Below are 241,808 nucleotides of genomic sequence, written 5' to 3'. Positions count from 1 at the left end.
CTAACCCTAACCACTAACCCCTAACCCTAACGCCCTAACCCTAACCCTAAACCCTTGACCCTAAACCCTAGAGCCTAAACCCTAAACCCTAAACCCTAAACCTAACCCTAACCCCGTAACCCTAACCCTCTAACCCTAAACCCTCTACCCCCAACCCCAACCCCAGCCCCAGCCCCAGCCCCAGCCCTAGCCCTAACCCTCTAACCCTAACCCTAACACCCTAACCCTAACCCTAACCCTAACCCTAACCCTAACCCAACCCTAACCCCAACCCCAACCCTAACCCCTAACCCCTAACCCCTAACCCTAACCCCAACCCTAACCCTCTAACCCTAACCCTAACCCTAACCCCAACTCTAACCCTAACCCCCTAACCCTAACCCAACCCCAACCCCTAACCCTAACCCCTAACCCCAACCCTAAACCCTAAACACAAAACCCAACCCCAAACCCTAACCCCAACTCTAACCCCTAACCCAACCCTAACCCCTAACACTAAACCCTAACCCCCTGACCCTAACCCCGACCCTGACCCCTAACCTAACCCCCTAACCCACTCCCAACCCTAAACCCGAACCCTAACCCCTAACCTTAACCCTCCTGGGAGCTGGACGCCTCCTCCTCGAATTGTGGAGGTGGAAGGGACCCGAAGGGTCATCCAGTCCAACCCTCTGCAATGCAGGAATCTTTTGCCTAACGTGGGGGGCTCGAACCTACGACCCTGAGATCGAGAGTCTCCTGCTTTACCAACGGAGCCATTTGCTCCAAATGGTCTGGGGTCTCTCTCAAGTACCCTCCTAATATTGCAACAGACTTTCAGTCCGCTAGTGAGCAGGTGAAGGATAATAAGAAGAATAAGAATGGTTTATTATTTATACCAAACCCACCTGGGGGCAGGGCACGAGGCTGCTGTCTTGATGGCCTCTGAGCCGAGAATCACGGATAACTCTGCACATGCTCTGGACCATCCGGATTCTGGGAGGGAGGGAGAGCGGGCAGCTGGCTGCACTCAGTTGCCGAAGGGTTAAATCGAGCAGAGCTGGAGTCCTAGAGAGGACAGGAAGTAGAGAGATGGGGCAGGTCCTCCAGAGCAGAACCCCCCTCCCTCTGTGCCCAGCCCCTTCCGGCATCTCTTGTCTCTGGTCTCCATGTGCTGCCTCGGTTTCCCTCCTGGGAAGAATCCGGTGAGTCTCCCCCTTGGGGTGCCTGGGGGACAAGGGGGTCCCAGGGCTGCAGGGGCGTGTTCTGCTTCTGAATGGCAGGGGGAGACCCCCAAGTCTGGGAGAAGAGGGTCCTGTCCCCCAATCCTCCCTGCCAAGCCAGGGAGGGGACGAGTTTCCAGGAGGTCTGCAGCTCTGCTCTTCCTTTGCATCCAGGCGCTGCTTCCTCCTCTTTGGGGAGGGAGGGAGGGAGGGAGGAGTCTGGGGGGAAGGGAATGCCCAGAATCCCCGTTCTGATGGAGGAGCCTCTGCCAGACCCTCCTTCCCCCCTGGCAGATCCTCCTCCAGATCAGCTCAGGTCTCCAGCCCAGAGCCTGGCTCAAGGGAAGCCTCTCTGGGCAGGTGTAAGGGCTGTCCGTGGGGAGAAAAGGAGAGAGCGAGAGGGCTGAGCTGGCTTGCCAGGTTCAAAGGAACGGAGCTGCATTCCTTGAGAGGAGAGGAGAGGAAGGAAAGGCGCTTTGAGGACCCCAAGATCTTGTCCTTAGGGGAATGAGGCAATGCAAGAAGGAGAAGGAGAGGGATCTGGGTGGCAGGTCTGCAAACATTTCTCTCTCTGATCCCAGAGTGAGCTTTCAAGGGATTAGAAAACAATGGAATTTGGAGAGACTTTTCTGAAGGGAATTAAGACACTATACGGAACACATGGGAAACATGATGTGAATACTATTTTAGAAAAATGTAAGATACAGAAGGGGACATATCCTCTTTCACCACTAGTGTTTATACACTCCAGCTATAAAAGGAGGTCAGGGTGGGGCAACAAAACTACAACTGAAGGCCTCTGCAGATGATGTGGTATTATCTTTAGAGGAACCTCTTCGTAGTGTCTTAGAAGCAATAAGGCTGTTTGGAAATGCTGCAGGTTTTAGAATAAATAGGGAGGAAACTGTGGGGTGTCAGTCATTCTAGGGAGGACCAACTGCCACTTTGTGTCAGTTAAAACAAAATAAAAAATAAAAAATCCTTCCAGTAGCACTTTAGAGACCAACTAAGTTTATTCTTGGTATGAGCTTTCGTGTGCATGCACACTTCTTCAGATACTGTACACTGAAACAGAAGTCACCAGACCTTATATATAGTGAGAGAGTGAGGAGGGGTATTACTCAGAAGGGTGACTTTTAAGAACTTTGAGATATTTTTGAAACTCTTTTGGAAGTTTATACTGTGTTGTAAAAATGCCTTCTTTGCTCTTAAATTGGAATGGCTCAATGTGCCCCAAATGAAGGATCAATGTGCCCCACTACTGGGGCACATTGATCCATTATTTTGAAAAAAAATAATGTGATTTTTTGTCATTTTATTCCATCAAATGTGAAACATTAACCCTTTGATTTTGTTTGGAATAGTACCTGTAAGGACGCTTAGTGGTTGCTCATGAGTAACAGTCCAAGGCAAAGAACTTCTAAAAACTAAGTTCTTTATTGTGTAAGCTATGTACAGCAAAGCAAAATATCAAGCGTCCTCTCCATACTCATCAGTGTCCAGGAATGAACTCTTTCGGTTTCTCTTCCAGTAGAAAAACCTCGGAACCCTGAAACCCCTCCTTCTTTCCTCCTGTGACCGACCACGTAGCGTGGGAACCTGACCTCTATCTCTGCTTTCCCTGTGTTGTCGAGGCTCTTCAGCCCCTTCTGAGCCCCTGCATCGCCTTCGTCCCCGCCAGAGGAATGCGAAGCATGCAAGCTCCCACTGGAAGAGGAGGAGGAGGAGCTCGTAAACAGCGGACGTGGATCCCTGTACTCTAAATGCTCCTGCAACGCCGGCCTCAGTTTTCTGTTATGTGCATTATTTTGAGGTGTGTAGAGCTTAAAGTAAAAAATGGCTCAACGTGCCCCACTTTCCCCTACAGCAGGAGAGTAGAAGGCCTAAGCCTATAAACCAGTGAAGCACCAGCACAGACCAGCAAGCAAGGCATTAATGGCCTGTGTACAGGAAACAGCAAATGAGGCCTGAAAAACCAGGAAAGCAAGCCAGTAAAGTAAGAATTGTGAAAGATAGGCGTGCCTGGCGTGCTCTGGTCCATGGGGTCACGAAGAGTCAGACACGACTGAACGACTGAACAACAACAAAGCAAGAATTCTAGTAACACCAGTAAGCACCAGCAAGTTGTTGTTGTTGTCGTTCAGTCGTGTCCGACTCTTCGTGACCCCATGGACCAGAGCACGCCAGGCAAGCCTATCCTTCACTGCCCTCTCGCAGTTTGGCCAAACTCATGTTAGTAGCTTCGAAAACACTGTCCAACCATCATCCCTCTGTCGTCCCCTTCTCCTTGTGCCCTGCATCTTTCCCAACATCAGGGTCTTTTCTAGGGAGTCTTCTCTTCTCATGAGGTGGCCAAAGTACTGGAGCCTCAACTTCAGGATCTGTCCTTCTAGTGAGCACTCAGGGCTGATTTCTTTGAGAATGGATAGATTTGATCTTCTTGCAGTCCATGGGACTCTCAAGAGTCTCCTCCTGCAGCATAATTCAAAAGCATCAATTCTTCGGCGATCAGTCTTCTTGATGGTCCAGCTCTCACTTCCGTACATTACTACTGGGAAAACCATAGCTTTAACTATACGGACCTTTGTTGGCAAGGTGATGTCTTTGCTTTTTAAGATGCTGTCTAGGTTTGTCATTGCTTTACTCCCAAGAAGCAGGCGTCTTCTAATTTCGTGACTGCTGTCACCATCTGCAGTGATCATGGAACCCAAGAAAGTGAAATCTCTCACTGCCTCCATTTCTTCCTCTTCTATTTGCCAGGAGGTGATGGGACCAGTGGCCATGATCTTAGTTTTGTTGATGTTGAACTTCAGACCATATTTTGCGCTCTCCTCTTTCACCCTCATTAAAAGGTTCTTTAATTCCTCCTCACTTTCTGCCATCAAGGTAGTGTCATCAGCATATCTGAGGTTGTTGATATTTTTTCTGGCAATCTTAATTCCGGTTTGGGATTCATCCAGTCCAGCCTTTCGCATGATGAATTCTGCATATAAGTTAAATAAGCAGGGAGACAATATACAGCCTTGTCGTACTCCTTTCCCAATTTTGAACCAATCAGTTGTTCCATATCCAGTTCTAACTGTAGCTTCTTGTCCCACATAAAGATTTCTCAGGAGACAAATGAGGTGATCCGGCACTCCCATTTCTTTAAGAACTTGCCATAGTTTGCTGTGGTCGACACAGTCAAATGCTTTTGCGTAGTCAATGAAGCAGAAGTAGATGTTTTTCTGGAACTCTCTAGCTTTCTCCATAATCCAGCGCATGTTTGCAATTTGGTCTCTGATTCCTCTGCCCCTTCGAAATCCAGCTTGCACTTCTGGGAGTTCTCGGTCCACATACTGCTTAAGCCTGCCTTGTAGAATTGTAAGCATAACCTTAAAAGGGTACTGTGTATTATAAATTAAGATTACCATCTGTCAGTAATCCTAGTTTGATTGGGTATACTGATTCAGATTGTTTTTTTGTTTTTTTACAGAGGCAAGAAAGAACACGAAAGATTTGCAACCACCAAACACAGCCTCCGCTTCCTACCACTGTTTCCAAAAGTCCTCCTATCCACCCTATGGAGTTGGGGAATCGCGCCTGAGAGGAAAGTTTGCCATGGTGAGATGTGGCGGGGGGGGGGGGGAAGATGACCAGGAAAAACAGAAACAGGGTGGGGTGCAGGAGAGAAAGGCAAGAATGGAAGACCTGTGATGGAACAGGCGGTTCCGCTAAATTGCGACCCACCTGAAAGAGTATCCTGTGCTGTTTTCTGCAGATGCAATAGAGGTGGTGAAGGTCTTCTTCGCCGTCGCTATCGCCACTTGATAGGATAACCCATGTCCGGTCCAATTCAGAATGAGTTTTCCGCCACCAGCGCTCTGGCCATCTCAGAGATTGTTTAATTGCCCTCAGATCCATGGAAAACCATGGGGCTGTCCGGGTTCCATGCAATTGGAGAGGGCGCTTTGGAGCCAGATAGTCAATAGCCCTGGTTAACTCCACATTCCAGCAGGCCACCAGGGAATCTGCTGAAAGGCCATGAACATGGGATAAAACATCCCCTACCACTCTCTGGAAACCATTTGGATCCATTAAGTGGCAGGGGTGGACCATCCGAATTGGTCCTACCTCCCTGCAGAGGGGAATGGTCGCAGAGAAGTCCAGTTGCACCAGGAAATGATCTGACCATGGCACTTCTTTAGTTTTGCTTTTACTTAGTGTCAGATCACCAACATCCATAGAGGTGAACACCAGGTCTAAGGCATGTCTGTGGCTATGAGTTCGGCCAGACTTATTCAGGGACAGCCCCATGGAGGCCATGCTTTCCACAAAGTCCTGAGCGGCCCCTTGTAAGGTCGTGTCAGCATGGATGTTAAAATCCCCTAGGACAGCCAAACTAGGTGTCTCCAGGAGAACATCTGCCACGGCCTGAAGCAGCTCGGGCAGGGAATCCTTGGCGCAGCGGGGAGGTGGAGTTTGGTACACCAAAAGGAATCCTGTACTGCCCCTATTGCCCAACTTCCAGAACATGTGCTCAGAGAACTGGGTCTTCCCAATAGGACGCCTGGTGCAAACTAATGACTTCCTAAAAATCACTGCAACCCCCCCTCCCCACCCACAAACCTGGTGGACAAGCAGCAGCAAGAACAAGCCCATCTGCTTCATCCAACCAAGTCTCTGTTACACATGCCAGGCCAAGTCCATGGATGGCAGTGGTCTTATGAATCATTGACCTGGCATTGCACAGCAGCACCTTCAGGTCATGCTGATTCCAGTATCCATCCGGTCAGGACCAGACCCGGAGGCAGGGATAGTCCTCAAACAACAACTAAACCTGCTTCCTTGATAATGACATGGTCTGGTTTTAGCGTAACTCCTCCTCCTACCCGTGATCACTGAGATCGGTTGTCCCAGTGCACACCCCCATGGAACTTGCCCCAGGTATTTTGTTGGCTGGGACCCACTCCCAAGCAGCCCTGACCCCTCCCCTTAAAAACAAAATAAAACCTATACAAAAAAAACTAAAAACCAAAATCAGTAAAAGTTACAAACATACCAAAATTAAACAAATTCCCAAACCTGACTAAACATCCATCCCACCCCCACGCCAGAAAGAATTGAAAAAGGTAAAGAAAAATTAAAAACATTTTTAAAAGAACTCTGCGCTGTTCTGAGTGATCCTGGGCAGCAACAGCAGCAGTGGCAACCATCCTTATGAGGCCTGTCAGGGCCTGCACTGGGCCAGGTGGTGAGTGGCAGGAACAGGGCCCTCAGGCATTTAAGCAGAAAGGATACTCAATAAAAATACTTGTATAAAAAAAGAGACTGGAGACTTGCGAAGATGGTGTATAAGCCCAGGGAATATTTAAGGAGGAGTGGTGTATTAGTCTCCAGATTATTCAAAATTGTGGCCTCACTAGCTCCTCTGCTTCCACATACAGCAACACCCCCCGAAAAGTCCCCAATTCAAGGCAGACCATCATGCTGAAGAAGTGTGCATGTACATGAAAGCACATAGCCCTATTTGTGCTTCTCCAGGGGCAGGAGAATATCTAGGGCAGGAGAATCCCTGCAGGGCCTCTGAGGCTCCCTTTGCTTCTTCCTCTCTCCCAGGACCCTGCAGCTTGTTTTGGCTCCTCAACACCCCAGGAAGGATGAAAGAGATGGATCCTGCAAAGCTAGTGAGGATGGAAGGGGGAAGATGGATGGTTGACCCCACAACCTCTGAGCATTCTGTCCCAGGGACCTCCGAGAGATCTGGTGAGTTCCAGGGGAGTGGAGATGGGGACAAGGATGGATGGAGCCGGAGAGGTATTGGGCTTGCTTATCTTGGGGGTGGGGGGAGGCAGGGATGGAGATGGAGGAGGAGAGAACCTTTTGTCATCTGCAGGCAATTTGAGCTAGGAATACATCACAGCGCCCCGGCCACCGCAATGTATTGGCAGTCGTTGTCAGCAGTATGCTGGTGAAACTCAGCTCTCTTTCTCCTTTACATCTGCAGGTGAGGCAATGGAACTGCTGGACCAGTTTCCTGTCTTGGTAATAGACTGGATAAGAGCCAACAAACTGAAGCTCAATCCAGATAAGACTGAGGCATTGTTGTTGTTGTTCAGTTGTTCAGTCGTGTCCGACTCTTCGTGACCCCATGGACCAGAGCACGCCAGGCACGCCTATCCTTCACTGCCTCTCGCAGTTTGGCCAAACTCATGTTAGTAGCTTCCAGATGGCTGGGAGGTCACCTGCTCTTGATGGGGTTACACTTCCTATGAAAGAGCAGGTTCGTAGCCTGAGGTACTCATGGATCATTTGGCTGGTGGCCCAGCTATGCAACTATCTGGACAGGGATAGCCTAACTACTTTGGTTGCTCACTGGAACAAGACGGTTTGAGCATCTCACACAGATCATAGTCTGACTGCACTGGCTACTGATTAGTTTCCAGGCCCAATTCAAAGTGCTGGTTTTGACCTATAGAGCCTTAAATGGCTCAGGACCACAATACCTCAAGGACCGCCTGTAGCGACTGGTTGCCGCTATACCGGGACCACACGACTCACCAGCCGCGAGCCCCAGATGCTGGGTTAAGGGGTTTGCTTTCAAAACCCCCACAAACAAAATCTTGGTATGTTGCCACCACCCTTTTATATCCAATTGCCAGCCCTGCGCATAGGGAAAAAGGGAAGCCCCATCCGTTCCAGGCTGCACAACTTTTCCGTCTACTAAATAAGTAGTCACAGACAAAAATCCCAATAGTAGTGTGTCCAAGCAGCAGGCACCAGTTTAGCTCTGTCAGTCTTAGAGGAAGCAAAACACAGACAAAACGTCCCTTTAAAACAGGGGTGTCAAACTCAAATTCATCGGGGGCCGCATCAGCAGTTTGGTCACCCTCAAAGGGCCGGTTTTATCTGTAGGACTGACTATGTGTCCACTCCGTGCACTACTTCAATCATTTTAACTCGGGGTGAAAGGAGAGCACGGTGGCACTGGTGTAAATCATGGCCCTTCTGATAGGACTAGCATACACAAACCCATTAATTAGTAAACAAGCACCATGCCTACTGAATAGTCACCATGTGAGAAGACCCAGGCACAAAGCAATCTGTTACATGCAGGAGGGAAGCTGAAGGGCATTTTCATAAGTGATGCTATACAAGCCTTTTAAACCACTTCTGAAACCGAATGTGAGACACAAGCTTTAAATCGGATGTGCTTGTGGCTTTCCAAGGTGACACAGGTTTCACACTGCAAAAAATGGTCTCGGTTGAATGTGAACCAGCAGAATTGGGGGTGCAAGGGAACCCACGTGTGTGTGTGTGTGAGTGTGTGTCTTATTGGTTTGCTTTATTATGTATGTTGTGCTTTTTCATGTCGTGAACTATCCTGAGATCCAAGGGCAGCAAACAAATTTAACAAATAACAATAACAACCATAACAACCCCAAACTTTTTCCTCAGGGCAAACCCCGTCGACGCCCAGTAAACTCGCTCCCCATGCAACATGCATAGCTGTCAACTTTTTCCCTTTTTTAAAGGGAAATTCCCTTATTCCGAATAGGATTCCTCGCAAGAAAAGGGAAAAGTTGACAGCTATGAACATGTGCACCGTGCAGTGGTGTTGGGCGAGGGCAGGGCCGCCAGCGGTCTACCTCCCAAGGTTGTTGTGTTGAAGTTGAAGTTGAAGCAGCAGCAGCAAAAGCGCGCCATGGTGGGTGGACGAAAGAAAGAAGAGAGAGAAAAAAGAAAGAAGGAAGGAAGGAGAGGAAAGGAAAGGAAAGGAAGGAAGGCAGCTTCTTGGATCCATCCGGTCTTCAGCTCCATCTCTCCGGCCCTCACTCACCTCGTCGCCCCACTTGAGCACGTCCTTGTGCCTCTCGCCCACCGCCCGGTAGATGTGCAGGAACTGGAGGATGCCGTGTTTGCGCACGTGCTCCGCGTGGCGCTGTGTCTTCTCCCAGCTCAGCGGGGAGCCCTGCGACGGGAGCCCCATGGCCCCCCAAGGGAGCGGCGCACGGGGAAAGGGAGGAGAGCTGGCCGGCAACGCCAAGGAGAAAAGCTACCTCCAGGCGGTGGCGGTGGCGGCAGGAAAGAGGAGCAGGAAGGAGAAGGATCCTCCGCCGGTGGCGAAACAGGAGGAGGAGATCGGCGCCGGCTGCTACTTCTCTCTTCCTCCCCGCCGCGGCGCCTCTTTCTCCGCGAGGCTCCCGGAGGGGAAGCGCCTGTGCCGGCTGCGGACGGAACAAGAGAGGCCAGCTGCATGGCTGTGTGTGTGTGTGTGTGTGTAGATGCAGGGAGGGGGTGGTGCTGGTGACCGTCCCGGCAGCAGTGGGGCACGTGATCAGGGGGAAGGGGAAGGAATTTACTCTGTGTGCGCGCGCCTGTGCGTGTGTGTTTGCGTGCGTGCAGTGAACGCGCGCGCCCTCCCTCCCCAGTGCGGGCGGGTGCCAGGAGGGAGGGAGGCGCGCACGGATTAGGCCCCCGGGCCTTGTGTTTGACACCCGTGCTTTAAAAGTTTATTAAAAGAACTTAAACTAAATCAAGGTTACACAGTTCTCAAGCATCAGGTTACAAGCATATAAAATAAAAGGTACTTTGTATCACTAGCTAGATAACATACTCACAAAGTCAGAAGGTAAAAGCAAAAAGTTCCTCTCCTATCTGGCAAGGACATACGATCTTGAGGCAGGAATAGGCAGGGAGGCCAGGAGCCTTGACTAGTAACCCGAAGGTTAGAAGCTGACTAATAACCCGATGATTAGAAGCAATTTACATCACAAACAGTAAGACAATTATACCTTTCTGCCCTCGTTGGATTGCAAGGAATCAACCAATTAGCATAAACCTTTAATTGTGGATGACCAATAGAAAGCAAATCCCCATTAGTCTTTTTTATATCAAGAACTTAGGCAGCTGCAGTTACAAAGTGATCAGATAAAGGACTCCTCCCTTTCAGTTCCCAAGACCCACAGGATAGCCTTTTGACACACCTGCAATAAATTCCTGTGTCTGGCACATAACTCAGGTGATACTCCCCAATTCCCTTGGCAGAAGCAATAAAGCAATAAACCCATGTTCCCCAATTAAAGAGACACTTACATTCCAGAGGAGTTACAGCTCTCCCTTTCCCAGCATGCTTACAATTTAGCAAACTCCCAAGATACACTGCAGTTTAGAACCAAAGATTACTAATATGATTTTGCTACTTCACTACACTGCCTCTTCCCATATGAACCTACCCAGACCCTGAGATCGATCATCTTCTGAGGCCCTCCTTCATGAGCCGCCTCCTCTCCTGCACAAGACACAATCTTCGACAGTTTTATTACTTCAGATTTATTAAGCAATTACAGAACTCAGCAGCCCAAGCTCCATTAATGCACTCCTCACTCTCTGAGTCAGTTGTCAGATCTAGCTTCTTTTTCCAGTGGAAACATGAAGGTCTCCACCTCCTTTTCACTGTCATGCGCTTTTCTACTAAATGACGCAATCTCTGGCTTTTTGGAGTTTCTGGTCCTACAATCCCTTCCCCCTCTTCTGTTGCATCCTGTTCTCTCCGCTCTGTGTTACTGCCAGGCTGCATTCCTGAGTGAAATACGTTTACCTCACTTTCAGTGTGTGAAGGAATCAGGTTTCTGCCACTCTCTGGTTCTGCCCCCTCCCCTTCAGATTCCTCTCTGGCCGTCAGAAAGGGAACATCTCTGACACAAACAAAGGCAGTGAAAACTATAGTAAGGTCTCATATCTAACTTTCTTCAGTTCTTCCTCTATCACAAGCATTAATTAACTTTGGCCAATAATCTGGAGCTCAGTTTCTTCCTGAGGCTCTAATTAGCTTCTCTCTTCATTGCAGATGGTGATGAATTGGAAGGGAAGAACAAGGGGGACCACAACAGAATCCACTTATCGGAGAAGTCAGATAAATATTCAGAGTGTGGAGAGAACATCGATCAGAGCTCCCAGTCCACCTCCCATCAAAGAACAAGCTTCGTTCGGAGGGATAGCCTCACTTCACACAAAAGAGCACAGAGTAGGGAGAAATTGTATCAGTGCAGAGAATGTGGAAAGAGCTTCAGTCGGAAGGATAGTCTCATTTCCCATCAAAGAATTCATACAGGGGAGAAACCCTATCAGTGCTTGGAATGTGGGAAGAGCTTCAGTCAAAGTGCCACGCTCTCTTCTCATCAAAGAATTCATACAGGGGAGAAACCCTATCAGTGCTTGGAATGTGGAAAGAGCTTCAGTCAGAGCACCCATCTCACTTCCCATCAAAGAACTCATACAGGTCAGAAACCCTATCAGTGCTTGGAATGTGGGAAAAGCTTCAGTCAGAGTTCCAATTTCACTTCCCATCAAAGAATTCATACAGGGGAGAAACCCTATCAGTGCTTAGAATGTGGGAAAATCTTCAGTCGGAGTGACTCTCTCACTTCCCATCACATAATTCATACAGGGGAGAAACCCTATCAGTGCTTGGAATGTGGAAAGAGCTTCAGACAGAGATCAGAGCTCACTTACCATCAAAGAATTCATACAGGGGAGAAACCCTATCAGTGCTTGGAATGTGGAAAGAGCTTCAGACAGAGCTCAGAGCTCAATTACCATCAAAGAATTCATACAGGGGAGAAACCCTATCAGTGCTTGGAATGTGGAAAGAGCTTCAGTCGGAAGGATAGTCTCACTTCCCATCAAAGAATTCATACAGGGGAGAAACCCTATCAGTGCTTGGAATGTGGAAAGAGCTTCAGACAGAGCTCAGAGCTCACTTTCCATCAAAGAATTCATACAGGGGAGAAACCCTATCACTGCTTAGAATGTGGAAAGAGCTTCAGGCAGAGCTCTGAGCTCACTTTCCATCAAAGAATTCATACAGGGGAGAAACCCTATCAGTGCTTGGAATGTGGGAAAAGCTTCAGTCAAAGCGCCCATCTCACTTCCCATCAAAGAACTCATACAGGTCAGAAACCCTATCAGTGCTTGGAATGTGGGAAAAGCTTCAGTCAGAGTTCCAATCTCACTTCCCATCAAAGAATTCATACAAGATAGAATACCTCTTAGTGTTTGGAATGTGGGAAAAGGTTCATTCTCATGGCCCACCAAATAATTCATACAGGGTTGAAAGCATATCAGCGCATGGAATGTGGATAAAATTTCACTTGTCAAAAAGTTAATTTAAGAACTCACAGCAGGGTGGATAATAAAACTGTAGATTGAGAATCTAGTCCAACCCCAACCAGAACTCTCATTTAAAGCATCCATGACAGATGGCCATCCAACTTCTTCCTAAAAAGCTCCAATGAAGGAGAGTTCACCCTGTTCCAAGGGAGTTCCTTTTCACTGTCAGCTCTTACTATCAGAAAGTTATTTCTGATCTTTATTAGGTGTCTCCTTTCTTGTTACTTGAATCCATTCGTTTAGGTCCCATCCACTGGAGCAGAAGGAAACAAGTTTGCTCCATCTTCCATGGGAAATCACTACAAACAGAGGAACATAGAAGTTAAGGAAATCCCCCTAAGACTAGTGAAAAAAGGAACTAACTATAGATTATTGATGGAAGCACTAAAAAAGAAAACTGTCCCATTTTGTTTGGATTATCTGGAGGGGATCTTGTTTATTTATGAAGGGGGGAAATGAAGATGTGTGGAACCAATGAAGGCGGGATCTCTAAAGAGAAAATATAAAAAAAGACTTTGGATAAGACTTCTGGTGTGATCGCTATGGCGTTTAGCTGCTTTCCCAATCGTGCAAATAAACAAGGTTAATCTGAGGGTAATGTCTGGGGTGGTGTGCCTTCACCCGCGGGTCATCCGATATCTGCCGCTTGCTACAATGGAATGCGGGGGCAGGGGCGCTGGGTGTTTAGCATTGCACGAATTGGAAACTCTCCAATGCCAACACCATGAGTAGGACCATTCCTGTTTTTCAAGAAAGATTTGAATTTGGACTTTGAAACAGGCATGTTCTCGAAAGGAGACAAAAAAGGCCCACGGTTAATATTTTTTTTAAAAAAATGTTTTTTATTAAATTTCTTCTCTCATAACAAATATCCAATACCATTACCAAATGTACTGTCAGGGAATTGTCCCCGTTGCAGCGGAAGGTGGTGGAAGGGCTCTCCGGATGCTACAGAGAGCCCCAGTCCCACCTTGCCAGCAGCTCCTCCTCTGGTAGTGAAAGGAGCAGCGAGACGTCCAGTGAGGAGGGGGAGAGTTCACAGGGGAAAGGGAGTAGAGGCTCTGGGGGTGCAAGAGAGACCCAGCACTCCCACAGTCCCGAGGGCGATACAGGGGGAACGCAATTTCCTTCACCCCAAAGACATTGTGGGGTGAAAAAGGAAAGATGGAAGGCGGGGTTTTCGTATACCGAAACTTTTGTTGGGGTCAGAACCGGTTGATACAGACATGAACTTTTTAGCTCTGCACTGTACATAGTTCACACAATAAAATATTTAAAGGAAACAGCGGAGTCCTGGCTGCTTACTCATGAGCAACTAACTGAGAACCTTACACATACATTTTCCAATTTCCCCCCTCCCTGTTGGCTTCCCTCAACTTCCATTTCTGGTTTGTTACATTAAATGATAAATTCGGCTGTTTATATACCATAAAATGTCACGTTGTAAATGTTTATTTAAATCCTGCCAACAATTCCATTTCTTTTTGTTGTTTCTGCAAGTATATTGCAAAAGGTTCCCATTCTTTTTTAAAGTCACTATTGTCTTTTTCACACAATTTGTCCAATAACTTTGCTAGTTCTGCATAGTTCATCAGTTTTTCTTGCCATTGTACTTTTCATGGTACTTCTCCAGTCTTCCAGCTTTGAGCTATTAAAATTCTTGCCGCTGTTGTAGCATACATTTACCAAAGGTGTCAAGGGCTTTGAAGACACTCGAACTCAGGACGCAAGGGAGAAACGTGCTAGGAGGAAGGCACGCTTGGCAAATCCACACTGTGATCAACTCCCGCCCAGAAACCAATGTCCCCACTGTGGAAGGACATGTGGATCCAGAATTGGCCTCCCCATTCACTTACGGACTCATTGTTAAAAACGTGTTCATGGAAGACAATCTTATTCGGCTACGAGTGATCGCCGAAGAAAAGAAATAATTTCCATTTTTCTTTCGGCAATTATTAACCTAAAATACCTGTCAGGGGGCAGGGAGTTGTCAGGGTTTTATCGATATTGCGACCCCCTGCCTTAACTGCTGAGCAATTCATCTTTATCCAGTGAGGAAGGCAGTGATGCCTCTAGTGGGGAGGGAGAGATGGGAGCGGGAAGTAGGAATCATAGAATGATAGAGTTGGAAGAGACCCCAAGGGCCATCCAGTCCAACCCCCTGCCAAGCAGGAAACACCATCAAAGCATTCCTGACAGATGGCTGTCAAGCCTCTGCTTAAAGACCTCCAAAGAAGGAGACTCCACCACACTCCTTGGTAGCAAATTCCACTGCCGAACAGCTCTCACTGTCAGGAAGTTCTTCCTAATGTTTAGGTGGAATCTTCTTTCTTGTAGTTTGAATCCATTGCTCCGTGTCCGCTTTTCTGGAGCAGCAGAAAACAACCTTTCACCCTCCTCTATATGACATCCTTTTATATATTTGAACATGGCTATCATATCACCCCTTAACCTTCTCCAGGCTAAACATACCCAGCTCCCTAAGCCATTCCTCATAAGGCATTGTTTCCAGGCCTTTGACCATTTTGGTTGCCCTCTTCTAGACACGTTCCAGCTTGTCAGTATCCTTCTTGAACTGTGGTGCCCAGAACTGGACACAGTATTCCAGGTGAGGTCTGACCAGAGCAGAATATAGTGGTACTATTACTTCCCTTGATCTAGACACTATACTCCTATTGATGCAGCCCAGAATTGCATTGGCTTTTTTAGCTGCTGCATCATACTGTTGACTCATGTCAAGTTTGTTTTCTACCAAGACTCCTAGATCCTTTTCACATGTACTGCTCTCAAGCCAGGTGTCACCCATCCTGTATTTGTGCCTTTCTTTTTTTTTTCTTTCTTTTTTTTTGCCCAAGTGTAGTACTTTACATTTCTCCTTGTTAAAATTCATCTTGTTTGCTTTGGCCCAGTTGTCTAATCTGTTAAGGTCATTTTGAAGTGTGACCCTGTCCTCTGGGGTATTAGCCACCCCTCCCAATTTGGTGTCATCTGCAAACTTGATCAGGATGCCCTCAAGCCCATCATCCAAGTCATTGATGAAGATGTTGAATAAGACTGGGCCCAAGACAGAACCCTGTGGCACCCCACTAGTCACTTCTCTCCAGGATGAAGAGGAGCCATTGATGAGCACCCTTTGGGTTCGGTCAGTCAGCCAGTTACAAATCCACTGAATGGTAGCATTGTCTAGCCCACATTTTACCAGCTTCTTTACAAGAATATCATGGGGCACCTTGTCAAAGGCCTTGCTCAAATCAAGATAGGCTATATCCACAGCATTCCCTTCATCTACCAGGCTTGTAATTCTGTGAAAAAATGAGACCAGGTTAGTCTGACATGACTTATTTTTCAGAAACCCATGCTGACTTTTAGTTATCACAGCGTTCCTTTCTAGGTGCTCACAGACCGTTTGCTTAATGAGCTGCTCTAGAATCTTTCCTGGTATTGATGTCAGGCTGACTGGGCGGTAATTGTTTGGGTCCTCTCTTTCCCCCTTTTTGAAAATAGGGACAACATTTGCCCTCCTCCAGTATGCTGGCCCTGGAGACTTGAATACATCTAAATTAGCCAAGTATTCCTGTACTACCTCCTTACTTGTTCTGGGCTGTGTTTCCCATGCTGAATCATCTGCTCCATATTCTTCAGGTCGGGCATTGTTTTCTTTCTTGGAGAAGACTGAGGCAAAGAAGGCATTGAGGAGTTTTGCCCTTTCTCTGTCCCCTGTTCGCATTTCACCATCTTCTCTAAGTGACCCCACTGTTTCCTTGTTCTTCCTTTTGCTACGAACATACCCATAAAAGCCCTTTTTGTTGCTTTTAACCTCTCTAGCAAGCCTGAGTTCATTCTGTGCTTTAGCTTTTCTGACTTTGTCTCTACACGTGCTGGCTATTTGTTTGAATTCCTCTCTGGTGGTTTCCCCCTTTTTCCATTTTTTGTACATATCCCTTTTAAATCTTAACTCAATTAAAAGTTCTTTAGATAGCCACCCTGGCTTCTTTAGGCACCTTCCATGTTTGTGTCTCACTGGTATTGCCTGAAGTTGTGCTTTTAATATCTCCCTTTTAACAAGCTCCCAACCATCATGAACTCCCTTCCCTTTTAGTATTTCTGTCCATGGGATTTCACCCAGCATTTCCCTAAGTTTTCTGAAGTCGGCTTTCTTAAAGTCTAGAATTTGAGTCTTAGTATGCTTGGTTGCTCCTTTCTGCTGTATAATAAACTCCAGTAGAGCATGAAGCTCAACATCAAAAAAACTAAGATCATGGCCACTGGTCCCATCACCTCCTGGCAAATAGAAGGGGAAGAAATGGAGGCAGTGAGAGATTTCACTTTCTTGGGTTCCATGATCACTGCAGATGGTGACAGCAGTCACGAAATTAGAAGACGCCTGCTTCTTGGGAGAAAAGCAATGACAAACCTAGACAGCATCTTAAAAAGCAAAGACATCACCTTGCCAACAAAGGTCCGTATAGTTAAAGCTATGGTTTTCCCAGTAGTAATGTACGGAAGTGAGAGCTGGACCATCAAGAAGGCTGATCGCCGAAGAATTGATGCTTTTGAATTATGGTGCTGGAGGAGACTCTTGAGAGTCCCATGGACTGCAAGAAGCTCAAACCTATCCATTCTCAAGGAAATCGGCCCTGAGTGCTCACTAGAAGGACAGATCCTGAAGTTGAGGCTCCAGTACTTTGGCCACCTCATGAGAAGAGAAGACTCCCTGGAAAAGACCCTGATGTTGGGAAAGATGGAGGGCACAAGGAGAAGAGGACGACAAAGGATGAGATGGTTGGACAGTATTCTCGAAGCTACTAACATGAGTTTGGCCAAACTGCGGGAGGCAGTGAAGGATAGGCGTGCCTGGCGTGCTCTGGTCCATGGGGTCACGAAGAGTCGGACACGACTGAACGACTGAACAACAACAACAACAACAGAGCATGGTCGCTCCCACCTAATGATCCTGCCACTTCTACCCCACTAACCAGGTCATCACTATTGGTTAGGACCAGATCTAACATGGCTGATCCTCTTGTTGCTTCTCCCACTTTCTGGACAATGAAATTGTCTGCAAGGCCAGTGAGGAATCTGTTCGACCTTATGCTCTTGGCTGAGTTTGACATCCAACAAATATCAGGGTAGTTGAAATCCCCCATTACTACTATCTCACTTCCTTTTGAATGCTTGGCCATCAGTTCCAGGAAGGCATCATCTGTGTCCTCAGTTTGCCTTGGGGGTCTATAGTAAACTCCCACAATGAGGCCAGCCTGAGCTACAACACAGGGTTGTTGTGGCTGGGGCAAACCAGATGTCAGCCCGGGGTACTACTACTACTAATACTACTACTAATAATAATAATAATAATAATTCTTATTATTAAATGAGGTGGAGGGAACCATTTATACCCACTTGAACTCCTTGGAGAAAAAGGGGGCCTACAAATGCTATGAGCAGCCTCACGCTACAAACCTCCTGAGGAGCCACCTTTCACACACAAAAACCTGTGGTTGCTGTGGTTTTTGAAATGTTTTTGTAATGCTTAGGTGTAATGTTGAGTTTATGTTAGGTTAGAAGCTGTGGGGAGGAAGGCGAAAACGGGGGAAAGACAAACAGCAGACAGGCGGAAGTTGAACGGGATAAGCTGTGGGGAGGAAGGCAAAAACGGCGAAAATATGGAGAGGAGGCAGGCAAGAGTTCAACGGAAGAAGCTGTGGGGAGGAAGGCAGAAATGGGGAAAAGACAAACAGGAGGCAGGCGGAAGTTCAACGGGAGAAGCTGTGGGGAGGAAGGCTAAAACGGAAAGACAAACACACGCAAAAAAAACCTTTTACAAACAGCCTGATTCAGCAGCACAGAAGTAAACAGCAGGCAAATAGTTGCTGGGTATATATTTCTTCTGTAACATTCCCCCCTTTTCTCCTCCCCCCCCCACTAACTCTCCAAAAGAGACACTTGGGATTGACACCAGCATACAGCCCCAACGCAGGTGGGGGGGAGCAGGCATGCTCTCGAGCTGCTGACACCCTTGGTCTGTTTTGCCACTATGCCACCTCCAACACACACATAAGTCCACACACACCCCTTGCAAAGAAAAGAAAACCCAAAGGGGAGGTGGGGAAGCCTATGCAAACTGCTTGGAGGTGTCTGAGCGAGCAGCTGTAAGAGCCCGCAGGCAGACAGGCGGGAGGGTGAGCCACATGGCAAGCAACTTGGCCCTGTCAGTCAAATATAGTCTTTCACACATACTCCATCACAGTGCAAAGGAAAGCATTGACAGTTCACAGGTCCCTGAGTCAAGTCAAATACCACCCTTGGTCTTGGCTGGGCTTCCTCCCACTATGGGGTGGGTAGGCGTTGTGATTGAGATGCTTATCTGTCTGCCACTCTTGGTCTCGACTCCTTGGGAAGGCCCTGTACACCTGGGGGGGATTAGGGGGGGCTCACTCACCCTTCCCCTTATGCCTCAATTCCCTGGGTCCTAAATGCCGTTGGAACTGAGAAGATTGATACAACGATGTTACTTCTTATGAACCCCTAAATTTAACAACACGTAGCTGTTTCAAAGTATGGATTCAAACGTATGTGGCAAAATAGTAGTGGGGAACCCCCCTCTCCCTTGCGGTTAGTCTGGATCAGATGTGGGCTCCTTGGGGCAGAGTCCTTGGTACAGCTGGAGGGGGGAGGGGAATCCCTTGAGCGCAGGCACAGAAGCAGGAAAACTGCAGGGAGGGAGAGGGGGGGGGTTCCCTTGGATTGAAAGGAGCAACAACAACCTGCAGAGCACTGGCAAAAAAAAAAAAGTTCATACATGCGAGAAACAATATCAGTGTTTTGAATGTGGTCAGAGGTTCACCATGAAACACAGTCTTACTTCCCATCAAAGAATCCACAGTGGGGAGAATCAGAATTGTAGAGTTGCAAGCACCCTGAGGGTCATAGAATGATAGAGTTGGACGAGACAAACCTGCTGCTATGAAGGAGTCTCAGCTAAAGCATTAATGACTGATGGCCAACCAATCTCTGCTTAAAAACCTCCAACGAAAGAAAGTTTTTAAGCAGAGATGGTGTTTTAAGGAGAGTTTCCAAGGTAGTTCCTTTCCACTGTCTCTTACCTTCAGAATGTTTTTCCTATTGTTTAGTCAGAATCTCATTTCTTGTGACTTGAAGCCATTAGATCAACTTGGGCTGGTGTGCCACTAGATCCTTTTATGCCTCCAGTCTGTAGGGACCTCACCTGTTCTCCAAGAATTCTCAAAGATCATAGACAAAGGCTCTGAGATTACACCCTCAAGCTCCTTTAGTACCCTTGGATGCAGCCCATCAGGCCCTGGATATTTGAATTCATTCAAACTGCGGGAGGCAGTGGAGGATAGGGTGCCTGGTGTGCTCTGGTCCATGGGGTCACGAAGAGTTGGACACGACTGAACAACAACAACAAAGTAGCTAGCTTTTCCCTTGTTACCTCATTTTTCTAACTTGGGCTGCAGTTCCCTCTTTACATCATTTACCTTATTTTTCGCTCCATAAGATGCACTTTCCCCCTCCTGAAGACTAAGGGGAAATGTCTGTGCGTCTTATGGAGCGAATGCCGTGGCTCTGGCAGCGGGATCCCTCAGCTGCCACTGCAGTCAGGAGCTGAGGGATGCCTCTGCTGCTGGAGCCATGGCTCCCGTCCGTCGCTCGCTGTAAAGCAAGCAAAGTGAGAGCCGCTTACACGCTCTCTTTTTCTAGCGAGAGCTGCTCAGAGCATGTAAGCAGCTCTCGCTCTGCTTGCTTCACAGCGAGCCGGGAGTAGGGGGTGGATAAGAGCCATGGCTCCCGTCTGTCCCTCCTCCCGCCTCGCTCCTCCCCTTTCCTCTGAAGCCCCAGGAAGGTTTGGGAGCGGTGGGCAGGCTGTTAGTCGTTGCCCCACGCTCCCGGGCTGCTCTCTTTGAGAGGTTTTGCCAACGGCCTCCCCTTTCCCCTGATGGCTTTGGGGATGTTGACCAGAAGATGGCGAAAAGAGGCAGCTGCTGAGAGAGGGGAGGAAGAGGACGGAAAGGAGAGGTCCTAGAAGCGGGGTGAAGGGAGAGGAGGTAGATTGCTGCGAGTGGAGAGTCATGGTAGAGGGTAAAGGAGAGGCAGCAGCGAAGGGGAGAAATTGCAGGCGTCACCTGAGGAGTTTGGGCAAAAGGGATGGAGAGGAGGCTGGAAAAGGGGCCTGTGCTGCTTGGGGAGGGGGAGAAAAATGTGGGGTGAAGGAAAGCCTCCCAAGCCTCTGTGGGAGGAGAGTGATCCCTGCAGAGGCTTAGGATGGAAGCTGCGACCTGCCAACCATATGGCTGGCGGGCACGCAGCTTCCCTCCCAAGCCTCCTCCCAAGTTTCCCAGTACTTCATTGATCAGTTCCTCCCTGTTGGTGAGGACCAGGTCCAGGTGAGGCACCCATCTCCATTGTCTTGAGAGACAATGGAAGAGTGCGCCATTGAGGAAAAACCATTGAAGAGTTGCAGAGACCAATGTGGGAGAGACATGTTTTGTTGCATCTGGGCAGATGAAGGCCTGACATTCTTGGCAGAGCTTGAGATCCAACAGATATCGGGGAAGTTGAAGTCTCCCATGAGTACTGCATCCCTACTTTTGAATGTTTGGTAATCTGCTCTAGGAAGGCATCATCCAGGTCTTCAGTTTGGCTTGGCGATCTATAGCAGATACCCACAGTGAGGTCACTGCTGTTTGTCTCTCCTACAATTTTTACCCCTATACACTCCATCTGCTTTCCATGCTCCAGGTCATGGATGTCTGTGAGTGATTCATCTCCAAGAATAACTTGTTACTGTTCACTGCTTCCGAGGAAAAACTCTTCTAAACAATTGAAAGCGTGTTACTGAGGTGCCTTCACACAAGTACAGTCATACCTCGGGTTACGGCCGCTTCAGGTTGCGCAATTTGGGTTGCACACCGCGCCGAACCTGGAAGTAACGGAACAGGTTACTTCTGGGTTTCGGCGCTCGCGCATGCGCAGCACTAAATCGCATGCGCAGAAGCGCTGGATTACATCACGTGCATGCGCAGACACGGCGTTGTGTGATACGAACGCTGCGGGTTGCGGATGTGCCTCCGTCACGGATTACGTCTGCAACCCGAGCGTCCACTGTATCTACGAGCAGAGAAAGTGCAATGAACCTTTAATACTCATTCTAGCAGGTTTCAGTAACGCCTACCAAGTCATATTTGCCACCCTGTATTGGAAGCTCCAATTTGTCTTCCTGAACTGAAACCCTCGTTTCCTCCAGCTGCTTCCTCCTTGTAGTTTCTTGCCCTTTATCGGGTTTCTGGAGCATCACCTCAGTTTCCTGTGCATCAATGAGGCTTCCATCCCCAGTGCCAGGTGTTCTTCTGTCTTCCGCAATATCATCTCCCTCCCCCTCAAGATCTAGTTTAAAGCTCTCATGATTTGCGAGACTCTTTGCAAACGTTCGTCACTGGCCTAGTCATATGGAACTCCCTGCCACTGGAGATTCAGCAGATGCCTTCCGGGCTGACTTTTAAAACGCCTCCCAAAAACTAAATAAAAATTTCTTTCCAGTAGCACCTTAGAGACCAACTAAGTTTGTTCTCGGTATGAGCTTTCGTGTGCATGTACACTTCTTCTTTTGTTTTGACTATGGCAGACCAACACGGCTACCCACCTGTAACTCCCAAAAACTGTTCAACCAGACCTATGCAGGCCGCTAAGAATACATGGTATTTGGAGGTTTTTAATTTCTCTCTTCTTCTTTTTTACTCATTACAATTTTATGTTTTGGTTTTGTGTTCTTACATTGCTGTAAACCACTTTAGGATAAAGCGGCATATAAATATTTTTATAAACCAATAAATGATTGTCAGACAATGCGACTGGAAGTGCGTTTATTTGGTCCAAGCGAGACCTGCCATGAAATGCTGCTGCGGAGACCAACCCCCTCCCAACAGGGTGGGCTTGCTCCTCTTGGGCCTCCGGGATACCTGACCCCCCCGCCTCTGGCCATTCCGCAGCTACTGACTCTTTGTTGTTTTGCTCCCCCCCCCTTCATTAAAATACTGAGTCGTGTGTCCCCCAAGCATTTGTTTCTCATTGCTTTGGTTCTGCTGCAGCTGGCACTGGGTGTTCTAGCAGGCAGTGAGAGAAGCAACATGCGATGCAGAAAGGTATCTAGCTGAAACACAGAAAATCAGTTTTAACACAAGAACCGGGTGCACCCTCTGGGGCTCCTTCCCTTTGGGGCACGTGCCTCACCGCGATGGGAGCAGGATGCTGACCCAGAGGAGCCACCTGGTCCTCTGTGCCTCTGAACCTTTGGCATTCCTCAAAAAGACGCACCCTGCTGGAAGGGGTTCCTTTGTGATTGCATTATATTGTTGGGAATATTCTCTTTGAGTTTGAACCTCATTTCGTGGGAGAGGGTCCTCTCCAGTGGTTTTTGTGTCCTTGTATTTTTCATTTCTCTCTTTCTCTCTCACTTTTGATGTAATAAATTAAGCTAAACTTGCAAAAGAAAAGGAAAAAAAGACCCGTCCTGCTTCTTCCTGCCCTGACTCCAGGATCTCTCCTCCCTACCAATCTCCACTCCACTACTTTAATAGCAAAAACAGCTTGGGGGCTGCCTGTACAGGGAAGTTTCCAATGTGTGATGTTTGGTTATGCTTTCATCTCTGTTGGAAGCCGCCCAGAGTGGATGGGACGGGGTATAAAGAATAAAATAATAAACATAGCATTATTTCTACATCCAGTCTCAGTTTCCCTCCCCCCCCCCTGCAGTTTTGGGAAGCTTTGGAAGTTAGGATAGAATCACAGAGTCAGAAGGGACCATCAGGGTCATGTAGCCCAGCCCACTCCCAACGCAGGAATCGTTTTTTTGACCAACGTGGGACTCAAACCCATGATCCCGAGAGCAAGAATCTCGTGCTCTACTGACTGAGCTATCCCAGCATATGAACACAGGGTGGGGGGGGGGAATGAGAAGCCACCCTAGACAAAGTCAAGGCCATTGGGTCTGGCTAACCCAGGGCTGCTGACACTGGCTGGCAGCAGCTCTGCTGGATTTCGGGCCTGGGGCCTGGAGATGCTGGGGTCTGAGCATCTGCCACCACACTACTTTCCTGCGGTTCCCACTGAGATGGCACCTCTCCTTCCTGTCCTTCTGCACACAGCTGTGGGGCATATGGCTCTTTTGGAAAAAGGGCCCTTGAGACTCCCTGAAATGTTGTGATTCCATGACTGCCTGCTGCCCTGACTGCAGCCACCAGACACCTGCCTTTCCTGCCAGACCCGAGGGGCTCCTCTTCCCACCAAGCCCTTCCCCAGCCAAACGACTCCTGCCCAGGTCCTCTCAGAAGCAGCTTACAGAAAGGCTGGGCAGCTCATTATTACATGGGGAAATCACAGTACCAGGGTTGAACAGGACCCCAAGGCTCATCTAGTCCAACCCCTTGCAATGCAGGAATCGAAAAGAAGCACAGGGAGCTCTGACCAGAGTCCGCAGAGTCCGGGGGGAAGACCATGTCAGGCTGTGGAAAGGGGGGAGCAGTGCCATGCAACCTCCACTGGCACAGCCCCCCAGCCCTGCCCCAATTGAGAGCAGAACAGCGGGGGAGGGTTGCAGGGCCGTGGTGCAGGCTGACAACCAAAATGGATGTGACGGAGGGAGAGGAAGAGCAGGGCGAGGCCACAATGGAGCCTCCACGTCCAGAGCCAGTCCACCTCAGAGGTCGGGAAGCCTCTCTCTGCCCCCGTCTCCTCCCTGGAGCCGTTGGAGGTGCTGAGAGGGGCTTCCCGAGGCCTCATCCAGCAGCCTGCCTGTGTGAATCGTGAGATTTTAATGTCGATTTTAAAATTGTGCATTAAATTGGATTTTAAATGGTGTCCAGACTGAGGCAGGGAAGTGGTGGGTGTGCAGACGCCACCTGGGGACAGCAGAGACTCCCCCCCCCCCAAAAGAAGATGGGGCAGGAAGAGCAGGCTGTGCAAGGCCCCACAGCCTACATGCTGGTGGGGGGGGCAGCCAGGTGCTAGTTGGCTGTCCAGGAAGGGGAGAGCCCTCTTGACGGAGCCCCCCCCCCAGCACTTGGGGCTTAACCCTTCGCTCCCTGCCTTTCACACCCAGCCTGATCCCCAAAGTGGCGGGGCTGGGGAAGGGGGGGTCTTTGGGTGTGTCCATGCCATCGCCATCGCCCCCGGCACAGGGTGAGGTGGCCTGCCCACCACACATACTCTGGCCCCCTGACCCCCAAACCCGCCTCTGTGTCCCCAAAAGGGTCCTTAGGGATTCCCATCCCTCCATCCATCTCTGGGTGGGCCTCCCCCCCCCCCCGCTTCTACTTGTAGGTCCAGCAGGCGGTGGCCCATCCCTGCCCCTTGCAGATCTCCTTGTGCTTGAGGAAGCAGCTCTGGACGCGGAACTTGCGCCCGCAGTCCTCGCAGGCGTACAGGTTGCCGTCGTGAGTCTTCATGTGCTCTGTCAGGTGGTGTTTGAGCTTGAACTTCTTGTTGCAGACGGAGCAGCCAAAGGGGCGCAGGCTGAAGGTCAGCATGATGTGTCGGTCCCGCTTGGGCTTGACCGCAAAGCGCTTCCCGCACAGGCAGCCAAACTTCTTCCCATCGGGCGCAGACATCAGCTTGACGGGCGCGTGAACCAACTGCCCATGCACGGCGTGTGCCAGGATCTCGTTGCCGTGGAGGTCCACAGGCTTCCATGAGCTCTCGGGGAAGGCCACCGAGTCCGCCTTTGCCGAGAAGCCGCCGCCGGGGCCGCTGGACGAGGATGCAGCTGCGGCGCCAGGGAGCAGGTAGCTGACCTCGCCGCTCTCCTGGATCTCGGCCGGGCACAGCCCCGACACGGCGAGCGGCCTGCCCAGAGACTTGAAGAAGCCAGCCTCCGACAGGCACGAGCCGGTGCCGCCCCCGCCCACCACTGAGGCCGAGGGGGCCGCTTCCTCGGTGTCAAAGCGCTCCTGCTTGATGTAGAAGATCTTGGGTGCTTCGTGTGCTGAGGCGAAGGGCGGCTCCTTGGCTCGGCTCTCCTCAGCCTTCGCCGGCCCATCAGTGGAGCCGCTGCAGATCTGGGCCTGGTGCTCCTCCTCCTCATCGTCGTCGTCCTCCTCGTCGTCAGGTGGCACACGGATCTTCAGGACCTCGCCGTCAGGGCAGGTGCGCCGCCGCCGCCCAGGAGCCTCGGCTTCGGCCTCGTCCCTGGAGCCAAAGTAGTTGCTGCTGCTGGGCGATTGGCTCTCGCTGGTGCGACTGGACCAAGGCCGGCAGGCACTGCCCTCCAGCTCCTTGAGGATGCCCGAGCATTGGTCCACCACCTGCCACATCTGGAGTCCGCTGGCCACCAGGAGGTGGCTGGGCAAGGCCTCCAGGAGCAGCTTAAGGCGCCCCGAGTAGATGAGCTGCAGAAGGTTCTCGAAGGCGTCTGGCTCGATGACGCCAGGCAGCACAATGCAGTTGGTGTCACGCAGGAGCAGCTTGTCGTGGAAGTAGGGTGAGGAGGCGGCCAGGACGCTCTTGTGCGCCTGGAAGACGCGGCCCTGGACGTGGATGGCGATGTCGCAGAACTTGCCCTCCAGGCGGTGCTTGTTGAGCGATTCCAGCAGGACGGCAGCGTAGTGAGGGAACTCGATCTGCACACTGCGCGTCTCAGGCTCCATGGCCACGGGGGAAACGGGCGCCACTGCAAGGAGGAGGAGGAGGGAGAGGGTGAGGGAAAGGGAGGGGCCAAGGGATGAGGAGAGGGCACAGCCGCCTGTCGGGGTGGAAGGGAGCCCAAGGGTCATCTAGCCCAACCCGCTGAAATGCAGGAATCTATTGTCCAATGCGGGGCTCAAATCTGCAACCGAGAGATTAAGGGGCAGCTGCCTGCCAGGGATTCCTGATGATATGAGGTGTTGGGCTAAAAAAACATAAAGCAACATCGTGATGTCCTCAGGTGGTCATGGGCAGCCACAGGTCTGGCCAGGAGTTCCCTGTTTGACATAAATCATATTCTCTCTTTCGGTGGCTTCTGGCTGGACAAATTTTGGAGCCTCCGTGAGTCTGTTTCATTTTCTAGTACAGTGGTACCTCGACTTACAAGCGACTCGACTTGCGTTTTTTTCGACTTCCGAAGGGAAAGCGGCGGCACGATACCTCAACTTACGAAGTTTTGAATGCAGTTTTTTCGACATACGATTTTTTTTGCCGTTTGGAGATGGCGCCTTCAACTTACGAAGATTTCGACGTACGAGGGCGCCTTCGGAACGCATTAACTTCATAAGTCGAGGTACCACTGTACTGATTTATGGGTTCATTTGCCTGTTTTACAGCACTGCTGCTGATACTTCACGGTACTCCTAATTGTGTTCTGCATTTTATTACATGAACCGCCTTGAGATCTTATGATGAAGGGTGGTATATGCATCTAAATAATATTTCATTTCTAAATATATTTATTATAATTCAGGAGTCTACATACGACAACGGAGGCATTCGACACTGTAATGATATTAATAATAAAAGTACCTTGCCCATCTGACAGGGTTGCCCCAGTCTGACACCTGGGAGACTGATGTGCATTTGAGGCTGTTGTGTCTCTGTTTGGGGAGTCTTCGCCGCTCTCTTCTCGCACCATATTTCAAGAGGGATCTCTGTGACTTAATATGCCTATATGCTTTTTTCCACTATTTATTGTTACCGTGAAACACCCAGAGATTGGGCAGCGCATAGACCTTGGTACTAACAGCCAGCAGGCGACTTAGGAGCCAATTAAGCGAGTTAATAACAGCCCGATCTGTGCAGGTGTGGATAGTCTCTTCCCCCCGCCCCCCCCATATATACTCCTTCCTCCACTCCGGAGGGGGGCCATACTCTTTACTGATTGCCCCCCCCCCGCGGCTGCACGCCCCGCCCTCTGCCCGCTCCCCGGAGCGCCCTCGGCTCAGCGGCCGGCACTCTGCGCGTGCTCAGGGGCGCCCTCGCTCCGGCCCCTCCCCCTGGGGAGGATGACGCGGCGCGCCAATGGGCAGGGCCAGAGGCTCCCAAAGCTCCTCCCCCGCCGCCGCCTCCCCGCCGCCGCCTCACCTCGGCCGCCGCCGCCGCCGCCGCCGCCTTCTCCTTCCCTTCCTTCCGCCTTCCTTCCTTGCGCCCGACAGAAGCGGCTGAGCCGGAGCGAGGGACGCCCCGCCCTCGGGCCTTCTCCGCGCCCAATCTGAAGCTGCGAGGGCGCTGGCTCGGATTGGCGCCCGGCTCGTACGCCCCGCCCCCTCCGGGCATTTTAGCCAACCGGGGAGGTGGTTGAGTCCCATCCCTTGTGCTGGCGGCCCGCCTCTCCCATCAACAGGAAGAACAGGACCCGGATGCAGATCTGGGCTCCGATTGGCTGCGGTCTTCGACTTAGGCGGGAGCTGCTTTCATGAGTTCGTCCTTCAACTACTAGGGCCAAACAAGCAGCGCAGAGGCGGGACCGGGAGAAGGAGCTGCGCCTTCCCATTGGACGCGGCTCCTGGGAGGGAGGGGCAAGGTTGTTCAGTCGTTCAGTCGTGTCCGACTCTTCGTGACCCCATGGACCAGAGCACGCCAGGCACGCCTATCCTTCACTGCCTCCCGCAGTTTGGCCAAACTCATGCCAGTCGCTTCGAGAACACTGTCCAACCATCTCGTCCTCTGTCGTCCCCTTCTCCTTGTGCCCTCCATCTTTCCCAACATCAGGGTCTTTTCCAGGGAGTCTTCTCTTCTCACGAGGTGGCCAAAGTACTGGAGCCTCAACTTCAGGATCTGTCCTTCCAGTGAGCACTCAGGGCTGATTTCTTTAAGGATGGATAAGTTTGATCTTTTTGCAGTCCATGGGGCAAGGTTAGGGTTAGGGTGCTCCCTCCACACGCAGTAGAGAGGAGGAAGATCACGAGTCATGTGGGCTGGCCCTTTTGAAATTCCCTGCCCTGGAGCTCAAGACCACCCCTCCATCCATCATGCAGCTTCCGCATCATGTGGCCAGCAGGACCAAGCCGCTTCTGGCGAACCAGAGCAGCTCACGGAAACGCCCGTTTACCTTCCCGCCAGAGCAGTACCTATTTATCTACTTGTACTTTGACATGCTTTCGAACTGCTAGATTGGCAGGAGCAGGGACCGAGCAACGGGAGTTCACCCCGTCACGGGGATTCGAACCACCAACCTTCTGATCGGCAAGCCCTAAGATCAGTGGTTTAACCCACAGCGCCACCTAGTCACACCTTAAATGTGCCCTTAAGGCAGGATTTGTGAGGACAGAGACAATGGGGAGGTTTCTCATTTCCTTGGACCTTGCAGAGAAATATTTGAGTTCATTTTGAGAGAGAAAATGGTGTCAAGACTTCTCTGTGGGTTTCAGGGTATTCACAATCCAAACATCACATTTACAGCATTTAAAAGCAGAAAATCTGTTGCAACCTTTGTGTGGACTGCAAAACCGCCATTTATATAAAGCTGAACACTGTTGTAAGAATTTTAAGGTATTTTATTTATATATAATAATTGTTATTAATGTACCAAAACAAATAAGGCCACATGTCTGAAAACCAGCACAGGAAGACAGGCCTCACTCCCAACTGACCAAGTATTTCTTTGTCTCAGGAACAAAGGGGGGGGGGTTGCCCCTCCAGCTACTCAGCAGCCCTGGGCAAGAGGCATGGGGGCAGGGTCCAAGATGCACAGATGATTGCTACCAGACCCTCCCAATTTGTGATGTAATTCTAATGTATGGAGGGGTGGTCTTGAGCTGGAGGAGTGCAATTTCAAAAATCTATATAGGAGCTTGCGCGCCTTTGTTCGAGGTCTTTTGCTTGCAAAAACACCCTGCTGCAGCAGTTCTAATAAAGGGCTACCGCCTTGCTTTGGGAGATTCTGTATCGTCTCTATTTTATTCATAAGTGCTCTTGAGAGGAGGGGAGCCCTACTAAGGCTCTCCCCCGGGTTCGTGGACTCCCTTCTGGGGTTGAACCTAATTTTTATAACAACACCCCCCAAAACATTGCAAAAGGCAGCATGCAAGCCACGCAAATAGCTGGAAACACTTTGCTTGCTTGTGTCCGTTACATATAAGCTAAACAAGCTCTAGCTTAGGGCCCTACTCTCTTGGGGGTCCCCCAAAAAATTAAAGGGGCAAAAAGAGATGTACATTGTTGTGTATTGATTCAATGGTTTTTAAATCTGTATTACTATTGTCTGTATTCGCATTAGGGTAAAGTAACTGCCTTTCTGTTCCAGAAGGAACAGCTACTATTGGGTCATTTAAGCTACTGTATTTGGATCCTCAGTCTTACTGGTTTCCATCAAAAGGCAGTGTTGTGCTTGCTTGAAATTGTTCCCTCCAAAATGTATCCCTTTTGAGCAAGTTCCCCATCCCTATAAATGTAGCTTCCCTCTCCTCAGTTAGTCAGTCTTGTTGCCTGAATAAAGAATTGTTACAGAAAGAAACTGTCTCCTGCTTACTATGTCAGAGAGCTGAAATCACTTACCAAAATTATTAACCCCATGCTACAACATAATTTCCAAAATATAAGATAAAAATCAAATAAAATAAAACCTACATAGAGCAACAGTTTTTGTGTTGTGTTGGCTTCTGTTCTGTTATGTGCAAATGGCTTTAGATACCTCTTAGGTCCATAAATTGTTGTTGTTGTTCAGTCGTTGTCGTGTCCGACTCTTTGTGACCCCATGGACCAGAGCACGCCAGGCACCCCTATCATTCACTGCCTCCCGCAGTTTGGCCAAACTCATGCTAGTCGCTTCAAGAACACTGTCCAACCATCTCATCTTCTGTCGTCCCCTTCTCCTTGTGCCCTCCATCTTTCCCAACATCAAGGTCTTTTCTAGGGAGTCTTCGCTTCTCATGAGGTGGCCAAAGTACTGGAGCCTCAACTTCAGGATCTGTCCTTCCAGTGAGCTGTCAGGGCTGATTTCTTTAAGGATGGATAAGTTTGATCTTTTTGCAGTCCATGGGACTCTCAAGAGTCTCCTCCAGCACCATAATTCAAAAGCATCAATTCTTTGGCAATCAGCCTTCTTTATGGTCCAGCTCTCACTTCCGTACATTACTACTGGGAAAACCATAGCTTTAATTATACGGACCTTTGTCGGCAAGGTGATGTCTCTGCTTTTTAAGATGCTGTCTAGGTTTGTCGTTGCTTTCCTCCCAAGCAGGCGTCTTTTAATTTTATGACTGCTGTCACAATCTGCAGTGATCATGGAGCCCAAGAAAGTATATATTCAACACAAAAAACAGAAACAACTTGCTGTTGACAAAGGGCAGCTGGATATATAAAGGGCCCATTACCTTCAGTAGCTCAGGGCCTCATCAAACCTAAATCCAGCCCCATGTATCAAACATATTGTATATATGATATAATATATGAACTAATTGTGTTTTTTTATATTGTTGCAGGAATTTATGTATGGGGGGGGTTGCCTTTCCAGCAGATATCATGCACATGCACCAAAATCAGCACAATCACTTTTGTGACTTTTGTGATTTGTCCCAAAAAAACCACTTCATCAGTTTCTTCCTATCTATTCAAAGGGTCTCTGCTGCACAATACCAAGTGTAACAATTCACTGCTAAATGTATCTATGTACTGGCTCACTGGGAAAACTTCAGAAATTCAGAGCTCAGCTACCCAACAGCCCTTCTGGCCCGATACCAGAGTGCCAGACAGGTAGCCATTCCAGAAATAGCAAATCCAATGAACACAAAAGGGTGTGATTAACTTGGTTGGGAAACAGGGAAATGTAAATATCTCTTTTGTTACAGATGATGGGTGTTTGGTGGAGGGCACAAGGAGAAGGGGACGACAGAGGATGAGATGGTTGGACAGTGTTCTTGAAGCGACTGGCATGAGTTTGGCCAAACTGCGGGAGGCAGTGAAGGATAGGCGTGCCTGGCGTGCTCTGGTCCATGGGGTCACGAAGAGTCGGACACGACTGAACGACTGAACAACACAAGGGGAGGCATGGGGCAGGGTCCAGGATGCTCAGATTACTGCCACCAGACCTCCCCTTTCCTGATGTGACCATGATGTATTAATGACTCGGGTTGCGGCGCTCATCTCGCTCTATAGGCTGAGGGAGCCGGCGCTAATAAAAATTTGGATTCTCTTTTGTACAGGGCTTCCATCTTGTTTCACCTGGTAGCAGGTGGGAGTCTGGTCATGACAGTCTTCAAAAAAGACCAAGCCTACTGGCTGCTGTTTTGCTCTAGTATTCCTGGCTGGTGTCCTTGTTTTTTTGTCCAAGGGAGCCTTCAGGTTTCTCCGTTAACAAATATGGCAGGCAGCTAGCAACACCTGGGTCTTTCCTTCTCCCATTTTTGTTGTTCAGTCGTTCAGTCGTGTCTGACTCTTCGTGACCCCATGGACCAGAGCATGCCAGACACCCCTATCCTCCACTGCCTCCCGCAGTTTGCCCAAACTCATGCCAGTCGCTCCTTCTCCCATGAATTGTTTAAAATACTCTGTATAGGGCACTACAAGGGCCAGAGCTAGGGAAACCCCACCAGTCACCTGCCTTCTTAACTTACAGCAGCCCCTCTGTCAACAGACTGCAGGTGGGGCAGAGGGCCCAATCCACCTCAAGGATTGCCCAAACCCCTGCGCTCATCATCAGAGGCTCTTCTCCCTGGGACCACCCCCCCCATCCTCTGAAAGAGGTCCAGAAGGCAGCCACACAAGATGGGGCCTTTTCTGCAGTGGCTCCCAATTTGCAAGATGCTCTCCCCAGGGTGGCGCCATCCTTACATCTCCTTAGAAGCAAAAGCATTCGTCTTCTCCCAGGCCTTGGACTCTGTGTCTGTATGTTGTTACTGTGGTATGTATTTTTGCACGGATGAACCCCACAGCTGACAAACAAGCCTTTTTGTTTTCCTCCTCTGAAAGGCAGCTAAATTTTCATATTTTTGTACATAAGAACATAATAGCCTGCTCAAGAGTCTTTGGCGAGGTGCTTCGGCAGCTTTTTGCAGGAAGGAGTTCAACAGGAGTAGCCCATCTTTCATGGCAGGCCATTTCTGCATGTTTTGGCCTTGCTAGCAAAGCCACATAATGCAAGAGTTGGTTGCTGAGAGCCGTTGAAGCCTCCTCTGGCCACAAAGGTCTTGCGGTTACCTACAAGGCTCCCAATACAATCATGGCTGAAGCTTTCCTGCTGCAGCCACAGTTAAAGTCCTCCTGTTGCCACAGGATCCTTTCCAGAAGGGCCGAACTCAAGCTCAAGCCACCCATTTCCCTTACCCCTGAAGGCCACTGCCCTGCTGCCGCCAACGGAAGAGCAGGGAGGCCTAAGAGGGAGGAGACACCCTGAAGGGGAGCCTGTGCATGCAGCTCACGCAAGGAAGAAAGCAGAAAACGCCAAATTCAGCAGTGGAAGAAGAACATTTCAGAATACAAACATTTATTACCATAAAAAGTATTGTATTGTAAAAAGTATTGTAAATAAAATCAAGACTTTAAAAGACCAGCTGCCTACACCGCCCTCACTTCCGAATTGACGCTGTGCCAATGATGCATTCGTTTACCTGCAAGGCAAGACAGGGGAGATTTTGGGTGCCAGAAACTGGTGCTTAAGCCCAAAAAAAGTAGGCAGTCCACAGCTGCTGCTGCTGCTGCTGCTGCTGCCACCGCCCCCTCCATTCCAGCTACGGTCAGGATGCACCTTCAGCAGAGGAGATTCTGCAAGCAGCCAAGAGAAAGAAGCAGAGAAAGGGACCCCCCCCCCCCCCACAGCAGCCACTTACCTTTTTGGCAAAGCGAAGGGAATTTAGGGACTCAGCAAAGCTCTCCTCCGAGGGCGAAATGTTCACAAACATAAGCCTGGGGGAAAAGGCAGGAGGAGACAGTGAGGAGAGACAGAGGGTTCCCCAAGGGGTATGCATGGCACCACTGTCAGAGAATTTTGGGTTGAAAGGGGTCGTCTAGCCCAACCCCGTGTCCCTGGCTGTGCAGCGCAGACAATGCATGAAAAAGGGAGAGAGAGGGGGGCCACAAACTCCCTCCCGCTCTCCCTCCTTGCCGACTCACATCTTAGAATTGCCGCCCAAGGAGTTCTGGAGGAGGTACGTGAGCTTGCTGTTCCGGTAAGGCACATGGGCCTCCTGTGAGGGGGCAAAGGAGGCGGACAAGAATGGGTGCAGGAAGGGGAAATGTTTTGGGGGGCCTCCTCCCCACTCAGGGCAGGCTGGTTTCGACAACGTTGTGAGACTGCCCCATTCCTTATAGAATTCCAGAGTTGGAAGGGACCACCAAGGGTCATCTAGCCCAACCCCCAGCAGTCTAGGAATCACAGCTCTAGAGCCCCTGACAGGTGGGCACCCCACACCTGAGACAGTGGTGGACGCCACACCCTCACCCTCGCAGAAGACCAGTGCACTGCGGGAGGCAGGCTGTGAAGGGCTGCCCCATTGCTGGCACAAGCGACCCCCCTCTCCCGCCTACCTTATTGCTGAGAGCAGTGATGACCCGGCCCAGGTTGGAAAGGCTGCTGTTGATCGCCTGGGTCTCCTTCAGGCGATCACCTGTGGAGAAGGACTTATCCAGGCGCTCACTGCCAGCCAGGTCCACCAAGCTCAGCACAGCTGCCGGAAGGACGAAGGAGAGATGAGGGTTGGTGCCCCTGTCTCCCACTGAGGGGTGTTGGGGACCAGGGACAGAGTGCCTGGCCCAGAAGAGGGAGAGCAAGGGAGTGCCTGCACCTCTGGGCCAAGGCAGGGACAGGGGCCTCCTGCAAAGTTTTTTGGCAGGGGATCGTGGGACCAGCTACCCTCTTCCCCGCCTGGCACTCACAGGCAGTGTGCAGATCCCGGTTGGTGTTGTGGCCCTCAATGCGCAGCTGGAAGAGGCTGTGGCTGCGGGAGGAGCGCTCGTTGAGATTGGTCTTGGCCACTGAGCGGTGGGCTTTGGCCCTCTGGAGCAGCTTCAGCACCTGAAGGGGCAAGCAGGGGCAGTAGGCGGAGAAGGGACCCCGAGGATCATCTAAACCTAGCCAACCCCAAGCAAACAGTGTGAAGACGCTAGCCAGGCACATTCTCCACCTGGCTATTGACTACTTGCGACCAAATTGAGATGCCTGGGTGCCAGGATGGTGTGTGACATCACCACCTGGAGGTGCATACCTGGGAATCCTTGGATCTAGACTGTTTCCACACATTCATCCTGTAGAATTCTATCCCTTATATTTTAGCTGCACAAGCAGAATGAATACCAGGAATCAAAATGCTTTCTCTCTGCAGCCTGACTAGGAGCAGTGAACAATGTCAGTTAATTGTTGTCACTTGACTTCATTTACTCCACCCCACTGCCCCACTCACAGTTGTGAAAAATATTCTTATATTATGAATGGACTGTTAAGAAAAAGAAGTTGGAATATGCCAATATATATGTGGACTGCCCCAATCCCAGCTCAAGGTGGTCATCTGAACTAACCAGATGTTTAACAGAATCAATCAGTCAGTCCATCATATGAAAAATAAGACCGTAGAGTCGTCTGGCCCCCAAATGGCAACTAGACATTCCGTTTTGGTGACTGTAACCTTGTTTAAGGAGCCGCTTGGCACCTATATTGGAGTTTCTAACATCGCCTGGAAACATAAAGGGGAGCATGGTGGGGAGTTGTTCCTCTTGGAACTCAAGGGCAGGCAGAAACCCCATAAGGCGCTGAGGGGCCAAGACCCAGGTGATCTGAACTCTCCAGAAAGGCAGGATGGCTCACGCCTTCATACAACAGCGGGAGACAAGAAGCCTCTCAGAGAAAAGCCCTGAGAAGAATCAGAGAATTGCAAAGTTGGAGGGGAGCCCCAAGGGTCATCTAGCCCAACCCCCTGCAACCAAAAAATTCCAATCCCCACTAGAAAATCCCAGACAGCTGCCCCCCTCAAACCGTGGTACCTCTTGCTCTGAAACAACAGGGACGTAGCAGAGGTTGGGGACGTGCAGTTCCTCCGTGCACTGGCTCACTCTCCGGATCTCCAGCTCGGAGCCCCGCTCAGGGTGCAACACCAACAGGTCCCTCAGAGACTCATTGTATATTTCCAGGAAGTTGGCCGTAAAATTGTACTGGGAGGAGACAGGCAGAGGGGCAGGATCAGACCAGGGAAGGCGGCTGGGGTGGCGCGTGCTCAGCCGGCAAATCGCTCCCAGCTCAGTGACTAACTGGTATGGCTAGTGTTCAGGGGATCTTCTGAGACTGAACGGAAAGCCCTGCAGAAAAACATTGGTGGTCTCGGCCCCGTCCCCGAGTGCTGAGAGAAGCTCTCTCACCAGCGCCCTCTCTGTGAGCTCCCATTCCCAGAGTTAAACCACCCTGGGAATTGCAGCACGGTGAGTCAATGCAGTGGGTGTCTCCTGCGGCTTCCTCGCCCCTCCACCCCCTTTTAACACCTGCAACACCGGTTCCCTCTCTGCCCCCACCTTCCATCCTTTGGCCTCCATCTCCCGGGCTTTCTTGAAGATCTGCTGCACTGCGCGGGGGATCATGCCGGCTGTGGAGGGGTCCTGGCAGTCGGGGCCCTCCATGGTGTACGTCTTGCCACTCCCCGTCTGCCCGTAGGCAAAGATGCAGACGTGGTAGCCGTCCAAGGCCGACTGCAGGGAGGAAGGGAAGCCGTCAAGCTGGCATTCACCAGAGCCTCCCCCGTAATTTATTTTTTTAAAATTTTTTTAATGTGCTACTCTTCAATAAAAGATCTCAGGATAGTTCACGGAATAAAATTCTTTTTCTTCGTTAATTTTCCTTACCTGCACAAGCAGAGAGATCTCCTCAAAGACCTCCTCCTGGGAGCTGGATGGAGGGAAGACCTGGTCAAAGTTGAACTCATAGACAATGTCCTCTTTGCGCTCCCGGCCAACGTGGGACTGGCAGAGAATCAAAGAATTGCAGAGTTGGAAGCACCCACGAGGTTCATCTAGTCCATCCCCCCAATGCAAGACTCGAACCCAGAACTCTAAGATTATGAGTCTCATGCTCTACCGACTGAGCGGTAACAGGGGCCGCGTTCCCCTTGGCCAGCTCTCCAGGGGCCACAATGCCCTCTCTCTCTCTCTCTCTCTCTCCCCCCCCACACACACAAACATACACACAAACACACCCTTCAGCTGGCATTGGGTCTGTTGGCCTTGGGCCAGCCATCAACATTTGGGTTTCTCCTGCTCCTGCCCTGTGGTTTAGCCACCCCGCTGTAAAAGGTCATTGCAGGAAAAACACTGGCTTATTTGTGGCAGATTGAGACTTCCTGACATCCCCTGGCAACTGTGACAGCCCAAGATGCCACCCAGACTTAGACAACCATCTCGTGCCCCCCACCCTTCCCCATGGGATGTGCCCCCCCCTCGAGAGACTGACCTCCTCCACCTTGGATAAGACAAGGCTCTTGCTGTCGTCTGGCGGGAAGCGCAAGTGGTTCACCCCCTGCTTCTGCGCCTCTTTCTCGCTGCTCAGCAGGGGGCGCACGCGGCAGAAGACACGGATGTTGCCCTGGAGGGAGCAGGGACTCGTCAGCACCCAGCATCACAAAGGGACCCCCAGCGCCAGCCAGCCCCACCACCACCCCAGGCCCACCTTCAGCTCCTGGACGGCGTTGTGCAGGAAGCGCCGCTCCATCTCCGACTCGTGCAGCTTCTGCTCCAACTGGGCCTTGCGTGCTGCCAGCGCCTCATTCTCCTGCGCCCACCGAGTCAGGCTCTCCTGCGCCAGGTGCAGTTCCGCCTACATCAGAGAAACCCCAGGGGCAGTGAGGGACGAGCCACCTCGAACCCGGAGCCGCCCACCCTCTCAGCCAGGCAGCAGACCTCAGGGAGGAGGCAAATGCAGGCTTCCTGAGCTGGGAAAGGAAAAGCACCGGCAGGAACAGACACAGCAGAGGTTAACAATTCCACCAGGCAATGGATGGATAGAAAAGTGTGAGAAACAGGGGGAGAGGCTGAGGAAGGGGGAAGCACTTCCAGCAACAGCAGAGAAGAAGGAGAAGAAGGAGAAAAAGAGTTTGGATTTGATATCCAGCTTTTCACTATCCGAAGGAGTCTCAAAGCGGCTAACGTTCTCCTTTCCCTTCCTCCCCCACAACAAACACTCTGTGAGGTGAGTGGGGCTGAGAGACTTCAGAGAAGTGTGACTAGCCCAAGGTCACCCAGCAGCTGCATGTGGAGGAGCGTAGACACGAACCCGGTCCAGATTACAAGTCTACCACTCTTAACCACTACACCACACTGGCTAGACACATAAAATTTTATGCTTTATTGTGATTATTACCATTATTGTTGTGATTTTTATTTATTGCCTTTCTTTCTTTCTCTCTTTCTTATTTTCCCCCTTTTATCCCCTTTTCCTGTATTTCTTATTATCCCTTTTTAACTAGTTTGGCTTTTATTGTATCATACGTTGAAATGCTTTAATAAATTTTATTTTCATTTTTTTAGGTATCTAGCTCCCTCTTTTGGGGCTGAGGACCCACCCCTTAACTTTGATATTGATCATGGCATTGTAGAATCAGAAGGGTCCCTAAGGGACATAGAGTCCAATCCACTGCAATGCAGGAATCACAACTAGATGTTGGCTAGTCCCAAGGATTCCTCACCTTGGGATTCCAAGCACCTCACGCAGGCTGACAGCCTCTCCATATAAGGGTGTTTGTGTGAAAGGGTCCCCAGCCCCTGCTCACCTCTCTGGACTCCAGCTGGGCAGCCAAATCCTCCTTGGCCTCCCTGACCTGGCGGCCTGTGGTTTCCAGCTCCCGGATTGTCTGGGTCTGGCTCTTGATGGTTTCCTGCAGCCGCTGCTCCTGCTCCACCAGCCGTTCCACTCTCTGCAGGCTTTCTGTGGCCTGCGCTCGGCAGGTCTGCAGCTCCAAGGCCAAGGCACTGCAAAGAGAGGGTAGGGCAGAGGTCAGATCCTGCAGCTGGAGTAGCAGCAGGAGCCCGCCATTCGCTTCTCAGGCTGCCGCTCACTCACCTGTTCTGCCCCTCCAGCTGCTGGTTGAGGGCCGTTGTCTGCTTCAGCTCCCCCTCCCGCTGGTTTAGCTGCTGCCTCAGAGACTCATTCTCCGCGGCTAGACCCTTGGTCTTCTCCTTGTAGGTCCCCACTTTGGCCCGCAGGTCGCTCAGTTGCCCCTTCAAGTCCCAGGGGGCCCGCTTCTTCTCACCTCCGCCAGCACTGGCAGGAGCAGTGGCTGCCAAGGGGAGAAGGATAGAGAGAGAGGACAATGTGAAGGTCCCAGGGGCAGCTCAAGGATGGCACAGGAAGGGGACATCTCCCTCCTTTCTCTGGGCCTTACCTGGCTTAGGGGCTGCTGCAGCCACTGCCCGACGGGAACCTGCTGGGAAAGGAGGAATGAGACATGAAGCAGTGAAAGGGACCCCGTCTCCCCTCTATTGGCTCATGAATTCTACACACTGTTTGACTGTGAGCATTTTTCCTGGAACCCCAGCCCCTCTCCAGACTTTTTATATTGTTTCATGCACTGAATGCACACAAGTTAAAGGGGCACCAGATGCAGGGTTACAGGGCACCCACATTCTACACATCTGAATCAGCTTGCCCAAACTAAAATGGCTTCAGCAGGTGCCAAAAAGAATCCAGCAAAACAGTTTCCTGTGGGAAACCAGAGAGCAGGATTCAACCCCAAGAACCCTCTCCCCTTTGTGGCTTTGAGCAACAGGTATCCAGAAGCATTGCTGCCTCCAGCCGTAGAAGCAGAGCAGAGCCATCGTGGCTAGTAGCCATTGATTGCCCACTCTGATTTGTTTAATCCTCTTGTAAAGCCATCCGAGTTAGTAGCTATCACTACCTCCTGTGGGAGGAAGTTCTATAGGTTAACTATGCACTGCCATTGTTTTTGTATACAGTGGTGGCTTGGTTCTCGAACTTCATCCGTTCCAGGAGTTCAGGACTCCATTTGCAAACCAAGGTGCGGCTTCTGATTTGCTGCAGGAGCTTCCTGCACTCATCTGGAAGCTGTGTCGGATGTTCAGCTTCTGAAAAATGTTTGCAAACTGGAGCGCTTACTTCAGGAGCCAATTTGTTCTACAACTAAGCCGTTCGAGAACCAAGGTACCACTGTAATGGAAATCAATACAACAATATTTATAATATTCTTTAAAAATAACAGGATGGGTGCTGCTGCTCTAAAAGATCAATTCTTTACAGGTATGATATGGCACCCTTAACAGGGACACTTCTGCATCCCAATGATGCTTACCTGTGATGGAAGGCCCTGCCAGACCCGCAGTTCGTGTCCGAGTGCTCGAGCGACGGCGCCCACCTGCCAATACAGTGGTACCTCTGGTTACATACTTAATTCGTTCTGGAGGTCTGTACTTAACCTGAAACTGTTCTTAACCTGAAGCACCACTTTAGCTAATGGGACCTCCCGCTGCTGCTGTTCTTATCCTGAAGCAAAGTTCTTAACCTGAAGCGTTATTTCTGGGTTAGCGGAGTATGTAACCTGAAGTGTATGTAACCCAAGGTACGACTGTAGAGCTATGTAACAGTCTAGAAGGGCTCTCCAGGTTCTGCCCCCTCCCCCCCCCCCCAATCAGAGCTTACCGGCCTGGCGGTGACTTTGGAGCACAGGAGCTGCTGGCGGAAGCTTCGGAAAGGAGGGGGCTGCTGTCACAGGTCCTCCGTGCTTGGTAGGGTCCAGGGGACGCCGAGCCCGTTTCTGGGAGGAAGGAAAGGGCAACTATTTGTTATTCTGCAGGGTCAGGCTGGATGACATGCAGGGGTCCCTGACCCATACACCCCAAGCAGCAGAAGAGAGGGGCTTGAGAACTCACCTTGGGGGGCTCATTCTCGTCACCGGCCGGGCGCTTGAGGCGCAGCCCAGGCACAGGGAGCCGGGAGGGGCCTTTTGGCAGCAGGCAACTTTTTCCTTCAGAGTTCATCTTCTGGTCTCTGAGTGGTAACTGAGGTGGGGTGTAAGAGAGAGAGAGAGAAACGGAGGGTCGTCGAGTTGGAAGGGGTCCCCAGCCCCTGCAATGCAAGAATCACAAAAGCAGGGTGGAGGGGGGTGTCGAAGCCCGAGGCAGGCGAGAGAGAAGCCCCCTGACCCCCGGAAGTGACTCACGGGAGGTGGACCACCAAAGCCTTTGGGGAGAAGCAAGACACCTTCAGCTGCCGGGACAAGCTGACAAGAAACGTCGAAGCGGGAGGCCAAATAAATTAAGCGGAGCCTGCAAGGTCAAAGGAGGCCAGCTAGTCCAGCATCCTGCTCCCAGTGGCCAAATGCTCCCCAGCACCAAGGCCTCGTGATAGACTGCCTCTGGGCCTGGAGGCTCGACAAGAAGAGCGCAGCTGCTGGGTCCCTCCCGCCCGCCTGCCTGAAGAAGGAGGGCCTCGGCCCACGCCCAGAGGCCTCACCAGCGCTGCGCTCGACGCCGCTTCTGCTCCTCCTCGCCCTCCGTTTCACTGTCCGACCCAACCGCCGTTTTGATTCAAACGGGCAGCTCCCGTCTTCCCCCGCGGCGCCGCCCCTGCAGCCAATGGGGAGGCAGCGAGAGGAGGAGACCAATCCGCGGCCCCGCCCTCTTCGCATTACGCCAACGGCCAGGTCGCGTCACCACATAACCTCGCGCCGGCTCCGCCCCTAAGTCCCCCCTTCGCTCGCGGACCTAGCGGACGGCGCACTGCGCACGCGCGCCGCCAAAGAAGGAGCATTAGACCGCCTCACCGGAAAAAGCGTCGGCGTGAGTGCGCGCGCGCGTGCCGCAGGCGGCCACGCCCCTCCATGGCAACGGCTGCCGCGCGGCGCGCAGGAACCGGGCTGGCGGAGGCGGGGCCTGCGACCCAGGGGGCGAGGCCTGTTGAGGGGCGGGGCCACATAGATCTATAGGGAGAGAGATCAATGTATAGATCTCGAGAGAGAGAGAGACACACAAACAAACAGAAGGGACCCCCAATGGGAGGCCGGCGTAGCGCTCCTTAGCAACAGGCAGCTATTCCACAGGTGGAGCCGCCTGCGCGAGGGGAGAAGCTTCCCCAGTTGAACACCTGCCTGCCCCTCTGCGCAGGCGGGGCGGAGGGGGGTTCGAGGGGGCGGGGCCAGGAGGGGAGGGACCCCCAATGTCAAGAATAACTCCTAGAAACCGAGCCAAGGTTTCCTCTTTCTTCACCGGCCCCCTTTTCTCTCCCCCCCCAAGGGCTTCTAATTTATCAGACTGTCACCTGGGGGGGTCAGCCCCCCCCCACGAAGGGGGTTCTCAGGTGGGGGCACACAAGGCCCCAGGCCAGCTGCCCCTTTCGATTCTGGGGAGCAGGGAAGACGAGCCCCTTGGAGGGGGGCCGGGGGGCCCTGGCAATGGGAGGAGGCAGGAGGGACCCCCAGGCGCCAAGGGCCCGTGTGGGAGCTCGGGGGCGGGGCGTGCAGCGAGAGGGGGAGGCGCGGGCTGCCACCTCCTGGCGTCCTGGGGGGGGTCTTTCCCCTCCCTCACCCCCCCCCAGGCCGGCGGGGGCGTTCCGGTGTCCGGGTGGGGGCGCTGGGGGGGCTCGGCCGCCCGGCCCTCGGCATCCCCCCTCGCGGCCCCCCGCTCCGGTTGCTGCGTCACTGGCGCTCCGCGGGAGGATGGAGCCGCAGAGGGTCCCGCTCCGCCGCCCCTGAGACCCCCGAGCCCACCGGGGAGGGACCCCACCCCCCAGCGGGTAAGGGGCGAGGGGCCGCCAAGAGGGGCGCAGCCTCCTCCGGGAGAGGGCGGGCCAGAGAGACCCCGAAAGCAGAGTCTGCAAGGGGGGCGCCTCCCCGCACCCCCGGCCGCTCCCCCGCCGGTGACCGTCCAGCACGCCCGGGTGGGGGGGGGCAGGTTCCTGGTGGCCCCCTGCGGGCGGAGCTTGATCCTCCCCGTCTCCCTCCCCTGCAGGTGGGGCGCAATGTGATGGCGAGTGAGCCTCCCGCCACCCCCTCCTCGGCCCGGCTGACCCGGACGAGCGCCCGCCTGACCTCGGGGCCCTGGAAGCGGCCGGCGGCCGGCAGCGGAGGGGCGCCCCCCTCGCCCTGCTCCCCGGCGGCGCCCGGCGGTCCCAGCGCAGCCCCTCCGGGCTGGCCTCGCTTCTGGGAGGGCCAGGATGTCCTGGCGCGCTGGACCGACGGCCTCCTCTACCTGGGCACCATCAAGAAGGTCAGTCGTTGCCCCCTCCCCTCGGGGGTCAAGGGGGTCTCCCCCCCCTCCGGCTGGGGTCTCTGCTCACCCCCTCACTCACCTCCTGCAGGTGGACCCCCTCCGGCAGGTGTGCCTGGTGCAGTTTGAGGACGACTCCCAGTTCCTTGTGCTCTGGAAGGACATCAACCCAGGTCAGTGGGAGATGGCCCCCACCCCCTGGGTAACACCCCCCCCCCCAATCCTGGGCCTCCTCTTTGGGATCACCTGCCTCCACAATCTCCACACCCTGCAGGGCTGGCTCCCCACCGCATCTTATTCTGTAGGGATTACCCCAGTGCAGAGTTCACCTGTGGAACTCCCTCCCACTGGAGGCAGTGATGGCTGCTGAGATATCAGTGGCTACTAACCAGGATGGTTCGGAATGCCGGTCCTGGAAGCCTTCTTTTTTTGGGGGGGTGGGGGTGGCAGTGTTCCCAGTGAGAAAAGGAAACTGGATCAGAGGAGAGCCCCCGTTGGCCCAATCCAGCAGACACATTGTTTCCCAATAGAGCCTCCAACTCCAGAGGCAGTCTATCTCGGTTCTGAGGCTCTTGGGGAGAGGAACTGGCCCCTCATGCCCCCCTCATGCCCCCCTGCCTTCTCTCCTAGCGGCTGTGCCTGGAGAGGAGCAGTCCTGCTGTGTGTGCCACTCAGAGGCCGTGAGCCCAGACAACCAGCTGGTGCGGTGCGAGAAATGCAGCCACGGTAAGTCTGCCAAAGGAGCCCCACAAGCTGCCCCTGATGCCCCCCCTCCCCCCCCCCGTTGCCCCACTGAAGACCCTCCTTCCTCTCCTCCACCCTGCAGCCTACCACCAGGAATGCCACCTGCCCCGGGTGCTGAGCGATGGAGCCTGGACGTGCCGGCAGTGTGTCTTTGCTGTGGCTACCAAGGTAAGAGTGGCCTCCTCTGACCCACAGCTGGAAGGAACCCCCAAAGTCCTCTGTCCCATCCCCATGTGCGGGCTCTGCCCCACGGCTCTCCCTCTGCAGTCGACCAGCCGGCTGTAGCTTGGGAAGACGACCTGGCGAGAGCCTGCATGGGGTGGGGGCCCCCTTCTGTGCCCCACGCACTGACTCTACCCCACGGCTTTCCTTCCTTCTGCAGCGGGGCGGCGCCCTCAAGAAGGGTCCCTATGCCAAGGCCATGCTTGGGATGAAGCTGGTGCTGCCCTACCAGCTGAAGGCCCTGGAGTGGGACGCCGAGCACCTGGCCAACCGGCAGCAGTGCTACTGTTACTGTGGGGGCCCCGGAGAGTGAGTCTGCCCCACGGCAGGGTGGTGGTGGAAGAGGGGGGCTTGTGGGAAGGAGGAAGGGCACCTCTGCCACTGTGGATGGGGCTGTTTTCTTCGGTGGGAGCTCTGCTGACTGGCCCCTCTCTTCCTCTGCCTCAGGTGGAACCTGAAGATGCTGCAGTGCCGCTGCTGTGCCCAGTGGTTCCACGAGGCCTGCACCCAGTGCCTGAGCAAGCCGCTGCTCTACGGGGACAGGTGAGGGGCAGCCCTTGGCAGGGGAGAGGGGTGTGGGTCAGAGGCCCCCAGGCACCTTGTGAGTGACGCCCCCCCCCCTTGGCTTCATCCGGAAGGTTCTACCTCTTTGAGTGCTGTGTCTGCACAGGAGGCCCAGAGAGCGTCCGGCGTCTCCCCCTGAGATGGTGAGTGGGGTGGTTTCGGGTGGGCAGTGGGGCTCACCACAAGAAAGCAATGCAGCTTCTGTCCCCAGGGAGGCCTGCCTTGCCCCAGCCCATAGTTGTATTGGTAGAGACTCAGTAGAAGAGTTTGGATTTGATATCCCGCTTTTCACTACCCGAAGGAGTCTCAAAGCGGCTCACATTCTCCTTTTCCTCCCTCCCCCACAACAAACACTCTGTGAGGTGAGTGGGGCTGAGAGACTTCAGAGAAGCGTGACTAGCCCAAGGTCACCCAGCAGCTGCTTGTGGAGGAGCGGAGACGCGAACCCGGTTCCCCAGATTACGAGTCTACCGCTCTTAACCACTACACCACACTGGCTCCCAGTCACGGGATCGAGCCCCACGTTGGGGCAGGAGGTCCCTGCATCATTGGGGGTTGGGCTAGATGACCCTCGGGGTCCCTATCAACCGTGATTCCATATAAAAGCATCTTAAAGATAGCCAAAGTAAGTTGGGTCCTTTAAAAAAACACATCTTGAGTATAAAAACCAAAGTGCCCTGATCCACTTGGGCTCTTTAGTTAATGGTTTCCTGCTCATTGCTTGATTTCCAAATACGTTGCTTGGGATAATTGGGACACCGCTTGGTAACTTAGAATAAGTCCGTCACAATTAAGCAGCTGATCTAAAACGCAAAGAAAGAGCAGAACGGGGAACGAGGTTTCGGCTCCTTAGCCAGAGCAAAGGAAGCTGCCACCTAAAGGGCACCAGGAGGCACCAAAGGGCACCAGGAGGAAGCTGCTCCCAAAGGAAGTGGGGGGCAGGGAGCGGTAGGGGGCTGCGCTGGCTGCGCTGAGGGATTCCCACCTGCGCCCCTGCAGGGTGGACGTGGCCCACCTCATCCTCTACCACCTCAGCATCTGCTGCAAGAAGAAGTACTTTGACTTTGAACGCGAGATTCTGCCGTTCGCCAGCGAGAACTGGGACAGCCTCCTGCTGGGAGAGGTGAGAGGCCAGAGGGGGAAGGGATCCTGGGGGCGAGAGGAGAAAAGTGGGGTGGGTGGGGGGCACCTTTGCTCCCTCCATAGCACGAGATTTTGAATCTCAGGGCTGTGGGTTCGAATCCCATGTCGGAGAAAACATTCTTGAATTGCAGGGGATTGGGCCAGATAAAAGTCTAGGATCCCTTTAATTTTGGGGTCGGGAATTGGCAGTGTGGGCCAGGAGGCAGGATCCCCCCCCCCCCCCCCGTGAAGAAGGAGCCTCCGGGCGGGGCACCCTGGCCTGCGCCTCCCCGAGAGGGAAGGGGGTGGCAGGGGTCTGACGCTGCCCCTTTCCCCACAGCTCTCGGACACCCCAAAGGGGGAGCGCTACAGCCAGCTGCTGAACGCCCTGACAGGACACAAGGACAGGTGAGGAGGCGGCAGGCCTGGCGTGGGCAGTGGCACCCCTGGGTGGCTGCTGGGCAAAGCAGGCGGCAAGAGGGGGTCGGGTTCAAGAGCTGCTCCATCACACCTGCCTCCTCTGTAGGTTCATCTCCGGGAAGGAGATCAAGAAGCGCAAGGGCCTCTTTGGGCTGCACTGCCGCGTCCCCCCACCCGCCCCCCAGGGGGCCGACGGCTCCGGGGACACTCCCAGGACCCCCTTCATCGCGGGCAGCAGGTGAGCCGGGGGTCTCTTCCACCCCCAGTGCCAGAGGCCGAGCAGAGCAGCCCGAGGGGGTGGGAAAAGGGGGCAGCGGCCTCCCCTGCCTGTGCCCCCCAGACCCCCCTCCTCTGGCACCCCCCTCTGTGCCGTGCAGATAAGGAGGGTCTCTTACAGCTTCCTTTCAGGGCAGGGCAGGCGTGGGAAGGGGCCGGAGCGCCCGAGGGCCGGGCAGCGGGGGCAGCCACGGCAGCAGCCACAGCGCCGGCGCAAGGGGCACCCGCCGGCCCCGAGTGGCAGCGGGGGGCAGTGGGCGCAGCAGCAGCAGCAGGAGGAGCAGCAGCAGCAGCAGCAGCAGCAGCAGCAGCGGAGCACCCGGGAGAGGGAGCGCCTGGAGAGGGCCCTCACTCAGGTAGGCCGGGGGCCAGGAAAGGCGGCGGGCAGGCCGGGGGGGGGGGCCCTGCTCCGTCCCCGCTCAAGAGCTGCGCTCCCCTCTGTCCGCTCCCCAGGAGGTGGTGCAGCACCCAGTCAGCGCTAACCAGAGCTACAGCGGCTACGGCGGCACTTCGAGCTCCTACAACTTCCGCCGCACTGACGCCCGCTGCCAGGACAGGTGAGGGGGCAAGGCAGCCCCACGGCAGGGAGAGGGGGGAGGCGTTCCCCGCCTCACACTGACAACCTGCCTCTCTCTTTCCCCCACCATCCTGCAGCGCCCCGATCCGGATGTTCGCCTCCTTTCATCCCTCGGCCAACACTGCAGGGACCTTGAGGTGAGCTGGAGGGAGGGAGGGATGCACCCCACTTTCCCCCGGGGGCTTGGACAGAAGTGCGGGGCTTCACTGGCCCCACCCCCACCTCTCTAGAGGAAGGCCGGCCCCGCACTCGGGCCGTCTAGTCCAGCCCCCTGCACCCCCAAGAGGCAGCCATCCAACCTGTGGGGTGACCGGCCTCATTAATGCCTGTTCAACCCTGGATGGGGAGGGAACGCCAAGGATCATCCGGTCCAGCCCCTTCCAAGGAAGCCGTCAGACAACATGCCCCCTCCGAGCCACCGACCCCTGTTGGTTAGGTCGGCCCCTGTGAGCCCCACTCTTGTCCAGTTAGAGCATTGGACTAGGACCTGGGAGAGACCAGGGTTCAAATCCCCACTCAGCCATGCAGGTCACCAGGCAGCCCTGGAGTCAGTCGCCATCTCTCTGCCTAACCTACCTCACAGGGTTGTTGTGAGGAGGCAACGGGCGGCAGGAGAGAAGCCTGCCCCCCAAGTCCCAGAGGAGACCACCCCACTCCGTACAGCAAGGGAGAGTAGAGAGGGGATGCCTCTCCTTCCCCAGAGGTTGGATGGCTGTTTACCAGGGACCCTCGAGTTTCCGCTTCCCGCATTGCAGGGGCTGCTGGGAGTTGTAGCACCGGCCGGGTTTCCAGGGCAAGCGGGGAGGGGGGGCAAGCTGAGGTTCGGGGTGACTTTGGCTGCAGCAACTGACCCCCTCCCTCCCTCCCTCCCCTTCTGCAGCACCAGCAGCGGAGTCCCCCTTGACCCCAGTGACGCCACCACGTCCGCTGCCCCTGCGGAGCGGGCCAGCCCAGAGCGATCTCCAGCGGATGACGGCCCCGCGCCCCGGACACTCCTGCGCCGCTACTCCGTGCCGCCTGCCCCCAAGCGGCCCCCACAGGCTGCCCCGGCCCCCTCGGCCCTCTGCACGGCCCCCGGCAGCCCCGCCAGCTCGGGCTACTTTGGACCCATGGGGCGGCTGGCGCGGGGGGAGGCCGTGCGCATCCTGGCTCGCCGCGTCACCACCGACGGCACCGTGCAGTACCTGGTGGAATGGGATGGGGGCAGCATGTTTTAGGGGACCCCCAAAGTGGGACTGAGAGGGGACCCCAATGTGCCTGGCCAAGGAGAGAGCAAAAAGTGCAATTCTGGGGGGCAGGCCGTGGGGTGGCTCCCCCTACCCGCTTGAAGAATGTGGACTGTGCTGTTTCTTGCTTATGGGGGGCAGGAGACCCCCAAGTTTCTTCAACTTGCTGCTGCTGCTCCCTGCTCCCCTCCCCCATCATCGTCTTGGACCCTGAAAAGAGTTTGAGTCCTGCTTATTTTTTTACTGTTTGTTGGTTAAAGGTATTATTTAAAGAGGCCTGAGTGGGAGAGAGAGAGCGCCCCCCCTTGGCTGCCCCCCAAAACACACACAGCCCCCCTTGCGCCTGTAGTACTGCCTCTGCTGCTGCTAAACTGACTGTTGTACAAAGCACTTCCAAATAAAAGAGCTTCTGGGCAAGACTTTGCCGCCTGCAGCTGCTTCCTGGGGCCCAATCCCCCCCAAACCCACCTAAAAGCATCAGAAGCACCTGCTGGATCAGGCCCGTCCAGCCAGCCTCCTGGCCAAAAATCCCAAGGACTCAAGATAGACTGCCTCTGGGCCTGGAGGCTCTCAGCAGGCCAAAGGCAGCTCACAAGCAGGACTGCTGGGATGGCTTGGATCAGGAGAGGACGAGGATCTGAGTCTCAGGGTTGCGGGTTTGAGCCCCACGTTGGGGCGTTGCAGGGGGTTGGGCTAGATGACCCCCCAGGATCCCTGCCAACTCTGCCAGCCCATGGTTCTATGACCCGGACACAAGGTGGAGCGTGCCTGCCGTCGCTGCCTCCAGTGGGAGGGAGTTCCGCAGCTTAACTCTGCTGCTTGAGGAAGGACTTCCTTTCAGAGGCAGAGCCCAGGGGGCAGGGATCCTGCCTGGCTGGCTCCCCGCCCCCCGAGGGAGTATGGGGCAGGAAGCCCAGGAGCCCATTTTGGGGGGCCAACAGAGGAGGGACTTGGCATCATTCCCAAAACCTGATCTTGGCACAGCTGCTTGTCGTGTCCAGTTTCGAGAGATCAGGGCAGTTTGCAGGCCGAAGCTTGCCTGGCAGAAACCCCTGCCAGGACCCCCCCACCTCCCCCCCCCCAATTCCTCTTACCCAGGGACAGATTCAGACACCTTGGCTTTCTCCCCACAAAGCAGGGGCGGAGAGGTGTTTATTTCTGCTCTCCTACTAAAATCTCCTTCTTGGCTATGGGGCGCCCCCCCCAGCCCCGCCGCTTCACTCTGGGACAGTCTCCGCGACCCACTGCAGGTAGGGAGGGTTCCCCTGTTGGATGGGGACGGCGATCACCTCTGCCACTTCGTAAGGGTGCACGGACCTGCAGGGGGCAGAAAAGGGGATGTCACCTCGCAGCGGGGCTGGAGTGGGGGTCCTTCGATGTGTGTGTGTGTGTGTGTCCCAGCCATCCTCACCCCCCAAGTGACTCACCGGACAAACTCTGCGAGGGCCGAGGCACGAGAACTGCGTGTCTTGATCATCTGTTGGGGGGAGAGGCGGGATTGAATGCAAAGCATTGACACACCCCCCCCCAGTGTGTGCTGGAAGTGATGCCCAATGGTTAGAGGGGACGCTCTGAGAAGCCTCCCAGTGTGTTCTGTGCTGCTGCTGCCCCCTCCTGGACTGGTGGGGCACCAAGCTTTGCCTGGGGTGGGGCGCCAGGCCAGAAATCCCTCCCACGTTCCCATCACAGCTCCTCCTTCCTTAATGGGGGGCTTCCCTGCTCCCCCCCAGCACAGTGGAGCATAGTGAGAGCAGAGGCTAGCAGAAGGCCCCCTCCAAACAGTGGGGCGCCCTTGCCATCACTGGGCCCCCTTCCAACCCTACATGTCCTCACAGTACCTGGGGCAATGGGGCCCTGGGGCTCAGCTGCTTCAGCCCCTGAGTTTGCTGGTGGAAATTCCTCAGGTAGGGCTGGCTAAGGTCACCCCCCACTCCTGCCCGCCAGAGCCACCAGCTGGCAGTCAAGGGACTAGGCGGTGCTGCTGGGCATTTGAAGGCCGCTTCCCCCCTCGCCTCTTTGTGGACCTATAGGGGGGGACAGCAAGGGCTGCAGGGTGCAGGGTGTGGGGGGCCCGGGGACCAGTGACTCACCAGCAACACCTCCGAGTCCTCCTCAATCTTGCCCTTCCACTCGTAGCTGCAAGAGAGAGACCAAGAGATGGGGAGGCAGCGGTCGTACAGTGGTTAGAGCATCAGGCGAGGGAGCCTGGGAGCCCCTTCTTGGCCATGAAGCTTATGGTGTGGCCTGCCTCACAGGGATGTTGTGAGGGGCAGCAGAACCACATATGGCACCAAGGGTGTGTGGCCTGTGGTGCCCCCCAGCAAAGGGGGGAGAGCCCTTTTGCAGAGGGTGCAAAGGGCCTCAGGCCCAGCTCCCCCCGCACTTGCAGAGCTCCTGGTGGGAATAATTGAAATGTATATAATAATAATAATAATAATAATAATAATAATAATAATAATAATAATAATGTATGTAAATATAATAACGAAATGAAATTGCCCAGCGAGGAAATCCCCATGGCCCATCTCAGGGCACAGAATCCTGGATGGAACCCCAGGAGCCATCTAGTCCAGGGGTCCCCAAACTAAGGCCTGGGGGCCGGATGCGGCCCAATCGCCTTCTCAATCCAGCCCGTGAATGGTCCGGGATTCAGCGTGTTTTTACATGAGTAGAATGTGTCATTTTATTTAAAATGCACCTCTGAGTTATTTGTAGGGCATAGGAATTTTTTCTTTTTTTCCAAAATATAGTCCGGCCCACCACATGGTCTGAGGGACAGTGGACCGGCCCACGGCTGGAAAAGGTTGCTGACCCCTGATCTAGTCCAACCCCAATCCTAGGCCTGGGTTTGGGGAGGTGGGTGGGTGGTGTACCCCCGGCACCCCTTCTCTGGGGTGCCCTGCCGCCTTGCAGCCCCACATTGGCCCATGCCTGAGCCGTTGCCCACCCCACCAGGGCAGAGGGCTGGCACTCGTCACTCACATGGAGGTGATCTGGGGAACGATGTTGACGCAGGCTGCCAGCTTCTTCTCCACGACAGCCCTGCAGGGTGGGCAGACGGAGAGAAAGACCCTCAGGGCCTGGCAGAGCCTCCCCTTGCCATCGGTCGGGGTGGGGGCAAGGCAGAAGGAAGGTCCCAGGGCAGCCCTGTTTTCCAACCAGAACAGCAGGCTCGGTAGGGACCCCTGAGGATCATCCATCCCAACCCCCTCCCAGGCAGGGCTCACCTGGCAATCTCCTTGGCAACGGTCTGGTTGGGGCAGGTGACGAAGGCAGCAGAGAGGGTCCCGGGGACGTAGGGCCCCCCGGCGGAGGCAGCCATGGAGGAGAAGAGTTGGGAGGCCGTCCGGAGCAGAGGGAGCATCAGCAGCGCCAGGAGAAGGACCTGTGGGGGGAAAGTCGGGGGCTTTGGGGGGGGTGACAGGGTCCCCATTGCCCCCCCCCGGCCTGCACTGAGCCAGAAAGCATCCCCCACAGCCAGGCCAGCTTTCTGTGTCTGGGGCCCCCCACTCCAGCTACTTACACAGCAGGCGCCTTGGGCCATCTGCACTCGGCTGCTCCTGCCTGGCATGGGGGGCGGGTGGGGGGGCACAAGGGGGTCTCCCCAGCCCTCCCCTCAAGGGATGCTTGCTGCTCCGACGTGCCTGCACCCCCGCCCGCTCCTTTCCCGGGCGGCGCAGGCAGCCACTCAACCGGGGCAGTGTCCCGCCGCCGGCGGCGGCGCCTTCACCGGTGGAACTCCCGCCTGCAAAGAAGGGGGGCGCGGATCAGGGTTTCTTGGGGTGGTCTCTTTGCAAAGGGTCCCCGATTCTGCTTTTTAGGGGGGCCCTCGAGAGGCTGCTGCGGGGGGGGGGGGCTCCCCGGCTCTCTCTCCCCTTACCTGCTCTCCGTCGCGTCCGCACCACGTGAGCAGGAGCCCCGCCCCGCTCTCCGTACGGCCCTCTGACGTCATCGGCCCCGCCCACGAACGTCGTTTTCGGCGCATCCCCCTTTCTCTTGCACGGCCAGCCTGGGAGGTCTTCCTGCGTCGCCCCAAATGCGGCTGCCCCCCCCCCCCAAAAAAACTTATTATGGTTCTGCTCTGACCTTTCAAGGCCGCAAAAGCTGCTGGAAAGGGAATGGGGGGCAGAGGGGGCCTTATTTTTCATAATGATCCGATGTCAAGGAGATAAATACTTTGAGAAGACATCTGAAGGCAGCCCCGCCTAGGGAAGTTTTTAATGTTTGATCGCAGTGTCGGATTTACGGATAAGCTAAACAAGCTCTAGCTTAGGGCCCCACTCTCAAGAGGCCCCCCGAGGCACATTTCCAAAATATAGGATAAAAAACAAATAAAATAAAACCTACATACAGCAACAGTGTTTTCCGTCGTGTGTGGACCTCTTGGGTCCATAAATTACCATATAGCATATATGCAACACAAAAAACAGCGTTGTCGACAAAGGACAGCTGGACATAGAAAGGGCCCCATTCCCTACAGTAGCTGAGGGCCTCGTCAAACCTAAATCCAGCCCTGGTTTGATGTTATGTTATTTCATATCTTGGAATAGGGTGTTATAGGAATTCTAAGGTCTTATATATATAAAAAAAATGTTCATAAATTTACAAGGCAAATAAACCACGTGTCTGAAATAGTACAGGATAGCAATTTTGACACTTCCAGTAACCTCAAATATTCTCCCCATTGTCTTTTCGCTTACAAATCCTGACTTTAGAGCGTACAGTATTTGTGTATGAACAGGGTGAGCCTGTGACCTGGATTCAGGAACTAAAGTACCCTATTAACGGACTTCCGGCGGCTGGCGCCATTATGGATGGTCGTGGGCTGCTTCGGCTGCGAAGCACCCAGTTCATCCCAGGGGTTAGGAGCCCTGCAGCCGCATAGCGGGGCTTCGGTTGGGGTGCGGGAAGAGCGTCCCGTGCCCTGGGCTCCCCGGCTGTGCCCGTTGTGCTCCGAACCCTTCCCCCGCGACCACTGTCAGGTATCCTGGCAGGCAGGATTTCTGCTGGAGACTGCCTTCTGTGGTGTATATATGATTTTTTGGGGGGGGTCTATGGCAGGGCCGTCTCGTCATAGATGCTGGGTGGTGCGGCGCGCCAGGGCGCCGGGCCCCCCAGGGGCGCCCCCGTGAGCCCGCCGGCATACCAGGCGCCCCCTCCCCAACCAATCCCCACCCGCATGGGCAGGTGGGCGGGCGCTTGCGCACCGGTGGGCGAGCTGCAAACCGCCCGCCCTCCGGAGCCCCAGCTGGAGCTCATGCCCTGCTCACCCCCCCCCAAGGGGCGGCCAGCGGGCGGAGAGGCGGCACGCCGGGGGCGCCGAGGGATCGTTGCGCCACGGCCCTGGTCTATGGCTTTAGGGTGGGCAACTTCAAAAGTCTATATAAGGGGAATGGGGGACCCTGTTGCAACAGTTTAATAAAGATCTGCTTACTAGCCGCTTTGCTTGTCAATATTCTCTGGTTGGCCTCTGCTATTTTCTCCTAGAGAACCTACCTAAGGATTCTATGCAGGCTCTTGGATACTCCATCAGGGAAAAATGAGCAGTTTTTTCTTATAACGCAATGATAACCAGATGGCAAGGAGATACAGTAAATTACACTACAGTGGTACCTTGGTTCTCAAACGCCTTGGTTCCCAAACACCGAAAACCCAGAAGTACGGTAAGTATTCCAGTTTTTGAAAGTTTTTTGGAAGCTGAACGTCCAATGCGGCTGTTGACTATTGTTTCTGGGGCGCCTGCACCAATCAGAAGATGCACCTTGGTTTTCGAACATTTCAGAAGTCAAACACACTTCCTGAACGGATTAGGTTCGAGAATCAAGGTACCACTGTATTTGGTGCTCCTGTTTTTGCTATTGATTTTGCGTTTTTGTTTTTGAGGCTTTTTTGGTTAATTTGTTTTTGTGACAGTGTGGAACGCAGTTCAGCTAGCTACTGATTGATTGTGTGACTGCGGAAATGGATAAAAGCCCCCCATCCAAACAATGACCATCATCAGTGCAGGTAAGAAAAAAAATAATTTTAATTTTTATCATCTACAATACTGTTTTATTTATTTTACTAGCTGCCCCGGCCACACCTTGCTGTGGCTCTCCCCCCCCCCCCCGGTCTCGCCTGGTTTCCCACAGCTTATCCCCACAAACTTCCGAGTGCCCCATTTCAATTTTCCCTCCCCACAACTTCTCCTGTTGAACTTCCACCTGCCTCCTCTCCGTCTTTGCCCCCGTTTTCGCCTGCCTCCCCACAGCTTCTCTTGTTGAACTTCCGCATGCCTTCTCTCCGTATTTCCCCCATTTTTCCCTGCCTCCCCATAGCTTCTCCCGTTGAACTCCTGCCTGCCTCCTGTTCGTCTTTCCCCCATTTTTGCCTCCCTCCCCACAGCTTCTCCTGTTGAACTTCTGCCTGTCTGCTGTTTGTCTTCCCCCGTTTTCACCTTCCTCCCCACAGCTTCTAACCTAACATAAACTCAACATTACAACTAAGCATTTCAAAAACCACAGCAACCACAGGTTTTTGTGTGTGAAAGGCGGCTCCTGCCTGCCTCCTGTTCGTCTTTCCCCCCGTTTTCGCCTCCCTCCCCACAGCTTCTCCTGTTGAACTTCCATCTGCCTCCTCTCCATCTTTGCCCCTGTTTTCTCCTGCCAGCACCATAATTCAAAGGCACCAATTCTTCAGCGATCAGCCTTCTTTATGGTCCAGCTCTCACTTCCATACATCACTACTGGGAAAACCATAGCTTTATGGACCTTTGTCAGTAAAGTGATGTCTCTGCTTTTTAAGATGCTGTCTTGGTTTGTCATTGCTTTTCTCCCAAGAAGCAGGCGTCTTTTAATTTCATGACTGCTGTCACAATCTACAGTGATCATGGAACCCAAGAAAGTAAAATTTCTCATTGCTTCCATTTATTCCCCTTCTATTTGCCAGGAGGTGTTGGGACAAGTGGCCATGATAAGGAGAGTAGCAAGGGGGCGGGGGGGCGGTCCGTCCCGGGCAGCGCCCTGCTGGGAATGACACTTTGGGCGGTGGCACCACCCCCCTGGGCTTTTTTAAAGGCTATTTTCAGCACTGCCAGGGTGGAGCCGAAAATAGCCCCCCCTGCCAGCGGGTTTTTTCACCGCGTCATGGAGGCAAGGGACGGGCCAGCGAGGAGGGGTGCCACCCCCTCCTTGCTGGCCTGCCCCTTGCCTCTATGCCATGCTCCACACGGGCCAGCTGGCGGCCAAAAAAAGCCTCTGAAAGGCTTTCAGCAGCTTTTCCCGCCGCTGGCTGGCTTGCGGAGCCGGGCATGGAGAGGGGCGGGCCAGCGAGGAGGGGTGATACCCCTCCTTGCTGGCCCGCCCCTCTCCCTGCCCCAACTTGTGCTCTGCCTTGGGGTGCCAGGCAGCGGCTTTGGGAGTCTCTGCAGCCCGCAGAGACTCCCGAAGCCACCGCCCAGCATCTCCGGGGGCAGGGTGTTGCGCTGTGCGTGTGCGTCATGACGCACGCACATGCCACAATGCCCCACCCCCAGGGATGCCTCTTGGCTTCCCACTCTGGGCAGCCAAGGGGCTAGAAACGCCCCTGGCCATGATCTTCGTTTTTTTGATGTTGAGCTTCAGACCATATTTTGCGCTCTCTTCTTTCACCCTCGTTAAAGATGTACTGTATGTGGTGGTCATGTAAGGTAGTAAAAGGCTTCTGGGAAATGATACTATAATGAATTGGGGGGGGACCCCAGAAACCTTCTTACTAGGTTCAACAGGAGAAGAAATACCAAGAGACCTAAAAAGACTGTTTCTGTATGCAACTACAGCTGCATACAGATTTGGAAGGAAGGTCCCAACAAAAGAAGAGCGGATTCCCAAAATGATGGACGATGACAAAATGCCAAAGATGATCGGGAAGATCAGGCACCAAGATGACAAAAAAAAATTAATCAAGAATGAGAAAAAAAAATTGCAGAATACCTTAGAAACCTCAGTTACTTAGAAACATTAGCAGGGTTGATTTAACATTTATGAAGTAAAATGAACCAAAGTAGTAAATAAGGAGATGAAATAGAATGGATAAATATAACTATATGCAAGAAAAAGGGTAAAATAGGGAAACCAGGGGGGACGGGGGCAAGTCTGAGGGGTTTGTATAATCCCAAGGGTCCCCTGGCAAGAGGAAGGGAGAAGGGGGGGCGCAATGTGTCATGAGTTCTCACATCTCCAGTGAAAATAGGGACATCCTATTCCAAGATATGGAATAGCGTAACAATCAAACATTGAAAACTTCCCTAGAGAGGGCTGCTTTGAGATGTCTTCTAAAAGTTGTACGGTGGTACCTTGGTTCTCAAACTTAATCTGTCCCAGAAGTCCGTACGAAAACCAAAGCATTCCAAAACCAAGGCACACTCTCACATAGAAAGTAATGCAAAATGGATTAGGACCAGTGGCCATGATCTTCATTTTTTTTAATGTTGCTTCAGACCATATTTTGCGGTCTCCCCTCATTAAAAGGTTCTTTAATTCCTCCTCACTTTCTGTCATCAAGGTTGTGTCATCAGCATATCTGAGGTTGTTGATATTTCTTCCAGCAATCTTAATTATCTACTATCTTCAAAATTTATAAATTTTAGTTGGTCTCCTGCCTCTCTTAACAAATTATAGGTGGCCCAATCACCTATCATGTTCAAAATTTTTTAACTGAAATTGCTTCCGGTGGAGAGAGCCACCATGGTGTTCTTCATTCTAATAGGTTTTTATACCTATCCTATACCTTGTAGATTGATTTTCTTATCAAGTGGTTCAGTAATCCTTTATGTACTTTCGTTTTGTTGTTCAGTCGTTCAGTCGTGTCCGACTCTTCGTGACCCCATGGACCAGAGTACGCCAGGCACGCCTATCCTTCACTGCCTCTCGCAGTTTGGCCAAACTCATGTTAGTAGCTTCAAGAACACTGTCCAACCATCTCATCCTCTGTCGTCCCCTTCTCCTTGTGCCCTCCATCTTTCCCAACATCAGGGTCTTTTCTAGGGATTCTTCTCTTCTCATGAGGTGGCCAAAGTACTGGAGCCTCAACTTCAGGATCTGTCCTTCTAGTGAGTACTCAGGGCTGATTTCTTTGAGAATGGATAGGTTTGATCTTCTTGCAGTCCACGGGACTCTCAAGAGTCTCCTCCAGCACCATAATTCAAAAGCATCAATTCTACGGCGATCAGCCTTCTTTATGGTCCAGCTCTCACTTCCGTACATTACTACTGGGAAAACCATAGCTTTAACTATACGGACTTTTGTCGGCAAGGTGATGTCTTTGCTTTTTAAGATGCTGTCTAGGTTTGTCATTGCTTTTCTCCCAAGAAGCAGGCGTCTTCTGATTTCGTGACTGCTGTCACCATCTGCATTGATCATGGAACCCAAGAAAGTGAAATCTCTCACTGCCTCCATTTCTTCCCCTTCTATTTGCCAGGAGGTGATGGGACCAGTGGCCATGGTCTTAGTTTTTTTGATGTTGAGCTTCAGACCATATTTTGCGCTCTCTTCTTTCACCCTCATTAAAAGGTTCTTCAATTCTTCCTCACTTTCTGCCATCAAGGTAGTATCATCAGCATATCTGAGGTTGTTGATATTTTTTCCGGCAATCTTAATTCCGGTTGGGGATTCATCCAGTCCAGCCTTTCGCATGATGTATTCTGCATATAAGTTAAATAAGCAGGGAGACAATATACAGCCTTGTCGTACTCCTTTCCCAATTTTGAACCAATCAGTTGTTCCATATCCAGTTCTAACTGTAGCTTCTTGTCCCACATAGAGATTTCTCAGGAAGCAAATGAGGTGATCCGGCACTCCCATTTCTTTAAGAACTTGCCATAGTTTGCTGTGGTCGACACAGTCAAATGCTTTTGCATAATCAATGAAGCAGAAGTAGATGTTTTTCTGGAACTCTCGGGCTTTCTCCATAATCCAGCGCATGTTTGCAATTTGGTCTCTGGTTCCTCTGCCCCTTCGAAATCCAGCTTGCACTTCTGGGAGTTCTCGGTCCACATACTGCTTAAGCCTGCCTTGTAGAATTTTAAGCATAACCTTGCTAGCGTGTGAAATGAGTGCAATTGTGCGGTAGTTGGAGCATTCTTTGGCACTGCCCTTCTTTGGGATTGGGATGTAGACTGATCTTCTCCAATCCTCTGGCCACTGCTGAGTTTTCCAAACTTGCTGGCATATTGAGTGCAGCACCTTAACAGCATCCTCTTTTAAAATTTTAAATAGTTCAGCTGGAATATCATCACTTCCACTGGCCTTGTTGTTAGCAAGGCTTTCTAAGGCCCATTTGACTTCACTCTCCAGGATGTCTGGCTCAAGGTCAGCAACCACATTTCCTGGGGTGTATGAGACCTCCATATCTTTCTGGTATAATTCCTCTGTGTATTCTTGCCACCTCTTCTTGATGTCTTCTGCTTCTGTTAGGTCCTTTCCACTTTTGTCCTTAATTGTGGTAATCTTTGTACGAAATGTTCCTTTCATATCTCCAATTTTCTTGAATAAATCTCTGGTTTTTCCCATTCTGTTATTTTCCTCTATTTCTTTGCATTGCTCGTTTAGAAAGGCCCTCTTGTCTCTCCTTGCTATTCTTTGGAAATCTGCATTCAATTTCCTGTATCTTTCATGATCTCCTTCGCATTTTGCTTGTCTTCTCTCCCCCGCTATTTGTAAGGCCTCATTGGTCAGCCACTTTGCTTTATTGCATTTCTTTTTCATTGGGATGGTTTTCGTTGCTGTCTCCTGTATAATGTTACGAGCCTCCACCCACAGTTCTTCAGGTACTCTATCCACCAAATCTAAATCCTTGAACCTGTTCTTCACTTCAACTGTGTATTCATAAGGAATTTGATTTAGATTGAATCTTACTGGCCCAGTGGTTTTTCCTACTTTCTTCAGTTTAAGCTGGAATTTTGCTATAAGAAGCTGATGATCTGAGCCACAGTCAGCTCCAGGTCTTGTTTTTGCTGAGTGTATAGAGCTTCTCCATCTTTGGCTGCAGAGAATATAATCAATCTGATTTCGATGTTGCCCATCTGGTGATGTCCATGTGTAGAGTCGTCTCTTGTGTTGTTGGAAAAGAGTGTTTGTGATGACCAGCTTGTTCTCTTGACAGAACTCTATTAGCCTTTGCCCTGCTTCATTTTGATCTCCAAGGCCAAACTTGCCGGTTGTTCCTTTTATCTCTTGACTTCCTACTTTAGCATTCCAATCCCCTATAATGAGAAGAACATCCTTCTTTGGTGTCATTTCTATAAGGTGTTGTAAGTCTTCATAGAATTGATCAATTTCGGTTTCTTCAGCACTGGTAGTTGGTGCATAAACTTGGATTACTGTGATGTTAAAAGGACTGCCTTGGATTCGTATCGAGATCATTCTATCATTTTTGAAGTTGCATCCCAGTACAGCTTTCGCCACTCTTTTGTTGACTATGAGGGCCACTCCATTTCTTTTACGGGATTCCTGCCCACAGTAATAGATATGATAGTCATCCGAACTGAATTCGCCCATTCCTGTCCATTTTAGTTCACTGATGCCTAGGATGTCAATGTTTATTCTTGCCATCTCATTTTTTACCACATCCAGCTTACCAAGGTTCATGGTTCTTACATTCCAGGTTCCTATGCAATACTTTTCTTTACAGCATTGGACTTTCCTTTCGCTTCCAGGCATATCCGCAACTGAGCGTCCTTTCGGCTTTGGCCCAGCCGCTTCATCAGCTCTGGATCTACTTGTACTTGTCCTCCGCTCTTCCCCAGTAGCAAGTTGGACGCCTTCCGACCTGAGGGGCTCATCTTCCAGCGTCATATCTTTTATATGCCTGTTGTCTTTGTCCATGGAGTTTTCTTGGCAGGGATACTGGAGCGGCTTGCCAGTTCCTTCTCCAGGTGGATCACGTTTGGTCCAAACTCTCCGCTATGACCTGTCCATCTTGACCTGTCCATAGCTTGCCTGAGTAATTCAAGCCCCTTCGCCACGACAAGGCAGTGATCCATGAAGGGGACTTTCGTTTTATCATACCATAAATATGTGTGCCACCCAAACCTATTATCATGACCTTCCAGATCTAATAAATCTGTATTTTTTAGCAAAATCCATTCCTGCAACCAGCAAAGGCAGGACACCTCATAATATAACTTCAAATCTGGCAAGGAGAATCCCCCTTGCCCATAACATCTACTTTTTCTGTAATCCATTTGTCCCCTTGCAGCTCATTCCCGAGGGGTCATATCTTCTGCAGCTTGAGTGGCTCTTAGAAAGTTCTTCCTAATGTTTAGTCACAATCTGCTTTCCTGGCCCCCTCCTCTCCAACTTCCAGCCTCTGCCCCAGCCTCTTCCTGCTCACTAAACCTTGATGCCTCTTCAGCTTCCGGCGCCTCCTCTTCCCAGTCTGCTCCCACTGTCCCACCACCAACCCCCGGGCTCTGAGCCTTCTTTCCTTGGGGGTTCCATGGGGCCAGTCCATGACACCTACACATCAGCAGGTCTCCAGCCTCAGCCTTTCTGAGTTAAAATATTACTATCCCTTTGCAGAGTAAAAATGGAAACTTGAGGTTAGGCTGCTGGGCCTTAGATATACTTCTCCAGAGTGTCCCAGCACTCTTGGAGTCACCCTCTTTCCCTCGTACAAAAATAGCCAGGTGATAGACTGAGTAGTAAGCAAAAAGAAATATGATTCCTCACATTCAAGTCTTGCCAGGATTCAGCAAAGAACAGTGAAGAGGACAAGGCAGGCGGTGATACTTTTAAGTTACTTTCCACTTACTGAAAGTAGTAAGATGGTGTTTGACACACACAGTGGCATAGCGAGGGCGGGGCGTAGGGGGCGGGGCGCCCCGGGTTCCAGCCTGGGGAGGGTGACACTCTGCGCCACCACCCCCTGCGGGTGCGACTCCCAGGCCGCCGCCCAGCAGCCCTTCCATGCAAGCAGCTGCCACCGCCACTGCATGGAAGGGGTGCCGGGTGGCGGCTTGGGAGTCCAGGCGGACTGCGCATGTCCGCAGCAGTCTGCCCGGGCTGCGCTCCATAGTGCATGCGTCATGACATCATAACACATACGCTACGGAGCGAGGCCCCGCCCCCAGGACACCTCTGGACACACACAGGGAGAGGACTTAGAGTAAGGCTCTGTCTCCATCAGCTTCTAAATGAAAAATGAGAATGATCTGAAGCCAGGAGGATTTTAATCCTTAGTCTAAGTTTCCTGCCACAGACGTTCAAAGGAAATAACATCACAGAGACACATTTGAATGCCTTGAATGCTTATGGTTTGAATGCCATAATCGCTGCACTGGTTGGGTTAGTGGAGACTGGAATTCTCACCATAGCCCTGCAGACGGGACCGACCAGGGATGACATTGGAGGCATAGCAAGATGGCAGTAGGTCTGAGCTCACAATGTCCAGGGCTTTTTTGCAGCCAGAACTCACCAAAACTAAATTCCAGCACCTCTCAAGGGAGCTGTTCATGGTGTGGTCTGGCACCTCTTTTTCTATAAAAAATAGCACCAACTAGGTCCCTATCAGGGTGAGTAGCTAAACCATGGGTAGGCAAACTAATGCCCGGGGCTGAATCCGGCCCAATCACCTTCTAAATCCAGCCTGCGGACGGTCCAGGAATCAGTGTGTTTTCACATGAGTAGAATGTGTCCTTTTATTTAAAAAGCATCTCTAGGTTATTTGTGGGGCCTGCCTGGTGTTTTTACATGAGTAGAATGTGTGCTTTTGTTTAAAATACATCTCTGGGTTATTTGTGGGGCATAGGAATTCATTCAATTTCCCCCCCCCCCCAAAAAATATAGTCTGGCCCCCCACAAGGTCTGAGGGACAGTGGACCGGCCCCCTGCTGAAAAGGTTTGCTGACCCCTGAGCTAAACAATGAAATGGCATCTATCAAGATTGGTACAAAGTACAATTGGTACCCAGAAACTTGGGTGGAAGTGGCCATGGCCGCCTGTGTTTCACAATACAGAGGCAAGGGAAAGCTGAGGGTAGTCGACAAGGAATCTAGACTTTAAGAAGGCCAATTCCAGGAAGCTGAAGGAGCTACTGGGTGTGATCCCATGGTCAGAAATATTCAAACAGAAGGGAGTCCAAGATGGATGGTAGTTTCTTAAAGGTGAAATACTTAAGGCCCAAATGCAGACAATTCCATCAAGAAAGAAAAGTGGGAGGCATCTAAGGAAACCGGTGTGGCTGCATAAGGAGCTTACGGATGAGTTGTGAGTTAAGAAGGGAATGTGTAAAAAATGGAAGAAAGGGGAAATAATAAAGGAGGGGTATACATGTGGGTGGCGCTATGAGTTAAACCACAGAGCATAGGGCTTGTCAATCGTTGGCGGTTCGAATCCCCGCGACGGCGTGAGCTCCCATTGCTTGGTCCCTGCTCCTGCCCACCTAGCAGTTCAAAAGTACATCAAAGTGCAAGTAGATAAATACCGGTAGGTACCGCTTTGGCGGGAAGGTAAACGGTGTTTCCGTGTGCTGCTCTGGTTCACCAGAAGCGGCTTAGTCATGCTGGCTACGTGACCCGGAAGCTGTCTGTGGGCAAATGCTGCAGAGATTAGCACCGCAACCTCAGAGTCATCCACGACTGGACTGAATGGTCAGGGGTCCCTATACCTTTACTTTTATACACAACTAGCCAACAGTTGCATGGTGAAGGTCAGGCGGGCAAGAGAGGTTATAAATAACAAAAAAGGGCAGAACTAGTAATTCCTTTAGGACAGGGGTCCGTCCACCGTCTCTCAGACCATGTGGTGGGCCGGATTATTTTTGGGAGGGGGGGGAATGAACAAATTCCTATGCCCCACAAATAACCCAGAGATGCATTTTAAATAAAAGCACACATTCTACTCATGTAAAAACACCAGGCAGTCCCCACAAATAATCCAGAGGTGCATTTTAAATAAAAGGACACATTCTACTCATGTAAAATCACACTGATTCTCGGACCGTCCATCGGCTGGATTGAGAAGGCGATTGTGCTGCATCTGTCCCGCGGGCCTTAGGTTGCCTTCCCCTGCTTTAGGATATGCTTCTGGAGGCAAAGGCTACAGAATGTTGGACTTAAAAACAGGAGAGATCAGCACAATCTATGTAGTCAGTGGCGTAGCTAGGGGTGCAGGAGGAAAGAGCAGTGTGGGGCCAGGACAAAAGTTTTGTTGAACCAAATGAAGCCCATTTAGTACGCAATCTTCAGAAGGGTCTCTATGGTTTTAAACAGGCTGCTGGACACGGAATGAGACATTGTACAGCACGTACAGACAGCCAGGGCACAAACAAGCCGCACAGACAAATGTTTGTACAGCAAATGCAAAAATGGACCATTTCCCTATGTACTGGCATTCGTAGATGATCTGCTTATTGCAAGAAAAAGTGACCAAGATTACACACATAGTTCTCCAGTATTTAAGCAAGGGTGTGGAGGTCAAGGACTTAGGGAAATCCTCCTATAACATAGGTGTAGAGAGAGCAGAAAATGTATCATTTCTTCTAAGTCAAAAGCCAAAGGCCATTGAGCTGCTTGACAGCCTTGGTTCTTTGAGTCTGTAGGAAGTCAGTTACAAGGATCACCGCTTCCTGGTACCATGTTGTTTGCTGAATCCTGGCGAGACCTACATGTGAGTAAACCTGTTTTCTTGTACTTACTATGCAGTTTGATAACTTCTGCAGGTGGCAAAGGGGGGTGACTCCAAGTACATTTAAAGCTAAGCAACCTACTCTCAAAGTTTCCGTTTATACTCTGCAAAGGGGTGGGAATAGTTTAACTCAGAAAGGCTAAGGCTCTAAACCTCACACGTGAGAGATAAATTAACTTTAATATATCCGCTCTTGCTTATCCATCAAATAGTTTCTGCCCAGAAGCCTCCCATTCCACCCAGTAGAAGGTGAAAGAAGATGAGCGCCCCCCCTCACTCACTTGCATGCCTCCCATAGGGTGATTTCCTAGGGAACTGAGGAAATCAATAGCCCCCCATCACAAATATGGCTCTTGCAAGGAGGTCCTGCTTCGCTTGCAGGGTTGGCCTACACCACAGGGTTGTCCGTGGCTAAGGCTGACCCAGCTGACAAGGCACCCCAGTGGCCCTAGAAGCCTCAGTCCTCCCTGTCTGTAAAATGGGCCCATGAGGGACCTGCTTTTCCAGCTTGCTGTGGGGATGGGGGGGGTCAGTGCAACAGGCCTCTGCTCTGTGTGGCTGGCCAGGAGGTGGAGGAAGGAGTCAGCAGGGCCTAGCAAAGCCACTGCAGCCCTCCTCCAGATGTGCCTTGAGATTTTTTTTGGGGGGGGGAGAAGCTGTGCTGAGCCTTTGCACCCTGGGTGATAAGAATGGGGGTGTCCCCACTGGGGAAGTTTGAAAGTAGTAACCCCGCATCAGACACTGCCTTCTTCTCCCACCAAGCCTAAAAATTGCAAGCTGGGGGTGTCCTGTGATGGAGGGGGAGTCATGCCGGGAGAATGCGGTGGTTGATCCAGCGTGGTGGGGGGCACCCTGAGACACCCCCCCTCTCCCCCGCCACCTGCCCGCCTGCCTCCGCTTAAAGAGGAGGCCTCGCCTTTCCTGCCCTCCGCAGCGGCTCCGGTGGCCCCCCCTCCAAATGCAGCAGCAGCTGCTGCCGGCGGGCGCCTTTAAGAGTGGGCAGCGTTCCTACGGCGGCGGCGACGCGGCGGAGATGCGCTGCTGCTGCTGGTGCTCCTCTGCGCGGCCGGCCGGGCTGTGATGCTGAGGCGGCTGCCGGAGGAGGAGGAGGAAGAGGAAGGAGGAGGAGGCGGCGGCAAGGCGAGGAGCGAGGAGGAGCGAAGAGCAGCGGCGGCGGCGGCGGCGGCGAGAGGGAGCCTGTGCGCGCCGCAGCCTCCGCGCCAGCATCCTCCTCCTCCTCCGCGGCCGCCGCCTGCATCCTCGCTCGCATCCTCTCTCGCATCAGGACCAGCCGGCGACATCCTCTTGCATCAGGACCAGCCGGGGAGGCGCCGCCAACAGGCGGGCGGGCGGGGGCGCAGTGCGGGGGAGGCAGGCAGGCAGGCCCGGCGCCCCCCCCGCCCGCCTCCTCCTCCTCCTCCTGCCGGGCTTGAGCCCCCTCCCCGCGGCTCCCGCTCTGTTTCCCCTGCCGGGCCGGCCGTCCCCCTCCCCGGCCGGTCCATGAGCCGCGAGCGCGCAGGCAGAGGCTGAAGGCACCATGTCCTATGCCCCCTTCCGAGGTACGGGCGCGCGCGTGGATGTGTGTGTGTTGATGGTGGGGGGTGAGGGAGGGGAAGCCCGCCGCCCCCGGCCAGGTCCACCCAGCCCGCGCCCCATTTTCGGGGGATGCAGCGGTGAATCCGGAACGAGGCTGGCGTGGGCTCGGATTGACGGGGCGCGCGGAGTGGGGGTGGGGAGTTGCAGGCTGGAGATGATGCTGTGTATGTTGGGGGGGGGGTCGTCGTGGGGCCTGGCGGGCAAGGCGGGTGGGGGACGGCTGGAAGTTGGGAGGGACACAGATACCCCCCTCCACCCCCATCTGGCCCACGGCCCGCTTCGGGTCTCCACGTGGGGCGGAGGGAGGCAGGCAGGCGTCATCCTAGCGCTGGATCCCAGACCGTCCCGGGAAGGCCTTCGTGGGTTGGGGGGGCAGGTAGCGCAGCGCCTCCCGCCCCTAGCTCCTCTCTGTGGGGAGAGGAGGCGGAGCGAGGCCCCCGCCATCACCACCAGAGGCCCGGGATCCCCTCTGCTCCTCGCAGATGCTGCTGCTGAGCTGGGGGGGGGGGGGTTCTGCCTGAAACGGAGGCCTGTAAGGGGGGGGTGTCATAGTTCTTCTTGCCCCCTCCCCACCCGTGCTGCTCACATCTGCCGTCCTCGCTGGACAGAGTGAGCCCCCTCCTCTTACCCGCATCTTTGAAGGCCCCTGCTTGACCCATAGCTCGGTCTTTCCTTCTCCCTCCTCCTCAACCCGCAAATTCGCCCCCCCCAATAAAAAAGAGCCCTCTCTGGCGATCCCACTTTCGGCCGTTCCAAGGGTCAGGGTTGGCACTGCCATGTGGTCCCATCCGCCAAATGCGCCCCCTCCCCTTGCTGAGCGCACCATGATGGCGAGCTTGGGAGTGGGGGTCCGAATAGGGTCCTGGGGGTTTCCCGAGTGCCCCCTCCCACTGCCACAAGAGGGCCACGGGAGGGGGGTGGCTCACCTGTGGCAGGCCGTCTCCTGTAGCAGCTGGACCCTCAGCAGCCAGCAGGACGAGTGGTCAGGGAACAGGGGCTTCTGCCACACCTGGAGACTGCTCCCCCTCCGGCACCTGCGGGTTCCTAACTCCTACTCTGCCCATGCTCAGAGTCCTGGAAGCCTCAATCTGTGCCTGCCACTCCTGTGGGGCAGACCCCCTCTCAGCCATGGGGGGGGGGAGTTAGTGCAGCACCAGCACAGGCAGGAGGGCAACGTGGGTGAGGTGCAGCATTTGGTGGGGAGGGGGCTGCAGTATGCCTGGCAAACACTTTCATGCATATATTTTGTGGTTGTGCCACTGAAAGCATGGGGGGATTCTGTGCCACAGGATCCCACACCATGAGCTGATATGTGGGGGGCAGGGAGAGAGCCCAATAATCCCCACTTGAGGGGAGAGAGTGAGGGGGGGCAGCGTATTTCTCTCTGTTCCCAGTCCTTGTGTCTTAACAGGAAGGGGCTTCTCCGGGGGCGGGGGGGGGCTCTGGGACCCCTCGCTTGGCACCCGGAGGCCTCCCTTCTCTTCCTGTGGCAGGAGAGGGGGCGTGATGTTGCTAGGCAACCCTGTCAGAGGGATGCTGGGGTTGGTGTTGGGGGGGGGCGTTTCAGCAAGAAGCACATTCCCAGAGTGTGATGCTGCACTGCAGGGAGCTGCTGCCCCCACCAAGCCACACACACCCGCCGAGACCTCCTTTCCCTCCCCAAGACCTGAAGGTCCAGCTTCTCCACCCCCACCTCACCTGCTCCCCATCAGGTGGCCTGAGGAAGGGGGCAGCCCAAGCCCCCTCCCTTGGTGGCATGTCCTGGGCTGCGCTAGTGACTCTGCTGCCACTTCCAGGAACTGGGGCCGCCCCCCAGGTCCTGCCACTCTGCGGTTGACCCATAGTATGGTTGTTTGGGGGTGCAGGTCCCAACCCGCCCCCCGAATGACTTGGCGAGAGGAGGGTGGCCACTTCTTCCGCCCCCAGTTTTCTCCCTGGGAGACCACCCAGGGCCTTTCTTTCCGGTGGGGGAGGCGTGCTGCTTGTGCCTTGTGTATACAGTGGTGCAACTCCTTCCTGCTTCCCCTCAACAAGATGCTGCTGCCCAATGGCTTCTTCCGCTGCCAGTTTGCATATCATTTGCATAGCGACAGAAAGAGGATGGTAAGGTGGGGGGCGGGGGGGGGGGAGGTGGAGTAGGGGTCTCGACTCCAGGACAGAAATGAAGTCTGGGGACATCTCTGTGGTGGCTGGCAGGCAGCTGAAGGGTTAACAGCATGCCTTGGCAGGATCCGCACCCCTGTCCAGGTGACCTTGTGGGGGGCTCTGCCTCATGTAACCAGCAGAAGTAGTAGCGCACTTCCTTTCGCCTGCTAGGGAAATGGCCTTCCCTGGAGAGGTCCCCCCAAAACTTCACTTTTCCTGGGCCTAAGCCACATGTTCCCCTCTTGGTGTGTGTCTTGGGGGAGGGGGAGGAAATTTTTTGGCAAGCATCCCTGAAGATGATTTAATGAGCTTGTGGAGAAGGGATCTGCATGTCTCCCAATCTGATTGGCACTTCGAGCTGGGAGCAGATTCGCATTTGCATGCCATTTGCATATTGCCAGCCAGTCCTTTTCACAAAAGCAATGTGTGTGGGAGCTTGGCATTTTTACGTTGGGGGGGGGTTGGCTGTTCCCATCTCTGCCATTTCCTGGCCTGTGGCTTTTCCTTGTTGGACTTGGGTGGCATGGGGAGGCAGGCAGCACCACTTGCACTCAGGTCCCTAGCCCCCTCCCTCTTTCTATGTGTCCCCCCCCCACCCAAAAGCTTACAGGCTTCTCCATCCTGAATTGGCCTTCTAGCAGGCGGAGAAAGAATTGCAAAGAAAGAGTGCAAGAGAGATTTTCCCTTTGGCCACGTGGCAGGGGGCCTCAGGGGGCACAGCCACAAGCACCAGCCTGGCACCTCCTGGGGGGCACCTTTGCCAGCACTTTCAAAGAAGACCAGTCCAATTCATGCCTCTGCTCCGCCTCCCTTTCCAACCCCGGTTGTTGGCAGCCACAAGAGGCTGGAGTGGCTCTGGTGCTCGGATCCTGCTTGCGGGTTTCCCCTTTGGGGCTTCTGGCGGGGGAAGCAGGAGCCTGGACTAGGTGGGACGAAGGCCTGATCCAGCAGAGGATCTTCTGACTTTCCCCATCTCCCTTGGGAGCAGCGTTAGAATCTCATTGCCAAATGGCACCTGAAATCTGGGCTACGGTTGCCACAACTGAATGTCTAGGCATCTTTTTCCATTGTGGTCGTTTGCAATGATATCATTACTATGAATAACACCATTTCTATACTGCTTTATATTTTAACAAACAAATCTCAAAGTGGCTGGCACACATCTAAACATCAAAAATAATAATTCAGAATAAATTTAAGATTTGAGAAAAACATTTCAGCTCCTTCTCTAAGAGACATTCTGTTTTTCCCTGTCACCACCTGGCATCCAGAGATCGCTACGTGGCCAGAATTGGACCTGTGCCAGTCGCAAAACGCGCCTGGCACCTGGCTAATTTCTAACGCTGCTTGGGAGGCTGTGTACTCTCCTTCTGAAACCCGCTTGCTGCACTTTGGAACACAGTCCCTCAGAGTGAGCCGAGGAGGGCGTCTGAGTTTCTGGCTGGGGGTGTGGAGGACTGGGCTGGAGGGGGGGGGTGAGAGGCTGGCTGATTTTCACCTGCCTGTGGAGATGGGATGATGGCAAGGATATAAATTTAATAAACAATAATGTTGGTGGTGGTCGCAGGGTTGGCCTGTGCCGTCACTGGCATTGCTTTGCCCACTGGGGGCAAGAATGTGTTGCCAACCTGCTGCCCTCTGGGTGTTGGGCTCTTTCCACCTGCTGCTCGAAGCTGCAGACGCCTTTGGGCAGGTGGGCCAAGGCTGTGCCTGAGCCGCCCGCTCAGTGGCTCTTGAAAACTAAGGGACTGAAATTATGAGCAGGGAGCATGCGGAGGCGAGTGTGAGGGCAGCTGCTGGGGGTGAAGTTCAGAGGGAGGAAAGGCAGCATTTCTCCCAGTTAACTGGCGGACCTCCTTGCCGCATGAGAGGAAGGTGCCCACTGGCTCAGGCAGCTTGGGAAAGGGCTGGGGAACGGAGGCGAGGCTGGCCGCTTTCAGGGCCAGGAAGCAAAGAAGAGCCACTGCCTCTTTCGGAGACTCGGGCTCCTTCTTTGCCAGACTCTTTCCTGCACCTGCTGCCAACATTTTCATTCAGGCAAGCCTACCCAGATATTCATTATGCAGACAAGTCGTTTTAATATTTTTGCAGGTTGTCGATTTAAGGCATTTCCCCGACTGTTTTCAACTGCCTGTTTTACGTTTCAATGTTCCGGTAAAATTCTTGTTAGGAAGGAAGCTTATTAGAACCAAGCCGTATGCAAAGATTGTAGAATCATAGAATTATAGAAGCGTCAAGTTAGAAGGGAACTGTCTAAATTGCCTCCCCCCTCAAAAAAAGAGCTGGATTTCATTTTTCAGCAAAATCTGATACGCTGTCAGCATGTAAAATGCACTTTGCTTAATAGTTTTTTTAAAGGGTACTCTGTTAGGTAAAATTGCTGGGGGGTGGAGAGACAGGATGGCAAAATGGACAGAGGGAGGACCCTTCCTCATATTTATGGAGCCTGGTGGGGGTTCCTAGGAGACATTTGAAGCCCTTGTTGTTGTTCAGCCGTGTCCGACTCTTCATGACCCCATGGACCACAGCACGCCAGGCGCAGTTTGGCCAAACTCATGCTAGTCGCTTTGAGAACACTGTCCAACTCAAGCCCTGCTTATTTGTATATTATTATTATTATTATTATTATTATTATTATTATTATTATTCCCTTCATCTGTAGATATCAGGGTGGTTCACAACATAAACGTACAATGTAAAAAACACAAAATGAAATTTACACACCACTTGAATGAAAAAACCTCAGCAGTTTACAGGAAGAGAAAACAATCAAAATTTGGGGGAAATCGCAGCCCTACAAAAGTTAGAATACTAAAACAGGTTAAAATAACCTCTACTTTCTGAGCACCTGTGCAGGCTTGTCTGAACAAAAATGTTTTTAGCAGGCTCTGCAAAGAGTCCCGTGAAGGTGCCTGTTGGATTTCAAGAGGCAGGGAGTTCCAAAGGGCAGAGTTACGGTTAGGCACCTTGCGTATTTGAGGAATCTATGCACCTAGTCTGCCCCTGTTGGGTGATAAAATGTAGAGAGGGAGACGGGGTGCTTGGCGATGCAAGAGTCATCTTTCCTTGAAGCTGCGACTGCCCCCCTACCTGGCACCCTCCTGCCATTTTGGGGAGGGCAGCTTTCATCAGCCCCTGCCAGGCTGGCCACGTGGGTGCTGATGGGAGTTGTAGTTCAAGGGAGGCCTATCTAGGGGCGCTCCCTGAGAAAAAATGGGGCAAGAAAGGATGCAAAGCCAAGAAAAACTACCCTTCCCAAAGGCCTCCTCCAGAGGAAGCCACGCCTGGGCAGCCTGGTGGGTGACTCTCTCGCACCCGAGTCCCGTGTGATGCCAGGGCTGGTTCTTGGAGTCCATTTTGAGCTTGTGGGGAGCGTCAGCCCCTCCTCGTCCGAGTTGTGGGGCTGCCCTAGTCTCCTTTCCTGCTGTCTCAGGAACCCTTTGGAGGGAGAGGCCAAGCGGGGCCCATATGTTTCCGCAGCCCCTGCCAAGATGGAGGCTGGTGCTGCTGGCTCCCTTCCTGGCCAGGGGAAGGCGGCCTTTTGTTCCCCCCACCCCCCAGGTGGCCCCCGGGCCCCTCCTCAAGTGGGCCCCAGAGGGACCTGTTTCTCCCCTCTTCCCTCCGAGGGGCCTGGCCTCGGAGGGAACCAGTGAAGCTGTGTTTTTTGGGAGGGAGGGGGATCCTTTCTCCATTGACACACCTCATTTGGATCCCCCCCCCTCAATGCCTAATAGTGTCAAATACTTTGGGGTTTGCAGGAAGCAGGTAAAGGGCAAAACCTGCTAAGTTCAGCTGGTCACCTGTTCATGCCTTGACATCAGGCTCCCCACCATTTCACGGGCTGACGTGAGAAGGTCCGCAGCTCAGATGGGCAAATTCCGCAGCCGTGCAGGAGCACAAGGGGTGGGGCCTGTACTATTATTAGTTGTACAGTAAGAGTAGGAATGCCATCCGTCTCGCAAGAAAGGTGCCTTCAGCTTTGGGTAAACGAAGAGGGTGGACCAGGGCAGAGGCAGAGCTGCTTCTCCCCCCCCCCGCCCCCTACAGCGGTCATGTGGGGGTAGGATTTCATTGGGAGCACAGTGCGGACTCCATAGTACCCAACCTCTGGGGGCTCAACGCCATTCTTGTGATCAATTATGTAGGCCTCACTATTGTATTCGTATTATTAATATTGCTATTATTAATAATCAAACTTATACACCCCCCTATAGCCATAGGTCCCGGGGCCCTTCACCCTGTAGCGCGGCGGTGCTCCGTCATGTGGCGGGGAGTCCCGCCGTCTCGCCTGCGGCCACTGCGTCTGCGCGCACGAGGCGATGCCGCCTCGTCTCTCCCCGCGTGGGCGTGGCTTGCCCTGCCGCTGGGCTGACGTAAGGGGCGGGGTTTTCGAGGGGTGCGCGGGGCGGCGCAGACTCCTCCCCTCGGCCCCTCCACTGCGCAGCCGCAGTGCTTCTCCTCGCCGCCGCCGCCGCCGCCTCAGTTTGCCTCAGGCGCAGCGCGAGGTCGGTCGCCGGGACTGTCGCTTCGCCTTCGGTTCCCACCGGGGCGGCAGGAGCCGGGGACGGGGGACGCCCACCCGCTTCCGTGAGGCAGAGAAGGAGGCCGCGGGGTCGGCGGGGGAGGGGCGAGGAAAAGTCCCCGGAAGAATGGGCGGGGAGCTCGTGAGGAGGGGGAGGAGCCGATGGAGGGAGGGGCCTCTGACGCCTGCGGGGCGGGGCCTCTGAAGCTAGAGGGGAGGAGCCTCTGGGTGGCCGGGGGCTGGAGGAGGAAGAGGCGCCCTCGAGGCCAAGGGGGGGGGGGGATCATCAGCAAACCCCATAACTTGTGGATCCCAGGAGGAGGTTCGTTCTGATGGCGGAATAATGCATAAGCCCCGGAAGATCCCGCTCACCTGAGAATCGGAAGAGTCGGAAGGAGGCCCCAAGGGTCCAGCCCCATGCAATGCAGGATTCTTCGCATCCATGACAGGTGGCCGTCCAAACATCCAAGGGAGGAGAGTCCGCCACCTCCCGTGGGAGACTGTTCCACTGTCAAATAGCTCTTGCTGTCAGAAGCGCCTGTCTACCAAAAGGAAAACCTTTTACTTTATACTAATTCACAAATGTATGAGGAAAGTCCAAGTGGATGTCCTGCAGATGGCCGTCCAACCTCTGCTAAGAAACCTCTGTTCCACTATCAAACCGCTCCAGCTGTCAGAAAGTTCTTCCTGATGTTTATTCGGAATCTCCTTTCTTGTCACTTGAAGCTCCTGGTTCGAGTCCTACCCTCCAGAGCAAGAGAAAGCAGGATGGCCATCCTATCTCCTCTCAGTCTCCTCCAGGCTAAGCATATCCAGTCCCCTCCAGCGTTTCTCATAAGGCTTGGTTTCCAGACACTTTATCATATTCCTCTGCACACCTTCCGGCTTGAACAGGGAGATGTTAGAATAGTTGGCTTCACTCATTCTGGACCAATGACCCACTGAGAAATGGGTAACAGCAGAAGAAAGAACTGGCACACTATTGGCTAACACAAATATTATGGATAAAAAACACAGAAGAAGAAGCAAACGCTGTCGTTGGTTGTGAGGAAGCTTATACTTCTGAAAATTTTGCAGATGGAGAAAAAACAGAAGAGTCATTAGTGACAGAAGAGCTGGTTGTAGTAAGTTCATATATTGTTGTTCAGTTGTTCAGTCGTGTCCGACTCTTCGTGACCCCATGGACCAGAGCACGCCAGGCACGCCCATCTTTCACTGCCTCCTGCAGTTTGGCCAAACTCATGCTAGTCGCTTCGAGAACACTGTCCAACCATCTCATCCTCTGTCGTCCTCTTCTCCTTGTGCCCTCCATCTTTCCCAACATCAGGGTCTTTTCTAGGGAGTCTTCTCTTCTCATGAGGTGGCCAAAGTACTGGAGCCTCAACTTCAGGATCTGTCCTTCCAGTGAGCACTCGGGGATTTCTTTAAGGATGGATAAGTTTGATCTTTTTGCAGTCCATGGGACTCTCAAGAGTCTCCTCCAGCACCATAATTCAAAAGCATCAATTCTTTGGCGATCAGCCTTCTTTATGGTCCAGCTCTCACTTCCATATATTACTACTGGGAAAATGATAGCTTTAACTATACGGACCTTTGTCGACAAGGTGATGTCTCTGCTTTTCGAGATGCTGTCTAGGTTTGTCATTGCTTTCCTCCCAAGAAGCAGGCGTCTTTTAATTTCGTGACTGCTGTCACCATCTGCAGTGATCCTGGAGCCCAAGAAAGTAAAATCTCTCACTGCCTCTATTTCTTCCCCTTCTATTTGCCAGGAGGTGATGGGACCAGTGGCCATGATCTTAGTTTTTTTGATGTTGAGCTTCAGACCATATTTTGCGCTCTCATATATACATTGGGCCATTGTAGGTGATCGGAAAAAGATAAAATTGTTGACAAACCATTTCTAAGCAGTTTACATTTGAAGAACCATTGCTGCAAGAAATACCTCTGCTTCCTTGGATGACCACATTTGGGTTCTAATATTATTATTACTATTTTATTAAATTTGTTAGTCACTTTATCTTGCCCATGACAACTTAAAACTCCCTTATCTCCACTTTCCCTGCACAAGGCATAATTTCATATCCTTCCATCATCTCATAACCACCTCTCCAAACACATACCGTAACTTACTTTCCCCCCAAGTTTGTTGTTGTTCAGTTGTTCAGTTGTGTCCGACTCTTCGTGACCCCATGGACCAGAGCACGCCAGGCACCCCTATCCTCCACTGCCTCCCACATTTTGGCCAAACTCATGCCAGTCGCTTCGAGAACACTGTCCAACCATCTCATCCTTGGTCGCCCCCTTCTTGTGCCCTCCATCTTTCCCAACATCAGGGTCTTTTCCAGGGAATCTTCTCTTCTCATGAGGTGGCCAAAGTACTGGAGCCTCAGCCTTCCCAAGCTAAAAAGCCCCAAATGCTGCCGCCTTTCCTCATAGGGGAGCTGCTTCATTCCACCCCCACCCCCGATCATTTCTCTTGCCCCTTTTCCCAGATCTTTTCCAGCTCTACAATATCCAGGGCAGATGTCGCCACCTCTCTGCTCACCAAGCAGAGGCCCTATTCCGGATCCTTTGAGGACCCCACTTTCTACATCCCATCCTCTTTTTCCTGCACTCTGCTTCCCGCTAACTTGACCAATCCCTGACCCTCTGATTCCAGGACCCCTAAGCTTACTGGGTGTGTGGGTGTCTTTGGTCAGATACTTTGTTGAAAGCTACACCCCCATCAGTCCTCAGTCTCAACATACCCTCTGCTCCTTAGCTTGCATCCTTCTTGGAGATGCCAGACAGAGGCAGGGGACTGGGGTGGTTGGTCCCTAGAATAGAATCATAGAATCATAGAGTTGGAAGAGACCCCAAGGGCCATCCAGTCCAACCCCCTGCCAAGCAGGAAACGCCATCAAAACATTCCTGACAGATGGCCGTCAAGCCTCTGCTTAAAGACCTCCAAAGAAGGAGACTACACCACACTCCTTGGTAGCAAATTCCACTGCCGAACAGCTCTCACTGTCAGGAAGTTCTTCCCAGTGTTTAGGTGGAATCTTCTTTCTTGTAGTTTGAATCCATTGCTCCGTGTCCGCTTCTCTGGAGCAGCAGAAAACAACCTTTCACCCTCCTCTATATGACATCCTTTTATATATTTGAACATGGCTGTCATATCACCCCTTAACCTTCTCTTCTCCAGGCTAAACATACCCAGCTCCCTAAGCTGTTCCTCATAAGGCATTGTTTCCAGGCCTTTGACCATTTTGGTTGCCCTCTTCTGGACACATTCCAGCTTGTCAGTATCCTTCTTGAACTGTGGTGCCCAGAACTGGACACAGTATTCCAGGTGAGGTCTGACCAGAGCAGAATATAGTGGTACTATTACTTCCCTTGATCTAGACGCTATAGTCCTATTGATGCAGCCCAGAATTGCATTGGCTTTTTTAGCTGCTGCATCACACTGTTGACTCATGTCAAATTTGTGGTCTACCAAGACTCCTAGATCCTTTTCACATGTACTGCTCTCAAGCCAGGTGTCACCCATCCTGTATTTGTGCCTTTCATTTTTTTTGCCCAAGTGTAGTACTTTACATTTATCCCTGTTAAAATTCATCTTGTTTGTTTTGGCCCAGTTCACTAATCTGTTAAGGTCATTTTGAAGTGTGATCCTGTCCTTTGGGGTATTAGCCACCCCTCCCAATTTGGTGTCATCTGCAAACTTGATCAGGATGCCCTCAAGCCCATGATCATTGTCATTGATGAAGATGTTGAATAAGACTGGGCCATCCCTGTGAACGGGAGAGGCAATGCTCATCTCACAGCAGGCACGGGGGGGGGGGAGGGTGTTGTGGAGGAAAGTGGGCAGTTGGGCACTGGCTTAGTGCAGGGGCACCTGCCTCTCTTACTGTATCTCTTACTTGTGGACCTTATCACCACTGGGACACTATGAGATCCCGGAGGCAAGCCAAGGGGAGGGCGAAGAGAGGCTTTTGAGGGGGACCAGGGACGCGGGTGGTGTTGTGGTCTAAACCACTGAGCTTTTTCGGCTTGCTGATCAGAAGGTCAGTGGTTCGAATCCCCACGACGGGGTGAGCTCCCATTGCTCGGTCCCAGCTCCTGTCAACCTAGCAATTCGAAAGCACGCCCAAAAGTACAAGTAGATAAATAGGTACCGCTTTGGCGGGAAGGTAAACGGCGTTTCCGTGTGCTGCTCTGGTTCGCCAGAAGCAGCTTTGTAATGCTGGCCACATGACCCGGAAAAACTGCGGACAAACACCGGCTCCCTCGGCCTGTAAAGCGAGATGAGCGCCGCAACCCCAGAGTCGTCTGCAACTGAACTTAACTGTCAGGGGTCCTTTACCTTTACCTTTAGGGTTTGAACAGGAAAAAGATGGGAACACCTGCCCTGCCCTTCTAGACTGTTCTGCACCTAATTCTAAGGGCTGCAGGCTTTAGGCTCTTACCCTTTAAAGTCCAAACTTCCCCTTGCGGCTGGGACACAGACTGAGGGCTGCCCCCTGCCAAGGTTAGCTGCCCTATAGTTCCTGGGCTTGAGTCAAGATGCTCCCAGTGGTGTTTAAAGCCCTAAAGGACTCAGCCTCTGAGAGACCGCCCTTTCCCCCGGACCCGCCTGGGCATTAGATGAGGGGGGCTCTCAGTTGTTCTGGTACGTGTGGGGTGAGTAGCACGGTGACCCTGTGCTCCTGGCATCTTCATGGGTCAGCTTTTGATGCATGCACCTGCCCTTGCTCTGTGATGGTGACTTGTCCTAAACTGTTTTAAAAGTGCCATGGCTCCCTCCCCTAGGAGGATATGTGAAGGGCCTTTCCAGGGGTGGCACCCTGGTGACTGGGTGCCCGCAGCAGAGAGGCCCACCTGACACTTTGGCTTTCTCTGGCTTTTCAGACTCAATGCTTTTCTGTGAGGTGTATAGTTGCAGAGCTTCATCTGTGGGAATTTTGTTGCTGCTCTGCGTTTTTGTAATATACTTTTAATTATCTGCTGCCTCCCCATACCGGGCACACACACCCCCTCGGTGTTATAGGAAACAGCTCCCAACCGGATGAGGCTGACAGGAGCAGCCCTCCATAACAACATCCTGGGGGGCACCTGGTTGGTGGGGGGAGGCTGTCATATGCCTTCCTTGGGGGTTATGGTCTTAATGTTTGGTTTATGGCTTTGGTTCTGATGTGTGCAATTGCAAGGCGTCTAGAGAACTTTTGCTGCCAGTAACAGTGCAAAGAAGGAAGGAAGGGGCATGGAAAGGGTTTTGGGGGCCTTGGCAGCTGACCTGCAACTGTGGGCATGGTGGGGCCCTCCTTTCCAGAGGCTGGTGGGGCTGGCAGTGAGGGCACCCCCTGGGCTGGGGATCTGGGACTCTGGCCTGTGCTGAAGCCCCAGAGCACCTTCTCAAGATCCTGGCCATCTTGATGAGCTTGGCTTCTTCACTCACATTCCCACCCGTCTCTTTTAAGGATCTAAGAATATCCTGCGAATTCAGAGAACCATTCCTCTGGTCCTTTGACACCCGGAGGCTGAAGCTGCCTCTCTTTTCTCCTTGGGCCTGGCAAGCCATGCACAGGTTGCAAGTTGCACCTTTTGGGGTGACCTGCTTGTCACCCCCGCGCTCTGTAGGTAGCTGAAGCTTATCTAAGCACACACATAAATGGACTAGCTGGGTTTTTCTCGCCACTGGAGGGCAGCACCACATTGCCAGGCGAGGCCCTTATACAACTCTCCATCCTCTGCTCCCCCCCCCCCCCAATGTGGAGATTCCATCCACGCTCTCCAAATGGAGGCTCAGCTGCAGAAGGAAGGGAAGAAGGAAGGAAGGAAGGAGAGGAGGCTCCTCTTCCTCCTCCTTCCAGGTCCCACTGGTCGTCCTTCCAACGGAGCCCTCCCAGACCACAGAGCCTGGCAGGAGGCTGCTGAGGGCTCCCCAGGGTGGGATTGTTGCAGCAGCACCCCTGCCTCTGCCAGGGACCTCCTGTGGTCACCCACCCCACCCTGCCATAGACCATCTGGTGGTTGTTGGGAAAGGGGGCTGAAGAGGCTGTCCCAGCCACCAAGCCAATTGGCATCCAGCTTCCAGGGGTGACAGGTGTCCCTCTGGTCAGCAAAAGAAGGAGTCTCCAGCCAAGTTAAAGCAGCAAAACAGCGGCCAGTAGATCTTTACTTGTTGCAACAAGGTTCAAACACACAAAGATTAGGAACCCCAAGCACGGGGTTGTGTGAACTTTTAAGACCTCTCCCCATTTCCCATAATACATTTTTCAACAGCAGCATCAATACATTGCAAATGTCACAAAGTAGGAGTGTTTGGCTTGTAGAAACATGAGCCCATCACCCAACCCTCTGTTCACCAGCCTTGTTGCTGTCACCTTTTAAGTACCTGCATCCCAAGAACAATAAAAGTATTTACACATCCCTCTAGCTGCAAGGCTTTCCTGCGCTTCTCCTTTGAAAGTATCAGGATTCAATCCATCCCTGGATTTCTGCCTGGGGTATGTGCTGTCCTTGATTGCCTCCTGCCTCCTATTGCGAGGCTAAAAAAATCACATCTTGAGGGGCAAGGAGTATGTGACTCTTCCAGAGGAGTTATTAACCATTGGAACCAAGGAAATTGGTCAAACTGTTGAATTTTGGTGATTATTTGAAGTTTCTACAGTTTTCTATATATAGGCTGCTTTTCTGAGCCTCTCTGCATGTGTGGTGCTTGTGTAAACTGTGAAGCAGAACGGTCAGGCTCATTGTCCTGGCCTTCGTTCAAGGCTGTGGTGGGGACTCGGGATTTTTGGGGAGTCATTTTAACTGTCCTGCCCCATCCCTGGTTTTAACACCTTGCACAGACCTCTTGCTCTGCTACAGGAAGAGCCTTGGCTCATATTTTTGGGTGGGTGGGGGGAGAGGTGAGGTCCCAGGGAGGGAGAGGGTCCTTTAAAGGGTTAGGTTTAAAAAGTCACCCTCCTGTTATTGAAGGCACACACTGTAGTGAAAATGGAGCTTTGCGGACCACAGCTGTGTTGTTGGCATCACCTGGTGGGCCCAGGTGAGACACCCCCCCCCATCCCTGCTTGAGACCCTGGAGAGCCACCTGCCACCCAGGTGGACCAGTGTGGCCTGAGGTTGTCCAAGGCAGCTGTTCTGAGCCAGGATGGCCATGCTCCGCTTCCACGGTCAGAGATAGTGATGTTTCTGAATGCTAGTTGCTGGAAACTGGTCTTGTGCTTTGTTCCTACTTGCGTGTTTCCATAATGGGCACCCGCTTGGCTACTGTGAGGACAGGATCCTGGGCCAGGTCTGATCCTGCAGGCTTTACCTATGTTCTTACATTCTTAGGCTTCCTCTGCCCCTCTGCTTGTTGTTTGGCCCTTAGGGTGGCAGCAATGGCGGCTGTTCTCTTGGGGGGGGGCGTGTTGGGGTAAGGGGGGACTCGCCTTGGATTTGGGGGCCCCAATGGCTGCCTGACCCTAACCTGTGAACTGGGCCACAGCATGTATATGTGTGTGTGTGTGTGTGTGTGTGCATGGTGCTGATCGGGTATCTGCCCAAGGAAGGAGAGGGGGTGGGAGGGAAAGGGGTGCACAGGGGGCAGTTAGGGGCCTTTGCTTAATGCTTCCCTTTCCACTTTGCGCAGATGTGCGAGGAGCCCCTATGCACCGTGCCCAGTACATGCACTCCCCTTACGACCGGCCCTGGAACCCCCGATTCTGCATCATCTCCGGAAACCAGCTGCTGATGCTGGATGAGGAAGAGGTGAGAGGCCGGCAGGTCATGGGAGAGGGGGGTGCTGGGGGGCAGTGGGAACGGGGATGGTGGGGTGGGGGTTTTGCTTCCGGGGGGCACCAGGGGAGCCCATTGGAGGCCTTTAAAGCAGTGTATCACCACCATTGCCCAGCCACCCTGAGACATACAGCTCATGCAACTCTGTATGCAATTAAATAGAACTTCCCAAAGACCAAATATAAAAATAAGACTTTTATATTCCACCAAGTGTCTGTTTCTTTGAATATAGCTTTTATATAATGTAAAAAGGTAAAGGGACCCCTGACCATTAGGTCCAGTCATGTCCGACTCTGGGGTTGCGGCGCTCATCTCGCTTTACTGGCCGAGGGAGCCGGCGTACAGCTTCCGGGTCATGTGGCTAGCATGACTAAGCCGCTTCCGGCGAACCAGAGCAGTGCACGGAAACGCCGTTTACCTTCCCGCCGGAGCGGTACCTATTTATCTACTTGCACTTCATGCTTTCGAACTGCTAGGTTTGCAGGTGCTGGTACTGAGCAACAGGAGCTCACCCCGTCGCTGGGATTCGAACCGCTGACCTTCTGATCGGCAAGCCCTGGGCTCTGTGGTTTAGACCAAAGTGCCACCCGCGTCCCTTATACATAATGTATGCAGTACCAAAATCATATTCAGGTGCAATACAGGAAGTCTCAAAGCCAAAGTTCCATCCAAATATTCCTTCATTCAGTAAAGATAAAGTAATCACTACAACAACAACAACAACAACAACAACAACAACAACAACAACAATAATAATAAGAAGCTACTAAAGGATAATCCACACACCAGAAAAAGCTGTCCACATCCCCGAGAGTGTTGTAGCTTTCCTCTCAGTCACTCAAACTGCACTGCCCCAGCTGTGTAAAATCCTGAGATCATCAGATGCCAATCTCTGTCCAGTGTCTTCCTCCGGTCGACCCGCAGTGGAACAATAAAACGGCAAAGCACATGCTCAAGTAGAAAAGACAGTTCCATAAAATGGAGAAGGCACTCTTCTAATTGTGTAAGGGTTGCTGCTGCTATATTTAAAGAAACAGACACTCGGTGGACTATAAAGGTCTTATTTTTATATTTGGCCTTTGGGAAGTTCTACAGAACTTGCATACAGAATTGTGTGATTGTTTCTTTATTTCTCTGCATTCCTTTGCGTTGTATTTTGCTTGCCCTGAGATGTATGGCAAATTTGTGGAGGAACGGGCTATTGAGGGCTACCAGCTGCCATGGCTGTGCTCTCCATCCACGGTTGGAGGCAACAGTGCTTCCAAATGCCAGTTGCTGAAAGCTGCAGGAAAGGAGAGTTGCTCTTGGGTTCGTAGAATCATAGAATCACAATACTTTAGAGATGGAAGGAACCCCGAGGGTCATATGGCCACCCAACCTTTGCTTTAAAACCTCCTGGCGGTTCTCTCCCTGCGAGAAGTGAGGTTACAGGGAACCAGGCAGAGGGCCTTCTCGGTAGTGGCACCCGCCCTGTGGAACACCCTCCCATCAGATTCGAGGAAATAAACAACTGACTTTTAGAGGACACCTGAAGGCAGCCCTGCTCAGGGAAGTTTTGAATGTCTGATGTCGTATTGTAATTTGTTGCAAGCCGCCTAGAGTGGCTGGGGAAGCCCTGTCACATGGAAGGCATATAAACAATAAGTTATTGTTGTTATAAGATTATTACTAAGGGAGAGTCCACCACTCTCCTGAAGGAGACCATTCCACTGTCAAACTCCTCTTATTCTCAGAAAGTAATAGCACCATTCCATATTCTGCCTTGGTCAGAGCACACCTGATTCAATGAAAGGTCTCCTTAAGTTTTAGTTGGAATCTCCTTTCTTGGAGAAAACAAGCCCCCCTGCTCCCCCCCTTCTTCACCTCTGATGATGGCCCAAATCCTGCCAGGCTCTGGCCACCTGCCCCAACCACATTCTTTATAAATGCTGACTGGCTGCTTGCAGCAGCAGTTCATAGAACCATAGAATTGTAGAGTTGGAAGGGACCCCGAGGGTCGTCTAGTCCAACCCCCTGCAATGCAGAAATTTCAGCTAAAGCATCCATGACAGACACCCTCCCAACTATATTTGAAAACTTCCAATGAAGGAGAGTTCCTTCAACTTCTCATGGAATATGCTAGGAGTTAGGAGATAAATGCTAACTTCTCTCTGGCGCATGCTGGAGACCCCCACAAGGCACCACAGCTGGACTCATGGAGCCTGAGAGGTGTCAGGGTGGTTTAAATCCTCCGGGGTCCGTGGGGGAAGGCAGCCTCATGTATCTGGGAGCCTTCCTTGTGAAGCAGGGAGGAGCATAATGGGAAGCCTGAAGTGCAGAGAGAGAGAGAGAGAGAGAGAGATGGGAAGGAGGGAACCCTGGGGGTCTCCCAGACCCTGGAAAAAGACTTCCTGCTCTGCAGGAGGAGCTGCTTGGTATGCAGAATGTCCCAACCCTGCCTCCAGGTGAAAAGAAAAGGGAATCTACCACAAGGTGTTGGGGAGAAGCAGGCAATGGGGCAGAAAAGGCTCCGGTTCCCTGGGGTGTGTGTGTGTGTGTGTGTGTTCCTTCTGAGCAGCCAGAGGCTGTGTCAGCAGCAGACAATCAAAGTACACAGCTTCCCTTAAAGAACTGTAGTTCACCTTGCACTAGCTGCAATTTCCAGCAAACTACAGTTCCCAATATTCTTCAGGGGGAGCTGTGTGCTTTGAATGCCTGGTGTGAATGTGGCCAGGGTCGGTGCCTTGGCACCCATCGTGGACTCACTGGTTTGGTCAGAGTCCCCCCCCCCCTTGTTGAGTTGGGGCCTCGTCTGCTTCTGCTTCTGCTTCTGCTTCTCCCCTGGGAGCCCCACAGTGGCCCCCGAAGCTGCTTGGGTGTGGGGTGGAGCGGGTGGGTCTTGGGGCTCCTTTCCCCTCTGCTATCTCTTGTGCCCTTGTGTCTGCCTCTCTCCTTGGCCAGATCCACCCCCTGCTCCTCCGAGAACGCCAGCGGGATCCCGCTCGGAACAAGCTCCTGCGCCGGACCGTCAGCGTCCCTGTGGAAGGGAGACCCCACCCAGAGCACGGTAGGGGACCCCGAGGGAGTGGGTGCTCTTATCGGGGGTGGGCCATACACCTGTATCATACCAAGGGGGGAAAGAAAACATCTTGTAGCAGCACCCTGTGATCCCAGCAGATCCTGTGCAGGGAGAGATCCTTCTCCACCCTCTCCCCCAGCAGTGATCTTGCTTTCCTTCAGAAGCCTTTTGGAGGCAGGGACCCTTGAGGTCACCATTTTGCCCCTGTGTTTCCTCTCAGCTGCAAGGAGGGGGTTCTGGGTTCCACGAGGAGGAGCACAGCCTCTGGGGCAGAGGAGGCTCCCTGCCCGCCCTTGCCCCCTGGCAGGAAAAGAGCAAGGCCACCGAGAGCATCTTGAGGGCAGGATCCACCCCATGTCTAGCAGGGTGGCACTTGGCTGTGGGGCTGCCCTCCCCCTGGAGGAGGAATATGGTACCAAAGCTGTTGGTCTCTCCAAGGAGCTCTCCTGGGTCTCTGAGATCCACAGGTGATGCTGCCACCCTCCCCTCAGCCAAAATCCCCTTCCTCCAGGACATTAGAGCACACAGAGCATAGAATCCTAGAGTTGGAAGAGACCACAAGGGCCATCCAGTCCAACCCCCTGCCAAACAGGAAACACCATCAAAGCATTCCTGACAGATGGCATGTTGAAAGTGCTGTGGGGGTTGTGATTAGAAACCCATAGATGTCCCTCCAGCACCACCAGGATCCTCACCCAAGCAGTGTGCTATGTTCAGGCCACGGCGACCCCCCATCTCAATCCATGCAGGTCCACAAACACCCCTGTGGGAAATTCAGCCTCCTCACCTAGCTATGTTGGAAACCCAAAGTCAGGACAAACTCCCTGCGTGGGGGGATGGGGGAACCAGGGCACCCCCCCCCCACGGTGGTGCATCTCAGGGGATTGGGTGGTGAAAGTTCTCCCAGCGCAGGTGGTTGATCCAAGCGATCCACTGTGTGAAGTGGCTGTGATAAAGGCAAATTCCATGCTAGGGATCATTACGAAAGGAGTTGAAAATAAAACTGCAAATGGCGTAATACAAATCTGTGGTGTGACTGCATGTGGAGCCCTGTATCCTGTTCTGGTCACCTCATCTCACAAAGGATATCGTAGAGTTGGAAGAGGTTCAGGAAAGGGCCACTGACGTGATCCAGGTGAGGGAGCAAATAAAGGTTGCAGCAGTTGGGACTTTTCAGTTTAGAGAACAGGCCAGGAAGAGACATGATAGAAGTTGATAGGATTATTCATGGCCTGGGGAAAATAGGGAACCGGTCAGCCCCTGTGAGAAGAGGATGCTGGACTAGGTGGCCTGATCCAGCAGGCTTTTCTTACGTTTTTACGCCAGGCAGTGCCCCAGGCCCCTCTGCAGGGCTGTTGAGAATGTGGGGGATCTTCAATCAGTTCTGTCCCTCAAACCCTCCTCCCAAAGCTCCCCTGGGTAGGAAAGGGTGGAGCAGAAATTCCCATATAGTGAATGAAATAAAACCTCCCTTCTAGGTGGGCCCTGAATGGAGCCTGAGCTCGGGGCTGAGAGGATGTGTCCATTTTGTCTGCTTGGGTGAAATCACACTGGAGCCCCCCTTCCATGACTCTTGGGGGGTCATTGGGGAAAGGGAGGGAGCTTCTCTTTCCCTGACTAAGCCCCTCCTTAACAATCCTGTACCCTAATAATTCCTCTAATACAGCAGTGTTTTTCAACCACTGTTCCGCAGCACACTAGTGTGCCGTGAGATGTTGCCTGGTGTGCCGTGGGAAAATTACTTTATATATAGTCAATATAGGCACAGAGTTAATTTTTTTAACATTTTCTAATGGTGGTGTGCCTCGTGATTTTTTTCATGAAACAAGTGTGCCTTTGCCCAAAAAAGGTTGAAAAACACTGTAATACAGACCAATTTGGGGTGGGGCATGTGTTCACAGGCGCCTGCCTCATTTCCCCTGCTGCGTAGGGTTGCCATATGTCCTGAAAATCCCAGACATGTCCTCTTTTGGGGGACCAACAGGCCCGACCGGGGATAATTTTTTATTTTAATGGAAATGTCTGGGGTTTTTTGGGGGGGTATTTATTCATTAAGCTTGGGCCGGCAGTGGTTTGGACTGTCCTCTTTTTTGCTCTTCAGGATATGACAACCTACTTCTGCAGTGATGTCTGCCCAGTCACTGTTCCTTAGGGGACTCTCCTTCCTTTCCCTTCCCCATGTCCACCCCCTGCATGGGTCCCCACACAAGTGCCACCGTGGGGTGAGAGGGGGCAGTCAGATAATGGAGTTGGGGAGGTGGGGGTGTCCCAAATTAGCTGAGGACACCCAGTTGCTCAGGGTGTTGGAGACATAGAAGGGATTATGAGGCATCCCAACATGATCTCTCCAACGTGGACGGGTGGGGTAGCACTGGCATTGTGGTGGGGTACAGGAGCAGGGGTCGCGTGGGGGCCCTGAGGTGGTGGAAGTGGGCCCACAAGTACATCTTTGGGCATATAGACAGTACAAGGAATATGAGGGTGCCCCTGAACAAAGCGCTGGTCACTGAGCAGCCACAACCAGGGCTTCTGATCAAAGGGCATGAGAGGACCTGTGGGCAGTGTGTCTGTTTAGCATGCAGAAAGTCCCGGGTTCAATGCCACGTGGCATTTATTGGTGCAGACAAACCCATGACCTGGCTTGTTGTGGAGACAGCTGCTCTGCAGTGCTGACTGTGCCCCCTCGCTGAAATCCTAGAGAAACCCTGCAGGCAGTGCAGGCTGGAGTGAGCTAGGTGGACTGACTCAGGATATGTTCCTAGTCTCGCCCTTCAAGGCCCCAAGTAGTCCCTGAGGACCCTGCCCTGGCCCCACTGCAAGGGCTCAGGGTGAGTTGCAATGTGTCCTTGTCACATGGCCACTTGGTGGCTTGTGTGGATGGACTGGGGTTTGGATCTGATCTCTGGGGAGGCAAAGTAACCAAGGCCATGGAGGAGGAGGAGGAGGAGGAGGAGGAGGAGGAGGAGGAGGAGGAGGAGGAGGAGGAGAAGAAGAAGAAGAAGAAGAAGAGGAAGAAGCCCTGCTGAAGCAGCACCAGCATGGCTTCTGCAAGGGCCAGTCCCATCTCACAAACCTATTGGAGTTATTTGAGAGTGTCAGTAGCTCTATAGACAGAGGGGATTTGCATGATGGTGTACTTGGACTCTCAAACAGCTTTGGACAGAGTATGTTGGGGGGGGGATCTTAACTTCACATACACACTCCTGGGGTCTGAACGGGAGGTGACGGCCCAGGAGCGAGACCTCGGGGTCATAGGAAGGACCTCTATGATCATTAGAATAGGGATCGAAGGTATAACTGCCACTATTACCATTCCATTATACACATTGATGGTGCAGCTGCATGTGGAGCCCTGTGTCTTGTTCTGGTTGCCTCAGCTCAGAAAGGATATTGCAGAGTTGGAAAAGGTTCAGGGAAGTGACCCAGGAGATGGAGCAGTCCCCTGTGAAGAAAGGGACTTTTTAGTGTAGAAAAAAAGGCAAGTGAGAAGTGACATGGATGGGTGTTTGTGAAGTTATTGGCTACTGCTTCTTCCCTTTGGGACACCTGGTCGCCCACTGTGAGGAGAGCAGGGTGCTAGGCCAGGTGGGTCCCGTTGGTTTGAGGACTGGGACATTTGCAGGGAAACAAAATGCTTGTTGTACTGCCAACCATACTGTACGCTTGTGAAACATGGACCACTTATAAATGCCATCTCTAACTCCTTGAAAGATTCTGTCAGGGATTTACTCCTTCCCTTGGATGGACATCAATGGTGTCTCTGGAAAATGTTACACATCACTTGGGAGGACAGGCAGACTAATACCAGTGTACTGGAAGAAGCAAAGATAACCATTGTGGAAGCAATGATTCTTCAACATCAACTTCATTGGGCTGGTCATGAGCAGATGCCTGATCGTCTTCCAAAGCAACTACTCTATTCCAAACTTAAAAATGGAAAGCGTAATGTTGGTGGTCAACAAAAGAGGTTTAAAGACTGTCTCAAGGCAAATCTTAAAAAATGTAGTATAAACACCGACAACTGAGAAACGTGCTAAGAGGAAGGCACGGTTGGCAAACCCTCACCGTGATCAACTCCCTCCTGGAAACCAATGTCCCCACTGTGGAAGGACGTGTGGATCCAGAATTGGCCTCCACATCACTTACGGACTCACTGTGAAGACCCTGTTCACGGAAGACAATCTTCCTTGGCTACGAGGGATTGCCAGAGCAGCAGAAGCAGCATTTGGTTTGTTCAGAAAAGGGAAGGGGAACCACCAGAAGCCTTTTTCTGGGTGAATCCCCACCCAAAGGAGCCGCATCATATCGCTGGGGCCACCCATTGGTGCTCTTTTCTTCCTGGGGAAGGTGACAGAGGCACCACGCCTAGGAAAAGTGTGAGAGTGTGTTGGGGGACCCTGGCTGGGCTTCAGCTGCAGCCCCCGCCCTCGTGACCCACTGCCAGCAGCTTCTCAGCTATTCACTCCAGAGCCCCCCCCCCCGCGTCCCATCCCATAATAGTGAGTTCCATTGAAAGGTAACAGCTCCTGGGCGCTTGACAACTGTTGCTATAGGAACCCTCTCTCCCTCTGGCTGCCTTCCCAGGCAGCCCTATTCAGAGCTGGGTCTTTGTGGGTGTTGCTGCTCTGCGGGGCTGCGAGGGACCCAGGAGTCCTGGCTCTAAATGCCCTCCCTGCAGGTGGCTGCGGGGCCCGCCAGGGTGTGTGGGGAGAGGGTGAGCGTTGAGCTCTTCACCCTGCAGTGGAGCGCTTTGTTCCAGACCCCCCAGTGGAGGACAGGGAGTCCTGCTTCCCCCAGGCCCCCTGTCCTGGCTCCCCAGGGGCCCCCTCTCTGAGGGTGGGGGTCTTTGGGCTCTGGCCTGCGCCCTCTTCTCCTAGGGGCCTCGTGGGGAGAGGGCAGTGTGTGCGCCCTTTGCTCCCCTCCCCCCTCCCTCTCCATCTTCCCTTCCCCCCTTTCCTGCTGCTGGAGGTTTAAAAAAAGATTTTTGTCTCCCTGAGAAGTTGGCTTAAAAGGTTTCCATGGAAACTCCAAGAAGAGATGAAGGGGAGAGGCAGCCGGAGACAGGCGGAATCCGGGGACATGCCCCCCCAACACACACGCGCGACGCCCCCTCTTCTGCCGCGGGCCTCCAGCGCCCCCTGCTGGCCCACTGCCAAACTCCAGCGGAGCCCCTTCTCACCTGCGCGACCCGGCTTCCCTCCCCCCTGCGGTGACCCCGAGTGACCCCGCTCGGGCAGAGGGGCCGAGGGCGCAGCGGGGAGGGACCCAGAGATTGGGGTGGGGGGGGGGAGAAAGCGCGCCTCCCTTAAGGATGGGGGGGGGGGTTCTGCTCCGGGGCGTCTCGCTCTCGTGACCCCAAGGAAGGCAGCGAGGGGGGGGAGGGGGGAGGGTCTGCAGACGGGGCCTTTTCCATGGGAGTTTTCGCTTTCCCGCGCCGCGCCGCGGCCCCTGCTGCTGCTGCTGCCGCCCGGGGTCCCGGGGCCCCTCCGCCCGCCCGCCCGTGCCCGTCCCTTCCTGGCTCTCCCGCGAGCGGCTGCTGACAGGCGAGCCCGTCTCCTAGCAACGGCTCGGCATGCTGCGGGGAGCGAGCGGGCGAGGCGGCGGGCACCGAGCGAGCGAGCGGGCGAGCGGGCGGGCGGGCGACGAGCAGGCAGGCAGGCAGGCAGGCAGGCGGGCGCACGAGCGGGCTGGCTGGGGGGCCTCGGCCCGGCGGGCTGGCTGGCTGGGGGGCGCTCGCCCGGCCGCATGGCCAGCTAGGACCGGGCCCGGGCCCGGCGTCCCCCCGCGCCGCCCCCGCGGGGCCTTGGCGATGCGCCGTGCCCGGGAGGACGAGGAGGAGACGGAGCCCGAGCCCTAGCGGCCCGGAGGCCCCTCTGTCGCGCAGGTAAGGGCCGGAGGCTCCGCCGCGGGGCGGGGGGGGGGGCGAGGGCGCTGCGCGGGCGGGAGAGGCATCCCACGGGCGGGGGGGGGGGAGCAGCGCGCACCCGCATCTCTGCCACGGCGGGCAAGCGCGCCCCCGGCGAGGGCATGCGAGGTTGCGCCGGGGGCGCTTGTCTGACGGAGGCCGATCCTACGGAGGAACCCTGCACCGGGGAGAGGAGAGGCGGGTTCCGCCTGCCCGCGTGCGCCAGCTCGCCAGCTCGCTCGCTCGCCTCTCCCGCTTCCCGGGGAGGGGGTCGCCGCTTGCCTGCGTCGTGCGTGCGTGACGGGGGAGGGGGACTGCGCTGCGTGGCGGGCGGGGGGGGGAGGACAGGGAGCCCCCCTCCCCTGGCACCCGTGCAGGCTGCCCCCAGCTCAAGAAGCGGAGATGCCATCGCTGCGCCTCCCTGACCCTTCTCGAGGACCTCAGGAGAGCCCAGTGGCAGAGGTGGCAGCTGGGTCCGTTGCCCAAAGGGGCTCCTCCTAGCCCAGCGTCGTCTCTTTTCACGGGGACCTGCCAGGTGAACCCCCAAAGGGAAGCTGGCAAGGCCTGAGAGCAGCAGCAGCAGCAGCAATAGCCCCCCACCTCTCTTCTTCCTCTCCCCACCATGGCGATTCCTCCCAGCCGGGGTCTTCCCCAGTGGAGACAGAAGCTGCTGCATGGCTCCTGGGGGCGTCTCAAGGTGGGCCTGAACTGCTCCCAAAGAGTGCCTCTGAGCATGCCTTCCCAGCCCCATGGCAGCCTGCACACGACCTTCTCCATGGACTAGCCTGAGCTCAGGTGTGCTGAGGGGCCTTAAGGGGGCTGCATCTGAGCACCCCCCCCCCAGCAGCAGGTGCCTCAAACCTGTCCATCTGGCTCAGCAGAGGCTCACCTGGAAGCTGCTGGCTTGCATGCCTCCCCACAGCCCCCACAGCTCCTAAAGGCAGACCAGCAAGCCAAGAGGGGTGGGGGTGGGGGTGGGGGTAAACCCCAGCAGACCAATGACTCCCCTTGCAGGCAGGATTCCTGTGGCTTCTGGGGGCAGCTGGCCAGGGAGCCCCCCTCCTTTCCCTCATGCTGCCTTTTACAAGAGGGAAGAGCCACATGGTGGCAGTGGAGGGCTGGCACCCCATGGCAGGAATGGGCACCCATAGGATATCTGCAGGTGGGGCCTGTGGGGTGGGCTTTGCTTGGAGGGAACGCAGCGATGGTTTTTGAAATGTGTGTGTTGGGGAGGAGATGTTGCCTCAAAAGCCCCCCCCCTCCCCCACATTGGTGATGCCCACGTGGTTCCTCCTTGGGGTTGGACATGAGGAGAGTGGGCAGCAGGCAGGAGAGCCGCTCTGTGGTTCCCTCTTTGGTCAGGCCAGCCGAGTGGGAAGCTCTCTGACCCTCCAGCCACAGACACCCCTCCCCCAGAAACTGCTCTCCCTGGTCTGGCCTGGGAAGCTGAGCAGGGTGAGGCTGGGGGCCACTGGCTGCCCTCTGTCCCAGACTCAGGTCCTGGCAGCTGGGAGAGGCCTCCTGAGCTGGAGGGACCAGGGGCCTCACTCTGCTCCCCCCAGTTCGTTCTCAAGGTGCCTTGACCCAGATGTGGGGTGGGTGGAGGGGGGCCTGTGCTCCGGAGCTGAAGCCAGGCCCCAGAGCCTGGGGAGGGGGCCTGGGAGCACCAGCCAAGTTGGACAAGTGGCTGGCTGGGGGTGGCAGCGAAGACAGATGGCTCACCCACGGAGGAGAAGGAGGCGCTTGGGTGGAGGGACAGATCCCTTGCTCTGGGTGCTTGGGGGAGGGCAATGGGCACGGCCCCTCCCTTGTTTGGGTTCAGACAGCAGCCACCTTCTGCTACTGGGGCATCAGTGGGCAGGGGGAGGACCAGAAGTCCCCAGGGCAGGGGGGGAGAGGGAAAATGGGGGGGGGGCTTTTTGCCAAGTGTTGATGCTGGGAGGAAGGGGCTGGTGAGGGATGGCTCCCCCCACTGTGCCTGGTTTGAATGCTCTTCATCAGCCACAGCCCCCCCTTCTCTCTACCCCTCCTCAACTGCCCCCAGAGCAGGAGCTCCCCTTCCTTCCCAGAGCAGGAGACATTCCTCTGGGAAGGCTGGCTTGGTTTGGAAAGTCCTGCCTGGGGGTGGGGGGTTTCTGCCCTATGGACGCTGCCCTTTCCTCTCCCCACCCCAGTCACAAGCTTGGCCTGGCTGGAGGGGCCTTGGCTGAGCCATGGGGCAGAGGGAACGTGGGGGTGGGTGGGGGGAGGTGAGCTGCATGCTGGGCTCTTCCTGCCCAGTGAGCCCCTTGCAGGCAGGGAGAAGCAGCCAGGCACCCCCTTCTCTGGCCCAAGAGGCAGCCGTAGAGTCAGGCAGCAGGCAGCTCAGGGGGGACCCCAGGGGTAATTTAGCCCAGGGTGGCCCAGCCTCTCGGACTAAGTGGGACGCAGGTGGCACTGTGGTCTAAACCACTGAGCCTCTTGGGCTTGCCGGTCAGAAGGTCGGTGGTTCGAATCTCCGCGACAGGGTGAGCTCCCATTGCTCAGTCCCTGCTCTTACCAACCTAGCAGTTTGAAAGCACATCAAGTGCAAGTAGGTAAATAGGTACCGCTCCGGCGGGAAGGTAAACGGCGTTTCCGTGCGCTGCTCTGGTTCACCAGAAGCGGCTTATTCATGCTGGCCACATGACCCGGAAGCTGTACGCCAGCTCCTTCCGCCAGTAAAGTGAGATGAGCGCTGCAACCCCAGAGTCGTTCACGGCTGGACCGAATGGTCAGGGGTCCCTTTACCTTTACCTGGACTTTGGGAAGGAGGCCTGGCAGAGTCCTAGAGCCCTCCCAGCTCCTTCCCAAAGTGGGGAAAGCGCTAGCTTTGGGAAGGAGGCGGGAGGACCCTGGCAGAGCCGCGCACCTCCTTCCCAAAGCCCGACACCTTGCTGAGCCGGCTTTGGGAAGGCAGCACAAGGCCTGGCGGGGGGGGCACCAAATGTTGCCAAGGGCCGCCCCAAGAAGCCTCTGCCTCTGCGTCTGACCACCCTTATTGAGCCCAACCACCTGCCCCCTAGGCAATGCATGCCACCCCTCTGGCCCAGAGACAGAGGCCTTAGCCTTGTTGGAGGCTGGTAGCTCCAGGCAGCCTGCTGGGGCTGTGTTCGGGTCCTGCTTGCTCCTGGGTGGCCTCTCTGGGAAGAGCAGGAGGCTGGCCTAGGTCCAGCTGCTTTGGGGCTCCTCCGATACTCTTCCAAGCCGATTGGCGCCTGCTCTCGCTCACTGCGCCGCCCGGTCTGCCTGTCAAGTGCCCATCACCACCACCCCGTCATGTCAGCATGGCAAGCTGCTTCCGAGCAGATGTGCCTAAATTGCGGGGGGGGGGGGAGGCTGCAAGATCTGGCTGCTCAGCAGATGTGCCAAACAGCACCCACAGTTGAGTGACAGCTCACATTCCATCAACCCTTCTGAGCTGGGGGGCTCCTTGCCCCTGCCACCTCTCTGGGCTCCCATGCCCTGACCTGCTGGCCCTCCATGTGAGTAATGGAGGGAGGAGCACCGCTGCAGCCCGAAACTGCGGAGGCTGCAGAGCTGGGAAGTTCAGAAAAAGGGCAGCCCAAACAATGGAGGGGATGGAGGGGGGCTCCCCTGCGAAGGAAGGTTGCTGCCTCCTGTGGGAGGGAGTTCCATAGGTCAACTGTGGGCTGCATGAAGCTTCCTACATTCAGCTTTCTGGGATGCCCACAAGTTCTAATGCTATGAGAGGGAGGAAGACTTCTGCCTCTCCACTTTCTCCATACACCGTGTATAAACATCTGCCGTGGTGCCTCTGACTCGCCTCTTCTCTAAACTAGAAAGTCGCTCTCTTCCTGAACCGTTTCCAACCCCACAATATCCTTTCTGAGGTGAGGCGACCAGACAGGGACACAGGGCTTCAAATGTGACTTGTATGATGGCATTAGCATTTTAGATTTTGTGGTGATTTATGTGGAAATTCTCGAAGTGACTAGCATGAGTTTGGCCAAACTGCGGGAGGCAGTGGAGGATAGGGGTGCCTGGCGTGCTCTGGTCCATGGGTCACGAAGAGTCGGACACGACTGAACGACTGAACAACAACATGTGGAAATTGTTTAGCTTGCTTTTCTTTTTTTTAATGTTTCATTTATTGTTTATGAGTACTTTTGTTACGTTGCAGTTATGTATTTCTTTATGTTATAATCCGCCTTGAGCATGGTTTCAATTGTGGGAAAGTGACATACAAATACAATTATGTATATATGTAGGAATATAGGCAGTTTTGTTTTCAGTCACTTTCCCAAAGACCCCTAGTACCTGTATGGCATTTGCCTTTTTCATGGCCTCCACACAACCTCTTCACCAAGGTGGCCCTGCTATGACCCCAAGGTCTCACTCCTGGGCCGTCCGTCACCTCCTGTTCAGACCCCAGGAGTGTGTAGGTGAAGTTAATACCCCCCCCCAACATACACCACTTTGCTCTGAATTTACCCTGAATTTCATTTGCCATTTTACCACCTGTTCCCTCAGTTTGGAGAGGTCCTTTTGGAGCTCTTTGCAATCTCTTTTTGCCTTAAAAACAGTTTAGTGACATCCACAAACTTGGCTACCTCACTGCTTGCTCCTAACTCTTGGTCATTTATGAGCAAGTTAAAAAGCTCAGGTTCCGATCCTTGGGGGACCCCCGTTTCTCACCATTTGGAGAACTTCCTGCAGCTAAACCGGAAGTCTTTGGTGAGGAATTTTGTCCAAAGCTGTTTGAAAGTCCAAGTACCGTATTTTCCGACATATAAGATGACTGGGCGTATAAGATGACCCCCAACTTTTCCAGTTAAAATACAGAGTTTGAGATATACTCGACCACAGATTCTCCACCCGGCGTATAAGACGACCCCCGACTTTTGAGAAGATTTTCCTGGATTAAAAAGTAGTCTTATACGCCAGAATATACAGTACCCCGTGAACCAGATCTCCTCTGTCTATATGGCTGGGTTGTGAGATGGGACCTGCTCTTGCAGAGGCCACGCTAGTGCTGCTTCAGCAGGGCTTCTTCTTCTTCTGTGCTCTTTGTTATGTTACCTTTAACGCTGCTTTTCACTAGTTTTTGGCTGAGTGGCCTGTAGTATCCTGGAACTGGCGTTCCATTGACTACTTTCCAGTCCTCCAGTACAGAGGGCCAAGTCCTCCCTTCTGCAGTCAGGATGCCTGTTTGCTGAGTGTCTGGGCCCCTTCTTTTTGGGGTGCCTGGTTGCCCACAGAGAGAAGAACAGGAGGCTGGGCTAGGTTGGACCTACCTGGAGTTGTGGCAGCGTCCGGGGCAGGGACTTGGAAGTTGAGGAGCATGAGAGGATTGTCACCTCATTTCCTCTGCAGGACTTTCAAGTTCTAGTAGGCAGAAACCCAACCGGTGAAGCATCTCTAGGGCAGGGATGGCTTCGCTGCGAGGGGGGTAATGTTGGCAGCCCCACTCCCCCCCATCACAAAATCCCATTCTGAATCCCATGCCTTTTCTGAGATGGCAGAGTGCAGCATCAGGCCAGACCCCTGGGTCCTGTGGGGGGGGGGTGTCTCTCAAATGCAGGTGACAAGTGGCCTGGGTGTGTGTATTGGGGGGGGGTAAAATAGCCAGGCAGGCCTCTGTGCAGCTTTTGCTGCTATTTCCAGCTCTGACGCCAATTCTTTCTGCTATTTGAGGCTCCTGTGTGCCCCCCCAGCCCCTCCTGAGGAGGAGGAGGAGCTGCCTCCGGCAGTGCTTCCCCCCCCCCCAGCTGCTCATTCACAACCACCCAGCGCCACACATGCCAGGCGGTCCGCTGGAGGCAGCACGCAGGAGCCTCTTTCCACCCCCCCCAATGATGATTCCCCTCTCACCTATGGGGAGAAGAGGAAGCCCCCTTCTTCCAGGGCCAGAGCCTGGCTGGGGGAAGGGGCGTCCCCGCTTCACTGTCAACCACATGCTAAGGCTGGGACGGTGCCCCCCATTTCGGCGGAGGGGGGTGCTGTCTGTGCCTTTCTGCTGTCACCCCCCATCCCTACAAGACGACCCTGCAGCCCCACCGGGTCCCCCTCCCCCTGTGGCCTCCAATCTTCTCCACTGGCTCCCAGGGGGCACCCCCCACGAGGACAAGGGGGCACCCCCCGTGACAGCCGCCTCTCCTTTTGCAGAGCACCACGCTGCCCGTTCCCGTCGGAAGAGCGTCCCTGGAGGGAAGCAGTACAGCATCAACATGGACGCCCCACCCGCTCCGCCCTTCCGGCCCTCGGTGAGCAAAGACACCCCACCCCACACCCCACCCTCCCTCTCGCACCCCACCCCATCACGCACCTCTGGGGGCCGTGCATCTGGAGGAGGAATCCTAGAATGGGAGAGTCAGAAGGGGAACCCAAGGGCCATCTAGTCCAACCCCCTGCAGTGCAGGGATCAGAGCTGCAGGATCCCTGAGGGGCCGCCATCCAACTCCCTCCATTGAAGGGGAGGCCACCGAATCATAGAAATGGTAGAATTGCAAGGGGGCCCTGAGGGTCATCGAGTCTGACCCATGCAGTGTGGGAATCCCCATTAAAGAATCCCTGGCAGATGGCCATGGAGGGATGACAGGCCCGGGGGAGGGAGCCCCCCACCCCCTGGTGGGACCCTGCCCACCTTGTCCTGGGGGCCTCTCAGACCCCCACCTGCAGGAGAGGCAAAGTGGGCAGGGCTGGAGCTAGTGCAGTGGGGTGGGGGTGGGGAGAAAGGGGAAGGCACCTGAAGAAGCAGCCTTGCAAGGGCCCTCCCCTAGCAAGATATGGGGTCACAGTAGACGAAGGGGGCAGCTGTGAAGATGCAGGGCTGACCAGCTCACCCCGTCCCTCCAAGTGGCTGCCATTGTACTCTAGGGCATGAGGGACCAGGGGCGGGGCTGGCTGCTCAGCCCCAGTGGGTCAATGTGGGGACAGAAAACAGGCCAAGAGGGAGGCTCCTGGGAGGAGGACAGGGGGCTCTGACTCTGTCTCTCCCCGGCCCTTGGGGCCCCCCAGCAGCAGGGATTCCTCAGCCGGCGCCTGAAGAGCTCCATCAAGCGCACCAAGAGCCAGCCCAAGCTGGACCGCACCAGCAGCTTCCGCCAGATGCTGCCCCGCTTCCGCAGCGCCGACCATGACAGGTGAGGGGATGACGACGGCAACGAGGAGGGCCAGGGCTCACCCCCCCCCGAGAGGTAGAGGCTGGGGAGGCAGGTTGGGGTGCCCCATCACTTGCAGGTGGACGCCATGCCCCGTCTCCCCCCCCCAAAACCCTTGCCACTAGGTTGTCCTCCTTTGCTGCACACTCTCCACCCCGCCCCCCAGATCCCCCTGCTGTTCCCCCTCCCTCCCCACGGCAGGGGCTGCGCTTGGCTGCCTCCCTGGGAGGCTCATCCCTGGGTCCCCGCGTGTATTTTTAGCCTCCTCCCAGCCCCCAGCCCCCCCGCTCTGACGGCAGCCCCGACACGCTTGGGCTCTCTCGCTCTCCCTCCGCTTACGCCGCTCGGCTAAAAATATCCTCCTGGGGGCGGCAGCTCCAAGCAGAAATGCCACTGGGGAAGGGAGGGGGCCTCCCTCGCAAGAGGAGCCAGCTCACAGGCCTCTGCTCCACCCGCTGCCCACAAGGGGAGCCCCAGCGGGGTCCTCTGAGATGGCATGGGGGGGCAGCTCTGTCCTCGGACCGGAGACACGGAGTTGGTGGGAGACCCCTTTGCCCCCCTCCTGCATCTTTCCCTCCCAGAGGCTTCCCTGGATGAGAGAGAAGGAGCTGTGGGGCAGAGTGGGGGGCTGTTCCCCCATCCCGGGAACCTACTCTCCCCGGGGCTGACACGGCTTGCCTCTCCTCTGACGCTGCTCTCCATCTCTCTCTCTCTCTCTCTTTCTCTCTCTCTCTCTCCGCCTTGACCCCGTTCCAGGCTGGGACCCCCCTGGCAGCTGCAGAAATGTCCCCCTGGGGGGCAGACGCCAGGTACCCCGCCTGAGGGTGGGCTTTGCCCCAGCCACCATCGGCACCTCACTCCTGCCCCCTCACTCCCCCTCCCCACCCCATAGGAGCAGCCTCACATGCGCCCCTTCCTTCAGGCTCCCTGGCACCCCCTGCCCCCCTAGACCCGCCTCCCTCTGCTCCCCCTGCACTCCGGACGCGGCCTCCGCACCCCCGCCTGCCCCCCCTTCCCGCCTGACCTGTCCCTTTGCCCCCTTGCAGGGCCCGCCTCATGCAGAGCTTCAAGGAGTCCCACTCCCACGAGTCCCTGCTCAGCCCCAGCAGCGCCGCCGAGGCCCTGGAGCTCAACCTGGACGAGGACTCCATCATCAAGCCCGTCCACAGCAGCATCCTGGGCCAGGAGTTCTGCTTTGAGGTACGTGTAGGGGAGGGGGCGAGAGGGAGGGAGGGCAGGTGCATGGGCACATGCAGAGCGCAGGTGACCCCTGCCCTTCTGCCACCCCCCTCCAGGTCACCACGTCTTCGGGCACCAAGTGCTTTGCTTGCCGGTCGGCCGCTGAGCGGGACAAGTGGATCGAGAACCTGCAGAGGGCCGTCAAGCCCAACAAGGTAGGCCCCACAACCCGCCCCCCCATTGGCCCTTGGCTGCCCCCTGGCGCCTGCCAACCCTTGCCATTTGCTTGAGAGCTTGCTCCTGCTGGGAGTCAGGGCCTCATCCCCGTCCCTGATCCCCCCAAAAGCAAGGAGCCAGTCAGCTGCCACTTCCTCCCGCTGAGGTCACTTCCTTTGTCCCTGCTTGTTCCTTTGCACCTGCTTCGCTCTGAGATGGGGTCCTCCCCTTGCTTTGCCCCATGGCACTACACGTGATAGGGGGACCCTCCCGCTATTCCCAGAAACTGATATTGGGAGGCAGGCGGGCTCCGATGTGGCTGTCCATCATCAGTAGCCTTATTCTCCTCTGTGAATCTGTCTTCTCCTCTTTCAAAGCCATCCAAGCGAGTGGCCATCGCCGCCCCCTGTGGGAGAGAGTTCCACAGTATAACTAGGTGCAACATAAAGAAGCGCTTTGTTTTATCCATCCCGAATCTCACTTCATGTGGCGTCGCTGGATGTCCACAAGTTCTGCTGTCAGAAGGGAGGGAGGGAGGGAGGAAAGCTTTCTCTCTCTCCAAAGTCCCCAAAGATGCAGCCTTTTCTCATGGGAGGATAAATATGTCCCCCCTCCCCAAAACCGTGGAAACAAAAATTCCATACGGCCCATTGCAGGCAGGGCAGCTGAGCTTTTTCCTCCGCTTTTGAGGGCTGGCGTGAGTAAGGGCTTCTTTAGTCCCAGAAGCACTTCTTTGGAGAGGCAGTTCCACATTCTTGGGGTCGCCACTGAGAAGTCCCCCTTGTGAACCACACGCAGGGTGGCAGGCGCCCTCCTCCTTGCTGATATTGTTTGGGGGCGTCCCTGTTTCACTCCCAGATGGAGAGGACCAGCCCAGCCCAGCCCAGCATCCCGGGGTGTGTGTACGCGCGCGCCAGCTCCCTAGCAGAGCGTGGCAGGGATTGGGTCCAGCATATGAGAGCCGCATTTGTTCCCCGGGAGGCAACTTGCTTTTCTGCAGACCTTCCTCTTCATCTCTGAGTTGTGTAGCCCTCCTGTTGGGACCCGGGTTTCCTGGGGTCATATGTTTCCACCCTGCTCCATTTGGGCCAGGGGCACAGAGGGCCAGTAGTGATGAAGGAAGGGCCACCTTCCTCCCCAGAACAGACCAGGCTCTACTAGCTGTCTCAGCCTGGAAATATAAAAGAGAATGACTATGGTTCGGAAACAACGATTTGCAGCAGAGAGCTGAAAGCCCAAGATGAGATAACGGAAGCTGCAACTCAAAGGTGATCAAGACTCTGGAAACCAAGACTTGGGAAGAAAGCTTGTTTTCTGCTGCTCTAGAGGGTAGCATTCAAATCACTGGCTTCAAGTTACAAGAAAGGAGATTCTGACTAAAACATCAGGAAGAACTTTCTGACAGCAAGAGCTAATTGATAGTGGAACAGTCTCCCTCAGGAGGTGGTGGACTCTCCTTCCTTGGAGGTTTCAAAGCAGAGATTGCACAGCCATCTGTCATGGATGCTAAGAAGCATGCATTGCAGGGGGTTGGACTAGATGACCCTTGGGATCCCTTCCAACTCTACAGTTCTAGGATTCTCCTTTCTTTGGGGGGGGGTTTAAGCAGAGGTTGGATGGCCACCTGTCATGGATGCTCGAGCTGAGATTCCCATATCTCACGGGAGCCAGTGTGGTGTAGTGTTTAAGAGCGGTAGACTCGTAATCTGGTGAACCGGGTTCACGTCTCTGCTCCTCCACATGCAGCTGCTGGGTGACCTTGGGCTAGTCACACTTCTCTGAAGTCTCTCAGCCCCACTCACCTCACAGAGTGTTTGTTGTGGGGGAGGAAGGGAAAGGAGAATGTTAGCCACTACCTTAGGGTAGTGATAAAGCAGGATATCAAATCCAAGCTCTTCTTCTTCTTCTTGGGCTAGATGACCCTTGGGGTCCCTTCCAACTCTATGATTCTCTGGGAGCCGGAGTCAACTGGGCCATCTTCCACACTTCTCTTTGTCCAAGTGGTTTTGCCTTTGCCCCGCTGCTTTCCCCCAGAAAACATACTCTTTAGCGCTAAATCAGAATAGGCAACAAACCACTTGGTTGCTGTTTGTTCCATTTCATGGAGGAAAGCCGCTGGACAAACAGAGTTGTGGGTGAGGCCTCCCTGTCTCGCTCTCGCTCTCTCCTGCCCTGAACTGTGCCACTTATAGCAGCAGCGCCTGTCACTTCTTGGTTAGCCTGGTAAGCTGAAGTGGCAGCTTTTTCCAGGTCAGGCCACTTTGCAACGAGGAGTCCCTCCTCCTCCTCCTCCTCCTCCTCCTCCTCCTTTCCTGGGGTTGGAAAAGGGTCTTTTCCCGGCTTTCCTCCCCATTTGCAGTTCTGTGTCCAGGCTTCAGGTGTCTTGGCTGGCAGGATGGGGATTTTGTTGTTGTGAACTGGGTTGCTCTGCCAGCTGCAGGTTCCTCTGGGATGCAAAAGCGAGCAAAGGACTCTCCTTCCTTGGAGGTTTACAAGCAGAGGCCAAGCGATGCTTTAGTTGTGATTCCTGCATTGTCTTTTCCTTATTTATATTCATTAGATTTATATCCTGCCCTTCATCACAAGATCTCAGGGTGGTTGCAGGGTACGATGTTGACTGTGAGGTCACCTCCAGGAACGGAGGCCAGGGCTCTGGCCGGCTGCCTCACGGCATTTGCTTAGGCCTTGGTGATTTAAGCCTGAGAATTTCTTTTGGTTGAGTCCCATCAGGTGAAAAGGTAGGGGATAGTTAGATAGATAAATAACATGAATACATCCATAGAGCTCCTTTTTTCTCCAAGGCCTCTCAGTTCACCCAACTTGGAAGCATTGCTGAGCCAATTGGGAAATCAGCACCATGTGAGATTCTCTTGAGTGCGATTCAGCTGCTCAGATCTCATGAAGCACCTTATCAGATATTGGTAGGAGACTCGGCAGAGCAGGAGCTGTTTATTTGTTTATCTATCTGTGGAACTCCCTCTCACGGTGATGGCCACCAACTTGGATGGTTTTAAGAAGTTGTTGGCGTCCATCTGGCTTGGGAGGCAATGGAGAAGTGCACCTTGGGGGGGGGGATCAAGCTCGAACTGTTGGAAGGTTACAGCACCTGCTGGGGCTGGAGCTGGAGCAGATGAAGGCATCCGGTTGCACCACGGCGTTTTCTTTCTCTGTGCTCCTCCTTCCTCTGGTCACTGCTATGAATGCACAACCTGCCTGTCTTGTCTCCAGGCATGGCGGGGTCAATGTTGCCTGCCTTCATGTCACATTTGCAGAGAACTTTGTAAAACAGGGTTGGTCTGCCAGCGGGTCTGGAGCCAGAAGCCAGCTCCCCATAGAGCCTGTCCTTGGGGGTCCTGCCATCTTCCATTCTGTGGACATGAGCAAGCTGGCTTTGAAAGAGGATCTGACAAATTCACAGAGGAGAAGGCTATCAAATGGCTACTAGCCATGAAGGCGATGCTCTCTGCCTCGCCAGCCGGAGGCAGCCATGCTTCCGAATATCCGTTGCTCTCGGATTCTGCTTGCTAACTTTGCACAGTTCATCCACACTTGGCCTGATCCAGCAGACTCTTATGCTTTGAAGGTCCCAAGGCAGGTTACAGCAATCAAAATGCAATGTTAGGAGCAGTTTAAAGCAACTTACAATCACAGAAATAAGATGGGTCCTAAAAGGAGGGATGGATTTCAACAACTGAGAGGCCATCACCAAAAAGGCCCTCTCCTGGGCTGCCCTCCCCTAAACCTCTGAGGGCGGAGGAACAACCAAGAGGGAGGCCCCCTTCCGCCAAAGGGGTCTCTAGGGGAGGAGGGATGGGAGTGGCCTTTCAGAGATTTGGGGCTTGAGCCATTTTGGGCATTGAGTGCTAATGTGAACACCTTGAATTAGGCCCCCAGCCTTCCTGCTTCTGCTGCGGGGCCTTAGGCTGGGGCCAGGACTGGGTTGGATCTCATCATGATCTTTGATCCAAATATTAAGGTCATGAGACGTTTGGTCTGTGAGGCATCTGACAAAAAGTACATACATAGATGCAGGGTAAAAGGGTGAATGCAGTTCAGTGTAAGCAAGTATAAAGTAAACTTTGGAGCAAGAAAAAATCTTAATTTCAAGTACAAGCTCCTGGGGTCTGAATGGGAGGTGATGGCCCAGGACGGAGCCCTTGGAGTCATAGAGACCTTGGTGAAGAGGTTGTGTGGCAAATGCCATGCTAGAGATCCTTAGGAAAGTGGTTGAAAATAAAACTGCCCAAATTCATACATACATACATGTTGTTGTTCATTCGTTCAGTCGTGTCCGAATCTTTGTGACCCCATGGACTAGAGCACGCCAGGCACGCCTGTCTTTCTTTCTTTCATACATACATACATACATACGTATATACATCAATATATACATACATACATACATAATCTTAGTTGTATTCTACCTTTCCATAATTGAAACCATGCGCAAGGCAGCTTACAGCATAGAAAAAAAACACATTGCAACATAACAAAAATAGTCATAAACGTCAAGAAATACACAACCAAAGGGAACAATTACCACATAGATCATGTTGTTGTTGTTGTTCCGTCATTCAGTCATGTCCGACTCTTTGTGACCCCATGGACCAGAGCACGCCAGGCACCCCTATCCTTCACTGCCTCCCGCAGGTTCGCCAAACTCATGTTAGTAGCTTTGAGAACACTGTCCAACCATCTCATCCTCTGTCGTCCCCTTCTCCTTGTGCCCTCCATCTTTCCCAACATCAGGGTCTTTTCCAGGGAGTCTTCTCTTCTCATGAGGTGGCCAAAGTATTAGAGCCTCAACTTCAGGATCTGTCCTTCCAGTGAGCACTCTGGGCTGATTTCTTTAAGAATGGATAGGTTTGATGTTCTTGCAGTCCATGGGACTCTCAAGAGTCTCCTCCAGCACCATAATTCAAAAGCATCAATTCTTCGGCGATCAGCCTTCTTTATGGTCCAGCTCTCACTTCCATACATTACTAATGGGAAAACCATAGCTTTAACTATACGGACCTTTGTCGGCAAGGTGATGTCTTTGCTTTTTAAGATGCTGTCTAGGTTTGTCATTGCTTTTCTCCCAAGAAGCAGGCGTTTTCTAATTTCGTGACTGCTGTCACCATCTGCAGTGATCATGGAACCCAAGAAAGTGAAATCTCTCACTGCCTCCATTTCTTCCCCTTCTATTTGCCAGGAGGTGATGGGACCAGTGGCCATGATCTTAGTTTTTTTTTGATAATAACATCTAAACTAAAGATGCCAACAAGATCCCCCTAAATGATACCTCAGCCCAAAAGTCTGTTCAGCAGCCTCAACATTTGTAGCTATAGTCATTCAGGGCCCCGCCCTCCTAGGCCAGGTCTCCGAGGACTCCCAGCCAAGAAAACAAACCTCATGGAGTCATAGAATTGTGGTGTTGGAAGAGTCATCTAGTTCAAGTGCTGGCAGCACGTAAGTGTCTGTGAAAGGGTTTGCATGCCCAAATACTCCCCCTGCCAGACACTCTTTTCTTGGTGGGGAAGAGTGCTGGAGCAGAAGGCAACAGGCCCCCATCCTGAACCACGTGGGGCAGTCATGGTTGGATTCCACACCCATCCAACCTCTGGAGAAATTGGGGCTTCTTTCTGTGTAAAGGTGACCTCCTGACATGGTCCTCACAACCAGAATGGGGTGGATTTTGGTAAGTAGGTTTCGTGGTTGCACCTCATCGAAAATGGCTCATCTCTCTGACAGTGTTTCCCTTTCCTGAGCATAGCTTTTGTCCCACATTGGGAGTTCATTTGTCCCAAGAAATCTGTTCCGCACTTGTCAAAAGTGCCCTTGTCCTTGTTTCTCTTGAGCCCAGAGTCCCAGATCCGCTTCGGGGGCGGCAGCTGGTGTTCTGTCAGGGTCTCCCATTCAAGTGCTGCAGATTAGGCTGTCATCCATGGAGACAGGGACTCCTTTCATGTCCCTAAGGAGTTCAGTCATCTTCCTTTGAAAAGCCTTGGGAGCACGTGTGATTCCAAATGGAAAGTGCCAAACAGAACCTCCCACCAGGCATGACGAGAGCCGTCAGTGTAGTGCTCCGGCTTGTCTCTGGTGTTTGCCAGAAGCTGCTTGGAGAGGCGCATGGAGGAAACACTTTGGCTCCAGCTGCTATCGGGAGCAGGTCCTCTGGCATTGGGATGGCACATTCTTCCCCGACAATGGCTTCGCTAGACTTTTAAGGGTCTTGACAGATGCACAACCCCCTGTTGGTGTTGTTACACACCAGGCAAGAGGTTTGGACGTCTCCTTTCTCACTGCATTTCCACCTTGTGGAGCCAGGGATTCTGTGGGGTGCTTGTGCCCTCCGGAGTTTGGCACCTGGTCGTAAAACAAGATCCCCAACATCATCTGAGACCTGCTGGTATAGGGTGGTATATAAATTCAATAAATCATCATCTATCACACCCGCGTCTTACTGTTTCTGTCACAGAACATAGGATTGGAGAAAGCTGCCTTATTCCGAGTCTGAGCATTGGTCCCTTTGATGCAGTATGGACCCAGACTTTCAGAAAGGGAGCCTGTATCCCATATCCTCTAGAAAGGCAACCAGCTTGCACTTGCTGCAGGTGTGGTTTTGCACCTTCTCAGGCAGGAAAGCAAACATAGCACAGGTGTGGCAGGTCACTGCAGCAGCTCCCTTGCCCTCCATGTCTCTTGGTCCTCTGCACACCGTGAGACAGCACTCTGTGTCTTCCCCTCAAAACACCCTCAGAAACGCCCCAGTTTACAAGTTTTGATCACAAGGTCTCAGAAGCTGTAATGTCAGCTAAGCAGAATTGCTGCTGGCTGCTAGCTCCTTCCACAAGTCACCCACAGCTCTTTATTCTCTTCATTTGGACAAGACTTCCCTTTTTTGGAGGAATCCTTCTTGCCTCCAATAACTTCTTTTGCTCAGCTCTTTAACGGTGCTGGTGTCCCCTTGGCCCTCAGATCAGGAACGTGCACCTGATCTGTGGTACCTTAAGCAGCTCCCCAACATTCTGATCTGACCCCCTTAATGTTGCCTTTCAACTTTCTTTTTTCTCAATCCCCTCTTTTTGGGGACTTTTTTTTATTTCAAACTCAAATGTGGTGAGCGTTAGCCCATTAGATAGAGAGCACCCCTCTCCTTGTTGGAGAGAGGCTTGGAAGAGAGTCTTCCTCTCCCGTAGCAGACTTGGCACAATTGTTCCAAGGACATAAAAACTTTGTTAGACTTGCATCTGCCATCATCCTCTTTGAAATGAGCATTCCCCACAAAACAAACTCAGGCTAGAATAAATCACGTACAATTAGCTTTAAAAATAAATTAAGATTTTTAACCACCGAGCTTCAGAAGTTGCAGCAAGCAAGTCTCCTACTGTTGGCAGTACAATAAAGAAGAAAAGCTTTCCAAATGACCTAAAAAAAAACTTGGTTTCCTTAGAAATAGGATCATGCAATCTTTGGGTTAGCAAAGTTGCAGGCTGTGGAAATCTCATTTTAGAGAGATATTCCATTCACATGGTTTTTCTTGCAATTGGGAGCAATTCCACATGGCTCCTTTCTTTGAAGAAGGTGCAGGGTAAGGAAAGGAAAACCTGCTGAAAGCCTGCTAATTCCATCCACACTGGCAACTGAGCTCAAGGCTCAGGTTATCCCTTTCATGCATATGAGTCAATAACAGCATATTACCACAAGCCTGATGGATCACGCCAATGGCCCACTTAGTCCAGCATCCTGTTCTCACAGTGGCCAGCCAGATACCCGTGATGGAATACCCAGAAGCAGGATCCGAGCACAAGCTTCCTTGGATGTCCAGGTTCAATACCCAATGGAGGCAGGGCTGGGAAAGGAAGACCCCTGGAGAGTCACGGCCAGTCACTCCCAGGGGCCAGAGACCAGCGGCCTCCCCTGTGTTTTGGTCTGAAACCCCAAGGGGGATTTATTGCAGGAGACACGCAAGTCCTCTCTCTGCCTCTTGCTTGCTAGGCTGCCTTCATTATCTGGAGTCTGTGGTGACCATTTCACCGCTGGCACCCGGGATCTTTGCCTGCCCTCTAGGGGACGTGCCTCCTGCCTGCCCTACCACTTGCCTGACCCCCACTCTCTCTCTCTCTCCCCCCCCCCCCGCCCAGGACAACAGCCGCCGCGTGGACAATGTCCTGAAGCTGTGGATCATCGAGGCGCGGGACCTGCCCCCCAAGAAGCGCTACTACTGCGAGCTGTGCCTAGACGACATGCTGTATGCGCGGACCACCAGCAAGGTGCGGACAGACAATGTCTTCTGGGGGGAGCACTTTGAGTTCAACAACCTGCCGGCGGTGCGGACCATCCGGCTGCACCTCTACAAGGACACGGACAAGAAGCGGAAGAAGGACAAGAGCAATTACGTGGGCATGGTCAGCATCCCCATCGCCAGCGTGACGGGGAGGCACTTTGCCGAGCAGTGGTACCCGCTCAGCCAGCCCAGCGCCAGCAAGAGCAAGTCCGGCTGCTGCCCGGCCATCCGCGTCAAGAGCCGCTTCCAGACCATGAGCATCCTCCCCATGGAGCTCTACAAGGAGTTTGCCGAGTACGTCACCAACAACTACCGCATGCTCTGCGCCGTCCTGGAGCCCGTCCTCAGCGTCAAGAGCAAGGAGGAGGTGGCCTGCGCACTGGTCCACATTCTCCAGAGCACCGGGAAGGCCAAGGTACTCCCCGGGGGGTTGGGGAGCGGGCCTCAGGCAGGGAGGGAGGGGGAATTCCATGGGCAGAGAGCTGCCTGACCACTAGCGCCCCCTCTGCCTCTCTCCCGGCAGGACTTCCTGTCCGACATGGCCATGACGGAGGTGGACCGCTTCATGGACCGGGAGCACCTCATCTTCCGGGAGAACACGCTGGCCACCAAAGCCATAGAGGAGTATCTCAAGCTGATTGGACAAAAATACCTCAAAGATGCGATTGGTGAGCAGGGGGCGGGTGGGTTGGGGGGAGGGAGGAAGTGTCCTTCCATTCAGACTGTAAGTCACCCTGGAGCAGCGTCTGAGTGTAGTGGGGTGCTCTGAGCAGGGCAGGCCTGAGCTGTGGGTGCATCTGCCCCTGTGGATGCTTGTGGAGAAGGAGGAGGGGGCCTCCAGCTGGACCTCCCCCCGTTGCTGGGGCATGTGTCCATGGAGGTGCTGCTGCCCCCTAGCCCCAGGCTCCTGACTGCCCCACCTGCCCCGTCTCCCCGCAGGCGAGTTCATCCGGGCCCTGTATGAGTCGGAGGAGAACTGTGAGGTGGACCCCATGAAGTGCTCAGCCTCCACCTTGGCAGACCACCAAGCCAACCTGCGCATGTGCTGCGAGCTGGCACTTTGCAAGGTCGTCAACTCTCATTGGTCAGTGCCGGGAGCGGGCAGGGCTGGTGGGTGGGCGGTTTGGCGGGGGAAAGCAGGGATCGTGGAGCCAGGGACAGGCGGTTCACAGGGGGAAGGGTGGTGGTCCTGCCCGCCCGCCCGCCCGCTCACCCCTCTCCCTGCCCCCCCCCCAGTGTGTTCCCGCGGGAGCTGAAGGAGGTCTTTGCATCGTGGAGGCTGCGCTGCGCCGAGCGGGGAAGGGAGGACATTGCCGACCGTCTGATCAGCGCCTCCCTCTTCCTGCGCTTCCTGTGCCCAGCCGTCATGTCCCCCAGCCTCTTTGGTCTCATGCAGGAGTACCCAGACGAGCAGACCTCCCGCACCCTCACCCTCATCGCCAAGGTCATCCAGAACCTGGCCAACTTCTCCAAGTGAGTTGTGGGGAGGAGGGGGGGCAGCACGGAGAAGCCACGGTCTGTGCAACAGGCTCAGCAGGGCCAAGGCATGGAAAGGGCTTGGGCTGCCAGCCCAGCTCTGCCTGTGAGACACAGGGCTCTTGGGGCTGCTTCCAGCACAGCTCAGCTGAGATCGGCACAGCCGCCCACCGGGGGGTGGGGCAGGGCTAGCCTAGCTGATCTATTTATTTTGAGGGGAAAAATACCTCTTGATTGTAAAAAAGAACCTCGGAACAGCTTATGAATGAAAGTTAAAAACAGCTATCTAAAACACTGAAGAAAAAAATGAGCCACAAAGAGATGAAAGCAAGTGCCACATTAGCTGGGTAGGCTGGTCTGAAGAAAAGTGTTTTTAGCAGGTGCTGAAAAGAGGACAGTGAAGTTGTCTTGCCTGAGGTCACTAGGCAGGGAGTTCCAAAGTATGGATGTTGAGCACCCGTGGGGCCAGGCCCCCTCGCAGGTGCCCCCAACAGGCTCCTCCTCCTGCTGGGCCTTCCCACATGCACCAGCTGGAATCCTGAGGTCGCCATTTGAGGTGCTTCTCCCTGTGCCCCAGCTGAAGGAGGTGTGGCAGGGGGCAACACAGAGCCTTTCTGGTGGTGACACCCCACACCGCCTGCAGAGTGCTCTCAGGTTCTGTTTTTCTCCTACTTCCAGTCCTTAACCCAGAAGGTTGGGAGTATTTCTTAGTGGGATGGGAGCCATCGGACCTGCCTTCTTAGTGAGTATATATGTGGTTCCCAGTTCTTACTCTCTTGTGGCTGGGCCACTTTAGCAAAAAAGGCAACTGACACTTGCTAATAATGCTGAGAACCTCATTATCCTACGGGGGGCCCTGAGTTCTAGTAGTAATTTTATTACGGCCATTGGTCCATATCCAAACAACAATACATCATGTAACATTTAAACCGATACAGTTTAAACAGTTTTCCAATTTAAAACAACCTCAATAGATATACAAAATTTTCAGTTGGATAATACAATTGTATTCAATGAAATTCATTCGTCCATCTAAAGCATAATTTAAACTCTATCAATAAATTATAATTTTACAGCTAAGTTCTGGTTCCCATTAATGGCCCTGAGTTCTGCCCCCCATATCACTGTGCCCCTCAAAAGTTCAATTCCTGTAAGTGAAGCCCTCCCCTCCAAAAAAGAGCCATGTAGACACAGATACCTATGAAAATTCACTTAACACAAGGAATTTGTACTCAAACCTAGCTATATGCACGGCAGATTCACATATCCGAATATAATTTTTTACTTCCTTGTTTGCCTTTTGCTGGTTGGCTGAGGAACAGAAAGGTTTCAGAGGGCTTTCCTGGGTTTATTTAGACTTTGTAGGGCCAAATTCCATGGCTGAGAACGCATTACAAATGTTCTCATAGGAACCAATTGAAATTGTGAACTCGCTATGCGAACCTCTGCCAGCGAGCGATTTCCACGCAACGCATTGTGTTTGGTAAAGGGGGCCTGCATGCCTCTACTGTTAATGTCTTAAAACAGTGACCCCCCCTCCACTTTTCCATCCCCCAGAAGAGGGTGCCCTCAAGGCCAAGTCAGCCATGGGTGAGAAGGGCAAAGAATGCCTTTGACTAAGGTAAATCTCAGTTTTACAATGACAAACTGATAATAATTGGCAACTTCAGAGGAGTGATATCATTAGAACAAGATAAAATAAGCAAATGTGGCCAAGCTAAAGAAGGGGCCCTTCAAAATGGTGTAATCGATGGACCTAACGGAGATACAAAAATCGTACAAAACATGAGTTCACATATTACTCACAACAGGAATAAAAATGTAGAAACCCACCCAAGGACTCTTATCGGATCATAATCCAATGGAATGGTTTTGATTTAGTAAAATAACACTTCAAGATTAATTTAAATAACGAGACCGACCAGTAAATAGTGTGGGGTGCTAGTAAAGGGGATCGTAAGGGGGTTATTTATTCAACAAAATTCATACTAGAGGAAGAAAACAGAAGAAGAAAAACAAAAAACTAATGAAGGAAATGTTAATCGATGAAAAAAGATTGACAGAAAAACCAGGAGACTCAACCATCAAAAGACAACTGAAAGTACTTCAGACACAATTCACGATGATAATGCAAAGTGAAGTAGAGCAAATAATTATAAAGCTCTCAAAAAGAAACAATTTGAATCAGCAAATAAACCTGGGAAACTACTAGCATGGCAATTGAAAAAAGAGAAGAAATGTAAACACTATAAACAAGATGGCAGCTGAAGACTGAATAATCTACAACCTAAAAAGCATTAATAAGGAATTTCAGAAATATTACACAATCTTAACCAATAGTGATGACTTGGTAAGTGGGGTAGAAGTGGCAGGATCATTAGGAGGGAGTGATCATGCTCTTCTGGAGTTTATTATACAGCGGAAAGGAGCGACCAAGCATACTAAGACTCAAATTCTAGACTTTAAGAAAGCCGACTTCAGAAAATTTAGGGAAATGCTGGGTGTGATCCCATGGTCAGTAATACTAAAAGGGAAGGGAGTTCATGATGGATGGGAGTTTGTTAAAAGGGAGATATTAAAAGCACAACTTCAGGCAATACCAGTGAGACGGAAACATGGAAGGTTCCTAAAGAAGCCAGGGTGGCTATCTAAAGAACTTTTAAGATTTAAAAGGGATATGTACAAAAAATGGGAAAGGGGGGAAATCACCAGAGAGGAATTCAAACAAACAGCCAGCACGTGTAGAGACAAAGTCAGAAAAGCTAAAGCACAGAATGAACTCAGGCTTGCTAGAGAGGTTAAAAGCAACAAAAAGGGCTTTTATATAGTTAAAGCTGTGGTTTTCCCAGTAGTAATGTACGGAAGTGAGAGCTGGACCATAAAGAAGGCTGATCGCCGTAGAATTGATGCTTTTGAATTATGGTGCTGGAGGAGACTCTTGAGAGTCCCGTGGACTGCAAGAAGATCAAACCTATCCATTCTCAAAGAAATCAGCCCTGAGTACTCACTAGAAGGACAGATCCTGAAGTTGAGGCTCCAGTACTTTGGCCACCTCATGAGAAGAGAAGAATCCCTAGAAAAGACCCTGATGTTGGGAAAGATGGAGGGCACAAGGAGAAGGGGACGACAGAGGATGAGATGGTTGGACAGTGTTCTTGAAGCTACTAACATGAGTTTGGCCAAACTGCGAGAGGCAGTGAAGGATAGGCGTGCCTGGCGTACTCTGGTCCATGGGGTCATGAAGAGTCGGACACGACTGAATGACTGAACAACAACAACTGTAGCAAAAGGAAGAACAATGAAACAGTGGGGTCACTTAGAGGAGAAGATGGTGAAATGCGAACAGGAGACAGAGAAAGGGCAGAACTTCTCAATGCCTTCTTTGCCTCAGTCTTCTCCAAAAAAGAAAACAATACCCAACCTGAAGAATATGGAGCAGATGATTCAGCAGGGGAAACACAACCCAGAATAAGTAAGGAGGTAATACAAGAATACTTGGCTAGTTTAGATGTATTCAAGTCTCCAGGGCCAGATGAACTACATCCAAGAGTATTAAAAGAACTGGCAGAGGTGATTTCAGAACCACTGGCAGTAATCTTTGAGAATTCCTGGAGAACAGGCGAAGTGCCAGCAGACTGGAGGAGGGCAAATGTTGTCCCTATTTTCAAAAAGGGGGAAAGAGAAGACCCAAACAATTACCGCCCAGTCAGCCTGACATCAATACCAGGAAAGATTCTAGAGCAGATCATTAAGCAAACGGTCTGTGCGCACCTAGAAAGGAACGCTGTGATCACTAAAAGTCAGCATGGGTTTCTGAAAAATAAGTCATGTCAGACTAACCTGATCTCATTTTTTGACAAAATTACAAGCCTGGTAGATGAAGGGAACGCTGTGGATGTAGCCTATCTTGATTTCAGCAAGGCTTTGACAAGGTGCCCCATGATATTCTTGTAAAGAAGCTGGTAAAATGTGGGCTAGACAATGCTACCATTCAGTGAATTTGTAACTGGCTGACTGACCGAACCCAAATGGTGCTCATCAATGGCTCCTCTTCATCCTGGAGAGAAGTGACTAGTGGGGTGCCACAGGGTTCGGTCTTGGGCCCAGTCTTATTCAACATCTTCATCAATGACTTGGATGATGGGCTTGAGGGAATCCTGATCAAGTTTGCAGATGACACCAAATTGGGAGGGGCTGCATCAATAAGCTGGGCTGCATCAATAAGCTAAGGTGCCAATACTTTGGCCACCTCATGTGAAAAGAAGACTCCCTGATTTTGGGAAAGATGGAGGGCACAAGGAGAAGGGGACGACAGAGGATGAGATGGCTGGACAGTGTTCTCGAAGCGACTGGCATGAGTTTGGCCAAACTGCGGGAGGCAGTGGAGGATAGGGGTGCCTGGCGTGCTCTGGTCCAGGGGGTCACGAAGAGTTGGACACGACTGAACGACTGAACAACAACAACAACAACAATCCGGAAATCCTTAACTTCTTCCCTAGATTTTCAAATATTCTCAATATTACAATATTTCTTTAAATACAATTTAAATTTCTTCCACTCTTCCTGAACTGACTCCTCCCTCTGTTCACGCAGTCTTGCTGTCAACTCGGCGAGTTCCATAAAGTCTATCATCTTCAATTGCCAGTCCTCCACCGTTGGTAATTCTTTGTTTTTCCAGTTCTTTGCAATTAATATTGGACATGCCCCAAAATAAAGGACTTCTGGGAAAGAATTTATAATGAGATATTTCGAAGAGCATTTAAAACGAAGCAGTATTAAAGTTAATTTGCAAGTTGGGTTAAGTTTGTGATCAGCAGTTGACAAAATAGGTGATCATGAAGGGAAGGGAAAAAAGGATGGAGATGCAAAGCAGATTCAACGAACCAAAGAATCAATATAGGATGTCAGTGAAAGAGAGGTTGGCAAGTCTCTATGGGATTTGATGGGATGGAAAACATATGTACTGTATAATATAAACCGAAAAATGAACAATAATTTGAAAAAAGCCTCTGACTAATGTTGCCCGGTTTGCCAGTTTCAGCCTTCCCTAGGGCAGAGGGGGCTCTCACCCCTCTGACCCGGCCAGGGGGTTAGAAGTGCCTCCCAGGAGGCCAGGGGCTGCAGGACGAGGAGAGCGGGGGCCACTTCTGGCCCAGCTGTGCTGCCTCCTGGCCGCTTCCCTGGAGACCCCAAGCCTGAAGCTGGGCACCTTTCTGCCCTGCCAGCGATCGGCTCCCCTGCCCCAAGGAAGCTGCTGCTTTAGTCCGTCCCACTTTTACCTGATTCTCAGGTGGACCTTTGTTCTAAGCACGGCTTTGGCTCCTCCTGCTTAATGCTGCTTGCTGTTCTATTTATTAATTTGCCTTTTTATTGTTTTAATAGCTTCTTGTTTTACTGGTTGCTTTTGCCTGGGAAGGGCCAGTACCCTAAAGGGCAGGATAATTATGATTTTAAATAAGCCTATTGAATAAATCACGTCTGTTGCAATTCCTGCGTTGCAGGGGATTGGGCTAGCTAGGTGAACCTTGAGGTCCCTTCCAACTCTAGAATTCTATAATAATAATAATAATAATAATAATAATAATAATAATAATAATAATAAAGCAAACCAGCAGCATCAGGGACAATAAAGTGGGCAGCAGTTGATCCAAGGACACCCCCTCTTGTTGGTGTTGAATGGTACAGGAGGCTTGCAGGCTCCTCGGTTGCCTCCTCCTGCCACCCCCCTTCCAGCTTCAGAGGCAAGGAAGCACCCTGCCCTGCTTGGCCCTCTGGCTGTGTAATTCTGCCCCAGTTGTGGTTTGCCAACTGGCTTCAAGGACAGTTCCGTGTCTGTAGCCTAGTCCAGCCTGAACAACACCTGGGGTGATAATTTGAGAGCAGGCAGGAGTTGCTCCACGGACACACACCCCCCCTTGATGGTGCAGGGGGGGTCCTCAATGGCTGCTTTCTCCCTCCCCTCCCCTGTGCCCTCCTTAGGTTTGGGAGCAAAGAGGAGTACATGGCCTTCATGAACGAGTTCCTGGAGCTGGAGTGGTCCAGCATGCAGCAGTTCCTGTACGAGATCTCCAACCTGGACACCCTCACCAACAGCAGCAGCTTCGAGGGCTACATTGACCTGGGCCGGGAGCTCTCCACCCTCCACGCCCTCCTCTGGGAGGTCATGCCTCAGCTCAGCAAGGTGCTGGCCCCACCCAGGGCGGGGGGAGGGCCACGCTGGGGGGTGCAGGGCCCCACGGCTTCTCCCTCTCTGACCCCCGGCCCACCTCTCTTCCCCCGCCAGGAAGCCCTCATCAAGCTGGGCCCCCTGCCCCGCCTCCTCAACGACATCAGTCTCGCTCTCAGGAACCCCCACATCCAGCGCCAGCCCAGCCACCAGGGGGAGCGACTCCAGGCCAAGCCCGTCATCCTCCGGGGACCCTCCACCGACATACAGTCCACCTACATGATGCGGGACCTCAACAGGTCAGGCCGGCTGCACGGGGGTGGGAGGGGGTTGCCAGGGCCCCCCAGCCCACATGGTGGCCCTTCTGAGGCTGCTCTGGATTTGCTAGGAAAGCCGAGCGTGGGATGGGAATGGGCCCTGCGGGTCGGGGCACTGGAAAGCTCCCCCCCTTGCAGGTCTCTAGCCTGACTTTCCCTCTTCCCCCACAGCTCTGTCGACATGCAGCCTTACATGATGCGAGGCATGAACAGGTGAGTCTGGCTAGGCCCCAAGAGGAAGGCGAGCCTCAGAGGATGGGGAGCTGTGTTGGGCTCTCCCCTCCACACAAAGGTTCAGAGCCCAGAGCGCCAGGGGGGGGGGTTTCTCCCTAGGAGGTGGCTGCTCCACTGTTTGTGGGCTGCCTCATGTTGCGGCAGTGCCCCTCCCCTTTATGACTGGCTGTGCCCCTTCCGGGGCTCCTGGACCTGTCCTCCATCCCTACCCCCGCAGGCTCCCTCCAGGCAGCACGAGAGAGGCAGGGGGCACTCCCCAGGGCAGTGGGGCCGCTGCTGCCGCCGCTGCCCTCTTTCCTGAAGAGGGGCCTCATTCCGCCAACCCCCATTGCTCTCTCCCCTCTGCAGCTCCATGGACATGACCCGCCTGCCATCGCCCACCAAGGGCGAGAAGGGGGGCTCCAAGGACATGTTCTTTGTGGCCCGCCCCCCGCTGGCCCGCTCCTCCCCGGCCTACTGCACCAGCAGCTCTGACATCACAGAGCCGGACCAGAAGGTGCTGAGCGTCAACAAGAGCGTCTCCATGCTGGACCTCCAGGACAGCCGCATGAACAGCATCTCCAACCTCCACAGCGCGGGAGACATGCTCAACAGCAGCCAGGCCTCCATCACAGCCGGGCTGGGCCTGCGCCACAGCCGCCTCTCGCAGGGCAGCGGCTCCAGCATCGCCGCCGGCCTGCGCCTCAGCCAGATGGGGGTCACCGCCGACGGGGGCGGCGGGGGCACCTCCTCCTCGGCGGCCCAGCAGCTCAGGATCCCCCTCTCCTTCCAGAATCCCCTCTTCCACATGGCCTCCGACGGGCCGGCTGGCGGCCCCCTCCACAGCCACGCCCACCCGCACCGGCCAGCGGAGGGCAACCCGGACGCCTTCGCCCCCTTCCACGGCTACAGCAAAAGTGAAGACCTCTCGGCCAGCAAGCACATCATCCACAGCCACAGCTACAGCGACGAGTTCACGCGCCAGGGCTCCGAGTTCACCAAGCGCCAGCTCTCCTTGCAGGAGAACCTGCAGAACATGCTCTCGCCCCCCCAGATCACCATCGGGCCTCAGCCCCAGCGCACAGCCCCTCCCCAGCCCCAGCCCCAGCTGCAGCGGGGCAAGTCTCAGCAGCTGACCGTCTCCTCTGCCCAGAAGCCCCGGCCCTCCAGCGGGAACCTCCTGCAGCCCGAGCCTACCTATGGCCAGGCGCGCCCCCGCCAGCAGTCCATCACCAAGGAGACCCCCTCCGCCCTCAAGCCATCCATCACCAAGCAGGTGAGCAGGGCAGGGTGGGCGGCTCACTCCCAGCAGAATCGGCCTCCCTTGAAAACTCCCCCCCCCCCGGCCCCTTTCCCCAGGCTTTCGAGGTCAGCTGCCAGTGCAAATGAAAACCAGGTGGAACTGAGTGGATCAAGGGTAGTGGACAAGGTGCTGCTTCAAGTCAGAGGCCCTTTTCATACTTACCTGGCAGGGGAGACACCTTGATCATGAAGTCAGAGGCCCTTTTAAAAGTGTGCTGTTATTTATTACTATTCTTTATTAGATGGATATACTGCCCTTCATCACAAGATCTCAGGGTGATTCACAAGATTTATTACTCTTGCATGCACTTATTCATTGCATTTATTCTCTAAGGAGCCCCAGAAGGCAGGCATGGTTTTCCCTCCTCATTTCACCCTCCCAACAACCCTGCGAGGCAGGCTAGGCTGAGAGCCGTTCCCTGTCCCAAGGCCACCTATTGAGCTTTGGGGTGGAGTGGGGATTTGAACCGAGGTCTCTCCCAGGTTCTATCCTGACACTGTGACCATTCTTATCCTTGCCTCAAGTCCTCTTCTGTGTGTCTGGTTTGCCTTTCCTGTTATTCTATGTTATAGTAGTAGTAGTGGTAATAATAATAATAATAGTTTTAAAGGTTGGGGGGTCCCTTCCTTTAGCTTCCTTTTCCCTTAGTCTTAAAAACTTGGGTGTTTTGTCTTTTCTTTTTCCTGGCCCCGCTTGCCAGCACAAGGCTTTCTCTCGAGGTGCTCCCAGAGGATGGAGCAATGCACAGAGAGAGTTTCCCATCAGGAGGGTTCTCTTGGCTTCTTCCCTCCTGTGCTATAGCTGGCAATTTTTGTGATTGAGGGGAAGATGGCACAGATCACAGTCTTGCGTCAGTCTCTGCATGGGAGAGGAAAGAGGCAATCCCAATCAAGTCAGAAATGCTCCTGCAGAATTCATTGCTTGCCATGAATGTAATTCTCCTTGCCAGGAAGCAGGATCTCCCTTAAGAGATCAGCCGGTGCGGTCATTGTCTTTTGGCGGGAGCCGCCATTTTTTGTTCACATTGAGTGGGAGAGAAGTCTGCTTTCAGCCCCTAGGACAGCGAGATCATACTAGATCTCAAGGTTGTTCTCTCCCTTTGCAGTACATTTGATTGTTCTCTCTTGGTGATTTTTTAAGTTGTATTTTGCTCCACCTGTAATGCACTGTGATCACTCCCATCTGTCTTGGGAGACAATGGAGGAGTGCACCTTTTGAACTGAAGTCAAACTGTTGGAAGTTTGCAGTACCTGCTGTGCTGTAGAAACTGATAGGGGAGAGGCATGTTCAGTTGCAGCTAGGGCGGATGAAGGCGTCCGGCTGTGCTCCTGCAGATGCACCATGGCATTTATTCTCTGCGCTCCTCGCAGCGGTCATTCCTCCTCTGGTCACTTCTCTCGGTCTCTTGGCACTGCAGTCGTCTGAAAGGGATTCCTGCAAGGTGGGGTTGATGTTGTCTCACATTTGCAGACATCTTTGTATATGCAGTAGACATGTGTGATAGTCAGTTTGGGTCATAAAGGAGAGTAGAGCCCACACATTTCTTTAAAATGGGTTCTCCTAAGTTCTCCCAGGAGTTTTCCTCCCATTTCTGCCACTGCTGCTGCCAGGAGCTTCAGAGAAGGAGTTGGCACCTGCACCTGAGTGTTTGCAGAAGCAGGCCAGATTTTGCAGCTTCCTGAGCAAGAGCCTCTTATCCCCATCTCTGGCTGCAGTTGCCAAAGCGCCTCGTGCTTTTCCCACAAGCTTTTGGTGAAGTTTGGGAGGCCGAGTGGAGTTTCTCTGGTTTGAGGTGGTCCAGCTTTCCTTTGCTCCTGCCTTGGTATATAAAATTTATATACCACTTAACTGTAGGAAAACCATAAAATTGCTGCTGAAAATTTTTGCAACTAGCAATTTGGAACGGATTAGGTCCCTTTGCCCAGAGTCTGTCAGCTGGGACAAAGATTTGGGGAGCTGGTGTTAATCTCTGAAAGACTGTATTTGCTCCTACGAACCTTCCTGGGGTTTGAGATCTCCCGGTGAGGCCCCTTTGCTGGCTCTGCCACCCTGCCAGGCGCTCATGGTGGGGAGGCAGGAGAGGGCCTTCTTGGTGGCTGCTCCCAGGCAACTTGGGAACACCTTGCCTAGGGAGGCCAGGCAGGCTCCCTCCTTGTCCTTCCATCTCAAAAAGCTTTGGGGAACTGGCCACTTTTCATGAAAAGGACGGATGCCCCTGCTGATTCTATTGTAATTATCTGTCAGGGAAGAGTTAGAGTTAGAAGCCTCCAGTTTCACAGAGGGAGGAAGCTTTCCCCAAGGGGAGGAGGAGAGCAGTGAAACTAATAGAAGAGAGCAACAGGAGCAACAGGGAGGGCCCGGATGTTCACAGGAAATGCAAGGGTTAAGTTATAGCTCAGATTTGGAGGAGGGGAGATACAAGCCAGCTCTAGCGAGGAGGTTAGAAAAAAGAGCGGGAAAGTGAAAGGAACGGCGCGTTCACCATTTTGAGAGTTGCCGATCACGGAGAAGCAGAGCTCAGAATATCTCTTAAAAGGGAGATATTAAAAGCACAACTTCAAGCAGTACCAATGAGATGAAAACATGGAAGGTGTCTAAAGACGCCAGGGTGGCTATCTAAAGAACTTTTAACTGAATTAAGATTTAAAAGGGATATGTACAAAAAATGGAAAAAGGAGGAAATCGCCAGAGAGGAATTCAAACACATAGCCAGCATGTGTAGAGACAAAGTCAGAAAAACTAAAGCACAGAATGAACTCAAGCTTGCTAGAGAGGTTAAAAGCAATAAAAAAGGCTTTTATGGGTATGTCTGTAGCAAAAGGAAGAACAAGGAAACAGTGGGGTCACTTAGAAGAGAAGATGGTGAAATGCGAACAGGAGACAGAGAAAGGGCAGAACTCCTCAATGCCTTTCTTGCCTCAGTCTTCTCCAAAAAATAAAACAATACCCAACCTGAAGAATATGGAGCAGATGATTCAGCAGGGGAAACACAACCCATAATAAGTAAGGAGGTAGTACAAGAATACTTGGCTAGTTTAGATGTATTCAAGTCTCCAGGACCAGATGAACTACATCCCAGAGTATTAAAAGAACTGGCAGAGGTGATTTCAGAACCACTGGCAGTAATCTTTGAGAATTCCTGGAGAACAGGCCAAGTCCCAGCAGACTGGAGGAGGGCAAATGTTGTCCCTATTTTCAAAAAGGGGGAAAGAGAAGACCCAAACAATTACCGCCCAGTCAGCCTGACATCAATACCACGAAAGATTCTAGAGCAGATCATTAAGCAAACGGTCTGTGAGCACCTAGAAAGGAACGCTGTGATCACTAAAAGTCAACATGGGTTTCTGAAAAATAAGTCATGTCAGACCAATCTGATCTCATTTTTTGACAAAATTACAAGCCTGGTAGATGAAGGGAACGCTGTGAATGTAGCCTGTCTTGATTTCAGCAAGGCCTTTGACAAGGTGCCCCATGATATTCTTGTAAAGAAGCTGGTAAAATGCGGGCTAGACAATGCTACCATTCAGTGGATTTGTAACTGGCTGGCTGACCAAACCCAAAAGGTGCTCATCAATGGCTCTCCTTCATCCTGGAGAGAAGTGACTATGGGTTGCCACAGGGTTCTGTCTTGGGCCCAGTCTTATTCAACATCTTTATCAATGACTTGGATGATGGGCTTGAGGGCATCCTGATCAAGTTTGCATATGACACCAAATTGGGAGGGGTGGCTAATACCCCAGAGGACAGGATCACACTTCAAAATGACCTTAACACATTAGAGAACTGGGCCAAAGCAAACAAGATGAATTTTAACAGGGAGAAATGTAAAGTACTACACTTGGGCAAAAAAAAAAAATGAAAGGCACAAATACAGGATGGGTGACACCTGGCTTGAGAGCAGTACATGTGAAAAGGATCTAGGAGTCTTGGTAGACCATAAACTTGTCATGAGTCAACAGTGTGATGCAGCAGCTAAAAAAGCCAATGCAATTATGGGCTGCATCAATAGGAGTATAGCATCTAGATCAAGGAAGTAATAGTACCACTGTATTCCACTCTGGTCAGACCTCACCTTGAATACTGTGTCCAGTTCTGGGCACCACAGTTCAAGAAGGATACTGACAAGCTGGAACGTGTCCAGAGGAGGGCAACCAAAATGGTCAAAGGTCTGGAAACGATGCCTTATGAGGAACGGCTTAGGGAGCTGGGTATGTTTAGCCTGGAGAAGAGAAGGTTAAGGGGTGATATGATAGCCATGTTCAAATATATCAAAGGATGTCATATAGACGAGGGAGAAAGGTTGTTTTCTGCTGCTCCAGAGAAGCGGACACGGAGCAATGGATTTAAACTACAAGAAAGAAGATTCCACCTAAACATTAGGAAGAACCTCCTCACAGTGAGAGCTGTTCGGCAGTGGAATGAGAAAAGTAAAATGAGGAACCTGGGCAGAGACATGGGTGCCCTTCTCTCGCTGAGGCCTTTCCCTGCCTTTTCCCTCCCCTGTGGAGGCTCAAAATGTCTCCCTGCGGAGAGCGGCCTCTCCCACTGCAAGGCCGGCTGGGCCAAATCTCCCATGGCCTCCAGAGGCTTCAAAAGGGTTTCTCCCCTCTCATATGCGCTTCAGCATGAGAAAAAACCTCAGAGCGGTTCGTGACAAGAAGGTCCTTGTCTAAAAATCCACCAACAGCATACAAATCAATATGGCTAAGCTGATCCAAAACACCCACCCACCCCACTCAAACATGAAAACAAAGTTCACCACAGCCGATCACAAATCAAGAACCACACCCTAGGCCAACCCCAACCTCTCTCACCACCAAAGGAACACAAGCGAACAAAAGAGAACCTGCACAAGCAACACTGACAACAAACCCTACATATATTAACTAAAATAGAAAAATCGTCACCCGATTCCACCCCCACCCATCTTCCCCCCCGCCCACCTCTTTCCCCCTTTTTCTTCCTAATGTCTCAACAAACAAAACTAATTTGTAAAAATACGAGAGACATTGCACATACTTTTGTGAATCAATAAAATCTTGAATAAAAAACGCAATAAAGAAGAAGGTCCTTGTCTGTGGAGGCATTTCCAAGAGCAGCTGCTCCTTCTCAATTGAAGGACAGCAAAATAAATAAATAAATAAATTTTTGATTTGTTCCCTAGCCAGAGCCAGGCTCAGAGCAGCTAACATCATATAAGTAATACAACATGCATAAAAACAAGCAATCGATTAAAATGTGCGCGTACACACACACACACACACACATATGAAGTTGTGTCTATGTTCTCAATCAAGCATGGCTAGGAGTTTCTTTTTGTTTTCCCATGTATTTCTTATCAAGAAAAAAATCACCACAGTGCAAGCAGATTTTTATTCTGAGTATTCAGTTCATTGGCCCCTGAAATTCGCTCCACAGAGTAGTTTTCCGTCCATGGAGCTTGCCAGTGAGCGGAGAGGCAACCTCGGGGCTGGGCTGCTTTTTCCCGCCTGGAGCTTGAGCATTAAATGAAGTGCCTGCTTCCAATGTACAGGCAGATGCCACTTAGCAAATGCAATGCGTTCCCCCAAAATTGTTCGTTAGGCGAGCATTTGCGTAGCAAGCCCACAATTTCCACGCATAACAAATAAACAAATCCCACTGATTCTTGTGGGCAAATGTCTGCCGTGTTCCTGACTACGGACTCTGGTGCGTCTAGGGAGGTTTCGGTACTAAAGCCTAATGTTTGGATAACTGAATTTTTGCTTGGTGAATGTTCGTAAAGTGGGACCTGTGTCTATAAAACATTTCCTTCCCCCCCTTTTTGGTAACAATTTATTGATTTTCCAAAAATAACACCACCACCACAACAACAACAACAACAGAAAAGACTTCCCTCCATTCCCCCTCTTGGTTCCATTATAATATACTTGTTTATGCACGTCCATAAAACCTTATATACTTAACAATCCAATATTTAAAACCTTCATCTTATTACAAGTGACTTTTACAAGTTATACTAATGTAAAAATCTGTACACAAAGCTTAAAAATTATGCATGGAACAACTTCCCATTTCTGTAATAATTTGTCCTGCATAGTTCAGTAATTTATTTTGTCAATCTTCTTTATCTTCTTTGGCCGACGCTTCTTTCTTCCATGTTGTTGTCGTTCAGTCGTTCAGTCGTGTCCGACTCTTCGTGACCCCATGGACCAGAGCACGCCAGGCACGCCTATCCTTCACTGCCTCTCGCAGTTTGGCCAAACTCATGTTAGTAGCTTCGAGAACACTGTCCAACCATCTCATCCTCTGTCGTCCCCTTCTCCTTGTGCCCTCCATCTTTCCCAACATCAGGGTCTTTTCCAGGGAGTCTTCTCTTCTCATGAGGTGGCCAAAGTACTGGAGCCTCAACTTCAGGATCTGTCCTTCTAGTGAGCACTCAGGGCTGATTTCTTTGAGAATGGATAGGTTTGATCTTCTTGCAGTCCATGGGACTCTCAAGAGTCTCCTCCAGCACCATAATTCAAAACTTTCTTCCATAGGGGCTGACTAATCTTGGCCTGCCATCCAGTCTCACAAATCGGAACAAAGTCTTTTGCTCAAACCATCCATCAAGTCCTGTACCTCTCAATATCATAACTTCAATTTTATTTTTACAACAATCATTTCCCACATTTTCTTCAAATCTTTATATGTCTTTTCCGAGGCCTTTTTGATAACTTTGCATTGCCACCACATAAGGTAGTGTCTTAAACCTTTTGCCCTCCCTGTTTGATTCTTCTCTAACATGGTCGAAGCTTCCCAAATCATTTCAGACTAGGTACCATCTTTGTCAGATAGTTTGAGGATGGAGGTCCTGGTGACCTTGGGGCACGTTCTTTCTCTTACCAGGGCTCAGTCTTTTTGGGTGGGTGTGTAATAGCTCCATTCTGGCCCAGGAGAGTGTGTTTTCTGGATCTGTTGAATCTATCAGTGTGGGAACCCTGGATGCTGCCCCTTCTCCCGGACCATCTCAGTCAGGATCCAGTCTTCCTTCTTCAGGCAGCTTGGAGGCTGAAAGGATCTGTGGATTTGTAGCTCGTTGACTGGCTGAACACAAAGAGTGCTCATTAATGGTTCCTCGTCCTCCTGGAAAAAAGTGACCAGTGGGGTGCCTTAGGGTGCTGTCCTGGGCCTGTTGTTGTTCAATGTCTTTATAAACAACTTGGAAGAAGGAAGTGAGGGGATGCTCATCCCATTTGCAGATGACACCAATTGGGAAGGGTAGCTAATGCCACAGAAGACTGATTTGGGATTCAAGATGACCTTAACAGATTGGAGAACTGGGCCCAAACTAACAGAACGAATTTCAATAAGGACAAATGTCAGGTTCTGCATGTATGCAGGAAGAACCAGATGCACAAATATTGGATGGAGGATACCTGGCTCACTAGCAGTACATGGGAAAAGGATCTAGAGGTCTTGGTGGATCACAGTGTGGTGCAGTAAAAAAAGCTAATGCTCTTCTAGAAGTACAGTGTCCAGATCAAGGGGGGTCATAGTCCCATTCTATTCTGCTTTAGTCAGACCAAACTTGGAATACTGTGTCCAATTCTGGGCACCACAATTTAAGAAGGATGTTGAGAAGCTGGAATGTGAGCACAGAAGGGCAACCAAGATGATCAAGGGTCTAGAAGCAAAGCCTTAGGGGGAACAGTTGAAGGAGCTGGGTATATTTAGCCTGGAAAAGAGGAGGCTGAGAGGAGATAGGAGAGCCATCTTCAAATATCTGAAGGGCTGTCACATGGAAGAGGGAACATGCTCTGGAGGGTGGGCCTCGAAGCAGTGGCTTCAGGTTACAAGAAAGGAGATTCCAACTCAACATCAGGAAGAGCTTTCTGACAGTAAAAGCTGTTTGACAGTGGAATGGACTCCCATGAGAGGTGGTGGACTCTCCTTCCTTGGAGGTTTATTAGCAGAGGTTGGACGGCCATCTGCAGGACATCCTCTTGGACTTTCCTCATACATTTGTGAATCAGTATAAAGTAAAATGGTCTGAAGCTCAACATCAAAAAAACTAAGATCATGGCCACTGGTCCCATCACCTCCTGGCAAATAGAAGGGGAAGAAATGGAGGCAGTGAGAGATTTTATTTTCTTGGGTTCCATGATCACTGCAGATGGTGACAGCAGTCATGAAATTAAAAGACGCCCGCTTCTTGAGAGAAAAGCAATGACAAACCTAGACAGCATCTTAAAAAGCAGAGACATCACCTTGCCGACAAAGGTCCGTATAGTTAAAGCTATAGTTTTCCCAGTGGTGATGTATGGAAGTGAGAGCTGGACCATAAAGAATGCTGATCACTGAAGAACTGATGCTTTTGAATTATGGTGCTGGAGAAGACTCTTGAGAGTCCCATGGACTGCAAGATCAAACCTATCCATTCGGAAGGAAATCAGCCCTGAGTGCTCACTGGAAGGACAGATCTCCAATAAGAGAAAACTGGAAAAGACCCTGATGTTGGAGGGCACAAGGAGAAGGGGACAACGAGGATGAGATGGTCGGACAGTGTTCTCGAAGTTACCAACTTGAGTCTGACCAAACTGCAGGAGGCAGTGGAAGACAGGAGTGCCTGGCGTGCTCTGGTCCATGGGGTCACGAAGAGTCGGACACGACTAAACAACAACAATAAAGTAAAAGGTTTTCCCTCAGCTGACACTGTTTTTGTTTGACAGCTGCTAAGAGCATTGTTTGTATTTGATGTTGATGTAGAGGGTCCCACCCTGTCCTCAGCAGATCCTGCTCCACTCGGCCAAAAATTGAAGTTGGAACTTATTATGATCTTCTGTTTGGAGAGTGGACTGGAAGACATTCCCCCACCCCCATTTCTTCCTCTGCATTCTCTTAGTCTTACAGAGTTTGGATTCATAGGGTTTTGAACAGAGGTGTAAATGTGGTGCTACGTACTTTCCTAATGTCTGTGTCTGCGGTGGCATAATGTTTTGTGCTGTGTGGCACGCTCACCATGTCCAGTGGGGTAGAGGGGCCTTTCTTAGCTCTGCCAGTCCAGGGGAAAGAGGCGCCCCATTCACTGAATGCCCTGCAGTCCACTCTTCACATGGACAGGTGCAATTCCCACCATCACTTTGCTCAGAGAGTTGTTTCCAAGCTTCAGGGGACATTAACAGAGTCAGCAGATTCTCAGAAGAGAGCAGGGATGTGCAACCCCGCAGAGATGAGAGTGATGGGGGCCTTGTGGAAACAGGGGCCAGGGAGGGGGGTTGGCGGCCCGACTGACATGCCTGTTCTGTCCCTGCAGCAATCACACACGCCTTCAACGCTGAACCCCGTCATGCCGGCCTCCGAGAGGACAGTCGCCTGGGTGTCCAACATGCCCCACCTCTCTGCGGACATTGAGAGCTCCCACATTGAGCGGGAGGAGTACAAGCTGAAGGAGTACTCCAAGTCCATGGACGAGAGTCGGCTGGACCGGGTAACTGGGGCTCGTTTGGGGCAGGCTGTCCGGGGTCTTTGGGGCAGCCCTTGGCAAGTGGCCTGCTTGGGCTCTGTGGGGCTGGTGGCGGGGCGGCTTTTGGACTTGGTTGCAAGACTGCTCCCCCCCCCCCGGTTCAGGTGAAAGAGTACGAGGAGGAGATCCACTCCCTGAAGGAGCGGCTGCACATGTCCAACCGGAAGCTGGAGGAGTACGAGCGGCGCCTGCTGACCCAGGAGGAGCAGACCAGCAAGATCCTGCAGCAGTACCAGCAGCGGCTGGAGCAGAGCGAGAAGCGCCTCCGGCAGCAGCAGGTGGAGAAGGACTCCCAGATCAAGAGCATCATTGGCAGGTGAGCTGCAGGTCGGAGCCGCAGGGAGGGGAGGGGGAGGCCCCAGGGGGAGGGGGAGGGCGGGAGGAGAGGCCCCTGGCGGGGTGGGGCCTGGGGCAGGGGGGCTCCCGGCGGGGCTGCCGCTCCCCTAGGGCTGCCCATGGGAGCCCCCCTTTCCCGCAGCTGCTGGCGGCCCCGGCTCCCGCCGCCTGCCTGCTGGGTGGGGGGGCCCGGATTGACTCCAGTGAAGCCTGTCCCTGCAGGTTGATGCTGGTGGAGGAGGAGCTGCGCAGGGATCACTCGGCCGCCCTCGACGCCTCCGAAACGCGGAAGCGGCTGCTCGACGCTCAGGTGGAAATTACAATGTCATTGTTCTAGCCCATGTCTCCATTGCCATCCCTGTCTGCGTCCGTCCGCTCCCCTTCACCCCCCCCCCCCGGGCATGCCACCCCACCCCGCCACCGCCTGAGTCCGCTTCTGCCCCTCCCCCTTCTGCATGGCGGGAGGGGGCTGGGCCTGGGCAGGGAAGGAGGGAGGGGGGCTCCCCGTCTGCTGAGACCTGGCCCACAGAGCGCGTAGGGGGGTAGGGTTCAGAGTCCCTTTGCCTGGCCCTGCCCAAGTTGGAACGAGGGTTTTTTTTGTGGGGGAAGTGGGGGTCAGGAGAGTGGCACTGAGCTGCAGGGGGTGCCAGAAGGCACCCAGGAGTCCCCCAGGGAGGGCTGATTGGGAGGGGCTGCCTTCCTGCTCGCTGGGCATTTTCTGGCCTGGGACGCCCTCCCTCCAGCCAGAGGGTCTGTGCTCAGTTCTCTGGGGGGGCCCCTGGGGGGTGGATGGAGTGCCTGTGATGAAAAGTGAGAGCCTCCCCAGAGCAGCAGGGGGCAGATGCCGTGAAGAGCCAGGTGGGGCCCAGGGCCAGAGTCTCTGCCCTCTGAAACCCACCTCCTGTCTGGAACACCTGGGGAACTATCCATAAGGCTCTTCTTACAGCCTGATGTTTGGCCTGGCTGGGGGGGTACACAGGGCCCCCCCCAGCACGCACATGGCTGGGGAGCCCTTCCCCTTCAGCCCCTCGTCCGCCTCCTAGGCATTGGAAAGAGATGGATGGGGGCTGTGGGAGATGCCCAGCTGCCCCTTCTCCTTGCCCTGCCCAGGCCCTCCCCCTCCCCATCCTGCCCCACAACTGCTGGGGGGTCCCTGACCCAATCACTGTGTTTTCTCCGTTTCATCCTAGCTGTTCACCAGGTAACTCTGTATGACTCAGCTTTTCTCACATGGAGGGATCGGGGGGACACCTGCCACTCAGTAGCCGACCAGGTGGGTCCCGTACACGCCCCTTGCACCTCCCACCCCCATAAGGAGTAGACCCTCTCTTCCCCCTCCCTCCCCCTGCTTTCCTCTTCCTGTTCCTCCTTTATATCCCTATAGGTGTGGGGGTGACCCTCTAGGGGGACCCCACTGGGTGCCCATCTCTAGGAGGACAGCCTCACTCTGGGTTATTTTTTTTGGGGGGGGGGTCCTCAAGTCAAAAGCTTGGCAGTGGGAGGAGGAGGGATGGGGGCTTGGGGCCTTCCCCAGCTGAGCAGCCAGCTCCCCACATCAGTCGGAGGGAGGGAGGGAGGGAGGGAGGGAGGGAGGGAGGGAGGGAGGGGCGGTTCTGTCAACTTGCAGCAGGAGCAGCCTCTAGGACACCCACTTCCTCCTCCCCCTAGGAAGGCAGGAAGCACCACAGGGGCACCCAGGGCCTTTTAAGCCCTCCAAACCCAGCCTGCCCCCCCAGCGTGACCCCAGGCCCCCCGCCTCCCGCACTGCTGTCCCGCCCCCCGTTTGTCTTGTGTCTGTCCGCACCACATTCCACTTGGACACCCAGCACTGTCTGTTCCCTCACGGGGGGGGGCGGGGGGTTGCGACAAGAGGGAGGAGCCTGTGCATGTGCCTGGAGGTTGGGTTTGTGCATGCGGGGGGGGGAGGGTGTGGGAGGACCCCCCCTCCACTGGTCTGGCAAGGAGGGGGCCGGACACTCCCAGGCACAGGGGGGACCGGGCGAGTGGTGGTGGACAGCTGGCCCAAGAGGTTAGTGCCAGCCAGGGGGGGTGGGAGTGGGGGCATGTGGGGCTGAGGGTGTGTGTGGAGGTGGCTGTCCCTGGGGAACTCATTGCCCGACTGCTGCCCTCTCCCAAGGTTCGATGCCAGAGGCCATGTGGGGGGAGTCCTCCTGATGGCACTCCACCCCTTAGAGAGCGAGGCCCAGGAATGGGTGAGGGGTCACCTTTGTCCCCAGGGAGCTCATTTCTCCCTGTGCTCTGTGTAATCAGGGTTCAGTCCTGCCCAGCTTTGCCCCCACCTTCCCTGTAGGTGGTTCGAAGGTGGTGGGGGCAGTCATCCTGGGAAGAAAGGAATTGTGGGATCTGGAGGTGTGTGTGTGTGTGGGGGGGAGATTCCTGGGTGCTTCCAAAAGGCCTGTCCTGTTCCCTTCTGCTTGCCAGGGGTGTCCCCACAGCTTCCTCCCTTTTCCCCATCTTTTTGATGGGGCTATGGGTGCTCCTGGGAGGCTTTGGGGGTGCCCTGAGCACCCTGGCCAATGGCAGCCTTTGGGGGGCAGAGCTCTCCTTCCACGCCTGCCCCCATTGATCAGTGCAAATAGCAATGGCCTCATCACTGTCAACTGTTCTTTGTAAGGGGCGAAGGCAGGGGGCATTCCCTCGCTGGGTCTCCCATGTGGGGCTCTCCTCTCCCCCTCCTCCTGCTCAGGGGGGAAAGGCCTCAGTTCTGCCCCGCTCAGCCCAGCCTTGAAGCTTGGGGTCTGCAGATGAGGACCCTTCTCTTTCCGGGGGGGGGGGTGTGCCACAGTCATTGATTAGCCTGTAAAATGCGCAGTGAACATGTCCAAGTCTGGACTTCCTCCCGGGATCCCCTCACAAATGATCACTGAGCCCTGAAGCAGGGAGGACATTTGCACCCCCAACATAGCCAGTGAGGGAAGCCTGTCCCCACCCCTGGGTGTCAGGGGGGTGGGGGAGGCCTGCTGCAGCTGAGGGCCTGGCCTGCACCCATAGCAATGCTCAGGAAGGCCTGTTCTCTGGAAGCACCCTGGGAATGGCTGGGGTGAGGGGTGAGCAGTTCCCCGTGTGAGGAAGGGGGCAGGATGGAGGCCTCTGGGAAAGCAGGTGGAGAGGAGGAGGGCCCCCCCCCCCGATTCCTGAGACCCAAACGGGGCCTATCCTGTTGAGGGGCTCCACCCAGCAGGGGTTGCTATGGGGAGCTGAAAGAAGGGGCAGAGCCTCCATGGGGTGACCCGGCTGCCAGGGCAAGGGCGGTGGACCCACACACAGGGTGCCCTAGCCAGCCCCATGGAACCTCCAGCTGGAGTCCCAAAGCGGCCCACAAATGGGGGGAGGAAGGCTCTTGGACACCCTTGGGCTGCTCTTGAGGAGCCCCTTTGCTGGGGGGAGGCCCCTCCTATTGGCCTCTGGAGGTGGTGCTGCGTGAGAAGGGCGGGGGCTGCCTTTCGAGAGCCAGCACCCCCCCAACGTTAATAAATAAGTGCCCCCTCTTGCCCCCCTCTGTTACAGGAGAGGCAGCTTTCCGCCGTGGGTGCAGCAAACCCGCGTCTGAGCGCCGCTATGGGGCAGCCCTGGAACGGGATCCACTCCGGGCAACCGCCTCCGCCCCCGCGACTCCAGATCACGGAAAATGGAGAGTTTCGCAACACCGTGTCTGAGCACTAGCGGCCGCCCCCTGCCTCCCCCCACCTCCCCGAGCCAGCATGGGGTGGGTGGGGTGGGGCGGGGGTCCGGCCGGCCTGCCTCCGGGTGCAGGGAGGGGGCCAGGAGCATTTTCAGGGTGTTTTATAGCAGGACACAGACGACAATCTTAACCCCCATCACACCCTCTCTGACCCCCACCCCTGCCCCACAGAGCACCGCCTTCCCCTGCTCTGCCCCCAAACAGAGTGGGGGGTCCTCCCTCCCCCCAGGTATTTCTCAGGAGTGGCATCCCCTTCCTCCCCCCCCTGCTCCCCCCCCATGGCAGCATTGACCTTCCTCCCCCAGGCAGCAGCCTCAGCAAGGGGGGGAGGGCGCTGGTCCCTCTTGGGCCCCCCTCCCTGGGCTCCCCCTCTGCTGTTGGGGTGGGGGGCAGGAAGTTCGCCCGCAGGGGGGAGGCTGGTCCCGATTCCCTTGCCACGCGCACTTGCCTCAGCCAGCTGTCATGACGGGTGGGGGCCGCCCCCAAAACACATGTCCCCACCTGCTCATTCTCTTCTCCAGAGGGGCGGGGGAAGGGAAGGCTGGGCGGGAAGGGGAGGACCCCCCAGGCCCCGAAGCTCCGCACTGCCCAGTCCCCCCCCAGGCAAGGCTGTGCCTCCCCCTCCCCCCCATTCTGCGCTCTCCATCCTCTGAAAAAGGGCTTTGCCTGCTCTGTACAGTGACCCCCCCCCCCTTTGTTTCTGGATATTCTGGGTTCTTTATTCTCTCTCTCTATACATAGCTCTCTTTTCCTCTGTGTTGTGGGGGGCAGCGCAGGGCAGGGCAAGGGGGGTTGACTCTCTTCTTCTTTCCTTTCCTCCCTGGTCTTGAGCCGCCCCCCTCCAGGCTCCCACCCCCCATTTCCGACCGGGGGAGGGGGCTTGACAAACTCTCTTTCTCTGTCTCTCAAAGAAGCCATTTTTGAACTGCCCAGCCAGCCCAAAGCGGGGCCCTTGAGATGGGTGGGGACCCCCTGCCCCCCCACCAGAGAGAAGCAAAGGGGATGGGGGCCAACCCCCCCCACTTGGCGTGGTGCTGCTGCTGCTCGCTCTCCCTGTCCGTCGCCCGCCTGCCCGTTGTGCTTTTGGTTCCTGAGCTGCAGCTGCTGCAGGGTGAGAAGTGTTCGGCACAAGAGTTCGTGGTTGTCGTGGCTGTTTTCTCCCCCCCCCTGCTGCGCATCGCCCCGGACCCTCTCCCCCCAGTCCCGCTTTGAGCACCTGACCATTTCCGCCCACTTTGACCCCCATATTTATTTTGTAAGGACTCTCCTTCCCTCCCCGCTCTCTCCCTCTCACCCACCCACCCCTCTTTCTTTCTACCCCCCCCCCCGGACAATGACGGTGGCTCAGGCGGGCACCGTAGATATTTATACGTATTATTATGATGATGAATTATTATTATTATAATATAAAGAGATTGTACATATGTGAAGTCCCCGCTGCCTGCTCCCCATGGACTTGCCCCCCCCCCGGTGTAATTACCGCGGGATTTGTACTGTACATATGAAGAGCTGCTCCTTCTCTCTCTCTCTTTCTCTCTTTCTCTCTGCCTCCTTCCCCCCTCTCTCGAACTCAGAGCCTGTGTACATATTTCCTCCCTTTGGAAGGGGGTTCAGGTCACTCCGGCCTCCCCAGGCATTTTCTCTCTTTCTCTCTCAAGCTCTCAAGTTTATTTTATGTCAAATTTATTTTTTTCTCATTTTTTTCTGGAGTGTGTGGTGAAAACAGACGAAAATGTTTAATAAAAAGCAATTGGTCTTTTATGCCACATCAGCCGTAAAGGCAGGGGGAAGGGTGGGATGAGGCGGCTTCAGGGGCATCCCCACTCCTGGAGCGATGACAGGATGGAGGGCCCTGCAGTGGGCACTTGGTAAGTTTCTGGCTGCTGGGGGGGGGGCAGCTTCTGCCCATGTCCAGGTCTGGCTGGGCAAGAAAACTTCAGCCAGAAGCCCCCCAACTGTTCTCTGCCCCCCCAAAGGAAGGGTCCCAGAGTTGTGGGTGGCCAGAGCAAAGTATTTGGGAGAGTGAGTGTGCAAGGGCCTCAGTCTCAAGGGAAGGTGGGGCAAGCTCTGTTGGGCATAATACTATTGGGGGGACACACCCAAAAAAGGAAGGGTGGGGTTAGTATATAACCCGTGTCAGGTTAGTTAATAAAATAATTAGCTGGATCCTGAGATCCAAGGCACGGGACTCAACGCTCTCTCCAGCAAGAGGGAGCGCCCAGCAGAGCTGAGAATCACAGAATTACGCAGCACAGCGAAAAGTGGGAATAATAGGCTGTTCTACCTTTCAAATATGCAGTGCTTTGTTTCTGGACCTCCTGCAGTGAACAGGCCACAATGTTAGTCCATTTGAATGCTTTACTTACAAAGTCCAAAGGTCAGATTCATGCATTATTCCATGCAGCAGCAAGAATTTAGGAGACACGTTCCCTGGGCAGCTTCACGTGGCAGAAGAGAAAGAAGAAAGAAGCTTCACTTTGTGACCGGAGTCTTAACCCCCCTAGCCCTCAGTTTGCTAATTAGATTTGACTGCAATCTCCAACAGAAATTGTCGCCCAGCTGACCATTTGCAGAGAAAGGGTCTGACCTGGCCAAAAGGCACAGCTGATCCTTGCAATACATTCCTAATCATCGTCACTGTGTAATCATAAGATCATAAGAGCTGGGATTCTTCAGCTACAATTTCTGCATTGCAGGGGGTTGGACTAGATGACCCCCTGGGGTCCCTGCCAACTCTACAGTTCTACAGTTCATTGATGATTGTATCTTCTTAGAAGGTTGCATTACCTTGGAAGAGGGGTGGCTGGGAAGGGACCCTGTACTTCTGAACCTGCCACTACGCTGCCAACCGTAAGCACCCCTATCCTGTGGAAGGGGGGGAGAGAGAGGGAGGGGTCCAGGAGGCTCTGGAGCATTTCCCCACCTTCCGCAGCCCATGACCTCAGCCCACTGAGGTCCAGCTCTGAGGGCCTTCTGGCGATTCTCTCCCAGCAAGAAGCAAAGTTACAGGGAACCAGGCAGAGGACCTTCTCGGTGGTGGAGCCCTCCCTGTGGAACGCCCTCCCACCAGATGGCAAGGAAATAAACAACTATCTGACTTTTAGAAGACATCTGAAGGCAACCCTTTTGAGGGAAGTTTTTAATGTTTAATGCTCTACAGTGGTGCCTCGCAAGACGAAGTTAATTCATTCCGCGAGTGCTGTCATATAGCGGAAATTTCGTCTTGCGAAGCACGGTCAGAGGAAGCGCGGTTTGACGGGGGGGGGGGGAATCGCAAAACGTTTTCATTTTGCGAGTCACGGCCATAGGGAAATTAATCTTGTGAGTCGCCCTTTTGTTAGCGAATGCCTTTCGTCTAGCGAGCTTTTTTGTCTTGCGAGGCATTCGTCTTGCGAGGTACCACTGTATTGTTTTTAAATTTTGGTTGGGAGCCGCCCAGAGTGGCTGGGAAACCTAGCCAAATGGGTGGGGTATAAATAAATTATTATTATTATTAGGAGAGGAGCAGCTGCAAGGTGGGTTTTCACACACTTCCATCAAAGTCCTCCATCAAAGACGGCCTTTCCCAGAGCTCAGACACTATGGGGAGGGGGGTGTTTGGGTGACCCACACTGCTGCTGGGGGGGGCTAACAGTTCAGCCACCCCCCCCCCAGGTGGGAGGGAAGTGCCATGGAACTGTCAGCCATGCCATGCAGGGTGAAAAGTGGGTGGGCGGCAGGGATCTGGGCCCTTGAATTCCTCTAGCTGATAACACAAGAGATACAGAGTGGCACTTATTCTGCAGACCTCACCTTTTATTTATTTGCAGCAAGTGACCTCGAGGCAACTTGCAAGCATGAAAGAGTGCAATTCTAAAAATGGCCAGCAATATAAAAGCATCAGATATATATAGATATAAAAGCAGCAGCTGAGAGCAGTAGAGAAGGTGGATGCAAAGCTCTCCACTGTGCTTTGCTTGGGGGGGCCAGAGCAGAAGGAGCCTAGGAGGGGGGCTGGAATGAGAGGGGGGGTTCCTCCTCAAGGGCAGGGTCTTGGGTGCTTCTGTGCTTGCTCACTCATATTGCAGATCATATAATCCTAGAATGGTAGAGTTGGAAGGGACACCCCCAGGGTCATCTAGTCCAACCCCCTGCAATGCAGGAATCTCAGCTCCAGCATCCCTGACAGATGGCCATCCAGCCTCTGCTTGAAAATCTCCAAGGAAGAAGAGTCCCCCTCCCTAGGGAGACCGTTCCCTAGTCAAGCAGCCGCCAGCCCCCTCAGGTACAAGAGCAGCCTTGCTGCAGATCGGAGCAGGAGACAAAGGAGGCCCTCCATCGTCTTTTTGGACACCAGACTGGCCTCACAAACAGGCCATGGTCCTCCTCTAGGTCTGTTGAGACAGCACTTGCGAGGGAAAATAAGTGGTGGGGCAGGGAATAGAAAAGGTTTCCCCAAAGCCTGCTGCCTTGAAAGCGCCAGCCCTTTCCCAAGAACCTCCTCCTACCACCTTCAAAGTACAAACCACTGCAGAAAAGGGCCTGCTCTTGTGTTGCCACCCCCTGGATCTCTCACGGAGGAGGCACACAAAGAAGGGCCTTGGATGGTGAACACAGAGTCCAAGGGAGCCTCAAGGGACAGCCAAGGATCCAGGAGGACCCCAAGCTATGTCCCCGCTCCTTCCAAAGGAGTGTGACCCCATCAAGAGTAGGCCATGTCCCAGCCATCCGCTCTCAGGGACCGCAGTCTTATCTGGATGGAGCTTCCGTTGCTTGGTTCTCATCCAGTCTGCTCTTAAGTCCAGCACAACCACTGCCTCACCTGCAGAGGGCAATGAGGAGATAAAAAGGTAAGGGACCCCGGGACGGTTAAGTCCAGTCAAAGGCAACTATGGGTTGCGCCACTCATCTCGCTTTCAGGCCAGGGAGGAGATACTGCAAAGCACTGATCTGTCTGCAACTGGGTGGGGGCAGCAGGCAGAGAAACAGCAACCCCAGCTTGCAACCCCAGGTTCCTCCCCCATCCTGTGGGTCTGATGGCCAGTGGCCTGTTTGGGGGTGTAGCACTTCCAAGCAAGGGCCTCTCCTGGAGATCTCAGAGCCTGGGCAGCTTCACAGAAGGCAATTGGATCCCTCAGACATGTTGGGCTTTATAGGTGATAGCCAGCCGGTCCACCGTCCCTCAGATCATGTGGTGGGCCGGACTATATTTTTTGGGGGGAAATGAACAAATTCCTATGCCCCACAAATAACCCAGAGATGCATTTTAAATCCAAGCACACATTCTACTCATGTAAAAACATGCTGATTTCCGGGCCGTCCGTGGGCTGGATTTAGAAGGCGATTGGGACGGGCCTTAGGTTGCCTACCCCTGCTCTAACCAGTCCTGGTCAGCAATCTGGCTGCAGCAGTTTTGGCCAGTGAGATTTTCTGAACCCTTTCAAAGGGCATCCCTGGCAGGAGGGCACCCAGCAAAGCTAAAGGGCAGGGGATTTCAGGCAGACCGCGGGAAATGCCACTGTGGGATTTGCTGCCACAAGATACAGCGGTGATCACCAGCGTTGATGGTTTTTTAAGCAGCGTAAAGTAGGTACTTCAAGGACTCCAGATTCCATGTGCCCATGGGGCGCACAGCATTTGGGTCTTTTCAGTTGTTAGGAAAATTTCTAGGGTTCCTTCCTTGGAGCAGGCAGCCTTAAAAGCCTCTAAGGAAAGGGGAGTCAGGTACACAGGGTAGGCTCAACAGAGATTTATTAATCATTAAGACAGCGCTGAATGGTCAACCACAAGGCTATTGCCACAAGCATGGTCTGACCACAGTACATGCCCTTAGGCCAGGGGTCCCCAAACTAAGGGCCGTAAGCTGGATATGGCCGCAAGCTGGATATGACTAAGCCACTTCTGGCGAACCAGAGCAGCGCACGGAAATGCCATTTACCTTCCCGCTGGAGCGGTACCTATCTACTTGCACTTTGACATGGTTTCGAACTAAGTGGACAGGAGCTGGGACTGAGCAACGGAAGTGCACCCTGTCGTGGGGATTCGAACTGCCAACCTTCTGATCAGCAAGCCCTAGGCTCTGTGGTATAAACCACAGCGCCACCCGCATTACAGCTAGTAAGCCTGAACTTTATTCAAGGAACTGTTGCAATAGGATCCCCACTCACCACACTCAGGAGGGATGCGAACCCTGAACAATGGTGTGCAAGCCCATATATAGACTTTTGAAACTGTCCACCTAGTAGCCCAAGACCACCCCTCATACATACATACATAACAGGAGGTGGCCTCCAGCAGAAATCCAGCCTGCCACTGACTGCATTACCTGGGCAGCCTGGCCATTGTTTTGTGATGGTTAATATTTTAATTCCTGAATCCAGGTCACAGGGTCACCCTATTCATACACAAATATGCCCTTAAATCAGGATTTGAAAGCGGAAAGACAATGAATGGGAAGGCTTTCCTTATTTGCCTCCCTTACTGCAGAGGAATATTTGAGGTCATTAGGAGAGTCAAAATGGCTGCAGCACTGCTCTCCTGTACTATTTCAGACACATGGTTCATATACAGTATCTGGATATGTGTGCATTTATGAATATTTATATTTGAGACCTTAAAATTCTTGTAACAATAACATTATATATGCCCCCCTCTCATACATATTTCTAACACAGTTTAGCAAAAAGGCAAATGAGAGGCTACATAGTAGACATAATGGATGAAGAAAATGGATAGAGAAAAGTTTCTCTCTATCTCTCCTGTAGCGTAAGAAACCCCATGAAGCTGAACTATGCAAGATTCAGAACAGAATTAAAAAAGGATGTATTGGTTAATCTATGGGACTCCCTCCCACATGAGGCAGCCTAGCTTTGAAGTTCACGGAGGAGGAGCTACCAGCCACGATGGCTGGAAACTGCAGCTGGGAAGGTTTGCTCTTGCGCTCGGATCCTGTCTGCAGATGTGCGCCTCTGGACTGATCCAGCTGCTGCAGGCTCTCCTGGCGCCCTTAGGTAAAAATAACAGTAATACCGGTAGTTATACCCTGCCCATCTGGCTGGGTTTCCCCAGCCACTCAGGGTGGCTCCCAATAAAATATTAAAAACACAATAAAACATCAGTCATTAAAAGCTTCCCTCAACAGGGCTGCCTTCAGATGTCTTCTAAAAGTCAGTTGTTTATTTCCTTGACATCTGATGGGAGGGCGTTCCACAGGGCGGGTGCCACCACCAAGAAGGCCCTTGGCCTGGTTCCCTGTAACCTCAATGTCTGGGCAGAATGATGGGGGTGGAGACGCCCCTTCAGGTATACTAGGCCAAGGCTGTTTAGGGTTTAGGTTCAACATATGAGCATTGGGTGGCTACCCAAAGGTCCCTTCTCCCAAGAACAGAACAGCGGCATCCCGACAGACAGAAACTCGCCAGGCGAACCTTCTCCTGCGTCTTCACCTGTTGAACTTCTGCCTGTCGCAAGGCTGCTTTTTCTCCTTTGGCGAGAGTGTTCTGTGCTAGGCTGTACACAGAGATGATCATAGAATCCTAGAGTTGGAAGAGACCACAAGGGCCATCCAGTCCAACCCCCTGCCAAGCAGGAAACACCATCAAAGCATTCCTGACAAATGCCTGTCAAGCCTCCGCTTAAAGACCTCCAAAGAAGGAGACTCCACCACACTCCTTGGCAGCAAATCCCACTGCCGAACAGCTCTTACTGTCAGGAAGTTCTTCCTAATGTTCAGGTGGAATCTTCTTTCTTGTAGTTTGAATCCATTGCCCTGTGTCCGCTTCTCTAGAGCAGCAGAAAACAACCTTTCTCCATCCTCTAGATGACATCCTTTGATATATTTGAACATGGCTATCATATCACCCCTTAACCTTCTCTTCTCCAGGCTAAACATACCCAGCTCCCTAAGCCGTTCCTCATAAGGCATCGTTTCCAGGCCTTTGACCATTTTGGTTGCCCTCCTCTGGACACGTTCCATCATGATGATGATGATGATGATGATATATTATACCCCGCCCATCTGGCTGGGTTTTCCCAGCCACCCTGGGAGGCTTCCAACAAAAGATTTAAAATACATTAAAACATCAGTCATTAAAAACTTCCCTAATACTGTACAGGGGTCCATATGCTGCCCGTTGCCTTGGCCAAAACTTTGCTGGGGGTAGGGAGATGCAACTTGCCCATAGGCTTCCCGTGAAAACTCGGAAACTGCATCTCCACCCAATCTAGTAAAGGTAAAGGGACCCCTGACCATTAGGTCCAGTCGCGGTTTGGTCAGACTCATGTTGGTAGCTTCGAGAACACTGTCCAACCATCTCCTCCACTGTTTTTCTACTTGCACTTTGACGTGCTTTCGAACACTGGGAGCTCACCCTGTTGTGGGGATTCGAACCTCCGACCTTCTGATAGGCAAAAGCCCAAGAGGCTCAGTGGTCTAGACCACAGCGCCACCCGTGTCCCTACCCAATCTAGTTGTTGTTCAGTCGTTCAGTCGTGTCCGACTCTTCGTGACCCCATGGACCAGAACACGCCAGGCACGCCTATCCTTCACTGCCTCCCGCAGTTTGGCCAAACTCATGCCAGTCGCTTTGAGAACACTGTCCAACCATCTCATCCTCTGTCGCCCCCTTCTCCTTGTGCCCTCCATCTTTCCCAACATCAGGGTCTTTTCCAGGGAGTCTTCTCTTCTCATGAGGTGGCCAAAGTATTGGAGCCTCAACTTCATGGATCACTGCCTTGTTGTGGCGAAGGGGCTTGAATAACTCAGGGAAGCTATGAGCTATGCCATGCAGGACCACCCAAGATGGACAGGTCATAGTGGAGAGTTTAGACTAAATGTGATCCACCTGGAGGAGGAACTGGCAAGCCACTCCAGTATCCCTGCCAAGAAAACTCCATGGACAAAGACCCAATCTAGTAGCCCTTCCCATTTTTTTCGTATCTCCCGGCCCCCTCCGCTTCCGTTTCCCGTACAACATGATGGCTGCCTCCAGGAAGCGGGAAGAACAAATGAGCATGCGCAAAATCAACGGGCAGAGGCCGAGAAGCGGCGCAGAAGAGGGTGACAGCTGACGATTCCCTCCGCAGCCAATAGAAAACTCTAGAGGAAGAGGGCGCGGGGCGCACGCGTGAGCATCTCAGAGCCAATAGGGCGCCTTCGGCTTCCTTCCCGCCACTTCCAGCGACGATGCGCGCTGCTCGGGGCCGCGGGAAGCGGAGAACGAGGGGTCCTCTTTATATAAGGCAAGACTACATGGCAACGTCCCGGCATCGTCCCTCCCACTCTTCGGTGGGAATGGAACAGTCCGGGTACGTGGCCTGCCGAACCTAACGGCTCCTTTGAAGTTTAAATCGCGGGCGTGTGACGGCAACGTCACGTGGCCGGAAGAGACGACTCCGTACGACAACGTGGCGGCGCCCAGAAGCCTCGCCGAGGCCTCCCGTTCGGGACGGGAAGGAGAAAGGCAAGGAGCCGGGTTGCCCCACGGTGACGCTGGCGAAGCTTCCGACCCTCGGCTTCAGCAGGGCCGCCAAGCGCCGCAGAGGGAGTGCGGGAAAGCCTCCTGCTGCTGCGCCTCGCTCCTTTCCGTACGGAAAGGTGGCGTCGCTGGCGGGAGAGGCGGGTACTTCCGGTCCTGCGCAGTGGACCGGGAGGAAGGGAGGCATTTCTTGGCTGGCCGCTGAGGAGGGAAAGGAAACGAAAGCGAAGGCGGCGGAGGAGGGCGAGGGGGGAGCGAGAGAGAGAGAAGGTCTGCAGCAGGCGGCCCTGGGTCGGGAAGCCTTCGGGGCTGGACCTTTTCTTGCGTCTTTGTTCTTGGACGTGTTGGCCAGGTGGGCGGGGTAGAAATGGTAAAAAGACTACTGTTATTATGGTCAGGAGGGGGAGGGGAGAGTCTAGGGCCCCCTTTGCGTGTGGGGTGGGGGAGGGGAGACTTCCCCCCCAAAGAACAGCCTATAGTATAGCATTTATAGCAGGTGAATAACTTCCTCTTTCCTCCCCCGCCTTCTCGCAGGTGACGCCAGATCCTCCTGCGCCCAAGGGTGCTCTGCCTGGCCCCTCCACCTGGGATGCTTGGCCCCCTCTCTTCCTGCCCATCCTGCCGCTGACCCCCCACCATGGCTTCCCCCAGTGGCAGCATCATCATCCTGGATGAAGACGAGGAGCCCCCCGCTGCAAAGCAGGAGGCCCTGCAGCCCCCCAGCCCCAGCAGGGAAGCCCCCCTTGCGCCATCCCAGGCCGCCGGCCGAGCGGGGCAGAAAGCCCCCACCCCAGGGAAGGACCCCGCCAGCCTCAAGGTGGAGAATGAGCGGCTCTTTGCGGAGGTGAGTTCTGGAGATCTGTGCAGGTGCTTCCTTCCCAATCCCAAGGGGGAATGTTGGGACCCCGAGACTCTCTTCTCCGCCTGGGGATGGAGCAGGGGGGTGTCTTCCTGCCCCCCCCCACCCCCTCTCTCCGGCTGGGCTTCCTTATCCAAGTCCTTTCTCGGCTGGGCTTCGTGACTCAGAACTGCTTTTTGGTGGGGAGGGTGCCACAACCGGGGCAGGGGGACGGGGTGTGTGGCCTTTCCTCTTCCGTCAGGAGTTGGGGAGCTGGTCTGTCTGGGCTCCTGATGGATGGTGGTCCACCTGAAGCCGCCTGGGGAAGGATTGTGTGTGTCACCTGCAGGTTCAGACTCCATCGTGGTTAGCAGGGCATCCAGGCCTCGTGGTCCCAAGAAGTCCTCAGGCATTCTTAGGGTGGTCATTGCTAGCCATGTTGCAGGTGTCGCAGAATGCCTCTTCTGCATTTGTCAGAAGCTGGTCTTTTAGCAGTGGCTCTGGAATTCCCTGTCTGTTGATGTCAGGATTAGTGCGTTTGCTGTGCTCTTTTTGGCTCCTGCTCAAAGAATTTCTGTGCAGATGAACCTGCCCAGGCATTTAGAAAGGCGTTATTATTATTATTATTAACAAATTTCATTGCCAAAAGATGCCTAGATGTTTTGTTGTGGTGACTGTAACCTAGGTTTAAGGTGGCATTTGATGATTTGCTAATATACTGTATATAATTTTCTAACACTGTGACAAGGCCTCAGCTGGCAGCTCTCCAAAGCTTCTCCCCTCTCTGGGCCTAGAGCATGGGTCGGCAAACTAAGGACTGCGGGCCGGATCCGGCCCAGTTGCCTTCTAGATCTGGTCTACGGATTTGCCGGGAATCCAGACAGCCAGCACAGCTCGTGTGCAATGTTTTTTGTGACTCAGCCAGGCTTGGGGGTCTGCTTGAAACAAGCCCCTTCTCCGTCCGTAGCGCACAGCAATCATTTCTTCCCGGGTGGGGGGTGGGGAAGAGGGAAAAGGAGCCACAGTTCGGATTTCCACCATGGAGCTGCCGGTGAGTGACCTCAGGAAGGGCAGTTGTAGCGGCAGGGGCTCAGAGGCGCCTCAGGAGTGACGCCTGCCAGAGAAAGCGGGTAGTTCCGGGGTGGCTGCACTCCAAAGCAGTTCTGTGCTCTGCTGGGGAGGCTTCTTGTTAGCTACATGGGATAGCCGCCGCCTCGTCTTCCCTCTTGAGGGGAAAAGAAAGTTTTGCTTGAGCGGCGCTGGCCTGACTTAGCGTGGCCAACAGCTTTTCCCTTCACCCACGCTCTCCAGGGCTGACAGGAATGGTGCACTTACCTCAGCCCCCCACCCTGCCTTACGAGAGAAATAGTAACCTGTCAACGTGTAAAACGCAAAGGAAGCAGCGTGGGTGTATGAGGGAACCCCCCCCCCATCACTTTTGGGCAACATTGGGGTTGGTCCCAATGAGGGTTTTTGCCAAAAATGCGGGTCATAATCATGGCAACATATAGTCCGGCCCCCCACAAGGTCTGAGGGACAGTGGACTGGCCTCCCTACTGAAAAAGTTTGCTGACCCCTGGCCTAGAGCCCAGCATCCCACAGTCTACAATTAAGCAGAGCATGAAAGGGAGACAATCAGCATATAGGTAAAAAGGTAAAGGACCCCAGGATGGTGAAGTTCAGTCAAAGGCGACTATGGGGTACAGTGTTCATCTTGCTTTCAGGCCAAGGGAGCCAGGATTTGCCCACAGCTTTCTGGGTTATGTTGCCAGCATGACGAAACCGCTTCTGGAGGCTGTTTCTGGGGAAATGAAACCAGGCCCCTTCTGGGACTCCCTGCTGTCTCCTCTGCCAAAAATGTTCTGGGGCACAGGACAGGAAGGTAGCGGGCTCTCCTTCCTTGGAGGTGCATTCCCTCCGCCTTTTCTAAAAGCCACACTGGAAGTCTTCCAGGGGCGTTGCAGCCTCCTCTGCGCTGGGCCTGGCAAATGGCTGCCGCTCCCTGGCAGGCTCCGTCCTCAATGCATTTTGTTTCCTTCTATTCCAACATGCCTGAGACCTTGCCTGAAGATCACAAAACTCGGCCAGCTTTGTAAGAGGGAATACAGGTGGCCTTGCCTGCCTCCTGTGGGAGGGAGTTCCACAGTTTAACAATGTGCTGCGCAGATAAGTCCTTTCTTTGATCTGCCCCGAATTTCCTGATATTCAGCTTCCTTGGAGGTCCATGAGTTCAAGTGTTACAAGACAGAGAGAAGAAATGTTTTCTCTCCCTGGTTTCTCCACCATGCTGCCTTTACTGCATACCAGAAAGCCCCAGATGCAGTAGAGGATTGTCTTTCAAAAGGAGCCTCTCCAAGTTTCTAATCCTTGGCAGGGACTCCCATGGGTGCAGGCTTGGGTCGGAGGGTGGGCTCTTGCTCCCTGTGCCCCTGACCCTCAACTCTCCTTCCTCCGTAGTTTGTGGCCTTCTGCTCCATGCACACGGCTGACCACCCGGAGGTGATCCCCTACCTGTCGGGGCGGCACCAGAAGGCAGCGCCCGCCTTCCTCTCCTCCGTGGAGTTCCGCAATGTCCTGGGCCGCTGCCTGGCGCGGGTGCAGGCACGCAGCACCAAGGTCTACGTCTACATCAATGAGCTCTGCACCGTCTTCCGGGCCCACAGCCAGAAGAAGAAGCTGCCCCTGCCAGCTCCGGCGCCGGAAGCCCCCGGTCCCAGTGCCGCCCCTGCGGGCCCCACTGCAAAGGCTCCGGGCGAGGGCACCAAGCGGCAGATCCGCTACCTGGAGAACCTGCTGCGGCTCCATGAGGCGGAGATCCGGAAGCTGCAGGAGCGGGAGCTGGACCTGGAAGAGCTGGACAGCGAGGACTCGACGTACCTGCAGGAGAGCCGGCTGAAGCGGCGCATGGTGCACATCTTCAAGCGCCTCTGCCAGCTGAAGGACTGCAGCAGCCTGACGGGGCGCGTCATCGAGCAGCGCATCCCCTACCGCGGCACCCGTTACCCAGAGGTCAACCGGCGCATTGAGCGCCTCATCAACCGCCCAGAGGCCTTTCCTGATTACGCCGACATCCTCAAGGCCGTGCAGAAGGCCAGCGCCCGCCACAGCCTGGGCTTGCCCAAGCGCCAGATGGAGAGCATGGCGGCCGAGGCCTTCCGCGAGGTCGGCAACCGCCTCCAGGAGCGCCGCCACCTCGACCTTGTCTACAACTTCGGCAGCCACCTCACCGACCAGTATCGGCCCAGTGAGTGCACGGGGGGCACTGTTGGGAGGTTGGGGGGCAGTGCATGGGGGGCACAATAGGCCAGCTGCCATGTTCCCCGGCCTGCTTTGGACACACACAGGTGCCTCAGAGTTCAGACAGGCACACATAATAAAAATAGCAGGGAAATGGAAATTCCCCTCTGAGGAGGCCATTTCGAACAGCGAGACGTTGCTGTCAGATGCACATACGAAAGAAGCAAAACAACATCAAACCTAGCCTTACATGAAATACATTTCAACAAATACACAAAACGTAACCGGCTGTGAATTCACATAAACAATGCTCTTTTGTATATTTCACAATATCAAATATTTCTCTTGTACATAATCAACACATAAAGTTCAACAAAGTAAACAGAAGTCCCAATAAATCAGTTCATTCATAGAGTCCAAATATTTGCTAGTTTCTGTTCCATGTACCGTATATTCCGGCGTATAAGATGACTGGGCGTATAAGATGACCCCGAACTTTTCCTAATTTTGTTTGTTTTCTAAGCTGTCAACCAAATCTGGTCCATGGGCCTTAAGTTGCCTACCCCTGTGCTAAACCAATATTTGCTAAGCTCAGAGGCCCCAGTAAAAGTCTGCTCACCTTCCTGATCCTCAGACTGCCCGTGAAATCACCCTCTTCAGCGGGCCTTAAGCCTAGGGAAGCTCCGAGATTCCTTTATGAAGCACGTGCAGCCGCTGGAAGGGCTTCAGAGTGGACCAGTGGGTCTCCCCCCTCCGCAGACCAAGACCGGCGTCCGCTCCCCCCACCATATTTTAGTATCTGCCGTATAAGACGACCCCCGGCTTTTGAAAAGAATTCCCGGGGTTCAAAAGTTGTCTTATAGGCCGGAATATACGATATTCCTTTGGTGCCAGTGTGGTTTAGTGGTTAAGAGCGGTAGACTCGTAATCTGGGGAACCGGGTTTGCGTCTCCGCTCCTCCACGTGCAGCTGCAGGGTGACCTTCGGCTACTCACACTTCTCTGAAGTCTCTCGGCCCCACTCACCTCACAGAGTGTTTGTTGTGGGGGAGGAAGGGAAAGGAGAATGTGAGCCGCTTTGAGACTCCTTTGGGTAGTGATAAAGCGGGATATCAAATCCAAACTCTTCTTCTTTGTATATTCATGAAATCCAAATGGGAGCTTACTACAGTTCCACAGAATACTGACAAGGATTTCTGGCTTGTTTTGCCCTCCTGGGCTTCATCAATTGTATATGTTCTAAATAGTATAAATGAATACGATATATTTCAACATATTTTAACAAATAAAAATAAAATAAACAACATAAAGAATTGTACCATAGGTGTACATGTAGTATATGGATCTTATGACATAGTGGTTGCTGCAGTAAACAACAAGTGTTGCAATGTAAGGTTATATAGACCGGCGCAGTATTGGTTTTAGTTTCAGGTGGCAGCAGTCTACAACTGTAAAGTTTCCTTCTTAAAGTGACCCCTTCAGCACAACAGATGTAAAACAAACTTGATCCATGCACAGGTGTTATATATATATATAAACGTTAGTAATAACTCGTAAAAAACAACTATAATCAATTTCAGTATTCATACCTGAGGGATGCAAGGAGTCAAGTAGAAAAATAAATCTAGTTTCTTTCTTCATGAGGATATTTTTAGCTTGTTCTACAGGACTGAGATATACCCAAATTACAGAAAATGTCATGTCTTCATCCAAATACAGAAGAGCATTGTTTATGTGAATGCGCAGCCGGTTACGTTTTGTTTGTTTGTTGTCATACGAAAGAAGCGGCAGGAAATTTTGGCATTTCCTTCAAAGGAGGCCATTTTGAGGGGCCAGGCTTTATCACCCGTTGCACATAGGAAATAAAAAGAGAGCGGAAAAATGGAAATTCCCCTCAGCAGAGACCGTTTTGAGTGGGGAGACGTTAACACCCAATGCACATGCAAAATGAAAATGGTGGCAAATCTGGCATTTCCCCCAGAGGAGGGCAGTCTGAGGGGAGGGAAGGCTTTGCCGCCATCTCCGGAGGGCTTTAAAGGTGCCTCAGAAAATGGTGAGAAATATTGAATATTTCTCTGAGGCAACTGTTCTGAAGGAGGCTCTGCCATCAAATGTACAGATGAAATGAAAATCATGGGCAAATCTGAAGATTTCCCTCAGAAGAGGCCATTTTGAGGGCGGAGGAGACTTTGCTGTCACTTCCATTGGGCTTAAAAAGATGCCTTAGAGTTTGGACATAGGCACATAAAATAAAAGAAGCGGGGAAATGGAAATTCCTCTCTGAAGAGGCCTTTTTGAGCAGAGAGACGTTGCCATCAAAGGAACATGCAAAATACAAATGGCAGGAAATTGTGGCCTTTCCCTTAGAGGAGGCCGTTTTGAGGGGAGATGCTGCTGTCAATTTTTTTCTTTGCCATTTCTAATTTGGGATGGGGGGGGCAATTCTCTCCCCATTTCCCAGCTTCCTCTCTTAAGATTGAATTCCAAAACAAAAAGTCCTTTCCCATCAAGGAAGGTATCATTTTGGCTTTGTCAAGGCCATTTCACTAGAAAGCCAGTACTCCCAGCCTCTCCCCCCCCCCCTTTTCCTTTACTCACAAAAACAGATTTTAAGTTATATATTCCCATCTTTACATCCATTCACATCAAAGTGGTTTTTAATCTATATATATATATAAAAATGGTGAAGCTGGGTGCATGAATGCGTCAGCCTTGCTCCATAACCATTTGACCGATTCCGTTCAAATTTGGACACAACATTCCTTGGGCATATGGGAAGGATCTTATGTACTTACATTGAAGAAAAACCACACCTATCAAACCTAAAAATGTGATTTTGTACAAAAAACATAGCGCCCTCCAGTGGCCGTAAAACGCAGCACACTATAGAACAACAGACAGGGAGGGGGGAGCGGAACTTGAGGTCAGCTCAGCCAATAGGCTGCTGGTGGGGGAGGGGCCGGAACACGCTTCAACTGCCGCTGCCATGACAACAACTTGCCTCAGGTTGCGCCATTTGCAATTATACAACAGTAAGCAACAAAGTTTCGGGGTGACCAGGGAGAGTGTGGGGATGGCCAACAAATCACACCACAGGAGTTCAACAGGAGAAGCTGTGGTGAGGCAGGCGAAAGCGGGGGGGGGGGGGGAGGTGCCAGGCGAGAGTTCAATGGGATAAGGTGTGGGGAGGAAGGCGAAAACGGGAAATATAGAGAGGAGGCAGGTGGGAGTTCAATGGGAGAAGCTGTGGGGAGGCAGGCGAAAGTGGGGGAAATATGGAGAGAAGGCAGGCGAAAGTTCAACAGGAGAAGCTGTGGGGAGGAAGGTGAAAACAGGGGAAAGACAAATGGGGCAGCCGGAAGTTCAACGGGAGAGGCTGTGGGGTGGAAGGCAAAAACGGGGGAAAGACAAACAGGAGGCAGGCAGAAGTTCAATGGGAGAAGCTGTGGGGAGGCAGGCTAATACGGGAAATACGGAGAGGAGGCAAGCGGGAGTTCAACAGGAGAAGCTGTGGGGAGGCATGCGCTTTCTCTTTTACATCTTCCTTTTCCATTTCACAAAATGAGCCACAGCAACGCATGGCCGGGTCAGCTAGTTACCAATATGAATACAACTATAATATTAATGTTGTTTTAAAGTCTGACTTAGACCAATATTAGCAATGAATATTATAGTCCTCTTCATTTTTAATCTTTATTTTTAACCAGCTGATACCGTTTAATAAAGTAAGTCCACAATTATAATTCCATTAGGTTAGACGTCTTCAACACTGAAAGTTCAAGAATTACTTTCCAAAAGTAGCATAGATTCAGAGAGTCAGTCCAATCTTTCTTCCAGAGGAAATTTGAAGTATTCTTCCATTAAATAATCAAGTTGAATCACAACATAGGATAGATTAAGGTTCAAATTGAATTCAAGTCAAGTTCAATGTTTTAAGAAATCTTGAGATTAGTATAAACGAAAGCTACCAGACCTTTAGAAGACACCTGAAGGCAGCCCTGTTTAGGGAGGCTTTTAATGTTTAATAGATTTTTGCATTTTAATGTTCTGTTGGAAGCCGCCCAGAGTGGCTGGGGAAACTCAGCCAGATGGGCGGGGTATAAATATTAAATTATTATTATTATTATTATTATTATTAGTGAAATCTTAATCCTTATTGGTCATTAGTTAACTTATCTCCAAAGTAAACTTTATCAGCACCTCACTTACATATATTTCATGCTCATAGCACCAGGAATGGGAGCGACTTCCTTTTAATAAGGTGCCTTAGAGTTTGCACATAGGCACACAAAATACAGATAGCGGGGAAATGGAAATTCCCCTTCGAGGGGGCCATTTTGAGGGGGGGGGTAACTTGACCATTATTCCCATAGGGCTTTAAAGATGTTCCATAGTTCAGAAACATGCACACACCATGAAAATAGTGTGTAGTGTTGAAAATTTCCCTCAGATGAGGCTATTCTGAGGGAGATGCTGCCGTCAAATGCACAAATGAAACAAGTGGCGGGAGATATTGGTGTTTCCCTCAGAGGAGGCCATTTTGAGGGGGGGAGTGCAGGACTCCTGCCCACGGCCATCCCATCACCTTTCTGGTTAAAAGCCGGGCGCACAGACCCATTGTGCCAGCTGAGTGTATTTCAAATTGGGTAGAGAAAGCATCTCTCACAAAGAACCGCAGTTCTTTCCTTTCTTGGGGAACTCTTGGTCTGCATCTGAGTGGGTTGGACTAGATGACCCTTGGTGTACCTTCCAGCTCTACAATCCTAGGATTCTGCCTTGGCCGCTGAAAGAAAATCTGGATCCAGCTGAGGGAGGGCCGGGGGGCCCCCTCTCTCCTTTCCTCCACCGCCACAGCCTTTTCCAGAAGGTTCCCTGGGGGCAGGAGGCCCTGGCTTCCAGGCCAGGCAGGGGCTCGGGAGGTTCATGACATTGTGGAGCTTTGCGGGACCCCGGGGGGTCATCCATCCCAACCCGCTGCAATGCCCGGCCCATCTCTTCCCCTGCAGATTTGGATCCGGCCTTGTTGGACCCTGAGCTGGCCCGGCGCCTGCGCCAGAACCGGGAAACGGCCCTGCAGCGCCTGGAGGAGGTCACCTCCCAGTTTGCGCAGCTGCAGGACAGGAGCGAGGACGAGGGGCAGCGGCGCCGGAGGGAATTGCGGGGCGGCAGAGACAGACCCGGGCCCAGCGATGCCCCCGGGCGGCAGCAGGGGGAGCTGGCCTCTCCCCAGGAGGTGAGGGGGCTTGGCGAGGAAAAGATGACGCCCCTCGCGGCAGGCTGGGCTTTCTGCAGGGGGCAGAGGGGGGTCTTCCTGGGCAGGGGCCTTTCCCCATCTGCCTCCTTTGAAAGGACCCCTTCTCTCCCACTGGGCTGGGTTCAAGGTCCTCAACGTTGATTCACAAAGACCTGCGTCGGAACCCTCCCAGCCCATCTGGGCCTGTCTGCAAGAGCGTCGCTGGCCATTCCCCAAGTCAGCCAGACAACACTGGGAAGCGGAGCCTTTTGTGTCGATCAACAAATAATAATAATAATAATAATGTTGATGGCTCAGCCCTGTGGAACTCCCTGCCACTTGAGATTCAGCAGGCATCTTCCAGCCATCCTACAATTGCTTGCTGAGAACGTCTATTCCACCGGACAATTAAGGATACCAGTTTCCTGCAATAGATTCGTGACCATAACACTCCCCCCTCCATGTAATTTTCATTGAGTTTCCAAATTTTTACAAGTTAATTTCAGATTATATAGATAGATTGTTTTGCGTATTGACTTTCCACCCCCCCAAGTCTTTTTATTCAAACGCTCTTATACTGCATTATATTTTAAATTCTCATCTTTTACTAACATCTCTCTAGTTACAGGTAGGTAGCCATGTTGGTCTGCCATAGTCAAAACAAAATAAAAAATAAAAAAATTCTTCCAGTAGCACCTTAGTTGGTCTCTAAGGTGCTACTGGAAGGATTTTTTTATTTTTTATTTTGTTTTAACATCTCTCTAGTACAGTTACTTTGTTGTTTTTCTTCCACTAGCCCTATCTCGAATCCTGCCCGTGATTTCATTTGTTTGCAGTGCTTTTCCAGACATTAAAAAAGGCCTCCATTCTGCTACAAAAAGTTCATTATCTTTCTCTCTTAATATTGCTGCCAGTAACTCTTCTTAATGGTCAGGCATCACACGTAGATCCCCAACGGCTCTGATATTTTCTTTATGCACATGCATACTTAACGTAGTAGATAAATAAATGCATTTTTGTGCATTACAGGGGGTAGACTAGATGGCCCCTGGGGGTCCCTCCGCTCTGGGCGGATCCAGGTGTGGGCAGGGAGGGGCTGTTTGGGGGCTTGCTTCCTGCAGGCGGGGGCCTGGGCAGCTGCAGCTGCTGCTTTGAGACCTCCCCCCCTAGAGGGGAAGGGGTTGCTCTGGGGCGGTTTGCTCTGTGCACCGTTCTGGGATCTTGATGGGGCGCAGCGCTTTCTGGGGGTGTCTCTCTCATCCCTGGCATGGTGAGAACCAGAGGGTGACCCTCAATGTCTCCCCTCACTAGGGCAGCCCCGGCCTGAGCGTGGCAAGTGCAGGGGCGGAGGAGGAAGAGGAGGAGGAGGAGGAAGAAGAGGAGGAGGAGGAGGATGAGGAGGAAGAGTCCTCGTCAGAGTCGGACATAGAAGCCGAGCTGCAGAAGAGCCTGGAGAAGGAAGAAGAAGAGGAAGAGGAAGGGGCTGCCCCAGGTAGGCTGTTGGCTGGGGTGGCATCAGAAGGGCCCCCCCCCCCATGTTCTGAAGGAGTCCGTCCCTCCTTTGGAAGGGGGTGGCTCCTCCTCCTGGGGAGGTTTCTAAGCAGAGGCTGGGAGGCCACATGTCACGGGGCTCAAACTCGCGACCCTAAGAGTCTCAGGCTCTACTGACTGAGCTATCTTGGCTGTGCAGATGCTTTGGCTGAGATTCCTGCTTTGCAGGGGGTTGGGCTGCTTGAGCCTGGGGACCCCCCCGGAGGGGCCTTTTGTGGTGGGGGTCCTGCCATTTCACACAAGCAGAAAGAGAAAAAACAAAGTAGTGCACAGTCTGGAATCCAGCTACACATGCAGCCAGTCTGAAGCCGTGGACACCTCTGGGCGACACCCCTCCTTCCTGCTGAGGCGGCTGCATTTGGCCAAGAGTAGAGATGTAAAATTTCCGGAAATTTTGAAGCTTGAAAAAAAAACTGGCTTCCCCCCGGGTTTTTTTCAGAAAAAACAGAAATTTTCGGAAAAATTGAAAAAAATGCTACATTAGCACTTCTTTTTTCCTTTCCAGATTGAAAGTCATTCTGTTACTTTAGAAACATAAAATATAACTATGGACAATTTTAATGGGCATAAAATTATCACAACTAGCATATTAAAAATATAGTGTATTTTATTATTACAAACATAATTTACTTTTAAAATAATATTTATTTGTAACAAATGGAGCAACAATCTCCTGAACTGTTTACCATAGCTGTCAAGTATCCCGTATTGGCCGGGATTCTCCCGTTTTTATACGCGTTTCCCGCTTTTATCCTGGATGAATCAAAATCCCGTATTTTCCCAGGTTGTGGGCGGGGTGCGGCACGCTGGCCAGGCCCTTGGGCGTTCCCGCCCGACAGAGCCGGCCCCTTCTCAGCGCACAAACTCTTCTTGCCGGGCCTGGGGAAACAAAAGGGTGCGCGGCGAGGCTCGCTCGGATGGAGGGCAGAGCGCGCAATGGCTGGCTGGCTGGCTGGCTGGCAAGCCGCTCCTCTTCCTCACCCTTGGAGGAGGGCCGGCGGGGCGAGACCAAGCAGCAAAAAAAGCCCCAGTGAAGGAGAGCGCCTTGGATCCCCTCCGTTTCCGGGCCCGTGCTGCAGGCGGGTGTGTTTGTGGAGGGTGCGGGGCCAGCGGCTAGGGCGGGGGCAGCCCCCTCTTGCTCGTGCGTCGGCGCACCCCTGCCAGCCCGCTCATTGGGAAAGGTGCCTCTTTCTACAACAGGGAGAGCGAACGACCCTCGAGGCAAAAGCGGAGGCCGGGCGCGCCCTCACACGAATAATGGCGTCTCTCTCTTGTGCAGCCAGCGGGGGTGAGGGTGGGGGGACGCAGAGCGAGAGGCGCCGAACAATACACAAACCCAGGCTCCACTCCACTCGCGACCCCTCTTTCCCCACCCTCTTTGGAAACAAATGAATGTGGGAAGCGAGGCGCGGAAAGAGAGAAAGAGAAGCAGACACAACCCCCAGCCCGCCAGCAGGCTGGGGGGACAGATAGCGTCATCGGGGCAGCGCCGACGCTGGAGCGCCAACCCGCCACACAAAAGCGACAGCTGAGGCGCGTTCTAGCTGCTCCGCCCACTTTTGCTTCTGGTTCCGCCCACCACTGCCATGTGACTGTCAGGTGAGGCTGCTGATCCCTTATTTTCAGATCCGAAAGTTGACAGCTATGCTGTTTACTAGTTTATGTGGAAGAAAAAAAACTCCATAAAATAATTTTTAAAAATCCAGAAGTAACAATTATTCATATTTCTTCTCCACAGTATTTTAAAAGAAAACATTCTCATAAAAAGAACTGAAGAAGGAAGTGGGACTAAGTTTCGATGAACGGGCATGAAATTTAATCAGAATCATTTTCTGAGCTGTAATTAAGTATATACCGGTACTTTCAGGCCTTTTTTGTTGCTCTATATTTTCTTCCAGTGCTTTGAGGCCTAGTGAAGAGGAACAGAACCAATGCATACCACACGTATGCAAAAACAAAACTGAAACCTTTTTCTTTTCTGGGGACAACAGCACCTCCTAAAGGAAGAAATGTGTCTTGTTCTTGCATTGGAGAGTTCAGTTTGTAACCTAGGACTTGCTTGTCCTCACAGAAATTAGAATAATCTGATACCATACATATTTTTTTAAAAAAATGATTTATAAAATATTTGAACCTCTTATCTTAAAATATTTTATTCACCATGTTAAAATAAAACATTCCATAATCTATTTTTTATTTTTCCACTTTTTCGGGAGGAAAAAAAGGCTTCAGGAAAGAAACGGGGGGGGAACGGTTTTTTTTCTGAGGGTTTTCCGGGCCTTCACATCTCTAGCCAAGAGCCGAGGGGGAGGAAGCAGCAGCGGAGAGGCTGCCTCCGCTGCCCAGGCCAGCTGCGTGGGCTCTGCGCCCCGTGGACTCCTGGCCGAGGCAGAGGACGACGACAACGCTGCCGAAGATGAGGCGGCGGCATGAGTGGTGCCAGCGGGGGGGTCCTTTTGGGAGAGGAGGATCCCCCCCAAGATCTGAGGGACAGTGAACCGGCCCCCTCCTGAAATAGTTCTACTAAGGTTTCATTGGGTGATTGGCTGTTTGCGGGTTGGTGACTGGGCAGCTGAATGCATGCAGTATGATCAACAAATGTGAAGTGATGTCATCTGGAGACCAAATGAGAATTGATGCAGCAGAACAGATACTACTTCTTCTTCTTCTTCTTCTTCTTATTATTATTATTATTATTATTATTATTATTATTATTATTATTATATAAATACTTATACCCTGCCCATCTGGGGCCGGGCCTCCCCAGCCACTCTGGGCAGTTTCCAACAGGAAAACACAATAAAAGAACAAATATTAAAAACTTCCCAAAACAGGGCTGCCCTCAGATGTCTTCTAAAGGAAAGTTATTCATTTCCTTGACATCTGAAGGGAGGGCGTTCCACACAGCGGGCGCCACCACTGTGAAGTCCCTCTGCCTGGTTCCCTGTAACGTCACTTCTCACAGTGAGAAGTCAATACTGGATCCCACTGGATCTCAGTCTGGATGATGGGGCTGGAGATGTTCCTTCCAGTATACTGGGCCGAGGCCGTTTAGGGCTTTAAAGGTAACCAACCAACACTTTGAATTGTGCTCAGAAATACTGAGAGCCAGTATGGTGTAGTGGTTAAGAGCGGTAGACTCGTAATCTGGGGAACCGGGTTCATGTCTCCACTCCTCCACATGCAGCTGCTGGATGACCTTGGGCTAGTCACACTTCTCTGAAGTCTCTCAGCCCCACTCACGTCATAAAGCGGGATATCAAATCCAAACTCCTCCTCTTCCTTCTATCTACTGTGAGCCAGTCTCGACGGCCACTCCCATTCACCAGTCTAGCTGCCGCATTCTGGATTAGTTGAAGTTTCCTAGTCACCTTCAAAAGTAGCCCCATGTAGAGCGCATTGCAGTAATCCAAGCAGGAGATAACCAGAGCATGCACCACTCTGGTGAGACAGTCTGCGGGCAGGTAGGGTCTCAGCCTGTGTACCAGATGGAGCTGGGAGACAGCCGCCCTGGACTCAGAATTAACCTGCGCTTCCATGGACAGTTGTGAGTCCAAAATGACTCCCAGGCTGCGCACCTGGTCCTTCAGGGGCACAGTTACCCCACTCAGGACCAGGGAGTCCCTCACACCCGCCCATCCCCTGTCTCCCCCCCCCCAAAGGAACCAGTACTTCTGACTTTTGGGCATATTCTGTATCTAGGGCGGAAAAATGGTCTTAAATTGAATTAAATCGGATTGATTTGTAGTAATTTGGTAAATCAATAAAAATAATTGGCCAAACGATAAAACAACATAACCCTGCTGTCCCTCCCTCGCTCCCAGATGATGACCCCCGCGTCCAGGAAGTGGAGGCCGACCAGCGCATGGACTTGGAGGCCCCTGAGCTGGTGCCGTCCTCCTCTGAGGAAGAGCCGGAGGAAGAGGATGAGGAAGAGCACGACCTGGAGAGGCGCAAAGGAGAGGAATGTGGACAGCGTGTGGGGCAGGCCCCCACGGACCCCCCTCCTGTCGTGTGCACCTCCCCCTCCCAGCAGTTCCTCCTGGAGATCGAGGAGGCCCTGACGCTGGAGGCAGGCGAGACGCCGCCCCCCACCCCCTCCCCCCCGCGCCAGACCCAGGAGGACAGCGGGGCCTCGCCGGTCTTCTTGTCGCGCCAGAAGCCGCCACATCCCCAGCGGCCCCCGGCCAAGTGTGGTCAAGCGCAGGACAACAGCAGCCTCCACGGGGCAGGCGGGGGACCCCTGCGTGGGGTGAACGGGCAACCCCCCACCAAGCGGAGCAGGCGGGAGTCCAACAGGTGAGCGGAGGGGCATGGAGGTGGTAAGGGGGAGAGGAGGCTCCCTGGCCCTCCCCTTTCCATTGGTGGGGCTAGATGGCCCTTAGCTGTCCCTTCCAACTGTAATTCTGTGGTTGCAAGAGGGCTGGGGGGGGGCAGGCTGGCTCAGAAGGAATCGATAGGTCCTGCTCCGAGAGAGCAGCTCCCGTCCACGTCGGGGGCGACGGCTGGCACAGACCTGAGAGGGAAAGCCTATTTTAAGAAATACTAATTTATATACTTTCCTTCATCCAAAGAGCACAGGGCGCTTGACAACATAAAAGGCAAACGCAGAACATAATGACCAAAAGCACAATACCAGTCGCTGACACGTTTGTGCCCAAGGCCTGGTAGAAGAGGAATGTTTTTGCCTTTTCTTACTTCAATATGTCTGGCAAACTCTGTTAATTGCAGAGATGTTGCATCTGCGTGTTTTTTAAAATTCCGCATCTGGGTCTTTTCTACAAATGCTCTCAGAGTGTGGGATTCCCTGGCAAGAGAGGCTCCTCCCTTGCTGTCCTGCCAGAAGGTTTATTATTATTATTATTATTATTATTATTATTATTGTTATTGTTATTGTTATTATTGTTATACCCAGAGGTCTCAGGGCGTTACACAGAATAAAACCAAATATAGAACCACAAAATACATAATCAATATAAATATAACCCAGTAACTCCCTACTGCCCAAAATTATTGCTGCTGTTGTTGTTATTATTATTATGGCCTTCCTTTCCTGGCAGGCCTTTGGGAATGGAGGTGCAGAGGCAACCGACCACTAGGCTGCTGTCGGAGAAAACCAGATACTGATTTCTGCTTTGAAATGTGCCCTGACTCATTGTGTAATCTTTTAGCATAGGACAGAAGGGATCTGGACTCTCCTCCCTTGGAAGTTTTTAAGCAAAAGTTAGGATGAGCCCAAACAGCATTTTCCAGCGTTCTGCCCAAAAGCAGAGTAAGTTTCCTGCTGACTCACAGCGTTGTCCTGATCGGACACCATTTGTGTGTCTGCAGTGGGGAGTTCATCTAGCCCAAGGCAGGAATCTAAGCACCAGGGTCCTTGTCAGGTGGGCTCCCAACCTCCGCTTGGAAACTGTCGGAGATGCTTGAGGGGCGATTCCTTCAGGGCAGGTGGAATGGGCTGGATGACTCCTCAGGATCCCTTCTCAAACTCTGCAATTCCACAAATCTGCGAAACGCTCTGAAGCGCCTCAACCCGGGAGGAAGTCAGGCTGCGAAAGCGCCCAGTCAATGTGTGTTTCTTCTCTGGCAGCTGCATTGAGGTGTCCAGCAGTGGCTCGGAGGAGGAGGAAGATGAGGACGGAGAGGGGCGCCTCAGCCTGCCCCCCTCGCACAGCCCGGCCCCCTTGGCCGACTCCACCTGCGTCGACTCCCCAGGCTTGGGGCTGGTCAGCAGCTCCCAGGGCAGCCCCCAGCCGCAGAATCGGCACCTTGCAGACATCTGGAAGGTACTGGATGGCCTCCCGGGGTGTGGATTTGCCGCAGGCACAAGAGCCCTGATCTGGAGCCCCAAATTGCTCCTTGGCCACCCAGGCCTCTTCCTTCCTCTCCCAGCACCAGCCCTCGGGGTGCTCAGCTCCTGCTTCTTCCCCTGGGAGTCAGCACCTGAGCAGAACCTCCTGGATTGGGCCAGTGGCTGCTCCAACCTCCCCTCCTCACAGGGGCCAAATACGCCTAGGAATCTCCTTTTAAATTCACCCAGCACTTCATCTGAGGAGGACCTTCTTTTGCCCGCCTTAAATCTCCCCGTGTTTAGCTTCCTCGAACACCCGCAAGTTCCAGCTGTGATGTTAGAGGAAGAAAAACTTCTCTCCTCAGTCCAGAAGAGAGTTCCTAAACTTTGCACCCCTTCTCCCAGCTGGTTTGCCTCAGGGAGGTCCCTGGTGAGCTGGGTGGGGCAGCCAGAGGCCTTTGGGTGCTGCTGTGTGGAGGGAGGGGGGTGCAGGGCACCAATTTCTTCCTCTTCTGAACTCCCCCCTCTCTCCCCACCCCCTGCAGGCCAGCGTGGCGACCCAGTGCGACCCTGAGGAGATCATCGTCCTGTCAGACTCGGATTAGCCCCCTCCCCACAATCTGGCACAGACTTGGGGGGGAGCAGAAGGACAGGTGGACCCCCCCAAAAAAATCTTGGCTTACTGGAAGATGGTGACTGCCTTCATGGACTCACACGGGGGGGGGGGGGGCTTCTGCGTGATGCATGGGGGGCAGGGGGAGGAAGGATGGGGACTGCCGTGTTTGTATTTTTCTGGGTGCCATGATGGGGTGGTGGGGGGTGGGGGCATATTGATATCCGTTTGGGAACTCATTTTGCAAAAAGGGGGGGGGGGAATAAAAAATAGGCAAATATTTTTCTGTAGGCTGTTGTGAGTGTGAGTTCTGTTAAAGGGAGACAAGTGGTGGTTTGGGGGGAGCACACGGAGGGGGGAGGTTTATTCCCTGTTTCTGTGCTTTCCGTTATATATATATTGTTGGGAGCAGCCCAGAGTAGCGGCCTAAATTAGGAGCAAAAAATACGGTGTGTGTGCACACACACACCCCGTATTTTTTGCTCCATAAGACGCACCTGAACATAAGATGCACCAAGTTTTTAGAGGAGGAAAAGGGGAAAGCCCCGTTTTTTGAGGATCAGCTCACAGTTGTGCAGCTTCTTTTGCAAAGGGGAAAGCCCCATTTTTATGGGGTTCAACTCTCAGTTCTGCAGCTTCTCTAGGAAAGGAAAGTGAGCCCACCTGATAAACAGCCTCTTCTGCAGAACATTCAACAATGGAGGCCTGGGCAAGGGGGCGGGGTGGAAAGGGAGCCTTATCTCTCTCCCGATCGCTTGCTGATCAGCTGTTCAGCGGCTTCCTTTCAACACCCCCTTCTCTCTTTGTAAAAAAAAAAAAACGATCTGCTTTTGGCCCCTGGGCAATTCGGCTCCAGGGACCACACATTCGCTCCATAAGATGCACAGACATTTCCGCTTACTTTTTGGGAAGAAAAAAAAGTGTGTCTTATGGAGCGAAAAATATGGTATATAATAATTGTTATTGTATATAACAGTATATATACAGTATATAATAATTGTTATTATTACCCCCCCCCCCGGGGGAGTGGGTTTAGCCCCTTACTGTGGTGACGAAAGGCAGTTTATAATCCTACTCTACTTCAGGGACTCAGAGGACAGTTTTACAATACTGAAAAAAAAGACGGGGTATTCCGGGTTTCCCCTGAAGGAATCTTTCAGCCCACATGAGTCTCAAACCCACAACCCAGAGACGAAACATCTACTCTCCTGGCCAAGCTCTCCCTCTGCCTGACCTGAGGTTACTAGCAAGGGAAGGCGGAGGGGCCTGGGCAGGGAGTGCCTTCCAGACCCTGCCAGGGAGCCACCCCCAAGAAGGCCCTGCTGCGGGGTTCCTAGGGGGCAGTCCTTTGGCCAAGACCCCCTGCTCATTGCGGGGCCCAGAGGTGGTTGATGTGGCGGGAGATGCTCTTAAGTCTTTGGGTCGGAACGGAATAGGGGATGGAATAGGGGAGTTGGTATCCCCAAGGGCCATACAGTCAGACCTTCATAAAGTGGATCTCCTCCCAGGACAGGTGGGACACACGACCCCTTTTTGCAGGATCCAGACTCCATTTCTTATGAATACCGACTATAACGGGTAGGCAAGCTAAGGCCTATGGGCCAGAAGCGGTGCAATCGCCTTCTCAATCCTGCCCTTGGATGGTCTGGGAATCTGTGTATTTTTACATGAGTAGAATGTGTCCTTTTATTTAAAATGCATCTCTGGGTTATTTGTGGGGCCTGCCTGGTGTTTTTACATGAGTAGAATGTGTGCTTTTATTTAAAATTCATCTCTGGGTTATTCGTGGGGCATAGGAATTTGTTCAAATTTTTTTTCAAAATATAGTCTGGCCCATCACATGGTTTGAGGGTCAGTGGACCAGTCCACAGCTGAAAAAGGTGGTTGACCCCTGGACTATGACTTGCAGAAACTCAAAATAAATGCTTTTTTAAAAAAAGGAAAAAAAAACTTTCATTAAAAAAATCTGTCTGCACATTTCTTTAAAAATCCATTAGAAAGATCCTTTAAAAAAAAATTCTCTCTTTTTTTAATTGTCCAGTATCACCTTAGATACCAACTAATTCTGTTCTGGGTATAAGTTTTCGTGTGCATGCATACTTCTTCAGATACCAGAATATTTTTTTAAATTCTATTTATTTCGACTGTGTCATACCAACACAGCTACCCACCTGAACCTGTATGAACTAATTATTGATACCCACACAAAATCGTCTGCCGTTTATATCGATCTTCTGCCTTTTCCGTCCAAGCTGCTGGGGCAGCAGATCCAGAGAGCTCCATGGAGCCTCGAATCCCGTTTTGCTCCAGCGCCGGGTTTTCGAGAGGCTTCAATGACGAATCGTATGCAAATGACGCCCCGCCCTGCGCCTCGCGTCCTCCGACGGAAAGAGCCTCGCAGCGGGAGCCGAGTGGTAGCGCGCATGCGCCGCCCCGCCCCCCTCCGCCGCCGCCGCTGCGAGCGCGCTTTGCGTCGGCCGTCAAATGCGCGCGCCTTAAAGGCGACGCGGGAGGCGGGCGCTGCGCCTTTAAGCCGAGCCGGAGGAAGAGGCCGCGGCGGCTGCGAGCGAGGAGGGTGAGCGGAGGGGGGGGGGGAGCGAGGCGGGGTCGGGGCCGCGAAGGGCGACGCCCCGCCAGGAAGGCCGGAGGGGGGCAGCGGGGCGAGGGCGCCTCTGAGCGCGTGCAGAGCGCGGGGGGCGGGGCTCGGCGGCCGCTGCTCCTGAGCCCGTGCAGAGGGCGGGGGGTTATTGGGGGAAGCAGCCCCCTTTCCCTTGCGCGGCCAGACAAAGCGGCAGGGGCGGCGGAGAAGAAGCTGGGGGGCCTCCAGGTGCAGGCGCAGTCTATCTGCCCGCCAGATTCAGGCGCCCGCTGGGTTTTTTTTGGGGGGGGGGGTTGCCCTCTCTCGGAAACGGGGCTGCGGGGGGGGGAGGCTTCTGCTACGGAATCAGCTGGGGGGGCGGTGGTCGTCCGGGCTTCTTCGACGGGATTCGCAGCAGGTTCGCCTCGGTCTGTTTGTCCCTGTACCAAAAGCTGAAACGGTAACATCGAGGGAAGCGATCGCAGCCTTGCTTTGAAACGTGCCGAAGTTCAGATCCCTAGACAGGTGACGATCTCCTGGGCTTTCTCACAATCTGGCTGAGCAAGAATGTTTTTCGCAGGCACCTGCTAGATCTCAAGAGGCAGGGAGTTCCAAAGTGCAGTTGCTGCCACACCAAATAGACTTGTAGAGTTGGAAGGGACCCTGGGGGAATCTTCCAGCCCAACCGCCAGCAAGGCAGGAATATGCAGCTGTCCCCATATGGGAATCAAAGCTGCAGCCTTGGCATTAAATGATTGCATTCTTACAAATGCAGAAAATGGGTGTTATGTGGCACCTGCAGAGGTGCCAATTCCGACGAACAAACAGGTCAATTGGAGGGGGGGGTCAGGCAGTCTCTCAGATAAACTGGTCCCAAGCTGTTTAGGGCTTTATATGCTAATAGTAACATTTTGAACTCTGCCCAGCAGCACATTGGTGACCAGGGCATGTCTCTGAGCACAAGTGCGATATCCTGGCAAGGCCTCCCTCCTGTCAGCAATCGTGCTGCAGCATCCTCCACTAACTGCAAGGGAAGCCCCACGGAGAAGGCATTGACCTGAAGTAGCCAATGCATGGGCAGCTGTAGCCAGGCCTTCCCAGTCCAGGAATGGCCGCCACCGAAGCACTTGCAGTTGCTCAGAGGTCCTTCTGCTCACAGGGACTCCCTGAGCCTCCAGGGACAGGGCTGGATCCAGAAGCATCCAAACGGTGAACCTGCTCCCGTTTCTGGGAGCTCCTTGCCCACAGGATTCAATCCTTGCCAGGATTCAAGCTCAGCTTGTTTTTCCTCATCCATTTCACCACTACATCCAAACAGTGGCCTCTCCCGATTCAGATGTTATGGAGAAACAGAGCTGAGGGTCATCCGCATACAGAGGTCACTGCTTGAAACTTCTAGGCTGCATCAGCAGAAGTACAGTGTCCAGATCAAGGGAAGTCATAGTCCCTCTCTATTCTGCCTTGGTCAGACCACACTTGGAATACTGTGTCCGATTCTGGGCACCATAATTTAAGAAGGATGTTGACAAGCTGGAATGTGAGCAGAGGAGGGCGACCAAGATGATCAAGGGTCTGGAGACCAAGCCTTATGGGGAACGGTTGAAGGAGCTGGGAATGTTTAGCCTAGAAAAGAGGAGAGGAGATACGATCTCAAGGGCTGTCCCATGGAAGATGGAGCTGGTTTGTTTTCTCCTGCTCCGGTGGGTAGCACTCGAACCAGTGGCTTCAAGTTACAAGAAAGAAGATTGTGACTGAACACAACGGAAAAACTTTCAGACAGTAAGAGCTGTTTGGCAGGGGAACAGACTCCCACAAGAGGTGGCGGATTCTCCTTCCTTCCAGGGGTGTTCCTAGCCCCTTGGCTGCCGGGGGCAGGAAGCCAAGAGGCACCCCTGAGGGCGGGGCATTGCGGTGCGTACATCATGCCGTCATGACACACACGACGCCCCGCCCCCAGGGGTGCCGGGCGGCGGATTCGGGAGACTCCCCAAGCCGCCGGCCGTGGCACCCCTTCGTGCCACGGCTGCTTGTTCCTTGCTCGGCAAAGAGGCAAGGGGCGGGCCAGCGAGGAGGGGGTGGCACCCCACCTCACTGGCCCACCCCTTGCCTCCATGCTGAGCTCCGCCGCTGGAAGGGGGGGCTATTTTCAGCGCTGCCGGGGCGGAGCCGCAGGGGCGGCCAGCGAGGGGGGGTGACACCCCCCCCTCACTGGCCACCCCTGCGGCTCCACCCCGGCAGCGCTGAAAATAGCCTAAAAAGAATTTTAAAAAAAAGTAAAAAAAAAGCCCAGGGGGTGGGGCCGGCCCCGATGTGTCAGCCCCAGCAGGGGCGCTGCCCGGGGCCCCCTGCCCCCTCCGCCCCCTCTTGCTACGCCCCTGCTTCCTTGGATATTTTAAAACAGAGGTTCAATGTCCATCTGTCCTGCATGTTTTAGCTGTGATATCTGCATTGCAGGTTGCTGGACTAGATGACCCCTGGGGTCCCTTCTGTGATTCCTCATGACTGCTGCCAGCAGCTTCATGTAGATATTAAAAAGACTGGAGATGATCTTGTTTCCAGCGGCATCCCAGAGCGCAGCCACCAGGGGGCCAAAACGCCCCCTCTCCATGCTGCTCTCTGGACTTGGTGCTGACGGAGCTGTTCCCCCACTTCCCACTCCCCAGAGGATACCACGGCCATGGTCAGTGGTATCGGATGCCAGCGCCCAGACAAGGGAGTGCATTGCCCTCCCCTCATCTTCATCCATCCTTCGTAGCATTTGGGCCAAATATCCCATACAGAGAGTGCCTTGCCTGGTGTGTTGGACCACCTGAGAGAGACCCATGGAGGCCGTGAAGCCTCGAGGTACCCTCTGCACCCAGGATTATCATTTTGGGGTCCCCCAACAATCCCTCAGGGACACAAGTGGGCACAACTGGGTAGGGCCAGGCCCACGCAGATGACTCCCCCAACCAAGCAGCCTGCTCACCCACAATCAGATCATGACTTAACGGGGTTTCATTGTGGACTGATCTGGCATTCAGGACTCAGCAGATCTGCTACCAGTAATTTCTGGTGGGGTGAGAGGCCTGGGACAAGGAATGGGGACCAAACCCAAAGGCTTTTGCCCCCAAAGGTGGTCAGCCCCCTCCCTCTCCTGCCCTCCAACGCTGGAATTTGGGTGGCATCTCGGCTGCCCCCCAGAAGCATCAGCGCAGCACCCCTTCAAAGCCGGCAATCCTATGATTCTCTGTTAGCAACGCCCATCTCAGCAGAACCGTTTTCATTCCATTTCATTTTTAATTAGTACACTGCCTTTCCATATTCTTATGCACAAGGCGGTTTGCGAGCGGGAGAAACAGCAAAACATACAACAAAGGTCACCAGCCTTAGGACAATCGGATCCAATGCACTCCTAAAAACATCACTTTACTTATAGCAAATAAACTAATAATCAGTAACCCATTAGAATGTAATAATATACAATAAAATAATCACAAAATATAATCAATAACAAGAACAGCAAGTCACAATTCATAATATACCGCACAACACAGAAAAACAATGACCTTACCCCAAGGGAGTGGGTTGACAATGGTGTTACCCGGGACTCAGACCCCTTCTTTATTTAATTTAATTTAATGAAATGTACATCCTAGGGCTTGCCGATCAGAAGGTCAGCGGTTCGAATCCCTGTGACAGGGTGAGCTCCCATTGCTCAGTCCCTCCTCCTGCCAACCTAGCAGTTCGAAAGCACCTCAGAGTGCAAGTAGATAAATAGGCACCGCTCTGGCGGGAAGGTAAACAGCGTTTCTTTGCGCTGCTCTGGTTCGCCAGAAGCGGCTTTGTCATGCTGGCCACATGACCCGGAAGCTGTACGCCAGCTCCCTCGGCCAGTAAAGCGAGATGAGCACCGCAACCCCAGAGTCATCCACGACTGGACCTAATTAGGTCAGGGGTCCCTTTACCTTTACCTTTACATCCCAATTGCTTGTTTAAAAAGCAGCAAGCAGCACCCGACCCTCTTATAAGCGGTTTAGAAAAATCTAGAATTGTATTGTAAGGTTGGGAGGGACCTCAAGGGGTCGTGTGGTCCAACCCCCTGCAATGCAGGAATCACAGCTGAAGCACCCCTGACAGGTGTCCCTGACTTATAAAACTAGATATTAGAATTGCTGGGTTAAAGACAGGTGTTTGAAATGGACAGCAACTAAGAAGAAATGAAAGTCATGTGGCTTCTGCCTGTCTGGATGGGCTTCCTTAAATAACTGTGTTTTAAGGAGGCCACAGAAAGATCCCAGCAATATCAATAGGCAGGGAGTTCCACAGGCCTCGGTCTGTCACGAATATTTTGATAAGCAGGTCAAAGTTCCCACCCTCTTAGGCGGTTTTATCTGAATAGAATAGGCACAGCGGCTGGGAAAGAGGAAGAGCTCCGGGTGGCCTTGGAGCCGAGTGCTTCTCTCTTGCCAGCGAAATGAATCACCGGCTCTCGTGCCAAGAGTCTGAGCAGCCTCTTGCTGCCCCAGGGAGTTATAAAAGTCAAGCAGCTCTGGTTCCTCTGCACTTACATAAAATAATGTATCACAATCCTTGCAATAAAATAATGTTATATCACAATCTGGAGCACGTGCAAGTGGAAGCATGCATCATGTACTTGAAGGGGCGCCTTACTTCTGAGTAAATGTGCTCCATTTATGCCAAATGCTTTCTGTGGGGCTTCCCTCGCGCCGGATCCGGAAGCTGCATTTGGGGAGGATGCTGCAGTGCAATTGCTGATGGGAGTGAGGCCTAGGACACCTTTGCTGCTCAGAGATCTGAGCAATTTGGGACCAGTTTACCTACGAGACCCTGATTTTCAGGGGGTTGGAATGGATGACCCTTTGGGGGTCCCTTCCAACTCTACGATTCTGTGATCGCCTCAACACACATAATAATCTTTCAGAGTGGCGTCAACTACCCTTTGGAACTCCCTGCCTGTTGACATCAAATCTCACAGGAAAATATTTCAGATCCTTCTCTGGGTGACATTTTGCTTTCCTCGTATTTATTTACCTACTTAATTCATAGAGCTGCCCTATAGCAGGAGAATTCTAGGAAATCGGGGGGGGGCCTACCTCACAGGGTCGTCGTAGGGATTAACTCTCTTGGTTCCTCCTCAGAGCCATCAGTTGAAGCGCCTTCCTTTTCTGAGCCTTCTAACCCAAGCTCCTTTCCCGTGTCCTTTATTCTGTTCCGCGTAGGAGACGGCCCCTCTCCCCAGCGCCATGGAGGCCTCTTCCGGCCTCCCCATGGTCCATGTGGACTTCCCCGAGGTCACCAGCGCCCTGCTGGAGAATCTCAACCAGCAGCGGGTGGAGGGCAAGCTGTGCGACATCGCCATCCATGTCCAGGGCCGCGTCTTCCGGGCCCACCGGGCCGTGCTGGCCGCCTCCTCGCCCTACTTCCACGACCAGGTGCTCCTGAAGAACATGACATCCATCGTGCTGCCCAGCGTCATGGACCCCGTGGCCTTCGAGACGGTGCTGGGCTCGGCCTACACGGGCAAGCTGAGCATGGCCTCGGACGAGATCGTCAACTACCTGACGGTGGGCAGCGTCCTGCAGATGTGGCACATCGTGGACAAGTGCACCGAGCTGCTGAAGGAGCGCCGGGGTGCCTTCCTGGGGCCTTCCTCGTCCTCTTCGTCCTCCTCCTTCCGCGCCCACTCCAGCCGCACCAGCGACAACCAGTCGCCCAGCAGCAGCAACTACTTCAGCCCCCGCGACACGGGTGAGGGCCCCGATCATGGCAAGTTCCACCCGCTGCGGGGGGCGCTAGCAGGAGAGCGGGACGACCACGACGAGGAGGTCATCTTCCAGACCGAAAAGGGCCCCCCACGCTGCCCGGACCCCTTCGCCAGCGGCAGCAAGTTCGTCCTGGAGACGGATGATGACGTCAGCGACAGCAGCGAGGGCCGGCGCCCAGCCTACGTGCGCCCCAGCATCATGCCCCAGAAGCAGTGGGTCTTCGTCAAAAAGGAGCGCTCCCAGGAGGACCTGGTGCTGACCTGCGAGGAGGACGAGGACCCCGTGGAGGTGGCCGGGCCGGCGCCCGAGGCCGCCCTTAGCATCAGCGATGTACGCACCCTGACGGAGCCCAGCGGGGGCGGCTCAGGGGGCAAGTTGGAGGAGCAGGTGAACTTCTGCGAGTCCTCGGAGGACTTCCCCTCGGCCTACGAGGGCCTGGAGGAGGCTGCCCCCTTTGCGGCACGGGGCGCCCTCCTGCCCATGGACATGCAGGGCAACCAGATTGTGGTGTTCCCTCCGCAGGCGCCGGTGGAGCACGGGGCGGTGCAGCTGGCGGCCGGCTCGGGCGACGGCAACAAGATCTTCATGTGCCACTGCGGCAAGGCCTTCTCGCACAAGAGCATGCGCGACCGGCATGTCAACATGCACCTCAACCTGCGCCCCTTTGACTGCCCCGTCTGCAACAAGAAGTTCAAGATGAAGCACCACCTGACCGAGCACATGAAGACCCACACGGGGCTCAAGCCCTACGAGTGCGACGTCTGCGCCAAGAAGTTCATGTGGCGAGACAGCTTCATGCGGCACAAGGGCCACTGCGAGAGGAGGCACCGCCTGGGAGGGGGGGCGGGCGTCTCCGCAGGGGGCGGCCCGGCAGCCGCCAAGAAGGAGGCAGCATCCCCCTCCCGGATGGGCACTGAGGCCGAGTGGGGCACCGGGAGGTCCCCCCGCAGCGAACTGGGCTTTGCGGGGAGCAGCAAGATGTAAGAGGGGAGCAGGGGGGCAGCCCAAGCCAGCCTGCACACTCAGACAAGCTTGGACCCCATTCCCCCACCTCAGGCTGAGTTTCAGGGGGTGCGCAGGACAGCACCAGTGGGCTGATCCCCCCCTCGTCCTCTGCAGCCGCCGTCTCCCCCAGGAAGGATCCTTGTAAACAGCCCCCAACCTTCTCCGTTCTCAGTCGGTGTCCCCCATGTCTGCACCTTGCGAGGAGGGAACCATAGAGTTGTAGTGTTGGAAGGGACCCCAATGGTTATCTGGCTCCCCTGAGGGACTGAACACTAAATCGCACCCCCTCCCCTTTCATGTGCTCAGTTGGAGGGGGGGTCATGTAGCAGTCAGCACCCTTCCTCCCCCCCGCCCCCCTTGTGTCTGTCCTGTGGGTGCCAAGAGCGGGGGGTGGGGGGTGTCCGTGGCTCAGGAGAGCAGGTGCTTTGTTGAAGACGCCGCCTGGCAGGGGTGGGGAGGGGGCTCAAGTCTCCAGCTGAGCAAGGACACCCCCCCCACCAGAAACCCAGCAGAGGAGCACCCAGCGGTCAGAAAAGGTGGCAACTCTGAGCTGAGCACCACCAACCAACATGTCTTTGTGTGTGTGTCTGTGAAATTCAAATTGTATCCCCAATGAAAGGGGGAAGACCAGGACCTTTGTAATAATTGTGGGGTGGGGGAAGCCTCTTTCTGCCCCCCATTTTATGGCTCCTCTAGGGGAACATGAGGTGCAGAACACTTTCCCCTGCATTGCCATTCCCAGAGTTATGCTGTTTATCTGCACATCTTGTTCTGTCTGCCTCCATTTACCTTTGAGATTTTTGTAACTTAACTTCATTTGAGTCTCTCTCTTTTTTTTTTAACAAAAAAACAAAGAAACTGAACCTTCTCTATAAATATTTATTGATCTCTTTTGTGGCCCCAACCACAGTTTGTATATTTCTACGCCAGCTTCCCAGTTGTCATCCCCAACCCTACTGCCCTTTGGGAACCTCCATCCTCACCACCAAGAGGCTGGTGTCTGTAGAACCCTAGAATTGTAGAGCTGGAAGGGATCCCCAAGGGTCATCTAGCCCAACCCCCTGCTCATTGGTAGAGGGTGAGATTCTTAATCTCAGGGTTGTGGGTTTGAGCCCCACATTGGGCAAAAGATTCCAAAAGATTTGGCAGGGAATTGGACTAGATGACCCCCGTAGAGTCCGTCCAAATTCTACAATTCTATGAAGGCAGGGCTCTCGGCTAAAGCATAACACAACTGCATAGAGATTCTTTACTTGTTTTGCTTATTTATTAAATTTGTATACCACCCTTCATCTGTACTTCTCAGGGCGGTTCAGAGCATAAAGATACAAGATGAAAACACAAAATACATGAAACAAAACAATAGCTGCCCCTCCAACAAAGGACCTCCGGGGGGGGGGACATCCCAGAAGTGCGGGGGGGGGCATTGCAGAGACAGCCCTGTTCTCCAGTTGCTGCCTTCTGGACCTCATGGAGGAGGCAAACAAAGAAGGGCTCCAGAGGATGGTCACAGCGTCCGGGTCAGTTCACATGGGGGGGCGGCTTGCCATATGTCTGGAATTTCCTGGCCAGAGCTGGGATTCGGCCATCAGGAAAAAGTGTCTGGGTGTAAATCACTTAAATGTCCGGGAAAATCCAGGTTTATGGCAACCCACGTCGATTTGGGCAGACTTCCTTAAAAAGAGCTCCAAGTCTTCATTCTGCAAAAAAATAAAAAATCAACTCCTTTGGCAAAAACAGCTCCATGACTGTGTCCAGATTTTGAAATCTGGCAGCCTTATATGGGAGGAGGCAGTCCTTGAGGTGTTGGCATCCTGAGCCCTTTCAGGCTTTCGAGGTCAAAACCAGCACTTTGAATTAGGCCCTGAAACTAATGGGCAGCCAGTGCAGTTGGACCAGAATCCGAGTGAGATGCAACCTGGCTGTTCAATTCTGTGCCAGCTGAAGTTTCAGAACCGTCTTCAGAGGCAGCGCCATATAGGAACACATTGCAGTAATCCAACCTAGAGATCAGCGGAGCATAGACATCCAAATTTGAAGAAGTGTGCATGCACACGAAAGCTCATACCAAGAACAAACTTAGTTGGTCTCTAAGGTGCTACTGGAAAGAATTTTCTATTTTATTTTGTTTTGACTATGGCAGGCCAACATGGCTACCTACCTGTATCCAAATTTAGGTTATCCCTGTCCACATAGGGGCTCCGCTGGGCCAAAGCACCCCTGACAGGCAGCGGCCCAAACTCTGCTAACCCAGCGCAGGCCAGGCCCCAGCGTGTTGTTGTTTTCCAGCTTACAAAACTCCCCGTTACACAAGGCTGCATTCCTGGGATTGCGCCAGGGGATCCTGGGGGAGGAGGAGGAGAGTTTTGTAACCGACCCCCTCCCCAGGGCGGGATCACAAAATGCCTTAAATTCGGGGTGGGTGTGATGGGAGCATCTTCCACCGGAGGAAAAGGAGAGGAGGCTGCCTGAATTGAGTTGCCTGGAAGCCCCACAGATCTAGGGAAGGTGTGTCGGGGTTCAGGGGGGCAGGGAAGGTCTCTCCCAAACCGAGGCCTGGGGGGGTTGCTCTGCTCAGGGAGGAAGGGGTTCTGGGTCTGCGCCTCCGCGCTGGGTCTCCTAACCCGTGGGGGGGGGTCTCTCCTTCTCTAGCCCCCATCCCAGCAATGCTGCACACTAAAGCTGCCCCTCTGCTGCTGCTCCTCCTGGTGAGGTTTGGCGCCTGCGAAGAGAGGTAAGCTGGAGGGGGGGGATTGGCGTATTGCCCCCCAGAATCCTTGAAAGGGACCCCCCTGGGTCATCTAGCCCGGCAGCTAATCGTACCCCCCTCCCTGCTTCGTGATACCAGCTTTCTAGAGAGTCATTTGCCCTCCTCTGGCCAGGTCGTGTCCCGACCCCACCAGGGGGCGGCGCTATCACCCATTTTGGGAACTTATGCTGAAGACCTGGATTCCAGTCCCTTCTCCTAGGGTCACAGAATGGCAGAGAGTTGGGAGGGACCCCCGGGGGTCATCTAGCCCAACCCCGTTCATGGCAGGGATCTCAGCTCAAGCATCCCTGACAGATGGCCATTCAGCCTCTGCTTAGAAACCTCCCAAGAAGGAGAGCCCTCCCCTCCAGGATGAGGCTCCTTGGGGGGCCCGTCACTCTCTCTCCCAGCCTAGCTTACCTTGCAGGGCTGTTCTGAAGAAACCACGTGTTGTCACCTGGCGGAAAGGTTGGATGCAAATGCAGGAGGGGGGGGCTTCCTCCCTCCCCCGCACATTCAACCCCCCCCCTTTTCCAGGGAAGTGTCTCCCTGCAAGAAAGGCCGCGAGTGCTTCTCCTACACGCTCGTCTGCAACGGCTCCGGCTATGAGGTGAGCGGCCCCCTCCGCCCCGTCCCAACCCCAACCCCCCTTATTCTGTCGTGGGGTGCATCTTAATTCCCCCTGCCCCCTTACCAGGCTCGGCTCTACCCGCCCTCCGTCTGGGTGGCGACCCGCATCAACGACGGCTCGGCTTACCTCCCGGCCCTGATCCACGGCTTCTGGCGGCTCTTCCGCTACATCCAAGGGAAAAACGCGGCGGGTAAGGGAGCCTCGGGGCGTGTGCAGAAGGCTCGGCTGTGGGAAAACCGCCTCCGCTCCCACAAGCTGCGAAGCCCCTGGCGGAGGGCAGGTCCAGCCAGATGCACTTCACCGCCCCCCCCAAAAAGGAGGAGCCCCCTGGCACTGCCTGGTGTGTTCCGAGATAGACTGCCTCTGCGACTGGAGGGTCCATTACGCAAAAACTCTGGAAGACTCTTGTAGCGCCTGGAAGTTAAACCTTTTCCCTCCGCGGGAGGCTGGGCTCTGCGAATGGGGCTTGGGATGCCGGGCGGAGGAGCCAAAGGGGTGGCCGGGGGGGGGGGGTTACCCTTGGCTCTCCCCCTTCCCCCCTATAATGCCTCCAGGCTCCTGGATCCCAAGGAAAGGCTGGGATGGACAAGAGGCTAAGAAATGGCTCCTTCAAGACACACACACACCCCGCAAAAAAATCCATCCAGCTCAGGCATAGGCAACCTTCGGCCCTCCAGATGTTTTGGACTACAATTCCCATCATCCCTGACCACTGGTCCTGTTAGCTAGGGATCATGGGAGTTGTAGGAGGGCCGAAGGTTGCCTATGCCTGATCCAGCTCATAAAGCAGGAGCCGCTGGAGGGGGGCGGGAGGATGGGGTGGCTTCCGAACCAGGAGAGCCCCCCCCCACCGCTGCTCGGCCTCCCCCCACGCCAAGTGGACCTTCCTGCTTTTGCTGCCTCTTTTCACCCCCCCGACCCCCGCCAGGAAAATAGACAGGTGAGGAAGTGTCCTGTGCAATTAATGAAAAGCACACGCAAGGGGGGGAGGGAGGAGGCCGGGGCTCAAGGGGGCAGATGTGGAAGCCCCCCCCTTAAAAGCAGCACAGGCAGGAAAGGGGGCGCCTTCTCCCGCCATGGTGGGGAACCCAGGATTGTGGAGAGGGAAGGCGCATGCTTGTTCAGGGCGTCCCCTCCCTCTGTGACTCTTCTCCCCCTTCCCCGCTCAAAAAAGGGGTCCACATCCCCATGACCGGCCCGGTGCTGACCCGAGTCCGGGATGACCCTGAGAGCCGCGAGTTCGAGATCTACTTCATGCTGCCGGAGGCCTTTCGGGGGGACCCGCCCGCCCCCACCGAGGAGACGGTAAGAGGGGGCAAAGCGGTCGCCCCGCTTCCCTTATTCTGCCCATGGCAGACCCCACCCCACCCCACCCCTCAAGTCTGGACCCCCGTGGCGGCTGCTCTCCGGACTGAGCTGCGCTTTTCCTCCTCCCTCCTCGGCGCCAGGTCTTCGTGGAGCGCTTGCCGGAGCTGCGCGTCTACGCGCGCGTCTTCGGCGGCTGGATGACGGACACCAACCGCTTGGCGCAGCTGCAGTACCTGGACGGGCAGCTGAGCGCGCACGGGCGCCCCCTGCAGGCCGGACGGCACTACACCGCTGGCTACAACAGGTGAGAGGGGAGGGGCTGCGTGGACTGACCTGCGGAACTCGCAGCCTCAAGATATCAGACGCCTGCCAGGAGGAGAGAGGGATCTCGGTCCAGCATCGGGTCCTAGCAGGGGGGCTGCCTCTGAATGGCCGCTGGCTGCGGGGGGGGGGGGGGAGAGCAAACAGGACCGAAGGGCTAGGATGACCTAGTGGTTAGAGTGGTCTCCCAGGAGACCAGGGTTCAAACCCTCCCGGGGCCATTGGGCTCGGTGGGTGGTACCGCTGACGCCCAGCACTGCCCACCTGGCAGGGTCTTTGTGATGAGGGCACCCTGACTTCCTACTGGGATTGGGGGGGGGGGCTGTGTCTCCTCGTTGCACAAGGGAAGGGGTTCAGAACCCCCTCTTCCTGGAGCTCACCTACCCCTCTTTCTGCCCCCTCCCCACAGCCCCATGGAGATTTTCAACAGGCGCAACGAAGTCTGGCGAGAGGCGGAGGGAGAGCTCAGCTGCAGCCCCACCCTCGAGGAATAATTTTTGCGGCCCCCATCAAGGACTCCCACTCCCCTCGTCTTCTTCCTGCCCCCCAAAGCAACTGCACCCCCCCACACACACACAGCTTGAGGAATCTGGGTGTGGGCTGTACCCCTCCCTCATCGAATTGCAGGGGCTGGGCTAGATGAGCCTTGAGGGACATAGGGGAGCTGCTTCACCGGTCGGAGTTCTGCCTGTCTGTTCAGAGGCAGGCCGTCTCCTGCAGGCAAAAGGGTCTAAGGCACCCCATAATGCGACTTCCACCCTCCTGAGTCCCCCCCAGCCAAAGAAGTGTATAATGCGGGAGCTGGAAGGGCCCACCAGGGACCATGTAGTCCACCCTCTCCTTGCCAGCAGAGTCCTAGGTATCTCTTCACGCTCCACGCGAACTGCCTGCCACCATCCTGACCGTTCAGATGTTTGCTGCCCCGCCCCTGAAGATGCTGGCAGAGGCTGAGAGAGGGGGGGGTCTTCTGCACCCCTCTGCAAAGGGAAGACATATCACCCATGAAGGAAATAAATCGCATTATCAAAGGAAACTTGGCAGAGGTTTTTGTTCACGCAAACCAGTGAGGATCAGCTGAAAGATGGTTTCCCCTTCGAAAGATCAATTTGTAGTGTTGGGCGGGACCCCCAAGGGCCCTCTAGTCTGACCCCCTGCAGCAGGGCAGGAAGCTCCCCTGTTGCCAAGGTTGTCCTGAGCTGGGATCTCATGGGTCAGAGGGGTCGGCTTGGTCCCAATCCCAACGCCCTGAGGCTGTTTTGAGGACCCTGCTCTGCTCTGCCTTTCCATTTTGGACGTTGCAAACCTGGGGCCAGTCAGTCCCTGTCTCTTAGTCTAAACATTCTCAAAAGATGGATTATTAAAACTGATAGAAGTGGTATCTGAAAAATATACCACAAGAAAAACAGACATAATAACACAACAAACAGTTTAAAACCAGCTCAAGGGGAGCCTTCCCTTGTGGGGGGTGTCTTCTGAATGGGCTGCCTGGGAGAAGGCGCCTGAGTCTGACTCTAGTGGCAGAAGGTTCCCCAGGACACTCCAGGGTCAACATGGGTCAAAGGCCGAGGAGAACTCCCTGGAGCAACTTTTGGGGAAAGGGGAATACATATAACTGGGATGCCGCTAAATAACGATAAGGTGGTCAGGGGGAAGGGTCTCCAGCCGGCCAGCCCTTATTTTGAATTGGGGGTGGGGGTGGGCTAAGAAAAGCCCTCCCAGAAAACCAAGGGAAAAATAAGATGCTGGAGGTACTGATTTCTTCACATTTCTTTTCAAAATAGTGATTTTTAAGGTGGGGAGGGGGGTGGAGGTGGCGCTGAGCTTGGCTTGTCCCTGTTACGGACGCAGCTGGTTGCCCGACTGCAGTTCAAAGCAAGAGGGACACCTGCCACTCTTTCCCTGTTTCCTGCCAGAAAACCAGTTTATACCGGGCTCATTTCCCACCCCAGAGCAGGTATGGACCAATCAGAAGCCTCTCCATTGCACAGCTGGCCAATACCCGTTCAGGCCCACTTTCCTGAGGAAGTTTTTCCCCTGAGTTTCCCTCTTGGCTGCTCCCCCTCCCAGCTTCTCCTTCATTTCTCCTTCCCCTTCTCCCTCCATTGTTTGGGGGCAGCTGGATTCCCCCCCCCAATGGCCAGGCAGGCCCAGGAGCCCACGGAGGTGGCAGGTCCAGGAGATGGCATCTCCCGCCCTTTCCCGAAAAAGCGGGAACGCCATTTTGTTTCTTCCGGAGGCTCCAGCCGCTCCCAGAGACTCCATGGCTTCCCAGTGGGCCTCGGGGGTCCCACACTCTCAGGGTCTCTCCTCCCGGCTGAAGGAAGGCAGCACTGTTGGGTGCCGCCTTCCTCCCATGATGGCTTGGCCTCCACAGGGCAGCCTCTCTCCTCGCCATGTTGGCCCAATGGAGGAGCCCTCTCCATTGGGAGATGCAAGCGGCCTTGGGGGATCGTCCAGGTTCTGCGCCAGGACAGGTAAAGGGGGCCAGGAGGGAAAGGTCCTCTCTGTCTCTGATGCTGAAGGAGGAGAATGATAACAGCAATAATAAGAGGTGGAGGGAGTTTGACCCCCCAGACCACTTCATTGTTCACCCCAAGAGTAAGCGCTAGAAGACAGGAGACCCTCAGCAGAGGACAGCCAAGTCTGGTTCTTCTCCGCAATGGCTTCCTCTTCTGAGAGCTCCCTCTTTCTTTTCTGGGCTGGAATGGGAGGACCCCAGTTCAGCCACTTCCACCAGAGTCCTAGCACTGGGCTCCAGTGGCCCCCCGAGACCCGCGGGGATCAGGAGTAGGAGCGACTTCACCTGGTGAACTACCGCCTGAGGGGGAGGAACAAGCGAGGGCCAACCAGAAAAGGCTCCTGGGACCCCAAGTTCAATATTACAAAAGGAATTATTACAAAGTAACAAAAAAAATCTTATCAAAGATATATGATGTACTCCTAGAATGGGAGCTTAAAGCTGAAACTGTCAAAGAAGTCATGATAAAGTGGGTTCAGGATCTGGGCTACAATTTAATGCTAGAGCAGTGGGAACAATTGTGGAAAATCAATATTAAATTTACCACGTGTTACACGATGAGAGAATCTAATGAAGGTGATATATCATTAGTATTTAACGCCTGAAAAACTGGCTAAAGTTTATAAACAAAATTCTAAAATGTACTACACAGAAACAGCAAAGTTGACAGCACTTAGAGGACAATCAAAACAAAGTTTGTTAAAGAATTGGGAATGTGTGAAGGAATATACAAAGAAACATTGTTCAGAGACAGAAATTATGATTTGTATATGACAAAGCTTGTAAGGGGGGAAAGAATAAAACAAAATAAATATAAACTATATTATAAAATAAAGAATAACAACACAACAAAAAAGACAACATATGTAAAACAAAGTCTAGCATAGGAAGTAGCATTTTAGTTTAATATATGTTAAATTAGATTATAAGTTTATGATAAGGTGGTGGGTGGGATAGGGGGAATGGGTGGTATGATTATCTTCTTATGTAATTATTTGTATTTGTATTTTATTTTATAAGGTTTATTTGTAAGGTAAAGGGACCGACTGTGGGGTTGCAGCACTCATCTCGCTTTAGTGGCCGAGGGAGCCAGCGTACAGCTTCCAGGTCATGTGGCCAGCATGACTAAGCCGCTTCTGGTGATCCAGAGCAGCGCACCAAAAAGCCATTTAACTTCCCGCCGGAGTGGTACCCATTTATCTACTTGCACTTTGACGTGCTTTCAAACTGCTAGGTTGGCAGGAGCAGGGACCAAGCAACAGGAGCTCACCCCGTCACGGGGATTTGAACTGCCGACCTTCTGATCAGCAAGCCCTAGGCTCTGTGGTTTAACCCACAGTGCCACCTGTGTCACCGAGGTTTATTTGTAATTTTTCTTTTGGTATCTGCATTAAATTTAGTAATTTTTTTTAAAAAAGAAAGAAAATAACACTACATCTGCTAAGTTTCCTGAAGTTTTTTTTCCAGTAACGAAGCTGAAAAACCTGTAGTAGAAAGTTCTTCTTTTGCCAATGAACTTTGCCTCTGCGTGATTTATTGGGATCCAGATGCATCCGCTCCAAAGAAGCTTCTGCAGCTCTGCTCTCCATCCAGACATGGAGCACCTTGGCATTGAAGACCCAGAAAAAGAGACCAAGGGGAATGTGTGGGTCATAAGCTGGGAAGGAGTCGCTGGGAGAGGCAGGTGGTTGTGTTGAGGAGGAGAGGGAAGAACAGGAGGAGGGAAAGACAAGGTTGGGCTGAGCTGGCGTGGGGATGGTCGGCAGAGAAAAATGTACAGCCAGCAAAGGGGATGCAATGCAACTCCTGAAACGGTGAACAACACAAGCTATGATCCCGTAGGAGGAAAGGGAATATTGAACAGTCTGAGCGATTAAGATTTGAAGGCTGGGCTAGGGAGGGAAATGTGGGGAAAGTGTCATCTTGCAGAAGGGGAGGAAAAGGCTGGATACGAAATTCAGCTGGGTTTATTCTCGAGTGCATATTCTGAATAACTGTTGCAACAGATGATTTTCAGATGGAGATGAGTTTCCTTTTCATCTATTTTTTGTATGTTTTATATTAAGATTACTTTATTTTGAATTAAGGAGGACACACATAGGAAAAGGAGAGCTGGAGGTAGGAGCGACTTGCAAGGAACTCAGGGAAGGAAGGACCTCTCGGGGTGGGAGAAAGGGAGAAGAGGGGGGCACCCAGGGGAGAGCTGGGGGAGCCGAATGATATAATACAAATGTGATAAAGGGTATTTTTAGTTATTCTCCCCCCTCCTTTCTGTTTTCTATACAATTGTGTTTAATAATTTTTGCTTTATTTCTTTTCCTTTTTGGTTTTCCCTCTGTATGAATTCTTTGATGGGCTGTGAGACTTTCCTTCTAATTGAAACTCTTTCCACATTCTAAGCATTGATATGGTTTCCCCCCTGTATGAATTCTTTGATCGGAAGCGAGATGGATCCCCTGGCTGAAGCTCTTTCCTCATTCTAAGCACCGATAGGGTTTCCTTCCTGTATGAATTCTTTGATGGGAACAAAATAAAAAAATTCCTTCCAGTAGCACCTTAGAGACCAACTAAGTTTGTCTTTGGTATGAGCTTTCGTGTGCATGCACACTTCTTTAGATACAATGAAACAGAAGTCACCAGACCCTTATATATAGTGAGAGGGTGGGTACCGCTCAGCAGCTAAAAAAGCCAATGCAATTCTGGGCTGCATCAATAGGAGTATAGCATCTAGATCAAGAGAAGTAATAGTACTACTGTATTCTGCTCTGGTCAGACCTCACCTGGAATACTGTGTCCAGTTCTGGGCACCACAGTTCAAGAAGGATACCGACAAGCTGGAACGTGTCCAGAGGAGGGCAACCAAAATGGTCAAAGGCCTGGAAACAATGCCTTATGAGGAACGGCTTAGGGAGCTGGGTATGTTTAGCCTGGAGAAGAGAAAGTTAAGGGGTGATATGATAGCCATGTTCAAATATATAGAAGGATGTCATATAGAGGAGGGAGAAAGGTTGTTTTCTGCTGCTCCAGAGAAGCGGACACGGGGCAATGGATTCAAACTACAAGAAAGAAGATTCCACCTAAACATTAGGAAGAACTTCCTGACAGTGAGAGCTGTTGGACAGTGGAATTTGCTGCCAAGGAGTGTGGTGGAGTCTCCTTCTTTGGAGGTCTTTAAGCGGAGGCTTGACAGCCATCTGTCAGGAATGCTTTGATGGTGTTTCCTGCTTGGCAGGGGGTTGGACTGGATGGCCCTTGTGGTCTCTTCCAACTCTATGATTCTATGCACTCATGGATGTTGAATGGTTGTTGCAATTGTGTAAGGACATGAGGACGAGAGGATGAAAGTTTTTGTCCTATACAGGTTTACCAAGAAAACAAATCATGCATAGCTTTACTTAATTCTGAAGGATGTAAGCAAAGGACCAAATACTTGCAGATCAAATTATATCATGCAAGAAATTGTATCCAAATAGGACTCTTAAGTGTGTCCTATATGCCAGCAAAAGAAATTCCTGCTGATTTGTTGTCAAAAGTTGTTAACAAAGAACAACTGTTTATAAATAAGCTGCACATGAGCTAAATATGCAGAAATGGTTGTCATGAAAAGGGATAGGATGTTAGTACGGTATTTTCAGTTTCCCATTGCTGGATCATGTGATCCTTATTTACATTCCACACTTCTGAAAACTCAGACACAGAACTTCCGTTTTTGTGCTTTTGTTTTTCATCTTTTTGTTCCGTCTCCCAGACAGACAGGATGTCTGTGTGAGATGCTCCTCGCACTGTTGCTATATTTATATTATGTTATGCTTTTATTTCTTTTGATTTGATGTACAGCATGTGATCAGATATGAGTTGCTGAGATACGAGACTGCTGCTGAACGCTTAATGGGTGTCCTGTTACCGGAGGAGGAGGCCTCCATAAGGGTTTCTCCCTTGTATGAATTCTTTGATGGGTCTTGAGATTCGAGATTTGACTAAAGCTCTTCCCACAATCAAAGCACTGATACGGTTTCTGACCTGTATGAGTTCTTTGATGGGCAGTGAGACTATCCTTTCGATTGAAGCTCTTTCCACATTCCAAACACGGATAGGGTTTTGTCCCGGTATGAATTCTTTGATGGGAAGTGAGACTGGAACTGTGACGAAAGTTCTTTCCACACTCATGGCATTGAAAAGGTTTCTCTCCTGTATGAATTCTTTGATGGGAAGAGAGCGTAGTCCCCTCCAAAAAGCTCTTTCCACATTCTAAGCACTGATATGGTTTCTCCCCTGTATGAATTCTGTGATGGGAAGTGAGACTTTGCCTAAGAATGAAGCTCTTTCCACATTCTAAGCACTTATAGGGTTTCACCCCTGTATGAATTCGTTGGTGTGAAGTGAGATGTGCACTTTGACTAAAGCTCATTCCACATTCTAAGCAATGATAGGGTTTCACCCCTGTATGAATCCGTTGATGGCAAGAGAGCTTAGTCCCCTCCCGGAAGCTCTTCCCACATTCGAAGCACTGATAGGGTTTCTCCCCTGTATGAATTCTGTGATGGGAAGTGAGACTCTGTTTGTGACTGAAGTTCTTTCCACATTCTAAGCACTGATAAGGTTTCTCCCCTGAATGAATTTTTTGATGAGAAGTGAGACTCTGTCTGTGACTGAAGCTCTTTCCACACTCATGGCATTGAAAAGGTTTCTCTCCTGTATGAGCTTTTTGATGGGAAGTGAGACTCAGCCTGTAACTGAAGCTCTTTCCACATTCCAGGCATTGATATGGCTTCTCCCCTGTATGAATTCTTTGATGGGAAGTGAGATAGATCCCCTGGCTGAAGCTCTTTCCACATTCGAAGCACTGGTAGGGTTTCTCCCCTGTATGAATTGTTTGATGAGAAGTGAGATGGGAGCTCTTTCTGAAGCTCTTTCCACATTCGAAGCACCGATATGGTTTCTCCCCCGTATGAATTCTTTGATGGGAAGTAAGATGATCCTTCCGATTGAAGCCATCTCCACACTGCAAGCACTGATAGGGTTTCTCCCCTGTATGAATTCTTTGATGGGAGGTGAGATAGACACCCTGGCTGAAGCTCTTTCCACATTCATAGCACTGATATGGTTTCTCCCCAGTATGAATTCTTTGATGGGAAGTGAGCTTGGCCCTTTGACTGAAGCTCTTCCCACATTCTGTGCACTTATAGGGTTTCTCCCCCGTATGAATTCTTTGATGGGAAGTGAGATGATCCTTTCGATTGAAGCTCTTTCCACACTGCAAGCATTGATAGGGTTTCTCCCCTGTATGAATTCTTTGATGGGAAGTTAGATAGATCCCCTGGCTGAAGCTCTTTCCACATTCCAAGCACTGATAGGGTTTCTCCCTTGTATGAATTCTTTGATGGGAAATGAGACTATCCTTCCGACTGAAGCTCTTTACACATTCTCTGCATTGATACAATTTCTCCCTACTCTGTGCTCTTTCGTGTGTAGTGAGGCTATCTCTCTGAATGAAGCTCATTCTTTGATGGGAGGTGGACTGGGAGCTCTGACAGATGTTCTCTCCACACTCTGAATATTTATATGACTTCTCCACTATGTGGATTCTGTTGTGGTTCCACTTGTTCTTCCCTTCCAATTCATCACTGTCTGCAATAAAGAGAGAAGCTAATTAGATAAATTAAGTAAGAAAGTCCCCCCCCAACCTCACTGCGAGACTTGAGAGTTCTCCATTTTGGCCTCAAGCGGACATCCTTGAAGTCTAATTTAATTACAGGTAGGTAGCCGTGTTAGTCTGCCATAGTCAACAGAATGAAAAATAAAAAAATTCCTTCCAGTAGCACCTTAAGAGACCAACTACCGTATTTTTTGCTCCATAAGACGCACTTTTTTCCTCCTAAAAAGTAAGGGGCCCAAAGCAGATTGTGCTTTTTATTTTACAAAGAGAAAAGGGAGTGTTGAAAGCACCTGCTCAGCAGCTGATCAGCAAGAGATCGGGAGAGAGATAAGAGTCCCGGCTCCCTTTCAGCCCCGCCCTCCTTTGTTGAATGTGCTGCAGAGGGAGGTTGTTTGTTTCCCCAGGACATGTGACTGGCTGATTAGATTATCTGTCTGGAAACAGTAGAAATGGCTCCCTTTCCTCAAGATTTTTCAGAAATGTGAGTTAAACCCCATAAAAATGGGGCTTTTCCTCTTTGCTTATCCCCCTTTGCAAAAGGAGCTTTGCTTTTCCCCCTTTGCAAAAAAAGCTGCAAAACCTTTAGCTGATCCTCAAAAAAAAAAAAAAAAAAAAAAAGCAACCCCCAAACCCCAGGGCTTTTCCCTTTGCAAAAAAAGCTGCAAAACTTTTAGCTGATTCTCAAAAAAGGCCTTTTGCCTTTGCAAAAACAGCAGCAAAACCTTTAGCTGATCCTCCAAAAAAAAAAAAAAACCCAAACCCCAGGGCTTTTCCCTTTGCAAAAAAGCTGCAAAACTTTTAGCTGATCCTCAAAAACAAAACAAAAAACAAAACAAAACAGGGCTTTTAGAGGAGGAAAACCAGAAAAATATTTTTTTTCTTGTTTCCTCCTCTAAAAATGAGGTGCGCCCTATGGTCCGGAGCGTCCTATGGAGCGAAAAATACGGTAAGTTTGTTCTTGGTATGAGCTTTCGTGTATTCCCCCCCCCCCCAATTTGAGCACACCTGTGGGGCGCCTGACTTTATTGAAACCAGTGGGGCACCACTGCCAGCATACTGTGACCGGGACACAGATGACACAGAACCATCAAACCCACCACCTGACCCCTCCCCCAGCAATGCACTGCCATGTTAGCGTAAGTCATGCTAACTCTGCATCGCTGTCCCGGACCCAAACCCCACTCAGAGCGAAGAGGGCATGGTTCACATCCATTATTGAACAAAGTTAATGAATGCTTGTAATAGAGGAAGAACTAAAGAAAGTCAGATAGGAGGCCTTACTATACTTCTCACTGCCTTTGTTGGCTGGTATTAACTGACATAATGTTATAAAGTCTGATCGCCAAAGAATTGATGCTTTTGAATTATGGTGCTGGAGGAGACTCTTGCGAGTCCCATGGACTGCCAGAAGATCAAACCTATCCATTCTGAAGGAAATCAGCCGTGTGCTCACTGGAAGAACAGATCCTGAAGCTGAGGCTCCAGTACTATGGCCACCTCATGAGAAGAGAAGACTCCCTGGAAAAGACCCTGATGTTGGGAAAGATGGAGGGCACAAGGAGAAGGGGACGACAGAGGATGAGATGGTTGGACAGTGTTCTTGAAGCGACTGGCATGAGTCTGACCAAACTGCGGGAGGCTGTGAAGGATAGGCGTGCCTGGCGTGCTCTGGTCCATGGGGTCATGAAGAGTCGGACACGACTGAATGACTAAACAACATTAACTGACATTGCTTGGCTTTTATCTGGGATGGATTTTATTTGGCTCAATCCTGGAATCCACTCCATCTCCAAGGTCAGTCATCTGTTTGGTCAATCAAATACAAACAGATGACAAAACAACAAATCTGACAGAAGTAACATCAACTTCCCTAAAAACTCTGAAGCCGACATGGTGGTTCAGACAAGCCTGGTCATTGTTTTAAAAAGGCATGACTAGACTTAGAACAGTCACAGAGGAAACAGTTGATATCCCTCCATTCTGGGTTCACGGTGGGGATGTTAGAATCCGAAATGCTGTTGGTCTCCATCCAAATAATAGAGGTTCATCAAATAGAGGTATGTATGGAATTTCAGTTTACATCCCAATCCCAAAGAAGGGCAGTGCCAAAGAATGCTCTAACTACCGCACAATTGCACTCATTTCACACGCTAGCAAGGTTATGCTTAAAATTCTACAAGGCAGGCTTAAGCAGTATGTGGACCGAGAAATCCCAGAAGTGCAAGCTGGATTTCGAAGGGGCAGAGGAACCAGAGACCAAATTGCAAACATGCGCTGGATTATGGAGAAAGCTAGAGAGTTCCAGAAAAACATCTACTTCTGCTTCATTGACTACGCAAAAGCATTTGACTGTGTCGACCACAGCAAACTATGGCAAGTTCTTAAAGAAATGGGAGTGCCTGATCACCTCATCCGTCTCCTGAGAAATCTGTATGTGGGACAAGAAGCTACAGTTAGAACTGGATATGGAATAACTGATTGGTTCAAACTTGGGAAAGGAGTACAAGGCTGTATATTGTCTCCCTGCTTATTTAACTTATATGCAGAATTCATCATGCGAAAGGCTGGGCTGGATGAATCCCAAACCGGAATTAAGATTGCCGGAAAAAAATATCAACAACCTCAGATATGCTGATGATACAACCTTGATGGCAGAAAGTGAGGAGGAATTGAAGAACCTTTTAATGAGGGTGAAAGAGGAAAGTGCAAAATATGGTCTGAAGCTCAACATCAAAAAAACTAAGATCATGGCCACTGGTCCCATCACCTCCTGGCAAATAGAAGGGGAAGAAATGGAGGCAGTGAGAGATTTCACTTTCTTGGGTTCCATGGTCACTGCAGATGGTGACAGCAGTCACGAAATTAGAAGACGCCTGCTTCTTGGGAGAAAAGCAATGACAAACCTAGGCAGCATCTTAAAAAGCAAAGATATCACCTTGCCGACAAAGGTCCGTATAGTTAAAGCTATGGTTTTCCCAGTAGTAATGTATGGAAGTGAGAGCTGGACCATCAAGAAGACTGATCGCCGAAGAATTGATGCTTTTGAATTATGGTGCAGGAGGAGACTCTTGAGAGTCCCATGGACTGCAAGAAGATCAAATCTATCCATTCTCAAAGAAATCAGCCCTGAGTGCTCACTAGAAGGACAGATCCTGAAGTTGAGGCTCCAGTACTTTGGCCACCTCATGAGAAGAGAAGACTCCCTAGAAAAGACCCTGATGTTGGGAAAGATGGAGGGCACAAGGAGAAGGGGACGACAGAGGATGAGATGGTTGGACAGTGTTCTCGAAGCTACTAACATGAGTCTGGCCAAACTGCAAGAGGCAGTGAAGGATAGGCGTGCCTGGCGTGCCCTGGTCCATGGGGTCACGAAGAGTCGGACACGACTGAACAACAAAAATGGAATTTCAAAACTGATCTTATGATCCAATAGGGAGATTTACCGAGAGGGTGCATGATCCCATGATTCTCCTCCTTGACTTCCTTATGCAAAGCTCTCTGGTCAGGATCCAGCAATGTCCACGCCTCCTCTGTGAAACAAACAGCAACATCTTCACCTGCACACTCCCCATCAGCTGTTGCCTCAATCTAAATTTGGGCTAAATTTAATTTTTTTCGTAAATCTTTTTCTTCACTTTGAACCCCCCTTTGTTTAAACTGAAACAAAAAAGGAAAAACAGGAGAGAACAGAGAACATTCAATATCGCATAGCCGAATGCCTAGTCAGGAGCTCTTGTGGCTGTTGTGCTTTCATTGAGTGTGTGTAATAGTCATTTTCCCCCTTTTGTCACCAATGAAAGAATACAGAGTTGGCACTGATCACTAATGATGAACCATCTGTTATAGATATTCCGGCAAATTTATTCTGCTATTTTATATACAAATGACATGAGAAGACTCGGTCTACATATTTGTATCATTTATTAGTCCTATGTTCCTTGTTTTTAAAAGCAAATAAAAAGTTATTCCAAAAAGAAAAAAAAAGGAAACACATGGAGGCCCCATCTGCATTCAATCTGCAAAGCAGGATCAGGTTCCTTTCAAGAGTTGTGGGTTCTAGTGCTGCGCAATGGATCAGTAAGTTGTCTGACATTGATAGGGCATCCAGATCACAGTACTTGTTTTAGACATTTTGAACTGCCAATACATTGCGGGGCTATGAAGATTTCTAGCTCAAGTTGCCTGAAGATGACAAGGCTCCATCCCTCCATTACCCCATCTCCACTCCCCTGGGACTCACCAGATCTCTCCAAGGTCCCTGGGAGGGGAAGCTCAGAGGTTGTGGGGAGGGATGCAGGAGACAACCTGACCAGGTCATCTGTCCATCTCCCCCCTTCCATCCTCGCTAGCTTGGCAGGATCCATCTCTTTTATCCTTCCTGAGGAGTCGAGGAACCAAAACAAGCTGCAGGGTCCTGAAAGAACAAGAAGCAAAGGGAGCCTCAGAGGCCCTGCAGGGATTCCCCTGCCCTAGATATTCTCCTGCCACTGGAGAAGCACAAATGGGACAGCCCTTTCCCAACATTTCTAAACCCATTTCTAAACTTCTCCAGTGGTTCCAATTTATTCTGTTTGCTCCTTTTCCCACTTTGTAAGCCTGGCATGGTCTGCACAGTAGTGACCTGAGAGTAGATCCCCTTGAACTCAGTGGGGCTTACTGACAGAACCTGGTGCAAAAACTAGTCACCATCCTGTCCCCAAGCCTGAAAACTGCAACCCCAGAGCATGGGCAGAAAACAGACGAGTAGCTACTACATGTAGGTGCCCCCATGCTAGTTGCTTTGTATGGAGAGCCCTCTCTCATGGCAGATGTTGTGGCCATATTTGCCTCTGTCTGGGGTTGCATGAGGACCAAACCTGTATGTGGATCTGCTATATTTTTTTCCAGAAGGTTTTACAAGTATCTATCAGGATGGTAAGAATTTCATTACAGTCAGCCAAAAAGGATTTACCGGTATGTGTTCAATGTCCCCTGTTATTAGTACAAGCCACCCAGTGACTGATAATCCCCCTCATTTGTCCCAGAATGTTGGGAGGAGTATTTTATCCTTGTTTTAGCATTTCCTGAGGATATACAGGTATCTGAAATTTGCTTTCACATTAGTTCATCTACTTGTTTAGCCTGAATAGGGGAGAGACATGTGTTGTTGCATCTGGCACAGAGGCAGTGGTCCGGTTGTGCTGCTGCAGGTGCAGAAGGGATTCTCTTCTCCCTATTCTCCTCCTGTGTGGAAATTTTCCCGTCTGGCTACAGCCTCAGTTAAGAAATGTGACATCCCTGAATCTGAAGAGGGTTTATTTGCATGCCCAGATTTCCTTGACCCAAAGTCCCCTCCCCAAAAAAGAAGGCAGCATCTGGATACAAAGGATCCAAAGGACTGCAGACCTCCTGCGAACTCGCCCCCTCCCTGGCTTGGCAGAAAGGACAAGGAAGGACCCTCTGCTCCCTGATTTGGGCGTCTCCCCCCCACTGTGCATGATCTAAACAGGAACCCCCATGCATCTCCCTGCACCCCTGAAGTGGCGTAGCAAGGTCAGGTGGTACCAGGTGCAGAAAATTTCTTGTCACCCTGCAACAATGAATTATTTTTTTGGTGTTCTCATTTTGACTTTATTTCATATTTTCTTACAAAGTAATGTGGATTCTGGGCCTCTAATAACAAGTAGGCCACTGTGGACAGATACTTAAATCTACAGGATGGCTTGTGTTTTGGCTTGTGTTATTTTATTTCTATTCACTGTGTATTCATTTAATAAAATTTATTTTTAAAAACCTGCAAAGATGTTTCCCAAAACAAATAAACAAAAAAAAAAACACAGCAGTAAAATTAATAAAAATTAACAACCCTACTTTAAAACATACAAAAGCTAAAATATTAAAACAGATTAAAATTACTTCAACTTCCCAAGCATCTAGGTATGCTTGCCTAAACAAGAATGCTTTTAGCAGCTGCCTGGGAAGAGTCTTGCAAAAGCACGTGCTTTGTTGCATGAGGCGGGGAGTTCCAAAGTGCAGGTGCTGTCACACTCAACAATGCAGTACAGATATTATGCGGAACCGGTAGTACTGCTTGAAACGACCGAAGGGGAGGTTTTATTTATTGGGATTTCACCATGCTCTGTATTATCTGAAAAGGAAAACATTTACTTAAAACGCAGGACTGCACAGTGGAATTTGCTGCCATGGAGTGTGGTGGAGTCTCCTTCTTTGGAGGTCTTTAAGCGGAGGCTTGACAGCCATCTGTCAGGAATGCTTTGGTGGTGTTTCCTGCTTGGCAGGGGGTTGGACTGGATGGACCTTGTGGTCTCTTCCAATTCTATGATTCTACTTGCCTGCGAGTCTCATCATGATCAGTGGGACTTATTCCTGAGCTGACAGTGCATAAGATTTGCTGCAATCCTATGCACCCCTTGCATCAAACTTGTACCTAAAACTCTGCACAAGCCTGCACCAGAGAATTGTAAAGTAGGAAGGGACCCCTGAGGGTCATCTAGCCAACCCCCAGGGGCAATGCAGGAGTCTCAACTAGACCATCCCTGACTGATGGCCATCCAGCCTCTGTTCTAAGGCCCTTCTTTGCGTGCCTTCTCCACAAGAGGTCTGGATGGTGGCAACACGAAAACGGACCTTTTCTACAGTGGTTCCCCATTTGCGGGAGGCTCTCCCAAGGGAGGCTTGCCTGGCACCTTCCTTACATCTTTAGGTGCCAGGCAACGACGTTTCTCTATAACCGGACACGACTAAACGACTAAACAACAACAACAACAACAAATAACCGGGCCATTGGCTAATTAACATGCCTTTTAAATATGCTTGTGGGAGGAGAGATCATTGGTTTGTCTTTGTTTTATTATGCATTTGGTGTTCTCATTTTGCATGAATCGCCCTGTAAACTTTGGATGAAGAGCAGGATACAAATTTAATAATAACAATAATAATAATAGCAGCAGCAGCAGTGAGCAGCACAGGGGAGGAATTCCTTTCAATATTGTTGCTGGAATGTTTGCAGTGACTGAGAGCTTCCATTGGATCATTGTAATGGATTGCTTTGAAGTGATTTCTGCACCAGGTAAAGGAATTTTTAGCCCCCCAATTACACCCCCCCCACACACAGACACAAACACCTGTATTTTGCCCAACCCTACCTAAAGCACAGGAACGAAGCAGCAAAAGGTACATTATGGCCTCCAGGCTGGGACGGAGCGAGCCAGGGAGCGCACCTTCCTGCCCCGGCTTCTTTTGGCCTCCTTGATCCCTCCGTGTTATCCCGACTTACGCCTTTTTCTCCCCCTTTCCAGCCCCTTCCTCTCCGCCCCCCTCGCCCTCGCCTTCGCTGCTGCGTCTCCTTTGCCCCCTGCCATGACTCCGCTCCCTGACTTGGGGGTCTCCCCCCCCCATGCATGATCTGAACAGGGACCCCCATGCAGCCTCCCTGCACCCTTGGGACCCCCTTCTCCCCACTGCACCCTCCGGGGGAAGAGAGAGGAGGCTCACCGAGGAAGCTTTGGTAAAGGAGAGAGAGAGAAGAAAGCAGCCTCCTCTCAGCCTGCAGGAAGAGAGGGGGGAGGGAGGGAGGGAGGGGCTTCTGCTCGGGGGGGGGGACCTTGCCCCCTCCCCCTTCACTTCCTGTCCTCTCTAGGAATCCAGCTCTGCTCCTTTTAAGCCGGGGTCACCGTGCCTGCCCCTCCCTCTCCCTGCCCCCCCCCCGTCCCTCCCTCTTTCTCCCTCTGTGCCGAGGACTCTGCCCCAAGGACGGAGCCCACATCTTCTAACCACACTAACCGCAAGGGAGTGGGGGGTGGCCATGGGGGGTTACCTTGGCTCCCCCCTCCACCAACATAGCGGTTCCTGGACCCCAAGAAAAGCCTGGGATGGAGAAGAGGCGAAAGTCGGCCTAGTGGCAGGAGGTGCCTTACGCTCAGAAATGGCTCCATCAAGACACCCCCCCCAAAGCACCCTCCAGCTTAGCGGGGGGGGGGCGGGGAGAAGATGGAGGGGGGGGCTTTCCAGCCAGGTGATCCCTCCCCTCCCGAAAATAACCTGCCCCCCCCCCCATCAAGTGGATTTTTCTGCTTCTGCAGCCTCTTTTCATCCCAGGAAAACAAAATAAAAAATCCCTTCCAGTAGGTGTGCATGCGCACTTCTTCATATACCCATGCATGCCCACGAAAGCTCATACCAAGAACAAACTTAGCTGGTCTCTAAGGTGCTAATGGAAGGATTTTTTTAATTTTTAATTTTTTTTCCGACTACGGCAGACCAACACGGCTACCCACCTGTAACTATCCCACGAAAAGAGACAGATGAATTGTGCTATACAAGGAACGAAACGCACATGCGATGGGGGGCGGGGCTCAAGAGGGAGGAGATGTGGAAGCCCCGCCCCCCATAATAGCGGGAGGGAGGCGCATGTTGCTCAGGGTGGGCCCTCCCCACTCCCTCGGGGACTCTTCCCAGTTCAAAGCAAGAGGGACCCCTGCCATCCTTTCCCTGTGTTTCCTGCCTGAAAACCAGTTTATACTGGGCTCATTTCCCACCCCAGAGCAGGGATGGACCAATCAGAAGCCTCTCCATTGGACAGCTGGCCAATCCCCTTTCAGATTCCCCTGGGCCTCCTCCTCTCCTTCACCCCAATTTCCTGAGGGAATTCCCCCCCCCCTGAGTTTCCCTCTTGGCTGCTTCTCTGTTTCTCCTTCACCCTCTTCCTGTCCGTCCCCCGTCCCCCCAGTTTGGGGGCAGCTGGATTCCTCCAGGCAGGCCCAGGAGGAACCCATGGAGGTGGCTCCTCTTTTCCTGCCCTTTTCCAAAAAAGGCGGGAACGCCATTATGTTTGGCCTTGGGGGATCCTCCAGGTTCTGCGCCAGGACAAAGGGGCGAGGAGGGAAAGGCCATCTATGTCTCTGTGGCCAAAGGATGATAATAATAATAATAATATGGGCTTCATCACCTCAGAGGTGGAGGGTTCCCTCAGGGGAGTCTGACCCCCGGACCAGCTTCCTTTGTCACCCCAAGAGTCAGCGCTAGGAGAAGGGCTCCCACTTGCAGGCCCAGGGGGAAGGGTGGCTCTTCCCCAGACGAGGCTGGAGAGTCCCCTTCTGGCCCCTCGGGGTCCCAGGAGGCCTTTCTGGACAGCCCTCGCTTGTTCCTCTCCCTCAGGCGGTAGTTCAACAGGAGACGTCGCTCCCACTCAGGATCCCTGTGGGTCTCAGGGGGCCAGTGGAGCCCAATGGGGGGACTGGCTGAAGTGGGGTCTCTCAAACCAAGAGAAGAAAGAGAGGGAGCTCTCGGAAGAGGAAGCCATTGCGGAGACGAACCGGACTTGGCTGTTCTCTGCTGAGGGTCTCCTGCCTTTCTTCCAAGGCTTCCTGGGGGCTGCAATGGCCAGAGGAAGAGACAGGCCCCCCACCCTGAATCCCCTGCAGGGCCCTGGGGAGCAAGCAGAGCCTGACTCAGTTTCCTTCCCCAAGGTCTTGGAGGGACCTTGGGGTGCGGAAGGAGGAACCCCAAATGGAGCTTAGGCTCCTGGCAAATGGGGAAAAGAACATGATGTGGCACTTTCCAGATGAATCTAGGAATCGCCTCCAAGGTCCAGGGACTGATCTGCCCTGGCTTCCTCCTTGGAGGTCCCATCAGAAGGAGAAGGGGTCCTAGGTCTCCATGGGGGAAATGGGGGGAAGCGTCCCTGAGGCCTGCGTTAGAGGCTCCGGCCACCTTCTCCATGGTGTTTATGTGAGATGTAGAGATGGGATCACATGCAGACATTCCCAAATTTAATAAGGATTCCTTGAAAAAGGTGGACTCTGCTTTGGCATGTTCCCCCCCCCCCCCAAAACCATCTGTAAACTGAACTTCAAGATAAGAAAAAAAATCTGTTTTAAAATTTATTGCGGATTTGTTTTTTGAATGTTTTAAAGATTTGTTTCTACCAATAATTTTAGTGTTTCAGTCTCATTATTAATCACTTTCAGATTTATTTATTTTTAAAATCCAGTCACGGATATATAGGAGAAATTCTGCAGATTACCCACAGAAACCCCAAAGAAAAGGAGGATGTCTCCAAGTAGAAAGACAGGCCTTCATTGAAATACAAATGGGCCTGCAAAGAACCACATCCCCAAAAGCGTCACCACAGAAACTAGGGAGCTAAAGATGCTTTTCTGGCAGTGGGACAAAATGTCATGGCTAAAGCCTTGAGGGCAGAAACCGGAAAATACTGGTTCTTTCCAGCTGTTCTTTTCTGCTGAGGCAGCTGGATATATTATGATTACCTTATACAACATATTTGTAGAAACAGCAAAAAAAAAGGGAAAAAAAGAATCGCTGGTAGGATTTAAATAAACATTTACCATTTACAACTTTATTGATAGAGAATAAGAAATATAACAATGAGACAAAATATTATTATATACAAATTTGTTGTTCTTCAGTCGTTCAGTCGTGTCCGACTCTTCGTGACCCCATGGACCAGAGCACGCCAGGCACCCCTATCCTCCACTGCCTCCCGCAGTTTGGCCAAACTCATGTTGGTAGCCTCGAGAACACTGTCCAACCATCTCATCCTCTGTCGTCCCCTTCTCCTTGTGCCCTCCATCTTTCCCAACATCAGGGTCTTTTCCAGGGAGTCTTCTCTTCTCATGAGGTGGCCAAAGTATTGGAGCTATACAATTAGCAGAACGTAATATATGAGAAAATAAACCAGAAATGGAAGATGAGGGAAGTCAATGGGGGGGGGGGTAATTGGAAAAATGTTATTGATATTGGATATTTGTTATGAGAAAAAGAAAATTAATAAAATTGGTTGGTTTTTTGTTTGTTTTTAAACAGGCCTGGCTCTGAGTTTAACCACACACGCACAATTTAAATAGAGAATATTTGAATATAAAAAAGGAAACAAAAATGAATAAAGAACAAAGAAATAAAAAGGAGGGAAGGTATATTACAGTATTTCACTACATATGCAAACAACTACAGTTCCATACATGCTTGTCTGGTATATAGCTACAGTGCTTTTTTTTCTTAAAAAATGTTTTGGGATACTCTCATTTTGACTTGAGAAAATCACCATTTTATAGTTCAAATTGGGAAAAATAAATACAGGAAATGGACAAAAGATTCACAACATATTCAGGGGTATGCGTACCCCTGTGTACCACCAGAAAAAGCACTGTATAGGTATAAAAATTTTGTTGCTATCCAAATATACCATCTTATCTTCCAGGACTCTGGGTGGTCTTCCAGCTTTCCTTTGTTTAGTTAAAATTAAGACACAGCTGTCTTTCATGTCTGTGAAACAGTCTGTGAGCACCTAGAAAGGAACGCTGTGATCACTAAAAGTCAGCATGGGTTTCTGAAAAATAAGCCATGTCAGACCAATCTGATCTCATTTTTTGACAGAACTACAAGCCTGGTAGATGAAGGGAAAGCTGTGGATGTAGCCTATCTTCATTTCAGCAAGGCCTTTGACAAGGTGCCCCATGATATTCTTGTAAAGAATCTGGTAAAATGTGGGCTAGACAATGCTATCATTCAGTGGATTTGTAACTGGCTGGCTGACCGAACCCAAAGGGTACTCATTAATGGCTCCTCTTCATCCTGGAGAGAAGTGACTAGTGGGGTGCCACAGGGCCCAGTCTTATTCAACATCTTTATCAATGACTTGGATGATGGGCTTGAGGGCATCCTGATCAAGTTTGCAGATGACACCAAATTGGGAGGGGTGGCTAATACCCCAGAGGACAGGATCACACTTCAAAATGACCTTAACGGATTACAGATTAGAGAACTGGGCCAAATCAAACAAGAAGAATTTTAACAGGGAGAAATGACCCAGAGATGCATTTTAAATAAAAGCACACATTCTACTGGACAGTCCGTGGGCTGGATTTAGGTGATTGGGCCAAATCAGGGCCTTAGTTTGCCTACAAATGATCTATAGTTAGTCCTTTTTTCAATAGTCTTATGGGGCTTTCCTTTAGAATAATTCTTTGTTCCTCTTACAGGTGGGTAGCCGTGCTGGTCTGCCATAGTCGAAACAAAATAGAAAATTCTTTCCAGTAGCACCTTAGAGACCAACTGAGTTTGTTCTTGGTATGAGCTTTCGTGTGCATGCACACAAAAGCTCATACCAAGAACAAACTCAGTTGGTCTCTAAGGTGCTACTGGAAAGAATTTTCTATTTTGTTTCGTCTTTGTTCCTCTATTTGTAGTGATTTCCCATGGAAGATCTGGTGGATAGGACCCAAACCAATGGATTCAAATGCTTGAAATGAGATTTCTGGATGAGGTTGGAGTAGATCTATTTATTTAGTTGCGTTAGTTTTTAATTAGATTTCTTAGTTTACAAAAGTATGTGCAAAGTCTCTTTTTTCAAGTTACATTTTCTTTTTTAAAATATATTTATTGATTTTTCAAAACTAGACATACATAACAAGAAAACAACACATCACAACAATAATACAATACATAAAACAAAACATGACACTAATCTAAGATTTATCTCAATTTCTCTCTTACACCTTTGTTGGACTTCCTCCAGCCACTCCCTCCTGGTTATCCATATAAATCTTTCTTTTACACAATTTCTCATTCTTTTCTTTACTCCCCAGTTTTCCCAGGAACCCCTAATACTTCCTTAGAATTTCAAAATTTATATATTACAATATTTCTTTAAATAAAATTTAAACTTGTTCCACATTTCCTGCACCGCTTCTTCCTTCCAGTCCTGCAGTCTCGCTGTCAGCTCGGCAAGTTCCACAAAGTCAATCATCTTCATCTGCCAATCCTGTATTGTTGGTATTTCTTGAGTCTTCCAGTGCTTTGCAACTAAAATTCCAGCTGCTGTTGTGGCATACAAAAAGAAATTCTTGTCCTTATTGGAAATCTTATCACTCACAATCCCCCAAAAGAAAGGCCTCCGGTTTTTTCAGAAAAGTGTAATTAAACACCTTTTTCATTTCATTATAATTTTTTATAAATTTATAATTTATAATCAAGTTACATTTTCTACAGGTCAGTTTCATTTGTTGAGACTTTAGTGTTACATTAGGAAGAAAAAAAGGGGGGAAGATGGAAGGGACCCTGGTGGGTGGGGGTGGGGTCTGGTGGCGATGTTTCTATTTTGCTTAATGTATGTGTGGGGTGTTGTGTCAGCGTTGTTTGTGTAGGTTCTCTCTGCTATTCGCTTGTGTTTCTTTGGTGGTGAGAGAGGTTAGGGTTGGCCTAGGATGTGGTTGCTTGTTTGTGATTGGCTGTGGTGAACTTTGTTTTCATGAGTGAGTGAGGTGGGTGGGTGTTTTGAATCAGGTTAGCCATATTGATTCATATGCTGTTGGTGGATTCTTGTCGTTATCTTGTTGGGCTGTGTACGTGATAAAGGGAGCCATACTGGGGTGAAGGCATCTTCTTCTATTTGTCCCCGTATCAGTTTCAGTTTATTGGTTAATTGTATTAGTAGGGCTGTTTCCCATACTATTTGGTACCATTGGTCCATGCTTACTCCTGACAGGTCTCTCCAGTGTCTGGTTATGATGTTTCTGGTTGCTGAAAGTAGGTGGGTTATGAGTTCCTTTTGATGTAAGTGGGCATTATTGTGTTGGAAGATGTTTAGTAGGGCCAATTCTGGGGTTATTTCTAATATTTGCAGAGTTATTCTACATATTTCTCGTATGGCTGTTGTCCAGAATAGTTGGATTTTGGGGTGTTCCCACCACATATGGAAGTATGTGCCTGTGGAAGTGCACCCTCTCCAGCATTTTGGTGAAGTTCCTAGGCATATTAGCACTAGCTTCCTTGGTGTTATGTACCACCTGTAGGTGAGTTTCAGAGTGAGTTCTTTCCTTTTCATTGATATGGAATTAAAGAAGGGTTTAGACCACATTCTGCTCCACTGAGTGGGGTTAATCTTGTTGTTGTTGTTGTTGTTGTTTAGTCGTGTCCGACTCTTCGTAACCCCATGGACCAGAGCACGCCAGGCACCCCTATCCTCCACTGCCTCCCGCAGTTTGGCCAAACTCATGCTAGTTGCTTCGAGAACACTGTCCAACCATCTCATCCTCTGTCGTCCCCTTCTCCTTGTGCCCTCCATCTTTCCCAACATCAGGGTCTTTTCCAGGGAGTCTTCTCTTCTCACGAGGTGGCCAAAGTACTGGAGCCTCAACTTCAGGATCTGCTCTTCCAGTGAGCACTCAGGGCTGATTTCTTTAAGGATGGATAAGTTTGATCTTTTTGCAGTCCATGGGACTCTCAAGAGTCTCCTCCAGCACCATAATTCAAAAGCAACCATTCTTCAGCAATCAGTCCTCTTTATGGTCCAGCTCTCACTTCCATACATTACTACTGGGAAAACCATAGCTTTAACTATGCCATCTTCCCATTGTTTTTTGATTACATCTAGGGGGGTTGTGGGATTTTATACAATTATATTATAAAATTATAATATAATTGTATTATATTTATATTATACTAGTATTTTATATTGTGGATATCATCTCTTTGCCATGTCCCTTTATTGTTAGGAGGTTTTTGAAGGTTGTCAGGGGCCTAGTTGCTGCTGATTTTACTACTGGGTTGTTTAAGAGGGCATGTAATTGGTGACGTGTTAACCAGGGCATTTGGGTGTTTTCTAGTTTGTCTTGGATTTCCTGTGTTGACAGAGGTTTGTTATTTTTATAGAAGTCTATTATACAATGTAAGCCTTTGGTTTGCCAGGTTTTTATCTGGAGGTTTTCTGCAGCATGATGGAAAAATGGGAGGTGTGCAAGGGGAGTTAGTGGGGATGGGTTTGGGGATAGTTTGCATATTTCTGCTTTCCATGCTTTGAGCATGGTCTGTGTGTACCTGTTAAGTGTTGTGGGAATTCTCCTTTGTTTGGGAGGAATGGGTATGCTGTGGTGCAGGTGTTTTCAATTCTGTCCCTCTCCAGGTGTACCCACTGTTTTGTCTCATCTTCTAGTATATATGGGATTATGTGGCATACTTGGTTGGCAATGTAATATTCTTCTATGTTGGGGATTCCCCATCCTCCCTCCGAGGAGGGGAGGTGCAGATATTTGGGGCTTATTCTTGGTTTTTTGTGTGAGAAGATAAATAAATGTAGTTTTTTTCTGCCATTTTCAGTGTTGGACTAGATTCTGAATCTACAATTCTATTATTCACCCTGCTGTGAGTTCTTAAATTGACTTCATGACAAGTGAAATTTTATCCATATTCCATGCCCTGATATGCTTTCGACCCTGTATGAATTATTTGTTGGGCCATGAGAGTGGCACTCTGATGGAACCTTTCCCCACATTCCAAACACTAAGAGGTATTCTCCCCTGTATGAATTCTTCGATGGGAAGTCAGGTGGTCGCTGCGACTAAAGCTCTTTCCACAGTCTAAGCACTGATAGGGTTTCTCCCCTGTATGAATTCTTCGATGGGAAGTGAGGTGGGAGCTATTAGTGAAGCTCTTTCCACATTCTAAGCACTGATAGGGTTTCTCCCCTGTATGAATTCTTTGATGGGAAGTGAGACCGTCCCTGAAACTAAAGCTCTTTCCACATTCCAAGCACTGATAGGGTTTCTCCCCTGTATGAATTCTTTGATGGGAAGTGAGATAGGAATTGTGACTGAAGCTCTTCCCGCATTCGAAGCACTGATAGGGTTTCTCCCCTGTATGAGTTCTTTGATGCAAAGTGAGCTTGGTGCTCTCCCGGAAGCTCTTCCCGCATTCAAAGCACTGATAGGGTTTCTCCCCTGTATGAATTCTTTTATGCAAAGTGAGCTTGGTCCCCTCCCGGAAGCTCTTCCCGCATTCAAAGCATTGATAGGGTTTCTCTCCTGTATGAATTCTTTGATGGGAAGTGAGACTATGCCTCTGACTGAAGCTCTTCCCACATTGCAAGCACTGATAGGGTTTCTCTCCTGTATGAATTCTTTGATGGGAAGTAAGATCACCACTCAGACGAAAGCTCTTCCCACATTCCAAGCACTGATAGGGTTTCTCCCCTGTATGAATGCTTTGATGGGAAGTGAGATTCACCATCTGACTGAAACTTTTTCCACATTCCAGGCAGTGATAGGGTTTCTGCCCTTTATGAAGTTTTTGATGTGTAATGAGAGTGTCCTTCCGCCTGAAACTCTTTCCACATTCGAAGCACTGATAGGGTTTCTCCCCTGTATGAGTTCTTTGATGAGAAGTGAGCTTGGACCTCTCCAGGAAGCTCTTTCCACATTCAAAGCACTGATAGGGTTTCTCTCCTGTATGAGTTCTTTGGTGCATAGTGAGACTGTGCCCGAGACTGAAGCTCTTCCCACATTCAAGGCACTGATAGGGTTTCTCCCCTGTATGGACTCTTCTATGCAAAGCGAGATCACCTTTCTGACGAAAGCTCTTCCCACATTCCAAGCACTGATAGGGTTTCTCCCCTGTATGAATTCTTTGATGGGAATTGAGTGTTGTACTGTGACTGAAGCTCTTTCCACATTCCAAGCACTGATAGGGTTTCTCCCCTGTATGAATTCTTTGATGGGAAGTGAGACTATGCCTCTGACTGAAGCTCTTTCCACATTCCAAGCACTGATAGGGTTTCTCCCCTGTATGAACTCTTTGATGGGAAGTGAGATGGGAGCTATTAGTGAAGCTCTTTCCGCATTCAAAGCACTGATAGGGTTTCTCCCCTGTATGAATTCTTTGATGAGAAGAGAGCGTGGCACTTTGACTGAAGCTCTTCCCACATTCCAGGCACTGATAGGGTTTCTCCCCTGTATGGACTCTTCTATGCAAAGTGAGGTCACCTTTCTGACGAAAGCTCTTTCCACATTCCAAACACTGATACAATTTCTCCCTACTCTTTGTTCTTTTGTGTGAAGTGAGGCTATCCCTCTGAACTAAGCTCTTTCTTTGATGGGAGGTGGACTGGGAGCTCTGACGGATGTTCTCTCCACACTCTGAATATTTATATGGCTTCTCCACTATGTGGATTCTGTTGTGGTTCCCCTTGTTCTTCCTTTCCAGTTCATCACCATCTGCAATGAAGAGAGAAGCTAATTAGAGCCTCAGGAAGAAATGGAGCTCCAGATTATTGAACAATGCTTGTGAAAGAGGAGGAACTAAAAATAGTTAGATGTGGGGCCTTTCTATACTTTTCACTGCCTTTGTTGCCTGGTATTTACTGACATATTGCTTGGCTTTGTTCTGGCTCAATCCTGGAATCCACTCCATCTCCGAGGTTAGTCATCTGTTTGGTCAATCAAATGCAAACAGAAGCAAAAACAACAAACCTGACAGAAGTTACATCAACTTCCCTAAAAACTCTGAAGCCGACATTTAAGAAGGCCTGAGCGGTATAGACAAATCTGGTCATTGTAAGGCATGACTAAATAAAGAACATTCACAGAGGAAACACGATACTGACACAGAAGGATACTGACAAGCTGGAACATGTCCAGAAGAGGGCAAGCAAAATGGTCAAAGGCCTGGAAAAAATGCCTTATGAGGAACGGCTTAGGGAGCTGGGTATGTTTAGCCTGGAGAAGAGAAGGTTAAGGGGGGGATATGATAGCCATGTTCAAATATATAAAAGGATGTCATATAGAGGAGGGTGAAAGGTTGTTTTCTGCTGCTCCAGAGAAGCGAACACAGAGCAATGGATTCAAACTACAAGAAAGAAGATTCCACCTAAACATTAGGAAGAACTTCCTGACAGTGAGAGCTGTTCGGCAGTGGAATTTGCTACCAAGGAGTGTGGTGGAGTCTCCTTCTTTGGAGGTCTTTAACAGAGGCTTGACAGCCATCTGTCAGGAATGCTTTGATGGTGTTTCCTGCTTGGCAGGGGGTTGGACTGGATGGCCCTTGTGGTCTCTTCCAACTCTATGATTTTATGATTCTATGAAACAGTTGATTTCCTTCCATTCATGGTTTACGGGGGGGGGGGGGGTGCGAATCCCAGATGCTGTTGGTCTCCATCCAAATAGTTGAAGTTCATCCCATAGAGTTATGTATGGAATTTCAAAACTGATCTTATGATCAAATGGGGAGTTTTACTGACAGGGTCCATGACCCCACGATTCCCCTCTTTGACTTATTTATGCTGAGCTCTCTGGTCAGGATCCAGCAAGGTCCACATCTCGTCTGTGAAACAAACAGCAGCATCTTCACCTGCACACTCCCCATCAGCAGTTTCCTCAATCTGGTCGGTCTAAATTTAAATTTATACGTAAATCACTTTATTCACTTTGACCCCCCCCCCTCCCATGTCCATTGTATTGTTTCGTTAGCAACTGAAGAGGAAAAGTGACTATAACTCACGCTTAATCTAAGCACAACGGTCACAAGAGCTCCTGTCTAGGCATTCGGCTTTGCGATGTTGAATGTTCTTTGTTCTCTCCTGTTTCCCCCATTTTTATTTCAGTTTAAAGTAAAAATTAAATTAAAAAATATTCCTGCAAATTTATGCTGCTATTTTAGAGATATGCAAATAACACAAGAAGACTCGGTCTACATATTTGTACCATTTCTTAGTCCTATGATTCTTTTTCTTAAAATCAAATAAAAGTTTTACAAAAGGAAAAGAAAACACACAGAGGCCCCATCTGCATTCAATCTGCAAAGCAGGATCAGGTTACTTTAAAGATTCGTGGCTTCTAGTGCTGCGTGATGGATCAGTCTGACTTTGGTAGGGCATCCAGACCACGTTACTGGTTTTAGACATTTTGGGCTGCCAATACATTCGTGGTGGCCTGGGAGTTGTGATGTATTCCTAGCTCAAATTGCCTGCAGAAGACAAAGGCGCAGGCAGGAAGGAAGGCAGGCAGGTGGAGGAGCCTGGAAAGGTGCTCCCCTTCTCCATATCCATCTGCCTGCCCGCCTCCCCCCACCCCCAAACTGAGCAAGCCCCAATACCTCTCCGGCTCCATCCCTCCATGTCCCCATCTCCACTCCCCTGGAACTCACCAGATCTCTCCGAGGTCCCTGGGAGGCAACGCTCAGAGGTTGTGGGAAGGGATGCAGGAGACAACCTGACCAGATCAACCGTCCACCTTCCCCCTTCCATCTTCGCTAGCTTTGCAGGATCCGTCTCTTTCATCCTTCCTGAGGAGTCAAGGAGCCAAAACAAGCTGCAGGGTCCTGGGAAGAAGCAAAGGGAGCCTCAGAGGCCCTGCAGGGATTCTCCTGCCCTAGATATTCTCCTGCCCCTGGAGAAGCACAAATGGGGCAGCCCCTTCCCAACAGAAGCCCCATTTATTTATTTTAATCAGTAATTTTTATTACTTTTCAATTAGTAAAATCCAAAATAAACCACATTTTATCAATCTCAAATTACAATTCAAATTCAAATAAATTATGAAGTCAATTATAGCTACATTTTGTGTGCCCTTCCGCGTTCTAGCTTTCACGGTGAGATAATTTTGTTTCATCCTGCCACCATTCAGTCTTGATCTTAATCCCTTATCAGCAGCTACAGAGTTTTTTACTTCCATTTGTACTTACACATTTAATAAATTTTATTTCTGCAAGAGGACTTCTGTATCCCATATATTTCCTGTATGTGATCTTTACTTTATCCATGTTGATTCTTCATTCTTCCAACAATAGAGAGGCTCTCCTTAGCTTGAGTAGGAAGGCAATTGTGAACGAGTTGCAAGTGGTTGAAGCTGTTGCAATGTGGTCTAGCGCTGTAGAGATAAAACTGGCTAGACCCCCGTTGGGCCTTCCTCCCCTCGGAGAGGGGGTGGCTGGCAATGAATGGCAACTAGAGCTATTAAGTGTTATAGGGTTGCTATGCCATGTCTCTTGAAGGAGGAGGATGTCAAATTGCATAAGGTAGGACATTAGATGTTGGTTATTATTCTTTGCGCGCCAACCTGCCATGTTCCAGGAGAGCAGCTTTAGACCCCGTACCCTCCGAGGCCTGTTTCCGTCGTTTCCACCTTCTCTAGGAGCCCTATCTTGTCTAAAAGAACCACTCCCATTTGTTCTATCGGTAGCGGTCTGTTTGGTAGAGTTGGAGTGTCCCTCTGTTCTCGGATGCGGTTAGCTATCTCATTTGTGGACAACCTGAGGTAGCTAAGGCAGGAGCTCGAGGGCTTCACGTCCTGCTTGGCCCCTGCCATGGAGGCTGGGACTGGAGGTCCACATCTATACATTTGAATATGAACGTCCGGACGTCCTCTTGCCAACCAAACATTTTTTTAAAAATAAATATTTATTGAATTTTATAACAAATAAAAATACAAATCTCAACCATCATGTTGTATACTATGGTTCTCCTTCCCTTCCTCTGGACTTCCGTCTGCTGAGTTATTTAGTTTCATTTATTATATCCTGCTTTCCTTATATAAAAGTGGATTCCCTTAACATTTCTCTAAAATATCTGTTACGGAAATAAAGTTGTGAACGTTTATTCAAAACCTGCCAATGAGTCCATTCCATTTTGTTGTTTCTGCAAATAGACTGTAAATGGTTCCCAGACTCTTTTGAAGTCCTTTTTGTCCTTCTCTCGTAGTTTGTCTGTTAGCTTAGCCAATTCTGCATAGTTCATCAGTTTTTATTGCCATTGTTCCTTTGATGAAACAAAATCGAAAATTCTTTCTAGTAGCACCTTAGAGACCAACTGAGTTTGTTCCTGGTATGAGCTTTCGTGTGCATGCACACTTCTTCAGATATGGCAGACCAACACGGCTACCCACCTGTAACTGTTCCTTTGATGGTATTTCTTCCGTCTTCCAATATTGTGCAATCAAGATTCTTGCCGCTGTTGTAGCAGACATAAATAGTGCCCATTTTTCTTTTGGCAGCTCTTGATTTGAAATGCCTAACAAAAAGGCTTCAGGATGTTTAACAAAATTCATTTTAAACTTCTTTTCCCAATTCATTATATAACATTTCCCAATATTTTTAATGCATTTACATTCCCACCACATAGGATAAAATGTTCCTTCCTTTTCCTTACATCTCCAGCACCTGTTATTTTCTTTCCTAAACATCCTAGCCATTTTCACTACTCATCATTTTCATGTAATTCTCTTAATAATATGCAATCTGTAAATTTTAGATCAACTTTCCACAGCTTTCCCCAACTTTCAAACTGAATGTTGTGTCCCACATCCTGAGCCCATTTACCGGTAACCTCTTCATTTTTAGTTTCCCACTCTAATAAAATACTATATGCTTTTTTTAAAAGCTTAAAGTTCTCTTCCACTATTTCTTTTTGAAATCTGGAGATTGTATAACTGAACCCCTTTTTATTATCTTCCTTAAAAGTCTCATTTAATTGCCTATGGTGTAACCAACTTTGTAAATAGTATTTCAACTCATCATACTCCTTTAATTTGAGTTTACCTTTTTCCTCTGTTAATAGCTCTCTGTATGTCAACCAACTTACTTTTTGGTCAACTTAAGTGATAATGCTTCAGTGGGTGACAGCCACCATGGTGTTTTCCGTTCTAGCAAGTCTTTATATCCCCCCCTCTTATTAATTACTTTCTTCTTATATGGTTTGAAAAGCTTTTATGTATTTTCCCTTTCCCATTCCATAAATATGAGTGCCAGCCAAATCTATTGTCATGTCCTTCTACTTAAGACACGCTGCTTCACAAATACAATTTCCAGAGAAGCGGACATGGAGCAATGGATTCAAACTACAAGAAAGAAGATTCCACCTAAATATTAGGAAGAACTTCCTGACAGTGTTTAGGTGGAATCTTCTTTCTTGTAGTTTGAATCCATTGCTCCGTGTCCGCTTCTCTGGGACAGCAGAAAACAACCTTTCAACCCTCCTCCATATGACATCCTTTGATATATTTGAACATGGCTATCATATCACCCCTTAACCTTCTCTTCTCCAGGCTAAACATACCCAGCTCCCTAAGCCGTTCCTCATAAGGCATTGTTTCCAGGCCTTGGACCATTTTGGTTGCCCTCCTCTGGACACGTTCCAGCTTGTCAGTATCCTTCTTGAACTGTGGTGCCCAGAACTGGACACAGTATTCGAGGTGACGAACATATATATTTATGTTTCTCATTGTTAGCCATATTCCTAGATTCTTAACTTTTTATGAATTTAAATTCCTAACTTTTGGGATATTTCTTTCTTCTCTTCTTCTTTTTGGTTTTTAAGTTTAAATCCTGCTACTTGACCAAACTCTCCTTTGGGAGAGATATCTTTGGTTCTTCTACGGTGATTACTAAATCATCCACAAAAGCTTTTAATTTATATTAATCTCACACTGCTTTGTTATCACTTGGTTTACAATTAATTTTGCTCTTTGTTCTGAGTAAATAGCATGGATTCCCCTCATATATTTTACTACAAATTCCATCTCTTCAGTACACAGTTTATAATCATTATTTAATAGAGAAATAGGCCTAAAATAATTTTAACTGACATCAAAACTGAATCTTGTTTAGGAATTAATGTTATATATGGAGGGCACAAGGAGAAGCGGACGACAGAGGATGAGATGGTTGGACAGTGTTCTCGAAGCGACTAGCATGAGTTTGGCCAAACTGCGGGAGGCAGTGGAGGATAGGGGTGCCTGGCTGTCAGGGTAGAGTTAGAAAGAGAGCTAGAATGTTCCCAGAGGCAAGGGTGAAGTGATGACTCCAACTCGGGGAGGGGAGGTACAATCCAGTCCTCACGAGGAGGTCAGAAAAAGAGCGGGAAAAGCCTTTTGAGAGTTGCTGGTCAGGGGAGAAGCAGAGCTCAGAAGGTATATGAACTGAATGACTCTGTGGAGTGATAGTTGAAGTTAAGAACTATTTATTAATGCTGTTTGTGAATTCTTAATAAAAATTATAAAAGACCAAGAGACGTTTGTGTGGTGATGTGAAGAGGAATCGACGAGCCCTGACACTGGCGTGCTCTGGTCCATGGGGTCACAAAGAGTCGGACACGACTGAATGACTGAACAACAACAACAACATGCTTCTTTCCATGTCTCTGGAGCCTTCCCTGATTTTAAAATTTCATTCTTCAGTTCTTTTAGAGGGTTCACAAGCTGTTCACTCAGTTTCTTGTAACACTTAGCTGATAACCCATCTAGTCCAGGTGATTTCCCTACTTTTACTTGACTTATTGCATTTAAGACTTCTTGCTAGAGATGTAAAATTTCCAGAAATTTTGAAACTCGGGAAAAACCCCCAGCAGACCTCTCCCAGCCTCAGATAGTGATGCCGGAGGTGGGAGCCATAGATCAGGTCCGTTCTAGGATTAGATCCAGCCTCTTCTAAACTATTTTGCTGAGCTCAGAAGTCCAGGTAATGAGGGAGAAGCCAAGGCAGCCTCAGAGAGCCTGCAGGGATTTTCTGGCTGGAGGGGAAGCCTTCCAATATTTTGGGGGGCCCCATCCACTGTTTCCACACTAAAATCTCATTTCTGGCCAGAGAGCTTCCCCTTTTCCACCCTCCCTCCCTCCCTCCCTCCATGTCCCCATCTCCACTCCCCTGGAACTCACCAGATCTCTCAATCGAGGTCCCTGGGAGGGAACACGCAGAGGTTGTGGGGAGGGATTCAGAAGACAACCTGACCAGGTCAACCGTCCATCTTCCCCCTTCCATCCCCACTAGGTTTGCAGGATCCGTCTCTTTCCTGAGGAGTCAAGGTGCCAAAATAAGCTGCAGGGTCCTGGGAGAGAGGAAGAAGCAAAGGGAGCCTCAGAGGCTCTGCAGGGATTCTCCTGCCCCTGGAGAAGCACAAATGGGGCAGCCCCTTCCCAACAGAAGCCCCATTTCTAAACCTCTCCAGTGGTTCCAATTTCCTGTTTGCTCCTCACCCCACTTCATAAGGCTGGCAGGGTCTGCACAGTAGTGACCTCAAGGTAGAACCCCTTGAACTCAGAGGGGCTTATGGACAGAACTTGGTGCCAAAACCAGTCACAGTCCTGTCCCCAAGTCTGAAAACTGCACCAGGCATGCTTATCTATGGTTATCATAAGGCAAAAGTTCATCAAAGTTTTAATAATCATAAAAAAATCTCCAGTGGTTCAAATTTCACCTGTTTACTCCTCTCCCCATTTTGTAAACCTGGAATGGTCTGCTCAGTAGTGACCTGAGAGTAGATCCCCTTGAACTCAGTGGGGCTTATGGACAGAACTTGGTCAAAAACCAGTCACCATCCTGTTCCCAGGCCTGAAAACTGCAACCCCAGAGCATGGGCAGAAAACAGACGAGTAGCTACTACATGTAGGTGCCCCCATGCTAGTTGCTTTGTATGGAGAGCCCAGTTGACGCTCTTCCAGCTCTCCCATGGCAAGCCAGGCAGATGTTGTGGCCATATTTGCCTCTGTCACGGGTTGCATGGGGAGCAAATCTTGGGGGAGCTTTTCATCTCCAATTGCTGGGAAAGAGTGTTCAGTATCCTGGTGATAATGATAATTTATTATTTATACCCCACCCATCCGGCTGGGTTTCCCCAGCCACTCCTCCTCTGGAGTAGGAGTCTTTTATCCTTGCTTTAGGGGAGAGAACATAAATTTTCTAACTACTCCGGGTCAACACTATCTTTCCTCTTAATTCCTCATCAAGTTTCCTGATACCAGTTATACCATTTCCTAAAATTCTATGCTTTTCCCTGCTGTGTTTTATTTAATTTATTTAATTTCCCTGCTGTATTTTATTTATTTAATGGAAATTGAGACTGGATTCACCAACTGAATGAAGCTCTTTCTACATGCCAAGCACGGATATGGTTTCTGACCTGTATGAAGCTTTTTCCAAACATTCCCCTGTCTGAAGTATCTCATGGGAATCGTGGGTGGAGCTGTGAAGGGAACTTTCCCCACATTTCAAGCACTCATTTCTCCCCCCCCCCATTAGTTCTTTCATGTGAAGTGAGGCCGTCCTTCTGAATCAAGAGCTTTCCTTGATGGGAAGTGGAGACGAAGCTCTGACTAAAGTTCTCTCCACACTCTGGATATTTACATGGTTTTGCCATTGTGAGGATTTTCTTGTTGTCTCCCTCCTTCTTCCTTTCTAATTCACCACCTACAACCTACAACCCAGGGTAGTATTATTAATTAATTAATTAATTAATTAATTAATTAATTGTACTCAGGAATAGATTGAGTCTGAAATGATTGAACAATGCAAATGAATGCTTGTGAAAGAGGAAGAAGGGAAGGGAGTCTCTGCCTTTTTTGGCTGCTCTTACCTAACCTATTTATGGGAACTGGAGATTCAAAAAGCCTGGCTCTTTCCAGGGATGGATTTAATTTGGCTCAGTCATGGAATCTGCTCCATCTCCAAGGTCAGTCATCTCTTTGCTCAACCAAAAACAGACAGATGCAGAAAGGAAAACAGATAATTGGACAAGATGTACCTCCATGTCCCTAAGATCTCTGAAGCCTACATTTGAGAAGGCCTGGGCAGCTCAGACCAGCCTCCTCTTGGTTTGAAAAGGCAGGGCTGGTGGAAGAATATTCCCAGACAGAACAGGAGATTCTCTTCCTATTGATAGTTTTCCTTTCAAGGAGAGTTGTGGGTGTGTTAAAATATCACATGCTGTAGGTGGCGCTATTGGGCTCCCTCAAAATAGTGGACGTTTGTCCTACAGAGATCTGTAGGGAATTTCAAAACTGATTTCATGATCCAACAGGGAGCCTTACCAGAGAGGCCACGATCCCACAATTCTTCTCGACTTCCTTGTGCAGAGCTCTTGGGTCAAGAACCAGCAAACGCCCAAGCACACAGGACCCTAAGAGAAAAAGGGAGCATAAAGATAATCTTCTACACATTGCTCTGTTATTTTCTGTAACAACTTTGTTGTGTATTTAAATTATGGGTATTAATCTTTGTGTAAATGAGGGAATCCCACATCACAATAATTTTATACGGCACGCAAGTATTCCCATTTTCCAGATGGAAGGATCTCTTCTCTCTTTGTCTGGTGTGGTGGACCCTCCCAATGCCCTCAAGCCAACTTCAAGGGGCACCAGGAGGGGGAGGGGAGGGGAGGGGAGGGAAAGCCCCATTGTGTGTGAGGGGAGGGAATGCTTGGTTGGTTTGCTGGAGACAATGGAAGAGTGTTCTTTCGGGAGGAGACATGCGTTGCTGCATCTGGGACAGAGGAAGTGATCTGGTTGTGCTGCTTGCAGGTGCAGAAAGGTTTTCCTTCTCCCCGTGCTCCTGCCATGTGTTCCCATTTATCCTCAAAGCGGATGGGGGTTTCTTTGCCTGCCCACTTTTCCTTGACCCAAAGACCCTCCCCAAAAAGGAAGGCAGCAAAAAGAACAGAGCTGCAGACCTCCTGCGAACTCCTCGCCCCCTCCCTGGCTTGGCAGAGAGGACAAGGGAGGACCCTCTGCTCCCTCCCTGACTTGGGGGTCTCCCCCCGCCATGCATGACCTGAACAGGGACCCCCATGCAGCTTCACTGCATCCTGGCACCCCCTTCTCCCCATTGCACCCTCAGGGGGAAGAGAGAGGAGACTCACCGTATTCCAGGAGAGTCTGGTCTGCTCTGTCTGGCAGAGAGATTCTGGCAGGGGAGCTAGGAAGCACCCCATGGCTCTGCCTGCCTGCGAAACACCCACCCCCGGAGACAGGGCCCCCCTCCTGCTGCGCTGCCCTGGCCTTGTGCCGGAGAGGCTGATCGGAGGGACTCCTTTGGGGTCTGGGCTGCGGGCAAATTTGCTCTTGCAGGAGGGCAGCCTCGGGAGGAACAGCATGGGGCTCTCAGCGAGGCCACGTGATGCTCCGGCTACTCGGCCTTCTCGGGGAGCGGCAATCCTTTTTGGTAACACTTTCATTTTTAAACAGACTTTCTTCCCATCAGAGAAAGTTCCCTTCTCTTTTGGACCTGGTGACTCCCAAGGCTATGGGCTTGTTTCCTAGGAGCAGCAGCTGCAGAGAAACTCCCGGTGGGGAACATCCTTCAAACCTCACTCTACAATCCGAACAAAATCGAAAATTCTTTCTAGTAGCACCTTAGAGACCAACTGAGTTTGTTCCTGGTATGAGCTTTCGTGTGCATGCACACTTCTTCAGATACACTGAAACAGAAGTCACCAGATCCTTAAATATAGTGGGGGAGTGGGGAGAGGTATTACTCAGAAGGGTGGTGGGAATGGGTGATAGGCTGATAAGTGTGGAAACCTGTTGACGACTCTAAACGGCTGCAGTTAGTCTTGCAGGGAAATGCAAGGGGTGAGATGGCTAAAGATGGCTTTGTTATGTATAATGAGATAAGAATCCAATGTCTTTGTTCAAACCAGGTTTCTCCATGGTTTTAAGTTTGGTGATTAGTTGCAATTCAGCCACTTCTCTTTCCAGTCTATTTCTGAAATTTCTTTGTATTAAGACAGCTACTTTGAGATCTTTTATAGAATGTCCTGGGAGATTGAAGTGTTCTCCTACTGGTTTCTCTGTCTTGTGATTCCTGATATCAGATTTATGTCCATTTATCCTTTGGCGTAGGATACAATCCGAGGCAGAAAAGTGTGCAAACCGAGAGCCCCCCCCTCCTTCCCCTCCCTGCATTGCATTGCCTCCTGCAGCTCCGCTCCTCTGAACCCTGGCAAGCCCAGTGCAGCCGGCTCAGCCCTCTCGCTCTCGCCTTTTCTCCGCGGAGAGCAGCAGCCCAGAAGGAGCCCCAGGCGATGCAGCTGCCCGAGAGGCTTCCCTTGGGGCTCTGGGCCGGAGAGCTGAGCTCATCTGGAGGAGGCTCTGGCAGGGGGAAAGGGCGGCCTGGCACCCCAAGGGGGAAGGGAGGGGAGACTCACCGATTCTTCCCAGGAGGGAAACCGAGGCAGCACGTGGAGGAGACCAGAGACAAGAGATGAGGAAGGGGCTGGCCACGGAGGGAGGGAGGGAGGGGGTCCTGCTCTGGAGGACCTGCCCCCTGCCGTCTCTACTTCCTGTCCGCTCTAGGACTCCAGCTCTGTTCCATTTAACCCCTCGCAAGCTGAGCACAACCAGCTGGCCACTCTCCCTCCCTCCCTCCCTCCCTGAATCCGGATGGTCCAAACAGAGGGTGGGGGGGTGTCATATGGGCCACTTGGCCCGGGCCTCCGATTCCAAAGGGGGCCTCGGTTGGCATATTCAAAATCTCTCACAATTATTTAAATGTAAATACTTAAAATAATCCTTTTCCCTATGTATTTTTTTAAAAAGCACTATTATATATCTATATTTTCCGTTTTGTCTTTGTATGCAGATACGGTTCAAGCCTTGAAATATTTTTTTTTTTAAAGGGCCACATTATCTACCTGGCCCGGGCCTCTGCCTGGCTCTGCAAAGGCCTGGCTCCAGGGCATGTGCAGAGTTCTCTGTGATTCTCGGTTGGAGCCCCACGTGAGACATTGCAGGGGGTTGGACTGGATGACCCTTGGGGTCCCTTCTGTGAATCTATTCAATGTAAAAGAACCAGCACACTCCCCCGTTGGTGAACTCGGTCCCAACTTGCAAAGTGACCTTCAACAGGGACAAATGTCAGGTCCTGCACTGAGGCAGGAAGAGCCAGAGGCGCAAATCCCAGCTCGCTGCTCTCCCTCCCGCCCCATCCCCAAATTCGGGAGGGCTGGTGGAGGCAGCTGGTTTTCTGCTGTTTCCGATTCCACTTTGGAACCCTGGAATTTTGGAGTTGGAAGGGACCCCTGAGGGTCATCTAGTCCATCCTCCGGCAATGCAAGAATCACAGATGAAGAATGGTGGATCCGGGAGGGACCAGTCCGCCACCTACCGCGGGGGGAGACCCTTCCCCTGAGGGTGCGCTTTCTGGGGGTGCTGGGGAGGGGGGATCCCCTTCTCCTGCCCCTCCCTCCCTCCCTCCTGCCCCGCCCTCCTTCCGCGGCTCCTCCTCCCCCCCCCCCGCGCCGAAATCGAAAGGGGAAGCGCGGACCTCGGAGTCTCCGCCATCGCCGCTCGCCTTCTTTCTCTCCTCGCTCTCTCCCTGCGGAGCCTCATGGCTGCAGAACCCGGCACGCTGCTCCGCGCCAAGGGGCTCCCGCTGCTCCCGCTGCTGCTGCTGCTGCTGCTGCTGGGTAGGTCGAGGCCGGACGCCTGGGTCCCCTCCGAGTGCGGGTCGAGGAGGATCCGCGGCCGGAGGGGGGCGGAGAAGGCAGAAACTCAGCCGGTGCAGCTTCTTCCCTTGCCAGGAGAGGAAGGGGCTGGCGGGGGGAACTTCTCCGGTGGGATTCTTGCCTGTCGCAAAGCCGGGGGAAGAGTGGCTGGGCGGCGTGGCCAGGGGGGGGGGATATTTGGCCCGGGATAGTCCCTCCGCTTTCGCTTTCCGATTCCTGGAAGTGTCCCGAATGAGGCCCATTGCTGCCGCCACTGGGGAGAGAGCGCCGCTGCTTCTGCCCTCCGGTCTTCGCTTGGGGGAAGCTGGTCGGCGTCCCCTTTGGCTCTGCTTTGTTCCCTGCCGCGTCCAAATGGAGCCTCCAGGCCCAGAGGCAGTCTACCCAGGTTGTGCTTGGCCGGTGTGAGGACAGGAGGCTGGGCGAGGTGGGAGGGGTCCCCGTGGTCCTGGCCCAGATTCTGCTGCTGCTGCTGCTTTGGGGCTCTCCTGCGGTCCTTCCGCTCCTCCTCGAGTCACCCCAGGGGCATCCAGTCCACCCCCTTTTCCTTCTCCTCGCAGGAGCGTCATTGGGCAGATCCTCGCCTGCGGTGGCCAAGCTGGTCTGCTGGTTCATGGAGGAGGCCGGGGGCGGAGGCTCAGCCATGTCCAGCGCCCTCAAGCCGCGCCGCGCCCTTTTGTTCCTGCCCCCACCCGGGAGACGCCTGGAAGAATCCGCCCTGGAGTCGGAGTTGCCCCCGGAGGTGGAGGCCGGCCTTGCCTTCCAGGTCCTGGGTATGGAGACCCCCCCCCCCCGCCCTTCAAATAAGAAGCAGGCCCTTTGCAAAGCCCAGCCTGTCCCCTCCCCATTCACCTGGGTGGACTGGAAGCACCTCTACATTCAGACTCACTGCGACACCCATTTCACAGGCGCCACAACTGAGGCTGGGAAACTTCACCCCTTTGGATGTGGGGCTGATGCTCCATTTCCCAACCGGGGCATGAGTTCATTATTACGCACAGACACACCCCTTGAATCTTCTCCTTTCCAGCACTCCGGCGTCAAGAAGTAAATGAAATTAAATGATTCTCTGGATCTTCAGTGCCAGAAAACACTCCTTCCCCAAGTTGCTTTCCTTGGAGGTTTTCCAGACAGAGGCTGGAAGGCCAAATGTCAGGGATTCTTGAGCTGAGATTCCTGCATTGCAGGGGGTGGGACTAGATGTTGTTTACTATTATTATTTCTAAACATATTTTTTTCTTTTCAATAGATCAGTTTTATTATTGAACAACACTAAGTAGTAGTAGTAGTAGTAATAATAATACACTATATCGTGATCAGAGTTAACAATTCCGATTCCACATATACTTATTTAGTGTCTAGGTGATATTATTATCTCAAAACATATATGTTGATTCATAACCTACTATATTATGCCTTCCAACTCTACAACTCCTTAATAATTTCATAAGATAATTTCATAATTGCCTTGTAGCTGTTCCCACCTCAAGCCTCCAATTAATTAATAAAGTCCCTTTATGTCCCTGCTCACGGCTCCCAATTAAATATAGCGGATCCACCTCACGGTTCGCCAGTTCAGTGAATTTCTGCCATTGACCACAGCCTCTCTTGTGTGAGGGAAAACTGAATGACCCAGAGTCTTGGGCAGAAGTTGAACAAAAAAAGAAAAGTTACCGGTATATTTTCCAAGAAAAAGCTGGTGTCAGGAGACACGTTCTTTCAGGCACAAGTCAGCGTATTCATCAAACTTGGAGGATGTCAGGCATTAAGCGCAGAAGTCCATGCACAGTTTTTCTTCAGCTCCCCTTGCCAAGAATCTGTTGTTCCACTTCAGGGAGATGTTCCGGTTTCTAGACATGGCGGTGAAGTGTTTGACTCCATTTCTGCCCCTCCTTCCCTCTCCTTCCTTGATTGAGTTGTGACAGGTGTCACTCACCATTCAAGGCTCTGGAGGCAGCCCAGCTTCCCTGGCGGATTCCCACTGGGGGGGGGAGTTCCTGAACGAGGGGCCCTTTCCCTCCCCCCTCCCCTCTCTCAGCCCCTCCGGAGGGATTTGCAGTCTGCCCCACAGACCCTTCTTCTGGCCTTGGGGGGTCTTTTTTCTCTCCCCCCCCCCCGACTGGAAGGAGACCCCTCTTCCGCCTACCTCCCCACAGCTTCTCCCCTTGAACTCCCGCCTGACTCCTCTCCTTCCTCTGGCCGGAGAGATTCCCCTCCAAGGTCCCCCCTCAGACCATCCCTCTCCCAATCCCCCCTTTCTCCCTCCCTCAGAAAGGGCTCCTTTCATCATTTTCCCGCCAAACGTGCTGGCTCCGCCTACTGCTGGCTTGGGAGCCAATCAGAGTGAGGCTCTAGCCCCATGGGGGAATTTCTGCGGGACTAAATCCGCTGATTGGCCTGGCTCTGCTGTCCATCACAGGCCCAAGCAAGGGGGGCACTTTCCCTTTATCTATGGGTCATATAAGTCTATCAATGACCTACCATCCATTTTAAACATTTTGGGTTTAAGATCATTTGAAATAGGTAACCTGTGCGGGTGCCAGAGCCCCGCGAGGCCTAGGGGAGCCCCCAGTGGACATTTCCTCAGAGGAGAGACCCACGGATAGGAATAAGGCGAGGTCAGGCGTTACTCCAAGTTCAAAGACACACACACACAAAATTTAAATTGAGAATATTTGAATAATAAATAAGGAAATAAAAAGTGAATAGAGAACAAAGAAATAAAAAGGGGGAAAGGTCTATTACAGTACATCACTTTAAATGCAAACAACTGCAATTGCATACATGCTTGTCTGGTATATAGGTATAGTGCTTTTTTCCGTAAAAATTGTTCAGGGTTACTGTCATTTTGACTCAAGAAAACCACATTTTATAGATAAAATCGGGAAAAATACAGAAAATGGGCAAAAGAAGTCATTTCAAGAACTCAGGAGTCCTACTGTTTTGTATTAATTTAATCTATTTTTGCTTATTCCGGATCTACTTCAAATTGGTTTCCAACCTCAGCATTTACACTGTTCAGAGGTACAAAACTGCTTGGTTGGTTTGGTTTATTAACTGGTATTTAAATCTCATTAAATAGATAAAATAAATACTTCTTAGAGGGCATCTTGTTTTACCACAAGTGTTTTCGCTGAGATTCCTGCATCGCAGGGGGTTGGACTACATGACCCTTGCGGGTCCCTTCCAATCCTGTGATTCTGTGAATTGAACTTAACTGACTGACACCCTCAGAGTTTTCTGGAACAGTGGGGAACCCAAAGGTCATCCAGTCCAACCCCCTGCGATGTGGGTGGGGGGGGGTCCGGCAGTGGAGAGACAAAGCTTGTCCCCCCCCCCACATACACTGGTTCACCTCCCCCCCCCCACTTTGTCCCTCCTGCAGACCCCTCTGGGGCCCTGTGGGGAGGGCAGGCCTCGGGGACCCCCCCACCGTGGCTGAGTCCGGATGCCAGCGAGGCTGAATCCTCCTGCGAGATCAACGCCTACGCGCCGCAAGAGTCCCACGTCCCCTGGGCGGAGGGGCTGGCGGGCGGAGGGGGCTGCCCCCGTGCCCTGGAGAGGGGCAAGTGGCTCATCGCCAGCGTCCAGGCCCCCGACGCCGAGTTCGGGGTCAGCAGCGTCCTGCACACCGAGGAGGCCCCGCCTTGGAAGCAGCAGGATGGGGTCAGCAGCATCACCTCCACCGCAGGTATTGCCTGCCTCTGGCGGGCGGAAGGGGAGCAGTGCGGCCTAGCGGTTAGAGCCCTGTGCCAGCAGCCTGGGAGAGAGGGACCGAGGGCCAGCCGCTGCTTCTCAGCCTGGCCTACCTGGCAGGGTCAGCGCTGGGGAATGGCAGAGGGAGGGGAGGGAGGCCACCTTGAGCTCCTGGGAGGAGGAGGAGGCGGGGGGGGCAGAAATGCAGTTATTTAAATGAGGAGTGCCCAGTCATCGGTTCCACTCTCCTGGGGGGCGGGGGGTAGGGGGCACCGTGGGTCAGTCGGAAAGTGGGAATCCCTGGGTAAAATGCATCTGCTGAGTTGAACTACTCGGAGTAGTTTTAAGTGGATTTTGAGTCATTAGGCAAATCTTGCTTTCATCTTGCTGGGTCTTGCAAACTGTTGTTCTGAACCATGCCCTTTTTACGGCCTTGGCTGGAGGGGGGGAGAGTTTATGCCCCCCCCAAAAAAATGGGAATTAAGTAAATCAAAGAGGTAGTGGGTTTGTTGTTTTTTCAGGCTGGGTTTGGGCTGTTCCCTTCTGGGATTCCTCCCGTGCACAGGGGGTTGGTCTAGATGACCGCTGGGGATCCCTCCCGCTCACCTCGCCCTCCTCTCTCCTTGTGCAGTGGTGCTGTCGGTCTTCACGCGGACCCCGCGCCTGGAGTCACGTCTTGGGCGCCCGGCAGTCCTTCACTGCGGCTTCTCTGCGCCTTCCTCGGCCTTCTCGGTGGAGTGGCGCCATCAGTTCCGGGGGGCCGGGAGGGTGGTGCTGGCCTATGACGGAGCCTCGCGGGGGGTGTCGGTGGCCGAGGAGGGGGCCGAGCTGCTGCTGGACGCCGAGGGTGGCGACGTCTCCCTGCGGCTGCGGAGCGTGGCCGTCCGCCACGAGGGCACCTACATCTGCACCGTCTACCTGCCCCACCTGCATGCCCAGCAGGCGCTCGAGTTCAAGGTGGTGGGTGAGTGAGCGACCGGGGGGGGTGTCTCCCTCGCAGGGAGGGCGGAGGAGAAAAGGGGGGTCCGCTGCCCAAAGGGACCCCCATAGAGCCAGCATCTTGTATTCTCACGGTCCAAATGCCGTCAAGGACCTAGGGATCCTGATAGACTGCTCCTGGGCCTGGAGGCTCCAAAAGAACGTAGGAAGAGTGCTTAAACCTGGCAGTTGCCAAATTGCCCTGAGATGGGTAGCGCTTCCTGCGTTGCAGGGGGGGTTGGGCTAGATGACCCTTGGGGATTCCTTCCACCTTTCTAATTCTAGGATTCTAAGAACCAAGCGATCCAGAGAGACTGCCACTGGACTGGGAGGCTCCTTAAGAAGAGTCTGGCCACTTGATCAAGCCAACGGGGCCCCTGTCTTCCTGTCCCCGCAGCGGCTGATCAGATGCCCTTCCCCGCTGTCAGGATTCGAATCCAAGAGCCACCCTCTCCCCTCCCGGCAGCTGGGAGACAGAAGACTTTGCTGCCTGCCGCGCTCCTGGTTGTCAGCAGGGGGGCGCTCTGCTTACTCCCTCTTCTTCCCCTCTCCCTCTGCAGAGCCCCCCCAGGTGACGCTGCGCCCCACGACGCTCTCGGTGCCCCCCGGCGCCCGCCCAGAGCTGACCTGCGAGGTCTCTGGCTTCTACCCCCTGGGGGCCTCGGTCAGCTGGAAGCGGAGGGGGTCCGGCACCCCCCAGGACGCCTTCCTGGACATTGGGGACTCAGGGCACCGCCAGGCCCCCGACGGCACCTTCAGCTTCACCAGCTTCACCCGCCTGTTGCCCATCCCGACCGAGGACCACGGGGTCTCCTACGTCTGCCACGTGGGCCACGCCGGGCTGGGCGAGGCGGGGGTCAAGAAGGCGGTCGTGCTGCATGTGGCAGGTGAGGGGCATCTGTGTGCATGTCTGCGCTTGTGGGTCTGTCCTGGGGTCCTAGGCCCAGGAGACTGGCTGCGGGTGCGATTTCTGACTCTCCTTTGCTGGAGGCTTTTAGGCCGAGGTTGGGGGAGGGGTCGTCCGTTCTGCGTGATTTAGCTAGGATTCCTGCCTGGCAGGGGGTTGGACTAGATGACCCTCAGGGTCCCTTCAGGGATTTGAATCCGTTGTTTTGGGTCCCGTCCGATGGCTAGGGATTGGGGCCTCCGGGCCTTAATCTCTGGAATATGGCCTTTCGTAAAACACCCAGGCCCCAGCCCATCCAGGACTTGGGAGGGTTAAACGGCGATTCCTGCCTGGCAGGGGGTTGGGCTAGATGACCGCCGGGGTGCCCTCCCAACTAGGATCCTGTGAATTGGCGCTGTTCAAGTAGGGTATGGGTGAGGATATGGGGGGTGGCCAAGGCAGGGTGGGAGTGAGGGTCTGACTTCGCCCCCCTTCTCCCTCGCTGACGCCCCCCTTCTGCCTGTGCCCCGTCTCCCCCCACCCAGGGTCCCTGGGCCCCTCCCTGGAGGACGCCATCGGCTTGTTCCTGGTCGCCATTGTGCTCCTGGGCGTCTTGCGATCCCTCTTCAGATGGGGTAAGGCTGTCCTCACCCACTCCCTCTGTACTGTTATTTTTGTTGTAAATATAGTCATATTTTATCATTTGGTCAATATTTTGGGGGAATTCTCCTCATTAACATTTCCCTGCTTCATTTTCCTCCTTTTTCCAGCTTCCGAAGAAAAACCCAAATTGGAGAAGGCCAAATCGGAGGTCAGTGCCCAAGATGCTCCCAAGACCACCACGTTCTCTCTATTCCTCAGTTTTTTTATTCTTTTAGAAATATATCTCTATGCCACTCACTGAGAGGCAGTGCGGTGCAGTGGTGAGAGTGCCAGCCTAGGCCCAGGCAGAGTGGTCTGGGTTCGAATCCCCAGTCCCTGGCCATGATTAAGCTTGCAGGGTGGTCTGGGGGGCGGGCAATCCACTCTGCCTACTTCACAGGGTTGTTGTGGAGCGATTCCTGCCATTGTGGCCCCCAGCCAGTTAATGTTTCCTCTCCGAATCGGGTCAGAATCTCACGGATTTCTCTTCTTTCTGCAGTAACGGACTTTGGGCAACCGAACTCCTGGCTTTGTTTGTTGCCTGTCTCCGGATCCCGCTGACAGGGCGAAGTGGATCGTAGGCCCCCGGACTCCTGGGTCCCTCCTTGCCCCACCGGTCCCTCGTTGGAAGGAAAGCCCCCTTCCCCTTCCTTTTTGGGGTCAGGGGTCTGCTTGGCTTTGCATCCTGCAGATTCACGGCTGTGATTTTAAGGAGGCGGCCAGATCTGTGCTTAGCAAAAGCCCCGCTTTCTGACAGTCCCTGCCCCTCACTTGCGTGCTGTGAAATTATAGAAGTGTAGAATTGGAGGGACCCCTGAGGGTCATCTAGTCCAACCCCCCCCAAAAAAACAGTAATCGCATCAAAAGCAACCCTCAGCTCCTGGGCTGCAGACTCTGCACATGCTCTGGGAGACTCTTGACGGGGGGCCTGTGTTGTCTTTGGGATGGTTGCAGAGAACCTTTTTGGAGTAGGGGAGACAGACTTGACAAGATTGGCATACCCCCCCAAAAAATAAATCAGGGATCCTCCACTTACAGAATATGGGTCATCGGGTGTCCCTTTACCTACCCCTCTGGTGGATCTGAAGTGGTACACTCCAGACCCAAGTTTATCCCCTCTAGAGACCTGGGTGCAAAAGGAGCCTGTTTCCCCACAACATCCCTGCAGAGACGGCCATGCAGATCAGCTTTTGTTCCCCTCGGCCGGCCCTCTCTCTCGATACAGACAAGGACCTGCCCCACTTTCCGCACCCAGAGCCCAAAAGTAGCCCCCTCCCCATTCTGTGTAGATTCTGCTGTAGATTGTAAGCCCCGTGGGGCAGAGCCAACTTGGAGAATAAACATGTTTTGAAAAGAAATGCATGCCGTGTGTCTGTTTTTTTCCTTCCAGGGCTGAAGGAGAGGTGAGGGGGGCAAGTTGAATAAGCCAAAATCAATGGATCTCAACAACAAACAACAAATTTTAAATTTATTTTTTACAATTTACAGTGGTGTAAAATAAAAGGTATCGGAAATGAAATGATTGTTGCCTTTTCTTTGTTTACAGATTTTTTATTAAGATTTATTAAGGGATGCGGGTGGCGCCGTTGGTTAAACCTCAGAGCCTTGGGCTTGCTGATCAGAAGGTCGGTGGTTTGAATCCCCATGACGGGGTGAACTCCCGTTGCTCGGTCCCAGATCCTGCCCACCTAGCAGTTCGAAAGCACTTCAAGGTGCAAGTAGATAAATAGGTACTGCTCCGGCGAGAAGGTAAATGGCGTTTCCGTGTGCTGCTCAGCTTAGTCATGCTGGCCACATGACCCGGAAGATGTACTCCGTCTCCCCCGGCCAGCGATGCAAGATGAGCGCCACAACCCCAGAGTCAGACACGACTGGACCTAATGGTCAGGGGTCCCTTTTGGATTAAAAACGCTTAACCTAGACGCACAGAGGTTGCATAAACTGTGATTTGTGGTCAACACACTTGACTTTATCAGATAAGAAACTAGCTTGAGCTTGAAAAATTGTCAGAGCATGAAAAGCAGGGCCGCTTGTGGTCGGCACGTATTCAATATTAAGACAATCTTGTTTGCTTTGGCCCAGTTCTCTAATCTGTTAAGGTCATTTTGAAGTGTGATCCTGTCCTCTGGGGTATTAGCCACCCCTCCCAATTTGGTGTCATCTGCAAACTTGATCAGGATGCCCTGATCAAGTTTGCAAGTTTTCTAAAGTTTTCTAAAGTCCACTTTTCTAAATTGCACTGTTTTGCCCATTTTAACATCTTTGTGCTTAAGGACCTCCTTTTGCCCTGGTTTGCCCTGTGGGATCTTTTAACTTCCCTTGTTGATCTCTTTTTAATGATAGGAAGAGAGATATTGTTGTATTATCTGGTTCTACAGACTCAGCTAGAATTTTTTCCAGAAGGTTTAACAAGTACCCAACAGGATGGCAAGAATTATATTACAGTCAGACAAAAGGAATTTTATGTGTTCCATGTCCTCTGTTAGTACTACAAGCCCCCAATGACTCACAATCCCTCATTTGTCCCAGAAGGTTGGGAGCAATAATGATAATGATAATTTATTATTTATACCCCACCCATTGGGCTGGGTTTCCCCAGCCACTCCTACTCTGGAGTGGGAGTCTTATATTCTTGTTTTAGCATCTCCTGAGGATAGTTCTGAAATTTGCTTTCTTAGCCTGAATTCGGCCTTGAGTGACTTGAGCTACTGGTCTCCATGCCAGAGATGACTTAGCAGTTGAGCTGGCTGGACCCAAAACTTCTGCTCATCTTTAGAGCTGCTGAGACCCTAGAAGGTCGGTCATGGTATCTGGCTCCTGCTGTTACTTAGCCACCTCCTCATTTTCCTTATTCATGTAAAACTGAGTAATTCTTGCTTGTGCTTTTTGTAACCATTCTGGGTCAACAGCATTTCCCCCCTTAATTCCTCATCAAGTTTCCTGATACCAGTTACATATACCATTTTCTAAAATTCTTTGATTATCCCTGCTGTGTTTTATTTAATGGAAATTGAGACTGGTTTTCCAGCTGAAGCTTTTCCGAAACACTCCCCTGTGTGAAGTATCTCTTGGGAATCGTGGGTGGAGCTGAGAAGGAAGCTTTCCCCACATTTCAAGCACTCATTTCTTCCCCCCATTAGATTATCCTTCTGCATGAAGAGCTTTCTTTGATGGGAAGTGGAGAGGGAGCTCAGACTGAAATTCTCTCCACACTCTGAATATTTATATGGTTTCTCCATTGCGAGGATTTTCTTGTCGTCTCCCTTCTTCTTCCTTTCCCATTAACCACCTACAACCTACAACCCAGGGTAGTATAATTAATTATGATAATAGCCTCAGGAATAGAGTCTGAAATGATTGAACAATGCAAATGAATGCTTGTGAAAGAGGAAGAAGCAAAGGGAGTTACTGCCTTTTTGGCTGCTCTTACCTAACCTATTTATGGGAACTGGAGATTCAAAAAGCCTGGCTCTTTCCAGGGATGGATTGAATTTGGCTCAATCATGGAATCTGCTCCATCTCCAAGGTCAGTCATTTCTTTGCTCAACCAAAAGCAGAAAGATGCAGAAAGGAAAAATGGAAACTGGACAGGATAGCCCTCCTTGTCCCTAACATCTCTGAAGCCTGCATTTAAAAGGCATGGGCAGCTCAGACCAGCCTTATCCTGTTTTGAAAAGGCAGGACTGGTGGAATAATATTCCCAGACGAAACAGGAGATACCCCTCCTATTGACAGTTTTCCATTCAAGGAGAGTTGTGGGTGTGTTAAAAGCTCAGGTGCTGTAGGTGGCGCTATTGGGCTCCCTCAAAATAGCAAATGTCAGTGCAAGCAGAAGGGCTCCACCTGCAGGAATAGGGGAAAGATCAGGCAGGAGATCCCCCTCCTGGCCCCTGGAGCCCTTTCTGGATGGCCCTCGCTTGTTCCTCCCCTTCAGGCAGTAGTTCAACAGGATCCCTGCAGGTCTATGGGGACCACTGGAGCCCCGGGGGGGGGGGACTCTGGAGGAACTGGCTGAACTGGGGTCCTCTCAGTCCAGCCCAGACAAGAAAGAGAGGGAGCTCTCAGAAGAGGAAGCCATTGCGGAGAAGAACCGGACTCGGCTGTCCTCTGTTGAGGGTCTCCTGCCTTTCTTCCAAGGCTTCCTGGGGGCTGCAATGGCCAGAGGAAGAGACAGGCCCCCCACCCTGAATCCCCTGCAGGGCCCTGGGGAGCAAGCAGACCCTGCCTCAGTTTCCTTCCCCAAGGCCTTGGAGGGACCTTGGGGTGCGGAAGGAGGACCCCCAAATGGAGCTTAGGCTCCTGGCAAATGGGGAAAGGAACATGATGTGGCACTTTCCAGCTGAGTCCAGGAATCGCCTCCAAGGTCCAGGGACTGATCTGCCCTGGCTTCCTCCTCGGAGGTCCCTTCAGAAGGAGAAGGGGTCCCAGGTCTCCATGGGGGAAACGGGGGGGAAGCATCCCTGAGGCCTGCGTTCGAGGCCAAGGCTTTCCCCTTTCAGGCTCCAGCCACCTTCTCTGTGGTTTTTATGGGAGATGCAGAGATGGGCTCACATGCAGACATTCCCAAGTTTCATAAGGATCCCTTGAAAAAGATGGGCTCTGCTTCAGAATATCTCCTCCCCCCCTTCTGTAAATTGAACATCACAGTAAGAAAATTTTCAGTTTAAAATTTATTGCCTATTCATTTTTTTAATGTTTTAAAGACTAGTTTCTAACAATAATTTTAGTGTTTCAGTCTCATTACAAATCACTTTCAGATTTATTTATTTTTAAATCCAGTCAAGTATATGTAGTAGAAATTCAAAAAGAAGTTCCTAGACTGGAGGTCACCCACAGAAACCCAAAAGAAAAGGAGGAAGTATCCAAGTGGAAAGATAGGCCTTTATTGAAATACAAAGGTCACGCTGAGCCAGAAAGAAAAATCTGTGAGCTCAGAGGGCTGGTTTCTCTTTCTTACTTTCACGTCTGCTAAGTTTCCTGAAATTTTTTTCCAGTAATGAAGCTGAGAAACCTTTAGTCTAAAGTTCTTCTTTTGCCAATGAACTTTGCCTCTGCGTGATTTATTGGGATCCAGATACATCCACTCCAAAGAAGCTTCTGGAGCTCTGCTCTCCATCCAGACATGGAGCGCCTTGGCATTGAAGACCCAGAAAAAGAGACCGAGGGGAATGTGTGGGTCAGAAGCTGGGAGTCGTTGGAAAGGAGTCGCTGGGAGAGGCAGGAGGTTGTGTTGAGCAGGCAATTTTGTGTTGAGCAGGCAATTTTGGGGACCCTTAGATGACCCCTCCCCCGACATTTGACCCCTCTGTGCAATTGGGGTGACGGAAGTGGCGCCTCCCCTTCAGAGCGGGTCTGCCTGGGCATGACAGGTCTCTCTGTTGCATCCTGGAGCCCTCTCTCCACCTGGCTGCCTGTTGAGCACTAGAGGGGGAACTGCTCCGCTCGCTGGAAACGGAGGGCAGATCCCTGACAACTAGGAAAAGAAGAAAGAAGAGGAAGCAGGATTGGGTGAACATTCAAGGAGGCAATAATTTTGGGTTATGACTTGGCTGAGATTTGTTGGAACAGTTTTTAAAAGGCTTTATAGAAACTGGACGGAGAAACTGGAGAAATGCTAATTTGGATTATTAGCCGATCATTATAAGAGTCATATTGCACTATCTGAGGGCTTAAGATTTGAAGGCTGGGCAAGGGAGGGAAATGTAGGGAAAGTGTCATCTTATGGAAGGGAGGAAAAAGGCTGGATGTTAAATACATTTGGGTATATTCTGGAGTGAATATTCTGAGTAATTGTTGCTACAGATGATTTTCAGACAGAAATGGGTGTTTCCTTTTCATCTCTTTTTGTATTATTATATTAAGATTCCTTTACAGTGGTACCTTGGGTTACAGACGCTTCAGGTTACAGACTCCACTAACCCAGAAATAACGCTTCAGGTTAAGAACTTTGCTTCAGGATAAGAACAGAAATCGTGCTCTGGCAGCACAGCAGCAGCGGGAGGCCCCATTTGCTAAAGTGGTGCTTCAGGTTAAGAACAGTTTTAGTTTAAGAACGGACCTCCGGAACAAATTAAGTACTTAAACAGAGGTACCACTGTATTTTGAATTAAGGAGGACACACACAGGAAGAGGACAGTTGGAGGTGGGAGGGACCTGCAAGGAACACAGGGAAGGAAGGATCTCTCAGGGTGGGAGATGGGGAGAAGAGGGGGGCACCCAGGGGAGAGCAGGGGGATCCCACCTTTCTATGTGTTTATGAATGATATGATATATATGATACAAATGTCGTAAAGGGTATTTTTAGTTTATCCGCCCTTTCTATTTTCTATACAATTGTATTTTGTAATGGTTGTTTAATATTTTTTGGGTTTTTTTGGGTTTTCCCTCTGTATGAATTCTTTGATGGGAAGTGAGATGGGCACTTTGACTGAAGCTCTTCCCACATTCAAAGCATTGATAGGGTTTCTCCCCTGTATGAATTCTGTGATGGGAAGTGAGATTGGAGCTACTAGTGAAGCTCTTTCCACATTCAAAGCACTGATAGGGTTTCTCCCCTGAATGAATTCTTTGATGCAAAGTGAGACTGGCGTTTTTACTGAAGCTCTTCCCACATTCCAAGCACTCATAGGGTTTCTCCCCAGTATGAATTCTTTGATGGGAAGTGAGCGTGGACCTTTGACTGAAGCTCTTTCCACATTCCAAGCACTGATAGGGTGTCTCCCCTGTATGAATTCTTTGATGGTAACTAAGATGGTGGCTGTGACTAAAGCTCTTTCCACACATGTGGCATTCAAAAGGTTTCTCCCCTGTATGAATTCTTTGATGGCTTGTGAGTTTAAACCCATCCTGGAAGCTTTTTCCACATTCCAAACACTGATATGGTTTCTCCCCTGTATGAGTTCTTTGATGGGACATGAGATTGCCCCTCTGACTGAAGCTCTTTCCACATTCTAGGCATTGATATGGTTTATCCCCTGAATGAATTCTGTGATGGGAAGTGAGTTCACCCTTCCATTTGAAGCTCTTTCCACATTCTAAGCAATGATAGGGTTTCTCCCCTGAATGAATTCTGTGATGGGAAGTGAGTTGACCCTTCCATTTGAAGCTCTTTCCACATTCCAAGCAATGATAGGGTTTATCCCCTGAATGAATTATATGATGGGAAGTAAGATAGGTGCGTTGACTGAAGCTCTTTCCACATTCCAAGCACTGATAGGGTTTCTCCCCTGAATGAATTCTTTGATGCAAAGTGAGACTGGCGTTTTTACTGAAGCTCTTCCCACATTCCAAGCACTCATAGGGTTTCTCCCCAGTATGAATTCTTTGATGGGAAGTGAGCGTGGACCTTTGACTGAAGCTCTTTCCACATTCCAAGCACTGATAGGGTGTCTCCCCTGTATGAATTCTTACATGCAAAGTGAGAGAATACTTCCGACTGAAGCTCTTTCTACATTCTCTGCACTGATACAATTTCTCCCTACTCTGTGTTGTTTTGTGTGAAGTGAGGCTATTCCTTCGAATGCAGCTCTTTCGTTGATGGGAGATGGACTGGGAGTTCTGATGAATGTTCTCTTCACATTCCAAATGTTTATATGACTTCTCCACTATGTGGATTCTGTTGTGGTCCCCCTTGTTCTTCCCTTCCAGTTCATCACCATCTGCAATGAAGAGAGAAGCTAATGAGAACCTCAGGAAGAAATGGGAGCTCCAGATTATTGAACAATGTTAATGAATAATTGTGATAGGGGAAGAACTGAACCAAATGCAGACAGAAGCTAAAACACCAAAAATAAAACTTACAAGATTTACTTCAACTTTCTTAAAAACTCTGGAGCCAACATTTAGGAAGTCCTGGGCAGTTTTTAGGAAAGCCTGGTCATTGTTTAAAAAGGCATGACTAGATTAAGAACATTCACAGAGGAAACAGTTGATATCTCTCCATTCAGGGTTCATGGTAGTGATGTTAGAATCCCAGATGCTGTTGGTCTCCATCCAAATAGTGGAGGTTCATCACATTGAGGTTACTTGCTTAATTCCAAAACTGATCTTATGATCCAACAGAGAGTTTTACTGAGAGTGTCCATGATCCCACGATTCTCCTCCTTGACTTCTTTATGCAGAACACTCTGGTCAGGATACAAACAGCAATATCTTCATCTGAACATTCCCCATCAGAAGTTATCTCAATCTGCTTGGTCTAAATTTAAATTTTGTTAATCTCTTTCTTCACTTTGAACCCCCCTCCCATTTTAATTAGGAGACCAACTCTCTATTGTTTCATTGGTGACAGAAGAGGAAAAATGACTATTACATACACTTAATCTAAGCACAACAACCACAAGAGCTCCTGGCTAGGCACTCGGCTATGCAATGTTGCATGTTCTCTGTTCTCTGTTCTCTTCTGTTTCCCCCCTTTTTGTTTCAGTTTAAAGTAATTCATGAACCAATAACTCATACACTGACCACTAATGATGAATCATGTTATAAATATTCCAGCAAATTTATCCTGCTATTTTATATACAAATGACATGAGAAGACATGGTCTACACGTTTGCATCATTTTCCAATTAGAAGGTAAATGCCAAATGTAAGACTGAAAGGAAAATTAGACATAAATTTATAGATTTGGTAAAATGGAAACAAAAAAGGAAGTCAGTTTCATGTACTGCGGATTAGCTCTGCAGGATTCCTTTTTGTGAATGGGACTAGATTAGAAGTGACAGCCGGTGGAACTTTGTTACAAAACAGAACTGAATACTGGAGTTAAGAAATTACCTTGGAACTGGCTGGCATTAAGTTACAACTATAGCTAAGCAGGGGAACTCTCTATTTTTACTGGGGGAGAAATCTTCCAGAGAGCTAAGAGAACCTGGACTAGCTGAAATTGGATTTGAACTGGAGTTTTTATGGCGACTGAGACCAGGAAGTGCAAGATCTACCTGCAAGGAATAATTTGGAGAACTTGCATCATAATTAAGGATTACAAATCTGGATCATAGGCTACTGACACTTAACATCTTAGAGAAGGAGGACAGTGCACACATCTTGAACGAGAAGTATAATCTATTTTAATTGTGTTCTGATATTTTGGTACCACACAGCCTAAGGGGGGGATTTGATTTTTGTATTAGACTGAGAGAGGATAGAGTGACCTTTAATAAGATAAAACAGTGGGGGGGGCAGTTTCATTTTTGGCTTGACTGGGAACAAGCAGGTTTAACCTTGACTAGAGCAAAACAGTACTTTGGCCACCTCATGAGAAGAAAAGACTCCCTAGAAAAGACCCTGATGTTGGGAAAGATGGAGGGCACAAGGAGAAGGGGACAACAGAGGATGAGATGGTTGGACAGTGTTCTCGAAGCGACTGGCATGAGTTTGGCCAAACTGCGGGAGACAGTGAAAGATGGGCATGCCTGGCGTGCTCTGTTCCATGGGGTTACGAAGAGTCGGACACGACTAAACAACAAAGAGCAAAACAAAGTGTTTAGTGGTGGGAAACGCTCTAGGAAAATATGGATAAAGCAAAATAAGAGGGGGGCGTGTCACGAGGAAAGCTTCAATTGATAGAACACGTGGAAGTGCTCAGGAAGAAACAGGAAGGCCAGACTTTGCTGAATTTCTCTCACAACAGTTTACTGAGTTCAGGAATGAAATGGCCCAATCAATGAAAGATTTGACACAGCAAATGCATGTAGATTTGGAAAAACTGATACTGTGCTGTCAGAAAAATTTGAGAAATTGGGGGTTAAGGTTAAAGATTTGGAGAAAAAGGTAGACAAATTGGAAAAGAGTAATGAAGATCTGGGCCAATTAAAGGAGGAATATCAAGCAATGCTAGGGGCTGTGGGGGGTTTACAGCAGACACAGGGAACTTTGCAGGATCAGGTTCTTATTTGGCAAATGAAAGAGCGAGAAAGGATATTGAGACTGAGGAATTTCCCGATTTCTGATGAAGAATCAAATCTAGAAATGTATGTTTCTGAGATAATAGATGGGAGAAAGCAAAGACTAGGTGGCAGAAAGGGTTGAGAGTTGTTTCAGAATATGTACCTGAGAAGCCCGACAGAGGAAGTAGCCAGGGGATGTCCTCTTAACATTTACTAACAAGAAAATAAAAGATCCAATATTACAAAAAAGTTTTGAGGATAACCTGATGGTTGCTGACCAGAAAGTGGACGTTTTCCGGGAGATACCTTTCCAGCTCAGACTCAGAAGACAGAAATATAAATTATTGACAATAATTTTGAGAAGAGCAGACATAAAATATAAATGGAAATACCCAGAAGGGATCTCATTTACATTTTTTTAGAAAAAGAGTTAAATTGACATCAGAAATGCAGGCTAAGGAGTTTTTGGAGAAACATAGGAGAGAGTTGGAGAACTGGAGAGATCCAATGGCACAACAAAGGGATGCTCTGCAACAACTGTCATTGGGAGGAGCTGGGAGAAATGGGGAAAATGGGGGGGGGGACCTTATATTATAATTGACTCTGATGATGGCCAGTCTTAAAATATGGAGTTGGAAGGTTAACCATTGAACTGTAAAGCAAAATGTAATAGAATTCAGCATGAGGTGAGTAAACAGAAATTGGATATTATTTGTCTCCAAGAAACACACGTCACAAAAAACACACAAAATAATTCTGATTAATAAAAAATTAGGAATGGATTTTGTCTCCAAGGATAGTGCAAAAAAGAGAGGAGTGGTTTTCTATATAAATCCTGCACTGGAACCCAAATTAATTCAAAAAGATGAAAAAGGAAGAGTATTGATAGTGCAAATTAAAAATCAGGGAGAAAAAATAATAATTTTGGTTGGAATATACACTCCAAATGAGAAAAAAGCAGTTTTTTAAAATAAAAAATTGCAAACAGACTTACTTGAGTTTGCTGATCAAAAAATGATATTGATGGGTCACCTGAATGGTGTACCTTCTTTAGAAAAATATAGGTCAGCTAGGAAAAAAGATACCAAAGAAGGCAGATTACCAAAGGCTTTTTTGACATGACCCAAACAATGGATTTGAATGACATATGGAGAGAAAAATGTTGGATAAAGTGTTCACTCTCATGTCTATGATAGCAGCTCATGGATAGATGCCGTATGGATTTCTAAAGAATTGGAAGGCAAAGTAAAAAAAATATAGAAATTCATCCCAGAATTTTGTCAGACCATAAGAGAAATTGAGAGGCAAGGGGAAAAATTGGATGAAATAGTGAAAAAGGAAAAGGATCTGTGGAAAAAAAGCCAACGAAGAGCCCCAAAATGTGTTCCCCTTGGCCATCTCCATCCACCTGCTTGCCTCCCCCTACCCCCAAACTGAGCAAGCCCCAATACCTTTCCAGCTCCATCCCTCCACGTCCCCATCTCCACTCCCCTGGGATTCACCAGATCTCTCCGAGGTCCCTGGGAGCGGATGCTCAGAGGTTGTGGGGAGGGATGCAGGAGACAACCTGACCAGGTCCACCGTCCGTCTTCCCCCTTCCATCCTCGCTACCTTTGCAGGATCTGTCTCTTTCATCCTTCCTGAGGAGTCAAGGAGCCAAAACAAGCTGCAGGGTCCTGGGAGAGAGGAAGAAGCAAAGGGAGCCTCAGTGGCCCTGCAGGGATTCTCCTGTCCTAGATATTCTCCTGCCCCTGGAAAAGCACAACAGAAGCCCCATTTCTAAACCTCTCCAGTGGTTCCAATTTCCTCTGTTTGCTCCTCTCCCCACTTCATAAGGCTGGCAGGGTCTGCACAGTAGTGACCTCAAGGTAGAACCCCTTGAACTCAGAGGGGCTTGGTGCCAAAACCAGTCACAGTCCTGTCCCCAAGTCTGAAAACTGCAACACCAGGCATGCATATCTATGGTTATCATAAGGCAAAAGTTCATCAAAGTTTTAATAATCATAAAAATTGATTCTTAAAGTTTGGGAGTAATATAAAGATTTATTAGAACAAAAAACACCATGGTGGCTTTCCCCATTAGAAGCAGTATCTTAGAAAAAAGTAAATATGAAGATAAATTGGCAGACATATAGAGAGCTGTTAACAGAAATCGACAACCAATTAAAATTAAATGACTTTGAAGAAGTAAAAGAAAAGGTAATAGACTGGTTACAATATTTCCAACTAAATGAAAATCATAAAAGGAAAGGATTTAGTTATGAACTGTCAGTCAGGTGGCTAGCTGTGGGTGGAGCTAGTCAGTGCTTGGACTGCAGTGACTGAGGAAGGAGCACTAGGTGAGCTGAGCTTGGGAGACTGTAGCTTTTGTGGGTTTGTCCTTTTGGGGCTGTGTGTGAGAAAGTTTGTGTGCTTATTTGTTTCCTTATTTGTCTGTGTGCTTGTGCTTGTTTTCTAGGGCTTCTGCCTCTTGATTTTGGGTGACTGTCCAGGCTTGTGTGTGTGTTTGTTTCTGGCCGTGACCTTGTAGGTGAACTTTCACCTTGGAAGTGTGCTCTCCCTGAGTCAGGTGATTAGGTGATTAGTCAGGTGGTTAGCTGTGGGCGGAGCTAGTCAGTGCTTGGACTGCAGCGGCGAGCGCCTATTGGCGCGCGCAGTTTAACTCATCTTTTAAATTTAGGGCAGCAAGTCTCACACGTATATTAGAGGAGAGCCTAGGCTTCTTCTTCTCCCCCCCCCCCCCGACTTCAAGCTTTTCAAGATGGAGGGTGAGGTAACAACCGTAGTCACTTGCAATTCCTGCGCAATGTTTGTGTTCTTGCCAAAGGATGTAGGCAGCTACACCTGCAGCAAATGCAAGTTGGTTGCCCTACTGGAGGACAATGTCCAGCAACTTCAGGCTCGTGTTTCTACGTTCCAGAGAATCAATGAGCTGGAGCTTTTCTTGGATGCAGCAGAGCACACTATCTGCACCAAGGAGGAGACAGGGGACATCCCTGAGGAGGAGGTCAGTTCCCCAACACAGCAGCTAGAAGTATGGAGGAACGTGACTCATAGAAGTAGAAGGCCCAGGGATCGCTCTGAGTGTTTAGAACTACAGAATCGATTTGAAGTGCTCTCCCTTAACATGGAAGACGAGGAACAGACTCCATTTGAAGATCTCTCCCTCATCACAGTTGATCAGGAATATGAAGATGAGCACCAAAGTCAGTCCTCCGGGAATATGCAGGTAACCTTGGAAGAGACAGCACATGGAAGAATCCCAACCAAACCTATGAAGAGGCGTGTAGTGGTGATAGGGGATTCCCTACTGAGGGGTACAGAAGCAGTGATCTGTGGGCCTGACAAGATGTCTCGAGAGGTGTGCTGTCTCCCCGGGGCCAAGATCAAAGATGTAACAGAGTGGCTGCAAGGAATCATAAAACCCACTGGCAAATACCCCTTCCTTTTGGTCCATGTGGGAACCAATGACACTGCAAGCCATAGCCTCCAGAAGATCAAAAGTGATTATGAGGCTCGGGCAGGAAGTTGAAGCAATTAAATGCACAAATTGTCATCTCATCTGTCCTCCCAGTTGAACAACATGGCCCAGGGAGAGGGGGGGAAATAGGGGAAGTGAACAACTGGCTTCGCAAATGGTACAATCAGGAACGGTTTGGATTCTTAGATCAAGGTCTGCAGTTTCTTGAAGATGGACTTCTGGCAAGTGATGGGCTACACCTCACAAGGGTTGGAAGGAATGTTTTTGCCACAAAACTCATCAGGAGGGCTTTAAACTGACTTATGTGGGAGAGGGAGACAGACTCCTACCTTCCGGACCACTATCAAGTGCTGAAGATGATCATCCAAATGTCAAGGACCAAATGGAGCAAACACCACGCAGACCTAGTGGTGGGAGGAAAATATTTGAAACTCCAAAGCCAAGTTGAGTGTATCTGGGTCAAAATTAAGGGAGAGAAAAATAACAGTGATCTCATTGTGGGAGTTTACTATAGACCCCCAAGCCAAACTGAGGACACAGATGATGCCTTGCAGACAATTTCATTGTCCAGAAAGTGGGAGAAGCAACAAGAGGATCAGCCATGTTAGATCTGGTCCTAACCAATAGTGATGACCTGGTTAGTGGGGTAGAAGTGGCAGGATCATTAGGTGGGAGTGACCATGCTCTACTGGAGTTTATTATACAGCGGAAAGGAGCAACCAAGCATACTAAGACTCAAATTCTAGACTTTAAGAAAGCCGACTTCAGAAAACTTAGGGAAATGCTGGGTGAAATCCCATGGACAGAAATGCAAAGGCCTTCATCTCATGCGAATTCTTTCCCATTGTTATACCTTTTATGCCTTGGTCACTCCTTATTGCCATTGCCAAGATTTCTAGTACCAAAATAGAAAGTGGAGGCGAAGGGGGACAGCCTTGCCTGGCCCCCTTACTTATTTTAAATTCTTCTGTCATTTCACTGTTGTTGTTGTTCAGTCGTTCAGTCATGTCCGACTCTTTGTGACCCCATGGACCAGAGCACACCAGGCACCCCTATCCTCCACTGTCTCCCACATTTTGGCCAAACTCATGCTAGTCGCTTCGAGAACACTGTCCAACCATCTCATCCCCTGTCGTCCCCTTCTCCTTGTGCCCTCCATCTTTCCCAACATCAGGGTCTTTTCCAGGGAGTCTTCTCTTCTCATGAGGTGGCCAAAGTACTGGAGCCTCAACTTCAGGATCTGCCCTTCCAGTGGAGAAGAAGAAGAAGAAGAGTTTGGATTTGATATCCCGCTTTTCACTACCCGAAGGAGTCTCAAAGCGGCTAACATTCTCCTTTCCCTTCCTCCCCCACAACAAACACTCTGTGAGGTGAGTGGGGCTGAGAGACGTCAGAGAAGTGTGACTAGCCAAGGTCACCCAGCAGCTGCATGTGGAGGAGTGGAGATGCGAACCCGGTTCCCCAGATTACGAGTCTACCGCTCTTAACCACTACACCACACTGGCTCTCTGATTTCAGGGCTGATTTCTTTAAGGATGGATAAGTTTGATCTTTTTGCAGTCCATGGGACTCTCAAGAGTCTCCTCCAGCACCATAATTCAAAAGCATCAGTTCTTCGGCGATCAGCCTTCTTTATGGTCCAGCTCTCACTTCCATACATTACTACTGGGAAAACCATAGCTTTCACTATTTAGTATCAATTTGGCTCTCTGATTTGGATATATTGCCTCAAAACCCCTAATAATATTTTCTCCATGTCCTGTCTTTTCTATAGCTTTACATGATGCTCCAAGAGATTTTTCAAAGTCCTTCTCTACGTCTATCAGCATCAAAATGGCTTTTTAATCCGATCTTGCTTCTAAATATTCTAAAATATCTATTATGTTTCTCATATGATTGTACATGTGTCTGATCTCTGTGTATGATTTCATTCAACACTATAAAAAATGTAGGTCTATAATTTTTGATTAGTGTTGGATCTGCTCCTTGTTTGGTTATCTGCTCCTTGTTTGGTTATCAGCGTGATATGATTTTGGTATTCTTCCTTCTTTTAAAATTCCATTCAGTACTGTTTTCATTGGTTCTGATAATACATCTTCTAACTTGTTATAACTTGGGTTCCATGATCCATCTTCTAACTTGTTATAACTTGGGTTCCATGATCACTGCAGATGGTGACAGCAGTCACGAAATTAGAAGACGCCTGCTTCTTGGGAGAAAAGCAATGACAAACCTAGATAGCATCTTAAAAAGCAAAGACATCACTTTGCCGACAAAGGTCCGTATAGTTAAAGCTATGGTTTTCCCAGTAGTAATGTATGGAAGTGAGAGCTGGACCATAAAGAAGGCTGATGGCCGAAGAATTGATGCTTTTGAATTATGGTGCTGGAGGAGACTCTTGAGAGTCCCATGGACTGCAAGAAGATCAAACCTATCCATTCTCAAAGAAATCAGCCCTGAGTGCTCACTAGAAGGACAGATCCTGAAGCTGAGGCTCCAGTACTTTGGCCACCTCATGAGAAGAGAAGACTCCCTAGAAAAGACCCTGATGTTGGGAAAAATGGAGGGCACAAGGAGAAGGGGATGACAGAGGATGAGATGGTTGGACAGTGTTCTCGAAGCTACTAACATGAGTTTGGCCAAACTGCGAGAGGCAGTGAAGGATAGGCGTGCCTGGCGTGCTCTGGTCCATGGGGTCACGAAGAGTCGGACACGACTGAACGACTGAACAACAACAACAACAACAACTTGTTATAAAATGCCACCGATAATCCATCTGTCCCTGGGGACTTTCCTATCTTTGCTTTTGAGATTGATTGCTGCACCTCTATCACCGCTCTTGGTAGATTTATTTTTCAATCTGTTATTGTTGGGAGTCTATTTTGGGCAAGTAGCCTATCTGATTCATTGGAACAACTGGAAAGGTTTAGAAAAGGGACTTCTGTTGGGAAGGGGCTGCCCCATTTGTGCTTCCCCAGGGGCAGGAGAATATCTAGGGCAGGAGAATCCCTGCAGGGCCCCTGAGGCTCCCTTTGCTTCTTCCTCTCTCCCAGGACCCTGCAGCTTGTTGTGGCTTCTCTGCTCCTCTAGAACAATGAAAGAGATGGATCCCGACGTTGTTGTTGTTGTTGTTCAGTCGTTCAGTCGTGTCCGACTCTTCGTGACCCCATGGACCAGAGCACGCCAGGCACGCCTATCCTTCACTGCCTCTCGCAGTTTGGCCAAACTCATGTTAGTAGCTTCGAGAACACTGTCCAACCATCTCATCCTCTGTCGTCCCCTTCTCCTTGTGCCCTCCATCTTTCCCAACATCAGGGTCTTTTCTAGGGAGTCTTCTCTTCTCATGAGGTGGCCAAAGTACTGGAGCCTCAGTTTCAGGATCTGTCCTTCCAGTGAGCACTCAGGGCTGATTTCTTTAAGAATGGATAGGTTTGATCTTCTTTCAGTCCATGGGACTCTCAAGAGTCTCCTCCAGCACCATAATTCAAAAGCATCAATTCTTCGGCGATCAGCCTTCTTGATGGTCCAGCTCTCACTTCCGTACATTACTACTGGGAAGACCATAGCTTTAACTATATGGACCTTTGTCGGCAAGGTGATGTCTTTGCTTTTTAAGATGCTGTCTAGGTTTGTCATTGCTTTTCTCCCAAGAAGCAGGCGTCTTCTAATTTCGTGACTGCTGTCACCATCTGCAGTGATCATGGAACCCAAGAAAGTGAAATCTCTCACTGCCTCCATTTCTTCCCCTTCTATTTGCCAGGAGGTGATGGGACCAGTGGCCATGATCTTAGTTTTTTTGATGTTGAACTTCAGACCATATTTTGCGCTCTCCTCTTTCATCCTCATTAAAAGGTTCTTTAATTCTTCCTCGCTTTCTGCCATCAAGGTAGTATCATCAGCATATCTGAGGTTGTTGATATTTTTTCCGGCAATCTTAATTCCGGTTTGGGATTCATCCAGTCCAGCCTTTCGCATGATGAATTCTGCATATAAGTTAAATAAGCAGGGAGACAATATACAGCCTTGTCGTACTCCTTTCCCAATTTTGAACCAATCAGTTGTTCCATATCCAGTTCTAACTGTAGCTTCTTGTCCCCCATAGAGATTTCTCAGGAGACAAATGAGGTGATCCGGCACTCCCATTTCTTTAAGAACTTGCCATAGTTTGCTGTGGTCGACACAGTCAAATGCTTTTGCGTAGTCAATGATCCCGACGTTAGAATTCCTATAACACATTTCAAGTACTTTCAATGGTTTTAAAAAAAAATACTTATTCGTTTTCCAACTGAAATGGTCACATGATCATTTTTTTCCTGAGATGCTAACTTTCCCTCTGCATGTCATTCCTTGAGCAACTTCCTGTGCAGAGATAAGGCCTGCTTTCATTCCTCTGTTCATTTGTGCATCGGACTAGTGTTGTGTGGAGGGAAATGCAACCAGTGGGCTGGAAAATGCCCCCCTCCTGCCCCCTTGGGTTTCCAGTGTGGCCTTCACAGATATTGGCACAACTTGGGGGGGGGGGTGTTTTGGCTGCTGAGCTGCGCCCCCCATTGTGAGGGCTGAGGGGGTGATGGTGATGCCTCCCTCCCCAGCTGCTGCCATTGCCTGTGGGTTGACTGTGATGCCACAAAAACATTTGGCAGCTGAGCAGTATAAATGTGGGCCAAGGGGCTAGCCTGGGCAGTTGCCCTCCCCAGAGAGACATGGGCAGCTCGGTGGCACTCAGCCCTGGCGGCCTCCTGCCCCGTGGTGGCAAGCTGGCAAGCGGAAGGAGGCAATTGCCCGGTGCTGGGATGCTGTGGAGCAAGGAGAAGGAGGCAAGTACAAAGTTTACTTGCTGGTGGGATCGCTTCTGGGAAGCGGCTGATATTCAGCTCTGAAGCTAGTTGATGCCTGGCAATGGGGCTGGCGAGGCTGCAGCTGGTGGGGTTGTCAGAAGGGTTTGCATTCAGGCTAGTGGATACGCGGGTGGAGATGGATGGAAACTGGTTTGGAAGCCTTGTTTGTTAACAGGCGACCAAACAGAGGAGGAGCCTGGGTGGGGGATGCTGTCGGATGGTGGCCATCCCACTGACCTGTAGGCCTTTGCTCTTTGCTTTACAGGGATGTTGATCCAGTGAGGTTTCCCCTGAATCCAGCCTTCAAAGTCACGAAGAGAACCGCAGGACGCCCGTTTCCATCGGAGAAATGAACGCGAAATACTGGCAGCCAGCAATGGACAAGGCTGTGGCCCGACCCGAGAGAAGACTGCAGGCGGACATCTGCTGCGTTGCAAGTGATGGGGCAGTGGGGAGAGAGAAGAAAAAGAGGGAGGGAACATTAGGCCACATTAGGCGCACCGTCCATTGGAAGTACTATGAAGACGCTTTAAACAGGAATGGCTTCCCCTCGGGGTCTCTGGGAACTGTAGGTTGTTCAGGGGACTGAGACTTGTTACGAGGGTTAGGGCTAGGCTAGGGCTAGCGTTGGTGGTAGGGGGTGGGGATGGGGTAGTGGGTAGTGGCTAGGGATAGGGGTAGAGGTATGGGGGAGAGGGAGGGGTAGGGTTCCCTTCTTGCCAGGGAACTCTGGGAACTGTAGTTTAGGTTAAGGGTTAATGTTAGGATTAGAGTTAGGGTAAGGATTCCCTTCTTCCAGGGAACTCTGGGAATTGTAGTTTAGGTTAAGGGGTAGGGGTATGGGGGAGGGGTACGGGTATGCGGTAGTGGTATGGTTAGGGGTAGGGTTCCCTTCTTGCCAGGGAACTCTGGGAACTGTAGTTTAGGTTAAGGGTTAAGGTTTAGTGTTAGGATTAGATTTAGGGTTAGGGTTCCCTTCTTGCCAGGGAATTCTGGGAAGTGTAGTTTAGGTTAAGGGTTAAGGGTTAGTGTTAGGATTAGAGTTAGGGTTCCCTTCTTGCCAGGGAATTCTGGGAACTGTAGTTTAGGTTAAGGGTTAGTGTTAGGATTAGAGTTAGGGTTCCCTTCTTGCCAGGGAATTCTGGGAACTGTAGTTTAGCTTAAGGGTTAAGGGTTGGTGTTAGGATTAGAGTTAGGGTTCCCTTCTTGCCAGGGAACTCTGGGAATTGTAGTTTAGGTTAAGGGTTAGTGTTAGGATTAGAGTTAGGGTTCCCTTCTTGCCAGGGAACTCTGGGAATTGTAGCTCTGGGAGGGGAAGAAGGGGTCTCCTAACAGCTCTCAGCACCCTTTTCAAACTATAGCTCTCAGTTTCTTTGAAGGAAGAAGTCATGAATGTTTAAAGCAGCTTCATAGGGGTTTAAACGGTGTGGATGTGGCCCCCCGGCCTCCCTCACCCCACTGCCCCTTATTATTCAGGAATGGAAAGGATTTTCCCATTCAAATCTCTCAGGAACATGAAGAAGAAGGACTTTGTATCTCATGCCATTTTGGGTGGTTTCTAATGCTTGATTGTTGAGATCATACGACCACTTCAGTTGAAAAATTATTTAATAAAGATTGTTTTTTTATGAAAACCTTTGAACGTGTTTGAAATGTGTTTGAGTGTGCCGAGAATGATTTCACTGGAAAGCAATGCACTTAGATCGCAGAATCATGGAACTGCAGAGTTAGAAGGGACCACGAGGGTCTTTGAGTCCAACCCCCTGCAGGAATCTTTGGCCCAACATGGGGCTTGAAGGACGGCCCTGAGATTAAGAGTCCCGTGCTCTACCCAATGAGCTACACGGATGGATCTCAACAACAAACAACAAATTTTAAATTTATTTTTTACAATTTACAGTGGTGTAAAATAAAAGGTATCGGAAATGAAATGATTGTTGCCTTTTCTTTGTTTACAGATTTTTTATTAAGATTTATTAAGGGATGCGGGTGGCGCTGTGGGTTAAACCTCAGAGCCTTGGGCTTGCTGATCAGAAGGTCGGTGGTTTGAAACCCCATGACGGGGTGAACTCCCGTTGCTCGGTCCCAGATCCTGCCCACCTAGCAGTTCGAAAGCACTTCAAGGTGCAAGTAGATAAATAGGTACTGCTCCGGCGAGAAGGTAAATGGCGTTTCCGTGCGCTGCTCAGCTTAGTCATGCTGGCCACATGACCCGGAAGATGTACTCCGTCTCCCCCGGCCAGCAATGCAAGATGAGCGCCACAACCCCAGAGTCAGACACGACTGGACCTAATGGTCAGGGGTCCCTTTTGGATTAAAAACGCTTAACCTAGATGCACAGAGGTTGCATAAACTGTGATTTGTGGTCAACACACTTGACTTTATCAGATAAGAAACTAGCTTGAGCTTGAAAAATTGTCAGTGCATGAAAAACAGAAAACTAAATATGACATAATAGGCATCACTGAAACCTGGTGGGATGAGTCTCATGATTGGAATGTAGTAATAGGGGGATACAATCTATTTCAGAGAAATAGACCAAACAGGAAAGGAGGAGGAGTAGCGTTATATGTCAGGGATGTGTATACCTGTGAAGAGATCCAGGATCTGAAACTCTAAAGCCAAGTTGAGAGTATCTGGGTCAGAATTAAGGGAGAGAAAAATAACAATGATCTCATTGTGGGAGTTTACTACAGACCCCCAAGCCAAACTGAGGACACAGATGATGCCTTCCTGGAACTGATGGCCAAGCATTCAAAAGGAAGTGAAATAGTAGTAATGGGGGATTTCAACTACCCTGATATTTGTTGGATGTCAAACTCAGCCAAGAGCATAAGGTTGAAGAGATTCCTCACTGGCCTTGCAGACAATTTCATTGTCCAGAAAGTGGGAGAAGCAACAAGAGGGTCAGCCATGTTAGATCTGGTCCTAACCAATAGTGATGACCTGGTTAGTGGGGTAGAAGTGGCGCCCGTTGTTCCTCCTCACCCGTTGTTCAAGAGATCAGAAATCAAACTTTAAAGGCCTCTGCTTGGCTCAAACAGCATTCAGGCTAAACCTCTACATCTTAAATGTTGCCCTTGAAAGCGACTACCCAGCTGAATTCATTGAATTCCCCAACCTCTCTGGCCCCAGAATGAGTGCTATAGAGACTATATCAAGGTTTCTATGGGCCCCGTTCCTTATGTTAAGAGCCCAGAAATTATGCCTAACTTTGACAGTGGTCTCTTCTCAGTCCTGCTCTAACTAAAGGCCTTCGTTCAAGAGACACATACTGAGGACGGTTACCCTTCCTAATGCCAGAAGGAAGAATGATACCTGATCTATTGGCCTCAGATCGCCTACAGCAGGGGTCAGCAAGGTTTATGCCGCCCGGGGCTTACTCAACCCCATGAATATCGCTCCGTGGGGCAGATGTGCACACAACTGCGATTTCCAGCGTCTAGATATTGTCCTGCCCCTGGAGAAGCACGAATGGGGCAGCCACTCCCCAACAGAAGCCCCATTTCTAAACATCTCCAGTGGTTCAAATTTCACCTGTTCGCTCCTCACCCCACTTCATAAGGCTTGCAAGGTCTGCAGAGGAGTGACCTGAGAGTAGATCCCCTTGAACTCAGTGGGGCTTCTGGACAGAACTTGATGCAAAAACCAGTCACCATTCTGTCCCCAAGCCTGAAAACTGCAACCCCAGAGCATGGGCAGAAAATAAAATGACTGATAATCCCTCTTCATTTGTCCCAGAATGTTGGGGGAAGGCTTCTTTTATCCTTCCTTTAGCATTTCCTAAGGATAGATCTCAAAATTTGCTTTCACATTTGTTCATGTACTTGTTTAGCCTGAATAGGGGAGAGACATGTTTTGTTGCATCTGGGACAGACGAAGTGGTCCGGTTGTGCTGCTGCAGATGCAGAAGGGCTTTTCTTCCAGCTGTTATGGAAATTACCGTGGGGGGCACATTTTTAAAGCTGTTAAATGTTCCAAATATTATGCATAAATGCATCCTTTCAACTTGACAGCTCACAGAAGTTCCCTGGCTTTATAAAATCAACTCCTTTGCCAGTTTCCTCCATTCCAACGCTATTTTGCCCTTGAAAAACGACTTCAGGAAGTGCCCAGAGGTGACAATTGCGGAGCCGATTGTTGGAAAGCCTAATCCCATCACCAGAATTGCCAAGGGGTCCAGACATGCAAGGGAAGTTCTATTGCACTTTGGGACTTCAGAAGGTGTTTGCCTATGCTAATCTTAATAATAATAATAATGATAATAATAATAATAATAATTTATTATTTGTACCCTGCCCATCTGGCTGGGTCTCCCCAGCCACTCTGGGCGGCTATCACAGATGAAAAACTCCCCTAAACAGTGCTGCCTTCATGGGATTTTCTGAATGTCAGGTAGTTGTTTATCTCATTCTTATGGGTCTTGTCGTGACATGTCTGCTTTGGCTAATCTTGTACCCAGGACTGGCTTGGACATGTCTGCCAAGGTGAAACTAGTGTAATCCCTGTGTACCCCCCCCCCTCCCCTTTGGCGACATGTCAGTGATGTAAAGATGATGCATCAATGGTGCTGTGCGAACTCTATTCTGGGATGTGGTGGGAAAGATTTAAAAGTCAATGTCGCTGCTGTTGAAACTGTTGCACAACAATAAGGGATCTAAGTCTACTGGCGGCTGTTTTGCTCCAGATCCGAACAGGGACCCCCATGCACCCTCCCTGCACCCCTGGGACCCCCTCCGCCCCATGGCACCCTCAGGGGGAAGAGAGAGAGGGGAGACTCACCGGATTCCTGGAGGGGCACCAAGGAAGCTTCTGCAAAGGAGAGAGAAGCAAGCAGCCTCCTCTCTGCCTGCAGGAAGGGATGGGGGAGGGAGGGAGGGAATCTAGCCATGGAGGACCTTGCCCCTCCCCCTTCACTTCCTGTCCTCTCTAGGAATGCAGCTCTGCTCCTTTTAACCCTTGCAAAGCCCAGGGCACCGAGCCCACCCCTCCCTCTCCCTGCCTGCCTGCAGTTTTCCCGCTTCTGCGCCTGCGCTTAGGGGCTCCATCTGCAACAAGGAGCCCACCTCTGATCCAGACTAGCCGCAAGGGAGACGGGGGTTCCCCATTGGTATTCAGCAATTATATTTGGATCTCTGCTTTAAAACAGCAGTTGTTGTTCAGTCGTTCAGTCGTGTCCGACTCTTCGTGACCCCATGGACCAGAGCACGCCAGGCACGCCTATCCTTCACAGCCTCCCGCAGTTTGGCCAAACTCATGCCAGTCGCTTCGAGAACACTGTCCAACCATCTCATCCTCTGTCGTCCCCTTCTCCTTGTGCCCTCCATCTTTCCCAACATCAGGGTCTTTTCTAGGGAGTCTTCTCTTCTCATGAGTACTGGAGCCTCAACTTCAGGATCTGTCCTTCCAGTGAGCTGTCAGGGCTGATTTCTTTGAGAATGGATAAGTTTGATCTTCTTGCAGTCCATGGGACTCTCAAGAGTCTCCTCCAGCACCATAATTCAAAAGCATCAATTTAAAACAGCTACATATGGTTAAAGCAGCTTTCTCAAGACCACACACTTTCCCTAGGAAGAGAAGGCGCCAGGGATGTGACTTCTCCCTCAATCTGAAGGGGGTTTATTTCCTTGACCCAAAGCCCCCTCCCCCAAAAGGAAGGCAGCATCTGGACCCAAAGGGAGAGCAGAGCTGCAGACCTCCTGCGAACTGGCCCCCTCCCTGGCTTGGCAGAGAGGACAAGGGATCTGAACAGGGACCCCCATGGATTTCCCTGCACCCCAGGTAGTGGCGTAACAAGGTCAGGTGGTACCTGGTGTGGAAACGTTCTTGTCACCTCCCCAATATTGAACTTTTTTTTTAGCCTGCAAAAATGTTTTGACTTGATTTCATATTTTCTTACAAAGGAATGTGGATTCTGGGCCCCTGATAACAAGTAGGCCACTGTGGACAGATACTTAAATCTACAGGATGGATTGTGTTTTGGCTTGTGTTGTTTTATTTACGGTATATTTATTGTTTATTTATTTAATAAATTTTATTTTTAAAAACCTGCAAAGTTGTTTACCAATACAAAAAAGCAAAAAAGCAAAACAAAACATCATAGCAGTAAAATCAAGAAAGATTAACAACCCTACTTTAAAACATACAGAAGCTAAAATATCAAAACAGATTAAAATTACTTCAACTTCCCAAGCATCTGGGTTTGCTTGCCTAAACAAGAATGCTTTTAGCAGGTGCCTGGGAAGAGTCTAGCAAAGGAATAGGAATAATTTATAATTTATTGGCCAAGTACCAAACATACTTGGATTTCTGCTTCGACTACATTGCAATGTAAAGAAAATGTACCTCATACAAACACTATTCCCCTCACAATTCAACAGCACAACAAAGGAACCCCATACCACCAACTGACTTCCCTGCCGCACAAAAACTACGAATTTAACAGTTTGATGGCACACGGAAAAAAACTATTCCTGCGCCTCGATGTTTTTGTGTATACAGTCCTATAATGATGTCCGGATGGAAGTAAATCAAACAGGTGACGACCAGGATGCAAAGGGTCTGCGACGATTCTCTCTGCTCTCTTCCTGGCTCAAACAGCATAAAGTGTCTCTATTGGAGGCAAACAAACACCAATTACCCTCTCTGCAATTACCCTATCTGAAGAAGTGTGCATGCACACGAAAGCTCATACCAAGAACAAACACAGTTGGTCTCTAAGGTGCTACTGAAAAGAATTTTCTATTTTGTTTCGACCAATTACCCTATCTGCAATTCTTACTGCTCATTGGAGCCTTTTCTTGTCCGACTTGGAGGCTGTGCTATACCAGGCAGTAATAGAATTACAGAGAACAGTTTCAGTGGTACCTCTGTAAAACTGGATCAACAATTCTTGGGGCAAATTAAAATTTATTATTACAGGTAGGTAGCCGTGTTGGTCTGCCATAGTCAAAACAAAATAAAAAAATTCCTTCCGGTAACACCTTAGAGACCAACTAGGTTTGTTTTTGGTATGAGCTTCCTGAAGGTATCTGAAGAAGTCTGCATGCATGCACATGAAAAGCTCATACCAAGCACAAACTTAGTTGTTATCTAAGGTGCTACTGGAAGGAATTTTTTTATTTAACATTTCTTAATTGTCGCAAGAAATACAACCTCTGGTGGGCCTTTTTAATAATACTATTGATGTTGCCTGACCTATTTAAGTTTTGAGAAATTATAGAGACCAAGAACTTAAAGGACTCTACTACCACAACCATGTTACCAAGGATGCAAAGTGGCAGCGAGATGGGAGAGTGCCTTCTAAAATAGATTATCATTTCCACTGTTTTTTGGGCATTTAGCACCAAGTTATTCCTGCTGCACCACGAAACAAGATGGTCTACTTCCCGCCTATATGCAGATTCATCGTCCTCCTGGATAAGCCCAATGGCTGCTGTATCATCTGCAAATTTCAAGATCTTAACCGATGGGTCAGTTGCCCATTTGCCCTCTGACGAAGAAATGACCAGACCATAATTTTATTATTATTTTTTAAATAACTTTATTGAAATTTTAAATTAAAACTTTTCCATGGAGGTGCAACATTTTTCCATCTGCGCCGTATCAAGCAGTTGGCCCCCTACCTTTCCTGCCCTGACCTGACCAGAGTGATCCATGCGATGGTCCACCTCCAGGCTTGACTACTGTAACTCGCTCTACGCAGGGCTGCCTTTGAAACTGTCCCAGAAACTCCAGTGGGTGCAGAATGCTGCAGCGAGGCTTCTCACGGGGGACCTTGCCATGGGAGCATATTCATCCAGTGCTTAACCAGCTGCACTGGCTCCCGGTGGAGTACCGGGTCAGGTTCAAGGTGCTGGTTCTGACCTTTAAAGCCCTATGCTGCTTGAGACCCTCATACTTACGGGACCGCCTCTCCTGGTATGCCCCACAAGGACCTTAAGGTCCACAAATAACAATAGTTTAAGGGTCCCGGCCCCAAAGAAGCCAGATTATCCTCCACAAGGCCAGGGCTTTTTCAGTGTTGGCTCCGAACTGTGGAATACTCTGTCCCACGAGACTAGGGCCCTGCAGGACCTGTCCACCTTCCACAGGGCCTGTAAAACAGAGTTATTCCGCCTGGCCTTTAATCTAGCCTGATCCCCTATTTCTTTTCCCCTTCCCTTTTTCTGAAGAAACCCTTCTGGGTCACTATATTAAAATTCCTCCCTGGTCTCCCTACTGGCCTAGCATGACTAATCTGGCCAGTTAGCCCTGGTGATCCCACTGATGTTTGTTTTTATACTGATTTTTAGCTGTTTTTAAAGTTGTTTTAATCATTGTCTTATATTTGTTGTTGGCTGCCCTGAGCCCGGTTTTTGGATTGGGAAGGGCGGGGTAGAAATAAATTATATTATTATTATTATTAAAACATACAAATCAATTAAACAAATTATACATACTAATCAAAACATACGAATCATATACCTGTAACCCCTCATCCCCACCCCCCTCTGACTTCCCTCCAGCATCATTTCTTCTGTCATAAATACTTTTCTCAATATGCATTCTGTATTCCCTCGTTTATTCTTTATAGAACATTTTCTTATCCTCTTAATCTCTTTATTTTCCCTTTATTAATCTTCATATCTCTTAATCTAGACACACCCTCATAACATTTCCATTCATTTTTAAAATTTTGTTTTGATGTATTCCTTATTACCGCTGTTAATTTTGCCATTAATAAATACTAATTTAATTTACAAATCCATTCCTCTTTCGATGGTGCCTTTTCATCCTTCCACTTAGCTGCTATAACTACTCTGGCTGCTGTGCTAGCATATAAAATATCTTCCTCTATCAATCCTAACAAATATGCCTCAGGCTTTTTCATTATTGACTTTTCATCATTTTTTTTCGTTTCTTCATGGACCACTAGCCAGAAAGTTGTTAATTTTCTCGCACCACCACCACATGTGCATAATAGTTCCTATCTCCTTGTTACATTTCCAACACGTGTTGTTTTTTAGTTTATAAATTCTGGATATCTTTACCAGCGTTAGGTACCATCTTGCAATACATTTTAATAAAAATGTCCTTATATTATATGAGCTGTAAATTTATAGTTTATTCCATATTGTCCCTTGCTCAAGAAAGATTACGGAATCGACATCTTTGGCCAATTTATCATTACTTCCTTCACCCCCTCATCCATCAGATCCCAACCCAAAACTAGATGATATGCCTTGACAATAACTTCTTATTACTTTGGGTGACTTCTTTTTCAAATTTAGAATTCTCTTTCGGAGAACCTTTTTTAAAAAATCAGCATTGAACATGCTTACAAGCTGCATGTACTGCCATCTATCAATCTCAAAACTTCTCATTTCCTCAAATGTCCTCAGCTTATACCTGCCTTGTTGATCTTCTATCAATTCTCTATAATTTGGCCAATTCTTCCTTGTATTCAATTTTTCCTTACTAGGGCTTCTATTGGTGAAATCCATAATGGTGTTTGAGATTCTATATATCTTTTATATTGTTCCATACTTATATAGGGCTCCTCTTATAAAATGGTCTGTGAATTCTTTCTAGTAGCACCTTAGAGACCCTTCTGAGTAATACCCCTCCCCACTCCCCCACGATATTTAGGATCTGGTGACTTCTGTTTTCAGTGTATCTGAGAAGTGTGCATGCCACAAAGCTCATACAGGAACAACTCAGTTTGGTCTCTAAGGTGCTACTAGAAAGAATTTTCGATTATTGTTGTGAATTCTTTATAACCTTAACTTTATCATAATTCAGATACGTGTGCCATCCAAATCTGCAGTTAAAACTTTCCAGAACCAACATTCTAGTTTTCCCTCCAACCTTATCCATTCTCTTATCCAAACCAGGCATTCCGCCTCATAGTATAGGCTGCAGATTTGGTAGTGCCAATCCTCCTCTATCCTTCCTTCTGTCATCAATTTGTAGTTTACTCTAGGCTTCTTTCCTTGCCATAGAAAATTTAGTAATATCTCTTCTCCATCCTTCAAAGTAAATAATGAATTTTTTAAAATGTTTAAAATAACATTTGTTTAAAAAACAGAAGCTTTCCTGTTAGGTATTTTAGGTCAAGAATTGCTGAAAGAAAAATGGAAATTATTTCTTCTCTTCTTTGGCGATCACTCGTAGATGAGTAAGATTGTCTTCCATGAACACGGTTTTAAAAATGAGTCCGTAAGTGACTGTGGATGCCAATTCTGGATACACACGCCTTTCCACGGTGGGGACATTGGCGGGAGTTGATCACGGTGTGGATTTGCCAAGCGTGCCTTCCTCTTAGCACATTTCTCTCTCAGCACGTTTCTCCCTAATCAGCCTCCCAAAATCTTCCCAGGGGTACGGGAAGACGCAGTCTCATTTGCAGATGCCCAGCAACCCAGCCCCAAATTCAGAAGGAAGGAGAGGCTGGGGCACTGGATGGAAAGCCCCCGAGAGAGTCTGGCTCTCCTGGACTCTGTCTCCACAAGCAAATCAAGTTCCATTTCTTAAGATGAAAAATTGGATTTAAGTTTTGGACATGCTTTGAGCGAGGGAGAATTACTCTGCTAAACAACCCAGCCACTGAGGTGCCAAAAAACTTGAGTGGAAGGACTAACATCTAAGTTGGTATGTTGGAATGGAACAGAAGGAGGGTGCGAGCCTCTCTTATTATTATTGTATTTTGATTCATTATATTACTTGGCAAAAAAAAATCCAGAAGAACCGTTTACAATATCTATAACAAGCAAGACTGGATAGTTTGGTATTTGTTGACATAATATGGCTTTAAAATTATAAACTGTGTGGAAATGAAAATATTATATAATTAAGCTTTTTGATCTTTGATTTGCTTGGAAGAGGATAAAAGATTCTTGACATCAGACAGAAGCAAGATCTCATTAGCCGCTGGAGTGTTGTTAAAAAACCTTGGACCGTTTCCTGGGATCTTTGTGGGAGTAGTGTCACAGTTTCAATTTGGAAATCCGCCATATTGGAAATCAAGACCAGGCTGCAGAATTATAAATAGTCATAGGGGGGAGGTGAGCCTCTAATATGTCATTATATTTGTATTTCCAGTTTGATTTGGTAAATCTCCC

At 51.2% G+C, this 241,808-nt stretch overlaps 11 protein-coding genes across 28 annotated transcripts; 6 read left to right on the top strand and 5 right to left on the bottom strand.

The window, feature by feature from the left end:
- Positions 1–1,122: 1,122 nt before the first annotated feature.
- LOC117042979 (zinc finger protein OZF-like) lies at positions 1,123–13,295 on the top strand. The gene is made up of 4 exons (XM_033142603.1): positions 1,123–1,184; positions 4,678–4,805; positions 6,801–6,947; positions 11,032–13,295. The coding sequence occupies exons 3-4, from the start codon at positions 6,842–6,844 to the stop codon at positions 12,222–12,224; spliced, it is 1,299 nt and encodes a 432-aa protein (XP_032998494.1). The 5' UTR covers positions 1,123–1,184; positions 4,678–4,805; positions 6,801–6,841; the 3' UTR covers positions 12,225–13,295.
- An 11,354-nt stretch (positions 13,296–24,649) lies between these two features.
- Positions 24,650–27,436, bottom strand: ZBTB9 (zinc finger and BTB domain containing 9). Its single transcript, XM_033141836.1, has 2 exons — positions 27,420–27,436; positions 24,650–26,034 (listed from the first exon to the last, which is right to left on the bottom strand). The coding sequence occupies exon 2, from the start codon at positions 26,009–26,011 to the stop codon at positions 24,680–24,682; it is 1,332 nt and encodes a 443-aa protein (XP_032997727.1). The 5' UTR covers positions 26,012–26,034; positions 27,420–27,436; the 3' UTR covers positions 24,650–24,679.
- Positions 27,437–32,735: 5,299 nt separating this feature from the next.
- KIFC1 (kinesin family member C1) lies at positions 32,736–40,885 on the bottom strand. Its single transcript, XM_033142151.1, has 18 exons — positions 40,711–40,885; positions 40,418–40,437; positions 40,128–40,256; positions 39,898–40,033; positions 39,551–39,613; positions 38,627–38,665; positions 38,305–38,521; positions 38,015–38,213; positions 36,916–37,062; positions 36,700–36,831; positions 36,096–36,212; positions 35,769–35,942; positions 35,247–35,414; positions 34,146–34,284; positions 33,798–33,937; positions 33,384–33,457; positions 33,101–33,176; positions 32,736–32,881 (listed from the first exon to the last, which is right to left on the bottom strand). The coding sequence occupies exons 1-18, from the start codon at positions 40,883–40,885 to the stop codon at positions 32,840–32,842; spliced, it is 2,187 nt and encodes a 728-aa protein (XP_032998042.1). The 3' UTR covers positions 32,736–32,839.
- Positions 40,886–41,220: 335 nt separating this feature from the next.
- PHF1 (PHD finger protein 1) lies at positions 41,221–48,031 on the top strand. 4 transcript variants are annotated; one of them, XM_033141832.1, is made up of 15 exons: positions 41,221–41,296; positions 42,204–42,461; positions 42,553–42,634; positions 43,092–43,187; positions 43,288–43,373; positions 43,588–43,736; positions 43,875–43,970; positions 44,066–44,134; positions 44,991–45,114; positions 45,454–45,521; positions 45,640–45,771; positions 45,931–46,165; positions 46,263–46,366; positions 46,464–46,523; positions 47,267–48,031. In XM_033141832.1, the coding sequence occupies exons 2-15, from the start codon at positions 42,219–42,221 to the stop codon at positions 47,601–47,603; spliced, it is 1,881 nt and encodes a 626-aa protein (XP_032997723.1). In that variant the 5' UTR covers positions 41,221–41,296; positions 42,204–42,218; the 3' UTR covers positions 47,604–48,031. The 4 variants fall into 4 exon arrangements, with proteins under 4 accessions (XP_032997723.1, XP_032997726.1, XP_032997724.1 ...); XM_033141833.1 differs by lacking the exon at positions 41,221–41,296 and adding an exon at positions 41,322–41,360; XM_033141834.1 differs by lacking the exon at positions 41,221–41,296 and adding an exon at positions 41,875–41,988.
- A 696-nt stretch (positions 48,032–48,727) lies between these two features.
- Positions 48,728–51,596, bottom strand: CUTA (cutA divalent cation tolerance homolog). 3 transcript variants are annotated; one of them, XM_033142599.1, is made up of 6 exons: positions 51,493–51,596; positions 50,840–50,997; positions 50,595–50,654; positions 49,703–49,748; positions 49,040–49,089; positions 48,728–48,929 (listed from the first exon to the last, which is right to left on the bottom strand). In XM_033142599.1, the coding sequence occupies exons 1-6, from the start codon at positions 51,562–51,564 to the stop codon at positions 48,830–48,832; spliced, it is 486 nt and encodes a 161-aa protein (XP_032998490.1). In that variant the 5' UTR covers positions 51,565–51,596; the 3' UTR covers positions 48,728–48,829. The 3 variants fall into 3 exon arrangements, with proteins under 3 accessions (XP_032998490.1, XP_032998491.1, XP_032998492.1); XM_033142600.1 differs by lacking the exon at positions 51,493–51,596 and adding an exon at positions 51,136–51,214; XM_033142601.1 differs by lacking the exon at positions 50,595–50,654.
- Positions 51,597–64,687: 13,091 nt separating this feature from the next.
- SYNGAP1 (synaptic Ras GTPase activating protein 1) lies at positions 64,688–129,814 on the top strand. Of its 11 annotated transcripts, none has more exons than XR_004426069.1 (20): positions 64,688–64,812; positions 79,138–79,256; positions 82,224–82,329; positions 94,394–94,491; positions 95,246–95,370; positions 96,435–96,588; positions 96,684–96,782; positions 104,910–105,467; positions 105,576–105,720; positions 105,992–106,136; positions 106,289–106,525; positions 112,508–112,709; positions 112,812–112,993; positions 113,183–113,224; positions 113,594–114,500; positions 123,805–123,978; positions 124,119–124,330; positions 124,573–124,660; positions 125,541–125,623; positions 127,879–127,991. XR_004426069.1 is itself a non-coding variant. In XM_033141822.1 (20 exons), the coding sequence occupies exons 1-20, from the start codon at positions 64,791–64,793 to the stop codon at positions 128,032–128,034; spliced, it is 3,864 nt and encodes a 1,287-aa protein (XP_032997713.1). In that variant the 5' UTR covers positions 64,688–64,790; the 3' UTR covers positions 128,035–129,814. The 11 variants fall into 11 exon arrangements, 10 of the variants coding, with proteins under 10 accessions (XP_032997713.1, XP_032997712.1, XP_032997720.1 ...); XM_033141822.1 differs by having other exon boundaries at positions 95,249–95,370; positions 124,560–124,660; positions 127,879–129,814; XM_033141821.1 differs by having other exon boundaries at positions 124,560–124,660; positions 127,879–129,814.
- An 8,448-nt stretch (positions 129,815–138,262) lies between these two features.
- DAXX (death domain associated protein) lies at positions 138,263–154,822 on the top strand. 2 transcript variants are annotated; one of them, XM_033141820.1, is made up of 7 exons: positions 138,263–138,352; positions 140,804–141,590; positions 146,589–146,815; positions 148,127–148,307; positions 152,191–152,665; positions 153,957–154,152; positions 154,703–154,822. In XM_033141820.1, the coding sequence occupies exons 2-7, from the start codon at positions 140,822–140,824 to the stop codon at positions 154,760–154,762; spliced, it is 1,908 nt and encodes a 635-aa protein (XP_032997711.1). In that variant the 5' UTR covers positions 138,263–138,352; positions 140,804–140,821; the 3' UTR covers positions 154,763–154,822. The 2 variants fall into 2 exon arrangements, with proteins under 2 accessions (XP_032997711.1, XP_032997709.1); XM_033141818.1 differs by lacking the exons at positions 153,957–154,152; positions 154,703–154,822 and adding an exon at positions 152,941–152,971.
- Positions 154,823–157,278: 2,456 nt separating this feature from the next.
- Positions 157,279–164,130, top strand: ZBTB22 (zinc finger and BTB domain containing 22). The gene is made up of 2 exons (XM_033141817.1): positions 157,279–157,345; positions 162,571–164,130. The coding sequence occupies exon 2, from the start codon at positions 162,595–162,597 to the stop codon at positions 164,098–164,100; it is 1,506 nt and encodes a 501-aa protein (XP_032997708.1). The 5' UTR covers positions 157,279–157,345; positions 162,571–162,594; the 3' UTR covers positions 164,101–164,130.
- A 2,411-nt stretch (positions 164,131–166,541) lies between these two features.
- LOC117042285 (heme-binding protein 2-like) lies at positions 166,542–170,163 on the top strand. The gene is made up of 7 exons (XM_033141816.1): positions 166,542–166,629; positions 166,774–166,855; positions 167,408–167,480; positions 167,568–167,691; positions 168,676–168,806; positions 168,950–169,113; positions 169,540–170,163. The coding sequence occupies exons 2-7, from the start codon at positions 166,788–166,790 to the stop codon at positions 169,622–169,624; spliced, it is 645 nt and encodes a 214-aa protein (XP_032997707.1). The 5' UTR covers positions 166,542–166,629; positions 166,774–166,787; the 3' UTR covers positions 169,625–170,163.
- A 5,062-nt stretch (positions 170,164–175,225) lies between these two features.
- LOC117042270 (zinc finger protein 420-like) lies at positions 175,226–181,734 on the bottom strand. 2 transcript variants are annotated; one of them, XM_033141801.1, is made up of 2 exons: positions 181,545–181,734; positions 175,226–177,276 (listed from the first exon to the last, which is right to left on the bottom strand). In XM_033141801.1, the coding sequence occupies exons 1-2, from the start codon at positions 181,666–181,668 to the stop codon at positions 175,493–175,495; spliced, it is 1,908 nt and encodes a 635-aa protein (XP_032997692.1). In that variant the 5' UTR covers positions 181,669–181,734; the 3' UTR covers positions 175,226–175,492. The 2 variants fall into 2 exon arrangements, with proteins under 2 accessions (XP_032997692.1, XP_032997693.1); XM_033141802.1 differs by lacking the exon at positions 181,545–181,734 and adding an exon at positions 180,748–180,914.
- An 11,032-nt stretch (positions 181,735–192,766) lies between these two features.
- On the bottom strand, positions 192,767–226,214 carry LOC117042267 (zinc finger protein 850-like; the record flags this gene model as incomplete). The annotated part of the gene is made up of 6 exons (XM_033141797.1): positions 226,198–226,214; positions 223,839–224,063; positions 218,922–220,157; positions 212,513–212,515; positions 193,830–194,079; positions 192,767–193,745 (listed from the first exon to the last, which is right to left on the bottom strand). Coding segments are annotated over exons 2-6 (2,652 nt in total), but the record flags the coding sequence as incomplete, so codon positions are not given.
- Between the last annotated feature and the right edge of the window lie 15,594 nt (positions 226,215–241,808).

Source organism: Lacerta agilis, chromosome 2 (genome assembly GCF_009819535.1).
Source record: "Lacerta agilis isolate rLacAgi1 chromosome 2, rLacAgi1.pri, whole genome shotgun sequence".
Classification (NCBI taxonomy): domain Eukaryota; kingdom Metazoa; phylum Chordata; class Lepidosauria; order Squamata; family Lacertidae; genus Lacerta; species Lacerta agilis.
Note: the sequence above shows the minus strand (reverse complement) of the source record. Positions and strands in the feature narration are given on the sequence as shown.

Bases quoted from the DNA above. Each gene is read 5' to 3' on its own strand.
- LOC117042979 (XM_033142603.1), top strand. From the start codon at position 6,842: ATGAAAGAGATGGATCCTGCAAAGCTAGTGAGGATGGAAGGGGGAAGA. The intron at 6,948-11,031 runs GTGAGTTCCAGG...TCTTCATTGCAG, and splicing joins AGGGACCTCCGAGAGATCTG to ATGGTGATGAATTGGAAGGG.
- ZBTB9 (XM_033141836.1), bottom strand. From the start codon at position 26,011: ATGGAGCCTGAGACGCGCAGTGTGCAGATCGAGTTCCCTCACTACGCT.
- KIFC1 (XM_033142151.1), bottom strand. From the start codon at position 40,885: ATGCGAAGAGGGCGGGGCCGCGGATTGGTCTCCTCCTCTCGCTGCCTC. The intron at 40,034-40,127 runs GTGAGTTCTCAA...AATAACAAATAG, and splicing joins ACGAGAATGAGCCCCCCAAG to TTGCCCTTTCCTTCCTCCCA. The intron at 32,882-33,100 runs GTAAGTGGCTGC...CTTGCCTTGCAG, and splicing joins CCCTTCGCTTTGCCAAAAAG to GTAAACGAATGCATCATTGG.
- PHF1 (XM_033141832.1), top strand. From the start codon at position 42,219: ATGGCGAGTGAGCCTCCCGCCACCCCCTCCTCGGCCCGGCTGACCCGG. The intron at 43,971-44,065 runs GTGAGGGGCAGC...TTCATCCGGAAG, and splicing joins CCGCTGCTCTACGGGGACAG to GTTCTACCTCTTTGAGTGCT. The intron at 45,115-45,453 runs GTGAGAGGCCAG...CTTTCCCCACAG, and splicing joins ACAGCCTCCTGCTGGGAGAG to CTCTCGGACACCCCAAAGGG.
- CUTA (XM_033142599.1), bottom strand. From the start codon at position 51,564: ATGACGTCAGAGGGCCGTACGGAGAGCGGGGCGGGGCTCCTGCTCACG. The intron at 50,655-50,839 runs GTGAGCCCTGCC...CCCACCCTGCAG, and splicing joins GTTGCCAAGGAGATTGCCAG to GGCTGTCGTGGAGAAGAAGC. The intron at 49,749-50,594 runs GTGAGTGACGAG...TCTCTCTTGCAG, and splicing joins GTTCCCCAGATCACCTCCAT to CTACGAGTGGAAGGGCAAGA.
- SYNGAP1 (XM_033141821.1), top strand. From the start codon at position 64,791: ATGTCCTATGCCCCCTTCCGAG. The intron at 106,137-106,288 runs GTCAGTGCCGGG...CCCCCCCCCCAG, and splicing joins AAGGTCGTCAACTCTCATTG to TGTGTTCCCGCGGGAGCTGA. The intron at 112,710-112,811 runs GTGCTGGCCCCA...TTCCCCCGCCAG, and splicing joins TCATGCCTCAGCTCAGCAAG to GAAGCCCTCATCAAGCTGGG.
- DAXX (XM_033141820.1), top strand. From the start codon at position 140,822: ATGCACACGGCTGACCACCCGGAGGTGATCCCCTACCTGTCGGGGCGG. The intron at 148,308-152,190 runs GTAGGCTGTTGG...CCTCGCTCCCAG, and splicing joins AGAGGAAGGGGCTGCCCCAG to ATGATGACCCCCGCGTCCAG. The intron at 152,666-153,956 runs GTGAGCGGAGGG...CTTCTCTGGCAG, and splicing joins AGCAGGCGGGAGTCCAACAG to CTGCATTGAGGTGTCCAGCA.
- ZBTB22 (XM_033141817.1), top strand. From the start codon at position 162,595: ATGGAGGCCTCTTCCGGCCTCCCCATGGTCCATGTGGACTTCCCCGAG.
- LOC117042285 (XM_033141816.1), top strand. From the start codon at position 166,788: ATGCTGCACACTAAAGCTGCCCCTCTGCTGCTGCTCCTCCTGGTGAGG. The intron at 166,856-167,407 runs GTAAGCTGGAGG...CCCCTTTTCCAG, and splicing joins TTTGGCGCCTGCGAAGAGAG to GGAAGTGTCTCCCTGCAAGA. The intron at 167,692-168,675 runs GTAAGGGAGCCT...CGCTCAAAAAAG, and splicing joins CCAAGGGAAAAACGCGGCGG to GGGTCCACATCCCCATGACC.
- LOC117042270 (XM_033141801.1), bottom strand. From the start codon at position 181,668: ATGGATCCTGCCAAGCTAGCGAGGATGGAAGGGGGGAGATGGACAGAT. The intron at 177,277-181,544 runs GTGAGTCCCAGG...TCTTTATTGCAG, and splicing joins AGGGACCTTGGAGAGATCTG to ACAGTGATGAATTGGAAGGG.